The sequence below is a fragment of the Rhinatrema bivittatum genome, chromosome 9 (assembly GCF_901001135.1).
Source record: "Rhinatrema bivittatum chromosome 9, aRhiBiv1.1, whole genome shotgun sequence".
Classification (NCBI taxonomy): Eukaryota; Metazoa; Chordata; class Amphibia; order Gymnophiona; family Rhinatrematidae; genus Rhinatrema; species Rhinatrema bivittatum.
This window is the reverse complement of record NC_042623.1, coordinates 97,132,927-97,421,284: the sequence shown is the minus strand read 5'-3', so window position 1 is coordinate 97,421,284 and position 288,358 is coordinate 97,132,927. Positions and strand designations below refer to the sequence as shown.

The 288,358-nt window shown below is 44.6% G+C and overlaps 1 protein-coding gene across 2 annotated transcripts; it reads left to right on the top strand.

Moving 5' to 3' along the window:
- Window positions 1-86,052: 86,052 nt before the first annotated feature.
- Window positions 86,053-273,700, top strand: LOC115099285. Of its 2 annotated transcripts, XM_029616839.1 has the most exons (13): window positions 86,053-86,211; window positions 100,460-100,549; window positions 140,763-140,870; window positions 149,672-149,756; window positions 156,101-156,162; window positions 158,188-158,376; window positions 160,746-160,828; window positions 200,122-200,234; window positions 216,909-217,064; window positions 228,094-228,232; window positions 241,072-241,111; window positions 249,428-249,474; window positions 273,239-273,700. In XM_029616839.1, the coding sequence occupies exons 1-13, from the start codon at window positions 86,104-86,106 to the stop codon at window positions 273,303-273,305; spliced, it is 1,287 nt and encodes a 428-aa protein (XP_029472699.1). In that variant the 5' UTR covers window positions 86,053-86,103; the 3' UTR covers window positions 273,306-273,700. The 2 variants fall into 2 exon arrangements, with proteins under 2 accessions (XP_029472699.1, XP_029472700.1); XM_029616840.1 differs by lacking the exon at window positions 216,909-217,064.
- Window positions 273,701-288,358: the final 14,658 nt, after the last annotated feature.

Genomic DNA, 288,358 nt, shown 5'->3' with positions numbered 1-288,358 from the left:
GCCTGACTTTCATAGGCGATCTTCCTGCACAGACTGCGTCTGAAAATTGGCTGGTTGTGTGAATAAAATGCATGTACTTTGAGAGCCACTAAGGGTCGGATTTTCAAAGCTGTACGTGCGTAGAGTGGTTTATGCGCGCTGGGCCTATTTTCAAAAGGCCCGGCAACGCGCGTAAAGCCACGGGACACATCTAAGCCCCAGGGCTTTACTAAAGGGGAGTGGAGGGGGCGGGCTTAGAGGCCTCCGACACAGTGGCCATTTGCTGCTGTGCCGGGGATCGCGCGCCGGTAGTTGGTCGGCGCACGCAACTTACTTCAGCCACTGGGCTGAAGTATGTTTTAAAACAGAAGGAAAAAAAGAAAAAGGTAGGGGGGAAAGGGCAGGGAAAGTAGGGGAAGGGAAGGGAAGGTGGGGTGGGGTGGGGTAGGGAATGGGGGAAGGCAGCGCGGGCTCGGCACGCACAAGGTGCCCAACTGGGCACCCCCTTGCGTGCGCTGACCCCCAATTTTATACATGCATGCACCTGCGCGCACATGTTATAAAATCGGGCGCACATATGTGCATGCCAGGTAGCGCGTGCATATCTACGCCCACGCGTACCTCTGAAAATCTACTCCTAAGGATTTTCTCTCATTCTGTGTCTATAGGCTCAGTAAATCGGGCCCCTATGTCATCTTCCAATGGCAGCGAAAACTTTGCACATTGATGGGCACTTTTTTGAAAATGAAATACACATGTATAACTTTCTTCCTGACCAAGTTATGTCCCCTTCCTGCCCCAGAAGACTCTTTTTAAATGCAGCTTAAAGTACGTGCATACTTTTAGCCAGCTGAAAATCCATGTTGGCTAATTCTTTTTGTGTAACTTACCTCAACTAAGCCTTTGAAAATGTAGCCTAGTGTGTCTGGATTTAGCATCTCTTATGAAATTACTTGCTCACCATCCATACTAAACTTTTTATGATGTGACTGTCTCCAAGAACCTTCAACACAGGCATTTAATGATAAACTCCATTTGTTCAAAAGAAGCCTGTGATTTCCTTCCAAATGGTTTTTATTTGTGGTATTTTTGTTCGGTTGTAACATAGCCTGTATTCATGTTAACAGCAGTTGCATTTTCAAACCACACGCACCAGAATGTAAATATTTCTGGAATAGATAATTCACTACAGTGAATTATTCTGTCAGATGGAATAATTTTGATCACACAAACTTATTGCACTTTCTGAAGAAAAGCAGTCCTTGGCTACTGCTCTGTTTTGAATGCAGATAGCTACAAACATAAGAAATATATTTTATAAATAAATAATCAATAAAGATCAATTTTTGATGCCTACACAGGCTGAACCAGGAGAAAGAACTGTCCCAGAAAAAAATATAGTTTAAATAAAGTCAAATTTTTATCTTTTAAGAATATAAGAAATTGTCATACTGGGTCAGACCAAGAATCCACCAAGCCCAGCATTCTGTTTCCAATAGTGGCCAATCCAGACTACAGGTACCTGGCAAGTACCCAAACACTAAGCAGATCCCATGCTACTGATGCCAGTAATAGCATTTCTAGACCTCTATCATATCCCCCCTCAGCCATCTCTTCTCCAAGTTGAACAGCCCTAACCTCTTTAGTCTTTCCTCATAGGAGAGTTGTTCCATCCCCTTTATCATTTTGATCACCCTTCTCTGTACCTTCTCCATCGCAACTATAACTTTTTTGAGATGTGGCAATCAGAATTGTACACAGCATGTACTTTGGCCCACACTGGCTTCCAGCAGTGGCTGAAGGCCTTGAGCCTTGCATCTGCAGCTCTGAAACAGCTTTTTAATTATCCTAAATTTAGGGTGAATATTGGTTTAAACTGATTATCAGTTTTGGAAAAATCCAGGATTTTATGGGTGAAAATCAGTTTAAACTGAAAATGAAGGGCCTTAATTATAAGTGAAAATAAACTGAGTCCATTCAAAAGCTTTTGTTCTCAATTTTAATGAAAAAAGGCCAATGAACAAGTTGTAGGTGAAGGGACCAATCATCGCCCGAGTACAGTGAATAGATTAATAAGAACATAAGAACATAAGAAATTGGCATACTGGGTCAGGCCAAGGGTCCATCAAGCCCAGCATTCTGTTTCCAACAGTGGCCAATCCAGACTACAGGTACCTGGCAAGTACCCAAACACTAAGCAGATCCCATGCTACTGATGCCTGTAATAGCAGTGGCTAGTCTCTAAGACAACTTGATTAATAGCAGTTAAAGACCTTTATTATATCTCCCCTCAACTGTCTCTTCTGCAAGCTGAACAGTCCTAACCTATTTAGCCTTTCTTCATAGGGGAGCCATTCTATCTCCTTTATCATTTTGGTCGCCCTTCTCTGTTTCTTCTCCAGTGCAACTATATCTTTTTTTAGATGCGGCGACCAGAATTGTACACAGTATTCAAGGTGCGGTCTCACCATGGAGCGATATAGAGGCATTATGACATTTTCCGTTTTATTCACCATTCCCTTCCTAATAATTCCTAACATTCTGTTTGCTTTTTGACTGCCACAGCACACTGAGCCGACTATTTCAATGTATTATCCACTATGAATAGTGCCTTACAGGTACACCTGGTCATGACCTACTTCACTAAACAATCGATTTTCTTTTATGATATATTGTAACTGAACCTTTTGTGGCACCTGTTAGAATGTACTATAGTACGCATTTACCTACCTTAATTTATGTGCCTACATGTAAACCGTTGTGATGGTATATAATTTAGTGACGGTATAGAAAATATTTTAAATAAATAATAAAATATATGATCTTTTTCCTGGGTGGTAGCTCCTAATATGGAACCTAACATTGTGTAACTATAGCATGGGTTATTTTTCCCTATATGTATCACCTTGCACTTGTCCACATTACATTTCATCTTCCATTTGGATGCCCAATCTTCGAGTATCGCAAGGTCCTCCTGCATTTTATCACAATCCGCTTGTGATTTAAATACTCTGAATAATTTTGTATCATCTGCAAATTTGATTACCTCACTCGTCATATTTCTTTCCAGATCATTTATAAATATATTGAAAAGCACCGGTCCAAGTACAGATCCCTGAGGCACTCCACTGTTTACACTTTCCCACTGAAAAAATTGATCATTTAATCCTACTCTCTGTTTCCTGTCTTTTAACCAGTTTGTAATCCAGGAAAAGACATCACCTTCTATCCCATGACTTTTTAGTTTTCTTAGAAGCCTCTCATGAGGGACTTTGTCAAACGCCTTCTGAAAATCCAAATACACCACATCTACCTGTTTACCTTTATCCACATGTTTGTTAACCCATTAAAAAATGAAGCAGATTTGTGAAGCAAGACTTCCTTTGGGTAAATCTATGCTGACTGTGTTCCATTAAACCATGTCTTTCTATATGCTCTGTGATTTTGAACATTAGAATAGTTTCCACTATTTTTCCCGACACTGAAGACAGGCTCACTGGTCTATAGTTTCCCGGATCACCCCTGGAACCCTTTTTAAATATTGGGGTTACATTGGCCACCCTCCAGTCTTCAGGTACAATGGATGATTTTAATGATCGGTTACAAATTTTAACTAATAGATCTGAAATTTCAATGACATCAAGGTCTTTGTTGTTTTTGCCCTGATTTTCTCAGATCATTTTTTCCTGATGTTAGATCACATTTGCCAAAACCTCACCACTGATTGAGGTTCTGAGATTGTGATCCTAGATCATGATTTTATGATCCACATTTCAAATTATAAACTAAAGTGCACAGCAACTAGGGATGTGCATTAATTTGAAACTGAACAGAAATGAAACATTTCCTATTTTGTTTTATAATGTTTTCAAAATGAAATGAAAAAAAAAAAAGTATGAGGCCCGACCCAACACAGGGACCCAGCCTGGCTTGAAAGTTGGGTCCCTGTTGCCAGGGCTCTGCCTGGATTCTGGGTCTTGTCATCTTGGCCTGGTCTGGAGGCAGGGTCCTGTGCCTTGACTCAGATCTAAGCCAGATGCCAGGGCCATGGCTTAGAGTCAGGCCCAAAGGCCTGGGATCAGGTCTCCACACATCTTCTTCCATCCGATGTTGTCTTAAAATGATGTCCTCCACTTGGAAGGACATGCCAGAGGGACTTCACATAGGGATATAGGGGTCACATGGATCCTGGGGATAACTGTTTTCTCTCTTTCTCCCTGTCCCAGTGCTCTGGAGTGTTGGGTTCTTACTGTTGGGGGTGGGGAGTGGCTAGGAAACTCCTCGAAGGCCCAAGGTGTAGGGATAAATCTTTTTTCCTGAAATGCCTTTATAGCTTCGGGTGATCATTGAGAGGGATTGGCCCCTTTGCGAGTCATGGCCGTGAGTGGGGTGGTCAGAGTGGAATAATGATGAATAAAAGAGCGATAGTAATTGATGAAGCCAAGGAATCTCTGGAGGGCCTTGAGGGGCGTGGGATAAACACTGTGGATCCATCAAGTCTAGTGGGCGTAAATATAGAGGAGGCGGTAAAACACTGCACGGAGCGGCAGTAGCCACAGAGGCATTCACGGAGCGGGATGCCAGTGGCCAGTAGTTGGTGTTCCACCTTCAGGCAGCAAAACACTGCACGGAGCGGCAGTAGCCACAGAGGCATTCACGGAGCGGGATGCCAGTGGCCAGTGGTTTGTGTTCCACCTTCACGGAGCGGAAGGATGGAGGGCTGCCATCTCCCAAAAAAAACAAACAAACAAAAAAACAAAACAAAAACAAAACAAACAAACAAACAAACAAAACAGAGGTGGGTAAGAGTATGGGGCAGGGGTGTGGCCGCTTGTTGCAGCGTTTGCTACCCCTGATTGAGCTGGATGTTCACTGGGATGCGGATACGGCGCTGCTCTCTGCATTGGTGGAGGGGTGGAAGGGAATTGGGGCCGGAGGGTGCTGGAAGCCAATAATGACGGGTGGGAGGGAGAAAAAGGGGGGGGGGGGGGGGAAGATTAAAAAAAAAATTAAAAAAAAATGGATAAACTGCGTAGCTTGCTGGGCAGACTGGATGGGCCATTTGGTCTTCTTCTGCCGTCATTTCTATGTTTCTATGTTTCTATGTTAGGTTGAGGCCAATCATGAATGTCCTTCAGTTTCTGGGAGTCCATTCTAAACCCCTGGCTAGATACCACATAGCCCAGAAAAGGGACGGTCTCTTGTTCGAAAGAGCACTTCTCAAGCTTGGAGAATAGTTGATTCTCATGCAGCCACTGAAGGACTCGAGAGACATCTCAGCGATGACTTTGAAGGTCTTGTGAGAAGACTAGAATATCATCAAGATATACGACTATGCACTGGTATAGCATATCTCTGAAAACCTGGTTCATCAAGTTTTGAAATACCGCGGGTGTGTTGCACAACCCAAACAGCATCACAAGGTATTCGAAGTGACCGTTGCATGTGTTAAAGCCGGTCTTCCACTCATTGCCCATGTGGATCCGGACCAGAATAAAGGCCCCCGCGGAGATCTAATTTTGAAAAGATCTTGGCTTCTTGAAGCCTATCGAAGAGCTCAGAGATGAGAGGCAGTGAGTAGCGATCCTTGAGGGTAATTCCGTTTAGGCTTCTGTAGTCAATGCAGGGGTGCAGGGAGCCATCTTTTTTCCCTACGAAGAAAAACCCAGCTCCGCAGGGGACTTAGAGGCCGGATGAACCCCTTGGCCAGATTTTCATGAATGTATTCCGACATGGCTTGGGTCTCCATCTGTGAGAGAGGGTAGATTCTGTCTCGTGAGGGCTCTAAATTAGGTAGCAAGTTTATCGCGCAGTCGTATGAGCGATGAGGAGGTAAGGTATCCGCGGCCTTCTTAGAGAACACATCTGAGAAGGATGCATATTGCAGTGGGAGGCCGGGAACAGAAGGTGCAGTTGCCATACAAGACAATGGTGAGACAGGTTCCAGGCAGTTCTTGTAACAATCAGGGCCCCAATGAGAGAGCTGTAGGGTGGCCCAGTCGAACTGTGGAGTGTGTTGCTGAAGCCAGGATAGCCCCAATACTATGGAATGGATGGCCTTGTCTAAGATATGGAACGAGGTGGTCTCCACATGCAAGGTTCTGGTGCGCAGCTGGATGGGAGCTGTAGTGTGGGTAACCTTACCAGGGAGAGGTTCCCCATGAATATTGTTTATTGTAAACCGAGGTGATGTTATTAACGTGCCGCGGTATATAAAAAATCACGAAATAAATAAATAAATTGAGGAAAGCAGTAGGGGTACTGGAGAATGGATAGTAGGACTCCGCAGATGTTCTGTGAGCTGCTTCAGAATGAAGTTCCCACCGGCCCCGGAGTCCACCAATGCTAAGGTGTGGAACTCCTGATTGTCCATTTTTATGGATACGGGAACGGCCAGTGGAGGAGATGGTGAAGTCCTCCATCAGATCCTAGGCCCAGAAGTTTCCCGGACAGACTGGACACGAGGCAATCGCATGACCGGGCTGGCCGCAATACAGGCAGAGGCCAGACTGCTGTCGACAACGACGTTCCTTTGGAGAAAGTCTACTTCTAACCATTTATTTATTTATTATTTATTTATTTATTTATTTATTTTTAACTTTTATATACTGAAGTTTCTGTATGGGATACAGATCACCCCGGTTTACAAGAAACTACAACTTCGCTCAAAGGCAGTACAAAAAACAAGTGAATACAAGAAGTGTTACAGCTGGAACATAAAACAATTGAATACAAGAGCTATTACAAGGAACTTAAACTGAACAATCTATGATATGAAACGGTCTGGGGGGCTGGGGAAGGGAATTAGATGGGAGAGTTTATACAATCCAAAAAAATAGGGTGTCGTATACGAGTATAAAGGTTACGTACATTGGATTATAGTATGCGCAACTACACTGGGTGAGTGTACATGGGGAGCTGAATAGGACTGTTATTAAACCAAGGCCAAAGTTAAGTGAGAGTACATTGTGGACAGGACCAGACTGATGTTAAACCAAGGCCAAGGTTAAGTGTCAGGGAAAGCTTGGATGAAAAGCCAAGTTTTTAGGTTTTTTTTGAAAGCCGAGGGGCATGGTTCAAGTCTTAGGTCCGGGGGGGGGGGGGGGGGGGGGGGGGGGGAGCGTGTTCCATTGATGGGGACCTGCTGTAGATAGGGCCCGCTTCCTTAGTGCAGTTTTAGCCAGAGGGGCATATAGTGTGCCTTTGTATGCACTTCTGATGGGTCTGGAAGAAGTGTGCGGTTTCAGTTGAGTGCTTAATATGAGAGGAGAGAGGTTGTGCGTCGCTTTGTGTATAATTGTGAGAACTTTAAAGAGGATCCTGTATTTGATGGGCAGCCAATGTAGGGTACGGAGAATGGGGGTGATGTGTTCTCTTTTATTGGAGTTGGTGAGAATTCTGGCGGCGGCGTTCTGTACCATCTGTAGAGGTTTGATGGTGTTGGCGGGGAGTCCGAGCAGGAGGGAGTTACAATAATCGATCTTAGATAGAATGATGGATTGTAGCACCAGTCGGAAGTCATTGAAGTGAAGGAGTGGTTTTAGCTTTCTGAGGACTTGCAGTTTGTAAAAGCACTCCTTTGTAGTGTTGTTTATAAATTTTTTTAGATTTAGCTGGTTGTCCAGCCAGGTTCCTAGGTCCCTAACAAACGGTGATAAGTTAAGGTTTTGGGTTGTAGGTGGAGAAGAGCTTGGTGGGTTGAGCAGGCCGTGATTGTCATCTTGAGAGATGATGAGCATCTCCGTTTTGATAGAATTGAGAACTAGGTTAAGGCTGGAGAGTAGGTGCTTAATTGACTGAAGGCAATCATTCCAGTGGGTCATGGTTTTGTGGAGGGATTCTGTGATCGGGATGAGAATTTGAACATCGTCTGCATAGAGGTAATGAGTTAGCTTTAGATTTGTGAGTAATTGGCAAAGCGGGAGCAGGTAGTTGTTGAAGAGAGTGGGTAAGAGGGAGGATCCTTGGGGGACTCCCTGGTCAGAGAGGACGGGTTGGGATTCTTTATTGTTTATCCTAACTTTAAAGAACCTGTTGCATAAGAAGGACTTGAACCAGCTAGGTGCAGATGCTTTGATGCCTATGTTTGCTAGTCGTTCTAAAAGAATTGCGTGTTTAACCATGTCGAAAGCTGCGGACAGGTCTAAAAGAACAAGAAGGTAGGATTGTTTTTTCTCTAGGTTTAAGAGGATGGTGTCCGTGAGTGATAAAAGGAGGGATTCAGTGTTTAGAGATTTTCGGAATCCATACTGAGTTGGGGCGAGTATGTTATTATCTTTAAGGTATTCCGAGAGTTGCTTGTTAACTATTTTCTCCATCAGTTTGGCAATCAGAGGTAAGTTGACTATGGGGCAGAAATTAGCTGGATCCGTTGGTGATAGATTTGGTTTTTTTAGTAGAGGTTTGAGAATTGCAAGTTTTAATTGGTTTGGTACAATGCCTTGCGTTAAAGAGATGTTTATGATTTCTGCGATTGGTTTAGAAATGGTATTCGGGATGGAGATGAGAAGGTTCGTTGGCAATGGGTCCGAAGGGTGGGAGGAAGGTTTGAGTTTCCTGAGAATATTTTCTATCTCAAGAGAAGAAGTGGGCTCGAAGGATTCCAGACTTGTGGTTTATTGTGGCAGGCTCACCGGAGAGTGAATAGGTGAGAGGTTGAGAGTTGTAAGAGGGTCGGTCAGGTTAGAGATTTTTTTCTTGAAATAATTGGCCAGTTCACTGGCTTTGCTGAGTGCTTGGTTGTCTGGGATGATGGGAGGGGATGGTTTGGTGAGTGTTGATACATAGGAAAATAGTGCCTTCGAATCAAAGATGAAGTTGTGGATTTTTTTTGAATAGAAATCTTTTTTTGTTCTGAGGATGGCGTTCCTGTAGGTGTTGAGGAGGGATTTGTAGATGGCTTGCGTCGTGGTGGAAGGGTTTTTTCTCCAGCTTTGTTCTTTACATCTTAGTTCTTGTTTAATGGACTTCAGTTCAGGGGTGAACCATGGTTTCCTGTTGTCCAGAGAGGGTCCGGAGAGGGTTGTAACACTTTAGAGGTGGTAGGGCAGATTTGGTCAGTGATTTTCTTGGTGATATTGATCCATGAGGTGATAGCTGCGATTGCGTCTGAGAGGTCAAGATGAGCTAATTCCTTGGAGAGCTGCTCTTTGAATAGGTCTGGGGAGCAGGGTTTCCTGAATTGGATGGTGGTTTTTGGGAAGGTTTGAGGTGGGTGCTCTTTGATCTCTAGAACCGTAGATATGATCCGGTGATCCGACCAGGGGACTGGGGAGCAAGTGGGCTTGGAGTGGATGGAGATGTTGTCATTAGTGAAGATAAGGTCCAGGGTGTGTCCTGTTTTATGCGTGGGGCTGTTAACAATTTGTGTGAATCCCATGTAACTGAGCGAGGTGAGGAAAGTTTCACAGTTGTGTGATAGTGGGGAGGCATCTACATGTAGGTTAAAATCTCCCAGGATTATGGCTGGTTTGTCGGCATTGATATGTTTAGCTATGAGCTCGATCATAGGTGAAGGGTCTGATTCTAGGGTTCCTGGGGGGGGCGTAAATAAGGCAGATTTGAAGATGCTGAGATTTGAAGAAGGAGAATTCCAGCTTTGTTGTAGTATTAGTCTGTTGTAGGGTTATGCCTAATCCTTTTTTTACGGCTAAGAGGAGCCCTCCTCCTCTTTTTTTGGGTCTGGGGACTGAGACGAGGTCATAAAATTGCGTGGGCAGCTGATTCATTAGTACTGTATCAGAGGGTTTAAACCATGTTTCCATGATCGCACAGATGTCTGGGTTAACTTCAACCAGATAGTCATTAAGGATGTGGGTTTTTTTGGAGAGCGACTGTGCATTAAATAGAATTAGTGTGAAGAGTGAGAGACCAAGAAATTGAGTAATTGCATGGGTTCCTCCTCCGCTGGGTTCTGTGGTGGATTGGGTCTAGGAGAGGATGAACATCGAGCTCGGGATGGTCCTGGTGCAGACTTCTGGGATGCTCTGGACTCCAGAGAGCGTTCTTGTAGTCGACGGTCAATACGCACAGTAAGGTCAATCAGAGAGTCAAAGGAGGAGGGCAATTCCAAAGCCACCAGCTCATCCTTAATCCGAGGACTCAACCCTTCGAGAAATATGGAATGTAGGCAATCGGCGTCCCAATGTAATTCTGAAGCAAGAGTTCAGAATTCAATGATGTAGTCTGATAAAGGGCGAGAGCCTTGCTGAAGATGAAGAAGAGATGATCCGGACATGGCTCGTCAACCAGGGTCTTCAAAGATGGACCGAAACAGGGCCAGGAACCCTGGAAGGTCCCGAAGGACTGGGTCTGCTTGCTCCCAGAGAGGTGATACCCAGGCCAAGGCCTTACCATCCAAAAGGGCCAGGATGTATGTGGTCTTGGTGATCTCATCTGGGAAGAAAGCAGGTTGTAGGCAGAAGTGTATATTGCATTGGTTCAGGAACCCCCGGCACAAGAGAGGGTTCTCTGAGAAGTGCAGAAGTGCCGGCAAGGGCACGGTCAGCCGAGGAGCTGGCATAGAGGTGGAGGTATTGAGCTTGATAGATGTAGTAGTGGCAGTCACAGTAGCATCTAGATGAGAGCTCAGGTTGTCTATGGCAGCATCCAAAAACTCCAAGAATTTTTGCTGTTTGCTGATCCTTTGCGCCAGGCCAGGAATGGTCTGGAGGGCCGAGACCTCTGCCGGGTCCATGGACTTGGCAATCTGTTATGATTTGTGGGTATGTGGGCCCTTGGCCTGAGATGCGAGTTGTTTCCACCTGTGGGGAGGGGCCCCACAGGTCCGCACCATTGGGAGGTGAGGTCAGACATAACAAGGAGCTCTGGGTGAAGCTTATGAAGAGGTCCCAAGAAGCTAGGAGAATACCCCAGTAGAGAGGCAGGCAAGAGGCAGTTCCTGGGCAGGGACACCGAAGGGAGAGATGCCAGATAGGCCGTGCAGGAGGTACTCTGGAGAGGCAACCCCGAGGGGAGGAGCTGCGCAACGTAGAGGATGATGATGCATGCCGTAGGACAACCCACAGAACAGGGAAGCTTGAGCCAAGCCTCTACTGGTGACATATGCACAGCCCCGAAGTCGGAGGAGTGCTGGCAGTCTCGATACAGTATGTAGACGCGACCCCGAGGAACGGGGAGGTGTTGACAGTCACAGAGAAACAGGAGAGCATTACCATGAGGAGCAGAGGAGCTATGGCAGTCACTTGAGCAACACATAGGCACGGCCCTGAGGAGCGGGGAGACGCAGGCAGTCTTGCACAGGATGCAGGCACAACCCCGAGGAGCAGGGAAGCCCTGTTGTAGAACTCACGAATAGTAGAGGTGTTCCAGGGATGGTCCCGAGGAGCAAGAGGACTTGCAGGGCAGGACCCAGGAGGCACGGAGCCAGCCCGAGGAGGGGGTAGGCTAGGAGAGAGAGTCCCCGATGCGCACACTGACCCCCGAGGAGCGGATACCAGACAGGGTCCACGTCCAAGCCCGATAGCTTAGTCACAGGAACACGAAGGCAGTAGTCGAGAGACGTACGGAACTTGTTGCCAAGTCAGCTAGCTGAGGGCGAAGGTGGAGCTTAAATGCACAGGTCCAATGACATCATCAAACAGAGACACCTCCGAGGTTCCCGCCGAAGAAACTTCAAAGGAGGGCCCGGTGGCGCGCGCACACCTAGGAAGGCCCGAAGTCAACATGGGTGGTGGCAGTGTTCAGGCTGTCACAAGGAGTCCCGAGGAATGTGGCAGTGGAAGTTGGCCTGAGCCGCAAGCAGACCCGGGAAGGGCAGGAGAGCGGTGCAAGAAGTAAGTACACGTGGTCGCAGCCGCCTGCAACCAATGGGCATAACACCCATACTAAAATCTAACTCCGATTTTAGCACAGGTTTTATTAAATGGGTCCCCTAGTGACATATCTGTGTAGTAAAATACAGCAAGTGGAATAGGGAGACAGTGTTAAAATTCAAGACATCCCTGCAGGAATGTCCTATTAAATTTTGGGAGTTTGAAAAAGAAAGGATCATTTTCTCGCATGCACAGCATGTATAATGCAGACATTGTGCAGAATATTGTAACATAGCAACCCTAGCAGTGTGCCCTGATTTTATAATGGGGCTGAAGAGAAAACATTAACTTCAATTATATTGTCATTTATCTAGCAGAAGTAAAGTGTCACGTGACGTTCCTCTGCTTGCACTGACTGTAAGAGAGCTGATAGCTTGCCAGCCAACAAGCTCTAATATCAGTGCAGCAGTTAACACATCTGTCCGACAGTTATTGTGGTTTAAAAAGAAAAGGGAAACAAAAGCCATCAAGGGGTGTTTACAGGGGCAAAGGCAGACAGTGCCACCTTAAATCCATAGGCACAAGCTCATCAACCAGTTTAGTGGTTTCTGTTCTGCTGCTTTAAAACTCTTTCATGTTTTATTTATTTGATATGGTTCATAGCTGTAAGCTGAGTCGAGCATGGAAAACCACTGAAGACTTTCTAATGACTGCTGCCTAAAACGGATTGCTGCCTCCTGGTGCCACAAGGACATCGGGCTGATCAGGGCACATGAAATACCTCTCCCCTACCACATTTTGCTTCTTCATCCTTAACATAACTAAAATCTGCACCTGCTTTCCTTTCTCCGGAACCAAAGCTCCAATTCACATCCTTATCACTGTTCCTGACTCCCCTCCAGCCTCCCTGACTTCCACTTTTCCCCTCTGCAGTTAAGAACTACTGTTTTTCCCCCTGAAATCTGTCTCTTTGTCTCCCTTTTTGGCCACCCATTTCCTTCCACATAAAGTTTCAGCTTCTTCATCAAGGTATCAGACTGGTTTGCTCCTGTACACACTGTAGTCCCCTTTCCCACACCCTCCATGCACCTCAGTTCTCTGTCCTCTCTTTTCCCATTACTTCTCCTGCTCACTTTCACTCCAGGCCTTTGCCTTTGCTGTTTCTTACCTCTGAAACTGTTCCCCTCAGTGTCAGGGCCAACCTTTTCTGCCCACTCCTTTCCCTGCATCTTCCTCTTTCTCCCACCCCACTTCTTGTCCAGCAGCAGCCCATCTCTACCATCCATCCCTTGCCTAGCAGCTCCCCCTCACTCCTTACTCCCTATCCAACAGCAGCAGCAGCAGCCCCCTCTCCCCCACCAACTGCCCAGCAGCCCCTCCCTCCCAACCACCTGCTCAGCAACAGAAGCCCCTCTCCCTCCCAAACTCCTGCCCAGCTGCAGTAGCCCCTTCTCTTCTACCAACTTCCAGCCAAGCAGAAGCAGCCCCCTCTCTCTTTGCCCCACAACTATCTGCCTACACCACTTGGCATTCCCATACATCACTTGTCCACTGGCAGTCTCCTTCCCTCTCCCCCCTTCTTTCTATCTCCTCCCTCTAATACTATTATTTTTTATTTATTTACAGTATTTCTATATCATCTGTACCAAGGCTCTAGGCAGTGAACAAAACATATACATAATAAGATGACATACACTCAGGCTGCAATGCTGAGGCTGGGACTCTGTTGAAGCTGAGTCCCATTGCCGATGTCCAGACCTTGGCCTAGGCTCAAAGCCAAGGCCTGGGCCTGGACCTACCCTAAGCCTGACAATAGGGCCTGGGCCTAGTCCTAGGCTTGACACTGGAGCCTGGTCTGAGGCCATGTCCCAATTGCTGTAGTATAAGCCTGAGTCCGATGCCGGGACCTAGCTGAGGTAGGATCCCTACTGAGAGGCCATGGCATGAGGCCAGGTCCAGGATACAGAGGCCCAATGTTGTGAACAAGCCAAGGCAGGGTCATAGTCGCCAAGGCTTGATCTAGGCCTAGGTCTGACACCAGGGCTCAACAAAGGCCGGATCCCAACCCCATGGCCTAGGACTGTATTAGACCTATGTTCAATGCCAGGGCCCAATGCCAAGTGTATAACTCTAAGCTTGACACTAGGGCCTGGGCCTAGGCCTAGGCTCGACACCAGGGCCTGGTTTGAAGCTGGGTCCCACTTGCTGCAGCATAGGCCAAGGTTCAGAGCTAGGGTCCAGCCAAGGATTGGTCATGACACTGAGGCCCAGGAATGGGCCTAGGCCTAGATTCAATGCTGGAGCCTAGCCATAGCTGGGTTACAGTCACCAAGGCCTAGTCTAGGACCAGGGCTGACACCAGGGCACTGCCAAGGCCAAGTTCCGACCTGGAACTGGGCCTAGACATAGGCCTGATACTTGGGCCCTGCCCCAGGCCAGGATCCAGTTGCTGATATCAAGGTCTAGGCTCGAGGCAAATACTAGGGTTCAGCTGAGGCAGGATCTCTATTGTAAGGCCATGACATGAGGTGAGGTCCAGGAAACAGAGGCCCAGGTTTAAGTAAGAGGTCTAGGCTCAGGTCTGAAACTGGGGCCCAGGCCAGGGCCTAGGATGGATGCCATGGCCCAGTTGAAGCAGGACTGGATGCTGAGGACCAGGTCTGGACCTAGACCTAGGGGCAACACTGGTACCTGGTCTGATACCTGGTCCCAGTCACAGAGGCCCATGCCTAGACCTAAAGCCTAAGCTCCAGTCTGATGCCTGGACCCAGCCAAGGCTGGGTACTAATGCCTAGTCTTAGACTTGAGACCAGAACCTGGCCAGAAGCTGGCTTCTGGTTGCCGAGGCCCATGCCTCAACTCTAGGCCTAAGTTCCGGTCTGGCTCTGGAGCCCACCCAACACCTAGGCCTGACACCTGGGTTTGGTCTGGAGGCCAAGTCCCAATACCTTGACCTCGGACTAGGCTGGAGCTCGAGCCCAGGCATGACACTGGTGCCTGGCCCAGAGACCAGGTCCTGATGCCTAGGCCTCTGTTTAGGCACAGGCCCAATGCTGGGGCCTGGCCAAGAGACCATGTCCTGATTCCTGGGCCAAATGCTGGGTCCCAATGCCTGGGCCTTGGCCCTGGCTCAGACTCAGAGGCCGGGACCCAATGCCAGGGCCTCAGCCCAGGGTCAGTCCAAGGTCCTGAGCCTGGAGCACTGGTAGGAAGTTCCTCTTCTTTTCTTCTTTCTTTGCAAATGATGGTGGCTGCTGGGGATGTGCCAAAGTATATTAACTCCAGCACATCCTCCTCAGTGGTGAGGGCCATTATGCTGTATGGCAATGTCGAACAATGCCGTACAGCAAAATGGTGCCCTCTGCTGAAGAAGATATGCCAGAGTTAATTTACTCCGGCACGTCCCTAGTGGATGCCATCATTTGCAAAGAAAGAAGAAAACAAGAGGACCAGCCAGTGCTACAGCCTCGATGCCTGGGCCTGGTCCTGAGCAGAGGCCACAGTGTCAGGTCCTGGCCTGGGCTGCTGTATGCATTGGCTTGGTTGTTGCAATTCTGGGACCTGGGAGCAAATGTAGGCAGCTCTGCCACTGCTGCTAATCTCCACAGTCCTTTGTTCTGTAAGACAACAGGGAGGAGGTAAAAGCAGCAGCTGATGGTGGAGGGAGGGAAGGAAAAAGGGAGAGAAGGAGAAAGTGTGTGTGTGTGTGTGTGTATATGGTGTGTGTGTGGTTGTTGGTGGAGCGCATTCTGACTGGGAAGGACATATCCCGCACAATATTCAGCACACTGGACAGGCACAGGTTTCAAGCACACAAATCATGTTTTGTTCTATGCACAGACAATGTAATTTCCAAATTATAATTCAGGGTTTGGAAACTTAACTCCTGGATCGGAGATGGAGTGCCCTCTGACCAGGAGTAAATTTTCAGTATAAAACAATTTTGTTAAGTCTTCTGGACTTTTATGCATCTCTCTAATACTGGAAATGAACAGCTAATGCCTTTATTAGAACTGGATTTGAGTGCAAGTAAGCTCACCTTTATGCACATTGCTGTGTGCACATTTTTTGTGTTCAAAACTCCTTGTTACTTCGGGAATAAAGTTTGTGCACAAAAAAATGTGTGTGCAGCCACTTGCTAACATAGTCGCTTAGCATAGCACCTTTTTGCAGTGGCCCCTTAGATTGTGTTAACCCATTTTTTTTTATTTGTATTTAAATGTGATGAATCCTCACTTCTTTTTAAACATCAATGCAGAAAACAATAAAAAGTAAAAGCCTGGATAGAATTAAAACAGATAAGCTAGGGAGGTCAACATTCAAAGCTGGCTGTTTAAGTAATTTGGTCGAATATAACTTATCCGGCTAAGGGGGTCACTTTCCAGGCGGATCACATGCAATAAGGGACGTTTCACATGTGAAAAGTCCCTTATCGCGTGCGATATCAAGATGGGGGAGGAGTCGGGGCGGCGTCAGCCCTGGAAGAGGAGAAGTCGGGGCGGCACCAGGGCTGACACCGCGAAGACTGTGCCAACAGCGAATGGTAAGCACTTTTGTCGCTGTCAGTTTCGCGCCGAATAACTACACCTTTTATGTAGGTGTAGCTTTTCGGTACGATCGCTGCCGGCTAGCGCAGGACCGCCCCCATTACCGCGGGACTCAAAGTAAATCCAGCCCTAAGTTACAAGATATATTCAGCGGCATGGCTAAGCCACTGAATATTCGCGTATACATTTGCGCTTAGCTATATAGGTTTTAACTGGCTAAGTTTAAACCTGCTCGATGGCATGTCTAACACAGCTGCATAACTTATGTAGCCAAGACTGATTATCGGTAGTTAGCCGTATAACTTCTACGGCTAACAAACTCCACCCCGATTCTCCACTACATGTCCACAACTTATATGGCTTTTTAACCGCATAACTGACTTAAGTAATCTAAGTGATTTATGCGTTGGCTGCTGAACATAAGCTCATATTCAGCAGCCACTATTTAGCTGCAAAAGTTGTACTTATTTGGCTAAATTGCGCTGAATGCGCTTTGAATATAGACATCAGGGTGGGTAATTTTCATTGGCAGAAAAGCACACAAGCTACACCAATTTTTAAAACAGACCTGCACACAGAAATCCACCTGAAAACCATCCCACCAAAACTATCCCACACATTTGAGCACACAAATTGTCCTTGTAAGGTTACACACAAAAGGGCCGATGCAATACTGTGCGCAGCAGCTAGTGCATGGCTTAGCACACGATTGGACGCGTGTTGTGGATGCGCGTCCATAACCCCCGATGCAATACGGGGATTAGAGCGTCCAAAACACGTGTTCAAATTGCTGCATAGCTAATAGGGCTCATCACGTGTGAATGCAAAACATTTCCTGAGCGGCCAATGAGCCCTTGCACCGTGGCAAATTCTACATCAGCCCGGGGCTGGTGTAAAGGTATGCCATGCTCAAGGGCTCACTGAAAAAATGAAAAATCCTGCTTTCTGGAAATTCCTTCTAATAGTATAGGTGCAATACTAAGTAGGAGGAACCAAATAAAGCAGATTTAGTTTAAAAAAAAAGTGGGCCCTTGAGCATGGCATACCTTTACACCAGCCCTGGGCTGACGTAGAATTTGCCACGGTGCAAGGGCTCATTGGCCGCTCAGGAAATGTTTTGCATCGCAGGGATTAGTTAATAGCCTCATAAACATGAATTCACACGTGATGAGCCCTATTAGCTATGCAGCAATTTGTGCACCTCCTTGCGTGCGCTGACCCTGGATTTTATAACATGCGCACGGCAGCGCACGCATGTTATAAAATCGGGTGTACATTTGTGCGTGTCGGGTAGCGTGCGCAAATGTACCCTGCGCGCATAACTTTAAAAATTGCCCCTTTGTGCGTAAGTATTGTGCCAGTAAATTAGCAGCTGCGGGATAAAATGGACACTCATAAATTGAACGACTGTTTTGGTAACCTGCACACACAGGACACTTAATTTATTCACTGCTTCACTTACTGCCAATTGAGCCATTCACTATCACATGTCATTGAAAGGACCGATCCCTTTTCAGAAGGCTGTCCTGAAAGAGGATTGGTTCTTTCACTGACACTTGTCAGTAAAAAGGACCAATCAGGAACAGCCCTGCTGGGTGTGGGGAAGGAACTCTGGCCAGGCTGCTGTGGATGCACAGACACTTCTCCTGGCCGCCCGATGCAGAGAATTAGGGATGAACAAATTATCCACTGCATGGCCCTTTTAGTGCTGCAGCTCATTTGTGTATTGCATCGAGCACCCAGGAGAGACGGATGTGCGCGCATTTAAAAAAAAAAAAAAAAGGGCGTTCACTTTGGATGCACATTTTTTACGTACATTTATTTATTTATTTATTTTTCTATACCGATATTCGATTCGAAATATCACACCGGTTTACATACAACAGGATGTCTAAAGGGAAGCCTTTTGGTGACATGATACAGTATAACAGATTAACCGAGTACATATAAAGAAACTTGCTTTACATAATAACTTTACTAACAGTAAATATGTTCTGAGTTTAACTTACTATGTTCAATGGCAGAGGTGTGGGGGGGGGACGGGGGACTGGCAGTGCCGAGAAAGGGTAACAAAAAGTGTGGGTGTGGGAGGGAGGGGGGACAGGGAGCTGGGGATTAACTTTCTGGAGGGAATGCTTTCCTAAAGAGCCAAGTTTTGAGATTCTTTCTGAAGGAAGGCGTCGAGGGCTCAGTTCTGAGAGGAGCCGGGAGGTTGTTCCAGATGTGGGGGCCTGCTATTGATGCAGCTCGTTCTCTTGTGGAGACTCGATGAACTTCCTTAATGGAGGGAGTTGTAAGTAAACTTGTGTTGCTTGAGCGAAGGTTCCTTGTAGGGTTACAGGGGTGCAGTGGTCCTTGTAACCATCTGGCCTTATCATTGTGGATTGCTTTGTGGATGGTCCAAGAAAACAAACCGGTAACCGATCCAATGTAGCGGACAGCAGAAGAATGAAAGGATGGATCGGTTAAAATGGACTTTATTGAAACTTGCCCGACTCTGGCCGAGTTTCGCTCTGCCGAGCTGCCTCAGGGGCTGTGGCACATAAATATAAACAATTAAAAATACACACAAACATAAATATTTGTATCAACATATAAATATGATATAAAACATATTTTAAAAAAATTAAATAATACAAATACACAAACGCATAAAAAAAGGGGACAATGCATGTTTTGTGTGCATAAAATGACAATGTTGCATAAAAAAATTACGTGTTTGAAAGTACAGATACCAATATCTGAAAAATCAATTGAAAAACTGCGGAGAAGGGTGAAAACACATCTTACAAAAGACATGGTCTATGACAATCGTACAATGCAGAATGCACTTCATCAAACAGCATATGGCTAATACATGCAAAATTTGAAGTAAAAGGAAAAAAAAGAACAAAAAAATGGAAAAAAGAAAACAAAAAAATGTGAAATGGAATATATTGATGAGGAGATCAATATATATAATTATTAATAAAATTGTTACATTAAAAATTCATATAATGTGTAGTGTATAAGGACAGTAAAGCTTAGTCTTGTACCTTATTGAACCAGAAACTTGGCTCTATATACTTTCGCTGCTTTTCAAGGATGAAGGAACATGAGTAAACACACCGAATCCTGACTTGTCATTTGTGATTCATAAGTCACTTGTGTGAGCAGTAATTTTTAACACAGTATGTTAAACCTTGATCTGGTAGTTTACAGGAGCTGTTTACACGAACGCCCGTGAAACCATTCCAAACGTCATATGGTGATGGAAGCGAATCAAATATAAAGTTAAAAGCTGGATGAAAAATCGCTATATTGTTCTAAGAGGAATGACATGCAGTGACTATGTACCTTGTGGATGTACCAGATCAAGGTTTAACATACTGTGTTAAAAATTACTGCTTGTATTTATACGTAGTAAGTTTTACCATTCATTTATTTCACGATGCGATGTGATTTTATGTTTTTTTATTATTTTATTATTGTTAACTCTCCATCGATTTGTGAACAGTTAGATGAGTAGGTTCCATAGGAAGATATATAATAGCCTGATAATAATGATATAAGATGCTAGCATTGCGCTCTATATGTAAAAGAATTTTAGAATGAAGGCATTCAGAGTTTGAGTCTAATTAATGTATGAGTTCATCTTTCATTTAGACCAACTCCCGATAGTGATGTTGAATGAGTCGAGTTCATTAAGTTAACTAAGAATTTTTGTTTCGTAAGAATCGCATCAACACTACTCACACAAGTGACTTATGAATCACAAATGACAAGTCAGGATTCGGTGTGTTTACTCATGTTCCTTCATCCTTGAAAAGCAGCGAAAGTATATAGAGCCAAGTTTCTGGTTCAATAAGGTACAAGACTAAGCTTTACTGTCCTTATACACTACACATTATATGAATTTTTAATGTAACAATTTTATTAATAATTATATATATTGATCTCCTCATCAATATATTCCATTTCACATTTTTTTGTTTTCTTTTTTCCATTTTTTTGTTCTTTTTTTTCCTTTTACTTCAAATTTTGCATGTATTAGCCATATGCTGTTTGATGAAGTGCATTCTGCATTGTACGATTGTCATAGACCATGTCTTTTGTAAGATGTGTTTTCACCCTTCTCCGCAGTTTTTCAATTGATTTTTCAGATATTGGTATCTGTACTTTCAAACACGTAATTTTTTTATGCAACATTGTCATTTTATGCACACAAAACATGCATTGTCCCCTTTTTTTATGCGTTTGTGTATTTGTATTATTTAATTTTTTTAAAATATGTTTTATATCATATTTATATGTTGATACAAATATTTATGTTTGTGTGTATTTTTAATTGTTTATATTTATGTGCCACAGCCCCTGAGGCAGCTCGGCAGAGCGAAACTCGGCCAGAGTCGGGCAAGTTTCAATAAAGTCCATTTTAACCGATCCATCCTTTCATTCTTTTGCTTTGTGGATGAGCATGAGGATCTTATATTGAGATCTGAATGGGATGGGTAGCTAGCGGAGTTGTTTGAGTAGGGGCGTGATGTACATGATATTGCATCGGCCCCATAGTATTGAACATTAGAAAGTCTGCATATAAGTCCAGACTTCACCCCATCTCATGGTATTCCCATATTGATCTATCTTCAAGAGCCTCAGAAAGGTCTGGTTTTCAGGTTATCCACAATGAATATGCATGAGATTGATTTGCATGCATTGCCTTAATACTGAAAACTAGGCCTGTTTATGGTTCTTGAGAACCACCCCTGCCTACATTTATTGTGCATCAGGGCTTCCCAAACCTGTCCTGATGATCCCACAGTTGGGTTTTCAGGATGTCAATAATGAATATGCATGAAATAAATTTGCATATGCAGTCTCCAATATATGCAAATGTATCTCATGCATATTCATTATGAAAATCCTGATTGGCTGTGAAGTTGCCAGAATAGCATTGGGAAGCCCTGCACAGCACAGTAATAGATCTGCTGTCAGAGGAATATTAAAAAATAATTATCATTCGAACTGGTTTCTTTTCCATTTCTATCAGCCCACCCACAGAAATCTTTCTAATTGTAATTGACATTGAAACGGCAGGCCATCTGATGCATTACTGCCTACTAGGATAACCCACTATTTTTGCTTCTGAAATATTATTAGATGTTGTTCACCATGCAAATTATAACTATTTTATGCACACCTCCAAGTCTTGCATGAATATTTAATAAACACATCTGGCAGAATATGCATATTCATCTAGCTTTATGAAAGAAGCATTATGTGGATTTTCTAAACAGTACAATATAACATCAGTTATATAGTAAGCAATGAAAACTGAAAAAATCCATAAGCTGCAGCAGCACACATACAGGGTGCACATACAATATATATTGCATGAAGTTATACAATCCATATTTATGGGAGCCACTGTGCTAGCTGTAGAAAATATTAGTTTTAGGTGAGAAACTGAAATTGCACAAAGAGTGCCTTCCTCTTTTAATCTTTTTTTTTTTTTTTTTTAATGGGAATTTCATGAAATGTATACACTATCCTAAGGTATCTCGGGTCAAGTATAGAGTGTCAGTGACTTGTGATTACTAACTGGCACCTGGAGGAAATAGTAAGTAGTTGAGCTTACGGATCTCAGTGGTCAGGCAAGATGAAACAGGACTCCCTAAGTGTGAGATTTCACTGCACACCGTAAGAGGGGTCTGTGCCAAGAACTGAAAAGAACATTAGCATTTAAAGAAATGCTTTGTACAGGTAGTTTTGAGCTTTGCATCAGCAGTGGTATGACTAATGTCACCACAACAAGCAGAAATTGAGAACACAGGCAGCTGCTTTATAAACCTAATCACCTGGAAGCATTACATCTCACTACATTACAGCGCAAGGCTTTCCAGCACTTCCCGGGCAATCTCATCTGCAGTCTGACTCATTAAGTACAAGGGATATCCATTTGCAATATAATGCATGCATTTCCTCCAACACTGTATCACAGGCAGGAAAGAATTAGAGACAGTAATGGGAAGAAGAGAGAGAGAAGCATCTTAGAATTGTGTTCCAGAGCAAGGGCATAGGCAGATAATTTATGACTGTTCAACACATCTTTCAAATACTGTCCCTTCCCCACTCTGTGAGTATTTGGGTATTGAGCAGAAACAATCTGCAAGAAAGCTTATTCAGGCTAAATTAGAAAAAGAAATAGGTTGGGAGAGAGAAGAAGAAAGAGAGAAACAAATTTGTGGGGACGGTAGAGAGAAGAGAGACAAGCTGAAAGAATTCCTGTTAGGTGGGGAGGGAAAGGAGAAAGTCTTGGTAGAGATGTGACAGGCAGAGTGGAGAAGAGAAAAAAAAAAGAGGAGAAAGGCTAGGGTGGGACGAGACAGACTGCAGAAGAGAATGACAGTATATAAGATTTTCAAAGGGGTTTCACGTGCAAAAATGCCTTGTACGCACATTCGTTTACCGTGCATGAGAATAGTCATTTTTCAGTGTGACCTGACATTGCCTGTCACTAAGTTTTTGCCCTATTTTTCCAGTAGAGAAATGTTGACTCATCCCCACCTTTTTGAGGGAAGGCTGACGGGAACTATAAAAATCCCCAAGCATGTGGTTCCGGTCTTTACCATCCCCCAGGTGGACAGAGCAGGAGGAGAGAGGGTTTCCCTGTGGAGCAGATTTGGAGTTTGAGGACTCGTCCTATTTTGGACCTATATTGGAGCCCGCTCCTACAGAAGGGATTCCTCCTGGAATCTGGATGGACTGGATGAGATCATTGTTTGCCTTTGCTGAAGGAGTAAAGCAAGAGGTGAAGGGTACTGAGATTTGTTTGGTATTGTTCAGTAGGAGAGGTTGGAGCTGATCTTGACTTTGAAAGACTAGTCTTTGGACTGAGGAGAATTTTTTTCCACCTTTTCCCAGCCTGTTAAATGCTAAAATTGCAACGTGGGCATCCTACCCTGAGCAGGGAAGGGTTACTTGATATGGATTATAGTGCTACAAGGAGGAGAGGCATGGATACAGGGACTATGGTCTATCTGACACTTATTTTCCTTATGTTAATTTTGATATTCACCATCCCAGCGTGGATTTTAATTTACAAACTAAAGTAAAATTTTGTTTGAACACTAAAGACTTGTTCTTTTTTCTTGGACTTAAGATCATTGAGAAGGAGAATGTTGGGATGTTTTTTTTTATTTTTTTTTAAATTATTCTGTGTCTTTTGGCTTCTTCCAGCATCACCCTTTGCATTAATGCAGAAAAGCAGTGAGATTTGACTGACTGTTAATGACACAGATGATGCCTATGCCAAGGGCCCAGAAAGTCAAGCTTCCACGCCGCTGGATGAACCCTAGCAATGTAACGCCTCGAGTGCAGCCAAATCAGCCAACCGGGGTCCTACTAAATTCAGAAAATGGAAAGTGTACGCAAACTCACGTGATATCGCAGAAAAGTGAACACATACAAAGTGGGCATGTTGAAGCATGGTTTAGATATTCGTGCATGCTTCAGTATTTTATAACAAACGTAGGCGTGCATGTCATCAAAATGCATGGATCTTTTATGCCTGATATTTAACGCACCAAATTGAAAACGTTATTGTTTTTTTGGGCCTGTTGTGGTGAGTGGAGAGGGCTACTTGCTAAGAGTATAGGCAGAATGTGTGAGGTGCTAAATGGGAAATCATTGTCCTTGCCCATAAGATTTTTGGAGAATCATGTTATTTTATTTTAGGGCCTGTCCTTGTGTTTGATCCAAGGTTTGATTCCATTGTTTGAGCAGCTTTTCAGTGAATATCACTGGATTTCCGAGAGTGTGTGTATGTGTGTGCGCACAGATTGGGCTGTGTGTGTGGAGAGGGGAGGGGGGGCAGACATGTTAGGATCTGTGTGCAGGGCTTCCCTTCCATGAGCAGGAGCCCTCAGTGGGCCATGCTACCTGTTGCTCAGTTCTCCAAAACCTGTGGCTTGGGAGTCTTACTGGCTGCCATGTTTCTTGAACTGCCACAAGGTATCAGCCTTCCCTTCAGTGTGTTCAGTGCTTTAGCTTGGCATTTTCTGCACTCTGGGTTGCAGTTCTTGTTTCTTGTATCCTATTCATAGTCCTGGCCTAGATTCTGCCTTGTCCTTGCTCTGTGCGTTTTGTCCCTAATATTGTGGCCTTTCTATATTTTGTTTGGTCTCTTTTCCTGTTTGTTGTTTTCTTTGTTTGTTTTTCTGTTTGAGGCCCTAGTATTGTGACCTTCTGGTTTTTGCTCTGTTTTGTCTGTTTGCCTGTCTGTCCTGTTTTGTGATCCACTCCTTGTTCTGTGTTTGTCTTGATTTATGAATATCCTATTGTCTCGCCATTCCTGTAATCTAGTCCTGCTCTTTTGTGTGTCCTTTGCTCAAGTACACCTCATGCTAAGTCTTCTGGCTACCAGATTCTGATGGCTCAACTCGAGAGGGAGGTGGTCGATATAAGCAGAAGATCCAGGTGCCCATCCAGTCCTGTTCCTGTTCAATCCAGCTGTTCCTAGGTCTACTTCCACTGCTGCTCTGAGGGATTAGCAAACACCGACTCCACTACAATCACAAGACTGGGCTGTGTGTGTGTCTGTGTTGGGAGCAGAGTAGACTGGGCTGTGTGTATGGGGTGGCAGATTGGGCTATGTGTGGTGTGAGGGAGGGAGCAGACTGGACTGTTTATATGTGAGACACACTGGACTGGGTGTGTGTGTAGGAGGGCAGACTGCACTTTGTGTGTGTGTGGGGTCAGAATGGGCTTTGTGTGGGTGAGGGCAGATTGGGCTGTGTGTATGTGGGGGGATAGACTGTGCTATATGAATGTGTGTGGGGGGGGGGCTGAGAATGTGTGTGTGCATGTGTGTGTTTGGGGTACAGCATGTATATGTGTGTGTAGGGAGGGTTTAGTGACAGATAAAATAAGAGGTATAATCTTGTGGATACTCAGGGAGCAACATTTGATGAGGGAAAGAGGAGTGGACCTGGAAGAGGATTGATCGAGGCTTATTATTTTTTAAATTTTCTGTTTTATTATGTGTTTTTATTTATTATTTATTTTATGTATTATTATTATTATTATTATTGTTGCAACTATTATTTTATTTTTGTTGTAATTACTATGTAATTATGATTTACTTTTATACACTTTTCTTTGTTTTTATCTTGTAAACAATTGTGATTGATTGAGGACAGTATATAAATACAACAAATAAATAAATAATAAATAACTAGGTACCACTTATGCAGGACCAGGTTACAGTTTTTGGATAGGTGTGAGCATGTCTTGTGCAGGTTCAAGCTAATCAAAGAAACCATATTATACCTATGCCAGCAGTTAATAGAGGACCTGTGTCCTTCCACTAGGAGAAGATTTGTCTTGCCAATACACCTCAAGTTTACTACAGCTCTGGCCTTTTTTGCCACTAGCACCTTCCAGATACCTCTAGGGGTCACGGCTGGAATAAGCCAGTCAGCCACATCCATATGTATGGATCAGTTTCTGGCAGCATTTTGAAGGAAAAAACATCAATATATATCTTTCCCACACAGTAGATAGCAACACCACCAAATTATGACTGATTTCTATCAAATTGCATATTTCCCTTTTGCTTTGGGAGCTATCGATTGCACATGTAGAGACCCCCGGGGTGTCCACTAGATGGCCCTAGTTCTCAGCCTTTGGAAAGACAGCTGCAAAGGGGAATACAGCACCTCCCCCAGAGAATTTCTGGAATGGAGAGCCTCTGAGGCACAAGCGGGGTTAGTGTGTGGCAGAGTAAGTTTGATCTCGGAAGGAGAAATTATTTCACAGGCTGATGCAATATCAGGCGTTCAGGTCAGTGTGCCGCTTAATACACAGTTGGACGCACGTTTGGATGCGCTACTTACACTCAATTAATACAGGGATTAGTGCGTTCAAAACACATGTCTAATTGAACGCTCATCACATGCAAATTCCATGTAGATGAGGCTATTAGCTATCACCAAGCAATGACGAAAATTAACACGCAGCCAAGGCGCCCATTTTGACGCAGCAAATTTAACACCTGCCCTGGAGTAGATCTTAAAGCATGCTGTGCTCAAGGGCTCACAAAAAAAAAAAATCCTCTTTCTGTGATGCCTCCTATTAGTATCATTGCGATACTAAATAGGAGGAACCACAGAAAGCAGAATCATGCCATGCTCAAGGGTTCAATAAAAAAAAAAAATCTTGCTTTCTGTGGTTCCTCCTATTACTATCTCCAAGTTCTGGCCCAAATGAAGGAGTGAATAAATTAATATTAATTGTGGTCACTTAATATTAATTTATTCACTCCTTACTGCCAATTGGTCCATTCACTGTTACATGTCAGGGAAAAGCCCAATCCCCTTTCAAAAGTCTGTCCTTAAAGGGGATTGATCTTTTCACTAACAAGTGTTAGTGAAAAGGACCAGTCGTGAACAGCCCTGCTAGGAGGTGTGGGGAGGGAGCTCTGGCCAGGCTTTTGTGGACACATAGCCACTCTCCTGGGCACTTGATGCAGAGAGCTAGGGATGCATAAATTATCCATTGCACGTCCCTTTCAGTGCGGTGGCTCATTTGTCCATTGCATCAAGTGCCCAGGAGAGGTAGTTGTGCATTTAATAAAAAAATGTACGCCCAGTTGGGACACACATTTTTTACACAATGATATTGCATCGGCCTCTCAGTGTGTTCTCCTAGTTTAGGCCCGCAGCCTGGATCAGGATAAGGAGAGGCACTGCCTGGTCAGCTACTGATACAGAGCTGGCTGGGGAAAGTTCGAGAGACAGATTTTTGCAGTTTTTCTGAGTTTCACAGTTTTTGACCTGCACCATTCCTGGGAGGCTGTATCCCTGCTCAGAGTGGTTAGGAGGGGCTGTGTACCTTTTCGTCCAGACCAAGGGGAGGTTACAGTGCCCAATCAAAGAGAAGGTTTTCTCATTTTGAGTTTTTCCTATTATAGAGGGAAGGAAGTCATTTTTCTGTCACCCTTACTTACCCAGGCCTGGAAGCTGGGAAGCGCCTTTCCTCCTGGAGGGCTGCATCTGTTATCTTTCAAAGAGGAGTTCTAGAGGAAAAAAGGAGAAGGACATCTGGAGACCCCCACCGGAGTTTCCATCCCTAGGAAGCAGGACACTGACAGAATGAAGATTGGGAGTACACGTGGGCCTCAGGAACGGTGGGGATTAGATAGGGACTTCCACACTTGGGATATCCTGGCCACTCTGGGACACTTATTCATACTAATCAGTGAAGGAAAAGCAAGTTCCACGCCCCTGCCCTGAGGGAAACAAGCACAGAGGGAGAGACGCTAAAAATCAGTACTCCTGTACAGCTGAAGGACCTGGATGTAATTGGACACTTTATTATTTGTTCCTATGAAGCCTTTTGAAATCAATCACAGTAAAATGTATTTTGAACTCTCATCCAGTGAGTACAGCCTGTTTTGTCAAAGTACCTGCCCTAAAGATGTATGGTAACTCACACCCAAGGAAGTTCACCTATGCCCTGGGCATATAAGGTTATCCTTCTGCCAACAGAAAGGACCCATCCCTTGGGGCAAGAAGAGGGGGAAAGAGACTGTGGAGTTAGCCCCAAGATATAAATTCTTTTATGGCCTTTTGGGATCCAGCTCATCCATGAAAAAAGGGTTACACAGACATCTGGATATAAGACCTCCTGCAGGCAATGAAGCCACATTCCTTGACTGTTAAGGGGATCATCATGGATGAGGTGCCCAGGTTTCCAGAGTCCTGTCGTTTCTGAAGGGTGTGCTGAAAATCTGACTGGCTAGGTGTGCCCTGAGGACTGGCTTGAGAAGCACAGCGCTAGTTCTTCCTCCAGGTAGCCCCCATTCTGACAAAGCCAGTATTTTTGAAATTCAAAACTTGGATCTTCATGTGACTAATCTCTGTCTTGGCTACAATATCAAATCATACTGTCTGATGATCACTTGTACTCAAGTGAGCACCTACCTGGACACCTACCTGCCCCATTAGTAAGCACTAGGTCAAGTATTACATCCTCCTTCATGGGTTCCATTGCCATAAGTTTGAGCAGAGCTCCTTGAAGGGCATCCACTACCTTTTTCTTTCTAGCAGATTCTGGAGAAGGGATGCTCCAATCCACATCTGGCAGATTAAAATCTCCAATGAGCAACACTCCCTTCTTTCTCACCTTTTGGATTTCTTCGGCAAGATCTCTGTCCAGTTCTTCTGTTTGAGTTGGAGCCTGTAGATCACACCAGTGTAAATTGAAGCACCATCTTCTTTTTTTTTTTTTTTAGGACAGCCCAAAATGCTTCTTTCCTTCCGCCTCCCCCCACCTTCACCCACCTTCCCCTCCCTAACCCCCCCTTACCTTTATCGGAGAAGTTGCGCCTGCATCCCGGCAGGCGTAGCTTACGCGCGCCAGCCAATGGCCGTCCAGCAATTCCGGGCAGAGTGGCAAATGGCCGCTGTGCCTGGAGGCTCTGGCCACGCCCCTGCCACGCCCCTGGACTGCCCACGCCCCGCCCCTTTTTGCAAGCCCTGGGGCATACGTGCATCCCAGGGCTTGCACGTGTCGCCAAGCCTATGCAAGATAGGCTCGGTGTGCACAGGGGCAGGTTTTTGGGGGTTACGCGCGTAACCCTTTGAAAATCTGCCCCACTATCCCTAAAAGTATAACTTGTTAACTTAATCCTGACATCTAAATTTTCCTTACTCATCCCACTTCCCAAAATGCTCCAGACTTTATTATTCTGTCTCTCTCACATTAAAACAGAACACCAGTGTGGCCAGCTCAAAAGATAGATATTTTGAAGTGCTTCTCTGTGGATTTATGGATCTATTTTATTTCAATCTATATGCACTCTTGGAAGTAAAAAAATAACTTTTAAAAGTTGTTACTCTCTGTATTTTAAGGTAGAACACTCTGGAGCTGTTTCTTTACCAGCATACAGGCTCTCTGCTGGTTCTTTCAGAGACAGCTCTACTAATGTTTACCCTACAGTTGAACCGGAAACTGAGTGCCACCAAGGTAGAAATCTGGGTTTCTGCCCCAAGTACTGTTATAAAATGGCAGTAAACAACTTTTCAATGAAAAGAAGGCATAGTGCTATAGAATAGCTGTCTTCCAAGCTGACTATGCTGAAATGGAATGGATATAAAATAAAAATATATTACACTATAAAAATGAGCCATGGTATCATACAAACAGGTCTCTTGCATCTGTCATGTCATGATTGCTTAGTGCACTAGAGTGTATGAAATTTATGCTTGTTTTATTCTACATCAACCTAGATGAGGAAAGTTCACATACTGCCAACAACTGCCAATCAGTAAACATTTTAGAGTCCAAATTAGTTTCTCCTAGTTTTAATGAAGTACAAAAGTGAAAGAATGAAGATTTGTTGCTATCAGCTGTGTTCCCTTTGCAGTAACTGAGACCAGCAGAAATATACTTTGAGAACAAACGTGATAAATATAACCTGGAAGATACACCAATTTAAAGTTCTTTATCGTGGCGTCTTGAATACTGTGTACAATTCTGGTTGCCGCATCTCAAAAATGATATAGTTGCGGTGGAGAAGGTACAGAGAAGGGCAACCAAAATGACAAGGGGAATGGAACAGCTCCCCTATGAGGAAAGGCTGAAGAGGTTAGGGCTGTTCAGTTTGGAAAAGAGATGGCTGACGGGGGATATGATAGAGGTCTTTAAGATCATGAGATATCTTGAACAAATAGATGTGACTCTGTTATTTATACTTTCGAATAATAGAAGGACTAGGGGGCATTCCATGAAGTTAGCAAGTAGCACATTTAAGACTAATTGGAGAAAATTCTTTTTCACTCAATGCACAATAAAGCTCTGGAATTTGTTGCCAGAGGATGTGGTTAGTGCAGTTAGTGTAGCTGGGTTCAAAAAAGGTTTGGATAAGTTCTTGGAGGAGAAGTCCATTAACGGTTTACTTAGGGAATAACCACTGCTATTAATTGCATCAGTAGCATGGGATCTTCTTAGTGTTTGGGTAATTGCCAGGTTCTTGTGGCCTGGTTTGGCCTCTGTTGGAAACAGAATGCTGGGCTTGATGGACCCTTGGTCTGACCCAGCATGGCAATTTCTTATGTTCTTATGTTCTTATATAATTACCTGAGGTTTAATTTTACAAAATAGTGTATTTCCACAGATGAATGCTTTCATACATGTCCAAGTCATGGACTTATAGAGAAAGTCACTATTTTTCAATTAATAATCATCAGTTTTGATTGAAGACATATTAAAACATTGATCGCTCAACTGTGATTTGGAAATCCTGCTAAATTTTACAAATCCAACTCAATACTTTCAGGCACTACACATAAGAAGCATATTTACTGGGTAGATTTCTCAAAATCTGCTTATCACTCATTGAGTTTATTCTAAATTGGAGGCAAAATAATTTCTTCAATGCAACTCTTATTTAAACACAACACTGTTATTTATTTATTTATTTATGTAACATTTTTTTATACCGATATTCTTGTAACAGGTTACAAATCACTTCGGTTTACATTGAAACGAAAACCAAAGCATAAGGTGTATGCATTACATTAAACAAGGAAGGACATACTTGGAAATAAAACTGAAATTAACCAGGGAGAAATTCGAGAGCAATTAACCGGCGAGCTGGAAAAGATAAAGGTTTTAAAACAGGGTGCTTAAAACGAACTTAAATTATCTCTCCACTCCCTAGCCCCTATGCTTTTCATTTTAAGCACCCTGTTTTAAAACCTTTATCTTTTCCAGCTCGCCGGTTAATTGCTCTCGAATTTCTCCCTGGTTAATTTCAGTTTTATTTCCTAACCGCCATGTCTGCCATGGGATTCAAGCAAATAATCAACAATCCCACCCATAGAGCGGGTCACACCCTGGATCTCATTTCGTGAACTCAGGCATCTCACACTCAGCACAACCCGTCTGCAAACCAGTCCCCTGGTCAGACCATGCTTTAATCTCTACAACCATGTCACTAGTACAATCGAGCAAAAAACACGTCCCTCAACCACAATTCACTTATAGGAAATCTTGCTCCTCCGATGTACTCCAAAAATACCTAGTCTCAGAACTCCCTCTCTAAGACGTCTCCATTCCTAACTCAGCCATCCACTCCTGGTCCAATATAACAGAAACAACAGCAAACAAACTATGCCCACTGGCTTCAAATAAACTTAAACTCAACACGTCCAAAAGACAACCATGGTTTAATGAAGAACTCCAAAAATTCAAACTTTCCCTGCGACAGAAAGAAAGCAAATGGCGCAAAGCACCATCACCAACTACCCTCTCCTCATACAAAACCGCCCTCCACCTTTACAAGAGCTCTACGTTAGAAACAAAAAGGGATTTCTATGCTCAGAAGATCCACCACCTTATCTTCGACTCAAAAGCCTTATTTGCTTATGTATCTAATTTAACACAAATCAATACACCTGACATTCCACTCAACCAAGCACAAGAAAAAGCCGAGGAGCTGGCCCTCTTCTTCAACAATAAAATCTCTAACCTTCTTTCACAGCTGAAGCCTAATACCTCTTCCCCCTCCAGCACATATCTTCACCCCAATAAAGACACTTCTCTCCAATCATTCGAACCCATCACAACTTCAGAAGTCCAATCAGTACTGAAGAAAATGAAACCCTCGTCACATCCATTTGACCATATCCCGACCAAACTGCTTCTTCTAATCCCAGACACCATCTCCAAAGCTCTGGCAGACATCTTCAATTGCTCTCTATCCCAAGGGATCTTTCCTGAAGACCTTAAAATAGCTTCCATCAAACCGCTCCTAAAAAAAACCAAACTTAGACCCTAAAGATCCTACCAACTTTTGTCCAATCTCTAATCTCCCTTTCTTAGCCAAAGTAATGGAAAAATTAGTTAACACCAAATTATCAGACTACCTCGAAGACCACAAAATCCTGTTCCCTACTCAATATGGCTTCCGAAAATCATTAAGTACTGAATCACTACTCATATCACTGACAGACCACCTCATCATGGGTCTCGATAAAGGTCATGCCTACCTTCTGATCCTCTTGGACCTCTCTGCAGCATTTGACACAGTTAGCCACACCATCCTCCTAAATCAGTTAGCTAACATCAGCATAACAGGCACAGCACTGGCCTGGTTCAAAACTTTCCTGAGCAACAGAGGCTACAAAGTTAAAATACACAACAAAGAATCACAGCGTTATCCTTCCCCTCTAGGAGTTCCCCAGGGCTCCTCCCTCTCACCCACGCTTTTTAACATTTACCTCCTCCCTCTCTGCCAATTGTTAACCAAACTGAACCTAAAACACTTTCTATACGCCGACGATGTCCAGATTGTCATCCCCCTTAAAGAATCCCTTACAAAAACACTAGAATTCTGGGAAAAGTGCCTTCTAGAAATCAACAGCCTCCTCTCCAGTCTAAACTTAATCCTAAACTCTGCAAAAAGCGAATTCCTACTCATATCTCCGGAAAACAGTAACTTCACAAATCCACCAGCCAACCTACAAACACCTAAAGTCAGAGACCTAGGAGCTATCCTTGATAATCGGCTAAACCTAAAACCATTTATTAACCAAACCACCAAGGACTGCTTTCATAAACTGCATGTCTTAAAAAGAATAAAACCACTCTTCCACTTGCACGACTACAGAACTATCCTCCAAGCAATAATCTTCTCTAAGCTAGATTATTGCAACTCTATTCTATTAGGTCTCCCCCCATCTCACACTAAACCTCTTCAGATGGTTCAAAATACAGCGGCGAGAATATTGACAAACACAAGAAGAAGAGACCACATATCTCCAATTCTCAAAGACCTACATTGGCTGCCAATTCACTATAGAATCATATATAAGTCCATCACCTTGATGTACAAAAATATCCATCAACACTCTCCGCTTAACCTACAAATCCCCTTCAGAAAACATACCTCCTCCAGACCCATCAGAGAATCCTATAGAGAATCTCTTCAGGTGCCACCCTCCAAAACTTCTCAGCATATAACCTTCAGAGACAGGGCCTTCTCCACTGCAGGACCTCCTCTATGGAACTCCATTCCACCGGATCTGCGACAGGAACCCTGCCTTCCAACATTCAGGAAAAGACTCAAAACATGGTTATTTAAGAAAGCCTTCCCAGACCCCAACTGAACCTTTAACTCACCACTAACTGACTCTCCGATCTTACCTTAACATGATAAACATCATCATTGAGATATTTAATTACTTAGTAAATGCTTTAAATTTGTTAACTTGTTCCTTCGGTTAACTTCCAATCGACTTTTCACCGCTCCCAGTTGTGTATTTCCCAGTTTTACTGTAACTGCAATGTTTATTGTAACCTGAAAGGTTTTCTGTTATGCACCTGTTATTGTTATTGTTTATTCTTCATACACCCCTTTGTTAATTGTAAACCGGCATGATGTGAAACCTTTTCGCGAATGCCGGTATAGAAAAACACTAAAAATAAATAAATAAATAAATAAATAAATAATAATATTTGTTGCCCTAAATGTATGTTAGGCATTATTATACTGCAATAGTTAACTAGTTAAATCAAAGTATAATTAATATTACCCTTTGCTTAAGAAACAGTGAAAAAGAACTGTGATGTGTGACAAATGAGACTAGAGGCTTCGAGACTATGTGACATGAGACTATGAAAAATATGACTGTAAGATGTGATGATGAGACATAAGATAAATAGGTATCAGATATCACCAATAAGGATAATGTATTCACCATGCATTCAAACACACATTAATTCCTTGCTTCATTATTTACGTCTTAGTCAGTTTTAGTTGGTTTTTCTCTATCATCAATTTAGAGAAACAATTGATTCTATTTCTCCTAAACTGTTTTTATGTAAGCAGAGACACTATACTTTTGTTTCTGCTATAACATCTGTTATTTGAAACAGCTGAAGCTATTTTTCTCTCAGTTCCTTTTGCTTGAATTTAAAAAGTATTTTGGACTTTATTCCAGAACAGAATTGGTGTTAACTCTCAAACCACAGACTTAAAGTCAGCAAAATATTATAACCTCACCAGTTCACTCTCATACTGGCTAGCTCTATTATGGCCAATATTATTCTCCTTTATTATTCATATATGCTCTTACATAACAGGTACTTTTACAGAGAATCCAGGCCACTTTTAAAGACAAGCCTATTATAAGGCTTATATTTCATTAAGGCACTTGAGGTTTTTATTTAATAATTATCTTCAGTGTTAAAAACCACTTTTAATTTATGACCTTCCATTCGGTTCTCTATCATTTAGCTAATTAATAAAACTGATTTAAAAAATACTGCAGATCAGCAGTTCTAATTTTTAACTGACTAGCTTTTATTACCTTTTCAGGTTTCTTTTACCACCAAACACTTGCTCAATCACATACTCACTTATAAATATGTGCTCTCCCTCACTGTTTTTAAGTGTTTGTGACTTTAAACTAGGCCTCAGCGAAGTATAGGAATGAAACACTCTTCTCTGCTCAAATTCCAGCACAGATTCCCAAAGTTCTGAAACTTTCACTAACTTTTTTCTGTCAGGGAGATCCTTACTTTAGGGATGTCATCATGGAAATAGTTCCTGTCCTGCCTAAACTCCATCCATACATTCACACCCATGGACCTAATTCTAAACCCTTTAGCACTTATTATTTAAGATGTAAAGAAAGTTTTAATCACCTTTGAATTTTTCTCTATATTAATTAATCAAATATTTCTGTACTTGGACCTACTGATGTATAATTCCATTGGCCGCTTAACAAGTCATCTCTTGGTAAACATTCATTGTCAAGGTGTTTCCATAGTAACAGCTCCAGAATGTTGAACTTTTTTCAACTCTGCTGAGCTGATGGACCCTTCTTTTCTAAGGTTTAGCACAGGAAATCCTGAAATAGATTCAGAAAAGTCACTGGAATGGAGTCAAAAATTACCAAAAATGTCAATTTAAAAATTCAAAACCATTCCAAATGTATTCTAAATCATAAAACATCACCCAGAAATATTCAATATCACTCCAAAATTCCCCAAACTACTATAAAAATCCACCAAAAATACTCTAAAAATACCAAAAACCATATTTCAGAAACGACCCCATTTTATCCCGAAATAAAAATTGGCTATAGGTTTTCAGTCTTTCCACCGTTTTACGGGCTGTGAGTCCTTGGGCTGTGGTGTAGATGGTACTACCCAGCAAGTGGCATGAGCTGGGTTCACGCCAACTGTAGGCAGATATGCAGTGGCTGGGACAGGGCAGGGGCTCCACCTACAGCAGCCTCTTTCCCTGCAAGTTAAGCATTTGGGTTTTGAGGCTTGCAGGTCTTAGGGGAGGGTCGATAGTCAATAGGAGGTCCAAAGATTAGAGCAGGTGGCAGTCAGAAGCATTGGTATCTGGACAGAGGTCAAGGCAGGTGGCAGCAAGGCGGCATCAGAATCCAAGCAGGGCTCAAAGCAGGGGCAAACAAGGCAGGGTCAGAATCTGAGCAGGGGTCAAGGCAGGCGGCAGTCAAGGCTTGTGGCACTTAAGGCAGGGTCAGAGTTGTAGGCAGAGGTCAAGGCATGAGAGATCAGACAGAGGGGGACGAAAGAAGCAGGACACAAGGAAGAGACATGCAGACAGAGGCAGGGCGAGAAGAAAGACTAGACAGGAGCAGGGCAGGGACTGGAACGAGGCAGAAGCAAGATGAGGATTAAAACAGGGCAGGAGTGAGGCGAAGACTGGAGCAAGGTAGGAGCAAGGTGAGGGCTGGAAGAAGGCAGGAGCAAGGCGAGAATCTGGGAGCAATGAGTACTGTAGACGCAGGAAGCCTCTGAACTGCTGGGGTTTAAATACCCAGCTGGAGGTGACATCGTCCCTTGGGGCTGGGGCCAGGGTCCCACCACAGAGCCGTTATAGGGAGGAGAGGTGTGCATGCCGAAAGGAAGGCATGTGTGGTGATGGTGGCATCCCAGGGATGTGCGAGGCTGGCCGCGGGATGCCGCCGCAGTTGGCCAAACATTACACACTGGTGTTTCTACCCATTAAACTCATTTTTCCTGGGGTATTTGGCATATTTAAAACTCCAAAAATACCCCGTAGAAAATGGGTTGATTTTTTGTCTTTGAAATTCAATTTTAACACTGGTCCCCAACCTTCATCCACATGTCCCTCCCATACTTTATTTATTTAAATTTTATATTTTTAGCCAGTTTAAAACTTAATGGTGGTAGGAACACGGGTGCCTGCTTCCATCATTGATGATGTCAGTGGGACCCAGCCTGCATAGGATAATCTCACCAGTGGCTTTCCCAAGGCCTCCGACAGCTTGCATGCCTCAAATCTGCAGTAGCAGCTTCCCCAAGGCTGCCGCTGCCAACTCCAGCCACCCCCGATTCCTCCTACGATGGCGCAAACTTTAAAATTTTGTCCTCTTGGCCCTGCTTCCAGCGCGAGGCCGGCTATGGCACACATCTCATCCACTTGCGCCAGCCCAACCTCCAATGCTGCCTCCCGATGCCGCAGGGTGCTTCCTGCATACTCCCGCAGCTACCAGCCACATTGCAGCACACAGCCGCCACTGTCAACCGCTCAAGCTGCCTGCCTGCCTGCATCAGGCCCCATGCTGGCCCAGCACCAGCTTCCATTGGAGCATCGTGGGAGGCGTTCTGCCACTTCCCCATGGTGTCTCCAGATCCAGGCCTGCTCCCTTTCATCTCTGGGTTTCCAACTTTAGGCCCATGCTTCTCGGCCCACCATAGGCCCTCTCTAGCACTATGACCGGCCTTATCACAGCAGGCCATTTCTAGAGTCTCTACAGGCCTCTTCCAGGACGAACCAGGAATTTATTATTTATTTTATAACCCCTATTCGCAAGTGATTTTACCTGAGAGATTTGTATCAAATGCCATGTTGATCATGTTGATTAACTACTTCAGTAAAGTTTTATGTTGGAACACCACCACAGTTTCCAGCTTCTTTACTGGCACTCAGAAAAACACCCAAGGCCTTGGAAGTTTATTCTTCCCCTCAACAGAGGACCTGCAGTGAGGTTGTGTGAAAGGAAATCCAAGGCTCATCCCCAGTACTGAGCGTATACCTTGCAGAGCTGGCTTTTGGGGTGAGCAACCTTCGTGCCCACACAGGGTGCTATTTTCAAGGGGGCACCACTGCTTCCTCCCTCTCACACCCTTCCTTATGATGTCTGCAAACAGGAGACTCAGAAACACGATGCAGGAGAAAGGAGGCGTCTGTCTATGGTAGTAGGTGAAGGGTCTGCATGAATGAAGAAGGCGACATGTGAAAGAGGGGGATGCTACTGGGCAGGAAAGAGGAGAGAGAGAGAGCGAGGATGCTGGGCACTGTGGGCAGAAGGAAAGAGGGCTGGACAGAGGTGATGCTGGTGCTGGGCAGAGGGTAAGGGAAGTGTGTGTGGAGGGTAGAGATGGGTAGACTGTGCCAGAGCCACTGCCAAAGGAAGGAGTGCATTTGCCAGAGCTTCCATCAAGGAGGGGAGGTGCCAATTTCAGCTTTCACACAGGGCGCCGGTTAGCTTAGAGCCAGTTCTGTGAGGACCAGTTGTGGTGGTGTGTGATGTATGTGATTGTAGAGGATGCCATGTCTAAATAGTGCTCCCCTGTGGCAGAGACCATCTTGACCGAGGTTGGAGGGATGTGAAATGTTTCTGTGTTGTAAGGTCTCTAGATGAAACCTCACAGGGTATATTGTTTGATGCCCTTCCCTACTGGGTCTCTTGTGCAGAAATGGGATCCTAAACCCACCCAGCAAAGTCTCCCGAGGGTAGGGAGGGGAAGAGGGATAAAGTTAGGATAACCATCCTGAGGGTGGATGTTATCTGGAGAACCTCTGTAATAATTCCTGAGATACAAAGATTTAACAATTTTATTTTTACCAAAAAAAAAAAAGGATTAGGAATTGCAATAATTAATAACAACTTTTCAAGTTCTCCTAATAGGAATCAGTGAAACAATATTGCAAGAAAAATTCCTTTTTCTTCTTTTACATTAATCAACAATTAAACAAATATTTAGAATGTAAATGCTTTTAAACTTTTCTTTTCCATATAGCAGTATTAAACCAATATCATTAATTTTATTCTCTTTCTTGTAGAACCTCAACTCAAGAGTTAGGTAAGTATCACTTTTAATTTACTCTAGCTGTGTCCCAAATGTGTATCCAAAATTCAAATTTATATTTTTTTTTTCAAAATTTCTTTATTATGGCATGATAATACAGATAACAACAGTCTAAAGTAACCATATAGCCCGTACATACCACCAGATTTTCAATTTTCAAGCCCCCACCCAAATTAACTGAAACGCCAACCCAAATCGAACAGAACAGAACATCCCCCCCCTCCCCCCAACTCCTCACCGCCCCCCCCTGGCAGAGAACCTCATATACAGCTATAACGGGACACCACAACTTAGTAAAAAGTCAGAATACATATCATGTGTACCAAGAACTTCACCCCATATCAGGAACATGAACAGGAATATGAACAGGAATAGGAGCATTCCAGGTCCCAGTACGGCAATCATTGTCAGAATCAAATTTATATTTTAAGAAATTGAGTCTGTGGGTTATATTTTCTCTTCCAGGCTCTGCTGAAACAAAAAAGTGTCCCTCTTATTATAAGTATCTTTGTCTTGCTTGACTGTATGTGTTTGTCTTTTTTTCTCTGTGTTGTCTGACTTTTCTGTCACTTTCCAACTGAGCTCAGTGATTTTTATTAGTCTGGCCAGACCTAGGTTGTGTCACTCAGATGTGTGTCACACACTTATCTGTGGTCCCGAGGACTTGGGTCCGAGCTCTGTCTGTCACTGTGGTCTATCTCAGGGGGGGGGGGGGGCAACTTGGTGGAACTGAGTACAAAGGATAATCAAAAATTCCCTGTCTTTACTTTCAGGGGAACAGCATTCACATTTCACGCTTTCACTCTTAATGCTTCACTCTAACTAGAACAGGTTTTTCCAGGTACTTGTGGCTTGGATTGGCCACTGTTGGATCCAGTATGGCATGTCTTGTGTTCTATTAGATTGCATTCCTGTTCAGTTATTATCATTAACTACCCTGTCCCTTTTGTCTTCACCTTGCAGGGCACAGGAGTCACTCTGGAAACTGAAATCAAACTTTTTAAAATGTTCTTCTGTTTCCAAATCACCCCAGGAACAAGGTAACTGCAGTGCTACTGGCTTTGAGCTTCACCACAAATCCTCTGGAGAAAGACAGAGCTTATTATCAGCACTTCTGCTTTCTCCAGAGTTTTCCTGCTGTCTTCCAAAATCCCCACTTTCAGGCACTTTATCTTCAGGGAGAAGATCCCTACTCCTCTGATGTCACCCAAGTAGTGCTGCTTTTATAAACCTTCTTAGCTTCTATAGCGCTGCCACTCTCAGCCATCTAGATTACTGGGCAGAGGTGTCAGCTGCTTCTATTTTATTTACATACTTTTTTTTAAAGTTGCTGCACTGTCCCCAAATCAGGTTTCCAGGGGCTGATCACATCACTTTTAGTGCCTGGTCACCAGGCAAATCACCTCCAAAACTTGTGCTTTTCAGCTTGTAACAGTAAACATACACAGTGCTTGCAGGAAAACCTGGCATGGATTCCTGCCTAGACTGGAGTCCCAGCACAGGGATTGTCCCCTAGCCACAAAAGCCTTTCAAAACATATTTGCAAATGTGATGGGGGCTAGTACAGGGCACCCCAACACACAAAATTGCACAGTCATTCAATTTAAAGTGTTTTCTTTGGTGGCTACATGGACTTAACTTCTGGGTCTTATCTCTCTCTCTCTCTCTCTCTCCAGGACTCCTCCCCCATACAGCCAAGCAGCAGCAGGACTATCCCATGGTCCCTTGCTGCTATCTCATCTCTTCCCTGTGCCCCAGTGCATTACTGGGAATTCTAAGGTGCTGAGAGTCCTGTTTCATTCAGTGAAGGATTGCTGACTCCCTCTGCAACTTCCTCTACCCCTTCTCCTTTTATTTTAATTTATTTTTGCTTCTTTTTCTCTTTTTACTTTTATTCCTTTTTTTAAAGTTTGCCTGCCTGCTTCCCCAGCCTGGCCAGGGGCATGGGTGCTCCCACAAGCAGTTAAAACTTTTAAAACTTTCTCAACCTGTCCACACATGCTCAAGGGGGTGTCACTGCCCCCTCCTTCCCATACCTTTCCATCTGATGTCTGCAAGAAAGAGATTCAGGAATGATGTACAGGAAGAAGGAGTTTTCTGACTGAGGTGGTAGGTGAAGGATCAGCCTGCAGGGAAGAAGAGGAGAGGCAAGCAAAAGAGGGGGATGCTTGTGGGTAGGAAAGGAATGTGCAAGAGAAGAGGATGCTATGGAAAGAGCAGGGCAGAGAGGATATTAGTACTGGACAAAGGATGAGGGAAGTTTGGGGGGGGGGGGCTGGAGAAATGGCTATGCTGTGCTGAGCCACTGCCATTGCCAAAAGAGGAACTGCTGTGCCAAAGCTGCTGCCAAGAAGGGGGTGCCAATTTCGGGTTTTGCACAGTGTGACAGTTTAGAGCCAGTCCAGTGCCTCATCACCTTAAATAGAGCCTGGGTCAGGGCTACATTTCCAAAGTGAAAGATCCCTACTTAGGATAAAGGGAATCTGTTTTTAGGCAAGCAGCTGATTTCTTACTGGACCACTTCACACTTAGGAATCATACTAGAGTTGCCACCTTACACCAAGTTAACTAATTAACAGGCCAATACAGTACTGTTAACCCTCCATTGGACGCACGTTTTCGATGCGCTAGCGTTACCCCTTTTTCAGTAAGGGGCTAAAAGCGCGCGTCCAACCCCCCCCCCCCCCCCCCCCCCCGAACCTAATAGCGCCCGCAACATGCAAATGCATGTTGATGGCCCTATTAGGTATTCCCGCACGATTCACAAAGCAAAATGTGCAGCCAAGCCGCACATTTTACTTTCATTTCTTCGGGCACCGGGAAAGTGCACAGAAAAGCAGTAAAAACTGCTTTTCTGTGCACCCTCCGACTTAATATCATGGCGATATTAAGTCGAAGGTCCCGAAAGTTACCAAAAGTAAAAAAAAAAAAAATTTGAAGTCGGCCCATGACTCGCAGGTCGAAAACCGGACGCTCAATTTTGCCGGCATCCGGTTTCCGAACCTGTGGCTGTCAGCGGGCTTGAGAACCGACGCCGGCAAAATTGAGCGTCGGCTGTCAAACCCGCTGACAGCCGCCGCTCCGGTCCAAAAGGAGGCGCTAGGGACACGCTAGTGAGAAGAAATCTGGGAGGGGGTAAGAATGGGAGCCTGTGGATGTGTGTGTATGAGGGGGTGGGAATGAAATCTGAAAAAATATAGCGAAGTAGCCTAGTGGTTAGAGTAGCAGGCTGTGAATTAGAGAAGCTATAGTTTGAATCCTGCTTCTCCCCCATATGCTCCTTGTGACCTTGGGCAAGTCATTTCATCCTCCATTGCCTTAGGTACAACTGAGATTATAAATCCTTTTAGGCAAAGAAATACCTACAGTACCTGACTTGGAGCTCAGATTTATAAAAAAGGAAAGTAATTAAATTTAAAAGCTAAATCCAAAGCTACCTGAAGGTAGAACAGCTTGATATTAAAACTTGGGATCTCTAACCTTATAGCATCAGGAACACAAACTGCTTTAGTAAACAAGAGACACTTTACAACCCATGAGAGATAGAGTCAAGAGGAAAATATTTTTATTTTAGAGTTAACAGTCTTAGCCTTGCCCTTAGCATTGAGGAGTAACTGCATCTGAATTAGTCAGTGCTGGCTGAAAGCTATGTTTCTCTTTCTGTTATTGCTTATACAGTTTGGTTCCTGACTCTATAAATAAACCTTTTTTCACACTGTGGAACCAATTCTTCCAAGTTTAAAACTGCTTATTTAAAGATCCATCTGACCTTACAGGGTGCAAGAGACATTGGTCAGATCTCACAATCCAGCAGTAATGTATCAGCAGTTAATGGTATCATTCAATACATTTGTATGAAACACAAAATACTCTCTCACATGGCTTTTTTAATTGCATATAAGACCATTTACAGATGTTGCAAAATGCGGCATGAGTATTAACTGACAAAAGAAAATATGATCACATTCTATCCATCCTCTCTTCTTTATACTGAACACGCTATTGAATAGGGAGTCAATCTAAAATCTTAACTGTAATGCACAAAATTCTGATAAATCCAGATACTGTCTGGTTAGGAGCATCTCTCCACATGTATCAGACCTCTGATAAAGGGCTGCTTAAAGTTCCTCCTATTCACCGTGACCATTTAGGGGCGGTAAGGGACAGAGCCATATCAACTGCCGACCTGAGACTATGGAACTCTATGCCAGAGCTACTAAGTGTGACAACGGACTTCAAAATATTCAGAAAATTACCAAAGACCTGGCTATCAAATGATACACCTTTCATCAGGCCCAGAGTACTCTTGCTGTACTGTTTGTGTATTTTATTTTGTTAATACTGATCTATGAATGTTTTAATTGGAGGGGCAGTATATAAATTAATAACAAGCAGGTCCTTGTAGTAGTTAGCTATTTATATCTCTATAGGCGGCCCAAGTAGTAACTCGAGGTGAGGTTTAGGTAGTATTGTAGGGGTTAGGGCCCACTTTTACATGCAGAGTGAGACGTACGAACAGAACAGTACACTCTTGTGAAGATTTGATGTCCTTCGGAGTGAGGAAACTCACACAACGATGAGATTTATACAGTGTTCTCTCAACCTAGCTTGATAGACTCTCTACCTGGGTAACATCAAGCTAGGTTGAGAGAACACTGTACAAATCTCATCGTTGTGTGAGTTTCCTCACTCCGAAGGACATCAAATCTTAATGCATGCAAAAATGCCATAATGCGATTTGATAAATGACCCGCAAGTTAGATCTAGGCCCTGCCCCTCCAAGGCTACAACATCCAGAAATCTTCTGTGCAATGGGTGGGCACAAGGTTAACATGGGTGGGCTGTAGGGATGTAGGACTGAGACCTACTAGTTGTATTCTTAATTGATAATGTCATATACTACATCCTACAATATCTTTCCAAGTAGATTGCAACAGCCATTATGCATCATGCATGAAACTTAAAACATTTTACCTCAATTATTTCAAGCACTTACCAGCATTAAAAATTCCTTATTAATCTGTATTAATTTATTTTATATTTATTGCAGTTTATAAATGCACAAGTATTTCATGTAAAAAGCAAAGAAAAGAAACAGATCCAATCATGTAATAAACAAAATTAATGTATTCTTTGATTTTTTCATGAATTCTCTTTGCAGAAAGCCAGAAATCATCATAACTACAATAAAATAGCATTAATAATCAGAACAGGTGTAAAGCAGAGCTAGAATAATTCACGTTACAACCAACATGAAAAACAAATTCAAATTCTGGTGTCACCTCAGCAAAAAAATCCCTCCACTGTTATTTTGTGAACAAACTCCTGCAAAGAAAGAGACGTCTAAAACCTTGCCATACCATACAGCAATAACACTGACTCTCAGGATTCAAATAACAGCAATCTTATGAAAAAGCAGCAATGTAAATACTGCACCAGGCCCTAGAACATTAATACATCACCTGCTGGAGTAACAGAAGAGGCTGAACTGCTACAGAGAAACTACACACTAGCAGAAATACTGCACTTCAGTCACACATAGGAAAAACAGAAACCGACTACAAATTAGAAACAGAAACATGCAGACAACACTGAAATAGAAAGCCTGAGAAACTAGACTCTGAGCAGTGGAATACTGAAGAGCGAGCAAAATACAAAAATATAAAAATGCACACCCCCAAAAATGGCATATTGAAATTGCTATAAATATATATATTTTTGTACCTTTGTTGTTTGATCTTATTTTTTTATAATCAGTGTTCTTTTTCCTACTTATCCTTTGTCGATCATTTCCTAATTCCTTTTCAGGGTGTCTCTTCTCCCACACACACACACACACACACACACACACTCCCATTCTCATCCCCACCATACACACACAGGCCACCATTCTTACCCCCTCCACATCCCCTCCCAGGCTTCCATTCTCAGCCTCCCTCCCCCCATACACACCCAAGCTCCCATTCTCACCCCCTACACACACACATGCAGGGCCTTTCCATTAGGCACAGCCAAAGTCCTACTTCTGCCACCTCGGAGATGGGATCCCGTGGCGGTATTGCAGCTCTGGCCCTCCTCTTCACCATCGCGGGGATGGGATACCGAGATAGCATTTATGCAACAGTCCTGGTTGGGTGGGCCAAGGCCCACCCATGGCTATGCCACTGCTTCTGTGACTCTTATTTTTATTTTCTTCCTTAATAATTGCACTGCCTGGATTGGTCCAGTGGCTCAATGGTGATGCTGTGCACTGCTCTGCAGAAGGTCCTAGGCTAGATCCCCAAATTGGGTCTTTCACTCCCTGGGCTGGCTGCGGCTGGGGATGCTGCAGAGGTAGCAATTGCAGCACCTGGAGGAAAGAAGTCATATTGCAAAATGCAATATGTTATACGTTATATGTTAAGAAACGCTGTTCCATGTAACGCCTTTTGTGCGAAAGTTTTGTTATATGTAAACCGACCTGATTCGATACTTGTATTGAGAATGTCGGTATATAAAAATCAGAAATAAATAAATAAATAAATCTAGTAGCCAAATTCCTGATTTCTGATTGCAGAATTCTGGAAGAAGACCTGGTGAATGACACCCACCCCCCCACACTTTTTTCTGGCTCAGGGCTATCACTACCATGAACAGATTAGGCATATTGGAGGTTGGGAGAGGGATGAGAGATTAAAAAAAATAGAAAAATCCCTGGGTAGTTGTAAATGAAAGCTTATCATGCCAGGATTCCAGCTTTGATTCTGACTGAGGTGGAGGCTCAAAGGAGTAAGAGAAAACTGACATCTCTAAAATAAATAAATAAATAAATGTATAATTGAACTACGGTATCTCTTCCTATACAGTGCCATCTGTAGCTCTGAATGGCCACCCTCCTTATATCTCGGGACTGTTTCAGGTTGGGAGAGCTTGTTTCAGCACAGGCAGCCAGTTGGAAACTGTTCCCATAGCTAGTATTTATTTTTTCCCATTTTGAGCCCTGGGATGCATAATCCTATTATGATTATTATTTTATTGTAAGAACAGTATTTACAGAAGCAGTCTGTGTTGGCAAACTTTTCTTTCCTCTAGCAGGAACTGTTCTCCATATAGCATATGGCTGTACACAAGCTAAATAAAAATGACAAAGAAAAAATATATCACAGAAAATTTAAAATGCAAGTTGTCCCAGAACCATTTCAGCAAACACGAACTGCTGCTTTAAGTCATTCATTATCACAACCCCATCTCTTTCATTTTTATTGCCTGAGGGAAATAATTTCTATTTTGTATAACCCAATTTAGTTTTAGGAACTATTTACAGCTGTTAATGTTCCTTTTTAGAACGTGTGCAATGATTTGTTGCTGAGATTAAATAATGCTTTACTTTGAACGTAATCGTGCGGTTCAAGATAATAAGTTTATTCAGCCTGTGTTGGACTAAAAAGGTTTAAGAACATCTGGAAAATGCAGCCTTACTGCAGGTATTTAGGATGCATTAGAATATCACTGTGGTGACTATTCCTTTTAATTCCTGTTCCTAGAAAAGGCTGAACTGAGCATTCAGTATTAAGACAAAGGCAAGAAAAAAAACAAACTGAAGAAACAAGTGTAAGAGAGAATAAAGAACATTGGAGTGGACACAAAAAGTCCTGGGCCATAAAGCAAAGAAATAATAATAATAGACGAGGGAAACCAGGCACAGCTTCCCACAAGTTCTCAATAGTGAAAGAAGATCCCAGAATGATTGGGAAGAAGACAAAGGTCGCTGCAAGCTGGAAATCTCCAGTAGTCTTGGGATTTCCTTGGTATTGGGCTCTAGATCTCCTGTTTGTCAAGGCCATGTGGTTGCTATTGTGTTGTGTTGCCCTACAACATAAGGGCACTGGGTTCAAGGCCAGTTGGCACCATTTCAAATTAGACATCTAACTGGGCAGGAGCACCTGGGATTCACACCTGATCATTTGGGCTTTTTGTGATCCCATGAAAGGGGTCAGATGGGTCTGTGGAGGGTGGGGATATTGGAGAAAGCTGGGGGAGGGAGCTTTATCCCCCTCATCAGAATGTGCTAAGGTGTTTTTGCATGTGATAGCACCATATTGTATGGTGTGATGCAAATCTGAAAAAGAGGAGGAGTTATGGCTGTAGCTCCCAGAATGTTAACTGGGGGGGGGGAGGGAGAGAGCCATAATGCCATTACCATTAGATACGTATTTATATCTCTATGGGAGGCCCACCTAATAACTTGAGGTGAGGTTTAGGTATTAGTGTAGGGGGTTAGGGGCCACTTTGACATTCAATGTGAGACGTACGAACAGAACAGTGCTCTCTTTTGAACATTTGATGACCCTCGGAGTGAGGAAACTCACCCAAAGATGAGATTTGTGCAGTGTTGTCTCAACCTAGCTTGATGTTACCCAGGTAGAAAGTCCATCAAGCTAGGTTGAGAGAACACTGCACAAATCTCATCTTTGGGTGAGTTTCCTCACTCCGAGGGTCATCATATGTTCAAAAGAGAGCACTGTTCTGTTCGTACGTCTCACATTGAATGTCAAAGTGGCCCCTAACCCCCTACACTAATACTTAAACCTCACCTCGAGTTACTAGGTGGGCTTCCCATAGAGATATAAATATTATCTAGGGTTAGGGCATTTTGGCTAGTCTCTCTCTCTCCCCCTCCCCCCCCCCAGTAGTATGTAGAAAATACCACATTCTGGCACTTATCTCAAAGTGCAAATCATCACATGCAATATTTACTCCATTTTGATAAATCCAGGCCTTAGTTTGTAAATTTGAGAGACATTTTTTTTTAAATGAAACAAAATTTTGTTCATTTTTCTTTTGTTTAATTTAAAAAAAGGAAATGAAATGGGAATTTCATTGCAATTTTCCAGTTTTAAAATACATATTCCTAAACTTTTTGTCAAAATACTTAAAAAAAAAAAAAAGTATGTTTGGAAGTAGCTAAGGAAGGAAAAACTTTCATAAACTATAAATATGAATATCTCTTGAGGCATGAGAAAAAAATCAGGGCCAACCAAAATCTTTTGCTAATACTGCTGCTTGGGTTAATGATGCTACAGCATAAGAAAATAAATGAATCATTTATTCACAAATGATAACTTCAAATAGCTCCTGAAGTGTCTCAGATTATCTGCAGAGTAACAAGCTTGAAAACATTTCAAGGGAAAAATGCATGTTCAATAAAAATACATGAACAGCAAAAAGAAAAAAAGCATGGGAAACTTTTTTTTTTTTTTTAATGAAGCCCATATGAATTGTTTCAAGAGCAGAACAGACTGTATTCACATGTAGATGAAGTTTCCTCTTAATGTTAGGAAGCAGTTTTGCGAAGCAGTTTTGCATATTTCCATTTGCATGGTGGTTCAGTTGTGGCCCATAAGACAGTTGTGTTCTCGTTGCTATGCGATGAGCCCATCAGGCACAAATAGTTCTTGGTGCACATTCCGAGTCTAATGTTGCTGAAGGTACATCAGAAAGCTGAACCTTAATGTCTTGTTCCTTGCACTCTTACGACATATTTATGATTTTTCCCTGCTAAGCCTACACCATCATAAGGAGATGCATTATGTATAATGGCTGTAATTTAGAAAATGATTACATTTCAGATCAGGAGTGTCAAGAACGAACATAGCAGAAAACGCAGTGTGCTTCCAGTCTAACAAGACCTGAAAAAAAAAAATGCAAAGAACCAGGTAAGAAAGAAAAGAGCTATAGACAAGGTACAGATTAAAGTGTAATGAAGAACCAGTAAATGTACTAAAAGTGTATTAGCCCGACAAAATATTAACCTGATTATGAATAGACTCAGTTTCATTTCATTTAATAACCAGCAAAATGTATGGATTTCCTAGCATATAGCAGATGGACGCAGGACCAATGGGTATAGTGTGCTCCTGATCGCAGTTGGAGACAGAGTCAGATTTCAATCTGACGTCAGCCCTAGTACATATACCCCTGCAGGAAGTGCAGCTCTTCAGTATTTTCCGTCTCTATAGCAGTTAGGGACTACCTGCACACTCTCAGAGTTAAGAGTAAATTTAACAGAGGAAACCCGAAACAAAAAGAAATCTTACCTCTACAGACGAGCCCCACCCTGCTGCGGTGACACTCTCGGGTCCCTCCCCCAGTTGAGAATTCCCGAGGTGATTTCCGCGATCCCTCGGAGGTGAGCCTCGGTCCGGCAGCCGACCTTCAGCGGGGACTTAGCCCCCCGACATCGGGTGAGGCTGAGAGGCAGCCGGTGCAACCTTGAGCGCGGCGGTGAAGGTATTTTCCCTCTCCCCCCCCCCCCAGCCGGAGACCGCCTGGTACGAAACCGGGAAGCGCCAGAACAAGGTAAGGTAGAAATCTATTTAAAAGTCTCCGGTCTCTGAAGCTGGAGGAGACACACAGGTCGCCAGCTGGGACCAGTGCCACCGGGTTGATCGGCCTTAGCAGGGCTAGACCCCGGTCAGATCCGAGGGCCCTCCCACGTGGAGACCCTCCGAGGTGGTCGCCATATTGTCCGCGTGGTCGCCGTCCATTTTGGCCCTGTTCACTGCCCTGTCCGCCGTCTCGATCCGTGCACACAGAGGCGAGCCTTGTGCACAAATACCTTGTGTGCACAACGTTGCGCGCATAAGTGCTGGGCGCACAAGCGAAGCGCATAGCCACGCACTCACTGTGCTGGGCGTATAACTTCGACCCGTGCGCGCTGCACGTCGCTCGGCACACGCGCACTAAACCTACATGCGCATCTTCGACGCACACCGGAGCGCACAACTGTATTGTACGCGCACAAACCATGGCTCCACCTGAAAATAAGCTCAAAGATCAGGGCCTTTGCCCAGCATGCCACATTAGAGCTGCACAGCATGAGGAGGCCACGGCCCTGTGTATACAGGGGTACATTTTAAAAAACAGTGCGCGCGTGTACTTTTGTTCGCACACCAGGCATGAACAAAACTAAGCTGGATTTTATAAGATACGCGCATAGCCGCGCGTATCTTATAAAATCCGGGGTCAGCGTGCGCAAGGTGGTGCACATTTGTGCAACTTGCACGTGCCGAGCCCTGCGCGTGCTGCCCGTTCCCTCTGAGGCTGCTTCGAAATCGGAACGGCCTCGGAGGGAACTTTCCTTCCACCCCCCCGCACCTTCCCCTACCTAACCCACCCCCCCCAGCCCTTTCTAAACCCCCCCCACCTTTATCGCACAAGTTACGCTTGCTCAAAGGCCCGCTGCTGCGCCATCACCCGATCCGGGGGCTGGTCCAGAGGCCTTGTCACGCCCCCCGGAACGCCCCCGGGCCGCCCCCCCGACACGTCCCCCGACACGCCCCCCTAGCAAAGCCCCGGGGCTTTTGCGCGTCCCGGGGCTTGCGCGCGCCGCCGAGCCTATGCAAAATAGACTTGGCGCGCGCAGGGTTTTTTTTTTTTTTAAGGGTTACGCGCTTAACTTAAGCGCGTAACCCTTTTAAAATCCAGCCCACAGTGCAAAGAGGCCCTAGGGGACCCAATTCATGGCCATCCCGAGCCGGTACTGGACCCCAGCCTCTCGAGCGGTACACCGGACCTAGCATCACACAGCGGGACCCCCCTCAAACGGGGCTCCCCAGGGACACGGCGCCCCCTAGTCTAGACCCAGCCTCTATCTCCTGGGTGGAATTCTTCAAAGGTCTGCATACCTTCATCCACATGCAACCGGGGCCTCCTAAAATGTGGTCACAGGCACCACCAGAGGACCTCAACATGCCAGGACCCTCTATACCCAGGGAAGTGATCCCACCGCCCAGAAGCCCCACCTTCGGGGACACAGACATCTCAGATGAGGAGTCAGAACCCCTGGAGGAAGGGGAACTCCCTCTGGGGACAGAACCCCATCGAACCATGAGACGCTTCTTCACCAAGGATGAACTTCCAGACCTGGTCACGCCCAGCTTAAAAGAGCTTGCCATCCCGGGCACAAGCGCCTCGGGGGAACCTAAGCTGAGCTCACTTTTGGAGGAACTTCGTCAGACCTCCCGCCATTTCCCACTATTACAAGCCGTCCAGCAACTAATTGACCTGGAATGGGAGGCCCCAGAAACCACGTTCAAAGGGGGCCGGGCTCTGGCAGCCATGTACCCTCTGGACCCCGCCGCCAAAGATCTCCTGGCATGTCCGAAAGTGGATGCCATGGTCTGCTCGGTCTTGAAGCGCACTACTATCCCGATGGAGGGAGGAGCAGCACTCAAGGATGCTCAAGACAGACGTCTGGAATCTATCCTCAAACAGTCCTTTGACATCTCCGCTATGTCTTTACAGATCGCGGCCTGCTGTGCCGTGGTGACACGTGCCTGATTAGTGCAGACCAGGGACAACGCTCCTGGGGAAGCCCTGGAATCAGCCATATCATTCCTCGTGGACGCCGCTTCGGATCTGGTACGCATGGCAGCTAAAGGAGTCTCTTCCGCCGTGGCAGCCAGAAGACAAATCTGGCTCTGAAACTCCGACGCATCCTCCAAAACGAGACTTACAAGGATGCCTTTCAAGGGAACACTCCTATTCGGAAGCGAACTAGAGAAACTAGCCAACAAGTGGCAAGTCCCCACTGCCGCGGCTACCGGAGGACAGGAATAAGCGAAACCAGCAATCCTTCCCCTGGATCCCCAGGGGCAGAACATAAGAACAAGCCATACTGGATCAGACCAAGGGTCCATCAAGCCCAGCATCCTGTCTCCAACAGTGGCCAATCCAGGCCATAAGAACCTGGCAAGTACCCAAAAACTAAGTCTATTCTATGTTACCGTTGCTAGTAATAGCAGTGGCTATTCTCCAAGTGAACTTAATAGCAGGTAATGGACTTCTCCTCCAAGAACTTATCCAATCCTTTTTTAAACACAGCTACACTAACTGCACTAACCACATCCTCTGGAAATAAATTCCAGAGTTTAATTCTGCTTTGAGTGAAAAAGAACTTTCTCCGATTAGTTTTAAATGTGCCACACGCTAACTTCATGGAGTGCCCCTCTAGTCTTTCTGTTATCTGAAAGAGTAAATAACTGATTCACATCTACCCGTTCTAGACCTCTCATGATTTTAAACACCTCTATCATATCCCCCCTCAGCCGTCTCTTCTCCAAGCTGAAAAGTCCTAACCTCTTTAGTATTTCCTCATAGGAGAGCTGTTCCATTCCCCTTATCATTTTGGTAGCCCTTCTCTGTACCTTCTCCATCGCAATTATATCTTTTTTGAGATGCGGCGACTAGAATTGCACACAGTATTCAAGGTGCGGTCTCACCATGGAGCGATAGAGAAGCATTATGACATTTTCCGTTTTATTCACCATTCCCTTTCTAATAATTCCCAACATTCTGTTTGCTTTTTTGACTGCCGCAGCCCACTGAACCGATGATTTCAATGTGTTATCCACTATGACGCCTAGATCTCTTTCTTGGGTTGTAGCACCTAATATGGAACTAGGGATGTGAATCGTTTTAGGACGATTAAAATTATCGTCCGATAATTTTAATATCGTCTTAAACCGTTATGGAACACAATACAATAGAGATTCTAACGATTTATCGTTATAAATCGTTAGAATCGTGAGCCGGCACACTAAAACCCCCTAAAACCCACCCCCGACCCTTTAAATTAAATCCCCCACCCTCCCGAACCCCCCCCCAAATGAGTTAAATAACCTGCGGGTCCAGCGGCGGTCCGGAACGGCAGCGGTCCGGAACGGGCTCCTGCTCCTGAATCTTGTTGTCTTCAGCCGGCGCCATTTTCCAAAATGGCGCCGAAAAATGGCGGCGGCCATAGACGAACACGATTGGACGGCAGGAGGTCCTTCCGGACCCCCGCTGGACTTTTGGCAAGTCTCGTGGGGGTCAGGAGGCCCCCCACAAGCTGGCCAAAAGTTCCTGGAGGTCCAGCGGGGGTCAGGGAGCGATTTCCCGCCGCGAATCGTTTTCGTACGGAAAATGGCGCCGGCAGGAGATCGACTGCAGGAGGTTGTTCAGCGAGGCGCCGGAACCCTCGCTGAACGACCTCCTGCAGTCGATCTCCTGCCGGCGCCATTTTCCGTACGAAAACGATTCGCGGCGGGAAATCGCTCCCTGACCCCCGCTGGACCTCCAGGAACTTTTGGCCAGCTTGTGGGGGGCCTCCTGACCCCCACGAGACTTGCCAAAAGTCCAGCGGGGGTCCGGAAGGACCTCCTGCCGTCCAATCAGTGTTCGTCTATGGCCGCCGCCATTTTTCGGCGCCATTTTGGAAAATGGCGCCGGCTGAAGACAACAAGATTCAGGAGCAGGAGCCCGTTCCGGACCGCTGCCGTTCCGGACCGCCGCTGGACCCGCAGGTTATTTAACTCATTTGGGGGGGGGGTTTGGGAGGGTGGGGGATTTAATTTAAAGGGTCGGGGTGGGTTTTAGGGGGTTTTAATGTGCCGGTTTTGCGATTTTTAGATTTTTAGATTTTTCACGATTTTTCACGATTTTTCACGATATTTTACCCCCCCAAACGGCAACAATACGATTCCCTCCCCCTCCCAGCCGAAATCGATCGTTAAGACGATCGAGGACACGATTCACATCCCTATATGGAACCTAACATTGTGTAACTATAGCATGGATTATTTTTCCCTATATGCATCACCTTGCACTTATCCACATTAAATTTCATCTGCCATTTTGATGCCCAATTTTCCAGTCTCACAAGGTCTTCCTGCAATTTATCACAATCTGCTTGTGATTTAACTACTCTGAACAATTTTGTATCATCTACAAATTTAATTATCTCACTCGTCGTATTTCTTTCCAGATCATTTATAAATATATTGAAAAGTAAGGGTCCCAATACAGATCCCTGATGCACTCCACTGCCCACCCCCTTCCACTGAGAAAATTGTCCATTTAATCCTACTCTGTTTCCTGTCTTTTAGCCAGTTTGTAATCCACGAAAGGACATCACCACCTATCCCATGACTTTTTACTTTTCCTAGAAGCCTCTCATGAGGAACTTTGTCAAACGCCTTCTGAAAATCGAAGTACACTACATCTATCAGTTCACCTTTATCCACATGTTTATTTACGCCTTCAAAAAAGTGAAGTAGATTTGTGAGGCAAGACTTGCCTTGGGTAAAGCCATGCTGACTTTGTTCCATTAAACCATGTCTTTCTATTTGTTCTGTGATTTTGATGTTTAGAACACTTTCTACTATTTTTCCTGGCACTGAAGTCAGGCTAACCCGTGTGTAGTTTCCCGGAGCCCTTTTTAAATATTGGGGTTACATTAGCTATCCTCCAGAGGATCACTGTGCTTTAACCCATATAGAAGCTCATATCAAGTGGCCCGCCCCACAGGCAGGAGCCAGTCCTTTCGGAACAAGCACAATAAAAGGGGAGCCAGCTTGGGCCCAGGCCCCAGCCGCACCCCACAATGAAGATCAGCTGACCCATCCAAAGGAAGAAGCCATAGGGGGCAGACTGGCCCTATTCTACCAAAGATGGATCGAGATAGCTTCAGACAAGTGGGTCCTCTCCATCATTCGAGAGGGATATTACCTGGATTTCAACCACCTCCCTCCGGACAAGTTTGTGGAATCTCCCTGCCTCGATCCTTCCAAGAGAATGGCAGTGGAAGCTACACTAACCAGGTTACTAGCCTTAGAGACTATAACACCAGTGCCTCCACAACAAATAAATACTGGCCATTATTCCATCTATTTTATCGTTCCCAAGAAGGAAGGAACATTCAGACCTATCCTGGACCTCAAGGCGGTCAACTGTTACCTGAAGATTCCCCGCTTCCGCATGGAAACCCTATGCTCGGTAATAAGGGCGATACAACCGGGAGAGTTCCTTACCTCCCTGGATATGTCGGAAGCCTACCTACACATTCCGATCCATCAAGAGCTTCACAGTGTTTTCTACGCTTCTCGATCCTGGACCATCATTACCAGTTCCGGGCACTACCTTTCGGGTTAGCCACTGCACCCCGGACGTTCACCCAGATCATAGTGGTGATGGCAGCAACACTGAGGAAGGAAGGAATCCGCGTGTACCCTTATCTAGACGATTGGCTGATCAGAGCGAAATCCCCAGAGGAAAGCCACCAGGCAACCAAAAGAGTCAAAACTCTACTGGAGAGCCTCGGGTAGGTGGTCAACTCAAACAAGAGCTATCTGCAGCCCTCCCAATCTCTAGAATTCCTGGAAGTCCGGTTCGACACCAAACAAGACAAGGTCATCCTGACACCAACAAGGAGATCAAAACTGATGACCCAGTTACGAACCCTGTTGAGCGAACCTCGCCCCACAGCATAGGATTACCTACAAGTTCTCGGCCTCATGGCATCCACACTGGAGGTAGTCCCATGATCATGGGCTCACATGAGACCCCTACAATGCTCATTACTATCACGATGGAATCCTCTGTCCCAGAACTACACCGTACGGCTTCAGCTTCCGGACAGAGTTCGGGCCCAACTGCGATGGTGGCTACAAGAAGCCCATCTGAGCCAGGGAACGAGACTATCCTCCCCAACCTCGATCATACTCACCATCGATGCCAGCCTACGAGGATGGGGAGCACATTGCCAGGAGCTAACCGCCCAAGGGCAATGGAACAAAGAAGAGTCGGGTTGGAATATCAATCGCCTAGAAGCCCGGGAAGTCAGACTAGCCTGCCTAGGGTTCGGTCACAGACTCTGAGGCAAAGCGGTCAGAGTAATGTCAGACAATGCCACAACAGTGGCCTACATCAACCGTCAGGGAGGAACCAGAAGCCAACAGGTGTCTCTGGAAATAGACCCCCTAATGTCATGGGCGGAAGTGAATCTTCAAGAGATCTCGGCCGTTCACATTGCCGGGAAAGACAATTTTGCAGCGGCCTACCTCAGCAGAGAGAGTCTAGATCCAGGAGATTGGAAACTGTCAACCACAGCATTCCAATTGATAGTAAACTATTGGGGAAAACCAACCATGGACCTCCTGGCAAGCCGGTCCAATGCCCAAGTACCCAGTTTCTTCAGCTGCAGGCGGAAACCCCAGTCCCAGGGAATCGATCCCTGGTACAGACCTGGCCACAGGAGACTCTGTTATACGCCTTCCCGCCATGGCCCCTATTGGGCGCAATCATCCACAAGATAGAACACCACAGGGGGGCCAGTACTTCTAGTGGCCCTGGACTGGCCAAGAAGACCATGGTACACAGACATGCAAAGACTGTTGGCAGGGAACCTTCTGCTACTACCTCCACACAGAGACCTGCTCCAACAGGGACCGATCCTCCACGAGGATCCAGCTTGATTCTCTCTTACGGTGTGACACTTTCCTGGTCCGTACACCGCTGCTTGCATCTGTTCCTGGGATCCAATCCCTGAATGAGCTTCCCTGGTCCCTTGGAAACTCAAAATAGCAATTTAGCTGTTTTTATCTTACAAGTCCCCAGGTGGGATTTGAACCCTTATCAGCTGGCTAGAAGGCAGATGCCTTCCCCACTGAGCCAGCAACTCACTTTCCAACCATAGGCTTCAGAAGTCCCTCTCAAAGTCCATAGTTCAAATGTCCGGCCCCACTGGACTTCCATTCACACATTCGCCAGGTTTACCGCCTGGATGTTCAGGCTCAGGAGGACACAGCATTTGCAAGGGCAGTACTAAGTGGGTCACGGGCAGCCTCCCACCCGGTTCGGGAGTAGCTTTTATACATCTCATTGGTCCTGAGTCCATCTGCTACACGCTAGGAAATGGAGAAATTACTTACCTGATAATTTTGTTTTCCTTAGTGTAGACAGATGGACTCAGCATTCCACCCATGGCTGCCTTTACTCATGGAATTCTCGGGGGACATCCCCGGGAGCGAGTGATTCTCGAGTAAGCCATGCTTTCCTTCATCTGGGACACCCACCCTACCGGGTGTCGACGTTTCTCGGTTGAGGGCACTGGCGGTCTCCAGCTATAGCCAATTCAACCAGTTCAAATTAATCAAGTTAACCAAGTTATAAAGTTAATCAAGTTATTCAAGTTATGAAGTTAATCAAGTTATTCAAATTAGTCAGTCACACATATATCCATAATGCTTTTCGAGGAGAATACTGAAGAACTGCACTTCCTGCAGGGGTATATGTACTAGGGCTGACGTCAGATTGAAATCTGATCCATCTCCAACTGCTATCAGGAGTACACTATACCCATTGGTCCTGAGTCCATCTGTCTACACTATGGAAAACAAAATTATTAGGTAAGTAATTTCTCCATTATGTATTTTTTTTTTCATTTAACTTTTATTAATGCCAAGCCAGGTGAATAATATACATAATCCTGTATATCAGTAACATTTAAAACAGCTGAACATTTATACATAAGATTGGCCAAACATTTTATAATATCCTATCCCTTCCCCACCCAACCACCCCTTTTCTAATATTTACAATTATATAAACTTACATTTCTACTTGCAAATAATAGGGTTGAATACTAGACATGAGTTTCTTAGCACATCTGTAATGCATACATCATTCAACATTATCCTTAACCCAATCTTCATATGGTTGCCAAATTCTGATAAAGTTGCCCATTGTATCTGATTGAATTGCTGACAGTTTATTTAAAAAATAAACAGTGGATAACTTCCACAAAGTCTCAGTTAGTCCTGGGCAAAAACTCTTGTTTTAAGGCTGCAGATATTACCAAGCGTGTAGCTAATATTACTTGAGTTGCTAATTGCTGTTGATATTTGTCCAGGAACAGTATAGGAAAAGTTAGCAGGCTGCTTTTAATGTCCTTATCAACTCGTTCACCCAACATCTCAGAGAGAAATCGATATACAGAGTCCCATAGTCCAAAGACATCTGGGCACATCCACCATATATGAAGCATTGAGCCTTCATAGCCACAATTTCTCTAACATTGATTAGATATTGTGGGGTATATCTTATGAAGTTTAATTGGTGTGAGGTACCAACGATATAATAACATAGCCATTTTCCATAAGAGTTGCTGATATGGAGCTACGATTAATGGAAGCATAGCATATGTCCCAATCCTCGTCTTCCAGAGTCTCACCTAAATCTGTTTCCCAGGCTTTAATGCATGGAGTAGGAGCTTTCATATTTCCCAAAAGATAAGAGTATCTTAGATATCAGCTTTTGATATTTCTTTATTGAAAGACATAAACCTTCAAACAGAGATCTTTCCTTCTGTAGCTGTGATTGTATATGATAAGAATGCATATAATGAGTGTGTTGTTGAGGCTAGCTGGAATGGTGGCGGCCATCTTGGCATCGGGTTTGGCAATTTTTTCCTTGTCTTTTCGTGGTGGGCGGGTAGACATGTTGCCCCAACCCGACTCTTTTTTCAAGTTATCTGTCGAAGGTAGTCAGCTGTCAGTCGATTCCGCTCTCGCCTCTGTACGCCAAGAAGTGCCGCTTTGGAACAAATTTACAGGGGAGAGGCACCCGGAGATTGAGGTAGAGGCGTGCTCACCGCATCACGTGAACTCCGGAAATTGTGATTTTATTTGTTTTTGAGAGGCATCCGAGAGCCAAATTGGGGTTATTTCTGATTTGTCAATATTCATTTTAAAGCCTGACACCCTGCCATATAAATTTAATTCCTCAATTAATAATGACAGATAATGTAATGGCTCGCTTATGGTAAAGAGGATATCATCCGCAAACATGATATCTTAAAAGCAGATTTACCCACAGTTATCCCTTTAATTATTTGCGTATTTCTCACCTTGGTAGCAAATGGTTCTAAAGCTAATGCAAATAATAAGGGTGATAGAGAACACCCTTGTCGTGTACCTCTCCCTACTTTGAAGGTTTTAGAATAACCGCCATTAACTTTAATGGTTGCGTTTGGGTTAACATAAAGTTTATTTTGTTTCATTTCATGATTTATGGAAAAAATACATTTTGTGAAAATCCATATTTGCATACATGCATAAAATCAATTTTGTGTGTATAAATGTGACTTTATTTTATTTAAAATTTTTTTAGAGCAAACATATCCTATGTTCATCACAGATAACAGAGTAAGTATTCGTAATTCATAAAAACAAACGTAAGGCAATACATAGATATAAAGACCAAAAGGTTGTTGCAGCCAGCAACTATACACTGCGTCAATACACCTTACATGACATCGGGCCCTGTTTTGAACTCACGCTGCTGTGAATAAGTGCATGTTCAGCTGTCTCCAGAGCTACTTAGAATATTCAATTAACCGGAGCTGCTCCAGAAGAGAGTTCCAAAAGATGGGACCAGCAATGCACATAAAACAACAAAATGAATGCATAGCCCTTCTGTTTACTCTTGGCTTTGCAAACTGTTCTTCCTGTCTTTAGTACATAACAGGCAGTTTTTTAGCTTGCTTGCTTATTTATTTATTTATTTATTTATTTATTTATTAACTTTGTAGTCCACTGTTCTGCAATTCTCAACGGATTAAATCAATACCCACAAAATCAAAAAACAGTAAATACAAAGCATCAATGAGCAAAATACAAGGAGAAGACAGGACAATAACACAAAGCAGTCAACAGCTAACTAGAGTCGGCAAAACCATATTACATCGGGCTGTTAACTGACTATAAATTATCCAACATCTTCAACATAAGCATTCACTAAGAGGTGAATTTTAAAGAACTGACATGCGCATCATTTGGGGGACGCGCAAATATGTCGGGCTTGTGCACACTGACCATATTTTTTGAAGCACCCAGATATGCGTGTAAATGAAAAGTGCGCACATCTTGAAAGTTTTCAAAAAGGGATGGGGTGTGGGCATGGTCTGGGCAGGGCATTTCAGGGTGCGAACCTGAGATGAGCGCGTATACACTTACGCAACCCGGCACACGCCGAGGTTCCCAGCCACATAACTTTATCTCTGCTATGGATGCCATGTTAGTTAAAATGTAAAGAAAACTAGGTAGTTCTGCAGCGTTTTAAGGGTCAGGATTAACTGGAGGGAGTGAAGGCTATCAAATTAAAAGGATTGGAGAACCTCTCTCTTAACTGGACGAACTGGTAAAACTGGGAATGACATCGATGCAAGTTCCTTTTAAATTCCCCCAATTTATGCGGTAGAAGCAGGATTTGTGTGCACATGCGCGCACCCAATTAAAATTAGGCGCATATGTGTGCGCGGCCAGGTTATTTTATATCATGCATGCATATGTTATAAAATGGCTGTGCCTTTGGGTGCTGGCTGACATATGAGCACAGATGTGCACACACACGTCAGTTTGAAACTTACAGTCTTTGGGGCCGATGCAATACAGTGCGCTCAGCCGAGCGCACTATATAACCCGCAGTCGAACGCGGGATAAATAGGTGCTAATCCACCCCCTAATGCAATAGGGGGATTAGCATCTATTTAACGCACGTCGGACGCGGAGTGAATGAGATAGCGCTCATCACATGCAAATACATGTGAATGAGCCTATTACTCATTCACTCTGCATGCAAAAAGATAAATGTGTGTCTCAGCAAGTCTTGATACTTCCCACGCCATCTCAAGCAAGGTCCAATTTCCACTCTTCTACGCAAGCCCCCACCCCCCTCCGCAAGGTTTGATTCCTCCATTGTTCAAGCACCAACGCCAACAGAGAGGTCTCGCTATAAATTCCCACAGGACCTCCCGCAGGACCTCCCGCAGGACCTCCCGCAGGACCTCCCACAGGACCTCCCGCATACTGACCCCAGACTTCAAGACTGACCTGGAGCCCCTCAGTCTCCTCAATGCGAGACTCAATGAGTTATATATATCCTCTCCCTTATTTTTTTTCTGAGATATTAGTTGGAAAAGTTGAAACTATGCTGAAGGCTGTAATAAAATATTTAGTTCTATACTAAAAGTTTAAACATAGCACTGAGAGGCGTGTGTCATGTTTGGCACTTGCTTAATGCTTAACTATGTAACTGTAACAGCACAGTTATATAGCAATTATGTCCAAATCTGTCTCCTAACACCAATTAATACTGTAAAAGAAATCAGATCCTAAAGCCTGTCAGAAAATCAAGAAAAAAAACAATAGATTCTAAAGTGGGCAGGACTGAAGGAGAATTCTGATTTGCTGAGAACACGTGTAGGCTGTACAAATCTTTGCACAGCTCTGAACCAGTTTTGACTCACCATCATCCTTTTCATTTCCATATATTTAGGAATTTAAGAAATCTGTAGAACAAGGAATGTCAGTCCCCGATCCCCACATTTTCATCACCAAAGTTTCAGTGACATTTGGGAAGGCCAACAGAAAAACATATAAGGGGCCCATGGATCCTTACCAGAGACTGTACTCTTCCCAATGAAAGACATGAGGAAGTTGACAAAGTGAAGTGAGTGGGTTGAACAATTTGCTAACGCTTCCCCAATAAGAGGTGGCCTCAGTGGTTGGATATAGTGGCCAAAGAGAAGATTCTGGGGATTTGGTAGAGGAGTCTAGAGCAGAGGTAGGCAATTCTGGTCTTGGAGTGCCACAAACAGGCCAGGTTTACAGGATATCCACAATGAATATGCACGAGGTATACTTGCATACAATGGAAGTTTTTATGCAAATATACTTCATGCATATTTATTGTGGAAAGCCACCTCTGTCAATATGACCTTTGGAAGTTGAGAGGAAAGGCTGAGAAGCAAAATTAAAAGAAAAGCTATAGCTATATAGATTGGAGGGTACATGAAAATCAAAAAACCAGACTTTTTTTCAACACAACTTTTATTTATTCTCTTCTGTTACAAAAGAAGAGTGGCTATTAGCAGAAGAATGAAACTTATCAAGTAACAGGCAAAGCACTGAAATTTTAGGCTACAAATATCAGTTCATGTATACTCTCTAAAACAGTTTTTTCATTGTTAACTAGTATATAGTTTCCTTGCAAATAACTTCAGGCAGGAGAGTTCCTTTTAGATATTTGCTTATTTCTTCCTGTCTTTTATCTCAGGTTGAATGCTCTCATTATTAACTTCCTTTCCTTCTTTTGTGCAGGTTTATACACTTACCCAGGTAAGCAACAACCAAATTAACATCACTGTAAGCTCTTTCACTTTCTCCCTTTTACTTCCTGTTTCTGTTTATTTTATAGGTTATACAATACCCATGAACACCGCCAGATAAATGCTGAATGTGGTCTTCAAAATACCTTGACAGAGAGCTTCTCTTGGATATGTTAGTGTCATTTTTTCAATTGGACTTTTATAATCCAGTCTCTGTTAGAGTTCTATATAAATTATTTAAATCAATAATATTCTGATCAGAATTTCTAGACTTATGAAGGTGAGTGTGTGTGTACCGCAGCTGTGAGCTCACAATTACATTTGGATGAGGTGCAGTCAAAGGTGATCTTCGGAGCTGCTGCTGCTGCTGTTCGCTCCCATAATCAGATCCATATGCAGTGAAGTCGGTCCCTTGGTTCAGGCTTTCTCAGCGCCTCTTGAACCTGTCGTTCTATTCTCCAGAAGATACCTAACTTTAAACAAATCAAGAAAATAAAACCTGCCTAAACCTTCCACAGATTGATGTAGGGTTCTCCCTCATTTGACAGAGTACCTGGGATTGCTGGACTGTAACTAGGTAAAACAAAACAAAAAAAACCCTGAAATCACAGGTATCCCTATGTAATGAGTGCAGTATCTGAGGGTGAAACTACTTGCCCATGCCGACAGCTAGCAAACACACCCTGTGGTGGGACAGACTGGCGTTTTAACTATATCAGCCACCTCCCGCATAGGTTGAGCCCTGGGATTCTGGTGGTTGGCAGGATTTAGGTGGGTCCCATGGGCAGTCAGGCAAAGGACAGTCCAGGAATGGTCTGTGGTCAGGGATGGCAGCAGACAAGGAGATACCGAAGACAGGTTAGAGGTCGGGGCAGGCAGCAGAGAAAGCGTGGTCAAGTGCATGGCTAAGGTCAGGTTCAGGCAGCAAGCAAGAGAGGTAAAGGGCCGAGGCTGAGGTCAATACTGGGAAATCAAGATGAAGATGGACAAGGCCAAGGAGAGGCAGGATAGAAGGCATGGCAAGAACAAGGTAAGGCTGGAGTGCAGGAGTGAGGCAGGAAGTCAGGAGCAAGGCAGGAACATGGCAACAACACGCACTGCAGGCAACTAGGCATGGCAGGAGGCCTGATGCTGAGGAGAAGGGGATCTCTGCCGGTCAGCCCTATATAGAGAGACTGGTGATGTCATCAAGGAGCACCATCATAAGGATTTCCCAATGTGGGGCTTAGAAAAGGCGCGCACCTATGGATGAGGAGGTGTGATGGTGGCATTGGGTATCGAGGCAGGAACAAGAGATCGTTGGCAGTGTCGGGGATGGCTGGGACCAGCCAAACATAGCACCCTATTCCTATAGATCACAGAAATTTGTAATGTACACAGGAATAATTCTCTCTGACCGTATGAGGGGAAACACAAACACTCACAGTGTATCTTGTGGTTTCCTTATCCCTATTTGCAGTAATTTTAACAAAGTAAATTATTCTCTACAAGTCCTCTTCCAGTAAGAACTCCAGCCAGCTTTTCTTTCACTCTGTTCCAGTTTCAGTATCTTACCTATAGCAGACACACGGTCTCTGCCCCCAAAGTGCTGGCTTCCACCTGTCTGTTTTTTCCTCTCAGGTGGTGTCTGTTTCAACAGTCACTCAAAGTGATATGCGCAGGCCTCCTCATACATTTACTCCCACAACTCAGAGTCCTTACAGATAATAGGCTTAATTTATACTCTTTTGGCTTTTCTTTCTCAGGAATTATCTTCCACCTTAAGGGGCCGATGCAATACAGTGCGCTCAGCCGAGTGCACTGGGTGTAACCCGCAGTCAGACGCAGGTTGAATAGGCGCTAATCAATCCCCTTATGCAATGAGGGGATTAGCGCCTATTCAACGCACGTCCAATGCAGAGTGAATGTAATAGCGCTCATCACATGCCAATGCATGTGAATAAGGCTATTAGGCATTCACTTTGATGCAAAAAAAAAAAATGTGCATCTCCAACACACAGTTAGTGATCAGCTATTGACGCCTGCCTGGAGCAGGCGTCAATAGCTGAGAAGCATTTAAAACAAGTAGAGAAAAGCAGAAAAAATGCATTTCTGTACTTGTTTTAAATACTTAAAGAAACTGTACCTAAAAGACAGCTGAGTTAGGGAAATCGACGTCCTTAAAATCAGCGTCGGTTTTCCGAATTGGCAGACGGCCGAGTTAGGAAAATAGACGTCATAAAAATCGGCACAGGGTTTCCTAACTGGCAGACGGCCGAGTTAAGAAAACCGATCGGGGTCGCATTAGCAAGGAGGTGCTAGGGGCGTGCAAGCAACTCTAGCGCCTCCTTCCTAACGCGACCCCCTAATTTAAATATTGCATGGCGCCCCCCTTGGGGCCGCCTGGGGCGCATTAAGAAAGCGGGTGCTGACTGTTCAGCACCCGCTTCTCACGTTTATTGCATTGGCCCCTGAGAGGATTCAGATCCTCCAACTTCTCTGATCCCAAGCAATAAATGTCTGTTTTACCTTGCCTCAGACAATTTAGTCAACAGCCTCTTTGCTGAACACAGTTCTCTTGCTAAACTTCAGCTGTGATTTCCTGCTGTGCAGGAGCTTCAAAACTTATCATCTGTCTCTCTTTATCTCTCCCAACACAGCAGTTCATACAAACCCAGCCAAGCTGCCTGCCTCATGCTCTCTTTCTTGGTGTTTTTTTTTTTTGCTTTCATGATATCCCACATTCTGCAATTTAGAGGTCCCCTTAAAAAGACAGCAGCAGCTACTTGTACCAGTGTATGAACAGAAAATAAGAGTTTTGTTTTTTTATTAATGTATTTATATTTTAACCCCTGGTTATATTACAGACAGAAACATCAAACCCCCACTTTCCCTATGATTTATGTAAGATAATCTGACATTAACTGTAAATATAAAGTATGAAATTGGAAGTGGGAAGGGGGGCAGAGTTTGGGGAGAAGCTGGGAGCAGAGTAGGGATGGTACTTGGTTGGCCCCTTCCCAAAACAAGAAGATGATGTCCTGCCCCTGACGTAAACACATACTTAATTTCTCTGTTAAGCTGAGATCCATATTCTTAAATGAGCCCATAGCAAAAATATTTCAAAGACCATTACAAGCACCAAATCACTGCAGACTGCTGATACCTAACCATTAATCATCTCCCCTTAATCTACATTGGGGAATATAATCAGGTGCAGTTCCATGAGGCAGGGTGAGGTGGCCGCTGTAGGGGGCAAAAAATGCCCCTCTCAGAACGCCACTGTGTTGTCTGCCTCACCCTGCCTGCCTCTTCCTCGGCTGCTGACCCAGGCCGGCGGCAGCAGAAAAGAGGAGGGTTGCTCCTGTAAGCCGCTGCTGCTGGAGGCCAGGCCGGTGGCGTGTGGAGAAGGGATGCCAATGGAGGCGAGGCCATTGGCAGCTGAAGGGAGGAGGGGGGAGCAGAGCGAGGCGGGACAAAGGGGACGCCATCTCATCCCTCACCTCAGGCGGCAGATTGCCTTGAACGGCCCCTGAATATAATTATCAGTGGCCTAAACCAGTTTCTACAGGAGTGCATGACTGCACAGATTGTAAAGTCTTGTGATCTTTTTTTTCTTTACTCCTTACTCTTCAAAGACTCAAATACACAGAGGCATTAGGTATCTTAGGAAGGGGAACAATCCTGTAAGAGCAGGGTGATTGCTTGTTTTTTGAGTTTACTCATCCAGTGTGACTGATTCTGAGTTCGTGGGGAGAGTTTCCCCCACATCATTATTCAATTTAGGGTAAAATAATTACTGTTGTGTTTTACTGATACAATTCCTTTTTTATTTACTGTTACTTTAAACCAGCTTAAGAATATAAAAAGTTGCCATACTGGGTCAGACCAAGGGTCCATCAAACTCAGCATCTTGTTTCCAACAGTGGCCAACCAGGTTACAAGTACCTGGCAAGAATCCAAATATTAAGTAGATCCCATGCTAGTAATGCCAGTAATATCAGTGGCTATTCCCTAAGTCAGCTTGATTAATAGCAGTTAATGGACTTCTCCAAGAACTTATCCAAACCTTTTTAAATGCTGCTACACTAACTGCACTAACCACATCCCCTGGCAACAAATTCCAAAGCTTAATTGTGCATTGAGTGAAAAATAATTTTCTCTGATTTGTTTAAATGTGCCCCATGCTAACTTCATGGAATGCCCCCTAGTCCTTCTATTATTCGAAAGTGTAAATAACTGATTCCCATTTACCCATTCTAGGCCTCTCATGATTTTAAAGATCTCTATCATATCCCTCCTCAGCCGTCTCTTCTCCAAGCTGAACAGCCCTAACCTCTTTAGCCTTTCCTCATAGGGGAGCCATTCCATCCTCTTTATCATTTTGGTTGCCCTTCTCTGTACCTTGTCCAGTGCAACTATATCTTTTTTGAGATGTGGCGACCAGAATTGCATACAGTACTCAAGGTGTGGTCTTACCATGAGGCAATACAGGGGCATTATGCCATTTTCCATTTTATTTACCATTCCCTTCTTAATAATTCCAGCCACCTTCCCCTCGGATTCAGTTCTCCAGTGCTGGTGGCCAGTAAGGCATGAGAAGCGGGATTGGGCCCTTGCACGAACAGGGATCAAAAGGCCTGGAGCAGGGCGAGGAACAGGAACAAAACAGGAATCCAGAAACCCAGGATGGAGAACAAGCAGGAGTATAAATGTAGAATCTGAAGATGATGTAATCTTCCAAATGTGGGAAGGGAGCCAGTGTATGAGGACTATAAGGTAGGACCAAGATCTGGCAATTGACAGACAAACCTGTCTCAGTGTAACTACAGGTCTGTACATGAAACAAGATGGCCACCAGTGGGAAGCAAGGGGTGCTGGGACCCAGCCTCCAGGTCACGTTGCGGTAAGGCCCTGATGCCATGACCTGGCCTCCAAGTCAGGCCAAAGCATCGACTTTGAGTAGGCCGAAGTCATGGCGACCTATTGTGCTTCGGCCTTGAGTAGGACGAGGTGACGGCGAGCTACTGTGTCCTCGGCCTATGCAATACCGAGGCTTTGGCCTGGGCCTAGGCCGAACCCGGCAGATCCTCACTGGATCGGCTAAGTGGGGTCCAGGGGGATCCTGGCCCTGACATTTTTGCAGGCGGGAGGCCTCATTTTTGTTTTTTGGCCGTATTTTGGGTTTTTTAAAAAATTGATTCGTTTTTTTCTCACAAATGAAAACAAATCAAACAATCCACAAACCAAAATTCGTGGGAAAAAACCTCCCGAAAATGAACAGAATAACGAAAATGAATTTTTTTCCTGTACACATCCCTACTAAGAGGTTGGGGGTAGGAAGCTGGGAGTGGATGGTGGTAACTGAGGTTTCATAAGAGAAGTTTTCCTCAGTTATCTAGCAGGAGATGGCCAACTAGCAGTCTGCCTATGCACATCACAGATGAGAAACTACATTACAATTGTATGCTGTTCTTTTGTAAGTTTAAGCTGACCCCTGAAGAAAGAAAAAACAATACAAAACTGAGTTTATGCAGAGCCAGGACTTGGCCTAATTATTATTTACCTTGGTGTGGTGTGCTACAGCACAGAGACTTGTGAGATTGGATGTAGGAAAGCAATACAAGCCTTTATAGCCCTGCACTGAGAAGATTTGCTTCAGTTTTCTTTTGTTTTGAATTTAAAATTCACAGTTTTCAAAGAACTGTGTGTGATACAGAACAGAGGGTGTGAAAATGGATACAGGGAAGCCTTACAAGATATTCAGAGCCCTGTATCTGAACTGCTGACATTTGTTTTCCTTTGGCTGGATTTGAACCCACATCCGAGGGAAGACTGTACATTTGGAGTGAACCCAAGACTGTACTATATTTATTTATTTATTTATTTAGCAGTTTTCTATACCGACCTTCATAGTAGATAACCATATCGGATCGGTTTACATTTTAACAAAGGGTAAAACTGAGGTAACAATTCTGGTAAATAATAGATAACAAAGGAAAAGGAATAAGTCAAAAGTTACAATCAACAAGGTATGGAAAATTTGGAGGCTTAAAGACAAGCTGGAAGGAAGATAGAGGCAGGTAGAATAAATATAACATGATACGAATAATTACGAATAATTCATATCATATAAAATATATATAATATAAATTCATATCATATTTATATATATATATATATATATATATATATATATATATATATATATATATATATATATATTCATATATAAATTCATATCATATAAAATATATCAACAGCCTGGGAGGAACTTCAAGTTTCAATTTACTTACTTGGAATGACAAAATGGAGCCTTTACTTATGACAGCCCCCCAGTCTAGCCCTTCTCCCTGATTCAATTTCCCAACCCTTCCTGGCCTATTACCAACCCCTAATTGATCTCATTTACTGACTGCAACTGCTTAGACCAGCATATATTGCCTCATCAATGTAATAAAAATTAATTACAGTCCCCTTCAGCCTGCTTGATTAAACGGTACCATCACACTCATTTACTACAGTCCCCTTCAGGGTCTCACGTCATAGGTGACACGTCTGACAGTGGCTCCATGCCCTTTTTTATAGAGCTTGGAACGTCAGGTAGGTGTGGCTTTCTCATGTATTAGCAAAGGGGAGGAGCTTGAGGAGCCATGGACTATGGGGCAGATCAACGCACCCCCAAAACTGCTGCAGATGGCAGAGCAACAGAAGCAAATTCCCTCTCACCTCCCTTAAGAACAGGCAGGCTGTCACAGATACAGATACAGAAAGATCATCTGCTTTCTAATTACTTAGTATCATATAATACAAGTATCTTTATGCTACCAAGTTTTCTTCAACTTTTCTTATTTCATTTCCACATCTCTAGCTTCCATCATTCCTCCATTTTGCATGGTTACCTAAGATGGTGACTACATTTCCTAATTAGCTGTTTAGCATTAGTTAGTCATTAGCTATGCTTCCCTACAAGAACAACAAAAGCTGTCTTCTTTCTTGCTCTCTCTGAGCTACTCTTACACCATTTTCCAGGATTATTATGTAAAATGGTAACTATGGCAACCATTTATTTTTTTTATTTATTTATTTATTTATTTATTTATTTATTTAAAATTTCTTGTATTCCCCCATCATAACCACAATCTAAGCCACATAAATAATTAGTACACACATATACACATATCCACAGAAGAGCTGCCATAAACAAAAAACTTGCTTGCGCTCTACTCTCCAAAAGACTGCTGAAATAATAAAGATTTCAGCTACTTCCTAAATTGTTTAAAATCATCAATTTGTTTAAGTTCCACCTGTAACGTGTTCCATAAAACAGACCCAATTATAGAGAAACCCCGTTTGCATGTCTCTTGGAGTCATGCCTTCTTACATGAGGAGACAGCTAACAGCCAAGCATTAGAGGATTGAAGTTAGCTACTAGGGCAATAATCCTGCAATAACTTCTGCAAATACTTGGGACTTAAAAACCATTGTTAAAAATGTATCCTTTGGGCCACTGGCAGCCAACGTAATTGTTGCAGAATCAGAATTACATGATCCCAGGATACACAAGGCAGTACCAGAACACACAATCTAAACCTTTTTGAACATTGTCAGGATCTAAGATAAAGATACATCAAAATAAAAGTCTCCCAGTGAAATGCAATAATTCACTGTAAAGAATCAAAAAGATTTTTTAAATCTCATGTCTGCTGAAGAATGAAAGTCCACTAAATCAATATATTTCAAAAGAAGAGAAAAACCTCAGAATGTAGACTAAAGAACCAGACATCTACATCATAGGTTGAAAAGCCTTTCTTAAATATGCTTTTTGGAGCATTTTCTTGAAATTAAAAAGTTCATGTTCAAAATGTAATTTAAATGAGAGATTTTTCAAAAATTGAAACTGTGCTCGAAAGATTTATCTTATTATTGAAGATTTCGTTAAAGGCATTATTTTGTTGGGCTGAAAATTATAGCACTGTTTGTAAGAGGAACACCATCTCACTATTCAGTTGAATGACGATTCATCCAAGGAAGTCTGAAATGTCCCACATTTTCCTGCACAAGCTGTATCCAGAAAACAGTCGAAAAAGCTGTCTTAAATGAAAAAAACAACCAAAGTAGATCAGTAAAAGGGGATTCTTTATTAAAACAATGTTTGATAACTGGTAAAACCCGACTCAAGAGCGCAACCAATAGGAAAGCTGAAGGAAAATCATTAGTAGAGCATTCAATTGAAGCCGGATATGTTTTTGAAGAATATAGATTCTGTGTCATTAAGAAACCTAGATTAAACTGGAGAGGTGGCGATCTAAGTAAAATTCTATTAAGACTGGAACAGAAATTTATTTTTGAATTCAACACTTTAATACCAAATGGATTTAATCATGATATTGACTATACAATATATTTATGAATATATGATTATCTTAATGTTTTATAGAACTTTTAATTTTTAATATTTTATTCAGTCGTACTGTATTTTTATTTAGTATACGTATTTGTCATATTTTTATTGTTATTATTTCCATCTCTGGTTCTAGACTATTTCCACCTTTTTTGTAGTTGCTGTATTTAACTCATGGTGCCAACATTTTTCATATTTTTAATTTTTGCTTTTTAATTCCTTTTTATCACATTTCATATTATTTAAATTTAAAATTTTTATTTTTCTGTACCTGGGTAACATCAAGTTAGGCTGAGAGAACATTGCATAAATCTCATCTTTGGGTGAGTTTCCTCACTCCGAGGGTCATCAAATCTGCACAAGAGAGCACTGTTCTGTTCGTATGTCTCACATTGAATGTCAAAGTGGCCCCTAACCCCCTACACCAATACCTAAAGCTCACCTCAAGTTACTAGGTGGGCCCCCCATAGAGATATAAATACCTATCTAGGGTGCAGGCATTATGGCTAGTCTCTCTCTCTCTCTCTCTCTCTCTCACTCACTCACACACACACACACACACCCCTTTTTCTATCACATGTGGTATTTAGTGCATTTTGATAAATCCAGGCCATTGTATCAATAAAAAAATCCCCTTTTACCGATCACTTCGTTTGGTTGCTACTTCGCTACGTTAAATGAAAGAAAGACATTTGTATTTCAACTTTATGTGCCTCCTTGGCTTCTAAACTGTTATATACAGGCTTAAAATCCCTGTATGTTAAATGCCAGGGGGGTAAATATTCAGTCGCAAAGCAACTAGTTAAGTTAGCCGGATACCCATATCTGGCTAACTTTACTGGGATATTCAGTGGTACAGTTAGCCACATAGATGGCTAACTCTTAATTCATTTTCCGGCTAGCATTTAGCCAGGTAAGCGTTTTAAAAATGCAACTAAGCCATTTAGACGGATAACTTTCCTGTTATCCGACTAAATGGCTTTTGAATATGTACCCCTAGATTTTAAAGGAATCACATCAGAAAATACCTAGACTCTGATTGGTCAAGTGCTACCCAACACATTCAAATGTTCTGTATTCAAAGATTTCCGTCAAAGATTTGAATTTGTCCTCCTTTTGCTAGTTCAATGAAATTTGAAAATAATGTGAAAAAAAACTTGTTCAACCAGCAAAAGATGAATGAATTTTGTTTGATTTGCTTTCTCCACATACATTTAATGTGACAAAAAAAAAAAAAATAGTGCCGAAAGTCTAAACCAAATGTGTGGGATCATAAGCTTAGCCCCTGAAGGAGTATCTCAGGGGTTAACTCTAACTTTCCTCTTTCTCCGGCATTCACTGGAGACAGCAGAATTGTGCAAGCTTCCTCCTGCCCTAACTGAGACAGGAAATCTGTCTCATAAACAACCAGCTTCAGACAGCCTGCCCCAGGAATAGATCTCAAACTGTATCAAACCGAAACTGCTCGGTGCCTACTTCCTCTCACACATAGTCAGCTAGTTTAACACATCTTAAAACTGTCTCAATGTCCAGCTTATGAACTTTCCCCCTCCTGGCCTGCTAGCTTACGCGTAGTCAGCATAAAGGCCAGGAAGGACATTTATGGTATGTCGCTTTAACTTCCAATGAATGATGTATGTATTTGCAAAGACCCAATGATGTTATGACAAATCTGCATGCCATGCATTGTGATGGAATTATGGACAATAAAAAGGAGCCCCAGGGAAGGAGGAGGAGAGGTGACCTTCCCGGGGACACGCTTCACCACGAATCCTGCCTGATGTGTCTTCATTACAACACAAATGTATGCAATTGTTGATGAATGTATATTCTAAAAAGATCACAAAAAAGATAAACATGAACAGTTGCATTTGCAAATTAAGAGAAAAAATTTAGAAGGATTGCCTAAAAATGAGTTTATAATACATTATGTCACTCCATGGCACAAATTTAAACTCTATGGAGGTAATTTTAAAAGGAGTTACACATGTAAATGTAACATACTATCATAGCAATTGTAGGCCTGGATTTATCAAAATGCGGTAAGTACCGCATGTGATTGCAAAAGGGGTGTGGTTTATGAAAAAATTCAGTTTATTGCAATTTGTGCTAATTTTTAAAGATGGCGCCGGCCATCCTGTGCTCCCTCCATGTGACAGGGGCCGGCCAATGGCATGGATACCTTGTCACATGGTAAGGGCAAAGGGCCATCGGCACCATTTTGATTAGTGGCAGCCGAGGGCCCGGGAGCGGGAGATCGCTCCCGGGACCCCCACTGGACCACCAGGTACCTGTAAAAGGTTTTTTGGGGGGTCGGGAGGGTGGGGGAAGCTAAGGGATTAGTTTTAAAGGGTTGGGGTGGGTTTAGGGGTTATTTTTGTGTGCTGTTTTTCCTGCCCTCCCCCAAAATGATAAGAGAACCCCCATGAACAATTTTGTGGGGTTTTCCTATTGTTTTGGAGGAGCCCCCGATTTCTGACGATTTTGAAAATATCGTACGAAATATCGTACGATATTTTCAATCGTTCGAAGCCTGATTCACATCCCTAAAACAGATTGGGGCGGATTTTCAAAGGGTTATGCGCATATATTACACGCGTAACCCCGAAAACCCGCTCCTGTGCATGCCAAGCCTATTTTGCATAGGCTTGGCGATGTGCGCAAACCCCGGACGCGAATATGTCCCGGGGCTTGAAAAAAGGGGTGGGGCATGGATGGTCCGGGGCAGGGCGGGGTCATGGCCAGAGGCCTCCGAAGACCTGCTAGGCCGGGGGATCACGCGCTGGCACTTGGCCGGCACGTGCAACCTACACCTGCCCAGAGGCAGGCGCAACTTATATAATAAAGGTAGGGGGGATTTAGGTAGGGCTGGGGGGCGGGTTAGATAAGGGAAGGGAGGGGAAGGTGTGGGGTGGGCGAAAGGAAAGTTCCCTATGAGGCTGGTCCGATTTTGGAGCGGCCTCGGAGGGAGCGGTGAAAGCCATCGGGGCTCCCCTAAGGCTCAGCACGCGCAAGGTGCACAAGTGTTCACCCCGTTGCACGCGCCGACCCTGGATTTTATAACATATGTGTGCCTGCGTGTGCATGTTATAAAATTGGGCGTAGATTTGTGCGCGCCGGGTTGTGCGCACAAATCTACGCCCGTGCGTATGTTAGAAAATCTGGCCCACTATGTTCATTTGTATGTGATTTGTTGTTGTTGTTTTTTTAGAATATATTGTACATTCATCAAACATTACATCTGCATGCTTTAGATTTTTGATGCAATTTTTTTGAAAAGAGTTTTGTAACAAATTAAACTTGTGTGGAGAAAGAAGACATCAGAATTAATTTATCTCTTGTTATTTTTTTTTCCTGTCAATTTCACATTTCTGTGAATTGGAAAAAGGACAACTAGAGTGACTTTTTGGCATGAATGTTTGTGTACAGTCCAATGATGTATAAATCTGTGAGGTAGCACTCAACCAATCAGAATCTATGAAATTATTTTCTGATTGGCCAGTTGTCTCATGTGATTCCTTTAAAATCTAGAGGTTGTTATTCAGTGACATTTGTCCAGCTAAGTTTGAATTTAGCTGGACAAATCGTGTGATTTGAAAATCCCACCATACTGACCAGGTGGAGATAGCTGGGTAATGTTTTATCTGGCTAGCTTGGGGGTAGGCCTGGAGCATTCCAGGTCAGAGCTAGTTATCCAGCGAATCCCTAGATTCATCAAAATGCTGTAAATATAGCTGAAATAGTTCCCACAATAAAAGAAAATGGGCATGGTTAGGCAAACTGTAGAGGTACAACATCATTATCTTTTAACACACACACCCATTATTGCATGAGATGAGAGAGAGAGACTCTTTATAGAAGCAATGTGACATACTATATATACCACTATAAGAGGGTACACTTTCAACTCGGAGCAGGTTTGGGGGGTGCTTTTACATACAGAGATGAATTAACTGCAAACTGGATATGACTGATGAATCTCTATCATTTGAATCAATGAAAGGTTTCAATAAGAGGAGATGATTTGTTCAATGCAGTAGAGACTGTTTTATAGTAATCAGCTCCTCCACTCTTTCTCTCTCTCATTTCCTGTTAGCTGGATACATTTAGGACTGCCAAGTGACCAAGTAAACTTGCAGAAACAGTATCCTTATTCTTTTTCTAGTTCTGTTACTTACTTCATACATAACCACACTGTTCCTTGAGACAGGCATTCCAGACAACAGGTTTTTATATCACATTTACCAACAGATCCTCCCAGTTAGATGAAACAAAAGTACACTAAACTATGAAAATTCAAAGCACAATTTTACATTTCAATTACATAGAACAGTCACATATAGGCCCCCTCTGAGGTTTAGTAGTAGTCCATGGATATAATCATAGTTCCATTTTACATGAGTCATTATCCATGCATGTTCATATCTATATCTATCTATTTATATGTAACCCCTTTTTTGGAAGCAGTAACATCTTTCAGGGTACACAACTAATTTCTATCTTCAGGGCTTTTCTGGTTAGAATTCCTCCCAGTCCTGAGCTCTCTATCCTAGAGGGGGATTCTTTTTATGGGTGGGGAGACTCTGGCCTATGATCCAGACAGTAGTGTGATAAACTCTGTGTGTGTTGATAGCTGTGGCAACCCCTGGAGGGAGTTGCTGTGAACAAAACAAGCAGGACCAGGATAAAGTCAACTTAAAGTCCATCTTTACATAAGTGTGCAGTTACAATTGGTTTTATTACAAGTAGTGTGTCTCATCTTGGGTAGTGTCCTTTCCTTCAATAAACTGGTCAGCTTTCCAGGGTGGTGGAAGATGTGCACTAAAAGCTCTCCCAGCAGCTTACCCAGGATTCCTATGTCAGGGGTCCCCATCTAGCATAGCAAAAACAACCAACTCAAACTCCAGTTCAAATCTGAACACTCAGCCTGGGGTCCTGGGTCCATATAGGAGGAGATCTGGATGGGGTCTCCATGATCTTCCTTAATTCATTTAGTTGTTCTGAAAGATGACTCATCGGGTTGAAAAGTCTAGGGTCTCAGGAACCTGCTGATCCAGCCTGGTTCCCAGTGAGGAGGGATGGCTTAAAAAGCCTCCTCACAACAAAAAGAGATATTACTTTTTATAGTCAAAATCATACTAGATTGCTGTTCTGCTGTCACAGGTGCTTGCCAAATTTATGGGGGGAATGGGCTTGCTGGTCTTCAGCCCCTGCCTTCTGAATCCAGCCAGCAAGGATGACTTTCTTCAGAGAAGTAAAGTTAAACACAAAAATAGGATTCTTCTAGCCTTCAATCATCTCACACAACCAAGCCTGTCACAGGTGCTTGACTCATTCAGGGAGTGAATAGGCCCACTGTTCCTTAATCCTGGAGTAGGAGTCCCACAGGGGTTCCAGCACAAAGTTGTCCTTACTGTAACAAGAGTTCCTCTGGCAAGACGTACACAGAGGAGACTCCCGTGAAAAGCTAACCCATATCCAGCTAACTTAACCGGAAAATTCAGCCGCTGAATATACCCAGTTAGGTGGTATCTGCACACATCTAGAGTTAAGTTAACCGGCTAACTCCGAATATTGGAGATAGCTGGTTAACTGGCTAACTCAGCTCCTCCCCGGAATGCCTACTTCCCGCCCCAGGAATGCCCCTGAGTTATCCGGCTAAATTCTAGCTGGAAAATTAATTATCCGGCTAGAATTTAGCCTGGTAAACATTTTAAAAATGATGGATAACTTTCCCATTATTGGTCTAAATGGCTTTTGAATATGTACCCCATATATATATATATATATATGTGCCCCCTCATGAATAATTCATGTAATTGAAAAGTAAAAGTGTGCTGGTGAATTTTCATAGTACCGCAGGCTTTTATATGCAAGCTAGCATAAGACTTCATGTGACAATCTCAAACATCCTGCATCCTATCACTCCCCTACACTAGTTCCAAGCCATAGGCTCTCCAGATTTCTTGCAGGACTACCCCAACTTGGAGTACAAGCTCTCAGCTTACCACAGTTTCTCTCCAATCAGCTTATGTTCCAGTGGCTTCTGTCTGCCTCTTTGGTAGCCCTTTCTGTTTTGCAGACTCTCTGCCTCTTGTGGACTCTGCTTCCCTGGTAGTCTTGCCTTCCTCATTAAAATAGGTTGTATATTTTGTGGTGCCTAGATATGAGCACATGCCAATGAGCAAAAGATGCCCTACAGGTTAAGGACAGAATATAGAAAAGAAGAGACATAACAGATTTTTCAAGGCCTTGTCTCCTCCTTGAAGCACTGGACCGATGTCATTGCAATGAAGACAAACTGAAGGGTGGGAGTTAATCGGAGATCTTCCATGTGGCATATGATTTCTTATAAAATGTGAGCTCATTAAAAAAATTGTGAGTAATCTTTGTTCAAAGTTTATTAGTGTTCATTTCCAAATCAATATATCTACTTCACTTATCCCTTTTTGACATTACACTTCCCCATTGTTTCCAGTAGATGAGGCTCATGCAACTATTTCAGAACATATTTAAATGAGAGACACTGGTAACTGAAGTGTAGGCAAGTCTTTTTAGTTTCTTGTCCTAAATTTGTGCTTATATCACACTATGAGAATATTCTGTATGCTTCTTCCACCCTCTTCTAGCTATTGCTGTCATGAGATAAACTTGGCATGCTAAACAGAGGATAATGACAAATGTTGTAATGAGCCTTCCAACTGCCCAGATTTTTAAATTGCACCATAATATACAAAGAGAGAGAGAAAGAGAGAGAGAGTACGCTGAAATACACCTATGTGAAGACATAGAATTAAGCAGAAGGGTCCATCAGGCTGATCTGCTGAAGAGAAAGAAGTAAATACAGAGCTCAGATTTATTAAGACTCTTGCTTTGAATGAGTGATGGTATGGTATGTTAAAAGGGACATGAGCATAAACAAAAGGATCTAGAGGCAGAAGTATGCCTGAAATGATTTGGCGATAAGAGTGCCTAAAGAGAAACTGTAGGGCTGGCATCTGCTTCATTAAGGAGAAGAGTTCCTAATGTGCTTTTTAGCATAACATTAATCTGTAAAGCCAACTAAACCAAATATAACTATATGGCAAGATAATTCAATACATTTATTCAAGATAGCTTTTAGCTAACCTATCTTAGGTTAGCATTGATTTGTACATTCTGATGTAGGCTGGCTATTATTTCAGGTTATTGCTTTTGGTGTTATATGACTAAGATGAGGGAAAGGCAGTTATTAATTGAATGATTGTTATGATGGAATAGTCTTATTCTTCCATTCATTTTAATGATTATATGCCATGTTGCATTATATGCAAAGTTTTAATATTTATGGATTTTTATTATATTTATATTTTGTATTCTACATGTTGGACTTAATGGCTCGTGGGTGCTTCCCCCCCCCCCCTCCCGCAAGCTGCCACACTCATCTCTGGCCCCGATCCTGCCCCGATGACGCCAGATACCAGGGGAGAACACTGAAGACAGACATGCCTATCTGATGCATTCCGCTGCCTCTGTCCCTCCTGCAACACTGGTGCGGCTCCCTCTCTGCTGGCACGGCAGGCTGCTGTGCTTGACCTGTACCTGATGCCACTAGCTGTCTGGGCTCTCCCTAAGCACGTGTGCGTGCCCGTTCCTCCCTCTCTTAAAGGGCCAGTGGCGGGAACAGGAGAGCAGCGCCCACAGATGACATCACCATCGGGGTACCATAAAAGGTCTCAGCTGCAGTAGCCCTGGCCTTGGCATTGGGTCGACTCCATTGGAGAAGCACTGTGTCACTGCATTCTTGGTTCCTGCTCCTCGCTTCATGGATCCTGATTGTGCTGTGTGTCATTTCTGAGTTCCTGTGTCCTGTTCCTGGTTCCTTGGCAGTCTGGTTTGTCCTCTAAGTTCTTGTCTTTGCAGTTAGTCTTCCCTTCATCTGTCTTACGTCTGTGCTCCCTCATCCTCCTTCCGCCTCTTCATTCCTTGTCTCATCAGATTGGACTTCTAGCTTTGACCTTGGACTGGACTTCTGGCTTAACCTCAGACTGGACCTAGATGCTCCTTGACCTCTGCTTGCTGCTGACCACAGCCTGCTGTTTCTGATTGTACTCAGCTTGCCCCGACCACTGCCTGAGCCTGACTCCATTTGCCTGCTGCCTGTCCTCACTGCTGCTTGAGCTGATTCTGCCTTTTTCACTGTGCTGGTCTGCAACCTCTTCTACATGATGGATCTTCACCTCCACAGAGGCCCGTGCCTAAGTCCAGCTGTCCCTGGTACCCAAGGGCTCAAGGAACGAGGGTTGGTGTTGGTGAAGTTCCCGTTGGGATTCTGCTCCAGCCAACTCCACCTGTCGACGGTGGGGACCTGCAGGACTCCTCCCTGCGGGTTGCACCAACTCCACCTCGGTCTAAGGGTCCACTTCTGCAACACTACATTGATGAGATGAATTGATATTTTTAAAGCTGTTCCTTGGAATGTTTTGGCAATGAAACAGGTAAAAATGTAATTAAATAACAAAAAACAAATAAATAAATAGACCAATACACAACAGTTTTGAGGAGGAAAAAACAAAATATATCTGAATTTTCTCCTATTTGCAATATTGCTTCTTTCCTCTGTGAAAACATCTCATCTCTGCTCATGTCTCCCTCTTTCATTTTGTCAATGATGCATCATGCTTATAGCAACGGCATAGTTCAAAGTATACACAGTACACATATACTGTACAAATTGGGACACAGTGCACAATTATAGTGATGGCACATACTGTCCAAAATATATTATTTAACATGGTAATTATACATGTTAGTAAGGAATAAGATATTATTATGTATATTTGACTCATTGATGAATCACACAGCATGCATAATAAATCTACAAATGCTTGAAGCTTAAGGAAAATTCCTAGTCAGTGCTACTCTCTTGGGTCTTATTCTTCTGTAAAATAATTTTTGCCCATACTTTCTTCAGTGAAACTTACTGAATCATCTGCCTAGTTAACAAAAATAAGCTTAAGGCAATATTTAGCTGCAGTAAAACAGATGATTTACCTGTGAAATCCAGTGCTATGCCTCATTCCAGGCCCTATTTGTAACTATCCTAGGGATATGAAGTTGACCTTTATGAGAATTTATTTTAGAAATTATATTTAATATGCCAAACAAGCATTAGAAAGAAGCTAACTGCAGGTTCTCTGCTGCTCTCAGTACACCCTGCCCTGTCCTGCTATGTTAAAATGGGTTTCTATGAATTTCCTGCAGTAGCTATAGCACGGTATCTTATTTAGGTTTCAAACTGTCATGAGCATCTGCAATTGCTCAAAGCTAGTTATGATTGTCCTCCATGGATAAATATGAAATCAAGGTTTGTGAGTACAGAGATGGCCATAAGGCCAATTCTGGAACCACATATTTTATTATAGTGACAGCATAAATTTTCATTGCTTTATATTAGGAATGTCATGAAAATCCTGTCTGGTAAAACATGTTCTTTCCTTCATACCAATGGGTTAGTTTCATACAGGCACCTATGTATCTCAAACTGTTGGACACCATGGTAGAATTAGAACCCCATGATGAACATCGGAATGCCAGCTGTTCTCATGATCCCCGGTCAATATTCCACTTGATAAGATTACTCTTAAGAATATCCCTATATAGTTTCCTCTGGCCACCTCTACAGTGAGTCCCCATCATAAACTGGGAATAGAAAATTCGCTTGGGAAGCCTGGAATTGGACACTCTAGCAATGTGTCCATCCTAATGGAGTTTATGTTGAGTAATAACAGTTTTAATGCTTGAGGCTCTGGCCTGTTCTAAAATGCTGATGTTTGTGTAAGAGAGGCTTTGATTCCTTACCACTAAACGTACCCTAGTGATAGGTGTTTTCTAGTTCTGAGCACTGCCAAGCAGAGGAGCTTGGTACTACTCTTCACTGAGCACCAAAGTCAAGATTTAACTCCCTAACTACCAGCTGGCTGTAAACGGTATTCTTTTAATTAAGTCTTGTCTCCATCTTGAATTCTGTACTTCTTTGTGTATGACCTTGAAGTTTCTAGCTACTAGATTAGGAGAAGGGAGGGCTGATAGGTTACGAAGGGAGAGCTCTAGGCTATGGAGGGGGGCTATCTAACTGGCCAGAACCCTGTAATTTCTTCTGTATGCTTTAAGCAATACTATGTGTCCATTATCTTTTCTGACAAAAATATTCAATACTTTCCAGCAAGCTACATGCTGACCTTTTTCTATACTTTTCTCTCTATATCCTAGTTCTACATTTTACTACATATTTCACTTTAATAAATAACTTCTGATCATACTGGGGGGGGGGGGCTGCAACACAGTAAGTTTTTTCAGTGAACTCAGGCATGAAGCTGCATGCTATAACTATGAATCATATCTTATATCTTAACCCTTTATGTCACACCAAAATGCTTCTGCAAAAAATATCCCTTACTAACTGACACAGGCTTGTTATAGAACAGGCTAGATATAGAACATAGGCTGGGGGCTGGATACGGAGCATGGTATTGACTGGGACCATGCTCCGTATCCAGCATGGTCCCAGCATTCAAGGGACTGTCTGGACAGAGCATGACAAAGACAGGACTAGACAAGGACTGAACAAGGACAAGAATGGACGAGGGCAAGACAAGGCCCTGACAGGACAAGGATAAGACAGGACAGAAAACACAAAAGGCCCAGAGGCTACTAGGCAAGGCAGAACATAGTGAGAAAGGCTCACTGAGGACCCCCTGGTGGTGGGAAGACTGCACAGCAGGCTGAACCTTGGCACGGGGAGACTGCACAGCAGGTGAAACTATGACCGTGCCCCTGTATTCCGAGATGTTCTCAAAGAGAGGGTTACATTTGCTTGTTTTTCAAGTCAGGTAATGCAGTGCTGTTGGAATTTCTCAAGTGCCTTTAGGTGTCTACTCTATGTTGTCCAGATCTCAAAATGATATAGTAAGTGGAATGACCATATCATTATAAAACTATGATTATGGTAGTTGTTCTAATGCCATGGACATTAAAGACAGTCTTAGTGAACAAAAGACTGCACTGGCTTTAGCAATGCAAAGTTGGATCTTCTCATTAGTGTATAATTTGTTGACAAATTATTGCCAAGATAAGGAAAATAGTTCACATTCTTCAAGTAAAATTTCCTAGACCCTAATTCATGTTGAGAATGATGGCAAACAGGAAATTGACTGAAATAGCACTTTTGTTTTCCTGGCATTTGAGTGTGAGCGCCATTTTGCGATATGCTTTGACAGACATCAATAATTGGTGAATGATAATTTCTATACAGGCGCTATCTACTACTTCATCTATGTATTGCAACTCCAAAATGGATGCAATCCTGATCTTGGATTTGGCTCTGAAGTGGCAGTTTGCCATCCATTCTATAAGTGACTTGTTAAATGTTAGGGAGTCTGACTAATATAAGGTGAAGCACTGTTGTAAGAAAGATGATAAAGTGGGTCGGGGCGATCACACATTGTTGTTTTATTCAAGTTCTCATGCCAATTGAGCAGGTAATAGAGACATTGAGAATAACTGCCTGTATGCCATTGTTACATGGGAAGAGGGGAAGGGAGTGCAATCATTTTCAAGAATACACTAACTCTCCATACAATTAGGTAAATCTGACTGCCTATCTATTAGGTTTCAGGGCAATGAAGGCCCAAAACTCATGCTAAGCTATCGTCCTTTGGAAAATCACCCTGATTACTTTCTCAAATTATCTGAATTCAAATGTGGCATTGCTACCACCTCCCCCAAACTATTGGTTCCAGGAGACTTCAATTAACATTTGTTATATGTATTTAGTAAGCAGATTTTTATACTGGAGCATTTCACTCTATATGCCTAAGTTTGTTAAAAAATTATGAATATTATTTTTCTAAACTGTTGTGATCTTGATATGGAACGAAGGTATATAAAGTATCTAAATAAATAAATAATTACCACGCAGAAGTCCCCTTTAAAAACTAAGGGGCAGATTTTCAAAGGCTACGCGCATAACATACACGTGTAACCCGAGAAAATCTGCCCCTGCGTGCGCAAGCCCCGGGACGTGTGTATGTCCTGGGGCTTCGAAAAAGGGGCAGGAAGGGGGCGGGTCAGGGAGCGGGTCCAGGGGGATTGGCGGCAGTCCGGGGGCGGTCCCGAGGCCTCCTTCATTGTGGCCGTGCCGGAGGTTTGTGTGCCGGCAGCTGGCCGGCGTGTGCAAGATACGCCTGCAGGCGTAAGAAATAAAATAAGGTAGGGGGGGATTTAGGTAGGGCTGGGGGTGGGTTAAGGAGGGGAAGGTGGGGAGGACTGAAAAAAAAGTTCCCTCCAAGGCCGCTCTGATTTTGGAGCGGCCTCGGAGGGAATGGGGAAAGCCATTGGGGCTCCCCTAGGGCTCGGCGTACTCTTGGCGCACCGACCCCGGATTTTATAACATGTGTGCGGCTGCGCGTGCATGTTATAAAATCGGGTGTAGATTTGTGCATGCACAAATCTATGCCCGCGCATAAGTTTTAAAATCTGGTCCTATGCTTCTAGCAACCTTCAACCTTCTAGCCCAACATGGATGATCTAGGTCTCATCCAAATAATCAAGATTCCAACCCGTATACATGGGCACACTCATACTAATTTTCCATTCTTATAATATCAAACAAGATCTAGTTTCATTATAAATGAATCCTATCTTTTGGTCAGACCACAGCCTGATCCAAATCACCTTACATAACCCTAGTTGAACACCTATCACCCAAGCACCTCGACCTCCATCCAGAAACTTATCTGCAATCACCAGTGACACCTTAAGAGAATACCTAAAAATACCAACTATCATCAATACTTCAGACCCTACAAGGCCCAAGTGTTGGGACCCGGCATCTGGGCTGGGCCCAGACATTGGAACCTGACATCTGGACTAGGCACTGGATCTTGACATCCGGACCAGACATTGGATTCAGGCCTCCGGACCAAGCTCCATTTCCAGTTATAGAAAATGACGGCAGAAAAAGACCTAAGTGATCCATCCAATCTGCCCAGCAATCTTTATTATTATTATTATTATTATTATTAGCATTTACATTTTATTCTTAGGGTAATTATTTTTTGTGTAGGTTACCCCAGTCAATGTGGGTTTTCTTTTTCTTTGTCTCCGTTATTTAGCCACTAGGAATTCTTTGTGTTTATCCCATGCTCTTTTGAATGCCATTACTCTTTTTTTCCTCACTGCTTCCTCTGAGAAGGCTTTCCATGCATCCACTACCCTTTCTGAGAAGAAATAATTCCTGACTTAACCCCTTGTTCTACAGTTTTCTTTCCATTGAGCAAGATTTGATTCCTGTGCATTATTAATATATATTAGGGATGTGAATCGGGTTTCGGACGATTGAAAATATGTCAGAAATCGGGGGCTCCCCCAAAACAATAGGAAAACCCCACGATATTGTTCGTGGGGGTCCTCTTATCGTTTTGGGGGAGGGCAGGAAAAACAGCACACAAAAATAACCCCTAAACCCACCCGACCCTTTAAAACTAATCCCTAAGCCTCCCCCACCCTCCCGACCCCCCAAAAACTTTTTACAGGTACCTGGTGGACCAGTGGGGATCCCGGGAGCGATCTCCCGCTCCCGGGCCGTTGGCTGCCACTAATCAAAATGACGCCGATGGCCCTTTGCCATTTTTAAAGATGGCACTGGCCATCCAGTGCTCCCTCCATGTGACAGGGGCCAGCCAATGGCACGGATACCCTGTCACATGGTAAGGGCAAAGGCCATCGGCGCCATTTTGATTAGTGGCAGCCGACGGCCCGAGAGTGGGAGATCACTCCCGGGACCCCCACTGGACCACCAGGTACCTGTAAAATGTTTTTTTTTGGGGGGGGGGTAGCTAAGGGATTAGTTTTAAAGGGTCGGGGTGGGTTTTTTGTTTATCGGTTCGTGCGCAGCCGATAAACAAAACTGCGATCGGGCCGGACGAAAAAAACCCCACGATGTGAATTGGAACCAGAATCCGAACCAATTCCAGTTCCAATTCACATCTCTAATATATATCAGGTATTTAATAATCTGTATCATATCAACCCTATCCCTCCTTTCCTCCTGTGTATACATATTTAGGTCCTTCAATCTCATCTCATAACTCTTTTGTTGCAGACCCCAAACCACTTTGGTTGCCTTTCTCTGAACCGCTTCCATCCTGTCTCTATCCTTTTTGAGATATGGTCTCCAGTACTTTAGATGAGGCCTCATCAAGGACCTGTACATGGCATCATCATGTTCTTTTTCCTTCTGGTTATTTCTCTTTGTCTGCAACCCAGCATCGCTCTGGCCTTAGTTGCTGCCATGTCACACTTTCACTACCTTTAGACTGTCAGACACTATCACCTCGAGATCTCTTTTCCGGTCCGTGAAACATCAGACTTTTGCCTCCCATCATGTACAGCTCCTTTGGATTTCTGTACCCCAAATGCATGACTTTGCACTTCTTGTTACTGAATCCCAACTGCCAAACCTTCGATCACTCCTCAAGTTTTCTTAGATCGCTTTTCATTCTGTCTACTTCAGATGTGCCTATTCTATTGCACATCTTAGTGTCCATCTGCAAAAAAGACAAATTTTTCCTTCTAACCCTTCTATAATATCTCTCACAAACAGGCCACTACAGAACGGTGCACTCAGGCCAAGCACACTCTTAGCCCCGTCTGGACGCGTGTTTTCGACCTGCTATTATTACCCCTTATACAGTAAGGAGTAATAGCACGAGGAAAACGCATGTCCAACCCCCCAAAAACTAATAGCGCCCGCAACATACAAATGCATGTTGATGAGCCTATTAGTTATTCCCGCACCATACAGAAAGTAAAATGTGCAGCCAAGCCACACATTTTACTTTCAGAAATTAATGCCTGCCCAAAGGCAGGAGTTAATTCGGGCCGGCACCAGGAAAGTGTACAGATAAAGCAGAAAAAACTGCTTTTCTGTACACCCTCTGACTTAATATCTTAGCGATATTAAGTCGGAGGCCCCCTCCCCCCAAAAAAAAAAATCAGCCTGTGGCTCACGGGTTGGAAGATGGACGCTCAATTTTGCCGGCGTCCATTTTCCGAACCCATGGCTATCAGCGGGTTCGACAACCGATGCCGGTAAAATTAAGCGTCAGCTGTACAGCCCGCTGACAGCTGCCGCTTCAGTCAATAAGGAGGCGCTAGGTACGCGCTAGTGTCCCTAGCGCCTCCTTATTACCACGGGCCCTCATTTGAATAGAAAATCACACGCCCAGGAGAGTGGCCTGGGCGTGCGTTAGGAGAGCAGGCACTCGCCTCGGAGCGACGGCTCTTCCACACATTTTACTGTATTGGCCCGACTGATACTGAACAGAACCGGTCCTTGTTTCCTAGAAGAGCTATAAAGTTGTGTCTCTTTAACAATACTGATTAGAACACTGAGGGGTGGAATGATAATCTGGATTTTTAAACCTGGAAATGCGAATGTGCCAGACTTGCTCAGTGGAAATGAAAAAAACATTCATATCCCACTTGTGGAGCAACAGCACTCTCTGCATAAGATGCCAACCTTTCTTTTAGTAGCTAAAACTTTTGAGGTCAGGATTGGGTGGGTACTAGAAGGACATAGGGCTAGTTAAAGGATCCTGTGGAAAGGAAAACTAGAAATCTAACCCAGGATGTAGCTCAGGATATAGGTTTTCATTGGCTGTTTCATAACTTTCATTAAGTGCCATTTCCAGCTTAAACAATGCATCCGATGAGCAACTCCCACACACAAAAATGTTAGGCATCCCTAGGAGGATCTGTTGTTTAGTTCTATAGCAACCAGTTAATATTTATTGAGCTCTGTTTACAGATCCAACAGATTATGACAACAGTTCAGTAAAAGCTCTTTCTTTCTTCAAATCTAGAATAAAACCTCTTCAGAGACCAGCCAGTCTCTGCAACACCCCCCAAAACAAAATGTTTTTTTTTTCCCTTTTTTAATGTAAGTAAAGTGATAAATGTCATACTACATTTTAGGAGTTGGAAGGATAAAAATCTTTCCAGGCTGGAGCAGGAGCAGCAACTGAGAGTCGGGAAAGCATTGTTGGAGGCAAGGGAGGAGGAGGAGTCTGCTAGGCCTCTTTGAGCACATGTTGTGGGTAGTTGCCTCAGCAACAAAATCACTTTGTTCTCCCTGGAGGAGCTGGGAGGGTGAAGGCAGCCAGGATTCCTCTTTTTTCTGCTTCTCTAAACCCTCCTCCTCTCTCTCTCTCTCTCTCTCTGTGTCTCCTGACCACCAGGGTAATTCTCTGTCCTGTGGGTGCTGCGATCATGAGCTATTCTCCCCATGCCGCCTCCTTACCTGTCTCATCCCTGGCACAGGCCCAGAATCTGTTCCTCACTGCCATCCTCTGCGAACGTGCCAAAAGTTGGAAAAAGGTAACCCAGAATGAACCAAGCCTTAGAAAAGAAAAAGCATTCTCCAGCAAGAAGTTCTAAGTGAGTTCAGAGAGAGTTTCAGGCTGCATGCAGTGAGAAATAACCCCAGCTGAATGTAAAGAGAGATATTGACTTGAGTGTGCTTAGAATCTGAATGAAAGAAGCGCACCAAGGGAAGGAAAGAGATTACCTTGTACTTTCACTGGTTGGAGGGGGCATGAAAGACATGAAGATAGGATGGGCATAGAAGTTGTACAGACTGAAAGGGGCAATATACATTTATAAAACTGTATATAGAGACAAATAAATAGATTACCGACTCATGAGGGCTATGATAACACCTTCTGTTCAAGGTAAGAAGTTGTAATAGGATGACTTTTCAATCGTGATGATTATTGCGTCTGAACCTGATCATCTATTCACCTCCTTGATGTAACCCAGCCTTATTATGTAGCTAACTGTACACTGCCTGTGTGTAAATTTGCCTGTAATATGTTTTCTTAACACTGTGATTTGCCTTCAAATGGCAGAATATACATTTTAAATTATATTAAGTTTCAAAAGGGTGAGGCCCGATTTGAGTATTTTTTTGCAAGATTGCATTGATCCAGAAAAGTTAGAGTGAAAAAAAAACCCCTTGCTGGCTTACATTATTTTTATTCCAATTTTTATAGATTACTAAATTGTGATGAGATTAAAAACTCAAAGCAGAGAGGACCCTGGAAAATATCTAGATCAGGCCCTACCTTTTAGGATCACAATCTAGAAATTCAGCCTTCTCTAGGTTATAATAAACTAATGTAACTCAGAGGCATTTACTCCTGTATTGCATTGAACCCATTTTAAGAGTAAAAAGACTTACTGAAAATCAGAAGGATCTAAGCTGTGAAGACTGACATTTTCTGAAAAATAGAAATAAATGAATTTTAGTGATACACAGGTAATTACTTGAACTGTCATAAGCCAAGATTTTCCCAAGAATTAATAACTTTTTTCCCTCAAGCAGTGGTCTCTGCTTCCTCACCCCTCTTTCCCCAGAAAGCATGCCCTGGAGTCCTAGGATAGATACCCTTACTGGCCTGGAAAGGCATCTCTTTTGTGCACTCAGTACTGCTCTTAGCTCCTACTGTAGTGGAAGCCTTCTGCCCTCCTTCCTTGGCCTGTGCAAGCCACCTCCATATGCCAAAGCCCAACTGGGCCCTGATAGAGGATCAGAAATCAGACAATAAGAACCTAAGAAGTGCCACTTTAGATTAGGCAAATGGGCCTTTAAATCCGGCATGCTGTCTCCAGCAGTGGCCAATCCAAGTCACTCAAAAGTGCCTGGAATATCCCTTCCCTGTTGCTCATTTTCAGGTGTAGGAGGTGGCAATCCCCATGCCTGCTTAGCAAATAAGCGTTACTGGACCTGTCCTCCAGAAACGTGTGTAGCACTCCTTCTGGATGCCCCTCTCTGCTTTGGCAGGAGAAGGAGGGTCTGACTCAATACCAGGGCTTAGTCTCAACTCAGTCCTGCAAACCCTGGCCTGCAGTCTCTAAAGGGGAAGGATTTATCCTCGGGACTCAAGGCATTACAGATGGAAACATTTCCAAGGAGACACTTCAGAGAATTTTGGTGTCCCAAAATAAAAGTCCTTATTGGGAAAACTTCTTCAGAGTAAACAAATGGCAATAAAACAGTCTTATCAAAGTAAAAATTTCACCAGCTGCTACAGACTTTGTGAAAAGAGGGGGTCTGACCCTTTTCTGCACACACACCCTTGGGACACCCTTACTTTCTTTCTGAACTTTCGATTCCCTTTGGACTGGTGCTAGGCTCTGATTCCCCACAGACCACCGTTATACCTTTTATTAGAGGTGTGCGTCCAAAAATGTTTTGTTTGTTTTTATTCGTGCCGTGTGTTCTTCATTTCATTTTAAATTAAACCCGGATTTTAAAAGGGCTACGCGCATACATTTTGGAGTTTATGTGCGTGGCTGGGCCTTGCGCGCGCCACGTGCATTTTACAACGGGCCCGGCCACGCATGTAAACCCCGGTACAAACAGAAGTGCTAGCCAAGGGAAAAGGGGCGGCCCAGGGTCGTGGTGTGGGTGGAGAGGAGGCAGGCCGGGACAGCGCCATTAGCCACTGTCCTGGGGAAGCACGCGCCGGTAGCTGGCAGGTGCACAAAAATGACTTCTGCCCCAGAGGAGCAGTAAGTATTAAAATAAAAAAATGAGGGCTAGTTAGAGTAGGTTTAGGGGGCGAGGAGGGGAGGGTAAGAGGGAGGAAGGATAGAGTTAGGTGTAGAAAAGTTCCCTCCCAATTGCTCCTTAATTGGAGCAGACTGGGAGGGAACTGGTGGAGGCTCGATTGCATCGCTGCGCGTTGCTTTGTAAAATCCCCCCCCCCCCCCCATGTGTGCGAGTCGCAGGCCGGCCGCACATGCATGAGCGGATTTTAAAATCTGGCGTGCATGTGCGTGCGGTCATCGGATTTTATAACATGCACGAGCCAGCGCGTGCATGATATAAAATCAGCTCATCCATGTGCGTGCACCAGGAACCGTGCACACATGGACACACGCGCGCGCCTTTTAAAATCAACCCCTTAAGCCCGGATTTTAAAAGGGCTACGCGCATATATTTTTGGGTTTACGTGTGTGGCCGAGCCTTGCGTGCACCACACGCGTTTTACAATGGGATCAGCCATGCATGGGAACCCTGGTACACGCAGAAGTGCCGGCCGAGGGAAAAGAGGCGGCCCGGGGGGGTGTGGAGTGGTCTGGGAGGGAACTGGGGGAAGCCGGACTGTGTCGCCCCGCATTGCTTTGTAAAATTCTACCCCCCCCCACCGCGTGCGCGAGTCGCGTGCCACCCTCACATGCGCGCATGGATTTTAAAATCGACCCCTAAATTTTATAGTGCACATTATTTTGATTTTATGCACACTAAATCAAAATGAAACAAACAAACAAACAAAAAAAAAAACCCCAAATGCTTATCTCCATCTTTAATCCAAATACTTGAATCTCTTTTCTCCTTTCTGGACCAGAGCAGCAGATGAGCAGCTTTCGTATTTCCACACAATTTGACTCCTCTGGATAGGCAACTGTCAGACACTTCTCATCACTCTGGCAAACATCTTTGTGTAACTTGGGTGCTCTGTCCTCCAGCTCGTTGGCAGCCAGAGTGGGTTCTTATACTTGTTAAAAAAGAAAACTTGTGTCAAGGGAATCTCAGTTGTGCCTTCTTTTGAGTATCAAGCGTGATACATTTCAATAAAGCAGCAAGCTCTTGAAAGAAGTTCAAGCATCCTCCTTCATTGTTGCAACAATTATTCAGAACCAATCAGAAGGGGTTTATACAATTGTTTCAGTCCCTTGGCATCTGATCTTCCCAAGCAGCAATTCTTACAGTCTTTTATTTACCACATTACTACAACTGAATTGAATTGAATTTTTTAAAACTTTAATTTAGTTTTTTGTATATATGAACTATCTTACGTTAAAGATTTTTGAGATATTTTATTGACTAAGATTCTATGCATTTTTTTTTTAGTGTTTTTTTTTTTATGTCATGTTCATAATTACCATGTATTTACTCTGATTTGAGTATTAGGTCCATCACTGGATGCATGAATGTGTCTTTTTCACTGTTTTAATGTTTTAAAAAAATCGTCTTCTTTTTATGTCTGTATTTTTTTTTTACTATATTGTTTAATTATTAATTTAAAATATTTTTGTGTGATTTAATATTTTGGGTATTTCTTTTTTATTGTATTCTTGAGCTTTGGAGTTACTCCTGTGCCTGTTGTTTTTTTTAATTATTTACCTTACTAGTCAGGATAAATTTGATAATTTTCACTCCTGGTTGTTTAAGAATGGTCTTCCCAAAGGAGCAATAAATCTCAAAGCATCAGCAGAGCTCAACCTGTGAGCTGTTGTCGGTGGCAGAATTATCAGCATCTTGATATAAAATGAGTGGTTGAATCTTGCAAAAATGTATCCAGCCAGGCCACAATCTTTAACCAGCTGCTTTCACGTTCTCTGCCAGTAGCTCACACACACCACCTAGTGACTCAACTCAGAAGCATGTTCAGATCACTCATGCTATACCAAATAAAAACTGAGAGCAGGGTGACCAGATTTTACCAGTTTCGGTAACGAGTGGTTACATTTGTTCATTGCTGGAACTCAGATCAAGGTCTTCTTTCCTTATGCAAGACAGATCTAGTTATGCTGCCCTCCACTGGTGGATCCCTCAGGAACAGCTCCTTATAATGTTATACTAGATGCACCACCACAGGGACTTCTGCATCCATTGTAGGAACCTAGAGAAACCCTGAACTATACTGTGGGAATCTGGAGACCAACACCCTAGACTATACCATTGTGGCCATACCTAGAGGACTGTGCCATAGCAATTGGTTCAGTCCTCTCACTACTTTGACAACTTCAATATGTCCTCCATTGGGAGGAGCATAAATCTTAGCAACAGGTCCATAGGTCCCTTCAAAGTAATCTAAAACTTTTTAAAACTCAGCTATGCTGTTAATTTTGACAACGTCTTGTGGAAACAAAGTCTACATCTTAATTGTGAAATAGTTTCTGAGAAAATATTTTCTTAAATATGTTTTAAATCTGCTACCATTTAGTTTTATGAAGTATCTCTCCATTCTAGTACTATTTGAAAGGGTAAATAGCCATCCCTTATTTACCTGTTCAACACCTTTTATGATTTTATAAATCTCTATCATATCTCTTCTCAGTTGTCTAGAGCAGCGATTCTCAACTGGTGTGTCGCGACACTCCAATGTGTCGCCAAGCACTGGCTGGTGTGTCGAGGCTCCCGCTTTCCCACAGCCCCAGTTATACTTCCCTTTACCTTTTTCCTGCCCCTGTGGGCCAATTGGAAGCCTCCTCCTTTCTTCCTGCCAGTGGGAGTAGGAAGGGAGGAAGGCTCTGATTGACCAGTGGGGCAGGAAGAAGGGGGGGCATCTCATAGCCCAGGGGTGGGGTGGTTTGAGAGGGGGCTGGGAGGAGTGGCAGTGTCCAGACCCCTGGCGTCGAAGGAACCCGATCCTGTTGAAGCAAGGCCGCTACGGGCTGGAAGTGCTGAAATTAAACACAGCGGCAAGTCACAAAGAAAAGAGGCCAGCCGCGCCAGGATTTCCTGCTTTCAAAGCAGCAGGGAACCACAATATAGTAGGGATTCCCCAAAGCGGCAGTGAGTCACAAGCATGAAGAGGCCGGTTGCTCCGGGGATTTCCCCCCCCCCCCCCCACCCCCCCATGATGCAAAAGTGAGCACAGCAGAGCCGCGATTAAAGTAAAAGTGGTACTCAGCTGTGCTGGTTACAATTTATTAATATAGTTTTACAATTATTTCTGTGTGGAGATCTATAGCAGCTTGGCTTGTTCTTGTTAGGATGTGCTGCCCCCACAATTTTTGGTTCAGTTTGTTTTTTTGTTTGTGGGGATGGGAGGGGTTTTTGCAAAGATTCCATTTATTTAATTTTTTTCAGTTTGATTCGTTTGTCAAAATAAAAACAAGGAAACCCCCTAAAATAAAAAAAGAACCACAAAAAATAAAAACAAAAAAATGGCCTCTGGTGGGATCAAGCATCAGCATCGAAGCTCAACCTGAGGCCTGTTCCAATTCCAAGGGCCCAGTCCAAAGCCTGGTCACGTTCCTGAGGCCTGTCTCAAAGGACAGGTCCCCAGGCCAGGGCCTAGGCCTGGTACTGGTGCCCAGCCCAAGGCTTGCTCCTGACACCAAGCTCGAGGGCCTGTGCCTGGTATATATACCTAGGCTCGACCCAAGGCCTGGTCCTGTTGCCAGTGGCTGACCTGAGGCCTAGTTCCTGCTCTGGGACCTGGCTTGAGGCCTGGTCCCATTATCAAGGCCTAGATTCAGAGCCAGGGTCCGGCCCAAGGCCTAACCATGACATAGAAATATAACATATAATCTGTTGTAAAAACATCATTCGTTAAACTTCAAATGGTGAAAAAGCTACACCTACTTCTAGAACCTAATGATTTTTGGACAATTCTCCAATCCCTGGTGCTCAGCGGTCTTGATTACTTCCATGATGGTTTGCCCTATTATTCAATTCACCCTCTCTCCAATTAGTACAAAATACTGCTGCTCATGGTTTGTCCACTTCAAAGATGCAAGACCATACAATACCCATATTGGCAGATCTAATTGGCTTCTCATTAAATGGAGGATATTATACAAGCTAGCCATTATCATCTTTAACTTGCTAAACTTAGACCATCACAGTTGGGTAAGCTCTGACTGAAAATCTACAGACAACCTGGGTCCTTAAGATCAGCACAAACAAATCTTTTAGAAGTCCCAACTGTAAAATTGGCACATTTAAACTTCACTAGGTACCAGACATTCATCATTCATCTTCCTGATGAGTTAAGAACTATGTCCTCTGCAAAATCTTTTAAAAGGGCTCTTAAAACCCATTTGTTTGAGAGAGCCTACATAACAAGCTGTTGATTTCCTTGGAGTCTTATTTTATCCTGTATGTGTTATGGGTAGTAACTCCTGCTCTGTACAGGTTACCCCCATGCCTTCTCTTAAGGGTAGTAACTGCTGCTCTGTGCAGGTTACGCCCATGCCTTACGTTAAGGGTAGTAACTGCTGCTCCGTGCAGGTTACGCCCATGACTTACAATGTAGTAACTGCTGGTTTGTGCAGGTTACCCCCATGCCTTCCGTTAAGGGTAGTAATTGCTGCTCCATGAAGGTTACGCCCATGCCTTACGTTAAGGGTAGTAACTGCTGCTCCGTGCAGGTTACTCCCATGCCTTACATTAAGGGTAGTAACTGCTGCTCTGTGCAGGTTACGCCCATTTATTTATTTATTTATTTGTTTGTTTGTTTGTTTGTTTATTTAAAGTCTCTTCTATACCGATAGCCGTTCGCACATCGTATCGGTTTACATAAAACAAGTAACTTTTGGGCAGGGCCCTTACAAGTAACAATCGAAAACAAGTAACAAGTGAAGAATAAAGGGGAAAGGTGTGATAACAATTAGAAATGATTTAAGGAAGGGGCTAAAATAAAGGGGTATCATATGCATTTACCGTAACAGGAACTATAGGTAATACTGAAAGGCATAACAATAAATAAATAAATATAAATACGAAAACTATAATATATTAACAACAATGTACAGGAGCCAGCATTCTGAAAGCGTTCTTAGTCAAATTCGAAGGAGGAGGTAACAGGACAGCTATTCGAATTGTTACTCAATTGCTGTTAGGGATTTTTATATGGGGGGGAGGGGAAAGGGGGTAAGCTTGCCGGAACAACCAAGTTTTAAGTTTTTTTTTGAATTTAGGAGTGGAGGTCTCAATGCGTATATCAGGAGGCAAGGAGTTCCATATAGTGGGGCCAGCAAGGGAAAATGCTCTGCTCATGGTGGAGGAGAGTTTGATAGATTTGATAGATTGAGTACGGAGGGTTCCTTGTAGGGCTGGGCGGGTAGGTCTATTGGAAGTGCCGGGGAGGAGAGGGGGGTTGATCCAGTTGAGGTTTGCATTTAACAGACTTTTAAGGATGAGGGAGAGTGCTTTGTAAAATATTCGTGAGGGTATTGGGAGCCAATGGAGTTCGATCAGCGTGGGAGTAATGTGATCTCTTTTTTTAGAGTTTGACAGTATACGAGCCGCGGCGTTTTGTAATAGTTGTAGCGGTTTGGTGTGCATTGAGGGGATGCCAAGGAGGAGGGCGTTACAGTAGTCTATTTTAGACAGGACAATAGATTGAAGAACTGTACGAAAATCAGAAAAGTGTAGCAGTGGTCTGAGTTTTTTTATCGTTTGTAGCTTAAAATAGCAGTCCTTTATGATGGAGTTAATAAATGGTTTAAAAGTGAGATGGTTATCAATGAGGACTCCTAGGTTGCGAGTGTGTGCGGAGAAAGAAGTAGATGCATATGAGAGTGGAATAGCTGGAAGAGGCTGCTTATTAGAGATGATTAAGAGTTCAGTTTTGTTGGGATTTAGAGCCAAGTGCATGTCTGTGAGGAGTTGGTTAATGGAGGAAAGGCAGGATTCCCAGTTTTGTAGGGCAGTTTGGAGGGAGTCAGAAAAGGGGAAGATAATTTGCACATCGTCTGCATAAATGAAATGCTTGATGTGAAGGCTGGTGAGAAGGGTGGTAAGGGGAAGCATGTATATATTAAAGAGGGTAGAGGAGAGGGAGGAGCCCTGGGGAACACCCTGAGGGAGACTGATAGGTTCAGATTCATTGTTATCAACTAGGACAGTGACAAAGCGATTTTGGAGATAAGATTGTATCCAGGCGAGTGCATTACCAGAGATCCCAATACTTCTGAGGATGTTGAGGAGGATAGAGTGATTGACAGTGTCAAACGCAGCGGAGATGTCTAGCATAGCAATCAGATAAGAGGTTCCCGAGTCGGTTCCTCTGCCTCTGCCTTACGTTAAGGGTAGTAACTGCTGCTCTGTGCAGGTTACGCCCATGACTTACAATGTAGTAACTGCTGGTCTGTACAGGTTACCCCCATGCTCCCCTTGTTTCATTTCCAACATCTAATAGTTAGGGATCCAGTCATTTACTGTTTTTGTCCTTACTACCTCTTCCAGGAGGGCATTTCAAACATCCACTACCTTTCCATGAAGAAATATTTCCTGATGTTGGTTCTGAATTGTCGTCCCTCCCCCCCCCCCCACCCCCGGAGTTTCATTTTATGATCCCTATTTCAACAATTTCATTTCCAACAGAAAAGGTTTGAAGTTTGCGCATCATTAATACCTTTCTAGTATCTGAAGTTCTGTATCATATCAGCCCTGCACCTTCTCTTCTCCAGGGTATACATCATATTTAGATCTTTCAGCCTCTCCTTATAAGTCTTCAGATACAGACTCCACACCATTTTAGTTGCCTTTCTCTGTACTGCTTCTATCCTGTTGCCATCTCTTTTGAAATATGGTCTCCAGAACTGAACACAGTACTCCAGATGGGGTCTCACCAAGAAAAACATTGGGAGACCTAGTCCTAGACCTCAGGGCTGCACCTGGGTGTAATGCCCCTTACCTCTCCGGCGGCATTCCCCTGCAGGCTCCCCCAACATAGCTCTCAGGTCTGTACTGCATCCAGTGGCTCTAACTAGGAAGTAGACTGCAGCTCTTGAGCGGTTATAGGCCCTGTATTCAGTAAAAGATAGTGAACAGCACTGAAACACGCAGGTTATACATTTTTTAAATAAAATTAATTAATTAAGTTGGAAATCACCTTGCTTCTTCATGTGTGTTTTAGAAGAAAGGACTGTGATAATTATTAGTGCTGTGTACAGAGGATGGAGAAGGCCTTGTATTGCAAAACACTGGAATTAGAACTATTGTTCTTTCCCACCTGGGAATCCTGGACTCAGAGTAAATGTTATCTGTGGAGCGACCAAGGGAGAGAGAGAGAGTAAACAGGGCTGTGTGCATAAAGGGTCCATCATCTCTTTTATTCCTATGTGCCCCTGGGTGCCAGCAAAAGGATCTGGCCTGCCCAGGGTTACAAAATTATCATAAATTTTGAGCTTTCTGGCAGTTCATCAAAAGTTTCACATGTAGCCCATATTTATGGTCCACTTTTTTGCATTAGAGAACAGCACATTGGAATAGATTGCTATGATGAATCAGAAGAGATCAAATGACTGAACAGTAAATGTTCACTTGTCTTCCAGGATCTCTCTGTCTAGTTGCCTAGCAAATGGCCAGTCAATATCCTTTCCTCTAAAAAAGATTAACAGGCCTATTCCTGAGTGTGCAATAAGACAGATTCTACCACAGTATGTGTGGGTGTACTGCAATTGGCTTCACTTTATGTTTCATTCATATTTGGATGTAATATCTGTCTCACCATGCTATTGTTTAATGCAAGTGTCAGCTTCACTTTTGGCAAAGTGATAAAAAAAAAACCCTGCACCAGCTCTCAAGGGGCATTCCCCTCTGGATCTATCTGCATCCTCAGCAGGGAGAGTGCTGATGAAATTCTGCACCTTTCAATCACCCAGGATGCCAGCTGCACAGCACACTGCTCGTTTTGTATTGCCAATGCTACATTTTCAAAACATGCAGGCATTGCAAGATTAGCAGAACTGGCCCACATATTTTGAAAAAGAATGTGGTGCTGGCATTGCAGAGGGAATGGTATGATGGAAGGGAGGTCTTTGGTAGTACATGTGCTGGGGGTTGCCATCACTGTTTTAATATATGTTTAACTATCAGATTTGGATCTGATAAAACTCCACTGAAGGATAAGAAGAAAGTAATGAGGTAGGGCCAGAGAATATTTTAAAATTAGAGAATCTATCTTCAAATGAATAGTCATGTATCCAAATGAGGGGCTTTCTTTATGTTATGTACAAGCCGTTAAGCCCGTTAAAACGGGCTACATTACATTTTTTTTTCAGTCCATTTTCTAACACAGCACCCTTCTACACTTTTTCTCCCTCTCTCCCCCTTCCCCTCGTTCACTCCTCCCCTTTCCTCCACTCAGTCTTACTCACCCTCTGTCTCCCACTGCCTCCTTCCCCTCACTCTCACCTCCCTCCCCTTCCCTCAGTCACTCCCACCTCTCTCCCCCTTCCCTCAGTCACTCCCCACCCTCTCTCAATCCCATCCCCTCCCCCTCAGCCCTCCTCCACTCCCTTTTTCTCTGCTCCACAACTTCTTACCCTTCCACTTACTCACATCCCTGTCTCTCACCTCTCCCTCATTCTCCCTCTCCCCCTTCCACTTACTCACATCCCTGTCTCTCACCTCTCCCTCATTCTCCCTCTCCCCTCACTCTTCCCCACCCCCTACCTCCCTCCCACGCACTCACCCACTCCTCCCTCCCTCTCAATCAGTCCCTCCCTCCCTCCCTTTCACTCAGTCCCTCCCTCCCACTCAGTCCTCCCCCTCACTCAATCCCTCCCTCCCTCTCACTCAGTCCCTCCCTCCCCCTCACTCAGTCCCTCCCACTTCCTCCCTCCCTCCCCTCTCACTCAGTCCGTCCCTCCCTCTCTCTCTCTCCTCCCTCCCTCTCTCTCTCTCCTCCCTCCCTTGCTACTGGCCGCCGCTGCCGCCTGCTGCCACCGCTGCCGCCGCCCGCTGCCGCCGCTGCCACCCGACGGTGCCGCCGCCGCTGCCACCCGCCGCCGCCGCTGCCACTCGATGCCGCCATGTTTTTTTTTTCTGACGCTGGCTGAGACCGACGTGCTCGCCCGCACATGCGCAGTAGAGCTGGTCTCTACTGCGCATTTGCGGCACGTCAGTCAACCTTCATTTATTAGGTTGATATTTTTTGCCTAAATTTATGATGCTTTTATTTGAACACAAGGCTCTAGACAGCATTCAATAAACAAAATTAAAGTATATAGAAAATATCATCAATATAATAAAAATAATCAAAAATAAATTTTAAATATCAAAAATTTTTATTTATTTTTATTTATTTGTATTTTTCTATACCGGCATTCACGGAGTTCGTATCATGTCGGTTTACATAAAACAAGGGGTGAGAAATACATTATAACGTAAATAACTAATAACATAAGAGTATACATTAAAAGGTAAAACAAGTGCATGGAAGAAAAAAAGTTACAATAAAACGGGGTCATTCTAACTGGGATTAGAGTTAGAGGAAAGATAAACAGTTTAACGAGAAGTAAAACATTGTAATGATTGGTAGATAGAGACTGTTTCAGTTTAATAGGAAATGATCAGTAATGCTGCATTTGATGGTAGAGAATCTTTAAGGGTCCGGAAATGCTTTCAAGAACAGCCATGTTTTCAGTCTTTTCCTGAAGGTTTGAAGACATGGTTCCTGTCTTAGTTCTAGGGGGATGGAGTTCCACAGTGGGGGACCTGCTGTGGAGAAGGCCCGATCTCTCAATGTTATATGTTGGGTGGTATTGTTGTGTGTTACCTGTAGATATTCTCTATATGCTTCCCTGATGGGTCTGTTGGAGGAGTGTTTTTTAAGAGCTATTTGTAAATGGGTAAAATAAAATTTTAAATGGGTAAAATAATTTTAAATGGGTAAAATAAAAAGCAAACCCCCCCCCCAAAAAAAAAAACCTCTCAGGACTTAATTTGAAAAGGCGTACAAAAGTCAGGTTTTACATAGCCTTTTAAAAGCAGGTAATCTCAATCAAGTCTTAGTTTTTTGGAGACTGAATCCCAGAAGGCAGACCTTGCATAAAAAGCTCTCTTTCTCAAGTCTACCTTTTTAGCCTTTGATAAAGGGAGAAGACACAAAAATGCATCCTGAGAGGAATGCAGGCCTTATGTTGGTGAATAAAAGTTTAATATAGTCCTCATACACTGGGGACCTGACTCAGAAAGAGGATTACGGAAGTAATGTATTTTATGTTTGAAGATAATCAGTTATGAGCAGTAAAGATGTGCATTCGTTTTTGCCAAACTGAAAAATTTCAATGAAATTGTCCAATTCGGCATGTTTCAGGGAGCCTGAAAAACGATTGGGATTTTCCCGTTTTTTCACGAAAAATCGGGTTAGCGCGCACTAACAAAAAGTAACAAAATCTAACGTTTTTTGTTAGTGCGCGCTAACCCAAAAAATGATTTTTCGTGAAAAAAACCCCCCGAACCACAAAAAACCAACATTTCCTGTAGTGGCCGAAAAATGAAGAACGACATGAACACAAAAAACGATTCACATCTCTAATGAGCAGGGACCTTCATTTTCAGTTTTTATTTTAGTTTTTTCTGGGAATTTATCAGTGCTTATTATGTAAAGCCCATTTTTGGGTGGCCACAAACCACCAGTGGGGCCATAAAATCATTTATAGTCTCTACAGGGCTGGAATCACTTTGGCTAGCCCCTTTACCCCCTCTTTCTCCCAGGGTCGGGTGGGGACTAGAGAAATTCTCTTCCTCGGCCCAGAGTGACATGGGTGACCTTATGCTTTAAATTTCCTGGCAGAGGTTTTCTTGTCCTCGCTGTGTGTGTTGTACGTGCCAGAGAAATACCCTGGAGCCATTGACTGAGTGTCCACAAGTAAGGACTTTACTGATGGTTATTGTAAGTATTTAACCAAACAGATTCGACACTTTCATGAGTAATCAGGTGAAATATGACATAAAAACTCAGTCCTCAGCAATACAGAATTTCTCTTTAATTGCCAAATTTACTCCCTCTCTCTGTTCATGGGTCTTGATTACTAGGGACAGGAAACATCCACCCTCCAGGTGGGCAGGGTACCCTGGGTTGGGCTGGATGACCCCATTCCAAACTGATAAAAAGGTTACAATACTGTCTCTGCACAGAAAGTCAACATCCTTTCTCTACCCAAGGGTGAAAACTCCAGAAGGGGAGTCCTCAGTGGCCTCAAAATGGCTCTTACTCACAATTAGTTGCTTGTTCTTTGTCTTTCTTCACTTCTTCAAATCCCTGATGGGATGGGTCCTTTCAGGAAAAAGCAGCACCAGATGTTCCTTACCAGGGTTGGAAGAGGAGCAGCCAAAAACCTCTTCCCTGTTCTTCTCAACGAAATCCTTCTTCCCAATAACCAGAGGCATAACGCCAGAAAGTTCTGATTTCAGATCAGCGCCGTTCCTCTGTCCTTGCCGAGGGAACAGAAGGGCAGATCTTCCCTAGCTTGGGATTCCCAGAGGAAACCCTTGATGTTAAGGGCGAAACGAAGAATTCTTTGTAGGGAATAGAATGAATTAGATTCTAAAGGGAATAGAAGGAATATGATTCTAAAAATAAGATTCTAAAATTGTGAAGATTTCTACAAGCTATGAGAATTTCCAAAGAAGCTTCCTTTTATGGATAATATATGAAAACCTTATGATATGAATGGTATATTTGAAAATGTTTTGCATTACCACATTGCATGTTTTCATTACATTTTAGGATATTGTTATACAAATTGTATTAGTTTTTAGGGATGAGCTGTGAACTAAGTTGGTAAGAATGTTGCTGGATGATTTTATTATGATTTTATAGTTTGTATGATTCAGCGACAATATATATGTTATATGTGATTGCATATTAGCGTAGGTATGCGATCACATAATATACATTTTGGAAATTCTTTGTAAAAATTATTGAAGTGTTTGTTAAACTGATTAAAAAAGTATTATTTGTTCTCTCTTTTTTGTAATATATCTATTTATTTTACATCCTTCCTTTTGCGAGGTATATGTTTTCTTTGAGACTTCTAGACTTTCATACAATTGGATTTATAAACATTTATCTTCCTGTTTCTTTTTCAGGTTGTGGAACATTATACCAAGCTACTGGGATTACTGAGTAGCAAGAATCTCCCTGAGAATATTCAGCATGAGCCTTACTTCAGGCAACTGGTAAGTTAAAGTACTCTCCACTGGCAATCAATGAAGCTTTGCAGAAATAAACAAAGCAGGGATACAATTGGAACTTAATTTATTTTAGCCTCATGGTATTAAACCAGCAGTAGTTTCTACTTGTGGTAGTATTTATATTTACTGCCAGCATGGCAGCCTTTAGTATTGTAAGGGAGCTGAACTGCAGGAGCCATTGCTTTCAAACAGTTTGGTTTGAAAATAAAAAATTATTGTTTCAGCTGAATTAATGTCAGACTGAAAAATCGTAGCTGGGCCATCAGTCTTGCTTTTCGTCCTGCCATTATTTCTCAGAACTTGGATCATTAATTGAGTGCCTCCGAACTGATGCTTTATCAACCAAACTGAGCCAAGCCATTCCCATATAATCCTCTCACCACCTCTTCCCCCCCTCCCCCCACGTCATTTAAATATTTAGAAAGTTTAAAATTGTGGCTAATCTGATGGCCCCTTGTTTTCACACTTACCAGTAGCCCTTGGGATGGCAGGCGCCTCCTGCTTATTTGCTGCAGAGAAATGATTGGCTGCCAGTTAATGTGGTGTGTTGAGCAAAGGCTTACCATTAGTTCCTACAGAAAGTCATTGGTTCATTGAAAATTAGTAGTAGTGATGTGCAGAAGCTGAAGAAAGTGACTGTGGTAGCGTAGTCAGAGAGTGGGGCCCAGGAAGCTGAGTGGCAGCGACAGTGTGGGCCACAAAATGAAGGTGGTTTGGGGGGGAGGATAGTTCAGTGGAGGAGCTGCCACAAAAAGCCAGGAGACCAGAAGACAAAAGAACCTTGCAGTGCCAGCAAAGATTGTAAGAAAGTGAGAAAGAGAGAGAGAGAGAGGGCCTGCCTCATGGAGCCTGATGGTAGGGTTCTAGAAACCTAGACCCTCTTCTCTACTTCAGGCCATGGAGAAGCCAAATAGCAACCAGAGTGGGAGAGAGGAAGATAGGTTAAGTAACATTTCCTGTCATTCCTAAACTGCAGAGAAAGAGCCCCAGATATAAGGGAAGGTTCTCCCTGGATCATAACAAGAACTAGGTTTCTGGTAGAGGAAGGCATTCTATGTCGTGCATTAGAAGTACCAAGATGTTAAGAGGAGGCTCGACAAGCAGAGTAAAGGGGTAGTGCCAACATGCTGGGATGCGACAGAGTAGGTGGCCTAGTGGTTTGAATAATTTATTATTATTATTATTATTATTCTTAATAATAATATTTTTTTATATACCGACATTCGATCCGGTTTACATTTAGGTACTGTAGGTATTTCCCTATCCCCAGAGGGCTTACAATCTAAGTTTTGTACCTGAGGCAATGGAGGGTAAAGTGACTTTCCCAAGATCACAAGGAACGACAAGGAATTGGGAGATCTTTATCTCCCATTGCCACAGGTCTTTTTAGGGGAGAACCTTGCAACTGCCCATATTGGTGCAACATGTGCAAGTGCTTTTAACTTGCAGACTTTACATAATTTTCAAAGAAAAAATACACAACTACTTTTTCTTTTTAAAATATATCCCAGAAAACCTGTGTGCACCCACCTGCTAATTTGTGTGGGTAGCACCTTCAAGAAAGAGTACATGCATACATGCGAAAATTGAAAAGTAAGTGTGCGAGTGCAGAACCCTACCCACCCCCACCCCCGGGAATGCTTCTTCACAATGTGGGCATACAGGGCGCATATAGGGCAAGCAATTTTCTAAAAGCGCTATTTCAACGCTAAAAGCGCAATTTTAGCCACAGAAATGGTTTTGAAAATTACTCTTCATGACCCTGATTATACGTTCTCTGGGGTAGGGATGCTTTGTCACTGTATGCAATTTGCCTTAAAACGTCTTGGTTTAAGATGCTATATAAACATTGAAATACAAATATCCAAAGGGAGAAAAGGCTCGTGCTAGACGGGGGTGGGGGTGAGGGGGGGGTGTATCCTAACCAGGTGTTCAGCCGGTATATTGGCCAATGGCACCATACAGCCAGCCTCCTGCTGCTGCCTGCTGATCCACAGCTACTTGGGGCCCAGATAAGAATCTGAGCTCCACGTGCATCATGTAGTTTTGTTTTCAAATTTACAAGAACAACGTGAACCTACCTGCAGCACAAAGGCAGTAAAGAGGCAGTAAGAAACCCTGCTCGTGTAGGTTTGCCAACTTTTCAGCTGTGAAACCTCCAGACACCCCTCACAAGAACGCTAGGTTCACGGCAGCCCCAACAACACACGTGCTTGCTGTTGCTGTTGATTGTATACTGTTTAAAACTTACCACGGAATTGCGATACAATTTTGGAAAAATAAATAAATAACTACCTGTTGCACCCTTTGTGCTACTTTCCCCCTCTCTATCCCCACTCTCGGTCCAGCATCAGAATCCCCTCCCCTGCCCAACTCTCTCTCTCCTCCCCCTGCCCCATCACGCATTTACAGAACAAAAGCAAACTTTAAAAAAAAAAGAAAAAAAAAAAGTTCTATCGTGTATCCCTGGATCACCAGGAGAACTGAGCCAAAAACAAATCTCTGACACAAACTTAAATTTTTTTCTAAACAATCAAGAAGTAGAGCACACCTCTAGACTATGTATACCTTGTCCTGATATTACATTCATCTGGCAACTTGCTATAAGACGTTACAAGAAAAACTCCCAAGGGCCCAATATGCAATAAAGAAATCCCTGGCCAGTTTTAACTACCCAGCAAAACTGCCTTGAAAATAATTTGACAGCATTGTATCAACCATTTTAAAAAATGGATTCAAGATCTTATTCAGATGATATTTAACACCTCATAGATTAAACAAAATATACCCACAAGTGTCAGTTAACTGTTGGAGACAAATACAGAATAAAGAGACCATAAAGTATCAATAGAAATATGCAGACAAAAATTGAAATGGAAATTGCAACTAGCCAGATGCTGTATATAGTGCAAAATTACCATCCCTCATAAAACAAACAATAAAATCACGAAATATAAAACATCAATCATATTCATTCTAGTAAAACAATACTAATAAAAAAGTGCATTTTTTCAAAACAGCTGATGAATAGAACATTCAATAATTAAAAACTCATAAAATATTATCAAATTTCCCAAAACATCAATAAAATATTTCAGAACAGGAGACATCAAATAACATGCAATAATTAAAACTAAAATGGATTAAAAATCTCCAGTTCTTCATAGCTGGGATCTTATGAGTTCCAGTTGCCCTAAGATTGTCATAGGTTGGTGGGGAGTGGGGAGGGGCGCACACAGCTTTATCTTCTTTACACACTTCCATATCTTCATATATTCATTCAATCACACATACGGACATAGACTGACTCTCCCATACAAACACAGGTTCCCACATCTCACAGGTTCTCTTACATGGGCTGACTTTCTCACACACAAACAGGCTTCCACTCCCACAGGCTCTCAATCTCTCTCTCTCTCTCTCTCTCACACACACACACACACACACACACACACACACACACACAGAAGCTCCCACTTTCGCAGTCTTGCTCTCACACACATACAGGCTTTCAAACCTTATGTTATTGCAGCTTAAATGGATGAAAATACTGCAAATCAATGATTATTTAATCCCTTGCCTTCTCTGCTGTGTTATTGCTTTCTTTAAGTTTTCAATATTTCAAGCTGAAAAAAATATATTCATGTGATACAGGCCCAAATCAAGTTTTTGCCCTAGAAATTTGCTCTTTATACTTAACCTCTACTTTTGGGCTTATTGAAGATTTGCATTGTTGCAGAGGTTTATTAAGGGGATTTGTATATCTCTTTAAGGGAAAGTATGAAGGAGAAGCATTAGAGCCCTGGTATAATATAAAGCCCTGGTATAATATAAAGTGGTACTTAGTGTAAGGGTTGCTGGACTGCGGGAACACAATCAGGATAGTGCCATGAGAAGGCAGGACAAGACTAGGGCTGGTCTTCCAACTAGCCAACCTCATGCCCCACGGGTTTAGCCCTTGGGATCTGGGGATCAGTAGAGCTTGGTTAAGGCACTGGTACATCTTCGTGAGTGCTGGTAAGTTCTGGAGCTGGATCTTGAACATAGGCAAGGACTGGATCTGAGGCTTAAGTGCAGGCAAGGACTGGAACTGAGACTTGAATCAAGGACAGAGACAGGACATGGGCTGAGGCAGGACAAGACAAGGACAGGATACTCAAACAAGGAACACTGAACACAAAGGCTGGAAGGCACACTAAGCTAAGGAGACCCGATAAGATCGTAGGACAGAGCTAGAGAAGGCCTAGGTAGGCCACAAGGCAAGGCAAGGATTGAGAAGGTCAAAGTAGATTTGATGTGAAGACGTCAAAGCAGAGAACAGATAGGGTTATGTAGGGCTGAGGCTTGGGTGTGGTGCAGGCAAGGAGGAGGAGCTTGGCAAGGCTGAAAACAAGGTTTGCTGTGACTCCTGGTGGCTAGGAGGTTGCATCACTGGCTGAATGGTGTGAGCTGTGAGGAACTGACGTGGATAGCATGGAACAGAGCTCCGAGGTGTTAAGCGCAAACTCATGCTTAAGGCACTTATTGCAGACACAAAGGTACCACACCAAATTTAGTAGAAACAAACTTAATTGCATATCAATAAGCAATGCAGGCACCTTTGGGAGGAACAGAGGGACAGGACCTCTCCGGCCAGATGCTCAAGAGAAGCTCTACCCTTTGTTTCTCCCCATACATTAGTAAAGTCTTCTTTTTATAGATAACATAGACAGTCTTTTGACTCTTATGGGAGTATCATGTATGAAGTTTCTTATGTCAAAACAAGACGAATTAAACCTAAGAAACCCTGATCCCCCTACCAAATTGAGGCCCACTTGCCTGATGTTCACATCAATCTTCTGTTAGTCCTTTGTCCTGTCAGGTTTTCACCCTCAGGGAAGTTTCCAAGACTCTGGTTACGCTGGTACCACTTTAGCTGGAACATTAGTCTGTGAAATGCGAACCTTTTCCTTCTGTTTTTTTGTGACCCCATAATCTTCCATCATAAGTTTTTGACATCCTCCTGCTGCTGTTCAGATGTCTCCTATAATTTCTCCAAATCAGGGTCAATAAGGCAGTTAAGGTTCCCATGGCCAGAACTGCAAGCAGACCAAGGCAGCAAAGGATTCTGGGTGAGCCATAGTCTCCATGTTGGTTCCAAACTCAGGCAAACATATCAAAGGAGACATCTGCTGGCAGGGAGGCATCATAGGGTACAATGAGGCTGCATACCAGGTGAAATCATAGCAGTAGCCCTCCTTTAAGACCCCTCTTCTTGGGTCCCATTTTCCATGGGGTTAATATCTGGGTAGGCAGGGCTTGGCTGGAGCGACAAGCTTGGCTGAGAAGCTGTTTGTCAGGCCAGGTGCCCCGTGCTGGGTGGACTGGCTGTGGGCAGATGCCCTCTGCTGGGCAAAGTGGCTTTGGGCAAATGCCCTCTCCTAGGCGGACTGGCTATGAGCAGGCACCCTCTTCTGGGCAATCTGGCAGGCACCCATTCTAGAACAGACTTCATCTGGATAGGTACTTTCTGCAGGGCTGACTTCATCTGGGCAGAAGCCCTATGGAGAGTTGACTGCATCTGGGCTGGTGTCCTCTCCTGAGCTGACTACATCTGGGCTAGTGCCCTGTGTTGGATGGTCAGGTTCTCTGCGGAATTGGAGAACTGAAGGACCAGGGTCTCTCCCAGACTGGACTGGTTCATGATATCTGGGTACAATATCTTGATTGTCTCCCTGTAAGTTCTTTGTCAACCTGTTCCAATGTATTCCGCCCCTGAGGTGACAGTTCAGTTCCATGTAAACCAGTGCGATATGTATTGTATACAGGAACATTGGTATATAAAAATTAAAAATAAATAAATAAATAAATAAATAAATACGTGCATAGCTGGCATCACGGCACCTCCTTCTGGGAGCAGTGGATGGTGCCTCTTTCCGGCTGCTGGGAGCAGTGGACAGTAGTGCCTCCCTCTGGGTACTGGATCTCAATCTCAAAGTCTCTGCCTGACTGAGGGGCAGGTTCCATCTGCAACAGGGCAGTGGCTGCAGGCGTTCTCTGAGTCGGGTGGCTGGATCAGAGCCTCTCAGGCTCAGGCTAGCTGGAACAGCCGGAATGGACTCTTCCTGGCAGGGAGGAAGATGGCTGAGCTTCACTTGAGATGGAGGCGCCGCTGAAGCTGACGACAATTGAACTGACGTAACTGTCCCTTCAGGCTGAAAAGAAAGTATAGCATAGGTAGACTGCTTTAAAGGTGTTATTACATCTTTTAAGGGCTGAACAGAAAAACTGGACTGCTCTGGGGGTGAAAAAGCAGGCATGGTGGAAATAAAAGTTTGGACTGGATTCTGTGCGGTGGGCTTTGGGTTGGTCTCTGGGCCTGGTTCACGCAGAGAGAATGTAAGCAAAACAGGCTTGGAAAGGTACAACCAGTTTTCTTAGACCTCAAAGCTGCCCTCATTAAAGGTGGGCTGATTTAAGCTGATGGCAGGGGAATCTCCTGGGCTCACTCAATTAACTGCTTCTGAACTAGGATTTCTGCTGACAAGAGACAGAGCACAAAGACTTAGCATCTTCCTTGGCTTTGGTCCTCAGAGTTGGATTCAGGAACAAGTTTTACTTTTTCAGGTGAAGAATTAGACTGAAAGGAACACGTTGTTTTTATATTAGCTCTGCAGTTACAATTGATTGGGTTACCTGTGTGTTTCAGGGAATCTGTGACTTTCAGTGCTCCGGTGCTGGGAACTTCTTCAGCAGACATCACAGAGGCAGGGTCCATCAGCATTTGTGGCAAAGTCTCTGTGGGATGGAACAGTGGTTCTAAGGAAAACTTATGTGAAACATTGATTAACTCTTGCCTGCTGTGGCTGGACATGGCAGGAATTTCCTGCAGTAAATGTCTCTTTTAATATAGTTGGCAGACTGTGGTTTTCAGAGTTGTGGGAGCTGGACTGGCTTTTACCAAAGCAGACTTTAAATCAGTATTGCAATTTCTGATTGCAGCTTTTAAGGTCCATTGATTTAACTCTGCTTGGTACTCTGCGAAATTCAAGTTAGCCTGGTGAGTAATGGCTGTCAGGGGGCCAGTACACGTCATGTATTTTCCTGGTCCTAAGGTAAGATTTTATCTGTCTCCTTAGCAGAGCTAGTCTCTGATTGACTTTGACCGGAGTTTCCTTGTGTCAAGGTTTGCTGGGGATTCTAGACAATCGGAGCTAAATTTAGAAGCAGGCTGAGTCTTTATACATAAGGAACTAAAGTTTTCTTGGCAATTTGTCTGCAGCCCTGGTGTTGTTCAAGGAGGCTGTATTGAATGTTGCAACAGATTTCCTCTCCCCTGGTGCTGGTTTTAATTTTCTTTGGCAAAATTTGCCTCTGTGGTCTCCAAGGGAGCTGACTTGCTTACAAAGCAAATTGAGCAATCTCACTCTGGAGGCATGTACTCAGTAAAGCACGGACATCCCCACCAGGTTGGATTAAGGGAACCACACCCCCTGCCATCTGGGAATATAGGAGAGGTTTTTTGCTGGGCATTTGCTGCACTTCCAATACACTGGGGTCTGAGGAACAATTGTATCATCAGACCGTGGGATCCTTAGCTTGGGGTCTGGCTGCGGTGCCGCACAGCTGCTGCAGGTGTTTACGGATGGAGCATCGGTAGAATAGCATTCTGCACTGTCCCACAATTCTAAAATAGAGAAAATGGCAAGCAATGCTGGCCAGAAAGTTTAAACAACTCCATATCTGGCAGGCAGTACAGACAAATGAGGTATAGAAACAGGAACATCAAAATCAAGGTCTGACTCACCAGACAGGCTAGGGATCTCATGGTCACAGCTCTGGACAATGGTTGGTCTTCGCATTCCATTAGGGTTGATGGATCTGAACTGAGGGAACCCCATCCAGGGATTGCCACAAGATGGCAGGACAAGACTAGGGCTAGTCTTCTGCCTAGCCAATCCCCTCCCCCGTGGGTTGAGCCCTTGGATTCTGGGGTCCAGTAGGGCTTGACTGCAGCACCGGTACATCTTGGTGAGTGCTGGTATGATCTGGAACTGGATCTTGAATGCAGTAAAGGACTGAAACTAGGTCTTGAGTGTGGGCAAGGACTAGAACCGAGGCTTGAATCAAAGACAGATTACAGGACATGGGCTGAGGCAGGACAAAGACAGGGAAAGCAAGGACAGGACACACGAACAAGGAACACTGAACATAAAAGCCCGAAGGCACACTGAGCTAAGGAAGCCTGATAAGACCGTAAGGCAGGAAAGAACTAGATAGGCCACAGAGCTAGAGAAGGTCTAGGTAGACCAGTGGCATAGCCAAAATTGATTTTTTTGGGTGGGCACAAGGTTAACATGGGTGGGCTGTAGTTATGCAGGTCTGAGATCTTGTAGTTATATTCTTATTGATAAATAATACCATATACTGCACCCTACAATGGCTTTCTATTATTATTTGTAAGGGTTTTGGGTGGATCCCTGGACCTGTGGCAGATGACCACGCCCATGGGGGGAAGTTCCGGGAGGGGCCACAAGTCAGGCTCAGTGTAGGAGACACACACACACTAGTTCTTTTATTATACAGGATTGGTGAACCACCAGAGGTGGCAGTAGTGAGCTGGAAAGTAGCCCGGTTGGGCTTGTAGTCCCTCAGGCTCTGGAACAGCGATCCCACAATGGCTGTGCTGTAATAGAGAGAACTGATATCGTGAGTAGTAGCAGGATATGCAGAGTTCAGGTATAGAGCCTCGTTGGTAATGTACTCATGCAGTGGTCTCTCAGTGAGGAGCACAGGAGCTGGAGTAAAGGCAGGCCGTCGAGGAGCGAGTACCTGGTTCCAGGGAATAGTTCTGAGAGATAGAGATGGTAACTCACAGATGTCCTAGGCAGCGGTGTCTTCCTGGCAGAAGTGGAGTCCAAGTAGCGAGTCCAGGAACATGGGCCCTCAAGGAGTGAGTACCGGTTCCAGACTGCGACCTGAAAGATAAGAAAGAGAGCGAGGCCCCCGAGGAGCGGGTACCCCAAATAGAGTAGGTCCAAAGGAGGCAGAGTTGCAAGGTACGGAGAGTGAATCCCATCCGATAGGAAACCTTTGCTAACTCGAATAGCTAGCAATCGCGTAGGCCTTTAGTATCCTGGATGCATGATGTCATCACAGGGGACGCCCATGAGGTTCGCGCCACTGAAAGTACATGAAGCGGCGCATGCGCCCTAAGGCAGCTAAACAGCATGGAGGGAGGCAGCGTCCAAGCCGGTCCGGGGACACCAGAAAGGACAGCAGGCAGACGCCACGGCAGCCAAACGTCCGTCAACCGCAGGAGTCGCCGCCAGAGAGGTAAGGAGGGCGGAGTGGAGACATCGGGCAGCGACAGTCGTAACACTTTCTAAGTAGTTTGCAACAGCCATTATGCATCATGTATGAAACTTTAAAATATTTTCCCTCAATTATTTCAAGTACTTACCAGCATTAAAAATTCTTATTAATCTGTATTTATTTATTTTATATTTATTGCAGTTTATAAATGCACAAATATATCATGTAAAAAGCAAAGAAAACAATTAGATTCTATCATGTAATAAAACGAAAATGAATGTATTCTTTCATGAATCCTCTTTGCAGAAAGCCAGAAATCTTCATAACTACAATAACATATCATTAATCTTCAGAACAAGTGCAGAGCAGAGTTAGGACAATTCACATTACAACTAACATGAAAAAAAAAAACATATTCAAATTCTGGTGTCACCTCAGCAAAAAATATCCCTCCACTGTATTTTGTAAAGTAACACAAACTCCTGCAAAGAAAGAGACATCTAGAACCTTCCCATATGATACAGACACAGCACTGACCATCAGGATTCAAATAACAGCAACCTTATCAAAAAAGCAGCAATGTAAATACTACACCAGGCCCTTGAACATTAATACACCACCTACTGAAATAACAGAACAAGCTGGACTACTACAGAGAAACTACATGTGAACAGAATTTAGTCACACACATTCAGGCAAAACAGAGACTGCCTTTACCTGTTATAGAAATAAGAGACTACAAATTAGAAACAGAAACATGCAGACAAAACCAAAATAGAAAGCCTGAGAAACTAGACTCTAAATAGTGGAATACTGAAGAAAGAGCAAAATACAAAAATATAAGAAATGCACATTCCCAAAGATGGCATATTCAAATTGCTAAAATCTCAAATTTAAATGTTTTTAAAATCTTTGTTGTCTGATCTTTGTATTTTTCTAATCAGTTGGTTCTGGTCTCTCTCTCTCTCTCTCACACACACACACACACACACACACTCTCTCTCTCTCTCTCACCTCCAGCTTTCATTCTTATGCACACACAGACCCACACCCAGGCTCCCATGCTCACCCATATGCACGCAAGGCATTTTCATTAGGCACAAGGACTAGGGGGCATTCCATGAAGTTAGCAAGTAGCACATTTAAGATTAATCGGAGAAAATTCTTTTTCACTCAATGCACAATTAAGCTCTGGAATTTGTTGCCAGAGGATGTGGTTAGTGCAGTTAGAGTTGCTGGGTTCAAAAAAGGCTTGGATAAGTTCTTGGAGGAGAAGTCCATTAACAGCTATTAATCAAGTTTACTTAGGGAATAGCCACTGCTATTAATTGCATCAGTAGCATGGGATCTTCTTGGTGTTTGGGTAATTGCCAGGTTCTTGTGGCCTGGTTTGGCCTCTGTTGGAAACAAGATGCTGGGCTTGATGGACCCTTGGTCTGACCCAGCATGGCAATTTCTTATGTTCTTATGTTCCCAAAGTCCTACTTCTGCTGCCCCAGGGATGGGATCCTGTACGGCCTTGCAACTACAGCCTTCCTCTTCACCGTTGCGGGGATGGGATACAGCAATATTATCTCTCCAACAGGCCTGTTCTGATTGGGTGGGCCCCTGCCCCACCCATGGCTACGCCACTGAGCTAGGCCCCAAGGCAAGGCAACAAGGGAGAAGGTTGGATGGCCATAAGGCAAGGAGCTGAAGAAGATAGCACAAAATGGAACTCCAAGGAGACTTCTGTTGGTGGGGAAGCATCATAGGGTACGATAAAGCTGAATAGCAGGTGAAATTGTAACATTTGAGAGGGAATTTTTCAATATAGGGGTTTTTCTTTGATCTAGAGTAGGGAGCACATGTAGTATTTTTTTGGGAGGCAGCTTGTCTACTGTGTCCAGAAAGGCTGTATCACAGTGGAAGCCTTTGAACCATCACAGGGCTCCTTCGTTGTGTCTAGTGGCAGCCCAAGTAGTTTATGGACCACAATAGACTTGTTGAAATTTCCAAGGAATTTGTTGAGAATAATTCTGTAGGTAGATGTGAGTGCTGGATATCATCTGTTCTGAGAAAGAAGTAGATAGAGTTTTGTCGCAATGTTAGAGAAGCATAACTCTTAAATTTATGTGAAGATATAGAGGACAAGTGTTTTGTTGTTGTTGTCGCTGCTAACTTTCTGTTGTGTAAGCCTGTGATTCCATAAGCATTAGATATTTTCAAGAATTTATTTCATGGACTGCTGGAACCCTGAATGTTTATATATTGTGTATATATAATATTCTTTTGAGTTTTTCTGGGTTTTCCCCTGCTCTAGGGGCTCAGTTTTAGTTTTGGTTTAACATCCAAAGGAAGGGTCCCTTTACTGGAAAGGAACCTGGGCTCATCAATATCCTTGAGGAGAGATGGCTTCCAGTAGTCCAAAGGGAGATGAAGAAAGTATGGGAAAGAGGAGACATTGTTGATTCTTCTCTAGGGTTCCCTTATATCTACTGAAGAACAACCAGTACCATATAGGCACTATGAAATGGGAGACGTTCTACTAGAGAGGTAGGGGGTCAAGAGAGTGTTTTACTGGATACAGCTATTTTGGACTATAAACTTACATTTCCAACTACATGGGAGGGAAGCTAAGTCTTGTCTTAAACCATGAAGGAAGGGAAGAAGATTAAATTCAGTTTTGGAGAATTGGCTAAAGTGATTGCATAATTTGACAGCAGATGAGAGGTCACAAATGTATTAAGATCTAAAGGTGTAACATCATGAACATGTAAAGAATGTTTTAATCATTACATCATACTTAATAAAGATTATGTTGGAAACCATCCTAGCTTCTTTTTATAATTATTTATTTATTGATTTAAATTATATTTACAAAATAAACATGATAGTTTTCAAGAAAAAGAGGCAAATATTCCTTGCAAACTAAATAGAACACAACCACACAAATCTTCCAGTCCTCATCTAGGAGCTGCTAATAAAAGAAAAAAAAATTAACAAACAGATATAAATCATTCCTCCTGATCTTACCTACTAATTCTATTCAAACTGTTTGTTGCACTGGAGGTGGACCCTTGGCATGGTGCAGGATTGGTACGGCCCTCTGGTCGGACCCAGAGAGCACCTGCCACCAGGAGGCAGAGCACACAAGGAGACAGAGGCTAGCTGGAGCTTCACCAATAGCAATCTCGAGTTTCCGCAGGTTGGGCCTTTGGTTACCCAGACCGCCTGGGCTTTGGTGGGCCTCTGAGGGACTCCCGGAGAGGTAGCGGAAAGGTGTGCCCAGCACGAGCAAAGGTGCACGGCTGATGAGGACAGGATGTACTAGACCTGAGCAAGCATAACTGGAGACCTCTAGAAGGAAACAGGAAAAGGAAGTCCTCCGGGTGAGATAGGCAGCGTCTATAGGTCTAGTTTGAGGTAGGCCCCGGGCAGCGCCCGAGCAGGCTGGTCTGGTGGTCACAGGAGGAGCGAATAGAGTATCCGAGTAGAGCACAAGAGTCAAAGCCAGGGTATCTGTCCGAGGGTGGTCAGTCAAAGCGAGGATCAGTTAAAGGGCTGCGGGATCCGCGCGCCTAGGGGCATGGTCCCGGCACAGAAGGACACCGAGGCCCTGCATAAGGCCTGCAGGGCGGCCTGGGATGTTGAAGGCTTGGAGGAGGTGGAGGACGCTGACGCGGAATGCCAGGGATGGCAGTGGCTGGCTGCAGGAGTGGGGGACACCGGGCTGGGGCCTGTCGGAGCGCGGACCAGGTGAGCAGGACCATCCGTGGTGGGGCCGCGGACGGGATGCGCAACACTGTTGTATCCATAAGAAAAGTTTCCAGGTGCAGCGGGTCTACAAATATAAACGTATTACCCTGATATGTAATCACACATTTACATGTGAATTTTAAATATGATGCCCGTAGAGATTGGACCCGAGGTTTTTAGTTGGATAAATTAAAAACCTTCCTCTTCTGCTGCGTCTCTCTAAAGACATCTGAAAACACCTGGATTCTTTGCCCACAAAATAAGGAGTCCTTATATTTAAAATATTGTCAAGAGTAAAGGTCCTTACCGGTAATCAAGGCAAAGGATACTATAAGAGTAGATCTAGTAGAAATAGTATCATAAGAGGTATGTAAGAAAAGAGAGCTGGAAATAGGTACCAACAGGTCTGTGGCACCCTCCTTCTTGTTCATTATTCTCTTCTTATCAGGAATGTAACAACGAGACAATAAGAATTTTTTTCTTAGGCAAAAAATGGTAGTATTTCAGAGGAATATTTCTTGAACAAATCTTCCCCAGAAATTAAATGAGAATAAGGAAAATGTAATAGGCTAAGGTTGTTAAATCTGAGCCTATTCTTAATAGATTCACATTTATAATGGATATTCAAATTATTCTTAATTCCTGCTGTTACTGATGCCTGTATATTAGATATAGCCATAGCCTGGGAGGAAAAGTTAGTTTCTAAAGATACCAGTCTAAAATCAACTTCAGCTAATTTTTTTGATGCATCAGAAGAATATTGACACAATTGAGAAACTGAACTAGACACATTTAAGTCTATATGCATTACAATCTTCCATATGTCCTTCAATGTAATATCTCCTGAGTTCAACAGTATATTTAAATTAACCCTATCCAATTTTGAAAGAAGAGTGACAGGTGTGGATACTGGCCATTGGATACTAGAAATTACAATTGTAGATAAGAAAAGAATCAGGGGTTGGAGCTTTCTCCGAGGCAGATAATAGGGAAAAGTTAGTAGAAACCTCTTGCAAACTAGCCCCTTACTGAAAAGTGGTTTCCAGAGGGTTAGGGGGAGGTAACCTGATATCAGGACTCAAGGAGAGCTACTCCAGTTCAATACTCACATTCTGGTGCAATATGTTTAGATCCATCGGGCCACAATTAGGAGTGAATGCTTGAGAAGGAGTAAGTATTCTCCCCCATCCTCAATTGTCTAAAAAAAACCTCCTAACATGAGAAGCGTGCCCCTTAAGCATGCAAATTTGGTGCGCCACAGGTCGCTGCCTTTTGTAGGCTCCCAGCAGCACAATAGACTTCGTGTTGGGGCTTTCCAGATGGTTCCAGCAGCTTTCTCTCCACCCATGGGTCCTAGAATCATCAGACAAGATGTAGCTGGCTCTGGAAGCCATCCTAGCTTCTACCGTAGTTATTGCTGCAGTGTACATCTCAGAGAGATGATTATCATGTTTACATAAACTGCTAACTGTGATATAGAGCAAGGCAATGCACAGGGCATAGAAGATCTTTCTTGCCCTGCTCAGGAAATTATAGACACTCAGATAATTTAACAACATGGGAAGATTTACTGTTAATTTAAGAGATTGTAGTGAGGTGTGGGCCCTTGGGATCTTATCCGGGACTATCATCCCGGGGGTTACACATAGTGCAAAGCAAATAGAATTCCAACACATTCTATTGATTATATTTCATACTCTATTACAACCAGATGAAGTGTAGTGATTTTTAGAAGCTTACTGGCAAGGTTAGCCTGTGGAGTGAGCGTGGCACTGTCATAGGGATTTATATATTATTTAGAGTTTACAGATTGCACTGTTCTACTGTTTAAATAATTTTAAATTATGAATAAATCTGCTTATTTATTTTTAATTGCTACAGAGTCCAGTGATTCCTGTGGTCATCATCTGGTTTCAAATACAAATGCAAGTTTAACAATTTTTGGCAGACACTCCAGGCTGTTTGTTACAGTACATTTGTCTAATGATGGCAAAGCAAGGATAATGCTCATCTGTTGCAAGGGCCTCACATTAAGATCACCTTACTAATATGTTACACAGAAAAGTGAAGCATGTGATTTAAATATGTTTAAAAAATGTTAACTTGGTCCTGGGAGAGCAGAGCTCCAACCTAATGCATTCATTGACATTTTTCTTTCTTGAGGAATAATGTTTAAAGTATCTTTAAGGCAAGAGAGGCTAAGCCCGCCATGTGTGTCAGCAAGTGATGGTGAAACCCATTTGTTCCAACAGATTTGTTTGAAAGTGTAAATAAACATGTAGATAAAGGTGAGGCAGTTGGTATAGTATATTTGGATTTTCAGAAGGTATTTGAAATAGTCCCTTATGAGAGATGACTCAGGAAATTAAAAAGTCATGGGGTAGGAGGCAATGTCCTGTTCTGGATCAGTTATTAGTTAAATGACAGGAAACAGAGAGTAGGATATAAATGGGTCCTGTACTATTTAACATTTTCATAAGGGATCTGGAAAAGGGAACAATGAGTGAGGTGATAAGAATTACAGATGACCCAAAATTATTCAAAATTGCTAAAACAGCAAATTGTAAGGAACTCCAGAAGGACTTTGCAAGATTAGGTAACTGGGCATCTGAACGGCAGATAAAATTTAAGGTGGAACGTTAAAGTGATGCACATAAAAAAAAAAAAAAAATCCACATTGATAGATTCCACATTAGGAGTCACCATCCTGGAAAAGGACCTTGGAGTCCTTGTGGACAATACATTTGAAATCTTCAGCTCAGTGTGGAAAGGTGGTCAAAAAAGCAAACAGAATGTTAAGAAATAGGGGCGGATTGCAGAAAAATATTGGCCTGGGGGATTTTTTTCAAAACTGAAACACAGGGTATCTGACTTCCTCATGTCAAAACAGGCCATAAACATCTAATAATTTTAAAATATTCTAATATTTTCCAAATACCACTAAAATATTTCAAAACAATAGACACATGAAATAACACCTCAAAATGTAAAATAGGATTAAACAATTTCCAGCTCTCCATACCATAAAATAAAGAAAAGCTAGGATCTTTTGATTTCCACTCACCCAGAGATTGTTGTGGATTTGGAGGAAGGGGGGGGGGGGGCAAACAATCTTTCTCCTCTGTCTCTCCCCTTCACACACATAAGCATTCTCTCTCTCATACACACATGCAGGCTCTCTCTCATATAAACATGCAGGCGCTCTCTCTCTCTCTTACACATATGTAGACTCTCTCTGTCTCTCATACACACATTCAGGCTCACACACACAGACTCTCTCTCTGATAACACATATGTAGGTGCTCTGTCTCTCATACATGCATGCAAGTGCTCTCTATCTTATACAGGCATGCAGGCTCTCTCTGTCTCTTATGCACACATGCAGGTTCTCCCCTTTCTCTCATGCACATACAGGCACTCTGCCTCATGCACGCACACATGCAGGCTCTCTCATACACACAAACAGGCTCTTTCATATGCACATTCATGCAGATGCTCTCTCTCATACACACATACCTGAGGCATCCTCCTTTCTGCTGGGCCTTGACCACGTGGGTGCTGTTCCTTATTTACTGCCGGAGGGCAGGTGGGAGGAGGTCAATGCTTCTGGTGGCCATGCAACCACCAGATGCATCATTCTTTCAGCCAGGTAGGCCTTTCTCTTTGGGCCACAGCGGGCAGATGGTAGAACTTTGCTGTGGCCCCACTGAGCCTTTCATTGAGCCACGGTGGTTTGACCTCTGTTGTGGCCCCACGGAGCCCTTCATCGAGCCGCAGCGGGTTGTGCTCTGTAATGGCCCTGCCAAGACCTTCTTCTGCAGCAGCCCCTCAGCAGGCCACATGACCAGTGCGACCAGCCCACCGAGGGATGCCCGATCCCCGATAGGCTAATCTGCCTCTGTTAAGAATCATCTAAAAGGACTAGAACAGAGGTGAAGAACTCCAAACCTCAGGAGATACAAACAGATCTGGTTTTCAGGATTCCACAGTGAATATATATGAGACAATTTGCATGATTGCTTTGATTTATATACTCATCTATCTCATGCCAAATCATTATAGATATGCTGAACACCAGACCTGTTTCAGATCTTCAGAGAGATAGCTGTGTTAGTCTGGTGTAGCAAAAATGTAGTGTCTGTAGTAGTATAATGTAGTGGTGTATAATGTAGTATAATCTATAATGGTGTATAATGTAGTGGTGTAGCAAAAATGTAGTGTCTGGTGTAGCAAAAATGGTGTGGCACCTTTATAGACTGTTTGTGGCTCTAGTCTTGAGGTCTGAAATGGGCCACCCCTTGAACAGAGAGTAAAACATAGAGGGATAGATATTCAAACTATAGGCATTTAAGTTAGCCGGATAGACTTATCTGGCTAACTTAAACGAGATATTCAGCTGCACAGCTATGCAGCCGAATAGCCCCAGATAAGTCTTATCTGGCTAAGTAGCAATTTATCTGTCTAAATTTAGACCTGCTATTGAGCAGGTCTATCTTAGACAGATAAACTATCCTGCTAAATCTCAATATTGCTACTTAGCCGGATAACTTATCTGGCTAAGTAGCATAGCCCCATTACTCTCACTGTCCTCTCACAAGTTATAAGTGACTTGGGCTGGCCATTATTGGAGATAAGAACATAAGAAATTGCCATGCTGGGTCAGACCAAGGGTCCATCAAGCCCAGCATCCTGTTTCCAACAGAGGCCAAAACCAGGCCACAAGAACCTGGCAATTACCCAAACACTAAGAAGATCCCATGCTACTGATGCAATTAATAGCAGTGGCTATTCCCTAAGTAAAATGGATTAATAGCCATTAATGGACTTCTCCTCCAAGAACTTATCCAAACCTTTTTTGAACCCAGCTACACTAACTGTACTAACCACATCCTCTGGCAACAAATTCCAGAGCTTTATTGTGCGTTGAGTGAAAAAGAATTTAGCCAGATAAGTCTGATTTAACCAGCTAAGTGCCATCTGAATATCAGCCTCAGAATATTATATTGCTTCTATATGGATCCATGGATAATTCGGCCCTCCTGTCGTATCACTGTTAAGCCCTGGGTAATTCCTTTTCTCAGCTAAGAATAATGCAGATCAGTAAGGGGGAAGAAATCATTCAAATGCAGCTCCTCCCTTTGAGGGGTCTGGAATGGCCATCCCCCTGAGAGGCTTTTTTAAGCAGCTCCCTAGAGGGAGTCTGTGGTAGGTCCCTTATGGTTTGTCTAGAGCAGTGGTTCCCAACCCTGTCCTGGTGACCCCCTCAGTCAGTCAGGTTTTTGAACTAAAACTTGAGTCTAGTAATTATTGTCCAGAAGGATTCCTCCCATCAGGGATCCAAGTAATCAGATCCCTGATGGGAGTAAGAACTGTGAGTAAGAACTTTTTTGACAACCTTCAAGGACGCCCATCTGGAGTCTTCGTCCCCGGGGAGAGAGAATGGAATGGCAACTCTCTGTGCCAAGACCGTTTTACCTGTTTTTATCCAGAGTTGAAGGGGATCCCAATAACCTGAAAATGGGGTAATATTTCTACCCAAGGCCTTCATTTTTCCACATTCTGGAGGGTGGAGATACTCTGGGGCCCTGTGAGGAAATCTTTTGTGCCCGGAATGAGAGAAGGATCTGTAATAAAGCTAATATTACCTGTGGAGCTAATCACTACACCATTTATTATCTGAAAGTAAACTTTGATTTTGGACACCACCTCGGTGTCTGGAGTGTTTTTGCAAAATGGCCCCACAGTGTGAGCTTTCTATACAGTACTCCTCCCCAAAGGGTACCCAGACTCACAAGAGACACCCTTAGCACTCTGGGTCTTGAAAGGTAACTTTTCCCCCATCCAATAAAGGACCCACACCTTGGGGAAAAAAGACAGTGTCTATAGCTAGCCAGAGTCCCTACCCCAAAGAGACTATGAATTATTTTATGGCCCCACCCATGCAGAACACGCACATCGGGGTGGGGTTACAATGGTACGACTGCACCTTAAGTACTGAGTGTAGTTCTTATTGCCCCCATCAACAAAACTAGAAAAAGTGCAGAGAAGGGCAACAAAAATTTGAGGTGTGGTCTCACCATGGAGCAAAACAGAAGCATGATAACATTTTCCATTTTATTCATCCTTCTCTTCCTAATAATTCCTAACATTGTTTGCTTTTTTGACCACTGCAGCACACTGAGCCAACGATTTCAATGTATTATACACTATGACTCCTAGATCTTTTTTCTGGGTGGTAGCTTCTAATATTGAACCTAACATCGTTTAACTACAACATGGGTTATTTTTCCCTATATGCATCACATTGCACTTGTCCATATTCAATTTCAACTGCCATTTGGATGCCCAATCTTCCAATCTCGCAAGGTCCTTCTGCAATTTATCATAACCCGCATGTGATTTAACTACTCTGAATAATTTTGTGTCATCTGCAAATTTGATCTCCTCACTCGTCTCATCACTTTCCAGATCATTTATAAATATATTGAAAAGCACCGGTCCAAGTAGAGATCCCTGAGGCACTCCACTGAGAAAATTAACCATTTAATCATTCTCTCTGTTTCCTGTCTTTTAACCAGTTTGCAATATATGAAAGGACATCTCCTTCTATCCCATGACTTTTTAGTTTTATTAGAACCTCTCATAAGGGGCTTTGTTAAATGCCTTCTGAAAATCCAAATTCATTATATCTACCAGGTCACCTTTATCCACATGTTTATTAACCCCCTTCAAAAAAATGTAGCAGATTTGTGAGGGAAGACTTCCCTTGGGTAAATCCATACTGGTTGTGTTCCATTAAACCATGTCATTCTATATGTTCTGTGATTTTGATCTTTAGAATAGTTTCCACTATTTTTCCTGGCACTGAAGTCAGGCTCACCAGTCTAGTTTTCCGGATCACCCCTGGAGCCCTTTTAAAATATTGAAGTTACGTTGGCCACCCTTCAGTCCTCAGGTCAATGGATGATTTCAATGATAGGTTTCAAATTTTTACTAATAGATCTGAAAAGACATTTTTTAGTTCTTTTAAAACCATGGGGTGCATACCATCTGGTCCAGGTGATTTACTACTCTTTAGTTTGTCAATTTGGCCTACAACATCTTCCAGGTTCACTGTGATTTGATTCAGTTCACCTAAATCATCACCCTTGAAAACCATCTCCAGAACCAGTATCTTCCCAACATCCTCATCCAAACACAGAAGCAAAGAATTTATTTAGTCTTTCTGCAATGGCCTTATCTTCCCTAAGAGCCCCTTTAACCCTTTGATCATCTAATGGTTCACGGTCCAACCGATTCCCTCACAGGTTACTTGCTTCAGATATATTTTAAAAAGTTGTTATTATGAGTTTCTGCCTCTTTGGCCAACTTCATTTCAAATTCCCTCTCTGCCTGTCTTATTACTGTTTTATACTTAGCTTGACAACACTTATGCTTTTTCCTATTTTCTTCAGATGGATCCTTCTTCCAGTTTTTGAAGGACTTTTTTTTAGCTAAAATATCCTCTTTCACCTCCCCTTTTAACCATGCTGGTAATCGTTTGGCCTTCCTTCCAGCTTTCTTAATACATGGAATGCATCTGGACTGCACTTCTAAGATGGTATTTTTAAACAATGTCCATGCCTTTTGTACACGTTTAATCTTTGCAGCTGCACCTTTCACTTTTTTTTTCTATTTTCCTTATTTTATCAGTTACCCTTTTGAAAATTTAGTGTTAAAGCTGTAGATTTACATGATGTCCCTCTTCTAGTCATTAGTTTAAATTTGATCGTTATGATCACTATTGCCAAGTGGTCCCACCACTGTTATACCTCTGTCACCAAATCCCGTGCTCCACTTAGGGAACTATTTTAGATCTAATTCTATCTTGTCTGTTCCTGAACAATTTTCTCCATGAAGCATTTGTTTATTCCATCCATGAACTTTATATAATTAGCATGTTCTGATGTTATGTTTACCCAGTCAATATTGGGGTAATTGAAATCTAAAAAGAGAGAAGAAGCAAGAACCTTGCACGTCTGCAAGTAATAAAGTACACTGGTGCCGGATAGATTATATCACCACCAAGGATTCCAAACAAACTTTTTATTCCAATTCAAGGTAGAACCAGGTGAATAGACGTTGAAACGGCAACTCCATAAATTGAATAGCACACAATTTATAGCGATCCCCCGACACGGACCGTGTTTCGCTGGGCTGCATCGGGGGGGACCAGCACACACATTTCAATCTAAAACATAAACAGATTATATAGTCATAATATGGTGGTGAAAAATGGCCAAACAAATTCTGAAAATAGTGCACATACCTTCTCAAAATGTTCAATGGAGCGCGGACGCCCTCAATACTAACAGCCATTTAAAGGTGAGAAAAGGGCGCGAAAGCAGACAGTCTCGCGAGAGCTGTCAAAATTGAACATGACAGTCTCGCTGTTAGTATTGAGGGCGTCTGCGCTCCATTGAACATTTTGAGAAGGTATGTGCACTATTTTCAGAATTTGTTTGGCCATTTTTCACCACCATATTATGACTATATAATCTGTTTATGTTTTAGATTGAAATGTGTGTGCTGGTCCCCCCCGATGCAGCCCAGCGAAACACGGTCCGTGTCGGGGGATCGCTATAAATTGTGTGCTATTCAATTTATGGAGTTGCCGTTTCAACGTCTATTCACCTGGTTCTACCTTGAATTGGAATAAAAAGTTTGTTTGGAATCCTTGGTGGTGATATAATCTATCCTGCACCAGTGTACGTTATTAATTGGTAATTGAAATCTCCCATTATTACTGCACTGCCAAATTTGTTAGCTTCTCTTTCTCTTAGCATTTCATCATCCATCTTATCATTTTTGCCAGGTGCATGGTAATATACTCCTATCACTAAACTCTTGCCCAACACACACCTGATTTTTACCCATAAAGATTCTACTGTACATTTAGTCTCTTGTACAATCTTTATCCTGTTGGACTCTATGCCCTCCTGGACATAAAGCACCTTCCCCCCCCCCCCCCTCCCCAAGTTGATCCTATCATTGCAATATAATTTGTACCCTGATATAGCACTGTCCCTGTTATGGGAGTCTCTGTTTAGTGGATCATTGGGCCGACCTGCTGGAGACTGGGAAAGTGGTCAATGTCTCTAATGAATAGCAGGCCGGGAGGCAGATGTTCAGGCAGGACGTAGATGCTCTTCACCCTGGAAGCTAGTACTCCCCCGGGAGGAGCTCGTAGGAGCCCAACTGCTGGGACTTAGGTGGCTTCACCCTTGGAAGCCGAAGCCCCCCCCCGGGAGGACCCCGTAGGGGCCCGGCCGCTGGGACTTAGGCGGGAACCAGACTAGGTCAGTAGCAATACTGTAACTGGGCTTGGGTTCTGGAACCAGGCAGGAACTGTAGCAGGATTTGGGTACTGGAACCAGGCTGGAACCAAGCAGGTACTATAGCAAGCAAGCAGGAACCAACCAGGTACTGTAGCAGGCAGGCAGGAACCAGGCAGGTACTGTAGCAGGAACAGAGCGACGAAGCAAAGCAAGTCACTCCGGGGCACAGCGCAACAGGAAACCGGGAGGCTAACCCATTGCAAGGCAAAGACTGAATGGGCCGCGGCAGGCTTATCAAGGCCACGGCGTCTGACGTCAGGAGTTGGGCGGAGTCAACCACTGGTGGGGAATCGGCCTAGAAAAGCGCCCAAGTGGCGCGCACGCACGCTTAGGAGCCAGGCGTCCATGGGAGGCCTCGCAGCGGCGCAGCCCCAGCGGGGACGCCACCAAACAGGCTGCAAACCAGGCCTCTGGGAGCGGGAGCAGGTCCAGGAGCCCAGAGGTAAGGGCCTGGCCGCGGTGCTCGCGGCCAGAACCGCAACAGTCCCATTGGTTATCTTCCTTCCACCAAGTCTCTGAGATGCCAATTATATCTAGGGTTAGCCAAGGCTGGGGTTTAGTGCGCTTTAAATGATTGGTAAGAGGAGGGACAAGAGTGTCTAAGAGGCTGAAGAGAATACAGTATTATAAGAAGAAACTGCTTCATCAACAGATTTCAGACAATTTTGTGGAGGAAAGGAGAGATGAAACAAAGTGGAAAAGTTACAAAGGGTGAACAGTTTGGAGATTCCTAAAGGTGTAGGTAGTGACAAGGATGAGTCTTTGAGGAGGAGAGTGGTTTAGGGTGAAAGTTATCAGATCATAGTCTGAGATTGGAAGAACTGAGGTGGAGAAGTCTGAGAGAGAGCATTTGGAAGTAAAGACTAAGTCAAGGCAGTGGCCATGCTGGTGAGTAGGGATGGTGGAGCAGAGTTGGAGATCAAATGAAGAGTATTAAGAGAGGAGTTTTTGAGGCTTAAGAGTTAGAGGGGTCATCAACATGGAGGTTAAAGTCACCAAGGATAAGGGAAGGGGAAGATGGATCAGTGAAGAAGGAAAGCCAGGAATCAAAGTCAATGAGATAGGAGGAGGGGCTTTATCAGGGGGTCGATAGATGACAGCTACCCGGAGAGGTAGTGGAGTGACTAGGCAGATAGAATGGGCTTCAGAGGAAGAAAGAGTGGGATTGAGGTGGGAGAAAGGGTTGAAATCTACAGGAGGCAGAGAGTAGCAGTCCAACACCACCACCATGTCCTAATGGGTGAGATGTGTGGGAGAAAAGAGAACCACCATGACAGAGAGCAGCAGCTAAAGCAGTGTCCTCAGGGGTTAAGTAGGTCTCTGTTAAGGTAAGGAGATGAAGAGATCGAGAGGTGAAAAGATCATTAATAAAGTCAAGCTTCTTGGAGATAAAAGTTCACATTCCACAAGGAGCATGAGAAAGGAAGAGAAGGAGAGAGAAGGTGAATAGTGATAAGACTGCAGGGGTTATGACTTGATATTGGATAATGAGGTAAAAGTTGCTTTTGAAGGGCAAGGATTGGGATTGATATCCTTGGCTGAAAGTAGCAGGAGGAGCACAAGAATACGGAAAAGATAGGTAGAGGTTTGCCGATAATGACAAGAATGAGATGGTGTCAGGGATAGTGGAAATGGCATGATGAAGTGAAGAAAACTTTGAAGTTCAAGAGCAGTGGACGGTGCAGATGACAGAATGGCAGATGAGACAGAGAATGTAGCGATAGGAGAGGGTGGACTTGATAGTAGTTGTGGTTTGCAGCAGGGAATAAGATTAAGGAGGATTATAATCAGGATGAAAAAAATATATTGGAGACATGGGGAAGAAGAAGAAGCCTGCAATCACTTCAGAACCTGAAGGTGGTGCTCTAAGTGGAAAATATCAGTTATACTTGGTGAATCTAATTTAGTTTAATTGTATGATTGATTACTATATGAGTCAACTATTAAATAAAGGTAAACCGAGGGGAGGGTAGAAGGGGCTAAAGTCCCATAGACAGCAGGAGTAGAAGATAAAACAAGGACTGGATTGCCACTTCTTTTATTTGCTCATTCCTCTTAAAGGGCAGAATACACAGCTGCACTCCCCCTCCCACAGTTCCGCTGCCATTCAGCCAGACTACTTCTTTCTTCAACCCCACAGCTCAACACTACCAATTCTTCTACTCCTGCACCTTTCTTTGGCCATAAGGTCCTAACACTGCACGGTCTCCTATGCCTCCAGCCTCATAGGCCGACACCTGCTGTAGCTCCTACAGTGGCAATGGCATCGCCTTCATCCTTTTTGATGCGGGCCCAAGGCACCACTTCTTTTCCTGTGCCTGCATCAGCAGAATGATTGAAATGCCATCAGGTGCTGCCCCCAAGACTATGACATTTTAGGCGGCACTAATCTGCCTAGTGCTTCCATTGGCCCTGAATTCCTCAGTCGTATGCAATAATATCTTGTGCAAAAAAACGCCTTGGGATATTTTCACAGTCTATACGTAGTGGGGTAGATTTTAAAAATTTGCGCGATCGCGTACTTTTGTTCGCGCACCAGGTGCGAACAAAAGTACGCTGGATTTTATAAGATACACGCGTAGCCGCACGTATCTTATAAAATCTGGGGTCGGCGCGCGCAAGGGGGGTGCACATTTGTGCAACCTGTGCGCGCCGAGCCCAGCGCGCGCTGCCTGTTCCCTCCGAGGCCGCTCCAATTTCGGAGCGGCCTCAGAGGGAACTTTCCTTCGCCCTCCCCCCACCTTCCCCTCCCTTTCCCTACCTAACCCATCCCCCCTATCTAAACCCTCCCTTACCTTTGTTGGCAGATTTACAGCTGCTAAAAGCAGACGTAAATCTGCGCGCGCCAGCAGGCTGCTGGTGCGCCATCACCCGACCCGGGGCCTGGTTCGGAGGCCTCAACCACGCCCCCCGGCCGGCGCCACGCCTCCCGGGCCCACCCCGAAACACCGCGTCACGCCCCCGAAATGCCGCGTCATTTCGGGAACGCCCCCTCCCCGCCCCTTTTATGAAGCCCTGGGACTTACACGCGTGCCGGGGCTCTGCGCGCGCCGGCGGCCTATGCAAAATAGGCGCGCCGGCGCACAGGGCCCTGCGCGCATAAATCCAGCCGGATTCACGCGTGCAGGGCATTTAAAATCCGCCCCTTAGCGTGTAGGGGCAAAAGTCTCTCAAAGTACCCTGCACCCCAGATAAAAGATTATCATTTTTAGAGTTGTTTGGCTTCATTTATTCTTTGAGGCACGCCACGCACCCCAGACACTGCACAAGCACATTATTCTTGGTAGCTTGATGTCTTCAATAAAATGTTTAACTTCTGGCACTTGGACTTTTGGGACCAGTTGTAAGGAGTAAATTATCTTAGTTTAACTTTCAGATTCTCTTTTTTTTAATTAATCTGGACTCAGTCCTTGAGAGGCTGATTATTGATCACATTGTTCGATAATGTCATGAACAGGAAGAGCCAAGGTTCAGCTAAACAATCCATTTTTATTGAACAGTAACTGTTTTTTAACTAGTAAATTAGAGGCATGACTTGAAAGTCCATTTTATGGATGCATCTTTACAATACAACCTGAGGGTCTTATTTGTACAAAGTAACTTTTAGGAGTAGAACTGCTGTGACCAAGAGTTCAATGTGATTAAATTAGATGAAAATGATTAAACAAGGCAATGTCCAATCAAGCAGAGCTGTAACTAGGCATTTTAGCACCTAAGGAAGACGAGCGCATTTGCATTCTCCAATCCCATTCTGATTCCCAGTCCTTTTTCTCTCTCTCTCCTATCTTATCCACCCCCACCCCCCCAACCTGGATAGCAAGAAAAGAGCTGCACTCTTCTGCTGCCGGCCTAAACTTGCAATTCAGTCATTTTGGCAGCTCCCCCAAAAAAGGCTTTTGTGCCCTTGTCCTCCCCACTTCAGGGGTGGCAACTCTGACACAGAACTCCCCTCCTTTAGTAACGCCGGTGGCTCCAGCACAGCCTCCCCCTTTCTTCCTCTCCTGCTCAGCATCCGCTCCTCCCCCCCACCCTTTGCCCAGCAGCATTATCCCTCTGACCCCCCCCCCCCTCTCTCTTCCTCTGCATCCCTGATGGGTAAGGGGGAGGGGGTGCCAGCATGGCGGCGGCCCCCTCATGTATCGCGCCCTGTGCGGCCACACAGCTCGTACACTTCAGAAGCCAACTCTGGTTGGAGAATGAGACAGTGGCACTTCTGGGCGCTGGAGAAAGCAAGAAATCGTAATTGGAATCTTAGGCCATAGCTTGTACTTTATTCTCAGAGAATCGTGTAGCACAGTTCTTGCCATGATCCTAACCCTAAACATACCCACTCTTTCTAATTTAGTTGAATTGAAAATTGTTTATATTTCCTGTTTTTTTGTAACGTAATCTGAGGATTTATTACATGTCAATGTTTTTGAGTCTAGAGCAGGGGGGGGGGGGCAGCTCTGGTCCTCGAGCGCCACAGACAGGCAAGGTTTTCAGGATTTCCACAATTAGTGTGCACGAGAATAGATTTGAATACAATAGAGGCAGTAATCCAAGAAGGCTGGCGTGGACAATGTATGAGAGGAAGAGAGGACCAGGGTATTGAGGAGCTGCCTTGGGAACTGTGTGAACCCCCCCCCCCCCCCCACTTCATTCTAGTGCACCCCATGAAGGGGGTTTGCAGGTGAATCTTACTACCTTTGTACCCCCTGCCTCACCCCCCCCCCCCCCCACACACAATTAAAAACTATGCATTTATAACAACAGCTTTTATATTGATAAAGACATTCAAAGTGCAGTCTTTGAGGTAAAAATATCATGTACAACGGGTACATAATATCTACATGCACTGTTGTCGTGCCGACCAGAAAACCCTGCATTAGGCCTATTGTAATACATGTTGAATGTGGGCTCGACTTACCGAAAGCCTTGGGTAAATTGAATTACAATTACAATATGGTAAACCTCCCATACCAAAACAGCACTAACCGCCAGCACGCAAACAGTGATAACTCTATCTATCAAAAGGCAACACTGAAACCTCCCATTAGGAAAACAGAACAAGCTATGTTGCTGTAGATCCCTACACAGAAACTCTACGCTAGCAGGATACCTCGTCTTAATCCCACATGCAGAACACAGACTCTCACCAAATAAAGAGACCATAAAGTATAAATAAAAATGTGCAGACAAAATCTGAACTGGAAACCGTAACAAGCCAGATCTTGTATGCAATGCAAAAATGGAAAACCAGAAATATCACTACCATTGCTCATAAAACATCAAACAATGAAATCAAGAAATATAAATTATTAATAATAGTAGAACTATACTATTAAAAAAATAAATATTTCAAAACAGCTGATGAATAGAACATCCAATCCTTAAAAACATAAACATAACCAATAGACTATTTCAAAACAGCAGGCATACCAGATAACATTCAATTAAAATCAATAATAATTTTAAAAATCCCCTTTTTCTATACACTCTCTGACACGCTCTGTCACACACATGCTCCCTGGCACACACTCGCATGACCCCTGACACATGCACACTTGCATGCTCTCTGATGCATCATGCTTCCTGACACACATAAACATGCTTGCTCCTTGACAGAAACACATGCTCACATGTTCTGACACACTAGCATGCTGGATCATGCATGCTTGCTGTCACACATGCTCCCTTTAGCACACCTGCTGGCACACATGCTCTGACACACACACACACACACACATGTTCCCTTGCACACGCTGAACACATATGCTTCCTCATACGCATGCTCTCTTGCACATTTTCATGCTCACTGACTCGATCACCTTTCTTAAGGCTGAAAATCTGTTCAATGAAGATTATAGTAAAAAATAAAACACACAGCAGCACATCAAATTACTAATAGTCCTGAAGAAACCCTCCCAAATCCAAAAACATACTGTTGTGATCCCGGGTCAGTCCCGGGATCGCCGCCTACCTGGTCGCGGCTCCGGCACCGCCCCGTGTTCCCCAGGTCTCCGGGGGTCCCCGCTGCCGCAGCCCCAACGTCAGGCAGCTTTCCCCGGGCCTGCAGGGCCCTCTGCGGCCTCGTGGCTGCCTCGCTGGAGCAGCCGGCGTCCCTCGGCGTCTGGCCCCGCCCCCTAGACGCACGCGCGCGCGTCTGAGGCCAAGATTTAAAGGAGCCAGCGCGGGAAACCTCGGGGACGCCCGTTGATGACATCAGACGCAGCAGGGTACTTAAGCCCTGTAGCTGGATCAGAACAACGCCTTGCAACGAGGTTCCCAGGTTCTCCTGACTCTAGTTGCTGCTTCCTGAGTTCCCTGCTCTTCCTGATCCTTGATCCTGGTTCGGCTGACGGTGTTTCCTGGCTCTTGACCTTTGGACTGGCTTACGACGTTTCCCTGGCTTCTGACCCCGGTTCGGCTTACGGTGATCCTCTGGCTTCTGACCTCGGACCGGCTTACGTTGACGCTTCGGCTCCTGACCTCGGACTGGCTTACGGTGATCCCTTGGTTCCGGACTCTGGACTGGCGAGCGACGACCCTTCGGCAATTGACCTTGGACTTCTTCAGACTTGGCCCTCGCGGGCCCGCCTAAGTCCCAGCGGCCGGGTCCCTACAGGCTCCTCCTGGGGGGACTTCGGCTTCCAGGGTGAATCTCCTAAGTCCCAGCGGCTGAACTCCTACGAGCTCCTCTCGGGGGAGGATCGGCTTCCAGGGCGAAGATCCCCTTACTACTGGACCAGCTCCGCGTTCTCCACCTTCCTCGCCAAAGCCCTTGGTCGCATAGGGCTTCCAGAGTTCCTCCTTCGACCAGTTCCGAGCCTGTCTTTGCCGCCTCCCGGTCGGGGCCACTGCTGCCACCATCTACAGCAACTTCTCCTTTGGTTCCGATCGGCCCAAGGGTCCACGAATCCAACAGATTGCAAGGCCATGGACCCGGCGGATCTTGCCGGCCTCAAGGCTATTCCGGGCATAGCCCAGAAGCTTCAGCAGCAACAGTCCTGCCTTGATACCCTCATGTCCACTGTTCAACGCCTGGCAGATCGAGTTGAAGGGGCCTCCACGGCTCGCCCCGCCACATCCTCATCGCAAGCCCATGCGAGTTCCTCAGTTCCAGTACAGATGCCATCCCCGCCTCGGTATTTGGGGGATCTGAAGACATGTCGGGGGTTCCTCAACCAGTGCTATATCCGCTTTGATCTTCTGCCTGCACAGTTCTTGACCGACTGGGTCAAGACGACCTACATTATTTCCCTTCTCAACGGGCGACCTCTAGCTTGGGCCTCTTCCCTCTGGGAACGACAAGACTCCCGCCTGAATAATCTCGTACAGTTCGTCAAGGCCTTCCGGAGAATTTTTGATGAGCCCTCCCGTGCTTCTACGGCTGCCTCAGAGCTTCTCCAGCTGAGGCAAGGCAGTCGTCCCCTGGAAGAATACGCGATGGAATTCCAGACCCTTGCCACTGAATTGGCATGGGGGGAAGACAGCCTCCATGGGATATTCCTGGAAGGACTTTCCCCACGACTCCAGGACGAACTCGCTGCCCGAGATCTTCCAGACGATCTCCAAGAACTCGTGGAACTGGCCGGACGGGTGGACCGACGCATCCAGCGCCGCTTCCGGGAGCGAAGGGCCAGCCAAGGGCACGGCGCTCGCCGAATCACACCACCTCGGGTCCGAGCTCCACCACCGGCGGCAGCTGCCCTCCCGCCTGATGAGCCCATGGAATTGGGTCGCGGGCCGCTATCCGCCGAGGAACGAAGGCGTCGGTGCGCGCAGGGCCTATGCCTCTACTGCGGTGGTAAGGGGCACTTCCTGGCTCGGTGTACAGAGCGGCCGGGAAACGGCCGAACCTAGGATCAAGTGGGGAGCTGATTCTAGGCAGTACCTCTCCGGACTCCCCATGTACTGTCCCAGCGAGACTATGCCTTCCCGGTGGAGGGTTCGATACCCTGGCTCTGGTTGACTCCGGGTCTGGGGGGAATTTCATCCTCCGAGATCTGGTACAACAACTGCAACTTACAGTAGTGCCGCAAGAGCCACCCTTGAGGGTATCATCCATACAAGGGATTCCTCTCCCAGGGACCATTACCACTCGTACACAACTACTCCAGCTTCAGGTTGGTCTTCTTCACAAGGAGGAGATCTCCTTCCTCATCCTGGAAAGGTCCATTCATCCACTTGTTTTAGGTCTACCCTGGCTAAAGAAGCATTCGCCAGTAATCGACTAGTCTTCACTCCAGATCGCCTCGTGGGGGCCAGGCTGCGCCCGCCATTGCCTCCCTGCTCACCCGCTTCCGACTCTCCCACTTCTGGCTACCCCCCTCACGGTGCCAGCGCAGTACCAAGCCTTTCAGGATGTCTTCTCTAAAGAGAAGGCCGAATTGCTCCCTGAGCAACGTCCTTTTGATTGTGCAATCGACTTGCTTCCTGATACCACGCCCCCTCGTGGGAGAGTATACCCTCTATCCTTACCAGAGACCAAGGCTATGTCCGCCTACATTAAAGAGAACCTAGACCGAGGCTTTATACGACCTTCTAACTCTCCGGCTGGGGCCGGATTCTTCTTTGTGGCCAAAAAGGATGGGTCTCTTCGGCCCTGTATTGATTACCGGGGCCTGAACCAGATTACCCGACGAGACCGCTACCCTTTGCCTCTGATTCCGGAACTCCTGGATCGCCTACAAGGAGCTCGCGTTTTCACCAAGCTGGACCTTAGAGGGGCGTACAACCTCGTGCGAATCCGACCTGGCGATGAGTGGAAGACCGCCTTTAACACCAGGGACGGTCATTATGAGTACCTCGTCATGCCGTTCGGTCTCTGCAATGCTCCAGCGGTATTCCAGAACCTAATGAATGAGGTCCTCCGCGATCTTCTATACACCTCAGTCATCGTCTACCTGGACGACGTATTAATCTATTCCCGGAACCTTGAGGAACATCGGCAACACGTACGCCAAGTTTTGCTTAGACTAAGAGAGAACCAATTATACGCTAAACTGGAGAAATGCCAGTTCGAGGAGGAGTCGTTGCCCTTCCTGGGTTACATCGTCTCCTCCACCGGCTTCCGTATGGACCCCGATAAGGTCGCTGCCATCCGGAAGTGGCCACAGCCTGTGGGAGTAAAGGCGCTCCAGCGGTTCCTAGGGTTCGCTAACTTTTATCGCCACTTCATCCCACGTTACTCCTCCTTGGTGGCGCCCTTAACTGCTCTCACGCGCAAGGGTGCAGATGCACGAAGTTGGCCACCACCTGCCGTACAGGCCTTCCAGGATCTTAAAGAAGCCTTCCTCCAGGACACCTGCCTCCGACACCCGGATCCCCTACTTCCGTTCATCGTGGAGGTGGATGCCTCCAACGTAGCCGTGGGGGCCGTCCTGTCCCAGGTCTCCAAGGACGGGAAAACCCGGCCATGCTCCTACTTCTCCCGGAAGTTTTCGCCTGCCGAGAGGAACTACGGCATCGGGGATAAGGAGCTACTGGCCGTCAAGCTGGCCTTTGAAGCATGGCGCCAGTGGCTGGAGGGGGCCCAACATCCAATCGTGGTTTATACGGACCACAAGAACCTTGAATACTTGTCCCATGCACAGAGGCTCAATCCTCGGCAAGCACGCTGGTCCCTCTACTTCAGCAGGTTTGATTTCGTTCTTCGATATCGGCCAGTAGCCAAGAATATTAGGGCAGACGCCCTTTCACGTGTCTCTGAGGTTGAGGACGGCCCCGACCCTCCTCAATACATTTTAGATCCGGCCAAGATCCAACTGACAGCCACCGAAGTAGCACCAGCAGGGAGGGTGGTAGTTCCAGTGCGTGCTCGAAGACGGGTCCTAGCCTGGGCACACGATTCATTGACGGCAGGACACCCCGGGGTCGCCCGGACTCTCCAATTACTAACGGAGTTCTATTGGTGGCCACGGGTGAAGGAGGATGTTCGCCTCTACGTACAGTCCTGTCCCACATGTGCGCAGCAAAACCTCTGCCAGGTCGCCCCTGGGGGCTCCTTCAGCCACTTCCTGTACCCACGGAGCCATGGACCCACATCTCCACGGACTTCATTGTCGAGTTGCCCCCGTCTCAAGGGAAAACGGTGGTATGGGTCACGATTGACCGCTTTTCGAAAATGGCTCATTTTGTGCCCCTTGCCAAGTTACCCACTGCCCCAGAGTTGGCTGAACCTTTCGTCCACCACGTCTTCCGCCTGCACGGCTTGCCTCAGCATATCACCTCGGACCGTGGCCCCCAGTTCACGGCAAAATACTGGCGGGCGCTCTGCAGAAAGTTTGGGATCCAACTAGACCTGACCACGGCGTTCCACCCCCAAGGCAATGGGCAGGTGGAACGCACGAATCGGACCCTGAAAGCGTTTCTCCGCGCCTTCGTCAGGGAGCAGCAGGACAACTGGGTGGCTCTTCTTCCGTGGGCCGAGTTCTGTTACAATAGTCATCGACACTCCGCCACGCTACAGTCCCCCTTCCAGCTGGTTTATGGAAAGGTTCCCAAACCTCCACTACCGTTGCCTGTGTCCACCTCTTCACCAGCAGCTCAACTGACGGCCAACCAGATTCACCAGCTTTGGCACACCACTCAGGAGAAACTCCACCGCACCACCGCCCGGTTTAAGGCTTACGTGGACAAGTCTCGCCGACCAGCTCCAGTATTTTTGCCCGGATCGAGGGTTTGGCTCAGTACTAAAAATATCCAGCTCCGGATCCCTTCCATGAGGCTGGCCCCTCACTACATCGGACCCTTCCGGGTAGCCGAGCGTGTTGGCGCGGTCTCCTACCGCTTACGTCTACCATCTACCCTTCGGATACACAACGTCTTCCATGTTTCTCTCCTCAAACCGGTGGTCCTCTCTCGCTTTCACCCTCTGCCTCCGGAGCCTTCCAAGGTTGCTTCGGATCCTGGGACCACGTACACGGTGAAAGAGGTCTTGGACGTCCGCTTCCGTCGGCATCGCTGGGAGTACCTTCTCTCTTGGGAGGGTTATGGCCCTGAGGAAAATTCATGGGAGCCCTCATCCCACATCCTGGATAAGGACCTCCTTCGCCAGTTCCATGCCCAGTACCCGGATAAGCCCCGGCCCCCCGGAAGGGGGTGTAGGAGGAGGGGTACTGTTGCGATCCCGGGTCGGTCCCGGGATCGCCGCCTACCTGGTCGCGGCTCCGGCACCGCCCCGTGTTCCCCAGGCCTCCGGGGGTCCCCGCTGCCGCAGCCCCAACATCGGGCAGCTTTCTCCGGGCCTGCAGGGCCCTCTGCGGCCTCGTGGCTGCCTCGCCGGAGCAGCCGGCGTCCCTCGGCATCTGGCCCCGCCCCCTAGACGCGCGCACGTCTGAGGCCAAGATTTAAAGGAGCCAGCGCGGGAAACCTCGGGGATGCCCCTTGATGACATCAGACGCAGCAGGGTACTTAAGCCCTGCAGCTGGACCAGAACAACGCCTTGCAACGAGGTTCCCAGGTTCTCCTGACTCTAGTTGCTGCTTCCTGAGTTCCCTGCTCTTCCTGATCCTTGATCCTGGTTCGGCTGACGGTGTTTCCTGGCTCTTGACCTTTGGACTGGCTTACGACATTTCCCTGGCTTCTGACCCCGGTTCGGCTTACGGTGATCCTCTGGCTTCTGACCTCGGACCGGCTTACGTTGACGCTTCGGCTCCTGACCTCGGACTGGCTTACGGTGATCCCTTGGTTCCGGCCTCTGGACTGGCGAGCGACGACCCTTCGGCAATTGACCTTGGACTTCTTCCGACTTGGCCCTTGCGGGCCCGCCTAAGTCCCAGCGGCCGGGTCCCTACAGGCTCCTCCTGGGGGGACTTCGGCTTCCAGGGTGAATCTCCTAAGTCCCAGCGGCTGAACTCCTACGAGCTCCTCTCGGGGGAGGATCGGCTTCCAGGGCGAAGATCCCCTTACTACTGGACCAGCTCCGCTGTCTCCACCTTCCTCGCCAAAGCCCTTGGTCGCATAGGGCTTCCAGAGTTCCTCCTTCGACCAGTTCCGAGCCTGTCTTTGCCGCCTCCCGGTCGGGGCCACTGCTGCCACCATCTACAGCAACTTCTCCTTTGGTTCCGATCGGCCCAAGGGTCCACGAATCCAACACATACATAACATTAGATAACATGCTATTCCCAGCAGTCCCCAGGAGAGGACTCCAGAGGTTACAGCGGGTGATCCAGGCTTCGAACGCCACAGCCCCAGCTTCCAGAAGTGCTGCACCCCTTGCAGCAGAAGAGGACCTGAAGGTTCACCTGCTTATCCTACCCAATAGCCCCCGAAAGAGGACTCCAGAGGTCAAGGTGAATGAATCCAGACTTCAGGCTCCACAACCTCAGATTCCAGAGGCCCTGCACCCCTTACAGTAGAAGAGGATTGGAAGAGCGCGCCTATCAGTGTATGCATCTCGCAACGCCTTACTGTAAATTTACTACAGATTTTATTCGAAAGTAATTTAATTCAAAACAAAAAATGACTTTCTCATTTCTTTCCACAGGTACCAGAAGCTACCAGCAACTGAAAGATGGCCAGGAAACATCATATTGCCAAACCTGTTGCTTCTGCTACCAGTTCTGCTGCTGTCCAGACAGAAATCCTGCTACTCAGTGAGGAACAAGTTTAGTGTGAAAGATGTCTGCAGATCGACTCCCTCAGGAAAGAGTTTGCAGACTCAAAGAGGAGATGGCGAGACTGAGAAGTATCCAGAAAAATGAGGTCTGCATTGATAGGAGTAGCCTAGTGGTTAGAGCAGTGGGCTACGAATCAGGAAACCAGGCTTTGAGTCCTGCTGGCGCACCTTGGGCGAGTCACTTCACTTTCCATTGCCTCAGATACAAGCTTAGATTGTAAGCCCTCTTGGGATAGGGAAATACCTACAGTACCTGAATGTAATCCACTTTGAAGTGCTGAAAAAGTGTGAAAAGTGGAATATAAATCTAAATAAAAAAAAAATAAAGGTAGGCAGTGATTGTCAGCATTTGATGTCCGTTTAAGTGAATATTGCATTAGAAAAGGCTGGAGTCAGTGTGGTTTATATAAGAGCACTACTGGGTGAGTGGGGTGGCAAAAGGCCGGTCCTCTGACTCTCAGTAACTGCAAGTTCAATCCTGGTTTGGAGGAATAAGGAGGGAGGTGGAATAGAGATACTAGTCAAGTTTTACTACTCAAGTAGTCATCTGTTACCACAATATTTTCAGGGCTCAGTGTGGTCTTTTAATCAGTTGTTATGACGGCTGAGTGGTCTAAGGCACTGAAGTTAAGTGTTACTTTTTTCCTGTGCTGGGTGTTCTGGTCGCCTAATGGAGTTGTGGGTTTGAGTCCCACTTCTGACATGCTCATTCTTCAGTTTATAGTGCTGTGGTGGCTCAAAGTAATCGGTGCCTCATTACCACACGGGAAGACCATGATTTTGATTCCAAATAATAATAAATTACATAATGATTTTCCTTAAGCCTTATGCTCACCTTTGATGCAACTCCAACATTACTCTCTGCATCAGTGGCAGGGGAAGGCAGGAAATGTGAATCAAACAGTTATCAACAAGGGCCCTGAACTTGGTGGTTGGTGAAACAGCTAAGTATGGGAAAAAAAAGTGTGGGAGCTTGCTGGGCAGACTGGATGGGCCAATTGGTCTTTTTCTGCCGTCATTTCTATGTTTCTATAAAATGCTTATCAAGGCTTTTAAGATTGAGAACTCAAACAGAGTGGAAGGCAAAACTAGCTCACGAGATGAAAGCTGGATCCAGATTATTATGGCTACTAAACCCTAAACCACAGCTCCGATTTTCCTTGAACTGAAGAACCGGTATGGAGCCCTGGAAGAGGAGGAGCAGGAGATGTCAGCCCATGATGGAGCAGAACCAGGATATGCAAACCCCAAAGCTGCGGGCACAGCAACCACTGCACCTAGAAGGCGGAGGGTAGTGGTTGTTGGTGACTCATTTCTGAGGGGCACATAGACATCCATCTGCTGACCAGACATGTTGTACTGGGAAGTGAGCTGTCTGCCGGGTGCCAAAATCCAATACATTAGAGGGATTGCCTAGAATCCTCAAGCCTAGTGACCACTGTCTGATGCTGTTCATCCATGCTGGCACAAGTGATACTGCGGGGTACCACACAGTCATATGGTCTTTTTCTGCTGTCATGTTTCTATGTATCTCTGCTGCAATGTCTCCCAGCTTTGGGGCCATGGGTCCGGTCCTCGCTGCTCCTGATAGAATATTCAGAGAATAAAAATATATTCAGAGATATATATATAAATATATAAATATATAAATATAAATATATAAATATATAAATAAAAATATATTCAGAGATAGAATATTCAGAGAATAAAAAAATATTCAGAGATAGAATATTCAGAGAATAAAAAATTAACAAATGTAAATTTGTTAATTTTTTATTCTCAGTTTTTTTTTTTAACACAGTTCCTATCAATTTCTCTCTCCCCTAGCACTTCACTACCTTTCTCCTTCCCGCAACTTCTGCGCTTACTGTCACCTGACCCCCATCCTTTCCTTTTTCCTTCACTGCTCCACCTCCCCCCTCCCTGTTATTTGTAATTTCCTCTTCCTCCTTTACAATGTTGATTGTGAACCGGCATGATATGTCCTATGAATGTCGGTATATTTTAAAAGCATTTAAATAAATAAATAAATAAATAATAAATTCACCACACCCTGAGGCCCTCACTCTTATGGAGGGAGTTGCATTTCAAATGCTCCAAGGTCTCTTAGGATTAAGGCTGGATACCCAAAGTCCTCCCAGGATCTGAAACCCACCAACAAAGCATGGTCCCAAGGAGTCATGGAGTCAGTCTTTGCCAGACCAGAATTAGAAATGGGGCCCAGCCTTGGATCTGGAGCAGGACCAGAAACAATTGTAATAAAAGTCCCTGGAGCAACTAAAGTAGAATCTACAGTTGAGATAACTAGAACTAAACTCCCAAACTGGAATCACTGAGATGACCATAACCAGATTTTCTAGTATGGGATCTGGAGTCAGAAAGATGACTGGAACTGGACTGACTGGTGTGAAATCTGAAATTGGAGAGATGACTGCTACTGGACTCTCTGATGTAGGACTTGGAGCCTAGATAATTATTCATCTATATATTTTGATATGACAATTTTTTCCCTCTATTCTTTCGACTGATTGAATCTTTGTTTTGGAATCAAAAGTACAACTTTAAAGCATCTAACTGATTAAATACATGAGTAAGAAACCATGAATGACAGTTGCATGCTCTGCTCTGACTGATAATATAAGCAGAGGATGGTCAAGTATTCTGCACATCAGTTGCTATAGCTGGAGAAAGTCAAGCTGTGTCCTTCCTGATCCTTATCTCTCTAATCAGATGTAGTGTGTACCCATGAATCAGGCAAGCTTCTGCATATTTCAATTAAATGAAACAGAAAAACAGCCAGCAGTCACCCCAAGCAACAAATCACCAATTTATGTTTTGTTTAAGCACAGCAAACAACAATCTTCCAATTCATACGTTATGTTCTTCCTGGTCTTGTCTAGTCCATCTGCAAAGAACGTTCCTTTGTGAATTCAAATTTTGGTGCTTGCTATGTTCAATTAAAATGTTATATTATTGGTTTAGTACTTTGAGGGCCTGACTTCATTTTCTTTCTGGTTCATGTTTCATAATCATCATCAGTATCATCGACTTTACCAACTAAAACATTTCAAAGTTGGAATTTTTCTCTCCACAGGGATATAAGCTCTTCGATAACTAAAGGTAGCAAACACATACTTGGACTAATAAACTAAGAACACATGGCATGGAAGTCTTGAAGTTTATTTTTTTATACAATTCTAGTTTGTGAGAATGCAATAATAATCAAATGTCGTCTTGATGATGTGAGGTCTTCTTTTGTCGTTAAATGAATCTTTGGTTGCTACTAAGGGTGCAGTTTTTAAAAATGTACATGGGGCCTGCAAACTCATTTTCAAAGAGAAACTGGCTATGGAGTGCTTTTACTGTGGGGAGAGCAATTTTCAGCCCTTAATTTTTACCTGGGTAACTGCTTAATTATCTGGGTAAAATCGTTTGAAAATTGCCCTTGCCCTTGATTATGCGGTAAAAATGATTTATTTCCAATATAATAATCAAGTGTTAAGAAAGTGAGAATGTTTTAGGTGCACTTTGTAATCCTTTTAGAAGACCATTTAGTGAGCAGGCGATCCTAATCTATTATTTTCCAATGCTGCTATGCTGTTCTTAAAGCAACAGGAGATACAGCTGTATCGATTCAGTGGGGTAAACTTAGGACTGGCTTAGCCTATCCTTTATGGCCTGGTGCTATCTGATCACTTTAAGTATGCTGCAAGTTTTCAGTCAGGTTTCTAATGAGAACCCAAGTTACATTTCTGTAGTGGGGGGGGGGGGGCATCGTATTCAGTCCCAACAAATTCCATGAAGACCATGAGCCTTCATTCACAAGCTACCTGGGAATTATTCTCCTTTTTTTTAAAACCCACCCCCCTCCAACATACCTAGTTTGATCTATGCAGTAATAATCCTTTGGCTGGGAAGACAATGCACCAGGGCTCCTTCCAGAATCCTGTAATCATGAGCCTTGGATTCAGCCATTAGGTGTTACCCTTGAATGATGACCATGACTCTCTTCCCTACCTCTTGGGGATATTAATACTCTCTCTGCAGCATCCTCAGCCCCAGGTGATCCAGAGAGTGGGAGACATGACTCAGGGATCAAATTGAGGACCTTTCACATGACAGCACTGTCATTGAGCAAACATGTCAATCCCAAAACTTCTATTTTATCCCTGTGCTAGTATCATGTTACCTTACACAGAATGTTTAATAGATATCTACAATGGTTTCCTTAAAATCAAGGTAGGAAATTCTTTCAAAACATAGGCTCAGACTGTAATCTCTCTTTTGTCTTACTTTGGATTGGCTCTCAGTCAGAACTTATACAAATACATCAGTTTGGGTTTGTATTTAAAGACACTCTTTGTTTGATGTGCACTGGTTGTAAATCAGGGGTATTCAATATCATACCTTGAGAGCTTCAGCAAAGTCTGACTTTCAGGTTAACCAAAATATGTAAATTAACCCTGTTCTTAAACCCAAATGCATGCAAATATGTAATAAAAATCAATTGTGAGTCTTCTGAAAAATAGTTTGTGGTCCAGGAGGACAGGAAGTGAATACCCCTGGGATATATACTTAGAGGCGGATTTTAAAAGGGTTATGCGCGCCGAGCCTATTTTGCATAGGCCCGGTGACGCGCGCATGTCCCGGGGCTTTGTGAAAGGGGCGGGGTGGGGGCGGGACTGAGGCCTCCGGCACAGTGGCCGTGCCAGGGGATCGCGAGCTGGCAGCCGGCCGGTGTGCGCAAGTTATGCCTGCCAGAGGCAGGCGTAATTTACAAAATGAAGGTGTGGGGGGGATTTTGGTAGGGCTGGGGGGCTCCCCTAGGGCTCGGCATGCGCAAGGTGCACTAGTGTGCACCCCCTTGCATGCCGACCCTGAATTTTATAACATGTGCGCGACTGCGTGCACATGTTATAAAATCGGGCCTACATTTCTGCGCGCCAGGTAGCGAGCACAAATGTACCCCGTGCGCGTATGTTTAAAAATCTGGCCCTTATTGTTCTGTTGAATGTTTGTAAATTGTCTTTAGGGATCAGGCAAAGCTCCCAGATACCTATGGTAGGCCCTGAAATAGCTTGCTTGCATAGTCATGTGGATGAACTGCCAAAAATTGATAATGGACTTAAGAATCTTTTGTCCCGAACCAAAACTATGAATAATCATCTCATTTGCTTTGCTTCAGATGTATGAAATCTACTATCATTTAGGTATTGCTTTTCAAAATCTAAATCAGCATGGGAAGGCTGTGCAGCAGTTCACCAATGCAGCAGAAACAGCATCTATCCATAAGGTAAAAACTACAGGTGCATGTATTTTGTGAACTTTATTTTGGGCTTTATCATTGCATAATTGCGTGAAAAGAAAAGTTTGGTTAGGAAGTTTTTAAAACAACCTGCTTGTATAGAAACGCTAGATGGTTGAAAGTCAGCAGCGATAGACTGGTTTTGACACATATAGCATTTAAAGAATTATAACCCTGCTTTTTTCTTAGGAAAAACAGGACTAAGTTCATAAATGCAGTGCAGTAAAACCACAATTGGTTCAGTCTACCCCTGTTCACATAAAAATCCTGTAATCCTGTGTAGTGAAATCTTCATTATGTCTGTGGGACTACTCCATTCTTCACATCACACCTGCTTAATTTGCTGTGTATAATCTTTTATTTTTTACATGCGAAGCTACTCTACAGAAAGAATGCATGAATCTATAAAAATGGCAAGCTGCGGTTCATGAATTTCTCCACGGACCATTTTATTTAAACTTAAAAATGGTACAGCTATTTAAGGATAAGTTTCATTTGGATGCTTTTCCTTTCCTTGCCTTCCTGCAATTGTGCAAAATAGCATGTAGCCCAGATGTTAAGGGTACCTTATCCCAGAACCCTACATTATTAGAGACAGCAATTTTTCTAAATAAGAGAATAAAAGGTAGAGTAGGCAGGATGTATAAAGCATTACAAAGGATCGATACTGATTAAAATTTGCACAGATTATTATTAGCTTGCGATAGAGAACTAACAGGTCGATCCAGTAAAGTTCAGTTGAAGATTTCTCGTCTGTAACGAGCTTGCTGCGCACAATTCGGACGCGTAAGGCAAACCAGCGATACAGTCTCCAGTTTTGCGCATCCGTAGTGCTTCTTAAAACAGACGCGTAACCCTTCCCGCACCCGGCATGTAAATGAACGAATTAGCTGTATAATGAAGGAATTAGCTATTCCCCTCCGATACCGTAACGCGCGCTCAGGTTCTCTCATTAGTAACGCACTGTTTTGCCGCGGCCGTAACGTGTTAGTTTACCGCCTCCCCCTAGTAGGAGTTAGGACTGAGTCTAGTAACAAATCCATCGACACCGCTTAAGATACTCAAAAACAATAAAACACAATTTAAAAAAAAAGCGATACAGAGATGATCGAGAAAATGTAATGATGTGGGACACATAAAACCTGTCAGAAGAAAAAATAAAAATTTTTAAATACCTGTCGGAGGGCCGCGTGGGTCCAGGCGGCCGGCGGCGGTGGGAGCCGGGTGGTCGCGTGTTAAATCTAGGCCGCGGGCGGGTGGGCGCCTGTTCCGGGCGGCGGCGGCGGGGGGACACGCGTTAGTTCGAGACGGCCGGCGGACGGCGGGTGGTCGCGTATTAAATCTAGGCCGGGTCCGCACAGGCGCGCATTCACTGCCGGTGGGGGCTGCCTCTCCCGGCAGCCCCCACCGGCAGTGAATGAATTCATTTATCCAGGCGGAGGAGCCGGCTGCTTTCGCCACCGGCTCCTCCGCCTGGATGAATGAATGAATGCGCGCCTGTGCGACCCCTGCGATTCGGCACTCAAGGCAGTCACATGCCGTGACGTCACGCCTTGAGCGCCGAATTGCAGGGGTCGCACAGGCGCGCATTCATTCATTCATCCAGGCGGAGGAGCCGGTGGCGAAAGCAGCCGGCTCCTCCGCCTGGATGAATGAATTCATTCACTGCCGGTGGGGGCTGCCTCTCCGGCAGCCCCCACCGGCAGTGAATGAATGAATGTGCGCCTGTGCGACCCCTGCGATTCGGCGCTCAAGGCAGTCACATGCCGTGACGTCACGCCTTGAGCGCCGAATCGCAGGGGTCGCACAGGCGCGCATTCATTCACTGCCGGTGGGGGCTGCCGGACCCCACCGGCAGTGAATGAATGCGCGCCTGTGCGGACCCGGCCTAGATTTAACACGCGACCACCCGCCGCCCGCCGGCCGTCTCGAACTAACGTGTGTCCCCCCGCCGCCGCTGCCGCCGCCGCCCGGAACAGGCGCCCACCCACCCGCGGCCTAGATTTAACACGCGACCACCCGGCTCCCGCCGCCGCCGGCCGCCTGGACCCACGCGGCCGTCTGAAACTAACGCGCGTCCACCCCCCGCCGCCCGGAACAGGCGCCCACCCGCCCGCGGCCTAGATTTAACACGCGACCACCGGCCCCCCGGATCCCGCCGGCCGCCTGGACCCACGCGGCCCTCCGACAGGTATTTAAAAATTTTGATTTTTACACTTCTTGGTACCTGTCATTTCAAATGTCATTTGAAATGACAGGTACCAGCGCACCCTGGTTACTGTATAGGCGCTGTATTAAGCGCCTATACAGTAAAATGGGTTACGCGGCCATAACCCTCCCCTACCGCTTTAAAGCCGCGGCATGCATTTGCATGCGATTAGAGGAGAGTATCGGGGAGTTAGTGAAGAGAACTGTGCGTGCGGGGAGGAAGGGTGTGCCTGACACTACCGCACTGTTTCTACCGCGGCCTTACTGGATCGACCTGTTTGTGTTCGAATGGAGATGGAAGAGTGGGATCAGATTTGGTTGAGTTTATGGAGATGCTCTCAGTCCTTAGATATCATAGAGCAACTATACAGAATTATGTTGCAAACATATTTGGTCTCCGCTCGATTTAAGTAAGATTAGAAGGGATGTGTCTGATTTATGTTGGAGAGCTTGTGGCCAGACAGGTTCCTTAGCACACACTTCATACTTTTGGCCTGTGCTCGCTGGTTTTTTGGAAAGAGGTGGGGGAAGCAGTCCAGGCAATGCGCTTGGTTGAAGTGTCAGATGACCCCAGAGTATTCATTCTGTTCTGGCCAGCTATTTTAAGCAATATCCAGGAAAGTGATTTGGTCTTTATTTATTTTATTTATTTAGACTTTTTATATACCGTCAATCCATGGATAGATCACAATGGTTTACAAAGTGACATTCCTATTTATAGATTCAGCAAACAAACAACAAAGAATGGTTGCAGAGTTGGTATTAGTGGATAGGTAATATTAGGTATTAATATCCTTCTAGAAACAATTTCTAGTACATATGGAATTAAACTAGTACATAAGGCAATGAATATTGATCTTTACAAACAAAATGGTAGTTTTCACATCTTAGTCAGTGAGTTGTTTGGAGAATTTTGCATGCTCTCATTTGATTTATTCTTCATGATACAATTATTATTTTGGTCCTTCTAGTTTTGTGGTTCTGTCTAATTTGATCTTTTTAAGTTAAATTAAATGTGTTTCTGAAAAGCCATGTTTTAAATTCACTTTTGAATTTCTTTTTGTCTGGTAAAATATGCAGCGCCTCAGGCAGAGAATTCCAGAGCTTTGAAACCGCTATGGAGAATACTCGATCTCTTATTTGCATCAAATGTGTGCTCCGTATTATGGGAATAGTCAATAGACCTTTATTTTGAGATCTTAATGTTCTCTGAGGATTGTAAGGTTGTAGTTTCACTCCTAACAAGCTGGTGTTATTGGAATGGATGATTTTGAATATTATCATTAGGACTTTATAGTAGATTCTGGATTGTACTGGTAACCAATGCAGTGCCATCAATGAGGGTGTAATGTGATCATATTTCCTAGATCCCAATATTATTTATTTAATTTATTTATTTATTGGTTTTTATATACCGGCATTCATCCAGGGATATCGCGTCGGTTTACAGTAAAAAAACAAAACAAAACGTCAGAGCGTTGTACATAGAACATGGTAGTAATAATTATGAACTAATATAAAATAACTATGAAAATAGAAACGTAGTACATATAACAAGTTTATAATAATTTTGAACCAGTATATAATAATTAACAGGGAAAGACTAGGTAGTTTAAACGGTAGAATATAGATTAAAGGGAAAGGGGGAGAGGGGAGGAGAAGGGAGGGAGGGTAGTGAGGGAGGAAGAGGGGGAGGAGAAGGGAGGGAGGGTAGTGAGGGAGGAAGAGGGGGAGGAGGAAGCGAGGATAGGACAAGGAGAGGGACTTAGAAGAGTTGCATCATGGAAAAGGCAGAGCAACGTGGATAATGTTTAAAGTGCTTGTAAGGTAGGTGGAAGGTGTTGAGATGAAACAGGAGGGATCATGTGTAGGCTTTAGTAAATAGCCAAGTTTTCAGATTTTTTTTAAAGATTTTCGGGGACTGTTCAAGCCTTAGTTCAGTGGGCATAGAGTTCCATAAGGTAGGGCCAGCTAGGGACAAGGCGCGGGCCTTAGAGGAAGAATATTTATAGAGTTGGGGTGAAGGGGCTTGTAAGGTAGCCAGGTATGAATTTCTGATCGGCCTGTTAGAGGTATGAAATTGCAGAGAATTATTGAACCAATTCATTTCTGGTTTGTGAAGGGATTTGTGTATGAGGGTTAAAACCTTATATTGAATACGATAGTGAATGGGTAGCCAATGTAATCGTTTAAGAATGGGTGTAATATGTTCCTTAGAAGTAGTGTTAGTAAGAATGCGAGAGGCTGTGTTCTGTAGAATTTGTAACGGATTGATGGAGTTTTTGGGAAGTCCTAATAGCAGGGCATTACAGTAGTCAATTTTAGAGAATAACATGGCTTGGAGTACGGTGCGGAAGTCTGCGAAATGTAGTAGGGGTTTTAGTTTTTTTTATTGTGTGGATCTTGAAAAAACATTCTTTCAGTATTGTGTTGATATATTTCTTGAATGTCATATGGTCTTCTATTATTACTCCCAAATCACGAAATAGTCGTCTTGCTGCAGCATTCTGAAATAGTTGCAGTGGTTTTAAATGACTTGCTGGAAGACAGAGAAGTAAGGAGTTACACTGGTCAATTGAAATCCAATTCCAATCTGACCCACTCCCTCTGGATCATCTCTTGGGGCACTACCCTTAGTAGGGCTAAAATCACAGTTGTGCACAATCTCTGGAATAGACCAAATGGCATAGGTTCTACATTACTACAAACTTACTTTAAAAAAAAAAACCATACAGAAGGACTGTTTTTCATCTGGCTAGAAGTGTGTCTATAAATTGTTGACACATTCCTGGTGCAGGTTACCCTCCAGTGCATACAGGAGTCAGTCCTGTATTCTGGGTTATTCAATGTAGGCTAGATTTTCATTCTTACGCGCGCGGGGTACACCCGATTTTATAACATGCATGCGCTGCCGCGCACATGTTATAAAATCCAGGGTCGGCGCACGCAAGGGGGTGCACACTTGTGCACCTTGCGCGCACCAAGCCCGAGGGGAGCCCCAATGGCTTTCCCCGTTCCCTCCAAGGCCGCTCCGATTTCGGGAACTTTTTTTTCGGTCCCCCCAACCTTCCCCTCCCTTCCCCTATCTAACCCACTCCAACTGCCGGAGCGCCATCCCCTGACACCGGCTGCTGTGCCAGAGGACTCGGCCCTGCCCCTGGACCATCGCCATGCCCACGGCCCCACCCCCGGACCACCCCTTTTTCGAAGCCCCGGGACTTACGCGCGTCCTGGGGTTTGCGCGCGCCGCCGAGCCTATGCAAAATAGGCTCGGCATGCACAGGGGTAGGTTTTCGGGGGTTACATGCGTATATTACGCTCGTAACCCTTTGAAAATCTAACCCTGTGTTTTCTAATGGTTTGCAATGATAAACTAGGGAGTGGTACAGCAGAAAAGATCCTAACTAAATATGCTAGTACATCAGAGGGCCAAGAAAAGTGTTATTTATTATAAATATAAACTATATTCATATAGTAATAAATGTGGTAAATTTTTGGCTAACCTGGTAAGGGCTAGTGGAGGCCCGAGGTTTATAACTTCCCTCAGGAACAAGAAAGGTAAACAAGTTATGGAAAATAAAGAGAGAGCTAATACAATAATGGAATATTACAAAAAACCTGTATAGCTGTGAGGACAATGACTTTGCTAAGGGGAGAGAATTTTTGCAAAAGACCATTTTACCATGGATCTCAGATCAATTAGCTTGGTTGACTCCTCCAGTTGCTGATAAAGAAGTCAGGGTGCAAATTCGACAAATCTAAACCATTAAAAGCCCCAGGCTCGGATGGATTCAGTGGTGAATTCTATAAAATTCTGCTAGATCATATAGTTCAGCCGCTCAATAATATGAAAGGGGATATGTTCTGAAGGAGAAAATTTGGTTCAGATAATTGTCATTCACAAAAAGGGTAAGTAGGAATCCTCACCATTCTCTTATTGACCCATATCTCTTTTAAACTTTTAGCAAAACTTTGGGCAGACAGATTGGCAGTAATTATGCCCAAACTGATTAACTGTGGTCAAGTGGGCTTTGTGTGGGCTTAGAAGTGCCTTGATGAATGTCCGCTTGATACTGTCTGCAATGACTCGATGCAGACAACAAGGGGAGCTCTTTCTAGTGGTCAGTTTTGATGCCAAAAGGGTTTTCAAAAGAGTCGATTGGGCCTATTTGTTTGAAGTCATGGGAAATATGAGTTTGATAGGTCAGTTTCAAAAGGTAGTATGTCTGCTTTATTCTAACCCAAGGGCATTTCTTGTGGCTAACAGCACTTGCTCTGATATCTTTAATATTGGGAGAGGAACGAGTCTTGAAATTAATAGCCATTGGGAGGCGGGTGATACTGCGCTTATGGGGGAAAACACGGGCCCCCACGATTGAAGAGTGGCTAGCAGAACTATGTAAATGGATGGAGATGTAACTGCTATCAGCTAGGGGAAGCTTTCAGTAATGCAGAAGCTTTGGGAACTGGTAGCACGATGCCATGAAGAATCTCCTTATTGTGAATGCAATATATGTTATTATATGATGCCTTTTATATTATTATTATTGTTTTATTTGTTTTAATTCATCTGTACTATTTTGTACATATTAGTTATTATATATGTAGCGCTATTTTTTTTTAGTTGTCTGTTTCCAGTCACCCGACTGTAGTTGTAAATTGTCAATTTCTTATACTCTTCAGGGAGGTTAGGGAGAGGGTGGGAAGAAAATTGAAAATGCTAAGGGGAGGCTTTCTTATGGAGTATTATGATCAGGGCAGTCATGGTGTATAGTTAGTAAATTGAGGTTATTGTTATTACTGCTAAAGTTTTTAGGTTTACTAGTTATAATGGAGAGTCCTTATTTCACACTGGATCTGTTAATTCTACTTTTTGGTTGCTCCACTGTATGTTTATCTTTTGATGCTCTGGATGTTATCCATGTTTAATAAAATATTATAAACAAAAAAAAAGGGTACAGCTGCATCAGAATCTGCTGCAGTTTGGCGTGAACAACCACCAGTCCAACAAAACCCACAGCAGACTCCCACAACAGTATAATTTTTAATTTAATTTAAAAAAGCTGACATTTTATATGCAGAGCATGGAGAAATCCATGGATTTCCATAAAAGATAATCAGGTGGAAATCTCTCTGCTTGGTTTTGTTCTGCTCTGGATCTCTATTTTTCCCTGTGCTGATATTCTTAGGAAAGTTCCAGCTCTTTTTTCAGATGGGGGGGGGGGGGGGGCGGGGTGTCAGACCATGTAAGAACATGTTCTCCAAGTATGTAATGAATTCATAAAGTAACTAAAAAGTGTGATAAATGTGACTTTCTCCTTTAAGCTGAGACAATATGATTGGAGAATCATAGAACAGTTAAACATAACTACTCAAAAATCCCATTACCATAACCTGATTTTTCTACCACTTGGGCTGCTCTAACATTTTAAAACTACGAATAATTCACTGGAACAGACTTTAAGATGCACTATTTTTAGCTTTGGATTTTATCAATGGGATCTGTGTACAACCTAGCTTGATGGACTCTCTACCTGGTAACATCAATCTAGGTTGAGAGAACATTGCACAAATCTCATCTTTGGGTGAGTGTCCTCACTCCGAGGGTCATCAAATCTTCACTAGAGAGCACTGTTCTGTTCGTACGTCTCACTTTGAATGTCAAAGTGGCCCCTAACCCCCTACACTAATACTTAAACCTCACCTTGAGTTACTAGGTGGGCCTCCCATAGGGATATAAATACCTATCTAGTGTGAGTACATCATGGCCTCTCTCTCTCCCTCACAACACTGCTGAAAATGGCAAGCCCACCCCTAACTCCTCCTCTTTTTCAGATTTGCATCACACCATATGATATGGTGCTATCAATGCAAAAATGCCTTATGGCAAGGACAAGAGTGATGAGAGCATTCAGGATGCTGCTTTTTTTTTTTTTTTCATTGTGATCACCTACCAGGTGACTGTGAATTCACAACCGGTAATAAGTGATTTTGCAACTCTGAAATAATTTGAGGTGTAATCAAAGACATAAAAAAATATAAACAATATAAATTATTTTACAATTTATGATCAGACTTTGACTATTTGGCCATTTAAACCATTGCATAGCCAGTACAGCATAGACTAAGATAATTAATACATTTTTCTGTTATGTTTGTACTTTGCTAATGAAAAGCATGTAATGATACATGCGTATAGACTTTGGAGCACCTGAGGACATTTCATTTTAATCTTTTCTCCTGTCTCTAGGGGAGTTGACTGATTTATAAAAGTATGCTGCTAGTTATTTTTGGCTTCTTAGTCGAGTTCTAAAGATTTTTAAATTCTATGCAATTACAGGAAACATTTATACTGGAATTGTGACATAAATCATCCTCATAGGAGCAGTCACAGTCATTGTGCAGATTCCTGCAGAGGTGAATAAGAATGGTAAACTGAAATAAATGAAAGACTGGCATGGCTAATGCTAATGGCTCAATAAGATTCTTAAAATCATAATGGTGGCATTTGATATACAAATGCTAGTTCTATAATACCAAAATATTTCGGTTCATAATATTAAGTCCTTTTCTTTTTTTAGAAAGGATGTGCAGCCGGATGCCGTTCCAGAACCTGCTTCCATACACCAGTGTTAGCAAGAAGAGCTTATGCTAATGTAAAATGTGGTAAGATGCATTCTTTCTCTAGCTGGATTCATCCTGTAAGATGGAATTGGACCTGCACTGGCACTGAGCTGATTTCAGATGGGGCATGATAACTTTTCAGATAGTCTCTTTCTAAATGGGGCCACAATGAGTTTACCCTGTGTAGCAATCTAAAACCACTCAAGTGAAAGGGAAGCTGACATTTATTGCATTTGAGACCTGTGAGCTGGGCGAATGGAATCCCAGGAAAAGAGCCATATACGTGAAAGGAAAGCCTTGAATAAGATGATTACCCAGCCAAGAGAATGTGCCCCTTTGCATGGCTAAAAGATACGTTTTAGACTGAAGGATATTGTGAACTAGCTTACCCTGAAAAGGGTTCTCTGCTAATGCTGACTTGCATCAGCTTTGAGCCAGCTGTCATTTCCAACTGGAAACAGAGTCCACGGATTTTGTCGCCCATGAAATATAGAATTTTAAATGCTTGCTGCTTCAAACTATTTTCCTTGCCCTAAATAGTAAAGAGAATAAAACTGATATTCAAAATGGTTTGGCTGGCTAACTTTTGAAGTTAGCTGGAATAAATGCCAAGGTTTGAATTTTCTATCCCACTGAGAGGTTCAATTTTAACCGGTTAACATTTTGCCAGAAAAGAAAGAGGCATGGCTTAAATTATGCTAGCTAGAATTAAAAATCACTGCTAGCTGGATAAAGTTATCTGACAAACTCTGGTTGGAAAAATTTGCAGGCTTAAAATAGCTGGTTAAAAAAAACAAACCTCCTAGAGGCTGAGCAGCAGCTGATCCACCATCCTGTCCTCCAATATAATTACAAAATATAAAAATTTGGCACAGACAAACAGACTCACCTCTTCAAATAAGTACAAAACATAAAGCAACCAAGCAGCCCTGGTTATACCCCTCAATATAATTTTAAATTATCAACTGGTGAGCAGTGCTGATTGCCCTCCCAACCCTTCCACCATCCTTTACCTTTAAAAAAAATGTGATCTCTCTATCCTCAAATATATAGAAACTATCCCAAATATAGAGCAAGGGCAGGAGAGGCTGTGATCTGCTCTTGCTCTTGCTCTGCTGAATAGTTCTGACAGCTAACTGCACTTAGTATTAATTTATTCGCTGTACTCGGGCAAAGTTTGGCCCCTTCACCTACAACTTGTTCATTGACCTTTTCTCATTAAAATCGAGAACAAATGCTTTTGAATGGACTTACTTCATTTTCACTTGAAACTGATTTTCACCCATAAAATCCTGGATTTTTCCATAGTTGACAGTTGGTTTAATCCAATATTCACCCTAATTTTAGGCTGATTAAAATGCTGCTCCAGAGCTCAAAATGCAGAGTTTCAAGGCCTTCAGCCATTGCTGTAAGCCAAACCGTATGCTGTGTTTGAAGTCCCCCTCCCCCGCCAATGAAAGTGCTCACCCTCCTGTGCCGCCCACACCATGTTTCAAGCCCCAGTGCCTCACCCCCTAAGCAGCCACAGTGCCTGCTCCCTGGTGCCACAAATTCATTTGAAGCAGGCCCTGTCCACAGAAGCACTTCCCGGCAGACACCCTGGCCCTGCACAAAAGCAGAAGTGCAGTGCCCCAGAGCACAGGAGCGTCAGTAAGCACGCTGCTGAAGGAGAGAAGAGAAGCCTGAAGCCACCACAGGTAAGGATAAATGCTGCTGCAGTGCTGAGGGAAGGGGAGAGAGGGAAATTCTCAGCAAGGGGGGGAGGGGGAGAGAGGGACATACGGGGTAGAGATGGGGATTCTACCGAGTGAGCGAGTGGGAGAATCTGCGTGTCCTGGCTTCTGTTCAGCAAAATAAATTCCAATACTCACCCAGAAAAATGAAGTCATTTTTTTCCAGCTGATTTTAGCCTGTTTTTATTCTTGTCATAATAAAGCCTGACAAATTCCCGGGAAAAGTAAAAAAAAAAAAACAACCCAATAAAAACCGAAAATGAAGGTCTCTGCTTATTTTATTAATTTTAAAAATAACAAAGTCAAGTAAAAATACCTTGTTACAGAAACCTAGGTGCATTCCAGACATTACAAAAGTACAAAAAGAAATACAAATAATAACGAAGGCCTAGAATACCATCACTTTAAACCTGCAAATCGTAAACATAGGAGATAATCAAAAAGTAAAACAAAGATTACAAAGAAACTGGAATTTAGGTATGGCATGAGCTAAAATTCCTAAAATGGATTAAATGATGATATTTCTGTTTAGCACTATATCTAGCTCAGGCAATTTATGACAATCTAAGAAAAGATCTCAAAAGCTCTGGGACAAAGAAAGCATATTTAGAGCCATTATACTGTATTTAATCACACATTTACATGGGTAACACAACATGAAGGAAGTGCCTAATGAGCAAACCTCCTGTCTCATTCCTAGAAAAAGCTTTTTACGTTGCAAAGTAACTCTAGCCAGATCAGAATATATCCATATTCTATGCTCCAAAAATAATGCGTTCATCTTACAAAAGTATAAACGCATAATCATACTTAAATCTTGTTCAAAAACAAAGAAATTAAGGAGTAGATTTTAAAAGGTGAGCGCGGGCGTACATGTGCACACGCTACCCGGCACGCGCACATGTACGCCCAATTTTATAACATGCGCGCACATGTTATAAAATCGGGGGTCGGCGGCCGCAAGAGGTTGCACAATTGTACACCTTGCGTGCGCCGAGCCACGCTGCCTTCCCTTGTTCCCTCCCAGGCTGCTCCAAAATCAGAGCGGCCTGGGAGGGAACTTCCCTTCCTCCTTGCCTGACCTTCCCACCCCTTCCCCTAACATTTTCCCCCAGCCCTACTCTAACTCCCTGCTTCCGGGCAGGCGCAAGTTGCGCGAGCTGGCAGCCTGCTGGCACGCGATCCTCTGACACAGCAGCAAATGGCCGCTATGTTGGAGGCCTCTGGCCCCACCCCTGCTCCGCCCCCAGACTGCCCATTTTTGTAAGCCCCGGGACTTATACATATCCCGGGGCTTTACGTGCGTCGCTGCATAACCCCCCCTTCACCCGTAAATCCTCTGGATTTACGCGCAATGGGGCAGATTTTATAACCTGCACATGCGGGGTACATTTGTGCACGCTACCTGGCACGAACAAATGTACACCCAATTTTAGAAAATACGGCGTCGGTGCTCGCAAGTGGGTGCACATTTGTGCACCTTGCAAGCGCCGAGCCCTAGGGGAGCCCGATGGCTTTCCCCGTTCCCTCCGAGGCCGCTCCGAAATCAGAGCGGCCTCGGAGGGAACTTTCCTTCCTCTTCCCCCCACCTTCCCCTCCCTTCCCCTATCTAACCCACCTCTCAGCCCTGCCTAAATCCCCCCCTACCTTTATTTCATTAGTTACGCCTGCCAGAGGCAGGTGTAACTTGCTTGCGCCAGCCAGCTGCCGGCGCACCATCCCCCAGCACAGCCTCTGTGCTGGAGACCTCGGTCCTGCCCCCAGACCGCCCGCGGACCGGCACCCCGCCCACATCTCCATCCCTTCCCACCCCTTTTTCAAAGCCCTGGGACATACGCGCACCCTGGGCTTGTGCGCGTCGCCGAGCCTATGCAAAATAGGCTCGGCTGCGCAGGATCAGGTTTTCGGGGTTATGCGCGTAACCCTTTGAAAATCTGCCCCATAGAGCTTTTAAAATCCGGCCCTAAGTGTGCCCCTAGTACATTCTTCTGATCCAGATTTCTCCAAAAAAGCTGTTAAATTCATATCAACTGATGATTGAGCTTCACCTCTTACATCCCCTTCAGCTTTTCCAAGTTTTGCTGCAGGGAGAAAAAAAAATATTGTGTTCACTGGTAGAAGTGTATCTGCTGATAGATCTAACACCTCCATCAAATAATTCTTAAACGTTTCATGAGGCAGAGTACCAGGAACTCTGGAGAAATTCAACAGCCATAAATTCAATCATCTATTATGATTCTTGACAAATTCCATCTTCCAATGAATCACTTCCTTATCCTGTATAGCAGATTAACTTCTTTAATGTCCTTGAGTTTTTGCTCCAGTTGTCCAATCTTCCCCCTCTGCTTCTAGTGAGAAATTTTCTGACCAAGAACCAGCATTTGTACTTAAGAAGCCAATAAATTAATCTCACTGAAACATTTAACCAAGGAGTTATCTAGTTTAACCAGTGCTAGCCACAGGGAATCCAAGGCCACCATAAGAAGTTTATCAGGTAGACAGTGGAACTCGCCAAGAGAAGATGAATCCAAAATAAAGCTCCCTCTTGGATCTAATCCTCTCTAATGCGTTGAGAGAGCTCTGCCATCTTCCTGCTCAAAACCGGCTTAATCCAACACTCTAGAATGGATGAAACATCGGAAGAATCTCTTGTGTGCATTTCTACTTCATCTGAAAGATGCCAAGGATGGGGGTCCCATTACATTCACACAACTGACATTATTGATAAGCTCCAGCACAGTGGCACAATCCAGGGCACCTCTCTGTGACAGCAGGAGATGCAGATCCAAAGAGCTCAATGAGATCTTCCTCAGGGGAATCCGGATCTCCTCCTCTGGAGTTGCCAGAGGGAACCAAAGAGCCTTGAAGAAGTCTGTGGATAGTGAAGGAGTCGATCCTCTGCCGAAAAGGTGTTTTGAAGGCATACTACCAAGAAAACTAATACAAGAAACAGATTCAGCAGCAGAGATCTCCGATGGCATTATCTCTCACTCTGACTTCTGAATAGACTGAATCTACAAGTCAATATTCCAATCAAATCTTTATCAAGCAGTCTAGCCTTGCCACTCAATCAAAACTGAAACTTGCAACATGCATTCTCCCATTAGTCAGCAATGGCTAATAAAATGCTTACCATATATCTAACCCTGCACTTTTCAGTGACAAGTATAGGATAGAAATGATAAAGACACATTTTCTCAATCAAAATCTATTACAATCTGCCTTGTTAAACATTGGGAATATTGTAAATTTAAATAGTGAATTTTGGGTATAATTTTAATGCATAGGTTTTGTAACTCAAGCTGTCTATAAATACAGTTTTTTTAAGGTAGTAGTTATGTAATAGGGGTGTGCATTCGTTTTCAACTTAAATGGAAAATGCAACTTTTTTTTTTTTTTTGACTTAAAAAAAAGATGAGGCGTAAACGATCAGATTTCCAACTTATTCAACATAGCTATGTTGAATACGTTGGAAATCGCGATTGTTGATCTAAATACAAATTTAAACCCCTCACCCTCCTTAATCCCCCCCCCCCCAAGACTTACCAAAGCTGGCCAAAAGTTCCGTGAGGGTCCGGGAGCGACGCGTGGGGAATCACGTGACGCCGCGTCACTCTGACGTGGCGCCGACGTCACGTGATTCCCCTCGGGTTCGCTCCCGGAACCCTCGTTGGGCTCAAAAGAAACTTTTGGCCAGCTTGGGGGGGCCTCCTGACCCCCCCAAGCTGGCCAAAAGTGCCTTTTGGGCCCAACGAGGGTTCCGGGAGCGAACCCGAGGGGAATCACGTGACGCTGCGTCACTCTGACGTGGCGCCGTCACGTGATTCCCCTCGGGTTCGCTCCCGGAACCCTCGTTGGGCTCAAAAGGCACTTTTGGCCAGCTTGGCGAGGCCTCCTGACGTCACGTGACGCCGTGTCACTCTGACGTGACGCCGACGTCACGTGCTCCTTGCAAAGGAGCTCAGGAATGGCGTCCTGACCCCGCTGGACCACCAGGGAGTTTTGGTAAGTCTTTGGGGGGGGGGGGGATTAAGGCGGGTGAGGGGTTTAAATTTTTATTTGCACATATGGACATAGACTCAACTTATGGAATTCTCCATAAGTCCATATTGACCGCAAATGGGACCCCCATTCGACTTATGGACTTATGAACTTAAACTTTTGGTCTGCACATCCCTATTATGTAATGCATATTTTTTTTTTATAATTGAGGGGGAGAGAGCTGGGAATTTTGTCCAGCTCAATTGCACAATTTGAACTGACTTCTAATGGGCTAATGGGTAATTAGCCTTCACTTGTAATGGCCTGCGCTTACTTTCCCCATTTTTAACTTTCCCTTCTGGTTTAGCATAGCCGTGCCAACAGTCCTTATTCAGGCGCACAGATTTCAACTCCCTCTAGAACTTAGTACAAGTGCATCCTGAGTCTGGCACCTGGTGTCACAGTTGAGTGATGACTGGAACTCCCTTCCCCAACTGTAATGCATTTTTGTATGAAGTAAAGATTAAAATCCTGATATACTCAGGCTTGTCTTCCATTCCTTGTCCATAAAAATGCTTAGTAAAACAGACCCTTATTTAGAAAGTATTTTACTGTAAGAGCACTTTTTAATGCTAAAACCAAATCATATTTTTTCTTCTTCACTGTTTCTAGGCAGCATGAAGAAAGCAATGGAGGATGCTGAAATGGCCATTATTTTGGACAGTTTTAACCCTGTAGGTTTGCACATTTAAGAGAGCAGAACAACTAGGAAGGAAGATGTCATAATATTATGCAAATTAAATAACTATTGTATAGGGCAGAAACAGTACGAAAAGCCCACAAAACAGTTTGCTTGCCCGGTATTTGCAGTGATATGAGGAAAGGGGCAGAGCTCTCGAAAGGAAGTCACAAATTTATTGTTAGTTTAATAAATATGCATCATCCACAATGTATTTGACCTTTGTTTCTAAGTGGTCATTTATCAAAGTGCTATACAGCATTTTCGCATACAAAAACCGCCTTTAACGCATGCGAAAATGCCTTAATGCAAGTGAAAACACGTTCAAAAGCACCATAACACATGGTGTGATGCAAATGAGAAAAAGGGGAGTGTATTGGGGTGGGAGTTTTGGCCAAGTGGGCTGGGCTCACAGTTTTGTGAAGCCATGTAATAGGGCTTTATTGCATGTTGTGATGTTTTTAAGGAGAGAGAGAGAGAGAACCTAGCCATAATGCCCTCATACTAGATAGGTATTTATATCTCTATGGGAGGCCCACCTAGTAATTCGAGGCGAGGTTTAGGTATTAGTGTAGGGGTTAGGGGCCACTTTGACATTCAAAGTGAAATGTATGAACAGAACAGTGCTCTCTTGTGAAGATTTGATGACCTTCACATCAAGCTAGGTTGAGAGAACCATTGCACAAATCTCATCTTTGGGTGAATTTCCTCATTCCGAAGGTCATCAAATCTTCACAAGAGAGCACTCTCTCTCTCTCTCTCTTTCTTTTGTGGTAGGAGGGTCTTGATAGCTAGGCTGGCTCTCCAGGAGCTTAAAACTACTACACATTGTCCCCCCAGTGGTTGTATGTAGGAAAATACCATAAAAGACACCCCTCTTCCAATCACATGTAATATTTAGTGGATTTTGATAAATCCAGGCCTAATTGAACTAACATGGCAACTATGCCACTTTATTCCTTGCACAGATTGGAAATGGCACATCTTTTGCCCAGGGATATCATTTCTTACATATTCAAGAAGGGAAAACATTCAACAGAAAAGACAGTGCAAGGCAAAAATCCCAGCAAAAAGTTTGCCTGAAGGTGCTAAATTTAAGAATGCAAGAAAACTTAAATCTGGCCCTTAGTTGGGTTGATATGGAACTAAACCACTACACATTTTCACAGTTGATTGTGATAAGACCCATGCTGATAGTATTTATTTCCTCCTAATTTTCTTTTTAGGGACAGGAGATGCTAGTGAGTTCAGAGTTCTCCTGTATCTCCCACAGCAGCAATTCACTTCCCAAGTAGCATCAGCAAGGGGCATTTTCGCTCAGTAGAGAGAAACGTGCTTTGTGCCACCTTACTGCTGCTGTCTGCTTCTATTGCTTTCATAGCTTTTAAACTCTGGCTTTTGGTCTCCCTTTCAAAACAGCTCCAATACTAAGGGTGAGAAGGCTGTACATTTTTAGTTTGTTTTTGTTTCATGGAGGGACATGGGGAGTTTCCAGCCAACTTTTTTTTTTCATTGGGATGGGCTTTTTTCATTTTTTTTTTTCAGGGTTTTTTTGTTTTTGGAAATAGCACACTGTTTCTGAATAGTGCATTGCTCAAAAAATGGTGTGCTCTATTTGTGGATAGTGTGAACTATTCCATGATATTGCGTGCTATTTCCTGAACAGAACCCCTCCCCACCCCCAGGGATTTGTTTTATATGAGAGGAACAGAACTGAAAATGGGCTTTTTTTTGGTTCAGATTCCTTATTTGTTTCAAACATACGTTCACTGTCATCTGAGAATACATAAAGCAGAGACAACAGCAGTTATTGTCTCACGAGCAGGAAATTTCTTTTCAATGCATGTTTTTAAGACATTAGATCGATGCGCAGACTTATGAAATGTTGCTTCTTTGCAAACATTTCTCTAGCTCTCCCCCTGGCACATTTTTTACCCATTGGAAATACCAGTGATAAACTTTTTTATGCGTGTGCCCTTTAGCCTTAGGAAGAAGCAATGCTGAATGTTCTGTTTTCTAGGATGTTTACTGTGTCAGAGCTTTGGTTTGGAGTACCATGCAGAACAAGACGAAAGCGGTTGTGGATTTAAGCCATGGCCTTCGTTTGAACTCATCTCACGCTGGTGCTTTGGTTTTAAGAGGAGCCCTCCTGAAATCTCTGATGGGAAGAAACCGTTCACCTGATGTGAGGATTCGAGATCATGAAAAGGTCATATTTCCTGTTTACAAAATGTTTTATAAATTAGGGCTTCTGATTTTCAGTTAAAACTGAAAACTGATGGGGAAATTGGGCTTTTTTGGTTGTAACAAAAAAAACAAAAAACCCAAAAACAAAATAGGCCTACCTTGCAGGCTGCTGCAAGTCAAGAAACACACAAGCAGCATCCAGATGAGGTCATGAGAGCAGGCCGACAGGGAAGCCCAAGCCCTGCTGGCAGAAGGAGGAGCAGACTGCCAGGAAGCCTAAGCCCAGATAGTCAAAGAAACATGGGGAGGGGAGGGAGTGCGCTGATAGGGAGATGGCCAAAGGAGAAACAGGCTGGAGGTATGAGCAGGGAAGGAAAGGAAAATGCAATAGTGAAGTGGAATGAGGAGGGGAGGGAAAAGGAAAGTGCAGTGCCATGGGTGAGGGAGGAAAAGGTAAAGGGAATTGGGATAGGGCAGTGTGATGGGAAAGTGCAATAGGGAGGGATCCATTTAGCCACACGCCCCAATCACACACACACACACTCCCCAAGCCCCAGTAAAACATCCCCAGCCACTCACCCTCAGTGCCTGTCACTCCCTCCAGCCACACACACACACACACACACATCCGACTACCCCTTCAGTCACACATACACCCATATACACCCTGTCACTACATTCCCTTCCACACCTCTCCCCCGCCCCAGACACACAAACATCCACTGCTACCCCCACTCTACATGCAACCCAGTATGTAAAAATGTGAAGATAAATTGATGTTTTCCTTATTAAATTGAATCCACCTAAAAATACATCAACAATTTTAAATTGTGCTATGAAACTCTGATTAACACCTATTTTTAGTACCTGCCAAATACACCTAATTGCCTGAAAAATAAACCCCTAAATTTGCAAATTGTAAACCCCTACAATTAGAACCCCCTATTTATCATTTGCATTTGAAATACTGGAAGAACAGCTAATAAAGAGCAGGGTTTCTCTGGGGACTTTGAATAACAAGTATATGGTCTTGGGGTGGGATCCAGGGTAGTTAAATGGTGAATTAATAGGCAGCAAAGGGTGGTGGTAAATGGTGCTCATACAAAGTGAGAAGGATGGCCTGGGAAGCCCCATAGGAATCAGTTCTGTGGCCGATTCTGCTAAGTATTTTTGTAATTAACAAAGCAGAGGAGCTTATAATGCAAGCACGTATTTTGCAGATGAAGCTAAGATCTGAAAGAAGTATGGAGGTTTGTCTACTACTCTAATATGGGAAACTTCCCAATCGGCTTGTGTTGTAAGGGCTTGAACTGGTGACAGTGGTGCAACTAGGGCAGGGCGCATAGGACAGGTGCCTTGGATGTATCCTTGAAGAGGATGCAGAAAGCGGGGCAGAGCTCCAGTTATCCAACTGATAATTCAGAATTAAATCTAGTAAGGTAATTATTTTTGTACATTATTCATAGGTGCTAGCACTATGTAGCCCCAAAAGCTCTTGTGGCACACCCTATGAAGAATCCATTCTCCATTATCTTTGAGGTTTTTCTGTTTATTAATTTTGCATTGCTGTTTCTATTACTTATGACTTTACTTAGGCTTTATTGATGTTTTTATTTCATTGATGATCATGTCCTATGTTTTTATTTTTATGTCTTCTGTTTTCCAGTTTTAATATCTTATTGGGTATGTTTAAATTTACATTTTTAAATATCTGGTTTCTTTTTATGTAAACTGCTTGGGCCATGGATGTTTTTTATGGTTGGGATGTTTTTCTTATTTTTGTAATCCACTTTGAGCAGTTCCCCTGAAAATGTGGGATATTAATTGTTAACTGAAAGGTTTTGGGATTATAATATTTGGATTCTGAATCACTATTAAATAAACATATTGAACATCATGAATTATTTCTAAGATAGCTAAGCTCCTCCAATATTTGCAATCAAATCCTTGAATAGGTAAATCTTTTCCAGTGAATTATTTGCACAACTGTCTACAAATACATTTAGAAGACACAATTCTGGCAAAGGCTTAATACAACTTCCCATAATTTCATTTAAGTTTTTTCACCTTTGTAATCCTATCCATAGCAAGCTTTATTATGTGCCTCTAGCATGGTGGAAGGTGAAACTCTTATTAAAAAAAAAAAAAAAAAACACAATTACAATTGCATGGAGCACTACAATTCTCTATCTTAGAAACAATCAATAATGTTATGTAGCAATGTTGTAAAAACTTGCACAATTTTGTAAATCATACACATGTAGCCTGCCAGATTATGCTCCATTCTTTCGTAGTAAACTTTTGTTAATTTTATCCCCATTCGTTCTGGATAATTATCATCCTATTGCAAATTTTTTTTTTTTAATCTGCAATTCCATTTCCCGATACCAGGTTCTTAAAGTACACCATGATGCCTACAGTTTCTTGGATGTGGAAGATTTCAATAGTCCTAAAACAGAACAGTTTTATAACAGGTAGGTGTTGGTATTGTCAGGAGAGTAGAAGAGTTACTGCTAACAAGAAGAAATAAAATTTTTATTTGTTGCAATTGCTTCTTATAACAGAAGCCCTCCTTGGAATGATAAGCAAAGGGTTTCAGGCTATTTAATCACTTTACAATGTTTTATTCTTTATTGGATCTCTTCACTACTTGTATGCAAGAGCAGAAAGTTACATCGTGGTGTTAGTTTGTTAACTGTCGGCATAAACTTAAAGTTAACTAAGCATGAACCTTATACTAGTTTTCAAAGGGAAAGTACATGCAGACTTTCTCCTTGAAAGTTACCCTCTACAATCATACTAATAATATGTACAGGTAGTTTTTCATAACAAATTACACAGACAGTTTTAAAACTTCAAAACTCCGCACATTAAGTTCAAACATCTCTCCATGCCCGACCCCAGGAATGCCTCTGCTCACTGCGGGTAAACACCCATTGCAGCAGGTAAAACTCTATTTCTCCCACATAAATGACTTTGAAAATTAGCCACCACAAATGCTTTCTGACCCAGCAAATATTTTACCAGCAGCAAGGGGCCAAGTGGTCCGCAGAGGTTTGCTCATTGTGAGTTGAAAAAAGACTAAAGGGCATCTGAGTCAAACTCTTTTTATGATTTCTTTACAACTATTTTTAGGTGGTAATTTAGAGCCAAATGAGGAAAGCACTTCATCTGTATTGAATTAAACTGCAGTATGGAAACATTCCCATTTCCAGACATAGCATCACCATGACTTCCTAGTTTAAAGCTCTTTCTAGAGAGCTTATTTACATCAAAATGTTAACTATTCCCTTTTCCTCCAAGAAAACCCTTGCATGGAGATTAGGGGTGGCTCAAGGCAATCTGCTGCCTGAGATGAGGGATGAGATGGCGCCTCCCCCTCCCTTTCCTACACACACCCAGACATGCATGCACACATATATTTACACATTCACTCCTCTCCCCGTTCCATACACACATGATACACACACATACATGCACATCCCCACCCTCTCATATACGCACTCACACGCACTCACCATCCACACACATACATGCACATACCCTTACCTACCCACCCTCTCATATACACACACATCCACCCATCCACCCACACATGCACACCCATACATTCACACACATTCACCCTCTCATGCACACATACATACTCATACAGAGACCCATCCACTCCCACCCTCCCTTTCATACACACACCCCTTTCGTACATACACAAACCTACGCATACACACACTCACCGCCACACACTCTCTCATACACACACTCACCCCCACACACACTCTCTCATACAGACACTCCCACCCTCCCTCTCATACACACTCACAAGCATCCCTGCTACCCAAGATAGCCGCCACACTCACATACACACAAATTGTACCTTTTCTTGTACTTCAGCCACCGCCGGCTTGGGATCCGGCAGCGACCCGCAGCACTTTTTTTTTTTTTGGTTTGTTTCTTCACCGCCTCCAGCCTGCGTTGCAGCCTCCTTTCTCTTTCTTTGGCTGCTGCCGGCTTGGGCTCCAGTGGCAGCCCGAGGTCTTTTTTTTGGCCACCCGCGGATTCTTTCTCCTTTGTCCGCCACTGCCAGTCTGGGCTCCGGTGGTGATGGCACGTGGCCTCTTTCTTGTTCGTTGGCCACCACCGGCCCCAGCAGTGGCCTCCCCCCCCCCCGGCTGCGCCCGCAACTCTTCTTTTAATTTCTTGGCAGCTGGACCTGAGCACTGGAGGTGGCCCGCTGCCGCTGGTCTGGGATCCGGAAGTGGGCCTGCGGTCTCCTTTCCTTTTCTTTGGCCGCCACCAGCTTGAGCTCCGGGGGCGGCCCGCGGTGTCTCTCTTTTTTTGGCCGCTGATGGCCCACGGTCTCTCTTTCCCATATTAGAGCAGTAGACAAACTCCATACTTCTGTTGATTCAGGAGGAGTGCATCTCCGCCATGTTAACTGTAATGCTCAACATTTACACACCTGAAAGAGTCTTAAGATCGGCCAACAAAAGTCTTTTCCAGGTTCTTACACCCTGCCCAGGCTCACCTGGGAGACGTTAGTGTATAATCTCAGTGCAAGACAAACAATGTGGAATCTGATGTCTGAACAATTACTACATCAGATACTAAAACGTTCACAAAAGGTCTAAAAACATGGCTATATCAATAGGCTTTTGGCACAGGAAACAAATAACTAATAGGTATGAGAATTAAGGTCTGGGAAAAAGGCTGAACTCATGTTACAAAGTGCAAAAAAAAAAAAAAGAGGAGGAATGGCTGTTTGCTTGAAGCATGAACAAGAGCAGTGTTATGTGAGTGAGATTTTTCTCTCTACATAATATATGAACGTAACTTACAGCTGGGCGGGTGTACACGTACGTGCATGTGCCAGCTCTACCGCATAAGTGGGGGGATTTTATTAGATATGCGCGCCAACGCAGTTGCCAGTTGTCCCAGTCCATTCCCAGTTCGTCCCAGTTAAGGATAGGACTTCCTAACCACCCTAGCTAGATAGCCTCTCTTTTACCTGACCCTTCAAACTCCGCTGACTAGCCCTGACTTTTTTATTTTATAACTTACATGCCATCCGTAGCAGAAGTAAACTTACGCGGTAGGGACCCTGGCACACGCTTATGCGCGAAAATACATACACGCACATTTCAAGTGACCTTCCCGGGCACGCCCATGCCCTGCCCCTCTTTTAACGTGATTTGTGTGCATACCAGGAGATATGTGCATTCTTGGGTGCTTCTTATAATCCACGCAGTGTGCACCGGTCCGAGACATGCGTGTAACTGGCAGCTTTGGCACATGTAGGGCTTTTAAAATTCACCTTATTTGTTTTATGGTGTTACCAATTATGCATGTTTTAATTTGTAAACTGCCTCGATCAATGGAGCGAGCGATCAATAAATATTGTTTAAATACATAATAATTAGGCTTCTTGCATAACTGAAATCACTTAGCATCGTTGTGTGGCTTACAATGCACCCAGTTGTTTGAAATGCTTTATGTATAAGCTGGTATAACATTAGGTGGAGTGGCTGACCCAAGGAATTAGCACAGGGTTTCCAATCTTTTCACCGTTAGCTGACTTGTTCAAGTCAACAGTGGACAAAATCTATCACCACCTGAAAACGATCTGGTAGTAGTCTCAGTTCAGTTGTTAGGAATTTGTGATGAGAACATAAGAATGTAAGAACATGCCATACTGGGTCAGACCAAGGGTCCATGAAGCCCAGCATCCTGTTTCCAACAGTGGCCAATCCAGGCCATAAGAACCTGGCAAGTACCCAAAAACTAAATCTATTCCATGTATATACTTCTTCTCTATCATCATAATTTGGCCCTAATTGGCACCACTGTTGGCAGTCTCAGCAGACAGGCCGAAGAACTGCACAAGTATGAAGACTGAATGACAATGTCGCTTGTTGAGGTTGTCCCCTAAAGTCACGTTGGCAGAATAGCATGGTGAAGCTTGCCTTACTTTTGTCCATGCAGTACCTATTCTGTGGCTAAATGGAGGATTTTGATTTCCAGCACTGTTAAGTCTAGCATCTTTCAGGAAAACTAGGTTCACTAGACAATTAAAATTAAAAAGGATATTACATGACCAAACAGGAATCATTTACCTCCAAGGTAGTTACTTGCCATTGTGAATGATCAGTCATTGGTGATGTGACAAGCCTTTTCCCTATAAACAGGCCGATACAGTAAAATTGGCAGGAGAGCCGGCGCTCCGAGGCGAGCGCCCGCTCTCCCAATGCGCACCCAGGCCACTCTTCTGGGCGCGCGATCCAGTATTTAAATGAGGGCCTGCGGTAAAAAGAGGCGCTATGGATACTAGCTCGTCTCTGGCGCCTCCTTTTTGACAGGAGCAGCGGCTGTCAGCAGGTTTGACAGCCGACGCTCAAATTTGCTGGCGTCGGTTCTCAAACCCGCTGACAGCCACGGGTTCGGAAAACGGACGCCGGCATAATTGAGCATCCGTCTTCCGACCCGCGGGCCGATTTAAAATTTTTTTTTTTAATTTAAAATGTTTTTTAAATTTTGGGGCCTCCGACTTAATATCACTATAATATTAAGTCGGAGGGTGTACAGAAAAGCAGTTTTTTCTGGCACATTTTGCTTCGCTGCACATTTTGCTTTCTAGATCGCGCGGGAATAACTAATGTTACGAGCGCGCGCGGGCGCGGTCGTCTCGGGCGGGTGGTGAGCCCTTGGGCCACGGCAGGACCCCAGGAGGAGCCCAAGGCCACACCGTGGGAGGTGAGCTGAGCAGGCATGGTGAGCCAGGCAGGCAGGAACAGAAGCAGGGAGTCCGACCCTCAGCCGGACCTGCATGCCCATGGTAGCCAACACGGGGAAGTTGACTAATGAACGGTCCTCCGACTGTTCCCGGCCCTTTCGGACCTGCCGCAGGGAACGGCAATGGGCAGCAGGCCGGACAGAGGCGAGGGCAGACAGAGTCCTTAAACAGACGACATCAGACAGGGCAGAAGCATGGTGAGCCAGGCAGGCAGGAACAGAAGCAGGGAGTCCGACCCTCAGCCGGACCTGCATGCCCATGGTAGCCAACACGGGGAAGTTGACTAATGAACGGTCCTCCGACTGTTCCCGGCCCTTTCGGACCTGCCGCAGGGAACGGCAATGGGCAGCAGGCCGGACAGAGGCGAGGGCAGAGTCCTTAAACAGACGACATCAGACAGGGCAGAAGCAGGCTGAAGCAGACGGAGACATCAGGACAAGGGCTGAAGCGAGACACTAGAAGGATCCAGGCGAGTAGGAACTCCGATGCTGGGATACTCACATCCGAAGCCCCCTCGGCTGGCAGAGGAAGACATCAGGGTACGGGCTGAAGCAGACACTGTAGACAAGGCTGGACGGGAACATTGCACTGTCCATCAGGGCGCCCTACTCAGCCCACCCGTGGGACTGAGTCACGGACCACCCTGTCCCAGACGCGCCCTACACAGCCCTGGGAGGCTGGTCGCGGACCACGCTGAGAAGGAGGGCGCGGGGAAGACCCAGGCGAACAGGACTCCGATGCTGGGAAACTCACATCCGAAGCCCTTACGGCTGGCAGGCACAGGAACAAACATCTAGGCAGGGTCAAAGACAGGCATCAAGGCAGAGACACTGGACATCAGGAACATCAAGCAGAGACAGGACAAGGCGCCATCAAACATGGAGGACCTGGATCAGCTAGGTTACAGGCAACTGTAATGCTCAGATCCAAGGCGAAGACACAGTGAACAGAAAGTCCTTAAATACTGGAGGTAGAAGGCAACTCCCTGGGAGGAGCTTGCCAGGACCGCCCACCGCTGGTCCTATAACTAGGGTAGAGAGCTGCGGGCCAGCCCCTAGGGAAGGGCGTCGCCCAACAGAAAGTCCAAACACTGAGGCTGCAAGCCACCGGCATGCCTCAGGAGCAGCTAGGCCTCTCAGGCCCTGGAGCAAGTCCTGGATGATGCGCAGGCGAGGCCCTGGCTTCAGAGCGGCCTCTGGAGGAAGGTAAGAGACCTCCTGCAGCGCAGCAGCAGGGGGGATCGCAACACTAATAGGGCCATCAACATGTATTTGCATGTTGCGGGCACTATTAGTTTCGGGGGGGGGTTGGCCGTGCATTTTCGACATGCTATTACTCCTTATAAGGGGTAAAGCTAGCGCATCGAAAATGCTCAGCCAAACCCGGGCTAACAGTGTGCTCCACTGTTTCGGCCCGAAAAAGAGAAATCTTACATATTTTATTAGTTGATGTTTTTCACTTTATTAATTGTCGTGGCTCTCTGCACCCTCCTTTGTCTGTCTCTCCTTGATTGATGGAGACCAAGAGTATTCAATGATAGATTCTCACTTAATTTTACAAGGTCTGTTTAGCAGGATCACTTGCAAACTCTGAATATTGGGGTTAGCCTGATAACTTATCTGGTCAATTTAACTGTGCCCCCGAATGCCTCTACGTTATTTGGCTAAAGTTTAGTAGGATAATGAGCTATCTGGATAGCATTTAACTGGATAAGTGCCCCAAATATTCAAAAGTCAGCATTTAGCTGGATAACTCACAAGTTATCCAGCTAAATGACTTTGAATGTGGACCCCTCTTTGTCCAAGGCAAATGCCTTTGATAAATCAGGCCTGGAGACATTTTCTATCTGTGTTGTAGTCCCTAATAAAAAAAAGAAAAAGAAATTGTGATTTATTGCCAATAAGCTGCATTCTGATTTCCATCTCTATGATGCCTGAGTGCTACAGGTATTTTCTATATAATATGGAACCATAGCAACCCTGTAAGCAGTTATAGTATAGATGGATTAGGAATGGAATAATCTCAACATTGACCAATCCGGTTACATTGATTCTCATCACTATGTTTGAGCAAGGCTAACAGTGCATACCTTAGCACATTGTGCACTTGGAGATGATGACTTGAAGAGAGGGTGAATGTGCCCTTTACAATAGTCAGATCTCCTGAGTGTGGTACTGGAAAGGAAAATAACCATGATTATAGAATAAGAAAATATTGAACCATGAAGCTAGCATCACCTTTTCTTATTAATGTCTTTGATTATCATATTTCTCATTTCCACTGGATCTAGTTAGATGCACAGGTACAATAGGCTGTTAATGTAATTATTTACTGCATTTACAGTCAAATCTTGATGAAACACATTTGGTGTATCTGAGATTCTTGTGAAATAAAGATGAAAATCTTGTATTATGCAAGTCTTCTGATTTACAGGGAGTGGGCACAACATATATCCAGCTACGCCCTTACAGTGGTCTCTAAGTATGACCTCAGTACTCTACAACATATGACAAATAAAGACAATGTACAAAATGATCATAAAATTCTCAAAAACACCATGCTAATTCGCTTGATAATAACGTACGGGCTGATACAGTACAGTTCGCTCTGACGGAGCGCACTGTTAACCCGCCATTGGACTCGCGTTTCGACGCACTAGCGTTACCCCTTATTCAGTAAGGGGCCGAAAACGTGCTTCCAATCCCCCGAACCTAATAGCGCCCGCAACATGCAAATACATGTTGATGGCCCTATTAGGTATTCCCGCGCGATTCAGAAAACAAAATGTGCAGCCAAGATGCACATTTTGCTTTCAGAAATTAGCGCCTACCCAAAGGTAGGCGTTAATTTCTTTGGGCAGCGGGAAAGTGCACAGAAAAGCAGTAAAAACTGCTTTTCTGTGTACCCTCCAACTTAATATTGATTTGATTTATTATTTTTTTATACCAACATTCAATCTCAATCAAGATATCACACCAGTTTATATTCAGGTACTGTAAGTATTTCTCTATCTCCAGAGGGCTTACAATCTAAGTTTTTGTACCTGAGGCAATGGAGGGTAAAGTGACTTGTCCAAGGTCACAAGGACTGACAGCAGGACTTGAATACTGGTCTCCTGGTTCATAGTCCACTTAATATCAGGGCGATATTAAGTCGGAGGTCCTGATCAGTGCCCATCAGCTTCTCTCCTACCATTTCATACAGCTTCTTCAGATTTCTACACCCCCAAATATGGCACGTCAGTGAGCCTCTCCTGCACATCTTCTTGGAGGCGCAAAACCATAAGAATCCGCACTCACCTATTGCCATGACAGAAGCAGTGGCGTACCTAAAGTATTTTGCACCCAGACTGTATACTTCTTATGACACCCTCCTCTCAGATTCACTTCTCCCCCAGTGATTTCTGGTTCCCATCTCCCTTACACAGGCTCCCTCTCTCACACACAAATGTACACACTCACTCCCACACACATACATACAGGTACACACAGACTCCCCCAGACAGACACATACACTCAGAGACATGTTTTCACACACACACACACACACACACACACACACGCACACACACACACATGCTCTCACAAACACACTCTCTCACTTCCTATCCCGTTCCGCATCAGAAGTATAGCAGCAGCTTCCTCCTTCAGCCCCCCACGACAGATGAGGGCTCTTCGTTTTTCTTGAGGCCGCAGGTGCTGGTGCGGCTCTGCTTCCTGCATCTGCAGTGGGGGGGGGGGGGGCTGTTGCTGCTCCACGTACACTCAAACGCTGATGCTGCCTCTTTCTGCGATGACCTGGGACAAGTGTTGAGCTTTCTCCTGCTTAGGGCCGCGAATGCATGGCCTTTCCTTCTTCCTGCTTTGCTGCTTGCTCAGATCCACCACTTCCTCTTCCAGGCCATGTGGATGGGAAGAAGAAAAGGTCCCAGTTAACGGCCCCAGACCTAGGGCAATCGAAGTGGCTGCATATAGTGCTTCCACTGGCCCTGCTTCCACTGCTCAAGGCCTCCATCTTCTTCTGCCGCCATTGCTCTTTATCGAAATGTGTGGCTTACATTCCCAAATTACTTTCAGATCCTCAATGCTCCGCATTTACTTCTCCCAATTACTCCCAATAGGTAATGTATGGCTCCCATGCCTGAATTACTACCACATCTTCAGGGCTGCTTCTGTCAGGGGTAGCACTGGAGTGCTGGGGGGCAGGTAAGTTCTACCTTGCTCCCGGCAGGGTTTTTATTTTTGGAATCATTTTGGTACTTCACCAAACATTTGCAAGGAAACTTTAAAATAAAATGACCCCCAATCTGTTGTACCGTAGACCTCATTAATAGAAACTGTTTACGTCTTTTCTGCATAGAACGAGAAACATCAGGAAAAACATTTACTTTAAATTGCATTAAAGTTTCTAATCTATGTCTGAAAAACAATTTCAACAACCAGTCTCGATCTGGTTCAAGGACTAGTGAAACTATAAGTGTAGCAGGTATTGCAATATCTGAGTCTGTTGTTTCAATTATTGCTGTTAAATCCAGTGGTGGTACTTCTACAGGCTGTAATATCTCCATTCCGTCTCTTTGCTGTCCAGGTTGTCTTCTGTGTGTTCAGTCTCATATCAGATATTGCGTGTTAGGGCTTCTGTGGTTTTTATTTTTTTTTCTTCTATATGACGGTAAATAGAAAACTTTTGACGTTGGTGGGATAGCATTTTCTGGAACCTTCAATATTTCTATTAGATATCTCTTGAACATATCCCTTGGAGGAACAAGAGGAACTTTAGGAAAATTTATAATCCTCAAGTTCTTATTTCTGATGTTATTTTCCAGCATTTCTACTTTCAGTGCCAAATTAGCATTGTCCTTAGCCAATGTATGCTGGGACTGCTGTATGGAACTTGTTTGCACTCTGATAGTAGAGATTTGTTGATTCAAATCCACTGTTGTATTTCCCAAAGATAATAATTTATGTTCCATTTCATTACTCCTTTTAACTATAGGTGCCAACTGTTTTGTTATATAAGCTCGAAACTCAGCAATTGCTTCCCAAATTGATAAAGATATCTCACCCGGTCTTTGAACTGGAGGCAGGTCTGGAATTGCCAATTCAGTCCACGGAAACTCCTGGTTAGCTCCAAGACTTCTCTCTCCTTCCCCGTCTCGCAAACTCCTCCTTTCTGAGCCTCATAAGATGGCTGTCGGGCTAACAGATTCCTCCACCACCTCGCTGTTTCCTGCTGAATCTGCCAACAAAACCGTTTGGGTCCTCGGCGTCTCCCCAGCCATTGAGGTGGCTCTCTCATCTGCCGGATTACCAGGAGGCGTTCCTCGTGCCAGGCTTAATGGTGACAATGAGTCAGGGAGAGAGGGGAGCTCAAATTCCCCTCCCCCTCCCTCCAGCGGCTGACTTCCCTGGTAAGGGAGTACTGCGGGTGACATGGGCGTCCATAGGACCCGAACAAGACTGCCCCAGGGAGGTCGCGGGGTAAGACACAATCCTGGGCTTTCTTTTCCGTCCCATAAAGTAAGTTTTTCAGGGTAATCGTTACCGGATCGCCGAATCAGACCTGGAAATCTCAGAGCAGCAAGAAAGGACGTCCGTTCTAACCATGTATCAGTCAGCCATCTTGGAACTCCCCGCGGAGACATCCGGGCCAGTCTAACCAGACATACTCGATACTCATCTAAGTTAGCCACATAACTCAAGCTCTCCTCAGAATACCCCCAGAATGCCTCTTTTTTTTATTTGGCTAAATTATAGCCGGATAATATTTATCCGGCTATAATTTAGCTGGATAAGTGGCTGAATATGCCAGATTTTCCATTTAGATGGATAACTTTTGAGATATCTGTCTAAATGGCTTTTGAATATGGAGCTACATGTATATAAGTTGCATACAGACTTTAGCCCTATTCACATGGTTATAAGATAACCTTCCCTATGACATTTTGAATGCAAAAATGACACAAATAATATGAAAATATTGTTGGTATTTTCATGTCATTTGGCAAGGAAAGCATATCCTTTGAGAAAAAAAACCCCTCAAGAAAACTCAATACATAAAAATATATTTCTATGTATAAATAAAACCCATTAAAAATTGACCTAAAACAGTAAAAGTAATGTACATACCTGTTTACTCCAGGTGAATCAACGGTTCTCTCTTCTGGCCAGTAAATGTCAGCTGCAATAGTGGCAGTGTGCCCAGAATCAGAGTCCCCTCTCGTTCTCATTGGTGGGAATTGGATTGTATGCGAGAGAGCAAGCCAATTAGCCTGCAGCACAGTATTGCTGCTAGCCTCACAGGGGAGAGGAAACAGCTGTTTTCAGCACAATGGCAGCAGACAATTTAATTGATTTCCACAGCAGGAAGCCAGCTGGTATATATATATTCTGCAAAGGACTGCTTATTCTGTGATGGCATGCTAGTTTTGTGACCTCTCTCAAATCCGTGGAATCAGAAGAGACTGGGCGCTATAGGCTTTAGCATCCTATGACGTAAAACATTTCTTTAAAAATGTATATTCCGCCTTTTAGGATTGGTAGCCACTTCAAAGCGGAATACATTCAGGTACTGTAGATATTTCCCTGTCCCCAGAGAAATTAGGATTTGACGAACTTATTCACTAAGCTGTGGTATTTTTCCTCTGAAAGAAAAATACCACGGGAGTCTCCTGCTTCTTTGTAATTCCTGCAATATTTCCCCCCCCCCCCCCCAGTATAAAATGCCATGGCATTAAATGCCCCAAAAACTCATGGTGACGGCAGCCCCAGAACTGTGGGGCCACCATTGCTTAAAAGGGCCAATGGCCACTAGTAAGCCCCCCCCCCAAAAGGTTGCCAAAAACCCTGGGGTCCCTAAAGAACTCCTGTTCCCCCCCCCACCCCTGGAGAGAGCCATAAATTAAAACATTTTTAAGGCTGGTCCCCGCCCTGCCCCCTTTCCCCCACTTCTCTCCTGCAATACAGAAATCCTGTCCTCAGAGTCCAGGAACCCCACCCTGGTCCCCATCCCAGATTTCCACTCACTCACAAGCCCTGAAGGTCCAGTAGAGGACCTAGAGGTCACCCTAAGCTCTGGGCCCAGCAGTGGCTTTTTTTTCAAAATAGTGCTGCCTAGGGATGTGAATCGTTTTTTGACGATTTAAAATATCGTCCGATATATTTTAAATCGTCAAAAATCGTTAGGGCCACGATACAATACCAATTCCCCCTATTTATCGTCAAAAAATCGTAAATCGGGGGAAGGGGGAGGGCAGGAAAACCGGCACACTAAAACCCCCTAAAACCCACCCCGACCCTTTAAATTAAATCCCCCACCCTTCCGAACCCCCCCCCCCCAAATGCCTTAAATTACCTGGGGGTCCAGCGGCGGTCTGGAACGGCAGCGGTCCAGAACGGCCTCCTGCAATTGAATCGTGTTGTCTTCAGCCGGCGCCATTTTTCAAAATGGCAGCGCAAAATGGCGGCGGCCATAGACCAACACGATTCGACTGCAGGAGGTCGTTCCGGACCCCCGCTGGACTTTTGGCAAGTCTTGTGGGGGTCAGGAGGCCCCCCCAAGCTGGCCAAAAGTCCCTGGGGGTCCAGCAGGGGTCCGGAAAACGATCTCCTGCCGCGAATCGTTTTCTGTACGGAAAATGGCGCCGGCCATATGCGTATGGGCGGCGCCATTTTCCGTATGGAAAATGGCGCCGGCAGGAGATCGACTGCAGGAAGTCGTTCAGCCGGGGTTCCGGACCCCCGCTGAACGACCTCCTGCAGTCGATCTCCTGCCGGCGCCATTTTCCGTACGGAAAATGGCGCCGGCCATACGCATATGGTCGGCGCCATTTTCCGTACGGAAAACGATTCGCGGCAGGAGATCGTTTTCCGGACCCCCGCTGGACCCCCAGGGACTTTTGGCCAGCTTGGGGGGGGCCTCCTGACCCCCACAAGACTTGCCAAAAGTCCAGCGGGGGTCCGGAACGACCTCCTGCAGTCGAATCGTGTTGGTCTATGGCCGCCGCCATTTTGCGCCGCCATTTTGAAAAATGGCGCCGGCTGAAGACAACACGATTCAATTGCAGGAGGCCGTTCCGGACCGCTGCTGTTCCGGACCGCCGCTGGACCCCCAGGTAATTTAAGGCATTGGGGGGGGGGGTTCGGGAGGGTGGGGGATTTAATTTAAAGGGTCGGGGGTGGGTTTTAGGGGGTTTTAGTGTGCCGGCTCACGATTTTCACGATTTTCACGATACTTTAAACACCCAAACGGCAACAATACGATTCCCTCCCCCTCCCAGCCGAAATCGATCGTTAAGACGATCGAGGACACGATTCACATCTCTAGTGCTGCCTGGCCTTTGCCCCTATCACGTGAAGCTGCAACTTGTGCAGAATATTTCTGATGGTGATCAATGCAAAAATATCCCAATTTCATTTTTGCTCTAGAAAAATTCATTTTTATGAGTACTTGTTTTCCTTATTGTGTTTTCCTTATTGTCACTGCCAACAGTACCTAACCATGTTTTCCTTGTTATGACTTTTTCTGCACTTAAAGCACAGGTCATATCTTATGTAGCCAAACATTATCTGAACAGTAGAGCCTTCTCTCCAAAAACAGTGCAACCAGTTTTTTCCTAGCATGAAGGAGGCACTTTTCAAACTGTGTGTCTTAGGGCAAAATCCACAGGTACTTTTTTTACCAGTGAACTTTGCCCCAATTTTAAATATGAAAGTGCGTGTGTTCTTTCGCTTTAACGCTTACTGTGGGTACAAAGCACCCTTGGACATTTGCACCTGGTTTTTGTGTAAGTACTTTTTTGATGATAAAAAAAACACATGTAGAGGTGAAATGCAATCTGCACCCAGCAATCTTCTCGTGTTCCCTAAAAAGAATCATCTGCTTGAGGGACTGCAAGCTTACATTAGTAGATAAAGTAATGATATCCCAAGAACACCTCGCAATAGAAGACTCCAGGCTTACCAGATGACTCCAAGATTATCGATGCAGGTTTCACCAAAGAGTGTCTACCCCCCTTGCAGCACAGCCAATGAAAGTAGAACGGTCTCTGAGAGAGCAGGGGCTGGAACAAAGTGAGAGAGTTATGGGCTTTTAATGAAGTGACGTTGCAGGATAAAAATCACTATCTTACTGGCTTCAGTCTCTCTAAAATCAATCTAGCTATTTAAATCTGCAATTCAGAAATGTTCCCCAAGTTAGTGAACCTTCCTCCAGCAGATATGTAGAACAACTATCTGCTTGAGCTGCTGAAGATCCAGAGGGAATCCATATCCCCAGTCAAGAGATTTTTATTTGCTTATGGGGAAACAAAGTGACTGAAGTGAGGTATTCCAATAGTGTGTAGTTTGTATATGGGGATCTATAGCAACTTGGCTTGATCTGTTTTCCTAATAGGGGGTGTAATATTTGCAGTGTTAACTTTCATAAGCAGAGTTATTGCTGTTTGAGTGCTGGCAGTTAGTTTTGTTTTGATTATAGAAAGTTTATTAACATAAGAACATAAGAAATTGACATTCTGGGTCAGACCAAGGGTCCATCAAGCCCAGTATCCTGTTTCCAACAGAGCCAATCCAGGCCACAAGAACCTGGCAATTACCCAAACACTAAGAAGATCCCATGCTACTGATGTAATTAATAGCAGTGGCTATTCCCTAAGTAAACTTGATTAATAGCTGTTAATGGACTTCTCCTCCAATAACTTATCCAAACCTTTTATGAACCCAGCTACACTAACTGCACTAACTAGGGATGTGAATCGTTTTTCAACGATTAAAATTATCGTCCGATAATGTTTATATCGTCTTAAATCGTTATAGAACACGATACAATAGAAATTCTAACGATTTATCGTTAAAAATCGTTAAATCGTGTTAGTGCGCACTAACTCGAGTTAGTGCGCACTAACTCCCCGTTAGTGCGCACTAACTCGATTTAGTGCGCACTAACTGAAAATGATACAAATAAACACTTTCCAGGTCACTGAAGGTCAGTTAGGAATGAATATGTGTTCCTATTGGCTGGCTGCCCTCTTATCTATTGATGTTACCAAGGTTACCACTGAGGTGATGGTTGGGGGGATGGGAAATGGAACTGGAAACTAACGAACACCAACAGAAAATGAAACAAAGTGTTCACACTTCCCAGGTCAGTAAAGGTCACTTAGGAATGAATATGTATGTATGTATTCCTATTGGCTGGCTGTGCTCTTATCTATTGATGTTACCAATATGGTTGGGGGGATGTGAAATGGAAACAGTTGGAAGCTTGACAAAAAAAGTAATGTAATGATCAGCACTCACGTGACTAGAACTTGTTTGTTTATTATTTTTGTTAGCAGGCACCTGAAATGCTAGTGCATGTTGAATTTGCCAATCACTGTGCATTTTAGAAAGGTGGTCCTGGCTGGAACTGTACACAGTTCAAATATATGTAATTGATTGTTGGTAAGTGTATTTTTTAAGTAGCCACACTGGCACCAGTATGTTTACTTTTCCTCCTACTTAACTCACTAGCTCAGCTTTGTAAGAAGGGCTTCTCTGCTTGTGTGTTGTTTTTGTTTGGTGTGAGGAGAGCAGAAACATCAGATCTTTATTCAATCTACTACAGTCATCTCTTACAGTGCCCTATCCCTATTAATACCAGGAGTGTTGTGATCTTCCTGCACACAGTGCCCTAACCCTGATACCAGTCTGAGACAGCTCCCTCCCTGCATTACTAGTGAGAGGCTGGCTTCACAGACAGGGGGGAGCTGCCTGACCCTCACTCCTGACTTCCCCCATGTCCCAGCTAGTGAATGGTGTGTGGGTGAGGGGGGGGGGGAGGATGGTGAAGTCTGAGACAGCTCCCTCCCTGCATTACTAGTGAGAGGCTGGCCACAGACAGGGGGGAGCTGCCTGACCCTCACTCCTGACTTCCCCCATGTCCCAGCTAGTGAATGGTGTGTGGGTGAGGAGGGGGGGGGGGAGGATGGTGAAGTCTGAGACAGCTCCCTCCCTGCATTACTAGTGAGAGGCTGGCTTCACAGACAGGGGGGAGCTGCCTGACCCTCACTCCTGACTTCCCCCATGTCCCAGCTAGTGAATGGTGTGTGGGTGAGGGGGGGGGAGGATGGTGAAGTCTGAGACAGCTCCCTCCCTGCATTACTAGTGAGAGGCTGGCTTCACAGACAGGGGGGAGCTGCCTGACCCTCACTCCTGACTTCCCCCATGTCCCAGCTAGTGAATGGTGTGTGGGTGAGGGGGGGGGGGGAGGATGGTGAAGTCTGAGACAGCTCCCTCCCTGCATTACTAGTGAGAGGCTGGCTTCACAGACAGGGGGGAGCTGCCTGTCCCTCACTCCTGACTTCCCCCATGTCCCAGCTAGTGAATGGTGTGTGGGTGAGGGGGGGGGGGGGAGGATGGTGAAGTCTGAGACAGCTCCCTCCCTGCATTACTAGTGAGAGGCTGGCTTCACAGACAGGGGGGAGCTGCCTGACCCTCACTCCTGACTTCCCCCATGTCCCAGCTAGTGAATGGTGTGTGGGTGAGGGGGGGGGGTGGATGGTGAAGTCTGAGACAGCTCCCTCCCTGCATTACTAGTGAGAGGCTGGCTTCACAGACAGGGGGGAGCTGCCTGACCCTCACTCCTGACTTCCCCCATGTCCCAGCTAGTGAATGGTGTGTGGGTGAGGGGGGGGGGGAGGATGGTGAAGTCTGAGACAGCTCCCTCCCTGCATTACTAGTGAGAGGCTGGCTTCACAGACAGGGGGGAGCTGCCTGACCCTCACTCCTGACTTCCCCCATGTCCCAGCTAGTGAATGGTGTGTGGGTGGGGGGGGGGGGGGGGTGGATGGTGAAGTCTGAGACAGCTCCCTCCCTGCATTACTAGTGAGAGGCTGGCTTCACAGACAGGGGGGAGCTGCCTGACCCTCACTCCTGACTTCCCCCATGTCCCAGCTAGTGAATGGTGTGTGGGTGAGGGGGGGGGGGGAGGATGGTGAAGTCTGAGACAGCTCCCTCCCTGCATTACTAGTGAGAGGCTGGCTTCACAGACAGGGGGGAGCTGCCTGTCCCTCACTCCTGACTTCCCCCATGTCCCAGCTAGTGAATGGTGTGTGGGTGAGGGGGGGGGGGAGGATGGTGAAGTCTGAGACAGCTCCCTCCCTGCATTACTAGTGAGAGGCTGGCTTCACAGACAGGGGGGAGCTGCCTGACCCTCACTCCTGACTTCCCCCATGTCCCAGCTAGTGAATGGTGTGTGGGTGAGGGGGGGGGGTGGATGGTGAAGTCTGAGACAGCTCCCTCCCTGCATTACTAGTGAGAGGCTGGCTTCACAGACAGGGGGGAGCTGCCTGACCCTCACTCCTGACTTCCCCCATGTCCCAGCTAGTGAATGGTGTGTGGGTGAGGGGGGGGGGGGGGAGGATGGTGAAGTCTGAGACAGCTCCCTCCCTGCATTACTAGTGAGAGGCTGGCTTCACAGACAGGGGGGAGCTGCCTGACCCTCACTCCTGACTTCCCCCATGTCCCAGCTAGTGAATGGTGTGTGGGTAAGGGGGGGGGGGAGGATGGTGAAGTCTGAGACAGCTCCCTCCCTGCATTACTAGTGAGAGGCTGGCTTCACAGACAGGGGGGAGCTGCCTGACCCTCACTCCTCCGGGGTATTGTGATCTTCCTGCACACAGTGCCCTATCCCTGATACCAGGGGTGTTGTGATCTTCCTGCATGCAGTGCCCTATCCCTATTAATACCAGGAGTGTTGTGATCTTCCTGCATGCAGTGCCCTATCCCTATTAATACCAGGAGTGTTGTGATCTTCCTGCATGCAGTGCCCTATCCCTGATATCGGGATGTGTGCAAGAAGATCACAACACCCCCGGTATCAGGAATAGGGCACTGTGTGCAGGAAGATCACAACACCCCCAGTATCAGGAATAGGGCACTGTGTGCAGGAAGATCACAACACCCCTGGTATTAGGGATAGGGCACTGTGTGCAGGAAGATCACAACACTCCTGGTATTAATAGGGATAGGGCACTGTGTGCAGGAAGATCACAATACCCCTGGTATCAGGGTTAGGGCACAAGATCTAGTCACATTGACTGATCACATTACTTGTTTTGTCAAGCTACCAACTGTTTCCATTTCCCATCCCCCATATACTGTCAGTAGGAAACTTGGTAACATGAATAAATAAGAGGGCAGCCAATAGGAATACATATTCATTCCTAAACTGACCTTAACTGACCTGAAAAGTGTCAAATTGTATCATTTTCAGTTAGTGCGCACTAACTCCCAGTAGTGCGCACTAACTCCCGTTAGTGCGCACTAATCGGAAAAAACGATTTTTAACGATTTTTTAACTAAAAAATCGTGCCTAAGACGATTTTCTTGCCCTGCCACACGATTTCTATCGTTAAGACGATATGGAAAACGATTCACATCCCTAGCACTAACCACATCATCTGGCAACAAATTCAAGAGCTTTATTGTGCGTTGAATGAAAAAGAATTTTCTCCGATTAGTCTTAAATGTGCTACTTGCTAACTTCATGGAATGCCCCCTAGTCCTTCTATTATTCGAAAGGGTAAATAACCGATTCACATCTACTCGTTCAAGACCTCTCATGATTTTAAAGACATCTATCAAATCCCCCCTCAGCTGTCTCTTCTCCAAGCTGAACAGCCCTCACTTCTTCAGCCTTTCCTCAGAGGGGAGCTGTTCCATCCCCTTTATCATTTTGGTCGCCCTTCTCTGTACATTCTCCATCGCAACTATATATATTTTTTTTATTTTTATTTTTTATTTATTAGTTTTTCAAAACTATTACAAAGTAAGAATCAACTTTGCAAAATGAAATATTAAAGTTTTGAACATACATTCTAATTACACAACTTACAGATAAGAAGTAAACATATTTGTTCAAAAACTAGACATCATAGAGGCAATTCCAAGAGGACAAAATTTGTAAGTGAGGAAAAAATATATTTTTTTGAAAAACATTATAGTAGAATAATTTGGATATTCATGAAAGTTTCAACAATATACTAATTACTTACACCTCCATCTTTAATAGATATCTGCATCCTAGCATTCAGAAAATCTTGCAATTGAGATACCTCAAAGAAAATAAAAACATTTCCCTGTTGTTTTATTACACATTTACCTGGGTATTTTACAACCATAGTTGCCCCCAATGCCATGACACTAGGCTTTAAAGAAAGAAAAGCTTTGCGTTTAATCTGAGTACTTCTGGCAAGGTCAGGGTATACCCTGACCTTACCACCTAAGAATTCAATACTCATGCTTTTAAAATATGCCTGCATAACCAGATTCATTTCCTGTTTGGTCTGAAATGTTACTAATAAAGTAATCTGATCCCAAATCTCATCCTGTGTTTCTTCCAAATATTGGGTTAAATTCTGGAAATCTATAGGTTGCTTAGATTCAGTATTTTTTACTTCATTTTGTGTTGGATTCGTGGACCCTTGGACCGATCGGAACCAGAGGGTGAGCCGCTGAGCGAGGTGACAGCGGATATCCCGATCGGAAGGCGGCAAAGACGGAGTTGCGGGTGGCTGGAGGAAGATCCTGGGAAGCCCTATGCGACCAAGGGCCGAGGCAAGGAAGGATGAGGCGGTGGAGCTGGTACAATGGTGAGAAGGTCTTCGCCCTGGAAGCCGACCCTCCCCCGAGAGGAGCTCGTAGGAGTTCGGCCGCTGGGACTTAGGAGATTCACCCTGGAAGCCGGCGTCCCCCCAGGAGGAGCCCGTAGGGACCCGGCCGCTGGGACTTAGGAGAGCCCGCGGGGGCCGAAGCAGACGGAGTCCAAGGTCGTTGCTCACCAGTCCAGAGTCGTGTACCAGAGAATCGTCGCTTGCCAGTCCGGGATCAGAAGCCAAAGGATCGCTGTAAGCCAAACCGGGGTCCGAGACCAGGGAGTCGTCGTAAGCCAGTCCGAGGTCAAGAGCCAGAGGGATCACCGTAAGCCGCACCGGGGTCAGAAGCCAAGAATCGTCGTAAGCCAGTCCAGAGTCAGAAGCCGAGAATCACCGTAAGCCAGTCCAGGATCAGGAATCACAGGAAATCAGGAGAGTACAGGAACGCAGCAACTGGAGACAGGGTAAACCTGGGAACCTCGTTGCAAGGCACTGGAGAGGAGCAACTGCAGGGCTTAAGTAGCCGGAGGACGCCGACAGCGAAGAGGACGCTGGAGCACGGTGCCAGAGGGCCCTGCAGGCCCGCGCGGAGTCGAGCTGCGAGGGGGAAGCTGCGCCCGAGGTCCCGAAGAGGGAGAGGTACCCGCGGACCCGCGGCGGGGTGAGTGCCGATCCCGGGGCCGCCCCGGGATCGCAACATTACCCCCTCCCCTACGCCCCCTCCCGGGGGGTCTCGGCTTGTCCGGATGCGCCATATGAAAGTGGCGAAGAAGGTCTTTATCCAGGATGTGAGAAGAGGGTTCCCACGAGTTCTCCTCAGGTCCGTACCCCTCCCAAGAAAGGAGGTATTCCCAGCGATGATGGCGGAACCAAACATCCAACACCTCCTTAACCGTGTACGTGGCTCCAGGATCAGAAGCGACCTTAGTGGCCTCCGGAGGCAAAGGCCGAAAGCGGGAGAGGACCACTGGTTTAAGGAGAGAGACATGGAAGACGTCATGTATGCGGAGGGTAGATGGCAGACGCAGGCGGTAGGAAACCGCGCCAACCCGTTCGGCTACCTGGAAGGGTCCAATGTAGCGAGGCGCTAGCCTCATGGAAGGAATCCGGAGCTGGATGTTCCTGGTACTGAGCCACACTTTAGAACCGGGTAGGAACACTGGAGCGGGTCGCCGGGACTTATCCGCATAAGCCTTGAACCGGGCAGCGGTGCGGTGGAGCTTCTCTTGTGTGGAGTGCCAAAGTCGATGAATCTGGGTAGCCGTCAGTTGCGCTGCTGGTGAGGAGGTAGATACTGGCAACGGTAGTGGAGGTTTGGGAACCTTCCCATAAACCAGCTGGAAGGGAGACTGTAGCGTGGAGGAGTGTCGATGGCGATTGTAAGAGAACTCGGCCCAGGGGAGGAGAGCCACCCAGTTATCCTGCTGCTCCCCTACAAAGGCTCGGAGGAATGCTTTCAGGGTTCAATTAGTGCGTTCCACTTGGCCATTGCTCTGGGGATGAAACGCCGTGGTTAAATCTAGCTGAATGCCAAATTTCCTGCAGAGTGCCCGCCAGTATTATGCCGTAAATTGGGGTCCTCGGTCCGAGGCAATGTGTAGAGGTAAACCATGCAGTCGGAAGATATGCTGGATGAATAGTTCAGCTAACTCAGGAGCCGTGGGTAACTTGGCAAGTGGCACAAAATGAGCCATCTTCGAGAAGCGGTCAATGGTGACCCACACTACCGTCTTGCCCTGGGACGGGGGCAGCTCTACCACGAAATCCGTGGAGATGTGCGTCCATGGCTCCGTGGGTACAGGAAGTGGCTGGAGGAGACCCCAGGGATGACCTGGTAGCGGCTTCTGCTGGGCGCACGTGGGGCAAGACTGGACATACAGGCGAACGTCCTCTTTTACCCGTGGCCACCAGTAGAACTCGGTTAGTAGTTCGAGAGTCCAGGCGATCCTGGGATGGCCAGCCGTCAGCGAGTCGTGCGCCCAAGCTAGGACCCTTTTTCTCGAGCGGAGAGGAACTACCGTCCTTCCCGTGGGTACCAGTTCGGTGGCAGACAATTGAACCTTCGCTGGGTCCAGAATGTACTGAGGGGTTTCTGAGGTGTCTTCAATTTCTGTAGTGCGTGAGAGGGCGTCAGCCCTAATATTCTTGGCCGCCGGTCGGTACCGAAGGGAGAAGTTAAACTGACTGAAAAAGAGGGACCAGCGTGCCTGCCGGGGATTGAGCCTTTGTGCTTGAGATAAGTACGCCAAATTCTTGTGGTCGGTATACACTACGATTGGATGTTGGGCCCCCTCCAACCACTGGCGCCATTCTTCAAAGGCCAGCTTGATGGCCAGTAGTTCCTTGTCCCCGATGCCGTAGTTCCTTTCAGCAGGCGAAAATTTACGGGAGAAGTAGGAACATGGCCGCGCTTTCCCGTCTTTGGAGATCTGGGATAGGACGGCCCCCACTGCCACACTGGAGGCATCCACCTCTACTATGAACGGGCGTTCGGGATCCGGGTGCCGGAGACAGGTGTCTTGAAGGAAGGCTTCCTTAAGGGCCTGGAAGGCCTGCACGGCGGTTGGGGTCCAGTTTCGGGCATCGGCGCCCTTGCGTGTGAGGGCTGTTAGAGGGGCCACCAAGGTGGAGTACTGTGGAATGAAGTGACGGTAAAAGTTGGCGAAGCCTAAGAAACGCTGGAGTGCTTTTATTCCCATCGGCTGTGGCCAATTCCGGATAACAGCAACTTTATCGGGGTCCATGCGGAAGCCAGTCGAGGAGATGATGTACCCCAGGAAGGGCAAGGATTCTTCTTCGAACTGGCATTTCTCCAGCTTGGCATACAGTCGGTTCTCTCTCAACTTCTGCAAAACTTGGCGCACATGTTGGCGATGTTCCTCAAGGTCCCAGGAGAAAATTAACACGTCGTCCAGGTAGACAATGACTGAGGTGTACAGGAGGTCGCGCAGCACCTCATTCATTAAATTTTGGAATACGGCTGGGGCGTTGCAGAGACCGAATGGCATGACGAGGTACTCGTAATGACCGTCCCTGGTGTTAAAGGCGGTCTTCCACTCGTCTCCCGGCCGAATACGTACGAGGTTGTACGCCCCTCTAAGGTCCAGCTTGGTGAAGATGCGGGCCCCCTGCAGCCGATCTAGGAGTTCCAGAATCAAGGGCAATGGATAGCGATCTCGTCGGGTAATCTGGTTCAGGCCCCGGTAATCGATACAGGGCCAAAGAGATCCATCCTTTTTGGCCACAAAGAAGAAACCGGCTCCTGCGGGGGACTTGGATGGTCTTATAAACCCTCGGTCTAGGTTCTCCTTAATGTAGGCAGACATGGCCTTGGTCTCGGGCAGGGACAGAGGATAAACTCTACCGCGAGGAGGCGTGGTGTCCGGCAGTAAGTCGATCGCACAGTCGAAAGGGCGATGCTCAGGTAGCAACTCAGCCTTCTCTTTAGAGAAGACGTCCCGAAAGGACTGGTACGGTGGTGGCACTGTCAGCGGGGCTGCCAGAAGTGGAAGTGTCTGAAGCGGACGAGCAGGGAGACAGCTGTGGGAGCAGGCTGGTCCCCAAGACGTGATCTGAAGCGAGTGCCAGTCTATCACTGGCGAATGTTTCCTTAGCCAGGGCAGTCCGAGGATGAGCGGGTGAATGGATCTCTCGAGGATGAGGAAAGAGATCTCTTCCTTATGAAGAAGCCCGACCTGAAGCTGGAGAGGACTCGTCCGAGTAGTGATGGAACCTGGAAGAGGAACCCCTTGGATGGATGATACCCGCAGCGGTGGTTCCTGAGGCAGGACCTCAAGCTGCAGTTGTTGCACTAGATCACGGAGGATAAAGTTCCCCCCGGACCCGGAGTCGAGCAGTGCCAGGGTGTCAAACCCTCCTCCAGGAAGACAGAGTTTCGCCGGAACGGTGCATGGGGAGTTCGGAGAAGTACTGCCTAGAATCAACCCCCCACTAGATTCTAGGTTCTGGCGTTTCCCGGGCGCTCCGTGCAGCGAGCCAGAAAATGCCCTTTACCACCGCAATAGAGACATAGCCCCTGCGAGCGTCGACGTCTTTGTTCTTCGGCCGAGAGAGGACCTCGGCCCAATTGCATGGGTTCTTCAGGCGGAAGGGCAGCTGCCGCAGGAGGTGAAGCTCGAACCCGAGGTGGCGTGGTTCGACGAGCGGCTGGCCCCTGGACGGGCCTTCGTTCCCGGAAGCGACGCTGGATGCGTCGGTCCACTCGTCCAGCCAGTTCTACGAGCTCTTGGAGGTCATCCGGAAGATCCCGAGCCGCAAGTTCGTCCTGGAGCCGTGGGGAAAGACCCTCCAGGAATATCCCATGCAGGCTGTCCTCCCCCCATGCCAATTCGGTGGCAAGGGTCTGGAATTCCATCGCGTATTCCTCTAGGGGGCGATTACCTTGTCTCAGCTGGAGGAGTTCCGAGGCAGCTGTAGAGGCACGATACGGTTCGTCGAAAATCCTCCGGAAGGCCTTGACGAACTGCACGAGGTTATTCAGTCGGGAGTCTTGGCGCTCCCAAAGGGAGGAAGCCCAAGCCAGAGGTCTCCCGTCCAGGAGAGAAATTATGTAGGTCGTCTTGACCCGGTCCGTAGAGAACTGTGCAGGCAGAAGGTCGAAACGGATGTAGCATTGGTTGAGGAATCCCCGACACGCCTTCGGATCACCAGAGTATCGTGGCGGGGGTGGCATCTGTACCGGGACAGGGGAACCCACGTTGGCCTGAGACGAGGATGCGGAGGGACGAGCGGCGGAGGCCCCTTCCACACGATCCGCCAGGCGTTGCACGGTCGACATCAAAGTATCGAGGCAGGACTGTTGTTGCTGCAGTTTCTGGGCTATGCCGGGAATAGCCTTGAGGCCGGCAAGGTCCGCCGGGTCCATGGCCTTGCAATCTGTTGGATTCGTGGACCCTTGGACCGATCGGAACCAGAGGGTGAGCCGCTGAGCGAGGTGACAGCGGATGTCCCGATCGGAAGGTGGCAAAGACGGAGTTGCGGGTGGCTGGAGGAAGATCCTGGGAAGCCCTATGTGACCAAGGGCCGAGGCAAGGAAGGATGAGGCGGTGGAGCTGGTACAATGGTGAGAAGGTCTTTGCCCTGGAAGCCGACCCTCCCCCGAGAGGAGCTCGGAGGAGTTCGGCCGCTGGGACTTAGGAGATTCACCCTGGAAGCCGGCGTCCCCCTAGGAGGAGCCCGTAGGGACCCGGCCGCTGGGACTTAGGAGAGCCCGCGGGGGCCGAAGCAGACGGAGTCCAAGGTCGTTGCTCACCAGTCCAGAGTCGTGTACCAGAGAATCGTCGCTTGCCAGTCTGGGATTAGAAGCCAAAGGATCACTGTCAGCCAAACCGGGGTCCGAGACCAGGGAGTGGTCGTAAGCCAGTCCGAGGTCAAGAGCCAGAGGGATCACCGTAAGCCGCACCGGGGTCAGAAGCCAAGAATCGTCGTAAGCCAGTCCAGAGTCAGAAGCCGAGAATCACCGTAAGCCAGTCCAGGATCAGGAATCACAGGAAATCAGGAGAGTACAGGAACGCAGCAACTGGAGACAGGGTAAACCTGGGAACCTTGTTGCAAGGCACTGGAGAGGAGCAACTGCAGGGCTTAAGTAGCCCTGCAGCGTCTGACGTCACCGGAGGCAGTCTTCAGAATTTCCCGCGCTGGCCCCTTTAAATTGGATGCAGAGACGCGCGCGCGGGCCTAGGGGGTGGAGCTAGCCGCGGGAGGACGCCGACGGCGAAGAGGACGCTGGAGCACGGTGCCAGAGGGCCCTGCAGGCCCGCGCGGAGTCGAGCTGCGAGGGGGAAGCTGCGCCTGAGGTCCCGAAGAGGGCGAGGTACCCGCGGACCCGCGGCGGGGTGAGTGCCGATCCCGGGGCCGCCCCGGGATCGCAACATTTTGCTTATAAGGTAATTGAATTATTTTCTTTATAACAGGAATTTTTTCAGAGGAAATTTTTAAATTTTTTTCCAAATATTTTTTTAAAGTTGTCAATAAATTTTCCTCTCTTAATTTAGGAAAATTTAATAACCTAATATTCAAATGTTTTACTGTATTTTCTAAGTACTCTATTTTCCTCAAAGTGGCAGATCTTTCACGAGTAATAGTAGTGGTTAGATCTTTTAAACCTCTAACCTCCCCTTCCAAAGAAATAATCTGTATGCACTGATCAGAAAGGATCCGTTGATGATCTTGAGTAACAGAGTCCAGTTTATTAGACACATGCTGTAATAACTTTGATTGTTCTTGAATGTTATATGCCAATCTTTTCATTAGATCTGCCAAAGAATCTAATGTTACAGCTGATTTTTCTCCAATCCCCACTAGGATGTTGTTTCCTTCATCCAGATTTAATTTAAAATCTTGAGTCGAAGACCTAGCTTTCTCCAAACTACCCTCAATGTTCCCAACTTGCTGGGGTAATGGAGCAAGAATTTCTCCTCCTACTCCAGCAACATTCGAAGGAGTTTGTGGGGAAGCTATAATCAGCTGGCGAGGTAGGGGTGGGCTTAGTGATATTTCCCATGGTGAAACTTGTGTTCCTCCCATATTCCCACCTATGGAATTTGCCAAGCCCTGAGTTGATGTTGAAACAGCATACTCTGGAATAAATCTTTGTTGTAGTGAAGGTGATTGTTTTGCTGGGTATACTCTCACCTTGGCTTTACGTTTATGAGGCATATTGTACTAAAAAGATTAAATGTACAAAGAATATATCCAGAGATACCCTTCCACATTACCAAACCTAAGATTCACCTCTTGGTGGGACAGCTATCACAAGAAATAACAATTTAAATGGAAATATTAAAATCTATTAGCCTTCACAAACTAACCCAAACTAATCTGGGCTAAGCTGGGCAAAGCCACGCGCGCCCCTTAGGCGGCGGTGGCGCGCCGCTCAGTGCCGGTCTTAGAGGTGCTCTCCAGCCCCTCCCACTGACGTCAGGGTCCAGATGGTAATTCAGTGAGAACAAACTCACCCAATGAGGAAACAGTGCTTCAAGCAGGCTCTGAAGTTCTTTATTTTTCAAGTAATTAGCTGTCCTGTAGTGAAGCTGTTCAGTGCCGGTCTTAGAGGTGCTCTCCAGCCCATCCCACTGACGTCAGGGTCCAGATAGTAATTCAGTGAGAACAAACTCACCCAATGAGGAAACACAGTGCTTCAAGCAGGCTCTGAAGTTCATTTTTTTTTTCAGGTAATTAGCTGTCCTCCACAACTATATATTTTTTGAGATGCGGCAACCAGAATTGTACACAGTATTGTAATTCTGTTTTCTTGTGGCTCTCTGAGGGTCATGCCCATGCCCAAGATGCATAACAGTAGGCCTAATACCATATGAGTTCCAAGTGCTTCTTGCTTTTTTGCAGGGTTTTTTGGTTGGCACCATAGCAGTGCATGTAAATATAATATACATATTGTAAGTGATATTTTTACCTCAGAAGACTGTGCTTTGAACATTCTTTTTTTAAATTTCTTCATTCCTTCAGGGACATAGGATTCTCCTTTCCTGTCCTCCTGTTGGGCCAGAAGACTCTTTTCCCTCTTGCATGAGCCTGGCATTCTCTTTTTTCTGTCATGGAAATGCACTGGATCCTCTCTAGGGATGTGAATCATTTTTCTGACGATTGAAAATATCGGAAGATATTTTCAAACTCGTCAGAATTCGGGGGGCCCCCGAACCCGATAGGAAAACCCCATTAAATTTTTCATGGGGTTCTCTTATCATTTTTTTTTGGGGGGGGGGGGGAAGAAAGGGCACTTAAAAATAAAGCCCAAACCCACCCTGACCCTTTAATTTAATTCTTTCACATCCCCCACCCAAAACTTTTTAAAGTACCTGGTGGTCCAGCGGGGGTCACCATCCAGTGCTCCTACCATGTGACAGGGGCCGGGCAATGGCACGGATACCCTGTCACATGCTAAGGGAAAAGAGCCATCGGCGCCATTTTGATTAGTGGCAGCCGACAGCCTGAGAGTGGGAGATCGCTCCCGGGACCCCCGCTGGACCTCAGGTACTTTAAAAATTTTTGGGGGGGGGGGGGAGTCGGGAGGGTGGGAGATGTGAAAGAATTAAATTTAAAGGGTCAGGGTGGGTTTTTTTTTCGGCATGACACAGCCAATTAAAACGGGTAAGAATCACGGGAATGATGATTTCCCACGGTTTTTACCCGAACTCGATACCAGAAGTGAGTCCGGTACTGATTCACATCCTATTCTTCTCTCCTCTCTATGGGAGCATTGGATTTGCTTTTCTCTTCTGCGGGGCAGGGGATTCCCCCTTCCCTACCTTCCTCTGATTAATAGGGTGTTGGGATATGTGATGATCCTCTCTTCACACACTCACTCTCTCACTGCTATATCTCTAACCACACACAAAACCTGCCACCCTCCCTAGCTATGTTCACACATCTTTCCACTCCCCAATCATTATTTATTTTATCAAATTCAATCAACCGAAAAATGCACAAAGACGTTTTACTCACAATGCAAAAACACCAATGAATACCTGTTTCAGTAGCCTCCAGGGGCGATCCGGGGTGATCCGGGTATCTATAGACCAGTGAGCCTGACTTCAGTGCCAGGAAAAAGTGGAAACTATTCTCAAGATCAAAATCGTGGAGCATATAGAAATACATGGTTTAATGGAACACAGTCAACATGGATTTACCCAAGGGAAGCTTGCCTCACAAATCTGCTTCATTTTTTTGAAGGGGTTAATAAACATGTGGATAAAGGTGAACTGGTAGATGTAGTGTATTTGGATTTTCAGAAGGCATTTGACAAAGTCCCTCATGAGAGGATTCTAAGAAAACTAAAAAGTCATGGGATAGGAGACGATGTCCTTTCGTGGATTACAAACTGGTTAAAAGACAGAAAACAGAGAGTAGGATTAAATGGTCAATTTTCTCAGTGGAAAAAGGTAAACAGTGGAGTGCCTCAGGGATCTGTACTTGGACCGGTGCTTTTCAATATATATATAAATGATCTGGAAAGGAATACGACGAGTGAGGTTATCAAATTTGCGGATGATACAAAATTATTCAGAGTAGTTAAATCACATGCGGATTATGATACATTACAGGAGGACCTTGCAAGACTAGAACATTGGGTATCATAGTGGATAATACTTTAAAATCATCGGCTCAGTGTGCTGCAGCAGTCAAAAAAGCAAACAGAATATTAGGAATTATTAGGAAGGGAATGGTTAATAAAACAGAAAACGTCATAATGCCTCTATATCGCTCCTTGGTGAGACCGCACCTTGAATACTGTGTACAATTTTGGTTGCCACATCTCAAAAAAGATATAGTTGCAATGGAGAAGGTACAGAGAAGGGCAACCAAAATGATAAAGGGGATGGAACAGCTCCCCTATGAGGAAAGGCTAAAGAGGTTAGGTCTGTTCAGCTTGGAGAAGAGAGGGAGGGATATGATAGAGGTCTTTAAGGTCATGAGAGGTCTTGAACGAGTAGATGTGAATTTGCGGATGATACAAAATTATTCAGAGTAGTTAAATCACACGCGGATTATGATACATTACAGGAGGACCTTGCAAGACTAGAACATTGGGTATCATAGTGGATAATACTTTAAAATCATCGGCTCAGTGTGCTGCAGCAGTCAAAAAAGCAAACAGAATATTAGGAATTATTAGGAAGGGAATGGTTAATAAAACAGAAAACGTCATAATGCCTCTATATCGCTCCTTGGTGAGACCGCACCTTGAATACTGTGTACAATTTTGGTTGCCACATCTCAAAAAAGATATAGTTGCAATGGAGAAGGTACAGAGAAGGGCAACCAAAATGATAAAGGGGATGGAACAGCTCCCCTATGAGGAAAGGCTAAAGAGGTTAGGTCTGTTCAGCTTGGAGAAGAGAGGGAGGGATATGATAGAGGTCTTTAAGGTCATGAGAGGTCTTGAACGAGTAGATGTGAATCGGTTATTTACACTTTCGAATAATAGAAGGACTAGGGGGCATTCCATGAAGTTAGCAAGTAGCACATTTAAGACTAATTGGAGAAAATTATTTTTCACTCACGCACAATAAAGCTCCGGAATTTGTTGCCAGAGGATGTGGTTAGTGCAGTTAGTGTAGCTGGGTTCAAAAAAGGTTTGGATAAGTTCTTGGAGGAGAAGTCCATTAACAGCTATTAATCAAGTTTACTTAGGGAATAGCCACTGCTATTAATTGCATCAGTAGCATGGGATCTTCTTAGTGTTTGAGTAATTGCCAGGTTCTTGTGGCCTGCTTTGGCCTCTGTTGGAAACAGGATGCTGGGCTTGAAGGACCCTTGGTCTGACCCAGCATGGCAATTTATGTTCTTATGTTCTCATCAAAAACAACTAATTGCCTGCAAAATAATTTTAAAAAAATACACTCTATAAACACCTAGGGCCGGATTTTAAATGCCCTGCATGCGTAAATCTGGCCGGATTTACGCGCGCAGGGCCCTCGCGTGCCCGCGTGCCTATTTTGCATAGGCTGCCGGCACGCGCAGAGCCCCGGGACATGCGTAAGTCCAGGGGCTTTGTAAAAGGGTTGTGTCGGGGGCGTGTTCTAAATGATGCGGCGTTTTGGTGGCGTGACACGGCGTGGCGCCGGCCCGGGGGCATGGTCGAGGCCTCCGGACCAGCCCCCGGGTCGGGCGCGCGCAGATTTACGTCTGCTTTTAGCAGGCGTAAATCGTGCAACAAAGGTAAGGGGGGGGTTTAGATAGGGCCGGGGGTGGGTTAGGTAGGGGAAGGGAGGAGAAGGTGGGGGGGAGTGAAGGAAAGTTCCCTCCGAGGCCGCTCCGAAATCGGAGAGGCCTCGGAGGGAACAGGCAGCGCGCGCTGGGCTCGGCGCGCGCAGGTTGCACAAATGTGCACCCCCTTGTGCGTGCCGACCCCGGATTTTATAAGATACGCGCGGCTACGCGCGTATCTTATAAAATCCAGCGTACTTTTGTTCGTGCCTGGTGCGCGAACAAAAGTACGCGCTCGCGCAAAATTATAAAATCTACCCTCATGGATTTTACTTGGGGATGCTTTCCTCTGTTGAACATCCCCAGAGGCTGTTGGTTTGACATAATGACTAAACTATCTTAATCACCTGCTGATACAAATCCTAACATTTGTACTAAACCTAGTACCAAAGCTGTAACCTGTTATGATAACATGTGTTTTGTGGATCCTTGGGTGCTGTGGAGATGACCGTACCCACGGGGAGGAGCCCCGTAAGGAGCCACAGCATTGGGCTAGACTCGTACACACAAAACACAGGATAGTTCTTTATTAGACAGCTTGAAGTTATCCACCAGAGGTGGCAGTAGTGAGGCAGTCTGTAGTTGTAGTCTCAGTGACCTTGGCAGAGGGAGCCCTTCTCTCCTAGATGACGTCAGGAGGTTCCACAGCAGGTCTCCCAGCGAGGAGATACTGTGGATGAGATAGACTGAGAGTTAGATTACTCACTAGGTGTTAGATGTTGGTATGCGATTGCACCAGGTATGTTGTAGAAGGTATAGGCACTGAGGCAGGGACAGCAGGCCCTCAAGGAGTGAGTACCTGTTCCCTATAAGGCACCTGAAATAAAGCAGAGGGCCCCTGAGGAGTGGGTACCCAGGTTAGCAGTTACCCCAAAGGGCAGAGAGAGAACTTCCTGCGGCAGCACGGAATCAGCAGAGTAGCGTAGACAGGAACAGATTCAAGTCCATGCTAACTCAATGAGCTAGCAAATCTATGAAGGTAATATACCCGGATGGTGTGACGTCAGCATGAGGGAATGCCCTAGAGGTTCGTGCCAAGGGTGGTACAAAGACGTAGGTTGCGCGTGCACCCTAGTAGGTACCTGGGAGGAGCAATGGTGGAAGGCTGCACCATAGCCGTTCTGGGGACAGCAAAGAGGTCGGCTTGTAGATGCTGTGGTAGCCATCTTTCCCAGGTAAGCGGGAGGAGCCGTGAATAAGGTGAGGCAAATGGGGTGAAGCCATCGAGGACTGACGGACGCAACATAACCTTAGAGTCCCTCCACCCCACACAAGCCTCATATCACCCTGAAATCTTTCTCCACTATCTAGATGGATAGGAAGGTTCAGTGCTGCAATATATATTTGTGCTGCCTCCTTCTCCCGTTCCTCTATTCCTGGGTGCAGGATGCTGTCTCCTCCCCAGCCCATTGTCCTTTCATTCAGGTCTTCTGAGTGGATGTAATAGAAAACTCTGCTTTCCTCCTGCCCAACTTCACAGATGTTGGAAATTCTTCCTTTTCTGTCCATCGTACCCTAGCCATGAAAGTACGAAGAAGGGCAGGGTCCGAAGGCACCAACAAGCCATATTGGGCTGTTTCACTTCTTAAACAATTGAGAAACAGTTTTTCAAAATTGTTACCTATAACATCAGAAGTACGTTCATACCCTGCCTTCAGAATGGAATGGACTCCAAAGCAATAAAGAATGAAAGAAATGTCAGTGATGAAAAGTCTTATTATTTACTGCTGTTAAGTTGAGGGTTCTCCCAGTTTACCATATCACAGGCATGGACTGCCAGTCCTCCTTTACTTAGAGACATCAGTTGAGCAAGTCAATGCATACTAAGGAGTAAAGCCAGGACTGGACCCTGAAAAAAAATGGAGCTAGCTGGTAATCTTATCTTGTATTGGTGTGAAGAAACAAACAATCTGAGCATGCACCTAGGAACTGATAATATACATATGATTCCCTCAAGTCAGAAAGAGGTCGTGTCATGCGGTTGTCTATGAACTGAAGAAAGGATAATTGACTGTGGCACCACCATTCTACTGAGCAGAATACCATAATGGCGTAATGTAAACGTGGTTTATTTCCTAATCTTTAGAATATGTCTCAAAAGACTCTCCAGTACAGCCATGTCTGGATTTTCAAGTACACTACATATTAGGATTCTCGTTAGAAGCTGTACATTTCTTTGTATTGTAACCGACTCTTTAGTACTCAAGTGTTTTTAACTGAGTATTGATGCCTAGCAACAGGGCTACAAAGAGAATTCAGAATAAATACCTAATTAATCAAGAATGGATTTTTCTGCATCTGTAATTGAAAAGGATTGCAACTGCATCACGTGTCTGACCTTGATTGAGGGGGGGGGGGGGACTCCTGGAATCTTTTTTAACAGTCTCCTGGAGTGAAATATATATTTTAAGATAATTCCATTACCCAGTTCCATTAAAGCCTTGCTAGTTTCCTTGATGGGATTTCTCTATCTTTTTGATCATTATTATCATGTTAACTCATCTGATGGTATATCCTGTCTCTGACTTGCTATGATTAAAGTGGGATTCAGTTGTGCAGAAGGATGAGAAAGAAAAGTGCATGTGTTGGCATTAATCATGCCAGTGAAGGAAAATTATACTTAAAGAGAGGATTTGTAGGATAGGAACAATGAAAAATAATACTCAGACATAGAAATGATCCCTTAATTATCAGTGTGCTTGCAAACTAAAGGCCTGATTTACTTAGCTTTCTGTTTTCCCATAGCCAAAAACTGGAAGAAATCTCAGTGAATCAGGCCCTAAGAATTGCTCCCCCATTCAACACTTCTTGCTTGACGTGTTTGTAGACATGCATGAGAAAATACACTTTTTGAACTCTCACTTTTGAATATGAATTCTCCTTCAACCACTTAGTGTGTGTGCTAGGCTGCAGTCTGGAAATATTCCCTGCTGGCTAAATGGGACTAACAGGACTGATATGGCTTATTATTGCATCCCTGTTACTGAGAGTTTTGTAGGTTATTGAATCAACAAAAAAAGATGATATTGTATGTGAACTTTCAATGCTAAATAGATGTCATCTAATATGCGAATAAGGGACCTAAGAGGTCTCAATACTCATACACTGCATCTTGTTCATTCATTTATTTATTGACTAATCTTGTTTTTATATTATATCCTGCATATTAATAACAGGTATTGCATCCTACAAAGACTGCGTTTTTCTGCAGGATCGATACAGCTGCTAGAACACTGTAAACTCTATTCATGTGGATATCAGTTTGTGTTAGCGATGGACACAAAAGTCATCCTAAAGTAATGAGCCTTTCCAAATAGACTTGGCTCTAAGCTGCATGCCTGAGCACAATCAAACACAGTTCCAGTAATTGACACCACTGTAGCTTGGATGAAAAAGACTGGAAGAACATAAAGTAAAAGCCTGTCACTGTGTAGTAGTCAGAACTTACTCGTTACCTGCTTTCTAGGAAGGTGGGTAGAAGATTAAAACTCGGTGGTCCCATTCCTGCAGGGCTGAGTGGGAAATGAAATTGACAGGTCGCTGTAGAGGAAATGTCTACAAACGCATCTGTCTTATACAAACGATGCCAGGAATGAATCTCACTAGTAAGCTGGGGTATGTTGGGTCTGTGTGGTGGTAGCTGGTTTAAGTATAGCAATAGAACAATCCAAAAAGAGAGACCATCAGTGATGGACACTTCACAACTATACTTGGTAACGTTTTCTAGTACTTGATTAACCTTTACAGGAAAAACATTCTTTGTAATATCTAACCTAAACTCCCTCCTCTCCCTGCACTTTAAAACCAATTCTTCCTCTCCTATTTCCAGTACAGATGGTGAATTGATTACTGTTCTCTTTATGAACCTCCTTACATATTTGAATACTGCAATTAAATCACCTTTCAGTCTTCTCTTCTCCTGGCTACATAGACCCAACTATTTCAATCTTTCCCTGTAGGTAATTTTAACCCTGACTCTATTTCTTATATATTTTATTTATTTAATTAGTTTCTATACCACTTATCACAAATCTAAATGGCTTACATTTTTCTTACATACATGATTTCATATAAACAATAATAACAATATATGCATGCAATAAGAGCACGATTAAAAATGACAATGTAAAAAATTACTCCTCTAAATGGTACTAAATAAAAGCAAATCATGTTGGATCACAAATATTGGGGCAGAAACTACTCTTGTTCATCTTTTTAAAAAAACTTTTCATATTATATATTTCCTACCCATCTCTACATCCACTAAATAGTTATCTACTCTATAAATGCCTCCTCAAACAGCTAGGTCTTTACAGCTTTCTTAAATACTCTATGATCTCCCAGAAGATGGATCTCATCAGGCATAGAATTCCAAATTAATGGTCCTGCCACTGAAAAGGCCCTTCTTGTACTTCCCCTACATGAACTTGTTCGATAAAGGGGACTATCAGTAATCCTTTATTCACTGAATGTAGCTCCCTTTCAGTTGTATACATACAAAGTCTTGTCCCTAGCCAAACATTCTCCAGATCACAGGCAACTTTGTGAATTATTGTTAAGATTTACTAACGAATTCTGAAATCAACTGTTAACCAATGAAGGTTATAAAGAACAGGCATAATATAAGAGGAGGAAAATGGTCTCTATACGGCTCTCCAGTGAAAAGTTACACATGCATTGGTTATTTCTAGATGCTTCCACAAATGAGACATACACATTGAGTTGTGGTGCCCAAAGAATCCTTATTTACTTGAAGTAACTGACAGTGAATATTTATGTTAGGATTCTGAGATATCAGATGGTGTGTGAACCCTGGGCTGAAGTGAGAGGTGTTACCACCCACAGGGAGGAGCCCTGTGACCCTCACTGTCAGGAGGCTAGGTCTCAGCTAAGGAAGGCACAGAATGAATAGAGTCTTTTTTAAAGAGATACAGGCACTACCCATGGAGCCTTTTGACAAGTAGCTTGAATACTTTGCTAGTGGATGATTGAGCCAGATGTTGAACTAACCATCCATAATTTCCTGTTGCAGCATAGAAATCTTTCTAACATGCCTCTGCTAAACACACTGCACAGTTTTTCTTTCATGGTGTGTTGGAAAATAGTTATTGTCACAATCTAGATGGCTATGATATTTAGGTATACCTAGGTCCCCAGCACAGAAAGACTCAGCCACACACTCTGATTATGAAGAGTCACCTTCATTATGTACCCTCCAGTGCCCCATGATATTTGCTAAAAATTTTATTCACAGAGTCTTTCACTGAACGTTATGCTTCACATCACAGCTATAGCTGAAACTTCTTAGAAGACTGCCAAATCCAGACTTGTTTTGCCTTTCAGTTTGATGTTGCTTTAGGCAGAATATCTTCTTCTCCCCTCTCTCCAATTTTCATTTTAAGAAGAATCAAACACCTCCTCTAAAATTCAACTTAGTCTCCTTCTACTCTGTTCTGGGGAATGATTCCAACTGCTTAAAGGGAAGGCTCTAACATCTTCTCGCTTTCCTCTAGGAAACTTTCTACTGAATCTTTCTGTATACTGGGGATACCCAGAACAGAGTTTTCCTCTTCTAGGACAGGCTTCAAACTTCTCTCTGACTCATATAGAGGTCTCTACATCCCATTTCTGGCAGATACCAAAATAGCTAACACATATAAGGGATGGTCAGAACAGGGTCTTATACTTTTAGTAAGACTAAAAGGTCCTTAGTGTATTAGTGATTTCCTCTAGATATTCTCAAATCTTTATGGACTTACTGTGCTCCAAAACTGGACATATAGTTTCAACCAAGGCCTTACCAGTACTGAATAAAGTGAAAGAATTATCTCATTTGTCTTATTAATTCATCCCAGTATGGTGTTTGGTTTTATATTTATTTAGCTGTTAGCACATTATTTGTGGTCTACTTCAGCCTGATCTTTTTCTGCAGCCCTACTATATAGCTTGATAAGGACTACTCCAGGTTCAGACCATGCAGACTGGCGTTCTGCCCAGGGGCTCTGACCTGGGAGGCTAATCTCACTGACGTCTACACTGGGGGTTACCTGAGGGGCTTATCCAAGATAAATGCACTCAATTACCGGGATTATACCTGGGAGCTTGAACCCAGGAGCTTATTCCCTACACAAATAGCCACACACAAACTTTAATTCAGTTTATCATGGTTTCAGGTACTTAGGAAAGTTATTTGAGCAATAGGAGGCTAGAACAAATAAATTCATATTATACAGAAGTAATGGTAGATAACAACTGCTACATATACTATATATAAAAGCTTGTATGTTTCCAAAGGATCAGCCTGTACTTTCACATCCAGAAGCATGCTCTCCCTCTCTCTCTCGCTGTTATTATTCCTTATACAGTGATGTTCCCTCCCTCTGTGACGCAGCTGTGTGGCCTTCACTCTCTTTCAGGCTTCAGCATAAGTTAATTGCTTGCTTTCTCATCATAGATCTACTGGAATAATTAATTAAACAGACTCTTGGCCTGTTTGTAAGCATTTTGCAGTGCAAAACCGTAAATATGAGTTCACTCAGAGGTTGGCCTGTGGCCTTCAATTTAGTCTGTGTTTGGGTGAAAACTCTGAATCCATACAGCTTAACCTCTAAATACATCCTCAGCAAAAGTAACAAAAAATGACTCCAACAAGATCATAAGAGATTCCATGCTAGTTCAGACCAAGATCCATCAAACCTAGCATCTTGTCTCTCATAAGTGCCCAGTAGATTCAAAAAGTAGAACTATTTCTTGTTACTAACTCCCAGGGATAGCAGATACCAGTGGCTTTCTCTAGTCTACCTAGCAAATAATATCTAATGGACTTTTCCTCCAGGAACTTAAAGCCCACTATGCTAGTCATCTTGACCAGGTCTTCTGGCAACATTGTATGTTGAGTGAAAAAGTTCTTTCTAAGATTTGTTTTAAATCTGCTGGTTCTTAGTTTCATGGATAGTGCCCTTGTTTTATTTGAAAGGATAAATAATTGTCCTTTATTTACCCATTCTACCCCACTCATGATTTTATAAACTTCTATTATGTCCCCACTCAGCTGTCTCTTTTCCAGCTGAAGAGCCCTAAATTGTGTTGCTTGTCATCACTGGGGAAAGTTTGATCACCTTACTTGTCCTTCCCTTTTCCATATCATTTATGAATATGTTAAACAGTGCAGATCCCAATACAAATCCTTGTGATACTCTTTTAATGACTTTTCTTCATTTAGAAAACTGACCATTTATTCCTACCCTTTGTTTACAGTCTAACTAGTTACCAATCTACAATAGGATATTGCCTTCTATCCCATGACTTTTTAATTCCCTGAGGAAGTTTTCATGTTTGGCTTTGTCACGTGCCTTCTGAAAATCCAAATATACTGGCTCACTTTTATCTACATGTTTATTTATACCTTCAAATAAATCTAATAAATTTGTAAGGCAAAACTTCCCTTTTCCAAATCCATGTAATTTTGCTTTTAAGAATAACTTCTATCATTTTCTCTGGTACCACCATCAGGCTCATTGGTCTATAGTTTCCCAGATCACTCTTGGAGCCCTTTCTAAAAATCAATGTTACATGGCTACTCTCCAATCTTCAGGTATTGTGGCTGTTTTAAATAATAATTACAGATTACTAGTAACAGGCTTGCAATTTCAAGTTTGAGTTTTCGGGACTGTAGGGTGGATACCATCCAGTTCTGGTGATTTGCTACTCTGTCAGTTTGGTCTGTTACATCCTCCATTATCAAACAGATTTGTTGTAATTGCTCAGAATCATCACCACCAAAGAATATTTCTGGCATATGTTCCCAACATCCTCCTTTGTAAAGACAGATGCAAAGAATTTAGTTTTTCTGCTATTCCCTTTACCCTCTCAATCATCCAGGATCCCAATTAACTCCCGACAGGCTTTTTGCTTCATTTTCTTCATTTGGGTCTGCTTTCCATTTTTTGACATATGCCCTTTTGTCTTTAACTGCATTTTTCACCTCGCCATTAAACTATGCCTGCAGTGTTTTGGTCTTTGACATTTTCTAATGCATAGAATACATTTTATCTGAGCTTCCAAGATGGTATTTTTTAAACAATGCCCACACCTTATGCAAACTTTTAAACTTTGCAACCACTCCTTCTAGTATTTTTGAATTTCCACATTCTTTCATAGTCTTTCTTTTAAAGTTATATGCTACTGCAGTAGTTTTATTTAATGTCTTCCCTCCAATGATTTTGTGAAATTTGACTGCATTACCATAAAGCTGCCCCACCACAGTAATCCCTTGCACCAAGTCATGCATTCCACTGAGGAATAGATCTAAAGTAGCTGCCCCTTTCTTCAGTTCTTGAACCAGTTGCTCCATGAAACTTAACCTTTCTAGCATGTCCTAATGAGACACTGATCCAATCAATACTGGGGCAATTGATATCTCCCATTATTATTGTGTTGCCAAATTAATTTGCCTTTCTAATTTTTGCTAACATTTCACAGATTGTTAGTTCATCTTGGCCAGGTGGTCAATAATATGCACCCACTGCCATACTCTTACCCCCCCCCCCCCCCCCACCACGTGGAATTTCTATTCATTTAATATTTATACATTACTTTTTTTCCCTCCTTCTTGATGTTCATTATGTTTATTTCCAGCCAATGTTCCAGTTACCACAAGTTCATTATGAATTCTAATCCTGTCCTCCAGGGTGCATAGAATGTTTTACAAACTGGTGGTATCTGTGAATTTTCTAAGTGTATTCTCTATTTCATTATCAAGGTTATTACAGCAAATATCGAACAGTAAATTTGCACTTCACAAGTCACTCCACCCTAGCTAGCTTGCATATGATACAAAATGTCCCAAATGTATTATATATGATCATGCCCTAGGCCATTTTTTGAAAATTGATTCCATAATAATATTGTTGAAATTGGTGTAAGAGACACTGGGGTGGATTTTAAAAGGGTTACACACGTAATATATGCGCGTAACCCTTTAAAACTTGCTCCTGTGCGTGCCAAGCCTATTTTGCATAGGCCTGGCAATGCGCATATGTCCCAGGGCTTGAAAAAAGGGGTGGGGAGTGGGTTGGGGTGAGGCGGGGTGGGGCAGGGGCGGGACCGAGGCCTCCGGCACAGGGGCAGGTGCAACTTTGTCAACAAAGGTCAGGGGGGTTTTTAGATAGGGCTGGGGGTGGGTTAGGTAGGGGAAGGGAGGGGAAGGTGGGGGGGCAGAAGGAAAGTTCCCTCCGAGGCCGCTCCGATTTCGGAGTGGCCTCGGAGGGAATGGGGAAAGCCATCGGGGCTCCCCTAGGCCTCGGTGCGCGCAAGGTGCACAAGTGTGCACCCCCTTGTGTGCGCTGACCCTGGATTTTATAACATGTGTGCGGCTGCGCACGCATGTTATAAAATCGGGCGTAGGTTTGTGCGCGCCGGGTTGCGTGCACAAATCTATGCCCGCGCGTACCTACTGGGTATATTTTTATTTAATGTTTATTGTGACACCTTGTTGCATGAAATTGCTTCTTTTCTACATTGGCTGGACAATGTAGAAAAGTATGTAGTGACAGATAACAAAAGATTCACTTCTTATTCTTTCATGATGTGTCTTTTAGGTTTTTATGGTCTCTAAATATTCCACACACAGTAGTGAATTTGAACTGGCTGACTGAATCTGAATCCATTTTCAAGCCTCTGGACCTACCTAAAAGAGTATGCTTTAAACCAGGTATTCATCCCACTTAGAAACTAATCTATCTTCCTTATTTTTTAATTCCTTTTGCTATTATAGTTTTTTTTTTTTTTTAAGTTATCAACATACTAAGGGGCCGAGTCAGTAAAAGGAATGCTAAAAGCATTTAAAGGTGAATTTTAAAAGCCTGGCGCATGCCAAAGTCAGGAGATTCTTGCACAAGTCAGGCTCACGCGCGTCCACCGAATTTTAAAAGCTGCCCAGATGTGCGAGTATCTCCTCTGCATGTACATCTCACTTGATTTCTAAAAGGGGCGTAGTCTAGGTGGGGCGTGAGCATTTCAGGGCATGGCCGAGAGATGTGTACGTAAATACCTGCATGCCCAGGTCTATTGCTGTGCAACTTCTGTTATGGAGGAGGTGTAACTTAAAAAAGAAAAGAAATTAGCCATTTCTGCCAGGTTTAAAGGGTCTGAGGTAACTGGGGGGAGTGAGGCTATCAAACCAGGGGGGTTTAGAGGCTCTAGCTCTTAACTTGGCAAGCTGGTGGATGAACTGGTGAAACTGGCAATGGCACAGACATGCATCCATTATATAATACCCTGACCTTCCTTTGGTAAAACCATGCTGCCTTGGATCTTGCAATCCATTGGATTCCAAAAACTGCACTATCCTCTGTTTTAGCAGTGATTCCATTAATTTGCTCACAACAGAGTTCAGACTAACCAGCTTGTAGTTTCCAGCTTCCTCCTTACTTCCATTTTGTGAATAAGAATGACATCCACTAGTCTCCAGTCCTCTGGAACTACTCCTAATTCTAAAGAAGCATTGAAAAGGTTACCTAGTGGAGCTACCAGAGCTTTTCTAAGTTCCCTTAATACCTTCAGGTGTATCCCATCTAGCCATATTTATATTTTATTTATTTATTTATTTATTTGTTTGTTTGTTTAGTGTTTTTCTATACCGGCATTCGCGATAGGTATCACATCATGCTGGTTTACATTTAACAAGGGGGGTGTAAAATGAAGATACAATAAAACTTTAACAGGTGCGAAGAGAAACGTTGCAGTTACAATAAAACAGGGATGTACACAACTGGGAGCAGAAAAAAAGGCGATAGGAATTTAGCAGAAAGAGCAATTATTTACAATGTTATGGTATTTACAATGTTATTGTTTACAATGTTATGGTAATGTCTGAGAGTAAATTGAGGGTGCATTAAGGTTCAGTTGGGGTCCGGAATGGCTTTTTTAAATAACCACGTTTTGAGTCTTTTCCTGAATGTTAGAAGGCAGGGTTCCTGCCGCAGATCCGGAGGGATGGAGTTCCATAGAGGTGGTCCTGCTGTAGAGAAGGCCCGGTCTCTAAAGGTTTTATGTTGAGAGGTTTTGGAGTGTGGTACATGTAATGATTCTCTATAAGTCTCTCTGATGGGTCTGGCGGAGGTATGTTTTTTGAATGGGATTTGTAGGTTTAGCGGAGCATGGTGATGAATAGCTTTGTAGATGGTAGTAATGGACTTATATATGATTCTGTAGTGAATTGGCAACCAATGTAGGTCTTCTCCTTGTGTTTGTCAATATTCTGGCTGTCGTGTTTTGAACCATCTGAAGAGGTTTGGTGTGAGATGAGGGGAGACCTAATAAGATAGTTACGGTAATCTATCTTAGAGAAGATTATTGCTTGCAGAACTGTTCTGTAGTCATGAAAGTGGAAGAGTGGCTTTATTCTTTTTAGGAAATGTAGTTTATGAAAGCAGTCCTTAGTTGTTTGGTTAATAAATTTTTTTAGGTTTAGCCAATTATCAATGATAGCTCCTAAGTCTCTTACTTGTGAAATTTGCAGGTTGACTGGTGGATTCGTAGTGATGTTACTGTTATCCGGGGATATGAGAAGGAGTTTGCTTTTTGAAGAATTTAATATTAAGTTTAGACTGGTGAGGAGGCAGTTGATTTCTAGAAGGCAATTTTCCCAAAATTCTAGAGTTTTTGTGATGGATTCTTTAAGGGGGATCACGATCTGGACATCGTCGACGTATAAGAAGTGTTTTAGGTTCAGTTTGGTTAACAACATATTGCTTTATCTACTATGTTTAGTTATTTTCTCAGGAACACACTTTGTTGAAAACACTGGTAAACAAATGTATAGAAGTTGTCTGCTTTAGCGATAAAATGTTCCATTAATTATCGATGTTGATGTGTCGAATTCAAATGTGACACCTAAACCAGCTGTTTGGCTACAGTTTCCAGGCTATTTGTTTTTACATTTTATTTCTATGTTTCTATTGAGTAGACAGTACATAGATGATAGAGTTTTAATCATAAATTGTAAACTTAGGACTTTTTGTGTATTTATGGTTGCATAATATTTCACCTGTCCTATTAATGTAACACTTTAAAAATTAAATCAGCAAAAGGATTATAGAAATAAAATTTACTCTGAAACAAAAGGGCAAAAACTATTATACATATATGTGTACATAATTTAGTCCTTATTCAGTGGCTACTTGGCTTTTCTTGGCTTGTTTATTGTGTTCATTAAATGGAACATCTCTTTTCACTACGCCACTGTTTCAGAAAGCGTTTGACAAAGTTCCTCATGAGAGGCTTCTAGGAAAAGCAAAAAGTCATGGGATAGGTGGCGATGTCCTTTTGTGGATTACAAACTGGCTAAAAGACAGGAAACAGAGAGTAGGATTAAATGGACAATTTTTCTCAGTGGAAAGGAGTGGGCAGTGGAGTGCCTCTGGGATCTATATTGGGACTCTTACTTTTCAATATATTTATAAATGATCTGGAAAGAAATACGACGAGTGAGGTAATCAAATCTTAATAAGAAGGAGGCTCCTAAGGCCTGTGCCTCCTGGCATAAGTCAGGAAGCCTCTCTTTTTTTGCATTGACCTACCCTAATCAGGATAAATCCTTACTGTTTGACCAAAGAAATTCACATTCATATTTCAGAAATAAGATTTCATGTTTGTACTTAAATCATTTTCATTTAAAAAGGAAACTAAAAGTGTTATCCTCTCCACAATCTCGAGTAATAAGGATTCCAATAAAGAAGTCAAATCCACAGTTTTAGAGAGTCCCTTAGAAGCAACTTGTTGAACAGGACTGAACTTAAATGGGAGAAAGAATACCTTGTTAAATGATGGAATCTTCTCTGGAATGAAATGCAAAATTTCCATTAAATATTTTCTCAAAGTCAATTGAGGAAGTTCACCAAATGTTTTTGGAAAATTGGTAAAACTGAGATTTAAAGTTCTAAGGAGATTCTCCACGGACTCTAATCTGTGTAAGAAAACCCCATTCTTGAATTATAGTAGCATTGACACATTCCACTTTTTTAACAGCCGTCTCAAATTGTTAAATTCATCCAGCCTGTTCCTTAAGAATTCTTTGATGATCTTGAGCAAGAGAATTCACTCTAGTAGAGAGGGAATTAACATTAGCATAGCACTTAGAAAAAGAGACAGAGACTGGCAATGAGATCCCACAATGTGTTTAAAGATACTTCTGCCAGCTTAGATGGAAGAGGGAAGCTCCTCGCTGCATAAAACTCACTTGCAGCAGGGAAGCCAGAAGACTGCTTCTCCATGTTTCCCAGTGTCAACTCTGATGTTGAAAATAGTGGAGAAGTCCTCCCTTCAAGAGACCTGGTTCATGGAATTTGGCCCCTTGACTTGCTTCAACCACTGATGGAGATAGAGTGTTGATTGCTCCTTCCATCATGGTGCTGCTTACGAAGACAACACTACATGCCTCGAAACCTTCAGCGATGTCCTGCTCTCATTCAGCTGGCAGCAGACGAATATTGAAGGGACTCAAAGATGTGTCACCCAGGGTCAAAAAGGGTTCTCTTCCACCTGAAATAACAATGGAGCTCAGGTCTGGCTCATTTGCAGAAATGGGAGGTACACACTCAAGAATGGTACTGATATGCTGGTGGACCCTTGGACCAAGGGGCACTTGATGCTACCCGTGGGGAGCTCCACAGGTCCCCACTGTCATAGGCAAGGCTGGTGGGAAGCAGAGGCCCAGCTGGAGCTTCACCACTACCAGCCCACGTTCCCCTTAGGTTGAGCCCTCACATGCCAGGGCCAGCTGGACGTAGGTGGGTCCTCTGCAGTGATGAAAGTCCTGCTGTAGAAATGTAGCTGGTGCTCAGGCTGAGGTTAGGAAAAGGCACCAAAGCTCATGGTCAAGGTCCAGACAAGTTGAGGTAGGCAGCATAGCTCATGGTCAAGGTCCAGGCAAAGGACAAGGCAGGCAACATAGCTCGTGGTCTAGATCCAGGGAAAGGTCGAGGCAGGTGACATAGTGTTAGGTTTTGGCTTCTAAAGAAGGAGGAGTTAGCAATCTGTTATGATGCGGCTCCTACGGAAGAAGGAGTTTTACTCCTGCGGAGGGGAGGAGTTAGCAATCTGTTACCGTTTGCTCCTGTAAAAGGAGGAGTTAGTAATCTGTTATGAACTGGCTCCTGTGGAAGGAGGAGTTAGCCATCTGATATGCTCAGTTTCTGTAGAGGGAGTAGTAAACAATTTGTTAAGGTATAGACTGCGGAGGTAGCAATCTGATATGAATCTGTAGCTGAAGACTCCTGAAGGGAAAGGAGTAGCAATCTGTTATCAGCAGAGTGCTTGGAGAGGACACTCAGCTGTAGAGGAATGTAGATAGGTGGATCCTTGGGCCGATGGCAGATGACTGCGTCCCCAGGAGGATATCCTGAGAGGGACCACCGGCTAGGCTTGGATATGAAGACAGACACAGATAGTTCTTTTATTAGACAGGTTAGTAGAACCACCAGAGGTGGCAGTAGTGAGCTGATATGCCCAGCAGGGCTGAAGTCCCTCAGGTACTGGAACAATGATCCCAGGGTTGCTGAGCTGTAGAGAAACTATAGATAGTGAGTACACAGGGTTTGCGGCATACATAGCCAGAACTGGATGACAAAACTCACATAAGGTCTTAATGAAGCTCAGAAGCTGGAAAGGGTTAGGCTCTCGAGGAGCGAGTACCTGGTTACAGGAAAAGCTCTGAGAGAGCTCTGGTAACTCACAATGTCTGTATCTGCAATAGCTTCCAGGCAGTAGAGAATCTTCAGAGTGTTCAGGAACATGGGCCCTCAAGGAGCGAGTACCGGTTCCTATTGGCAATCTGAAATAAAGAAAAGAGAGCGAGGCCCCCGAGGAGTGAGTACCCCTGGTAAGTCCGAGGAGGCAGAGTAGCTCGGGAGAATCTCCTTGCAGAATAGCTTGGACAGCCGAAGCGAGTCCTTGCTAACTCGATATGTTAGCGAATACTGAGACCTTTTATATTGGACGCGGATGATGTCATCCCGGGGGAAGCCCCAAAGTTCGCGCCCTTGCTGGTACATCAATCAGAGCACACGTGCGCGTGCGCCCTACGTCATCAGGCAACATGGCGGATCCACAGCGTCGTGCCAGTCCGGGGACACTGGAGGGAGAGGGCAAGAAGACGCCACGGCTGCTAACCATCCATCAGACCCGGAGGGAGTCGCCACAGAGGTAAAGAGGGCGGAGTAAGGGTGTCGAGCAGCGTCGGATGCAACACATAGCTCTTGGTCAAGGTTCAGGCAAAGGTTGAGGCGGACAGTGTAGTTCATGGTCAAAGTCCAGGCAAAGGTTGAGGGGTCAAAGTCCAATCTGAAGTCAAAGCCAAGATCAGTCCAAGGAAATGAAGGAAAAAGGTGAGAAACACAGAAGGAACTCAGGAACAGGCAAACCACATCTCTGAAGAGAGAAGACCTATTGCCAAAGCAAAGACTGGAGGCAGGATCCAGCCTTAAATAGGTCTAGGCTGATGATGTCATCAACAAGGCCTGTAGGGCTTTTCCTGCCGCAGCCCCTTTAAATCCAGCAGTGGCGTGCGTGCAGAGGTCAGTTGCAGAGCAGAATGATGGCGGGTTCCCAGCTGTGTGAAAGATGGCAATGGTGTCGGCAGCACTCCATGCCGCGTGGAGCAACAGCGGTGCTCAGCACTGCGAAGAAGAGAAGTCATGTTGGTAGTGGCGGCGGCGGCTCCCTCAGCCACAAGGGTGCCCGGGCCTGCTTCTGGTGTGGTTTCGGGTGAGAGAGTCCGGCCATGGGGCTCCGTGGCCAACAATCAAAACAGGTACGCTGCCTCTTGGAGGAGGAGGGCTTGGAAGGAAAGACCCAAACTCATCCTTTCCTCTTGGAAGGCATAACTGAAGGAACGAAAAGGAAAACATGGAGCAGCGGTGAGTGTGTCCACTCATGCAGCCATCTTACCTCCTTCCCCCACCCATCTTAGCTTCACTTAACCTTGGAAATTTACTACCGAGGAACTTGAAGGCTGATTTAGTTTTGTTCGCGGCCTTGACAAATTTCTTCAGCTTGATGTGTAAGGGTGGTTACAAAATCTTCCTTGATTCAACAAGTGCTGAATGCTGAACACTTTTCCTTCACGACTTCTTTGAATAATAGCATGCAATTCATATCATGTATGACATAATATGAGTTTCAGATTGCAGCATTCATTGCTGTGCCCAAAAAAGCAAGTATTGTCCAAACCCAGTCATAGATTTATTCATAGATTAGTCTAAGATGTATATTAGTCATTCTGGTCTAATTTGAGATCCTTTCCTTTCTTGACTCACTTATCCTCCATAATTCCCAATTCAAAGGTCATATATACTGACCCAGTAGCATAACCTGAAAACTAAAGCCAATCAACAATTTTATGCATCATTTTCGTTCTCAGTGATCCAGATTTAGCAAAGTTTGACTCTTTCATTTTGGAAGTATTTTGGCTGTACACCAGTGAAAACAACTAAAGTTCATCTTACTTCCAATCTTATTTGGTTCATAGTGAACACCAAACAAATATTTAAGTAACTTTACGTTTTCCTTATCAGCCTCTACATTTTCCTCCCCTTTACCTCTAGAATCTCAAAATGTCGCTTTTGCACTACTTCTTTTCACTAACATATATTTAAAAAGTCTTAACCACCTATTTTACAATATTTGCTATTTTTATTCCTTTTGAATCTGTATTCCTGACTACTTTCTCAGTTTCTCAAAGCTTTTCCAGACTTTGTTGCCTATTTTCCTCTTTCTTCATTCTTGTTTATGAACACTAACCTTTTTTCTTTACCTTTTCAGCTACTTCTTTAGAAAATCATAGTGGCCTCTTTTTCATCTTGCTTTTATTTACTTTCCTAACAAAAAAGTTAGTTGCCCTTATAGCTCCTTTTGATTTTGCCCATAGTTACTTCCCCAATATTTTTCCATTCAGCTAGCGACTCCTTGTGATACTCCCCCATTTTAACAAAGTTAGTTTTCCTGAAGTCTAGGATCCTTGCCATTGAATGAACCTTCACTCCTTCTCCAGTCCCCTCACACTCACCTCCAATCCCCTCACACATAATCTTGTCCCTCCCCTTCCCTCACTCTCCTTCTGATTCCCTCACAGACTATCCCTCCCCAGTTTCCTACAATCTTGTCACTCACTCTCTGGCTTCTCCTCCTCCATCTGATCCCCTCACTCAATCTATTGCCCCTCAGGCAGATGTTTAAAAAAAATAGTTTAAAAAAATGCAACCCAAAAGGGGAAGAAGGAAGGGTGGATAAAACCTCTTTCACCCAAAAGCAAAAGGACAAAAAATGGACTTCTCTCAAAAAGAGAAAAAAGGATGCCTTTCCTCTTGTCCATACCCTAGTTCCAACCCTAGAAGCCCAAAGGTCCTTTCTACAAGAAAACTACCCAAATCAGGAGCAGGCATAGCAACATCCTGCCTCTTGAATGAACTAACTCAAAATCCACACCTTAAAATGGTGGCGATGCGTTTCATACTCTGATGACTCCACCATTTCCATCTTCCACATGAGGGAGTTAATAAACCACAATAATGTTACTCCTATTCCCCTTATGACAATGGGACATTCCTCTTAGTAGAAACCCATAGGGTTCTCTATACATGTTAAAATCAGCAGACTGTAGAAACATGTATGGTGAAAACAGCATGGGGATGAGAGACAAGTGTGAGTCTGGCCACAGGGACTATTTGGGACCTAGTCTGCTTTTTTTTTGATCAATTTGAAATACATGAGATAAAGCTTTATCTATACAAAGACTACACAATTCAGTCTTTAGTATATAACTTTTTTTTTTTTACAGTATAGTCACAAGCCATGAATCTCACTGGATTTTATCAACATACTCATCACAAGTTCATTAGGCAGATCAAACATCTGCATGATTCCATGTAATTAAATCCCACAAAATGAGAACCCAGCATTGGCAAGATGTAAAGAGGATAAGCAATGATGTCAGTCTAGTGAGTCATAATCCACAAACAAGCACCTATCTGTAGACTAATAAAAAAAAAAAAAAAGAAGCAGATGTATATTTGCTTTCTATCACAGCAGTCATCTCATGTGAATTTGATACTTATGTTAGAAATAATTTATTTTCCTGGATTTTGTTTTGTTCCATCCTTCTCTATTAAAGTCAATAATAAAAATACAAAGATCACCCACAGTCTATGGCCTAAGACATGCATCTGTTGTGGAGGAGGTGGAAAGATTCCTCTGTGCCATCTCTCCACTCATGTTAGTATAAATGATGCTAATATATATTTATAGACTACCTTTCTTGCTCAAACGAACAATCCAAAGCAGTTTATAACAAATAAATAATACAATTAATAATCAAAATACATCAAAATATATCAAATATATCAATCATGTTAGAGGAAAACAATTTTGCAACAAGAAATTACAGTTATTCATATGTTAAAACATTACTGACCCCCTTGCTCTGCATACTAATGAAATTATCGAGGCCTCAGGGCAATAATATTCCAAAATAGGGGTCCAGTCCTCTGTGGATATAAATTGGACTCACACCAGGATATCTCATCAGTAGTCTGCATGCAATATCTTCTGCTCTTTGGTATTCTCCTTCATTTCTCCTGATGTTAGGAATGTGCATTCATTCATACTTGGAGGGCTTGAGCTGTACATAATTTTAAATAAATACGGAACAGAAACAAAATGAAGATTAAATAAAATGATCCCTCAGGAGAAGGGAGAAAAACTCAAAACTGAAAAAAAAACAATCCCCAAAACAAAATTTACCTATGTTTCTACTTTGCATGCCATCATTTAAACACTACTATTACATATGAAATCACTGATGCTTGTCACAATATAAAAAAAAGCATTCATTGCTGGTTTTAATTTTTTTCACTCTTTTTTTGTTATACGTTTATGGACACCAGTTAGGCTCTGTCTACAATCGTGATTGCTTGCAAGATCCTAGGAAGGCTCATACATTTTGCACAGATACTGTTTCTGAACAGATACTTAATCCAAAAATATACATTTCCTAGTGTGTAGCAGATGGATTCAGGACCAATGGGTATAGTGTGCTCCTGATAGCAGTTGGAGACGGAGTCAGATTTCTATCTGACGTCAGCACCAGTACATATACCCGTGCAGGAAGCTCTGCTCTTCAGTATTTTCCATCTCCATAGCAGTTTGGGACTCTATACATGCTTGCTCAGCGTTAGAGTATTCAAACCAAAGAAGAAAGAAAATTCCAAACAAAGAAGAAATCTTACCTCTCCAGACGAACCCCGCTATCCTGAGGTGATACCAGAGGGTCCCTCCCCCAGTTGAGATTTCCTGAGGTGATTTCCGAGATCCCTCAGAGGTAGGCCTCGGTCCGGTAGCTGGTTCCCGGCGTGTACTTAGCCCCCAGCAATGGGAGCGGCTGAGAGGCAGCGGGTGCAATACTGAGCGCGGCGGTGAAGGTACTCCCCTCTCCCCCTGCAGCCGGAGACCACCTGGAACGAAACTGGGAAACGTCGAGACAAGGTAAGGTAGAAAACTTTTTCTAAGTCTCCGGTCTCCGAGGCTCGGATAGCCGCACAGATCACCTGCCGGCGTCTGTACCATTGGATTGATCAGCCCAGGCCGGGCTAGACCCCGATCGGATACGAGGGTCCTCCCACGTGGAGACCCTCTGAGGTGGTCGCCATCTTGCTCGCGTGGCCGCCAACGTCATTTCGCCGCTCTGTCCGCCTAACTGATCCGTGCGCACAGGGATGAGCCGGGCACACAAATTACTTGTGCGCACAGCAGCGCGCTCATAGGTGCCGTACGCACACCTAAGCGCACAACTGTGCCGGGCGCACAAGTTAAGGCCATGTGCACAGTGGTGCGCGCATCTCAGTGAGCACATCTTGGGCACACCTGGAGTGTATAGCTAAGCCTGTCGGTGCGTACATTAAATGCACAGACCGGGGTTTCAACGACCTATGCGCACAAAACCATGGCACCACCGGCCAAGAAAACCAAGGCACAAGCCCTCTGCCCAGCCTGCCACATAAGAGCGGCGCAGCATAAGGAGGCCATGGCCCAGTGTCTACAGTGCGAGGAGGCCCTGGGAGAACCTGCACAAGGCCTTCCCCAGCCAGTACAGGAATCTGGATCCACCGATAGTACCCCGGACCTCTCTATCCCCCCCACGACCCTCCCCCAAACAGGGTCCCTGGGGAGTGCAGTCGCCTTTAATCTAGACCCAGAATCCTTCTCCTGGGTAGAATTTTTCAAGGGTCTACACACCTTTGTCCACATGCAACCGCCACTGATGGCACAGACACAACCACTACTAGAGCACCCTTGCCTCCCAGGGTCCTCCAGGCCTTCCAGTGACGTGCTCCCCCCAGCTAAAAGCCTCCCTATAGGGGACACGGACACCTCAGATGAGGATCAAAACCCCACAGAGGAAGGGGAAATACCTCCAGGAACGGTACCTTACCAAACCATGAGGTGCTTCTTCTCCAAAGACGAGATACCAGATCTCGTGGCTCTCAGCTTGAAGGAGCTCGCCATTCCAGGCACAAGTACCACAGAGGAACCAAAGAAGAATCCTCTCCTAGAAGGGCTCCGTCAGGCCTCCCGCCATTTCCCCTTGCTGCAAGCCATACAACAGCTGATTAACTTGGAATAGGAGGCCCCGGAGGCCAGTTTCAAAGGGGGGCGGGCCCTGGAAGCCCTATAATCTACTGGAACCCTCAGCCAAAGATCAACTAGTGTTCCCCAAAGTGGATGCCATGGTCTGCATGGTCACAAAGCGCACTACCATCCCAGTGGAGGGAGGAGCGGCACTCAAGGATGCCCAGGACAGACGTCTGGAATCCATCCTTAAACAGTCATTCGACGTATCAGCTATGTCACTACAGATTGCTGCCTGCTGTGCCGTGGTAACACGCGCCTGCTTATCCATGACCAGGAACGCTGCCATACCTGGCGAAGCACTAGAACCAGTGGTATCCTTCCTCACGGATGCGACCTCTGATCTGGTACGCACCTCAGCCAGGGGCGTCTCATCCGTAGTGGCAGCCAGAAGGCAACTCTGGCTCCGAAGTTGGTCAGCCAACGCGACTTCCAAGATGAAACTCACGAGAATCCTCTTTAAAGGAGCCCTCCTGTTCGGAAGCGAACTGGAGAAGTTAGCCGACAAATGGGGCGAATCCTCGGCTACCTTGGCTACCGGAGGACAAGAACAAAAGAAGCCAACGCCCCTCTCCCCAACTACCTAGGGGGCAGAGGATCACAGAGCTTCAGACCCTACAAGAGTACATACCAAGCTCCTCGCCACGCAGGCAGGGGCCAGTCCTTTCGGAACAAACACAACAAGAGGGGAGCTGGCTCTGGCACAGGCCCCAGCCCCACAATGAGAATCAGCCGACCCTTCCACAGGAAGAAGCCATTGGGGGCAGGCTTGCCCTATTCTACTAAAGATGGGTCAAGATAACAGCGGACAAGTGGGTCCTAACCATCATTCGAAAGGGATACTATCTGGGCTTCCACAACATCCCTCCGGCAAGTTCGTGAAATCTCCTTGCCACGCACCCTCCAAGAGGATGGCAGTGGAAACCACACTGGCCAAATTGCTCACCCTAAAGGCCATAACACCGGTGTCCACGCAACAACAAAATACTGGGCACTATTCCATCTATTTTATCGTCCTCAAGAAAGAGGGAACGTTCCAGCCCATCCTGGACCTCAAGTTGGTCAACCACTACCTGAGGGTACCACATTTCTGCATGGAAACCCTGCACTCGGTCATAAGGGCAATACAGCCAGGAGAATTCCTTACATCCCTGGACCTGTCAGAAGCCTACCTGCACATTCCAGTCCATCATGAGCATCAGCGATTCCTATGCTTTACAATCCTGGACCACCACTACCAGTTCCAGGCGCTACCCTTCTGGCTAGCCACAGCCCCCCACACGTTCACCAAAATCATGGTGGTGGTGGCGGCAACACTGAGGAAAGAAGGAATCCTCATACATCCATATCTTGATGATTGGCTGATCAGGACAAAATCTCCAGACGAAAGTCATCAGGCAACCACCAGAGTTAAAACTCTACTGGAGAGCCTCGGGTGGGTCTTCAACACAAACAAGAGCTGTCTGCAACCCTTCCAATCGCTAGAATACCTGAGAGTCTGGTTCTACACCAAACAAGACAAGGTTGCTCTTCCCCCTACAAGGAGAATAAAACTGATGAACCAATTGCAAAACCTGCTAGGTGGTCTCCGCTCCAAAGTATGGGACTACCTCCAAGTCCTCGGCCTCATGACATCAACCCTGGAAGTGGTCCCGTGGGCAAGAGCCCACATGCAACCACTACAGCGCTTCCTACTGTCACGATGGAACCCGATGTTCCAGGACTACTCCGGTCGCCTCCAGCTCCCGGAGGAAATACGGAACCAGCTCCAATGGTGGCTACAAGAAAACCATATAAGTAAGGGAGTAAGGCTAACTCCACCAACCTGGGTCTTGATCACCACAGAAGCGAGCCTACGAGGGTGGGGAGCCCACTGCCAGGAACAAGGAAGAGTCGGGGTGGAACATCAACTGACTGGAAGCCCGGGCGGTCAGACTAGCCTGCCTACGGTTCCATCACAGACTCCAGGGAAAATCTGTCAGAGCCATGTTGGACAACACCTACATCAACCGCCAGGGGGGAACCAGAAGCCAACAGGTGTCCCTGGAAATAGATTCCCTAATGGCGTGGGCAGAAGCAAACCTACAAGGGATCTCAGCCGCCCACATCGCGGGAAAAGACAATGTCACTGCGGACTACCTCAGCAGAGAAAGTCTAGACCCAGGGGAATGGAAGCTGTTGACCACAGCCTTCCAGTTGATAGTAAACTGCTGGGGAACCCCAGCCATGGATCTTCTGGCAACCCAGTCCAACGCCCAAGTTCCCAACTTCTTCAGTTGCAGACGAGAACCACAATCCCAAAGGAACGATGCCCTTATCCAGATCTAGCCACAGGAAGACCTGCTATACGCCTTCCCCCCATGGCCACTACAGGGCAGGATCATTCGAAAGATAGAGCACCACAGGGGACTAGTACATCTAGTGGCCCCGGACTGGCCAAGAAGGCCGTGGTACGCAGACATGCGAAGACTCATGATGGGGAGCCCTCTCCCTCTATCTCCTCACAGGGATCTGCTCCAGCAAGGCCCGATCCTCCATGAAGACCCAACTTAATTCTCTCTTACGATCTGGCCATTGAGAGGACACGCCTGAAGAAGAGCAGATACTCGGGGGTGGTGATTGACACCTTGCTCCGAGCACGCAAGTTCTCCACAGCGCTAACCTACATACAAATATGGAGAATATTTGAAGCCTGGTGTGAAGACCACGACATCCTTCCGCAGACAGCCAAAATTCCCATGATCCTGGAATTCCTGCAGGATGGCTTACAGAAGGGGTTGTCCCTCAACTCCATCAAGGTTCAGGTGGCCGCGTTGGCATGCTACGGAACCTAGCCTAACATCTCATCTGGACGTCTCCTGCTTCCTGAGAGGAGTCAAGCAGATCCGTCCACCCTTAAAGTGATCGGTACCCCTATGGAACTTCAATCTAGTACTAGACTTCCTAGTGGGAGCCTCCTTCAGACCTATCCGCAGTCTGTCTCTACGACTACTAACCTTGAAGACTGCATTTCTAGTGACAATATGTTCGGCTTGTCGCACCTCTGAACTTCAAGCATTATCCTGTCTGAAACCCTTTCTCAGATTCACACCGGGATCCATACAGCTATGCACTTTCCCCTCCTTCCTTCCAAAGGTGGTTTCTCACTTCCATCTAAACCAAACCATCTTGCTGCCATCTCCAGATGAGCACAAGGGCTCAGAAGAATTTCACTGTCTTCGCCACCTTAATGTCGGCAGACTCCTAGTCTGATACCTGGAAAGGTCAGAATCCGTACGAAAGACGGACCACCTATTCATCCTTCACAGTGGGAAGAAACAAGGAGAAGCGACCTCGCGGGCAACCATAGCCCGCTGGATCAAAGAAGTAATCAAGGCTGCCTACGTAGAGGCAGGCAAGCCTCCACCGCTACAAGTCAAGGCCCATTCCACTAGAGCCCAGGCAGTGTCCTGTGTGGAAACCAAGATGCTGTCACCCACCGAGATCTGTCGGGCAGCGACATGGACTTCCATTCACACCTTCGCCAGGTTCTACCGCCTGGATGTTCAAGCTTGGGAGGACACATCATTCGCAAGGGCAGAACTAAGTGGGCCACGGGCAGCCTCCCACCTGGTTCGGGAGTAGCTTTTGTACATCCCATTGGTCCTGAATCCATCTGCTACACGCTAGGAAATGGAGAAATTACTTACCTGATAATTTCTTTTTCCTTAGTGTAGACAGATGGATTCAGTATCCCACCCACGGCTGCTGCTATACACGAAAACCTTGGGGGTCAGTTCCCGAGAGCAAGACAAACATGGGTAAGCTACGCTGTCCTTCAGCTAGGACACCCATAGTTACTGGGTGTCGGCGTTTCTCGGTTGAGGGCACTGGCGGTCTCCAGCTATAGTCCACGTCAACCAGTTCAAGTTGATCACGTTTCTCAAGTTATTCAAGTTAAACAAAGTTAACCAAGTTAATCAATTTATCCAGACATACATATATCCACAATTGCTTTGCGAGGAGAATACTGAAGAGCAGAGCTTCCTGCACGGGTATATATACTGGTGCTGACATCAGATTGAAATCTGACTCTGTCTCCAACTGCTATCAGGAGCACACTATACCCATTGGTCCTGAATCCATCTGTCTACACTAAGGAAAACAAAATTATCAGGTAAGTAATTTCTCCATTTGATTTCCTTTATTAAATCTTTTTATTTTTTTTTAAGAAATATGTTAAAATATCCATGGATCTATCTTTTATAAATGACAAAGGTGTCAAAAATTACTACACACTAACTGAGGATCAGTCATTTTTGCAGATAACCTTTGACACATTTCTCTGACTTTGCAAGAATAAAGGTATTCACACATTAAAAGATCCACTAATTCTTTCAGAGGATTACGGATTCTTCTTTCTAGAGCTAGTAAATATAATCCAGTGGAGTCTGTATATGCTTCAGAAATGATTGGGCGCAGTCAATCACATGGAGGTTTATTGATCCAGTCACAACACTTTATCTTTGTTTTCCCACACCTCTGATTTTACACCTTAGAGAATGGTTTAGATCAGATTCAGACACAGCAGTCTGTCTCAAATTGTTTCCCCTGAGGCAGGCCATGCCTACTTGAAATACAATCTATGTAGGCATGCCTGGGATTTTTTTCTGCTTGTTTGTGTACATATTTACAGATAAGTATTTTTGGGGGCTTTCTTTAAAATGTTTTGTGTTTAATAAAATGTTGATTTTAATGGTTTATGATTAAGATAAGCGAGTGGGTATTATGCAAGACTGTGACAACCACAGTAGAAACAGGCTCATGCTTCCTATGAAGCCTCTCTAAACTTCTAAAATGATTTATTATGCTTAGGTCAGATCAATTTGTTGAACATGTGTGTGTTTTGTGTGTTTAAATAATTTCGCTAAGTGTTTCTCGTACACAAGAGAGCAAAGTAATGTGGTTGCTATGGCAGTCCTCTTGAAAACATAGAAAAACATAGAAATAAGGTTCAAGAAACAAGCTGTGGGTGATACCTTTTTACTGGTCTAACTCAATACATCCATGAGGAGCTTTTGAGAGCTATTCTCCTATCATCAGCTCAGTCAAGGATCATCAATAGTACACAAATGAGGGTACAAACACTATTTAGTAAAAACAAAAGTTGATCTTGATAATAATTACACCCAGATATGAGGTAGTATCATGTATAGTGCAAATCTAGTTAATGAACGGCAACAATTGCTGGCAAAACATGGGACAATGAGTCGTATAGCTGTTTTAGAGCATTTAGTATAATCATATATCAGTGTAAGTCTAGTGGACGAAACCAAAGACTGTCCTTTTTAAATATATTTTTCAGTGCATCTAAAATGCAATTTCAAGTACAAGTGATTAAATTAGAAAAACTTATAGATACTTAGCTTGGCTTAGCTTTACAAATGTTTGGCTTGGATGTCCTGAATCAGATGTCATGGAGGGGAAGAATGAGCTGGCTGTCACTTCTTGCCAACTCTGTTAACCCAACACTGCCAGTGTTTGGGCATGTATCATCTACGTCAGGGGCTTCTTAAATCATACCAAGCATAAAAAGCGGACACAGTCTAGTCTCGTAAAAGAGAGCCCCCTGTGCACGTTTCTTGGTTTCCTGTTGGTATGTGAATTCTCAGTCTTGAGGGTTTATTTCCCTTTAAGAAATATGCCTATTTTATTTCTCGATCAGCAATGCCCAGAAATTGTGGGGAGGCAGCACCTCATCGAAGGCGGAAAATGGAGCCCTTTCACTGCGGCACGCTGACCACTTACCCTGATGGCGCTGGGACAGAACGAAGATTACTTTATGGAAAGGTTCTGAAAGAATATGCTGCAAAAATAAAAGGCAATGTATATGAATCTTTACTAGCTTAGGCATGGCACCATCTGCGCCATAATGTCAAGGGGATTTCACTTCAAAGCAGCAGCTCAACACAACCTGAAAGATGTAAAGTGTGTTAAATTTATCTATAGTGAATGCACCTTACAGCTGTTAATGACAGAAAGCGCAGCTCTTGGTACAGTAGAGCTCATTGGAACTGCCTGATGATTCTCTCTGATAGCCATGTTACTATTCTGGGTTGCGTTTTCACTAATTCAGTCAGAGAGTTGCTTAGGGAACATTAGTTTATTGGCATGCCTGAGAGAGCGTGAGAGAGTCTGCAGGAACAGGAGAATCTTGTGCTTTTGTGGCACTCTTCCCCAAAAGCAATAAAATGTAATAAATGAAGTGTTTTCGAACAAATGTCCACCTAGCTGTAATTACACAGAGAACCAGGTGCACATTTATTGGACATAGGATAACAAATAGAAAAAGGCTTGAGATAACTCAAACGTGAAACTTGGGAGCAGTAGCACCAAACATTAAGGTTTCAACCCTGGCTACTGTCCATTTGCACATCTTCCATATAGATTCATAATTCAATTATCTTAAACAAAATACAAAAAAACTCTTTCTGAAATGGGAGTACATCTTAAATTCGCTCATCTAATGCTTGGTTCAGCAAAGGCTGGGCATTCTGGCTGCAACTCTTAAGGAATTTCCTTTGGAAATTTAAATATCAAAGGGAAAAAAAAGGTAGGTAGAGTGGCAAGGGCTATGAGAAAAGCATATAGAAAAGAAAAAAGAAGGAGCTGTAATGCTGATCTTGGGATTGAAACTAAAACTTACAAAAATATTCTGAAGCATTCTACAGACAGTTGTGCTTGCACAATTATTTTTTTCCTGTGAAATTTTTCCCTAGCAGAAAATTAAATTCCCCTGCAAAGATAAACTAGTTCAAATCTGTACAAGCAAATCAACTTACAGGTATTTTGCATTTTTTTGCCCTACCTTTTCATGAAAATTCAGCTTTTTATGGATGAAATGTGTTTGAAAATTCCCAGGTTACCATTACCATTTTGGATTGCAATCCTCTACAAAACTCAGCTCATCTCTAATTTTTTTTTATATATCAAGTTTTCAAATACATACAAGTATCTTTTATATCATTAGGAAACACGTATAAGCCTGATATCACAATTTTACAAAAATCAGACTTAAAGAAACAAAAGTACATGACAGGCTTAATACTTTAATCACATATTATAGTGAACTGGGGGCCTAAAAAAAAGAGGAGATTTAAGAAATACATTTAAGTAAAGGTATAGTCCTGATAAAGGTGCAGATTATCTAATTCATTGGAGTCTGTGAGATACAATTATTAGGAAATACAAGAATCCAGAAATGCTCTCAATTGCTCTGGAGCAAAGAAAATATATAAATCCCCATCTTTCTTTACTAAACATTTACAGGGGTATCTTAACAAAAAGAGTGCCCCTGCAGAAATTGTTTCACTTCTCAATGAAAGAAACCCTTTGTGTCTCTCTTGAGTTATTTTGGATATATCTGGGAACATTCTAACTGTTGCTCCATGAAATTGAGTATTTAGATGCTGAAAATAGCGAGACATCAGCTTGCTGATGTCTTGCTCAGTTATTAGAGAGACCAACAGAGTAGGACGGTCTATAATTTCAATCCCTGAGGATTCAGGGAATGAAGTTAAATTTTGCATTTAAGGTAAGACTATGGGTTCCATTATATTACGCCTTTCCTCTGTGGCCCTAAAAATAAAATAAACTTTATTTATATTAGGTAACTCAATGTCCGGAATTTGAAGAACTTCCTTCAAATATCTTTTGAAGGTTATTTCTGGTAATTCTCCCATTATCCTTGGAAAGTTGATCAGTCTCAGGTTTAACCATCTGTTCCAACTTTCTAGTAGCTCTAGTCGTCGTGATAATGCCGTTCTATCTTTAACCGTGGCAATATTGAAATTTTTAATCTGCTGTATGTCCGACTCATCCTTGGTTACAGACACCTTCACCAATGCAAGAGCTTTTTCTTGATCTTGAAATTTGTTATTAACTGAGAAAGTTAAATTGTCAATTTTGGTGTTACAAGCTTTTACAGCTATTGAGAGGCCAGCCTTTAGCTCCCACAAACTCTCCAATGTTACTATCGTCGGTTTAATCGGAGGTAAGAGCTGCTCACCTTGCGTCGTGGTTTCTGCTTCCAGTGAACTTGTAGCTGGTTATATTCTTTGGGGTTCAGGGTTCTCCCCTGTAGATCTTGACCGCGTTCCTCGCTGCTCCAACTCCGATGACTCACCCTCCTGCAGCATCTGCCCAGTCACCTCATTGGTCTGTGACAGCTGCAGTGTGCTCGTGAGCAGCTCAACTCTCTCCGACGGCGGTCTCATATCGGGAGGGCTGAGCGAAACCTCTGCCCCAAGCGTTGACGTCTCTCCTTCAGATATTTCTGCAGCAGGAGATTCCTGCCCGAGTTCTGCACCTCCAGCCGACATAAAGCTGGTAATCAAGGCTTGCTCTGTAAGTTGGGTCGAGATTGAGGGAAAAACCCTCACTTTTCCCTTGTGTTTCGGTGGCATAGTGGGAAAATTCTTGATGATGGTCAGCACAGCTCCTTACATGCCTCTGCTCAGGACACCATCTTGCCCCCAGTCAGCAGCTCATCTCTAATTTGGCTTTTTTTTTTAGTTTATTACATGGCCACTCTTATTGTCTCCACTGGTAAAGGTGAAATTGGCCAATCTGATTCCCCTGAGGTAGCATTCTGCAAAATGTGTGTGTGTATGTGTATATATAAATATACACATTAATATTATAGAACGAGAACACCATATAGAATTTTCCTGTATTATTAGCATAAGCAAAAGTGTTATAAAAGACTAATATATTTTATTACATGATTGAAAAAGCCAATTCATAGCTTTGCAAGTGAACTCCCAACAGGCATTCAAAGATAGTTTAATCATTATTTGCAAAAACAACAGTTGATCACAAATCATTTAAAAGTTTTTCAATAAACATTTTTGACAGTAATAATGGTGAGTCAAACAGTATTAAATCTTGTGCATTAAACTTATCAATAATATAAAAAAGTGTGGACCTTAGATGGTACCTAAAACATTCATATTACATGCCTTATGTATTAACATAGATGGTTAGAAAGATGTGTAACCCCTCCTTAAGGTACAAGTCAAGTACGGAGGGGGACATAAAATAATTTTAAGTTCTTTAGAGCAGGGACCCTGGCTAACTTTTACGTCTCTTCCCATCCCAAGGTGTAGGTCCTTCAGACTAGGGGTGGAAGGGAGTCCTCTCCGTCCCAGTTTGGGGTGACTAATAAGCTGTGATGGAGCTCCCTCATGCCAATGAGTGGGAGTTATTTTTTTATAATATATTTTAATATTTGTAACATATTTACAGGACTCTTTTTAGTTTTAACTAGTTATTTTTGATTGGGCATGAGATTTATGATTGACAGGTTGGGTGGTATTAAGGATTTTCGCTTTGTCCTTTCTCCGGATTCCTTTTAGCACTTGAGAGAGAGAGAGAGAGAGAGAGAGAGAGAGATGGTAACACAGGATGCTCAGGTATGAATACAAGGGGTATTTTACCATACTTATTTTTGGTGAGCTGAAGGAGATTAATTTTTCTCATTTATATTTTTAAATTTTGAAGAATTGAGCTGCATGAATAGACCTTTATTGCAGAAATATATTTTATGTTAGAGCTCAGGTGAATCTGTTATTTTCATTTGTAAGTCACGTGACTGCATTCAGATAAGATACTGAAGGTTTTACCTACTGTCTGAGGTTTATGGCTGTCGAGGAGAAAAGTGTATTTCCTGTCCTTGAACCAGGCTTTGGTGCTGGTGTGTTGTGCACTGAAGCATGGGATAGCTCAAAAAAAGCCAACTCTAATCTAAAGATAGCCTACTATATGGCCCCACCCCCGATGATCTGGATTAGTCCTCAGGGTACTCAAAAGAAGTGCTGGGACACCTCCCAAGTGTTCCCAGCATTTAGACACATAGAGGCCAAAGAAAGGTGTGGGATCCTGCGCGAGAGCCATGAGTTCCTGCTGCTATGAAGTACTGTGAAATTTGGAAGTCTTGTCTCTAATAGTGTGTGAGCTGTTGTTGAAAAATAAATCTACCGTTCAAAGACGTGGACCGATACCTGGACTGTGAAAGTAAGCCTCATGCCATTTGTGATTTACCTTCATTGTGAATTATCCCTTTGTTTACCTGCAGTGCATAAGTCAGGAAGAGTTCTGTTGTTTACATTCCTCATAAAACCTTCCACTGCAACATAAATCCTGTATGCGTGTGCTGCAGAGGCCTTCAGCCTTACCATGGCCTTGCATCTTTCTTGCCAACTATGTTAATGCATATGGCATATAACATGAACATTTTCAGGTATCATCTGAGGACCACACGTTTTTGTATTATTGATCAATTTAAGGCACCAGATTTGCTACTGTTTGGCTGGCCAATATTTTTGATACAAACAGTTTTTCAAAATGTTTTAATGATTTTTGATCAATGGATATTTTGCCAGTAATGATTAAACTCTCTTTGAATGTCTGTTGGCAATTCTCTTGTAAAGCTATGGCTTTTCTCATCCATATATTCATCTTTTATAACACTTGTGCTTATGCTGATAATATAGGAGAATTTTTGGTAGTGTTCTCTTTCTTTAATTTTAGGGTTATAATTTGTGAGAACATTTGTGCTGCTGTCTTAGTGCTATATATAATAATCATCTATGCTGCCTCCAAGACTCTAAGGCTAGTTGATTGAGACCAGTCATATTAAAGATGTTTTATTGCCAGATTGAGGTCTATGTGCTAAAGCTTTGTGTAATTGGTAAGGCTGCTTTGCATGCACTTGGAATAACAGACTAAGAACCAAGATCCTAGCATGCATACTAAACCGTCCCCCAGAAATTATTAGCACATAAGTACTTGCTTATGAAGGAAAGTTGGATACGAATTAGGCTTTAGTAGGCACAAGGAAATAGCATGGTATGCTCTCCTTTTGTGCTATTTAGCATGTGCTCACTAAGCCCTAAAACAGGAATAGGCTTAGTGAGCACATGCTAAATAGTGTTTTATATCCACAATGAATATGCATGAGATGCATTTGCATATAGTGGAGGCAGTGCATGTAAATGCATCTCATGCAGAGAGTTTGGATATCCTGAAAACCTGGCCTGCTTGTGGGCACTCAAGGATTGGAACTGCCTACCCTTGGCCTAAACTTTAACCTTACCTTAGACCAGGTGGTCATTTTTTAGAGATGTGCATCGGGTGCTCGATCGTTTCCACTTTTGGATTCGTGTGGCCACGAGAAAATCTCGTATTCCCGCAGATCAGCATGTTTTTTTTCATGAAAAATCGTTTTTCGGCTTAGTGCGCGCTAACAAAAACTAACGGTAACTAACGGTAACTAACGTTTTTTTGTTAGTGCTAACGGGAGTTAGCGCGCACTAAGCCGAAAAATGATTTTTTTATGAAAATTCGGGGAAAATGCAATCGTTTTATTGTTTTCCCGATCTATGACGATTTAGGAAATATCGTACGAATTTCCTAATCGTCAAAAAACGATTGCACATCCCTATCATTTTTAAATTCACACTATTTCAAGGGCTTAGCTACCAGCAAGTGTTGTGTCTGAAAGATGAAGGTCGCAAACAAGAGAAGACACCCTAAATATTTCCCCAGAGGGCCTGCAACTATTCTATAACTTCTCTTTGGAAAAGGAAAAACACCAACACACACATTAGACATTCTTACTACAGTCCACATTTACTGACACAATGAAAATGGTTTTTCAAGCAAAAGATTAACAAATGACAAGTAGTTTGCAAAACTCATCGTACATCTCACAGTGCATAAGTTAGCACATAGGCCCCATCATGTGCCATGAAATTAACTTTCTACTGAGCTTTTACATCTCTGTGTGGCATGCCTTCTTGTGTATGGTGGACTCTGTTTCTTCAGTTTAATTGTCTCATTCATTCTTTTAGGTAAATAAAGCCTAGTGTGCACATACAGCAGTCATGCAAATATTTTTAAATGGTCCTGAAATGTTTTATCAATGTTTATGCAGGTTTGCTGTGCAGTTGTAAAAAATGAAAAAAAAAATCATACTTAACCTGTATTGCATTTGTAATAAATTGCTTGTAAAATATTGGCTAGATTTCAGTCTTCGAAAAATTTAGTGCATGGGATACATTAGGTGCTTTTAATAATTTATTAAATAATTCATTAATAGGATTGATGTTAGCTCAGTGATTACAAATTTTCATAGAATTTTCAAGTTATCCATCCTTAATAGAATTAAAGACAGTGAATCAGATAGGGCAAAATATCCATTGATACTCCACAGGAGAGGGGTTATGACAGAAGTCCCAGAAGTCCCAGAAACTTCGTCTATCACAGTGAGAGCAGTGACTGCATCTGCAGTCAGGGCCACTGTTTCCATTAGACAAATTAGGCAGTTGCTTAGAGCACCATAATTTTGGAGCGGCAAAATCCCACCAGTGTGAGGTCCAGGGTTGCGGGTGGAAGAACAGGCCTATGGCCAATGGTGGAGCCATCTTGTTAGTGGCCCCAGGTCTCTTCTGTTCCTTTAACCACTGGTGGGATGTGCCCGAGGAATAGGCTTAGGAGCAGGACCTGCTTGAAGAGTCCATCCAAGAGTGGCCAAAAAAACAGAAAGACACTCAAGAATGGGGCTTATGGAAAAGCCCAGCCTGCCAGCAAGCAAAGAATGCAGGAGGAGGCTTAGGGGAGAGAAGGAAATGAATACTGGGTAAGTGGGAAGGGAGGAGAGAGAGAGAGTGCATATGGGAGAGAGAGAGGGATATTGTGTGGGTGGGAAGTAGAAAGAAAGAGAGACAAGGTGCTGGGTGAGTGAGTGGGTAGTGGGGTGGCGAGAGTGTACTGGGTGGCAAACGTGCACTGGCAAGAGAGAGTACTGAGTGGTTGGGGTGGAAAGAGAATGTGCGTGCACGTTTCTGAGAAGGTGGGGAGAGTGAATAGAGAGAGAGAGAAGGTACTATGCAGTTGGGAAGATAGAGAGAGAGGGTGCTGCTACTCTCAGAGAGAGAGGGTGCTGGCACTGCAGAAAAAGGAAAAAGAGATTGAGGTGATGCAGGTATGCTGAGAAAGGAGTGGAGGCGAGAGAGGAGAATGCTGAGAGGGAGCAAAAGAGGAGAGAAGAAGAGGTGCTGTTCAGGCAACGAGAAGGGGATGCTGGGCAGGGGTGAGAGTAGAGATCAAGACAGGTGCTATGCCAGTGCTAATGCCATCAAAGAAGGGAGTGCTGTGCTGGAGTCACTGCCACTGGCAGGAGGGAGAACTGTGCTGGAGCTGCCACCAGAAGGTAAGTTGGGATGGGAGGAATGAGGGGGTTATATGACCAAATTTTCGCCTTGAGCACCTAATACTCTTGAACTGACCCATCTGCAGCAGTGATATTATCTTGTATTAGAACAGCTGGGAGAGCCTTGAACAATGGCAGTGTCAGTTACTGTCCTGGTTCCAGCTCTGGCTTTTATCAGAGCCATTCTTGAGGCTCTCCATGACCTGCTCTTAGTGGCTGCAGGAGCAGTTTTCAACAGTCTTTCGTCCTATGTGAATTTCATCAAGGGTAGTATTTGATTCATTTTTAAGAGATGAGGTTACATTTCTCTCTTTCCTCTCACTGCGCATAATGGGGCAGATCTTAAAAGGCTTACGGACGTAATATACACGCATAACCCTTTTGAAACACTCCTGCGCGTGCAGAGCCTATGTTGCATAGGCCAGCGACACGCGCAAGCCCCGGGACGCTCATATGTCCCAGGGCTTGAAAAAGGGGGGGGGGGGGGGCGTGGGCAGAGTGGGGCAGGGCGGGGGCGGGGCCGGAGCCTCCAGGCACAGTAGCCATTTGCCGCTGTGCCCGGAATCGTGGGCCGGACGCCGGCCAGCACACATAACCTAAGCCTGCCAAGAGGCAGGCGCAACTTAGAAGTTAAAGGTAAGGGGGGAGGTTTAGATAGGCCTGGGGGGTGGGTTAGGTAGGGGAAGGGAGGGGAAGGTGGCTGCGCACGCATGTTATAAAATCGGACGTAGATTTGTGCGCGCCAGGTTGCGCGCACAAATCTACGCCCGCACATAATTCTTAAAATCCGGCCCAATTTGCTAGCAATTTTTATTGGAATGATTACAAATGTTTGATTTGTCTGTTGGGATTCACTACTTGTCTGATACCCTCAAACAGTAGCCTTACATGGAATAATTTTGAAATAGTCCACATAAATTTGCAGGCTGTTACATAAGTTACACCCATTTTCATAGCAGACTTACAAGCATAAGTCCGCTTTGAAAACTATCCCACCAAATCTATCCCAGCACAATGACACAGAAACACAGAAGTGACGGCAGAAAAGGACCTAAAGGCCCATGCAGTCTGCCCAGCAAGCTCCCATACTTATCAGTTACTCAGACCAGCAAGGTCAGGGCTCTTGTTGGTTACTGTTTGAGCCCAACAAACATTATACTTGTTATTTGATGTGGATAGTTTTGCCATGACAATTTATGTGCATACTTTTTAAAATCCAAATGCATGCATGCAAATGAAAGACCCTCCACCCCCTGAACAGCAGTAAATGAGCAGGCATACAAGTCTTATGCACACACTTTTACCAGCATATCAGGTGGGCGATTTTATGGAAGGATATCTCCACACAGCTTTATCTGTGGGAATGGCCTTTCATATCACCTTTCCTGGGAGCAATTTTCAGGCTTTCTGATTTGGGACAAAGTCCGTGAGTACATTTGACCCACAGACTTTACATTGGTTTCCAAAGAGAAAGTACACGTGAAACCTGACCGTGCACATTTGCTCCTGCTCTTGGTGCAGGCAGATTTTCTTTGGAAAATAATGCATACTAGAGACTTGAAAATACATTCTACATGCATTATTTTCTTCCCCAACGTAAGCACCCCCTAGGTCTGCCTCCTCTAAATGCAGCTAAAATCACGCATTGAGGGAGGGTAAGTTCCTGAATAAGTGGCTTTGAAAATTATCCTAAAAAAGAGGGGCCATCTGACAGATATGGTAATTGGGGTTTTTTTTTGCAAAACAATAAAGAACTGGGTCTAAGCCATAGAATATAGATTTGTTTTGTGGGTTTCTGTGCGTCTCTGTGTTGTCTTGTCAAGTTGTCATTGGGTTTTGGGGTTTTTTTGTATTTACTACCACTGCATTGTGCCCATGCTTGCTTGCAGTTTACAGACACTGAACAGAAAAGTATTTGAGCCTTTTCTGTAGAATCAAGGCAGATTCATATCAAATAGTGCCCAGTACATTAAGGCGGTCCTAGTGATTTTTGCTTCTCATGATTTCCCCTGGTGGTGCTGTCTTAAGCTAGCTACATGAATGTGAATGGTATCAAGCCTCAGGTTTGGCTGGGGTATGGCAGACAGCTTGTTCATTCCTGACACATGCCAGCGAAGTTAAGTTTCCTGCAGTAAACATGGTGGATACTTTAGACCAGTCTCCATGTCAAGGTGGTGAAGACAAGGCAGTATCTGAGACTCAAGAAAGCATGGGACAAGCACAGGGGATCTCTGAGGGAGTGGTAGAGGTTTGTAGAGCTGAGCAGTTGTGAGGATGGGCAGATTAGATAGGCCATATGGTCTTTTCCTGCTGTCATGTTAACGCTTCAATATTAATGCCTGCTGTACTATCCAGTGCTAATACCCAGAGAACTGATTAGCAACTTTTTTTTAGCAATTGAATTTATTTGCATGTGCATTACATTACTGCATTGAAATAATATAGTGCATGAAATTAATGTAACTTGGACAGTGGCATTAGAAAATGCCCACATTAATGTACATTGATAGGCGTCATAATTCGGTGTTAACCCTAATATCCTTTAGTATCCATTACCTTAATGAGTTGCTTCATTATATAATACATTATTTTAAAGGGAAGATCTCCCAAACTATAAAGCATAAGAAGTGATATCTGTAATCACCTTTTTAGTTATCTTCAGGATTTTTCCAATGTTTCACTTGACAAAATAATATATCATTTCAGGTGTAGTGGATGAATATAAAGGGGAAAGTTTTAGAGTTTCCAAGAGCCTTAAACACCCATAATTAATTTGCATGTGATAATGTCACAGTTGCAGTCTTTTTTTTTCATTCAGTCCAGGATTGAATAAGCTCTTTTCTGTCCTCCCTCCTCTTTTCCTTTCCCATTGCTCCCATCCCCCATGCCTGATTTTGCTTCTAATGGATACCAGCCATCAGGCAAGTGGAATTTCTGATCCATTTGAGTCATCTTATATAGGCCTGCTGAAGATGGAGTATTAAAACTAAAAAGTGTCCATTACCCCTGACATGTTTTATGAAGCCTGTAGGTTCCAGAAGCCTTGCGTATTTAAGCCCCATTTCTTTGCACTATTGATTACTACATGTGGTTGGACTTTAATTCACATTAAGTGTGGCGTTGCAATAAATATCGATGTGTGGAGGAAGATTTATTTCAGCCTCCTGCCTCACAGTCCAACTCACTGCCAAACACCTGATGCTGTACTTTCTCGGAACTGATGCTCTGAATTAGAAATTAAGAAGGCATTTGATTTTATGGTATAGCTCCTGTTTTGGTTGAAGCATGAAAATAGTGACTTAATGAATTAATAAGGAAATCCCCTGAAAGCACTCATGAAAATTATTGTAAAAAAAATAAATAAATAAAAATATATATACTGCATATATATTCATTTTCTTTGCACCCAATGATACAAAATATAAATCCTTAAATTTTAATCATGAAAATAATAGATTTGTGGTTTATATCATGTGTGATCAGAAAACACCTAATTAGTTTGCTTTGCCCAGACAGGACCTACTGTATTTGGACAGTGGCATTTACAGAATGAAGAAAATAAGCAAGTTTGCTTCCAAAATGAGAAATTTCAGCTGCATGATACACTAATCTCAGCAAATGATTATCTGCTCCCTAGACAATGGAATTTCAGACAGAATTCTCAGAATGACAAGGAAGGCCTCTGCACGGCCTGATAAAAGCACAGCCTGCAAACTCGTGCACGGGAGCTCAGTAACGAGAACAGCAGCCGCCTCTAAAACGTCTTTATCAGGAAGGTAAACAAATACTTTATTTATGAACTTGAAAAAATAGGTGAATATCTTAGTGGACTGGGAAATGCAAACTCATAGAACTATCTCCTGGGTTGCTTAACTTCCAAGACACGTTTAGCTTACACCCTGTGAGAAGTCAATAACTGACTTATATGAAAACTTCTGCTGAGAAGTCTCTGGTAATTAATTTAATAATTGTTTTAATAGAGCTTTCTCATTTATGAGGTAGTTTTAAAAGGTGTTACATGTGTAAATGTAAATAATAACTTAGCAAGTTTAAAAGATGCACTTACATGGGTAAAGTACATTTGCAAGGGTAAAACCAAATTTTAAGCATGTAAATGCTTTTTAAAATCAGGTACTTTATGTACTCTAAATGGGATATTTTTATAGCTAAAATGTTCTTATACTTCTTATTTATTAATTCCTATGTGGAATTATTTTCTTACCATATTTTCTATCTAATTCAAGTAATAATATCCATTATTTATGACTATAACCACTTTGGGTCAAATTTAAGGATGCCAGAGTGAGAAACTGGGATGGTGCGCCAGGAGGAAGTTGGGCCACATGAATGCAGTTTCCTGCATTGATAACAGAGACTCTCAGGAAATGACCACTGTGACAAGAGGAAGAGATAGTGCAAGAGTGCAGTTTTCTGTGCTGAGATACTGCTGCTATTGTTAGGAAAAAAACAAGACTGAAAACTTACAGGTGAATTTTCAAAGGAGTTACACATGTAAATGTAACATGTGTAACCCTGTGTTCTGGATAGTAACTGTTTCCAAGGCCACACAAAAGAATTTGTAACTAGGGCTATCTTCATGCCTCTCATTCCTCTCTCTTATATCCTCAAGGAGTGGATTCTTTTTTGTGTTGGCCTCCCTGGAGGAAAGGCCTATACTGGAAACAGTTACTAAACATGTCCAGTTCAGAGAAAAGAAGGGGACAGAAAAAACTCTCCCATTCTCAAAAGGTGGAAGAATCCAATACTTGCAAAAAATCAATTTCGGATCCCATTTCACAGCAGGGTGCTGCAACCTCCTCTTATGCTAGTTGAAAAGTTATACAGTCCCTCCGGGGATACAGCCTGCCAGGAATGGAACAGGACCAAACTGCGGAAACCAGAGAAACTGTAAAAACTAGAGATGTGATTTGGCCAAACCTTTTGGTTTGGCCTTCCTTATCGGCCTGCTGTGGGACATTTCGTTTGGCTGTCTCGATCTGAACCCCCCAACCCTTCAGATGTAATTAATTACAATCCCCCACCCTCCCTACCCCCCAAAAACTTGCCTAAAGTCCCTGGTGGTCCAGCGGGGGTCCCAGGAGTGATCATTTGCTCTCGGGCCTTTGGCTGCCAGTAAACAAAATGGCACTGGTGGTTCTTTGCCCTTACCATGTGACAAGGGCTATCGTTGCCATTGGCCGACCTCTGTCACATGGTAGGAGCAATGGATGGCCAGCGCCATCTTAAAAGTGGTGTGGGTCATCCATTGCTCCTACCATGTGACAGGGGCCGGCCAATGGCACCGATAACCCCTGTAACATGGTAAGGGCAAAGGGCCATTGGCGCCATTTTGATTAGTGGCAACCGATGGCCTGAGAGGCGGAGATCACCCCCGGGACCCCCACTGAACCACCAGGGACTATAGGCAAGTTTTGGGGGGGTCGGGAGGGTGGGGGATTGTGGGTTTTCCTATCATTTCAGGGACCCCCCAAACCGCGACAAAATAGGAAATATCATCTATATTTCCTATTTCGTCGCAAACAAATGCACTTCCCTAATAAAAACTTCTCCAGCTAGCCATCTCTCTTACAGAACTATTAAAGGAACTGACAAGGCAATGCCTCTCTTTATCTATGTCAGAGTGGGGGCCTAACTCAGAAAGCGCACACGATCCAGATCTTTCACTTCTGATATCAAACTACATCTGCCTTAACTCACCTAGCGCCCCCTCCCCCCCTGGTGCCTAAGGGACACCCTATTCCAGACAACCTCGAGGGGAGGTGCTGTATTGAATGGTATGCCCCTTTGCAAATGTCTACCCAAGGACTGGGGACTAGGGCCATCTAGTGGAGACTCCATTGTCTCTATACATGCTATTGTAGCAATTTTCAAAAACCATTTATCTGTGTTAAGTGCACTCAACATGGGTAAAACCTATTGACAATTCAATGGCATATAATGTAGTTATTTTCAAAATGCACGAGTAAAGTGCATTTACATATGTAAAACCCAGTTTTAAGCATGTAAATGCTTTAAAATCAGGCCCTTTGTTTGTTGGAGGTTGATGAGCTGCGGATGAAAGAGGTTGGACCACTTTCCATACCATTTTCTCTCTCCATTCTATCCTTCTTTTTCATACCTTTCTCTCATCTGTACGCCCCTTCCTTCTCCTTCCCTCTGCATCTTACCAGCTGCCAGACTCAACTTTCCAGGCTACCACAAGAGGTTCCTCTCTTTTTTTTTCTCTTTCTCTGTCTCCAGGATTGACAAGATGGTTTTTCCCAGTCTCAGAAAACTGTTCATCTCTTCTCAGTGGCTAGCAGGATGGGTTCTGTCAACCACAGTAGCCAGCAACCAATGCCTCAGTGCCTGCCTCAAGGGCCTCTTTTGGCTCCTGTCATACCTCCCCTACCATAAAGTCAGATTTCAATTCACTGAAGTCTGCATTTATCCATGTTCTTTTGCGTGTACTTGGATCTTAGAAGGAGGAGAGCATTCTAATTTTGAATGGACCAGTCCATCTAGCTGAACACTATAATACAACTTTATTTTCCCAGGAAGGTACAAAATTGATTACTATTTTTACTTTTCTCAAACTTTCACTCAGACTTTAAGGGAGTAATTTTCAAAGACTTGCATGGGGCTCATTCATGTAACATTATGGGGTAGATTTTAAAAGAAGCGCGTGCGGCCTACATGTTATAAAATCCGGGGTCGTCGCGCGCAAGGGGGTGCACAATTGTGCATCTTGTGCGCACCGAGCTGCGTTGCCTTCCTCCGTTCCCTTCCCCCTAACCTAACCTTCCCAACCCTTCCCCTAACCTTTCTCCCCAGCCCTACTCTAACCCCCCCCCCCCCCCCGACTCTTGTCTTACCTTTTGCGCCTGCCTCTGGGCAGGTGCACTTTGCGCACGCCAGCAGCCTGCCGGCACGCGATCCTCCAACAGAGCGGCAATGACCACTCTGTTGGAGGCCTCTGGCCCTGCCCCGCCCCTTTTGTAAAGCCCTGGGACTTACACGCGTCCCGGGGCTTTACGCGTGTTTCGCCGGGCCTTTTTAAAATAGGCCCGGCAGCCAAGACCGGTTATGCGTGTAAATCATCTGGATTTACGTGCGTAACATTTTTAAAATCTGGCCCTATATATAGTACACGTGCAAGCAGTCCCTGTGTATGGCAAGGACATTTTCAGGAAGGTGGGAGTATATGTGCACTGCCACTGCCACATGGAAAAGCATGTGTGTACAAAGAGGGTGGTTTGAGGGCATTCTGGTGGTGGGGTTTAAAAGACTGTATACATTTATGTATTTTATAAATGGAATACGCGGGTATATCATCATCTATGCACATGTGTTTTTATACACTGCTAATTAAGTCACAGAAATTAAATCTGACTTCACTTTTGACTGCAGTTTTTGGGTTGAGGGTGTGAATGAACTGGTGCTTGGACATAAGAGCACAAATTAGTATTTTCATAAGCACACACATCAGTCAATGCGCATCTGTGTATACGGTAGCCAGTTTTATAAAATATCTGCCTCCGTGCATAAACTGAGGGCTATTATGTGCACATGGTACAATTAACCAGTGCTTGGGGAGGGTCATTTTATAACAACCTATGGGCCTCATTTTCCAATATCGCAGTGGTAACGCATGAGGGGGCGTGTCCCATGCAAATAAGGCATTTTTCGTGCAGTGGGAAAACATCGCGTCACGCGATGTTTTCGCGATTTGAGAATCCATTTCCGCAAATGGCGAAAACATCGTGCACCGCGATAAAACAACCAATGAATCTTCACAGTACACGAAACTGTCCCAAACAGCCTATTTCCACTCTTAGATGCTGCAAGCAACATGTTATATGTCTCACACAGAGAGAGAGCGAGAGAGAGTGAGCCTTGCTATAGTGCCTATGCCCTAGACAGGTATTTGTATCCCTATCGGAGGGCCACCTAGTAACTCGAGGTGGGGATTAGGTATGAGCGTAGGGGGTTGGGGGCCACTTTCACATTCAACATGAGACATACGGAAAGAACAGTGGTCTCTAGTGAAGATTTGCTGGCCGTTGGAGTGAGGACACTCACTCCAAGAAGAGATTTGGGCAACGTTCTCTCAACCTAGCTTGATGGACACTCTACCTGGGCAACAACAAGCTAGGTTGAGAGAACGTTGCCCAAATCTCTTCTTGGAGTGAGTGTCCTCACTCCGACGGCCAGCAAATCTTCACTAGAGACCACTGCTCTTTCCGTATGTCTCATGTTGAATGTGAAAGTGGCCCCCAACCCCCTACGCTCATACCTAATCCCCACCTCGAGTTACTAGGTGGCCCTCCGATAGGGATACAAATACCTGTGTAGGGCATAGGCACTATAGCAAGGTGCTCTCTCTCTCTCTCTCTCTCTCTCTCTCTCTCTCTCTCTCTCTCTCTCTCTCTCTCTCTCTCTCTCTCTCTCTCTCTCTCTCTCTCTCCCCCTCTCCCTCCCTCCAGATGTACGTGGAATCCAGCATGGCATACATGCACACAGTTTTGCCTCCTTGGGAGCAGGCGTAAATGTGTTTATGCATATTCTGAAAATTGAAAGTATGCATAAAACCTGTATCCCAGCCCCAAGTTTTTCCCCAGGAATACCTACCTCTCTCTAGTATACGCGGAAAATTACTTCTGTGCATATTTTTACATGCAAAGCTTCTGGGGCAATTTTCTAAAAGCCCATTTACATGCATAAAACCACATTTTGTATACATAAATGCTTTTGAAAATCAGGTCCAAAATATATGTGCGTACTTTTATAAAATAGGGGTAGAAACAATGAGGATCCATTCATTAAAAAAAAAAATGTGTCTTGAAAAAAACAGTAAACTTTCATATGCGATATTTATAAATTGTGTGGTTCCCACTGCACAATTTATCAAATACAAGTGCAACTTTAGGGACAGCAGCCTCTACATGTATGAGCCTAGTTATGCACACTATTCAGAATTACCCTCTAAATCTCATGTTATTTCCTAAAGTAAATAACCATGGAAATACCCAGTTTTTCCATATATTCATTGAAGGGAAACTCCTCTTCATTATTACTAAGCCAATGCTATAGTTTAAAACCAATTGCATTTGCAGACAATAAATAGTGTTTGCTTAGGGCCAGATTTTAGTAGCTATGCATGAGCGTAGATTTGTGCACGCAACCCGGCGCACACAAATCTACGCCCAATTTTATAACATGCGTGCGCCGAGCCCTAGGGGAGCCCACCCCACACCTTCCCCTCCCTTCCCCTATCTAACCCACCCCCCAGCCCTACCTAAATCCCCCCTACCTTTGTTTTCTTATTTACGCCTGCCTCTGGGCAGGCGTAGGTTGCACGCGCTGCCAAGTGCTGTCGCGCGATCCCCCGGCACGGCCGCTGTGCAGGAGGCCTCAGTTCCGCCCCTGCCCTGCCCATGCTCCGCCCTGCTCTGCCCACTCCCCGCCCCTTTTTTTCAAGCCCCGGGACATACGCACGTTCCGGGGCTTGCGCGCGTCACCGGGCCTATGCAAAATAGGCTCGGCGCATGCAGGAGCAGGCTTAAAAGGGTTACGCGCATATATTATGTGCGTAACCCTTTTAAAATCCGCCCCTTAGATGGTAACTTTTAAACAGCCAAACGGGCATACATGTACGCGCATATGCTCGCTCGCATGAATGGACGCGGGTATTTTATAACATATACGTGTATAAGCAGGCATGATATAAAATCAGCTGTACACACATACCTGTGTGCATAATTTTGTATGCATTTTGCTTGTTTATTTTTATTTATTTTAATATTTTTCTATACCGTCGTTCAGTGGGTACTGTGACAACGGTTTACAGTAAGGCACATAAAAATGATGCTCAGGTATATCAAGTTACACAGGTGCCATTAAGGTTCGGTAACATAGGGCCTCATTTTCCAAGCCGCTCGCACGCGAAAAGTCCCTTATTGTGTGCGATACCAGGATGGGGGCGGAGTCGGCCCCGGAAGAGGAGGAGTCGGGGCGTCACCGGGGCCGACTCTGCACTGAAGCCATGGACAGCGAAAAGGTAGTTGCCTATTCGCTCCCTATTTCGCTCCCAATACCTACATCTCCTATGGTGGCGCTATTGGGTGCAAAACTGGCAGCGATCACACCGCGACGGTGCGATCGCTGCCGGCTAGTGCATGGCCCGCCCCCCCCCCCCCCCCCCCGTTTCGGCCCCCTGCCCCTCATCTTCTAAAGTATCGCAGGCCTGCGATACTTTAGAAGATGAGGCCCATAGTTTGTAAACAAATATTAATTGGTAAGTGTAATAAATCCTGTCCATTTCTCATTGTAACAGTTTTGGATACGAGATTAGCTTTATCATTGTACTTTTATCCTTTATTGATGAACTAAAAAAAGCTTAAACTAAAATAAATAAAATTACACACATATTGGTTTTGGTTATGTGTGTGGTTGTTCTATTGTTTGTACCTTGCATTCCCCTGGGTACTATTCTCCTTTCTCTTTTTGATAAGCTTGTTTAAAGAGCCAGGGTTTTTAGTTTTTTTCTAAAGGTTTTGCTATTACTTTGTAGTCTTAACTCCAAGGGCATGGTGTTCCATAGTATGGGTCCTGCCAAGGATAGTGTTTGCAAAAATGCCAGCTCTACTGTATAAGTGCAGGTATTTTATTAGATACATGTGCCAATGTAATTACCAGTTTCCCCAGTCCATTCCCAATTTGCCCAGGTAAAGGCTAGGACTGCCTATCTCCCCTAATTAACCTTCCTCCCTTTTACCCTATTAGACCTGACCCTTCAAACCCCACTGACTAGCTCTGATTTTTTTAAATTTAAAACGTACACGCCATCCATACCAAAATTAATGTTACGCGGTAGGGGACCCTGGCGCATGCTTGTGCATGTAAATACTTACACGCACATTTCAGGTTACAGACCTGGAACACACATGCCCTGCCCCTTTTTGTAAAAACAATTTTGTGAGCATACCAGGAGATAGCACACTCGTGCGCTTTTTAAAATCCACACGGCATGTGCCGGCCAGACGTCTGCGCGTATCTCCCGGCTTTGGCGCTTGTAGGTCTTTTAAAATTCACCTGCTTGTATGTGCTGAAATTTCCATCTTGTTATCTATATGCAAAAAATCCAGGGCCTGCCAAAAAGAGCTAAAAGGATTGTATGTCTTGAGTCATCATTCTCCATTGTATACATTCTTAGCTATATATGAAACAGATTATATATTTCAGGCTGGCATTCAAAGCAACTTTTTTTACTGCATTTGTGGAAATCACAATAAGGCTGTTGCCTAGCAACACAATAGATTTCTCATGGTCTGGTAGCAAGTGTAGAATTTTTATTGTTGGCAACATTTCACTAATCCAAGCTTTTCAAAAGGACTTATTTCTACTTTTCCTGTTTTTGGGGATGAGGTAATACATGCCTGTAAATGTGTCTTTCTCATGGATATTTCACTTCCATATTTGAATATTTCTTAGTAAATCATTTGGCCTGATTTCAGTCAGTTTGTATATTATTGCTTATACAAATACGGCATCCTTTAATACACTTATCTTTCTGTACCATAAATATCAGACATCTGTCATAAATGTAGGGATCTTGTCAGCTCCCTACTTGTCAGGAAATACCATTAGTGTAGGGAAAGACATAATAGTAACCTTGTGGGTTTAAAGCTCCCCCATGTGGAAGCTAGTAATGGATGGGCCCCTCCAGCTTATAGTGCCTGACCACCATTTTACCGTGTGGATTCCCTTTTTGGTTTTGCAAAGGCAGCATGTCTGAGCTGTCCCCTGATTTTATTTTAATTGAGTTGGTGCCTCCATGCAGCATTTTATTTGGATGGGAGCTTCTTTCCACCCTCCCAATTCACCCTATAGTCATCTATTAATTTATTTAAGTTTGGAGTACCCAGTAACTTGGGACTCAGTTAAGCTAATTTAATTTCTGCTCTACAATCTAATGGGAGAGGCTCCCTTCACACTAGAGGAAACTGTGATCATCAAGATACAAGGAGTGGATGACTTTCAGCCATCCTGAGAGGAAGAAAGAGAAAGGGGAGAGAGGAGAGGAATTTGGACCTCATCCAGGGCCCAAGAATATGTACTGGAGATTTGGAGAAGAGAAGAAAAAGTTATCACCCTGATACTGATAAGGAGATGAGAAGAAGGACTTGTGCTATTCAGGTACTGTGAGGAGATAAAGGAGTAGTAGGAGACAATGTGGAGGAGGTAGGAGATAAATGACTGTGTAATATGCATTCCCTCTTTGACACTTCACCGCATTGGGAGAGAAGATATTGACTTGTCCTATGCCCATGAGAGGGAAGAAATCATTAACTTAAAGAACTAAATCAATTGGCTTTACCATCTTGTACTTAAACAAGACTTTAAAGAAGTCACAAATGTATTTGGAAACACTTGTGCCATCTAGAAGTGAATCAATCAGCTGTAAAGAGCTTTATTTCATCAATTACAACTTTTATCAGTAAAGAGTATTATTGGAAACCATCCAAAGATTTTAGCGTGTTCGTTTGGTGACTTTAATGCTCAACTATGCAGCTTTCATCACTGCAGTGCTCAAGAACTTTAAATTGGGAATTAAATTAATGCAATACAAAAGGCCTTCAAAGAAATCTTTCCCCCCATGCAGGAAACCCTGAAGAAATAATATACAAGTTGTAAATGTTTTCACATGACATTCATATTTGAGATAATGGCTTCTCTACTACTATCTGAGTTCATCCAAAACAGGGGTTACATAAAGATAACTCATTCTCTGTCATGCCCTTATTCTAGCAAAACAAAATATATTTTTAAAGGAAATGACAACTAGTTTATTTTCTTGAGCACTTCAGATTGTTAAATAAATGTTGAAAAATCTGTTGAAAATTGACAAGTTAAAAAAGTCTTTTGCTTCTTGGGCAGTGGCTTAAAGTGGCCTTTAGATCTTTCCTAAAAATGTATACATTCTAAAATTACTCAGCAAATCAGAAAGCTCCCTTATTCCTGCCCATTTTAGGAAATACTGTATGCTAGAGCTTATAAATAGGCAGGAAGAAGATATGGCCAAAAATAATGTTGGTGTAGGTGGCTGGTGGTTGGTGTATAAATATCTTGCATTAGTGTTTATGAAAAATAAGACCAGTGATGTGACAAATATCATCTGTCTATTCTCATGTAGGAAAGATAGGTTTGAGATACCTGAGGTTCCAAAGTCTGGAGAGAAGTTTCGGAAATTGTTGCACTTGGAGGCGAACCCTTGTCCTGGAGCAGTGGAGAATGGCTTCCTGGTAGGGACCAGGAAACACCTGCCCCCAGGGGTGGAGCACAGGAGGAGACAGAGGCTAGGATGAGCTTCACCACTGGAAGCCCGCAGTCCCCTCGAGTGGAGCCCGTAGGGACCCGGGCCGCTTGGACTTAGGTGGGCCTCGCAGGTTCTCCCGGAGAGGTGGTAGAGAGGCGTGCCCACAAGCAGCAAGGGAGCACAGTCGGACTCTAGGCTGTAGGTCTGGAGGAACAAGGAAGGCCAGTACAGTGTAGGCGATGACAAGGCAAGGGACAAAGCCAGAATCAGGAGACGTGGTCAATGGCAGCCGAAGTTAGAATCTGAGGATCAGTCCGAGGAGTAGTCAACGAAGCAGGGATCAGGTTCCAGAGGTCAGATGAGGTCACAAGGCACGCAGAGGTCAGGATCCAGGCAGCAAACAGAGTAGTCAAGGAGCAGGCCGAGGTCAGTATCAGAGAGACAATCTGAGGGTACTACCTGGGGAGACAGGACAGACAGATGCTGGAACAGAAGGATGGTGGAACAGTAGGACGCTGGACAAGGCTGGAATGAGACTGGAAGAAGATTGTGAATGCGGAGGCAAACTAGTACACTTACAGTGCCAACCCGATTGCCAAGGCAAGGAAGTGCAGGCAGGGACTTCCTTATATTGTACATTCAATCAGGGTGCGCCGCGGAGCTAGGACCCGCCCCTGGCCCTACAAGAGTCCGGCGGTCCGCGCACACGTAGGGGCGTGGCCAATGCCACTGGGGACGCCTCACTCCGTCATGAGGCCTGGTGCGCAGTGGAAGGCCCGGCGACCGCCGTCACGGAACGCCGATGCCTGGAGGAGCTCACGGCTGCCACTGGGGAGGCCAACCCGTGTCCTGCAAAGGAGCTAGCGAGGTGAGCAGCTGGGTGCGGATGGGGCGTGCAACAGAAATATCCATTCACAAAAATACAAACAACTTCAAGACTTGATGGATTACAAACAACTAAGCTTACCCAGACTGCTTAGAGAGATAATATTAAAGCCAAGTATACTTTTTAGAGATTTGTTTTAGTGCATGGTTGTGGCAGTTGGTTAGTTGATAATATTGTTCCTTATACATTTTTCAATGAATTATTACAAACCGAGGTTCCTTTATTATTATATATTTCTTGATTAACATTAGAATTTGGGTCAAAAACACTAATTCATCTGTTATGCATTAGTGGTAATAAAATATATAGATACAGTGTCTACAGTGGAGACATAATGAATAATCTGCAGGTACCTATCAGCAACTAAGTTGGTTTACATAGAGATGCCTATAGATTGCTCACAGAAATATGCAATTATAACCCCTGGGCTGATCCAGATTCCAGATAGGGTTCCAGAAGCCATACACAAACACAGTTTTAAATATCCTCTCTTCCCATGATGTTAATGCTATTACAGTTTCCAAGATTCCCTGCAGGAATTATTCTTCTAGTTCCTGTGTAGAGCTTTAAGTCAAATCCCACTTTATAATTCATTGTATACAGCACTGATGATCACTTAGTAATAAAAAGCAACAATAATCACGCTGGAGACTGTTATGGTTTCCAACATAACTTTTACTGTTGAATTATGGAGCTGATGGAAAAGTTCTTTACAGCTTTTGTTATTCTATAACATTATGTACAAGTTCCAGCGTTTTCTTTTGATAAACTTCTGACCCTGATCTCTCAGCAACTTCTTTTGACATGTATTGAATGCCAGTAGTCTAGTCTAGTCATTCTCCTGTCCAATCAGATGGTAAGGGCCACTCCTCCCCAATTGATGGAAATATCTCTTTGGTCAATTTGGTGTGTTCCATGGAAAAATGTCAATTTTCCTATCTTTTTTGTAGTTCTTCTATCCTCTCATTCTTCCTAATGGTGATACCTGAAGGGTACTGTCTTATTCCTCTTCGTTCATTATCTCTTTGAGAAATGAGTGAACCTCAGAGTGGGTCCACGAAGTCTCCTTCTCTCCTATCAAACTCCTGCTTTCTATGGATGATTTCTATATCATTCCTCCTGGAGGATACTGGTGATCTAATGATCCTCTCTGACAGAAAGGCACCATTCCATTTAATGTAAAACAAAAAGAGAAATATGAGTCCCTGGATCCTGGGGATCTCAGAAAAATCAAAAGGGGCACCTCAGACTCAATTAAGGAAATCAAAGAACTGAGATGGGAAGGGTGGAAATCTTCCCCCACAGGCAAAGAAAAAGGTTTCCAAAAACGTGGTACTCAAATGACTAATGGTACTTTGTCTCCATTCCTGACCCCAGGTCTCAATTACAGAGATCCCAGATTCCTTTCTCAGCAAAAAAAAAAAAAAGGGGGTGGGGGGGAATAGCAATCGACATGCAGCCCCTAGAAGCGTCAACTCAGACTTCCACGTCTTAAAATGGTGGCGGGGTTTTTATGTGCTGGGAGCCCATCATCTTAGGCTCTCACATGGGAGATCTATCCCTATATATATATATATATATATATATATATATATATATATATATATATACTAATTTTGTCCCTACCCTGATTTAGGAGAAACCAAATACTCTTGGTAGAGAACCTTTGGGTTTCTCTACACAATGTTTATAAGTACACTAGGGGCCATGCTTTTGCTCACTTCACTTGCCAACCCGCCAGTACAATCTGCTGTGGTCTGTGGGGAAGTAGGAGGGTTGGAGGTGTGTGTTTGTGTGTGCACTCTTTCCCCCTTGCAATCTCCACTTAGTCTCCCCTCCTCCTCTCCCTCTCACTTACCCCTTCTGCTTTTTCCTTCCCCGCTCAGTCACTCTACTCCTCTCCCATTTTCCTTATTTAACCCCTCCCCTCTGCCTCCTTCCCTCTCCCATTTACCTCTCCCATTCCTCACGCATATCTCCCCTCCCATATACTCATCCACACCCTTCCCTCTTTCCCTCAGCGCTCCCCTCCTTTCCATCTCCTTCCTTCTCACTCAACTCCTCCCACCTCAGGCCTCCTCCTGCTGCCAATGGTGGGGACCAGGAAACCGCACCAGTCATTTCACTGCCACCACTGCTGCTGCTGCCACCACCGCGGTGGTGATCTCATTGCCCCTTATCTCCCACTGCCTGAGTTCTCCTGCAGCAGTGGCAATGAGCTGGTCCATCCCCCAGCTATAGGTGAATGTATTTTAACTATGCATGCACACAAGCAGGCACATCATAGTGCTCACTTGGGGCCCCTTGAGGTTTTAGCATATGTATTTATGATATATATATATATTTTAATTATTTACTGATGACAAAAGATAACATTCAAGCAAACCTGTTTCTTTTTTTTTTTTCCACAGAATGAGTCATCTAAAGCATGAGCATCAAAAACAAAGTGGAGTAAGAAAAGACATATTGAAAGCTAGAAACATCTGTGCAAGTACATTGTCGAACTGTAATGCCTGCTCCATACATACAGGGTAATTTTCAAAGGAAAATGTAAATGGAACATAGCAATTTTCAAAAGCCCATTTACTTGCATTTAGTGCACTTAACACACGTAAATGGGCTTTTGAAAATTGCTATGATAACATGCTATATTTACATTTACCTTTGAAAATTACCCTGATAGTTTTACTGCAATATATGGACTGTTTACACCCCCATTGGGTTCTTTTCAAATTAAGTATTCAAAAAACATTCTTTTATTTGCAGGTGGTTATTTCTGTGACTTGAGTCTGCTGAATTGCTGTTTGCCACATCCAGTTATATCTCTTCTGCTTATACTAAAGAGTCTGCAAGGTCCAGATTTAGCTGTAACTAACCATAACAGTTTGACAAATTGTTGGTAAAATACAGGAGAAAGAAATACTTTGCACAAATAATTATTACTAGTTAACTCTGAAAATATACTCTGTGTCAAAATTTATTGTGCAAAAACTTTTATTTTATTGGCAAGTCAAGCTCTTTTAAATAAAAAATAAAAAAAGGGGTTGCTGCCTTTTAAATAGCATTTTATGTTGGCATTGCTGCCCATTTTCAGTGAAGCAGATTAGAATAGTCTATACTCTGGCCGAACAATGTAACTTATCTATTCATGCCGAAGTAATAAAATTATTTATAACTTGATCATAATGAAGGGGCAAAATTAAACTTGGAAAGCATGCATAGACCACCATATGAAGTTCAAGCAAATTCATGGTTATAAAACCAAATAAATAGTTACCGGTAACTCACATCTGCTGATGAACTGAGGTGCAGACATTATTTAAGACTGCTGAGAAAAGGCAAAATTGCCCATGGCAGAAGCCTTCTGGAACCCCAGGCTCTAGCTGGTCTTTTCTTCCTAGTCATGTTGTCAAATTAATCCAAAGCCTGCCCATGCTCTACACAGTTGTCTTAGATTTTCCTTAATAAACCTTTATTTCATTTTGATTGCAGGCACTGTGATTATATTATTGTAGAGGCACCTCTGAAATTGTGGTAGTAAAGGGGAAAAAGGGATTTCCCTCTGAAGAAGTAAGCGAGGGAGGGGGGTGGGTGCAGGCGGTACCCCTCCAAGATATGGACTCTTCTCTGATACAACACTCTGGGCCTGCCCCTGTTCATTTAGAGGGTACTTTTATAACAGATTGCTATAGTAGTAAAGACTGCATGTACAATAGTACCATATATTTTCAAAGTGAACTTATGCACATAAGTTTGCTGTGAAAATCCTCAGGTAATGGGCCAAGTTCATGCACAAACTACCTCCTGCAAAGTTGTGCCTTTTTCTAAGCAGGGCCCAACTTGTGCAGGGTAACTTTCACGCAGGGAGGATAATTTTCAAACAACTCTACACAGCTCCCTATACGCATGTATGTGACTGCATGCAGATCTACTATAGTGTTTTATAACCTGCACATTTCAGGTTCGTGCAGATTATAAAATATGTGTATATCTACTCCCCAACATATGTCTGTATGAATAATTACATGCAAATACCTGCAATGCATTGAAAGCAAGTATTTCAATGGATTGAAAGTGCCTATGTTTCCTACCTGTTTGTATAAACATACGCGTGTATATGTTACACACGAAAAAAATACAACTTGCTCACATAAAACCCTGATTTATGCGCATAAGTCGGTTATTTTAAAACATATGTGTGTAATTGAAAACACCAATTTGCTGATTTCTCCTCCTGTTCACCCAATCCTCCTCCCAGTCATCAAGACCCTCCTAGTTTTCCAGCCTGAACTCCTTCCTGTTCACCCCAACCTCCCATCCAACCAGTACTTGACAACAGACCAGTCAGATATCAATTGGCGAGAAAATTAGCAGGTGTATAGTTGTGCAAATAAGTTACCACACATACTTGCATAAGTCTCTTATAAAATAGCAACTTACGTGCGGACCTCTTAGCCTTGCTTTGGAAATCCCTTAGACTTATCCGGCTACTTCAACATCTCTCCATTATGCCCATTCCTCTCCCACCATTTAGCTGGATAAATACTTAGCCAGATAATTATTTATCCAGCTAAGTGGCAGTCGCTGACCACAGCCGAATATTTAAAACACGTCACTTAAGGCCTGATTTATTAAGCATTTTCCCCATAGACACAGAATGGGAGAAAAGCCTTAGTAAATCAGTTCCTTAGCTGGATAATTTGGAACTTATCTGGTAAAGTGACACTGAATATGGACCTCACAATGTACAAGCAATTTTTTCTTACATCTTTTCCTTGACATGTTTTGTGTGGAGAAGGCTAGTGTTTCCAGTACTAAGCAAATGTCTCAACACTTGCTTCCCACTTAAGAATGCTATGTAACCAACAGTGCCTTATCACGTGGTGTCCGTGGAAACTGTTATTTTTCCGAGGGCAAGCAAGATAGTAGTCCTCACACATGGGTGACATCATCAGATAGAGCCCCGATGCGTAAAACCTATGTCCACTACAGAGTCCCTCTCCAGTCTCTCTTTTTCCGCGGAGCTGTAAGCTTCTCGGTGTGAGTGAACTCACTTTCGCAGGTTTTTCCTCTTAGTTCTGTCACCAAGTCCTTTTCAGTGCCCTTCCATAGTGTCTCCTCATCAGGGTTTTCACTGATTCGGGTAAGTTTACTTTCACGATCAATTCCCCGTGGCGGCAATGCATTGATGCCCGTGGGCCATTGCTGCCCCATCGCCATCATGTTCAGTTTATGTCCCTTTTGTTTCATCCAATATGGCCACATCTGGTTTTTGGTGATGCTCCCAGTGTCCAAAGACCATGTCCATCATGGATCCACATGAGATATGTGTCCTCCTGCTGGGGCATCACATGACATCCAGGGTTGCCATTTATGTGCTCAGATAACCCCAAAGGTATGTCAGCTTTGACTCTACAAGATGGAGCAGCTCTTCGAGTCGAAGAAGTCCAAGGCATCAGCATTAGCGGCATCAGCATTAAAAGACCAAGGAACTGCATGGATGGACACCAAACTATCGACATCGGTGGGATCGTCTGTTCCATTGATGCTGTCTGTGGACAGGGGTGCTGGAGACTGACCATCATCAATCTCTCGTCTGTCATCAGCTTCCACACTGGAGAAGGACCGGGCCGAGCATTGAAAGAAGCCAAAGAAGCATTGGCACTGGTCCCTGTTGATGCACAGTGCCGGGCACGGGGATGCACCAGCTTTTGCTGTGATGCCTCCCAAGTGACCCTGTGGCAAAAAGTGCCAATACTCCATTGGTGCTGGGGGTCCGCGACAGTCTCTACTGGTCCCGATGCCAGTCACTGATCCACCTTGAGGGTACAAAGAGAATCTGGCCACCCCCTTCTTCCTCCCAGTCGATGTGGGCATTGGCAATGTTCGAGTTGGAGCTGGAGCATCGAGTCCAGCTAGCGGTGAACTGGGCTCTGTAAGGCTTTAGTCCTGTGGCACCGACAGTACCGGACCCAGTGCTGCCTGTCCTTGTACAGCTTCTGGAGAAGGTCAATGTGCTCATCGGTGCATTACCGACCCAGCTGACGTCAATTCCCAGGACAGTGCCTAACATGGCACTGAGGCCTCCCTCTAGCTATATGGTGGTTGTTGCTGGTTCCTCTGAGGAGGAAGCTCCACCAAGGTTGGCAGAGATGCCAAAGCCTGCCACCCCCATCCAGTTTTACCAGTGCCTGCACCTCTGGAGGAAGGCCATGCACCTAGAGACCCATCCCCTGAGGAACCTTATGACCCCTGGGAGGATGATGTTTTGGAGTCGTCCTCTGAGGGCTCTAAGGATCTCCCTTCAGAACCTTCTCCTTCAGAGGAGCAAAGGAAGTCTCCGTCTGAGGACTTAACCTTCACAGGTTTAGTGATGGTGATGATGGAAGCCATCCCTTTTCAGTTATTAACAGAGGAGAATGCCAGACACAAAATGCTTGAGATCCTCCAGTTCATGGAGCCTCCTAAGGAGATTGTGGCAGTCTTGGTACACAAGATCCTTAAGGAGTTGCTGATGATGATATAAGAACACCCCCTCACAGTGCCTCCCATTAATAAGAAGGCAGAAGGGAGTCTACCTCATCTAGAAGGCTGCCGGATTCACTAAGCATGTTTTCCCATATCTGGATGATTGGCTGATCAAGAGCACGTCTTAGGCAGGGGCCACCAGGTACATGCACTTGACCATCCAAGTTTGGAGTCACTAGGATTTGTTCTCAACTCCCAAAGTTCTATATCAGCCCGTCACTTCAATTGGACTTCATAGGAGCCCTGCTAGATACTGCTCAGGCCAAGGCCTTCCTGCCTCGCCAGAGGGCCGTCACCTTGATGACCATTGTGGAAGAGATCCAAAAGGGCCAGCAAGTGTCAGCATGACACATGTTGAGGCTTTTGGGCCATATGGCCACAACCGTCCATGTCACTCCCTTGGCACGTTTACACATGTGCAGAGCCCATGGACCTTGAGGTCACAGTGGTTCCCGACCACTCATATCCTCCAGGATTGCATCCGAGTCACTCTGTCTTTCTGGGACTCATTGTCCTGTTGGCGGGTACTTTCAAATCTGGAAAGGGGGATCTCTTTTTGAAGTCTCCCTACCCAAATTGTCCTAACCACCCTGGTGTGGGGAGCTCATGTAGATGGGCTCAGCTTCCAGGGTCTCTGGTCCGGTCAGGAATGCTCTTTTCAAATCAACTTCTGGAGCTTCGGGTGATCAGGTAAACGTTATGGACTTTCAGAGATTGGCTGTCCAACAAAATTATCCTGATCCAAACAGACAACCAGGTAGCCATGTGGTATGTCAACAAGCAGGGAGGCACAGGATCATACCTCCTGTATCAGGAAGTGGTCCAGATCTGTTTGTGGGCCTTGTCCCATGGGATGGTGCTCAGGGCCATGTACCTGGCCGGAATGGAGAACATGGTAGCAGACAAGATGAGTAGAGCCTTCAGACCCCACGAGTGATCCCTGGACCAGGGCGTAGTGAATCGGATATTCCACCGTAGATCTGTTTGCACCCCCCTGCAACAGGAAGGTGCCTTGGTTCTGCCTCCTGTACAGGTCAGATGGCAAAACAGCCTCAGATTCCCTTGCCTTTCATTGAGACAAGGGTCTTCTGTATGTGTATCCTCCGATTCCCTTAGTGGCAAAGACTCTCTTGAAGCTTATTGAAGACAGGGGGACAATGATCTTCATAGCCTCTTATTGGCTGAGACAGGTCTAGTTTCAACTCCTATAGGAGTTGTCTATCCAGAGACCGATCAGTCTGGGGACTTCCTCAGATCTCATCATGCAAGACCAAGGCAGGCTGCGGCATCCCAACCTCCAAGCCCTGCTGCTTACAGCTTGGATGTTGAGAAATTAATCCTATAGCTGCTTGATCTTTCAGAGTATGTGTCTCGAGTCCTGGTGGCTTCTAGAAACCCTTTCACTAGAAAGTCCTATGGACTGAAGTGGAGGACGTTTTCCATGTGGTATGAGCAGAAGGTTCTAGATCCATTCTCCTGCCCCCACACAAAAACTGCTTGACCACCTTCTATACCTAACAGAAGCTGGCTTTTTAAAGACCAACTTCATTAGAGTTCATCTCAGTGCAATTGGTGCATACCACCAAGATGTAGATGGTACGCCCATTTCTGTACAGCCTATTGTTCTACGTTTCATGTGGGGCCTGCTTCAACTGAAGCTTCTCCTAAGGCCTCCCGCTGTGTCTTGGGGCCTCAACATGGTGTTAGCTCAGCTGATGAAAGCTCCTTTTGAGCTGCTGCACACCTGTGACCTGAAGTACCCTGACCTGGAAGGTCATATTTTTTGTGGGGGTCACCACAGCACGCAGGGTCAGCGAACTCTAAGCCTTAATAAGTTATCCAACTTACACTAAGTTTTATCATAGCAGGGTGGTTTTGCATGCACACCCTAAGTTCCTGCCTAAGGTGGTGTTGGACTTCCATCTTAACCAGTCCATCATCCTATTAATATTTTCCAGGCCCCATTCACACCAAAGCAAATGAGTACTGCACAGTTTGGACTGCAAGCGAGCCTTAGCCTTCTATCTAGAGTAAACAGAAGCCCATAGACAGTCCACCCAACTTTTTCTTTCTTTTGATAGGAATAGGTTGGGAGTTGCCATTGCCAAACAGACACTATCCAATTGGCTAGCAGATTGCATCTCCTCCAGTTTTGCCCAGACAGATCTGCATCTTGGTGGTCATATCAAGACTCATTCTGTCAGGCCACGGAAGTGTCAGTGGCCCATTGTGAGCAGTTCCCCTAAAGGAGATCTGCAAAGCTGTGACATGGAGTTCTCTCCACACATTTACATCTCATTACTGTCTGGATAGGAATAGCCGCCATGATAGTGGGTTTGGTCAGTCTGTCCTTCAGAACCTGTTTGAGGTATGGAACCCAACTCTTCCCACCGAGGGCCCATTGTTTGGATTCAGGCTGTCTTCCCCCCATCTGTTACCCACAGTACTGTTGTTGTTATGCCTGTTTGCACCTGGTTGGGTGTCTATTTGTCCCCTTTTGTGTTGGAGAGCAGCCTGTAGCTAGGGATTCACCCATGTGTTGGGACTATCATCCTGCTTGTCCTCAGAGAAAACAGAGTTGTTTACCTATAGCAGGTGTTCTCTGAGGACAGCAGGATGTTAGTCCTCATGCAGCCTGCCCACCACCCTGCGGAGTTGGGTTTCTCCTATTTTTTATTTTAATTATAATTCTATGTTACGAGACTGGAGAGATGCTATTTATAGGGCATGTTGGGTATGCTCAGTGTGCCTAGTCAAAGTTCTAGAAACTTTGACATAAGTTTTCCGCACTGGGGCTCCAATTGATGATGTCACCCATGTGTGAAGACTAACATCCTGCTGTCCTTGGAGAACACCTGTTGCAGGTAAGCAACTCTGCTTTAGTAACCAACAGTTGCCATATCACGTGGTGTGCATGGAAACTGTTATTCTTGTAACCATATAAATACACAGTAGTATAGTTCCCTCTCACACAGGTTTTTGTTCAACCATATTGGTAGATATAGTTTTCCATTTATGTCTGAGGTATATGTAAAATAAAATCCCACTTTTCCTGGCTTTATGTATTTTAGTTTGTTGCTTAAAGAGACTGTAACACTTATGCACAGCAAATTCGTATGCTTCCAATGCTAAAGCTCATAAGTTTTTGGATAATTTTTGGAGAACATTTGTTTCATGTTGTATATTTACCTTTATTTAATTCTATTAAAGTCCTCACATTTTAATGCTTCTTATAGATTTAAGAATCAGACAACAAGCAGGCAATGTGTTCTTCTACCAGTTGGACACAGAAATGCAAACAACATTCATCACCAAAGCAAACTCCACCCTAACCCTACACCATCCTCCTCCCCTTTTCTCTACCACCCCCACCACCATCTCTTTTCCATGCACTTTTTGCCATGGATACCAGGTCATGGATGAACACAACCTGCCCATAAGACGTATTGTTAATAGAATTAGAATTTGTATTTGAAGTTGTGTTGACCTAGGAAATGTATGAACATGAACTACCTCGAAAATGTATGAATATAAACTAGATTATATTTAAGCTGTTGTGTTGACCTAGAATATGAACCAGAATATGTATTTACTATTATATTGACCTAGAATATGAATGTTGACACAATACGTGAATGTTGACCAAGAATATGAATGCTGAGTTTGTAAACCATTGTGATCTTCTTTTGGAATGACGGTATATAAAACGACTAAAAATAAAATAAAGTAAATAAATAAATCCTTTTCATACAGAATGTCCAAAAAGTGCAAAACCTTTGCAGAGCAGTTTGCAGTTAATCTTGTGTAAGAGAAATAAAATGGAGTAAAAACGTATGTCAGAAGCAGTGCAGGGTTTTCGTTGGATATTTATATTTAAGCCTGGAGACATCTGTTGTGTACCTGTTTTTGCCTAGCACAATTTTTTTCTGTGGCATTCCCTTTCCCCTTCTCCCTAGACACTGTAGGAAAATGTATCCCAGTACAAAAATATACAAAAAAATGTATTTGTAGCCGATTAGTATATTTTTACCCATATTTTATCTGATCCCTAAATCATAAGAGATTTGTCTTTTAAAATGTTTTTTTTTCCATTTACATAATTTTAACAATTTCTTTAAAATATCAATCAAAAGCAAACAAAAGTCACAGGAATTCTGAGTTTTCATGAAAAAGTTGAACAATTTGGTTTTATTATAATAAGTAAACATTTCTGAGAAATGTTTCTTGTTTTTAACATAGGTTTCTGAGGCTGGCTATCTCATGGATGCAATAAATATATATCATAAGTAAGTACTAAAAGATTTTAAATTAGAAAAGATGGTTTTCTGAAAATTACTCAAACATTTTAAGTGAACTTCATTGAGGATATACAAGAATGAACTAAAAGATCTAATCTGTTAAACGCATGTCCTTGAGCTTCACTCAACTTCCAAAAGAAAAGCATTGGGTCAGTTTCATCAAGATCTTCTCCCATAGGTACAAAATTAGGGAAACACAGAGTGAATCAGGTCCACTGTGGCTATAAATAGCTTATCAAGCATATTTATTTCTTCCCCCTTGAAGGACTTTTTATCCTTGTAACAGAGTACATGAAGGCAGATAAAGACAGGTTAGTCCACCTAGGTTGCTCATTTGTTTTCCTCTCTGATCCTCTATCACTTCAGATAGATAAGCATACAAATTCCCATATATAAGCCAATACCACCCCCATCTCTTTTATCCAGTCTCTCAGTCCTGTTCCTGCTTCTGCCCTCTATATCTGTCCCAAGCATATTTAAATTCTGAAACAATGCTGACCTTCACTACCTCTATTGGTATCTCATTCTAGGCACTGTCACCTTATTCTTTGGTTCCTATGAGTCCCATGCTTAATCCAACACTTGGGCCTCTTTCTGTGACTTATGACAAAGCTTTGTAATCATCCAAATAGCTATCATAACTAGTGAGGCTTTTGTCCGATCATCCCATGAACGCTAATATATTCATGCTTCATGAAGGTTACCCCTGTTGGAAGCCCAATAATGAATTTGTTGGCCAAGCAAGACAAATATTGTATGTCTATCACATGAAATAAATAAATGATGATGATGATTAACTGTTCAGTAACTGGATTTATCAATGATCTTGTAGTCATCAGTAACTTGTAGTCATCTTGTAGTCATCAGCCGCTGAGCGGGCCAACTAGTTAGCTAGATAAGTTTATCTGGCTAACTAGCACAGTATATTCAGTGGCATATACCTGGCTATCTTAAAGTTAGCCAGATATGTTCATTCAGCTAACTTTAGGACAAATCAGCGGCATGACCAGATTTAGCCGGTTAAATTATCTGGCTAACTCTGAATATTGTAATTAGCTGGATATTTTATTTGGTTAACTCTGCTCCTCCCCTGAAATGCCTCCCATCTGCCCCCTGGAACGCCCTCGACTTATCCAGCTAAATTCTAGCCAGATAACTAGTAGTCCCTATGTGCCTAAAAAGTGGAATATAAATCAAACAAATAAATAAATAAACAAACATGCCGGGTTTTTGCCATTTAGACGGATAACTGAAAAGTTATCCGTCTAAATGGCTTTTGAATATTGATCTCTTTGTGTCTATTAGTTTTTCATAGAAATGATTCAATTCATGCAATAATAAGCAGGATGGCATAATCCTACTGGGCTTTCAAAGTTCCCTTTCATTCAGTCTTACAAAGTAGTTGCATTGCACATGGGTTCAACTGTTTAAAAGGGAACCATTCCCTGCAGCTCTATTAAAAATGTACAAATGTTGATTGAATTATACCTTTATTACTGAAGAACTTCTTTTACCAGCTGGTAACTGGCATGTCTAGGACTGCCTATTGCTCTTGCACAGCATGGTGACAACTTCATAATGAAATCAGAAATTCATGGAGGCATAAACACAGCTGCTTATGCCCATAAAATAAGTGGTTTACAAGAAAAGTATAATCACTAGTATCGAGTGTTTTGTCAATTACTTTAACAACGGAGAATAGAAAATGATGTGTATTTGACAGGAGGCCATTTTTAAGACATTGCATTTGCATAAGACTCCTCTCTTTACAGCATAAAAGCAATGAAATATCTTAAATGAGATTTATCCATTATTCATGAATTTTTAAATATGACTCATTAGGAAATTTCATTTGGATTCAGATTTGGCTGGGTAGACTTTTCTATTTCTTTTTTTTTTCATTAAAAAAAACCAAAAAAACCCAATATAGAGATTAACTTTACTGTCAATGAAATATTTTTGTCTTTGTGATTACATTTTCTAAGGCTTTCTTTCTTCACGTTTGTCTGAGTTATATGTTAATGGATCCAGAGGTAGTTATCATTTCAAAAGTGGTTTCACTTGAAATCCTAGTGTGTTCTCTTTCAGGGAACATTCATGAAATGGCTTATAGGGGGCAATTTTTATAACCCGCATAACTGCAAAGCCCATATGGTCCTAAGGTACAAAGTACACAATGTGTGTAGATTTGAAAATTCAGTTCTGTGTGTCATTTGTTCCCCTAACTTATTCACACCCATGGGAACCTCTCCTTTTTTGTCCAGCTAAATATACACTTATTCTGAAAGTGCATGCACACACACTTTTAGTCACTGCAAGAGGGATTACTTTCACCCAAGGAAATCCTAGTCAGATAATTATTTAGTTACCTGGGTAAATCTCTTTGCAACTGTCTTTATCATGATTATATCTACTTTTTCTGATCCATTAACTTAGCAGACCTAGACAGTTTTATGTTCTACTGTATAATGAATTCAGAAATAAATTCAGAAATGACCCATTTCTTGTGAGAGAATAGATCCAGAGTTAGCGGCATTGAATATTTTGGTAGCAAATATAATTGATGCCTTCTGGAAGTTTGCTTTTCTTTCTTTTAGGCAATGGATCAAAAAGAAAAGAGTTACAAATACAAGTTTGTAGGTACTTTTCAAAAGTGTTGGAATGCCCGGTGGTCTGACATTAACGTCAAGGCTGCAGGCTGGGCCCTCCTCCACTTCCCCCCTTGCAAGGATCGAGGTGGTGGGGGGGGGGGTTGGGGGTGAGCTTTGCAGGCTAGGACGACCCCCTCTGTGCGAAGGCTTGCATTGTGTAATTGGTACCTGGGCGCGGCAGGGGCAACAGGTGCCGATTGATGATGTCACAGGCTGATTTAAAGGGGGGCTGCCTCCCTCATCTCGCCCTCTTTCTCCTTGCTCCCGCGTTGCAGTCAGACGGCAGCCGGGTAACACGCGTTGGCATGGAAAAGCCTTATGATCAGGAAGAGGAGGTCACTGGAGCCTGCCGCTTCACTCTCCAATGGCTGGATGCACATTTATGAAACATGGCATGTCAACCCCCCCCAACACCGTCCCAGGTAATCATGGCATGTTAGGGAGCACACGTCGGCATCGGTGGCCTTTCCTCTTCATTTAACTGCTGGCAATCCAGAGGGGCGAGCAGCATGCATGGCTTTTAGAGTGGGGCACCCGTGAAGAGCGATTCTCTGTCCCAGCTGTTAAGATCGAGCATGTGGAGGGGTGCCCAGGCCTGCAAGGGGAGGCACCGCTGGGAACAAAGAAAAGCTGCCGAAGGACGAGTCGGTTACTACCAATGAGCAAGATCACACACCAAAGCCTGGGGGAGGGGGGGGGGGGGCGGTGTCGTACAATCCGTCCCTGAATGGCCCTGAGCTAGATCTTGCACAGAAGTCAGCTGCTCCCTCCCTCCATCTCACCCCCGAACTGAGTGCAGGCAGCAATGGGATTTCTGAAGGGTGTGGAGGAGGGGTGAGGGGCTTGCAGCCGGCATTTCAGCTGGGATGCAGCACGTCCTGGCTCTGGTCCCATGTGGGCTTCCCCATGCAAATCCCTTATTGGAACCCTTTTCAAAGCTGGGCATCCATGGGTTCCTTCACACCACTGCCCCAGCTGTCCAGCTTCTCGTGGGCCCAGGTGGTCGGTTTTCCTCATGGCTCCGCAAGCTCAGGAACCACAGGCCAGATGCCACAATGGTTCCCCATCTCTTACCCAGGTTACAGGGGTTGCAAAAATTATTGCATGGCAGTATGGAGTCCGCAATTTTCCCCAGTAAGGGGGTCAAGACAAGCCATGGTGGAGACGGCCTCAATAGGAGGGCCACAAGGGTGCATGATGACCCCGGCAATTGAAACATCGCCAAGCACACAGATCGCAGCAACACCAGTTGTGACACCACTCCTGACAGCCTCAGCGGCAGGTTCTGATGCAGCACAGCATGGCAAGGGCGACACGACACGAGGTTCTGATACAATACCCTCAGGTGCAGCATCAAGTGATAACGCAACTGAACAGGGCAGACCAAACACGGGTGAGTCATCGGGTGATGCTGGGGAGATACAGAGTGTGAGGAAGGGGCGGAGGTAAAAAAAAGCGGGCAAGCAAAAAGACAAATGCAAACATAAGCCAGGTCAGATTCTAGCACTGGAAGTTCCTCTGATTCCTCAGACTCTGAGTCGTCCTCTGATGATGCTCCAAGAAACAGGAGGGGAGTGGGGTCAAAGCATCCAGGAGCCCACCAGTGCTGACGACCCTATGGCGGCTATGGGAGAGCGTACCCAAGACCCTGCAAAGAAAAATTAAGAAGTGTACATATACAGATATCTTCAGGATTATGGAAGGATGGAGAAAAGGAAGCAATAAGAGAACCAACAAGAAGTGTGGAGTAGATTTTCAAAGGGTTGCGCATGTAAGATACGCGCGCAACCCCCGAAAACCTACCCCTGCTACCCCTGTGCGAGCCGAGCCTAAGCCCCGGGACGCACATAAGTCCCGGGGCTTGAAAAAATGGGCATTCCGGGGCGGGGCCATGGGCAGGGCGCTGGCCCGGGGGCGGGACCAAGGCCTTCGGAACAGCCACCGGGCAGGGGGATGGAGAGCCAGCACGCGCAAGTTACGCCTGCCCAGAGGCAGGCGTAACTTCTTCAATAAAGGTCAGGGGGGGTTTATTTAGGGCTGGGGGGTGGGTTAGATAGGGGAAGGGAGGGGAAAGTGTGGGGGGGGGGGTAGAAGGAGCGGCCTTGGAGGGAACGGAGGCAGGCTGCTCGGCTCAGCGCGTGCAGGTTGCACAATTGTGCATCCTCCTGCATGCGCCGACCCTGGATTTTATAACATGCGCATAGCAGTGCGCACGTTATAAAATCGGGCATAGATTTGTTCGCGCTGGGTTGCGCGAACAAATCAACGCCCGCATGCATGTTATAAAATCTGGCCCATGATGAAGCATCTGAAGCATATAAAAGGATACTGAGAAATATCATCAATTGGACATGGGCTTTTCTACGGATGATAAGTGTCGTGGGACAAGACAATCCCTCTCAGTACAGCTCGATGTTGAGCTATGTGGATACTATACTGGAGGCATACAGGGAGGGCCTGGTTGAATTATGATGAGCAATTCAGGGACAAAATAGAGGAGAATCATTTCATGTCATGGGGCACCCAGGATGTCGGACTGTGGCTGGGACAGATGAAAAATAAAGCAGTGGACGTAGGAGTCATCACATGATCATCTCAGAGGTCCAGTGAACAAACAGCTAAAGCAGTACAAGCAGAACGGACATAGTTCAGCAGAAGCTAGATTCTGAGCTTGTAAAAAGTTGAATGGTGGGTTCTTTTGAGTCACCAGCTTTCGAGAGGATAATGATCTCCCCTTTGGCGAGAAGGAACTGGGAAAATCCAGAACTTGTCATACCCACACGGAGCCTCGGTTAATGATCATCTGCTGAATGAGGCATGCACGGTGCAGTATGCTTCATTTGACAGTGCCATAGTGGTTCTACGCTGGTGTGGAAGAGGGGCTCTCCTGGCAAAGACCGATATCGAGTTCACTTTTTGTCTTCTCCCTGTTCATCCTGACAGCTTCCTGTTGTTGGGGTTCTGTTTCAAAGGAGAGTATTATTTCGATAAATGCATGCCAATGGGATGCTCCATGTCGTTTGCATACTTTGAGCTCTTTAGCTCCTTTCTTCATTGGGCCACTGTGCAGAAAGCAAAGCTAAAGAACATTGTACATTATCTTGATGACTTCCGGATCATAGGTCCTTGCGACTTCCCTGCTTGTGCGCATTTATTAAATACATTTCATGGACTCACGGATGAGTTCAGAGTGTCTCTTGCGCACAAGAAGATGTAGGGTACAACCACAACAATCAAATTTCTTAGAATTGAGCTGGACTCGATGGAAATGGTATCACGGTTGCCTCGCAAGAAACTTCAAAAGCTTCAGCCTGCTCTAGGACTTGCGATGTCAGCCCATAAATTAACTCTGGAAAGGGTACAATCCCTCATCGGCAGCCTAAACTTTGCTTGCAGAGTGATCCCGATGGGCAGGGCCTTCTTACAGTGGCTGATGGCAATGATGACTGGAATTAATCGGCTGAATCACCACATTAGTCACACAAGTGGTGAAGGTCGACTTGGCTATCTGGGCTTCATTTTTGTGCAAGTTAAATGAAATATCTTTATGGCCAGACCTGCCTATGTCCAACCACAATCTGGACATACATTTGGACACATCTTGGGGGGGGGGGGGTTGACTTCTATTGGCAAGGTTCCTGGTCCACGGTGCCATGGCCCCTAGCTTGGGTCGAAGTGGACCTGACATGGAACTTCACCTTCCTGGAGCTTTTTCACACTCTGGTCCTCTGGGGTGAGAAGCTGCGGAATAAGCATATAATACTTTGGTGCGACAATATGGCTGTGGTTCAAGTCATAAATGAACAATGCGCTAGATGCCACAAGGTAGCCGACCTATTTAGGGAGGTGGTTATTGCTTGTTTATATTCGAGCACTGTTATACGGGCATATCACATGCCCGGAATTTGGAATGGCATTGCCGACTCACTGTCACGAGTTAAATGGGATTTGTTTCAAAAACAGGTTCCCGGAGCAGATGAGGAAGGAGTGCCAGTGCCGGACCATTTATGGAAGATTGGAATGACACCATCAAAGATCTTTTGCGGAGATCGGTAGTTCCAGCAACGTGGAGCACATATAGTTGGGTCTATGAAGTCGTGTCCGAATTTCTAAGCAGTCGTGGTTGGGATGAGGGGCCTGTTCCAGTGGGTTTATTAGTAGAATATATATTCTGGGCTAAGGGCAGAGGGAACTCGAGGGGCTCCGTATCGAATTATTTAGTGGGATTTGCCTTTTTTTCAAAGGCTTGAGGATGGGGAGACCCAACTAAGAGTTTTATAGTGAAGAAGATGTTGGCAGTGTGGGCAAGGAAAACAGGGCCAGTACGCAATCCGATGCACAATAACTGACGAGTTGTTAATATGATTGTGGCAGGTTTTATCACTCATGTGCATTTCAGTTTTCAAAGTCAAATTATTTCGAGCGGCCTTCTTGCTAGCGTTCTTTGGCACCCTAAGGGTCAGCGAGCTGGTGGCCACATCCAAAAAGGACACAGGTTATCAAGGAATATTGTTTCAGAATGTCAGGGTGTCAGAGCAATCCATCCACATAGTGTTGCAAAGGTCAAAGATGGATCAGGCGAGTGGCATCCAAACTCTACTTGAGGCGAGTGGCATCACAGGTTACTTGTCCTGTGCATAACTTGCTGACCTTTTTGGCAGTATGGGCGGACGGGGGTAAGCATCTGTTAACACACGTAGATCGCCTACCGCTCACTAGATACCAATTTTCAACAGTATTGACTTTGCTCTTAGTGTATCAGGGTGCAATGCCAATGAGTTCGGCATGCATTCTTTTTGGATTGGAGCGGCCACCACTGTGGCCCAGGCAGGGTTGCGTGTTGATACTATCCAGAAAATTGGTAGATGGAGATCACATGTAGTCAACACATACATCTGGGCAGATCGTGCATGACGAAATAACTTGTTTTCTCAATTTCTGTCTGCAAATTTACCCCAGGGACAAAGGACAGTCTGGATTGTTGGACACTCTATTGTCCACTGGGCGGAAAAAAGGGCCGGAGCATGCACATATAGGTTATACCTGGGATTGGGCATGAATGGCATGTGCTTTTTATGGATGGGAGATAGAGGAATGTCTTGGGATCAGCTGATACCTTGCATAAAGATCAAGAGGGATTCACTGTCTAAGCTCAGCATCATAATCATTCATCTGGGTGGCAATGATTTAGGGTCTCAGTGTTGCATACATTTGATTTGTCTCATCAAAAGCGACTTGGGTGAGATTGCCGCCTGGTTTCCGAGTTCTTGCCTAGTGTGGTCTGATATCATACACTGAGCAAAATGGAGTGACAGTGAATTGTGGAGGTGGGGGCATAAAAAGATCAACAGACAGGTAGACATATAGGTGCGAAAACTGGGTGGGCAGCACATTTTGCACAAGTGGGCCGATAAGTTTTTTGAGGGCCTTTATAGGGATGACAGAGTTCATCTTTCCGATATAGGCTGCAATCTATTTAACAATGTGATGCAGGAGGCCCTAGAGGATATCTTCAGGTGAGGAGGCCGCATTGGAGGGTGGGGGCATGAGGCAAGTAGTACTACCTCATGCTGGTGGCGGATACAGGAGCTGGTGGGTTGACTTTGCCAGTTGGGATAGCCCACCTTGCTTGGAAGGGTACGGCTGGGGACCAGGCTTGATGGCTGTCTTTCTAGGTAACACGGCAGACAGCGTGGGAGTCAGGTACGGTTGGTGTCAGGTGTGACCCTTGGCTCGTATACCAAATTATTATTCTTTCTGTCAATTATAATAATAAACCTGCGGCCTTTACACCCAGTTCTTTTCCTGTCTCTGCTTCACTTTGTTTTGAGGGACCCGGGCTGCCAGGGGGGGTGGGAGGTCACGGCAATTATAGCTGATGTCGATGTTATTATAGAATGGAGGAAACATTTCCAAAGCATATCTTCTTCACTAGGCACATCTTCTCTGTGTTCATATTGTTGAATGGATGTGTATGCTTATTTTTATTTTTTTTTTTGGGGGGGGGGAGCTGTTATCGGAGAAGGTAGGAGAGTTCTCTAGTAATAACATAATCTTTTCCACAAGCTGGAAAAATAGCATAGCCCAGAACCCCTCTGAAATTGTGTTAATATATACTGTTGATATGAGGAGTCTCTTATGGTTGGGAATAAACAGAACTGATCAATGTTTTTCAGTTTGGTGGGGTGAGAGAGCATTTAGGCCATAGCGATATGCTGTTTGAGTCCAGATTTTGAAGAGGATTCAGAGCTCTTTGAGAAACTGCTAGTTGACATAAAGAGGCTTTCACTGTGCTGTTGTTAAAGCTAATAAATCATATAAATTTTCCGGAAAGGTTTATGGGCTCAGTAAGTGGAATCCATTTATGGGACAGAAATGACCCATCTGTAAAATTATGCAGATTTGGGAAGAAGAAACAAATCCTAGAATTCTGCAAGTTTGGTGCTGCTGTAATCTGCTCCTCGAGTTAACTACCTGGATAGGACTCTGCTAGAAAGCACTGTATCAGGTGCTATATAAATGGTTTTTATATCTCAAGTGGAATACAATTCGTTGGCAATTTTTCACTTGCTTTGCAGTCGATAGTGGAGATATCTGTGATGCCTGTCAGTGCAGTCTATTCTGGATAACAGAGTTTTCAAGAGAAGAGTTCCCATTGATAGGGAGAGGGCAGTTTATCTTCCTTTGTGAGAGTGAGTTGCCATTTCTACCTGTTTGGAGAGACTTCCAGCAGGGTCTAACTTGCGGCAAGTAGTCCAGGAAGATTTCTATCCCAGTAATCGGGCATAGAAGACTTTGCCAGGATTCTGCAGTACCAGTTAGGTATTTCTGCTTGTTGAACTGGGCTAAAAGGATTTGGGGAGTAAGAAACCCATTTGGAGCAAGTGAAGGTCCCAGGTTCTTGTAATTGCTATTCAAGGGGCATGAGAATTTGTGTTTTTGGGCCATAGACTTGTTGAAACTTCAGACTGAATGTTGTTCTATTTTTGTGCTTCCAAAACTTTTTGTATCTTTGTCTTCAATAAAAGTATATTTTGTTTTGGAACTGCACACTATTGTGTGAAACTTCTTTTATTTAGAGTGCGCAGTGATCCCTTCGGGTCTTACATCTTTAGCTGTCCCCCACAGCAGAATTCTGATCGAGAGTTGCAGCCAGTTTTTTTCCTACGCTGCAGAATCTGAAGGTGGCCCCCTTGCCTGTTTTCAAGGAGTGTTCTCAGAAAAGGAGTTACATTAAAGTACAGGTTTTGAAATAAAGTTCAGAGTGGTTCCCTTAGCCTATCTTTCCTCCAAAAGAAACCCCTAAATGTGAAACGGCTAATTACAGAGAAACTAATTCAAAAAACTTTCCAAAGAAACTTGTGGTTGGAGCATATTAAATAAAAATTATTCAATCCAAGATATAAATCTTTCTGAAATGTTTCAGTTGGGGTTGAAAAAGATACTCTGGAGGACAACTACATTCAATCAACGCTTCAAAAGCAAAAGCAAATACTCAGTCTGCCAGCAGAGTGGCTATTAAAAGATGCAAACTTAAAGACTTGATTGGTGCTGTCAGACCTAAAGACTCTGCCCCTCCCAAAAGTGGGTTTGCTTCATAATCACTTATTGGCAATTATTCAACCTTCTGAAAAAAACAGAAAAGCAAGGAGTCAGCACTGTGTTTCTTGGTGTCTAAATGCCAAAGAGAGTCTGAGAGACATGGACCTCCAAAAACTGGATCCTCCTTGCAACGTTTGAACAAATGTATCTGAAGCAAAGGGACAGAAATCCCACAAAAACTGTTTCAGCACTTGCACATGCTAAACTGACTCAGGACCCTAAAGCTGCAGTGGGTAATAAAAAAAACAACATATATCCCTAAAATATGCAGAATAATGAAGGCCTTATTTAGTTGAGTGAAGGACTTTGAAAAAAAAAAAGGAGATGAAGATGACATGCATGCAAGCACTAGAGGAAGCACCAAAAGATTCGCCATTTCAGCTCTTCTGTATCACCCTACTAGAGGAGTATGGGAAAGGACTACTCACATGAAGAAGAGAATTACAAAATGCATTAAGCTAATTGACCAGAGATGTCCAAAGGAAGAGGTACTGGCCACATTAGAAAATATTCCCCAGAGTGTTCCAGATGCAAAAAAACTCTTGCTAAATGCTATGAAGCAAAATGTAAGAACCACGTGTGGGCGCACATGTGCATGCGGCAATTTTATAACATGCACACGTGTTATAAAATCTTCTATACGTGAGTATATGTGCGCACAATTTTATATTGACACGCGCATATGCGTACAAATACCACCTTGCTCGCGTAAGTGGGGGGAATTTTAGTAGCTACGCACACCAACAAATAGCCCTTTTTCCCAGAATGCTCCCAGTTTGCTCCAGTAAACGAGAGGACTTCCTACCCCCCCTAGCTAACTCGCTTCCCATTTACCTTATTAGCCCTGACCCTTAAAACCCCTGCTAACTACCCTATATTTTTTGTTACTTGACTTACACACCGACCCTAGCAGAATTAAAGTTATGCGGTAGGGGACCCTGGCATGCGCTTGTGCGCACAAATACTTACGCATAGACTTCATGATTCAGTCACAGCCTGCCCATGTCCTGCCAATGCCCAGCCCAGACCATGCCCTGCCCCTTTTTTGTGATTAACAATTTGGGGCAGACTTTCAAAGGGTTACGCGCGTAACCTCGAAAACTTGTCCCTGCGCGTGCTGAGCCTATTTTGCATAGGCTCGACGATGCCTGTAAGCTCCGGGACGCACAACGACCATGCTGGGTGTTCGCGCGCCAGCCAAGTGCCGGCGTTCACAAGTTATGCCTGCCCAGAGGCAGGCATAAATCACAAAATAAAGGTGGGGGGATTTAGGTAGGGCTGGGGGGCGGGTTAGATAGGGGAAGGGAGGGGAAGGGGGGGGGGGGGTGGAAGGAAGGTTCCCTCCGAGGCCGCTCTGATTTCGAAGTGGCCTCGGAGGGAACGGGGAAAGCCATCAGGGCTCCCCTAGGGCTCGGCGCATGCAAGGTGCACAAGTATGCACCCCCTTGCGTGCGCCGACCCCGGATTTTATAACATGTGCGTGGCTGCACATGTTATAAAATCTGGCCCTTTATGCGCATACTAGGAGATACGTGCGTGGTCACGCAGTTTTTAAAATGTGTGCGGCATGCGCCGGGCCAATTGATGCGCATATCTTCCGGCTTTGGCGTGCATGGGCTTTTAAATTCGATCAATATTTGTCTTACACATCTGGAGCAATAATAAGGTCTCACTAAGAATGTGACTTTAGTTTGTGAGAAAGCAGTTCAGTGCACAACCACTAGAAGAGCTTCAGAATTGTCCGACTTATCTTTTTTTGGGGGGAAGGGTGCCAATTTTTAAACTAAATGTGGGACTTCAAGCTGAATTTCAAAGGCAAAATTTGGACCAGCTAGCAACAGGGCGTTGATGCAGGTGCAAACGTATACATGTTAAGTAAGTATGGAGAGTTAAAAAAAATCATTCCCTGCACTTGCTTTTCCTTGCTTGACCCAATCCTATTCTTTTTTATGTCACATGTGCCCTGTAACATTATGGAACATTTACCCACAAATGGGATGGGAGGAATTTTCAGTGGCTCTTTTTACACAGTTAAACTGCTATTTACCCAGATACACATTTTTGAAAATTGCCTTATTAAAGAACAGTCTCCTGAAGTCTGAGAGCATATTAAAGAAGAGAAGATTATGAATGAGAGAGGACAGAGGAGGTGATAAAGAATGAAGTCAAGGAGGAATCTGAGCAAATGCCAAAACCAAACTCTGGAAGCATGAAGAGAAGAAAAAAACTGGTGCTTGTAAGAGAGGAGTAAGAAGATGCAGTAAAAAATGTGAAAAAAAAATCTACTGCAATCAAGTAATTGCAAAGAGTGAATGAAAAAATAGTTTTGGGACAATAATTCCACCATCATGGACCTGCCAGTTTTTTACTCTAATGAAGTGGGCTGATTGTGTGGAATGCCACACGTTGCCTGCCAGAAATGATGCAAAATCATAATCCTTGTGTTTCTCCTACTGAGCAGCTATTGGACTTTGGAACTGAAAAAAATGCCTTCATTTATAATCATATCAGCTAGAAGACATGGTCATAGTTGCTAATGAGAAACAAGAGAAATACTTAAAGTTTACAAATTTTACACTGCCTTGTATATCTGTATGTTTCCAGTTGTCTATGGGCTCTCTTTCTTGGATTAGTTTTCCTTTTTGAATATGTGGCCTTATTGGCCACTAGATGGCATACTGGTAATAGAAAAGATTGGGACCTAGGTGTAACAAAGGGAATTTTCCAGCAAGGGAAGCTCAAATCATGTACAGAGGTGTTGCAAACTGTTGCGGACTGGACAGTGGACCCTTGGACCAACCTGGTGGAGGAAGATGGTTGGAAGAGAGAGCTCCGCGGAGATGGGACAGGCCGGGAGGCAGTACTAAGATGAACGCAGGAACAGAATCTTCACCCTGGAGATTCGAGATCCCCCCCGGGAGGGGCCCCATAAGGACCCGGACCGCTGGGACTTAGAAGGCAGTAGGAAATCCTGAAGAGAAGATGGAATCTTCACCCTGGAGATCAGAGATCCCCCCGGGAGGAGCCCTTGAGGATCCGGACCACTGGGACTTAGATGGCAGAAGCGAGTCCTGAAGAGAAGATGGAATCTTCACCCTGGAGATCTGAGATCTCCCCGGGAGGAGCCCTTGAGGATCCAAACCGCAGGGACTTAGGCGGCAGCAGTGAGACCAAAGCGAGGACGGAGCAGAAGTCAAGGCAGGCAACAGACACGGAGTATTAGAAGTGAACCAGGATCAGGAACCAAGGAGACAAACCAAGAAGAATCCGGAAGATGAACAGGATCAAGAACAGCAGAACCAGGATCAGAAACACAGCAGGACCAGGATCAGAAACACAGCAACTGGTGCCTCCAAGGAGAGAACCTCGTTGCTAGGCAACCTCCTTAGCCAGATGCCAGGCTTAAATACCTTGCCACATCTGACATCATCAAGGAGGCGGGCCGGAACTTCCTACAGTTGAATCTTTAAAACAGTCTCCCTCACGCGAGAGAGGAAGGTAAGGACCCGGTCGTGAGTCTAGCTACTGGGACCGCAACAGTACCCCCCCTCTTACGCCCCCTCTTCAAGGGACCCGGTTTACCAGGATGGTCTTGATGGAACTGTTGCAGGAGAGATTTGTTCAGGATGTTGCGAGCAGGTTCCCAGGTGTTCTCCTCCTCACCGCAGCCCTCCCAAGCCAACAGGTACTCCCAGCGGCGGTGGAGGAATCAGACATCAAGGACCTCCCGAACCTGGTATGTGGGATCAGCAGCAGCAGGGGTATCCGCAGGGTCTGGAGGTCTTCGATGAAACCTAGAAAGAACAACTGGTTTGAGAAGAGAGACATGAAATACATTGTGAATACGTAAGGAAGTGGGCAACCGTAAGCGATAGGAAACCATTCCAACTCTCTCAGCATTTCGGAATGGACAGCAGAACTTAGGAGCCAATTTCTTCGAAGGCAATCTAAGGTTAATGTTCTTTGTGCTTTCTTCCAGGAGACAAACCAAACTTTGTCTCCTGGAAGAAACACTGGTGCAGGTTGACGATGCCGATCGGCATGCCCCTTGGCAGAACTTGCTGATGCAGTTAATCTGGTTTGGATGGAATTCCAGAGATTATGCAATTGCTGAGCAGAAACCTGGGCTGCCGGTGACGGAACGGTCAGAGGCAGGGGTAGCGGTGGTTTAAGTTGCTTACCATACACAACTTGAAAGGGTGACTTCCCCGTGGCTGAATGAATCTGAGTATTGTAAGAGAATTCGGCCCATGGTAGTAATTCTACCCAGTTGTCTTGTCTCTCATTGGCAAAGACGCGAAGAAATGTTTTTAAGGAACGGTTCATGCGCTCAGTCTGGCCAATACTCTAGGGATGAAAGGCAGTAGAGAAACTGAGTTGAACCCCAAACTTCTTGCACAGGGCTTTCCAATAACGGGCCGTAAACTGGGGCCCCCGGTCAGAAACAATGTCCTGTGGAAGTCCATGAATCTGAAAGATGTGCTGAGTGAAAAGCAGAGCTAACTCTGGTGCAATTGGCAATTTGGCCAACAGAACAAAATGGGCCATCTTGGAAAAGCGATCCACAATTACCCAAACAACTGACTTCACGTTTGACGAAGGTAGATCCACCACGAAGTCCGTGGCAATATGAGTCCATGGTTTCGTGGGAACAGGCAGTGGTTGCAGCAACCCCCCAAGGTTGGCAATATATGAGGCTTTTGTCTAGCGCAAGTGGGGCAGGAACTTACAAAGCTTCGAACGTCGGTTCTCACGTTTGGCCACCAATAATAACGGTTTAGCAAGTCTAACATTCTTTCTCGACCAGCATGACCACCAGAAAGGGAGTCATGGGCCCACCTTAATACCTCCTTTTGGACACGCTTTGGGACTACCGTCCTTCCTAGTGGGTTAACTGTCACTGCCACTATGTTGATTCTTGCTGGATCCTAGATGTACTGGGGAAGCTCTCCCTCTTCTTCTAGTTCCATAGTTCGTGACAAGGCGTCCGTACGAGTATTCTTGGCTGCTGGACGATACTGAAGTGTAAAGTCAAAGCGATTGAAGAAGAGGGACCACCAGGCTTGTCTAGGGTTTAACCGCTGGGCTTGTCACAAGAATTCTAAATTCTTATGATCGGTGTATACCGTAATCGGGTGCGCTGCACCCTCCAGCCATTGCCTCCATTCTTCAAATGCTAACTTGATTGCTAGGAGTTCCTTGTCTCCTATACTGTAGTTACACTCGACTGCTGAAAACGTTTTGGAAAAGTATGAACATGGAAGTAGTTTACCCGAGCAAGAGTGTTGACTTAAGATTGCCCCTACTGCAATGCTGGAGGCATCCACCTCTACAACGAAAGGACGACACGGATCTGGATGGTATAAACAAGGATCCAACAAGAATGCTTGTTTCAGATCCTCAAAAGCTTGACAGGCTGCTTTGGGCCAAACTTTAGCATCCACCCCCTTTTTGGTTAGCTCGGTAAGAGGTGAGACTCTGAGGGAATAATTAGGAATAAACTGTCTGTAGAAGTTTGCAAATCCAAGAAAACGTTGTAACGCTTTCACCCCACAGGGCGAGGCCAGTCCTTTATAGCGGACACCTTCTCCGGGTCCATGTGGAACCCGGTAGATGAAACGATATATCCCAGGAAGGGGAGTGACTCACATTCAAACATACACTTTTCTAGCTTCGCATACAATTGATTGAGAACTTGCAGTACTTGTTTAACGTGTTGACGATGGGACTTCAGATCTGGTGAATAAATCAAAACATCATCAAGATATACTATTACATAGGAGTGTAGCATTTCACGCAACACCTCATTCATGAGGTTTTGGAAGACTGCCGGAGTGTTACATAGGCCAAAGGGCATCACTAAATATTCGTAATGCCCGTCTCTCATGTTGAAGGCAGTCTTTCATTCATCCCCGGGGCGGATTCGTACTAGGTTGTAGGCCCCTCGTAGATCAAGTTTGGTAAAATCTGTCCAGAAGTTCTGGGATTAATGGCAGTGGGGACCAATCTCACTTGGTTATGGCGTTAAGAACCCTGTAATCAATGCAAGGTCTGAGTGAGCCATCTTTCTTTCCCATGAAGAAAAACCCCGCCCCAAATGGAGATCGAGAGGCTCTGATAAAACCTTTAGCGAGATTCTCAGAGATGTACTCAGACATAGCGCATGTCTCTGGCAAGGATAGAGGGTATACCCTCCCACGTGGTGGAATGGTTCCCGGTAAAAGGTCTATTGCGCAATCAAAGGGGCAGTGCTGAGGCAAAATATCCGCTTTCTTCTTGGAGAAGACTTCTGCAAATTCAGAGTAAGGTGCAGGTGGCAATACGGAAGTAGTCAACAAGGACACAGACGGTGGACCTGGAACCTGGAGACAGTGATCAAAACAAAAGGGACTCCAACGGACAATTTGTAACGAGTCCCAATGGATCATGGGCAAATAGCGTTGTAGCCATGGTAATCCCAATACTACCGGGTGAACCGCTTTCTCCAGGATCAAAAAGGAAATTTCCTCAGAATGTAGTAGGGATGTGAATCGTTTTAGGACGATTAAAATTATCGTCCGATAATTTTAATATCGTCTTAAACCGTTATGGAACACAATACAATACAGATTCTAACGATTTATCGTTATAAATCGTTAGAATCGTGAGCCGGCACACTAAAACCCCCTAAAACCCACCCCCGACCCTTTAAATTAAATCCCCCACCCTCCCGAACCCCCCCCAAATAACTTAAATAACCTGCGGGTCCAGCGGCGGTCCGGAACGGCAGCGGTCCGGAACAGGCTCCTGCTCTGAATCTTGTCGTCTTCAGCCGGCGCCATTTTCCAAAATGGCGCCGAAAAATGGCGGCGGCCATAGACGAAAAAGATTGGACGGCAGGAGGTCCTTCCGGACCCCCGCTGGACTTTTGGCAAGTCTCGTGGGGGTCAGGAGGCCCCCCACAAGCTGGCCAAAAGTTCCTGGAGGTCCAGCGGGGGTCAGGGAGCGATTTCCCGCCGCGAATCGTTTTCGTACGGAAAATGGCGCCGGCCATACGCGTATGGCCGGCGCCATTTTCCGTATGGAAAATGGCGCCGGCAGGAGATCGACTGCAGGAGGTCGTTCAGCGAGGGTTCCGGCGCCTCGCTGAACGACCTCCTGCAGTCGATCTCCTGCCGGCGCCATTTTCCGTACGAAAACGATTCGCGGCGGGAAATCGCTCCCTGACCCCCGCTGGACCTCCAGGAACTTTTGGCCAGCTTGTGGGGGGCCTCCTGACCCCCACGAGACTTGCCAAAAGTCCAGCGGGGGTCCGGAAGGACCTCCTGCCGTCCAATCTTTTTCGTCTATGGCCGCCGCCATTTTTCGGCGCCATTTTGGAAAATGGCGCCGGCTGAAGACGACAAGATTCAGAGCAGGAGCCCGTTCCGGACCGCTGCCGTTCCGGACCGCCGCTGGACCCGCAGGTTATTTAAGTTATTTGGGGGGGGTTCGGGAGGGTGGGGGATTTAATTTAAAGGGTCGGGGGTGGGTTTTAGGGGGTTTTAATGTGCCGGTTTTTCGATTTTTCGATTTTTCGATTTTTCGATTTTTAACGATTTTTCACGATTTTTCACGATATTTTACCCCCCCAAACGGCAACAATACGATTCCCTCCCCCTCCCAGCCGAAATCGATCGTTAAGACGATCGAGGACACGATTCACATCCCTAGAATGTAGCACTCCGATCCAGAGAGTAAGTGGAGCCGTGGAATTAGAAATACTACCAAGCAACACTGTCCCTTGGATAGACGTAATCCTAAGAGGAGGAGTCCGAGAATGAGTAAGTAATTGAAGTTGCTGTACCAAATCGGAAAAAATAAAATTTCCACCCACTCCGGAGTTAATAAAGGTGAGTGTGTTGAAAGACCCTCCAGGATATTCTAGTGCAGTGGTCCCCAAACCTGTCCTCCAGGACATCCCAAAAACCCGACAGGACATCCCAAAAACCCGACAGGATATCCCAAAAACCCGACAGCAAGTCGGGTTTTTGGGATATCCACAATGAATATGCATGAGAGAAAATTTGCATGTTTTGGAGGCAGTGCATGCAAATTTTCTCTCATGCATATTCATTGAGGATATCCCAAAAACCCGACTGGCTGGTGGCCCTCCAGGACAGGTTTGGGGACCACTGTTCTAGTGTCACTGGTACAGTACATTGAGGAGCAGCATTAGCTCAGCCTAGGAGTAGCTCCTCAGTTTTGCCTAGGCCTTGGCGTTTCCCGGATGCTCTTTGCATTGGGCTAGGAAGTGACCCTTGCTGCCACAGTATAAACATAGGTCCAAGGCCCGATGCCTTCACCTCTCCTCCACAATTAAAGGCGTGCAACCCAACTGCATAAGTTCCTCTGTAGAAGAGTCGGAGTATGTCGCCCCAGGACTTGACGAGGTTGTCAAGGGTCTAGTGAAGGCAGGTGCCAAGAATATGGGTTGACGTGGTGGACATCCCTCCCTTACTCTTTGCTGAAGTCGATGGTCGATCTGGCCAGCAAGGTCAATTACTCCATTGAGGTCATCTGGAATGTCCCTAGCCGCCAACTCGTCCTTAATGCGCAGTGACAGACCCTCCAGAAAAACTGGACTGTCTTCATGCCACCCTACCTCCATAGCGAGGGTGCGAAATTCAATTGCATAGTCTGACAGGGAGCGAGCTCCCTGTCTCAGCTATAATAGCTCTGACGTAGCAGTGAGCAAGCATGCGGGTTCATCAAATGCTTGCTTGAAATTAAGGATGAACTGCTGCAGATTACTTAACAAGGGATCCTGGCACTCCCACATTGGTGATGCCCAGCTTAACATCTTCCCTTCCAAAAGTGACAAGATATAGGTAGAGATGTGAATCGTGTCCTCGATCGTCTTAACGATCGATTTCGGCTGGGAGGGGGAGGGAATCGTATTGTTGCCGTTTGGGTGTGTAAACTATCGTGAAAATCATTAAAATCGTGAGCCGGCACACTAAACCCCCCTAAAACCCACCCCCGACCCTTTAAATTAAATCCCCCACCCTCCCGAACCCCCCCCCAATGCTTTAAATTACCTGGGGATCCGGCGGTGGTCCAGAACGGCGGCGGTCCGGAACGGCCCCCTCAATAGAATCGTGTTGTCTTCAGCCGGCGCCATTTTTCAAAATGGCTGCCGCAAAATGGCGGCGGCCATAGACAAAAACAATTCGACGGAGGAGGTCGTTCCGGACCCCCGCTGGACTTTTGGCAAGTCTTGTGGGGGTCAGGAGGCCCCCCCCAAGCTGGCCAAAAGTTTCCTGGGAGTCCAGCGGGGTTCCGGGAGCGATTTCTTGCCGCGAATCGTTTTCGTACGGAAAATGGCGCCGGCAGGAGATCGACTGCAGGAGGTCGTTCAGCGGCGGTCTGAAACCCCCGCTGAATGACCTCCTGCAGTCGATCTCCTGCCGGCGCCATTTTCCGTACGAAAACGATTCGCGGCAAGAAATCGCTCCCGGAACCCCGCTGGACTCCCAGGAAACTTTTGGCCAGCTTGGGGGGGCCTCCTGACCCCCACAAGACTTGCCAAAAGTCCAGCGGGGGTCCGGAACGACCTCCGTCGAATCGTTTTTGTCTATGGCCGCCACCATTTTGCGGCGGCCATTTTGAAAAATGGCGCCGGCTGAAGACAACATGATTCTATTGAGGGGGCCGTTCCGGACCGCCGCCGTTCTGGACCACCGCCGGATCCCCAGGTAATTTAAAGCATTGGGGGGGGGGTGGTTCGGGAGGGTGGGGGATTTAATTTAAAGGGTCGGGGGTGGGTTTTTAGGGGGTTTTAGTGTGCCGGTTTTCCTGCCCTCCCCCTTCCCCCGATTTACGATTTTTTAACGATAAATCGGGGGAATTGGTATTGTATCATGGCCCTAACGATTTTTTGACGATTTAAAATATATCGGACGATATTTTAAATCGTCAAAAAACGATTCACATTCCTAGATATAGGCTATTTTCACAGAGTCCGAGGGGAACTGACCAGGGAGTAGAGAGAACCTGATGTAGCACTGGTTCAAAAATCCCTGGCAGCTTTTGGCCTCTCCTGCGTAGCGTGAGGGCGCGGGCAATTGAGTGGGAGCAGTAATGTTCACAATAGGAGCCTGAGGCGGTAATGGTGGTAGCTTTAGCGGAGTGGCATCCAGGCGATTCGCCAGCCTCTCGACAGTGGCAGCCAGAACGTCGAGACAATGTTGCTGCTGTTTCAAGCGTTGGGCCATTCCCGGAATGGCTTGCAGACCAGAGATATCCACTGGGTCCATGGCCTAGCAAACTGTTGCAAACTGTTGCGGACTGGACAGTGGACCCTTGGGCCGACCTGGCGGAGGAAGATGGTTGGAAGAGAGAGCTCCGCGGGGATGGGACAGGCCGGGAGGTGGTACTAAGATGAACGCAGGAACAGAATCTTCACCCTGGAGATACGAAATCCCCCCGGCAGGAGCCCTTGAGGATCTGGACCGCTGGGACTTAGGCGGCAGAAGCGAATCCTGAAGAGAAGATGGAATCTTCACCCTGGAGATCCGAGATCCCCCTGGGAGGAGCCCTTCAGGATCCAGACCGCAGGGACTTAGGCGGCAGCAGCGAGACCAAAGCGAGGACGGAGCAGAAGTCGAGACAGGTGACAGACATGGAGTATTAGAGGTGAACCGGGATCAGGAACCAAGGAGACAAACCGAGAAGAATCCAGAAGATGAGCAGGATCAGGAACAGCAGAACCAGGATTAGAAACACAGCAGGACCAGGATCAGAAACACAGCAATTGGTGCCTCCAAGGAGAGAACCTCGTTGTTAGGCAACCTCCTTAGCCAGAAGCCAGGCTTAAATACCTTGCCGGCGTCTGACATCATCAAGGAGGCGGGCCAGAACTTCCTGCTGTTGAATCTTTAAAATAGTCTCCCTCGCGCAAGAGAGGAAGGTAAGGACCCGGTCGCGAGTCTAGCAACCAGGACCGCAACACAGAGGTATTCTGAAAGAGCTGATATTCTTAAACATGAGGGACTTGCAGAAAGAGGAAGTTCAACACGAGGACAAGGAGTGTGTGAAAGTTATTACTTTGAGTGACAAGTTGGTTCATTCCCAAAAGGAGGATTGACCTCCCACTAGACAAGATCAAGCATTTGAGGAGACTGGAACTAGAAGAGTTATCCTAACCAAATGTCTTCAGGATTGTTTGGACTTTTGAGGAGTGGAGTGCTTTCACAAGCTCTCAGGGAGCCTGGGAGAAGGGAAGCTGGAGAAGTAAACAATTTAAGAAGTTGTAGTTTGCAGAGAGTAAAAAAGGAACTATGGTGGAGGCCTGAAGGATCAGAAAGGCCTGCTGTACCAGTATGGAGCTTCAGTACAGGGCTGGGGAAGCTTCATCTTTCTAAGGACAGGGAATGAATTGTCTTGGAGCCAATCCTGAACTGTTGTGAGTAACTAGAAATTTTTGAAGAGAAATGTTGAGTTTTTCCTGGGACTGCAGAGGATCTGGAAGGGTGACTCAAAAGAAATCTGAGTATGAGGAAGGTTTTTTTTTCTTCTGGGAGAGTGTGGACTGTGATTTTGAGCTTTGAACTATTTTCTGCATTTTCTGCTGTACTAAACTTTACTGTGAAATTTTGTTTAACTATCTTTTCCTTTGGAGTACAACTTTGGTATGCATATTGGTTTTGTTCTTGTGGAAGTGTCCTTGGCCCAGTTTGGACCTTACAGATCATCCTGCCTCCCAACCCATGCAAACCCAGAATGAATTCCTCCACCCTTGTTGAATGGGACCAGTGGTTCTGTTATGCTCAGGTTGTGAACCCTTGGGCCGACGGGAGGATGGTGTACCTTAGGAAGTGGATCCGTAGGTTCTCCCGTCGGCTGGCGAGGCAGGGCAGGAGATGTGACTGGCTGACCCTTGGCACTGGAGTCAAGACAACTGAGGAGGCAGACGAAGAGTCGTGACGTAGAGGAGCGGAACTGTGTCTTCGCCACTGGAAGTCCACGGTCCCCCCAGGAGGAGCCCGTAGGGACCTGGACTGCTGGGACTTAGGTGGACCTTTCAGAGGTCAAGGCGTCAAGAGTTTGGTGCAAGGGCCAACTGGAACTTCACCCCTGGAAGCCCGTGGTCCCCCCAGGAGGAGCCCATAGGGACCCGGGCCGCTGGGACTTAGGTGGGCCCTTGGAGATGGTGGTCCAGAAGAAGCCCAAGGTCAAGTGCCAGAGAGTCGTCGCTTACCAGTCCGAGGTCACACACCAAGGGAACGCTGCTTGCCAGTCTGAAGTCACACACCAGGAATCACTGCTAGCAGTCCGAAGTCACACACCAGGAATCACTGCTAGCCAGTCCGAAGTCAGGAACCAGGAACACCAAGACAAGACAGGAACCAGGAACAAGGATCCGAAGTACAAGAACTCACCGAAGCAAGCAGACCTGACTACAAAGAACGTTGCCAAGTCGAGGAATGAGCAGAGGAAGCCTCCTTTTATACTTCCTCTGCTCTGGCTCATAGGGAACAGCTGTGGGTAGTTAAAGGGATCAGGTCCCTTTAAATCTGATGAGGAGGCATGGCCTCGCACCTAAAGATGGCAGCGGCCATCTTGGATTTCCTCCGCGGAGGAAACGCTGCCGGACGGCGCGAGGGAGGAGCAGGAGCGGCTCCTCACCCGGCGACCATCTCTGGGACCCGTGCCTGAGCAACGGGCACCGGATCAGGGACTTCCCCCGGAGCTCCCGCGGTGGGTCGCCATCGTGGGCAAGGTAGGGGGCAGCGGTCGTGACCTTCCACGGCCGCGGAACACAACAGGTTCTCCAGGACTGGATAGGTAGCCCCTGGAGAAGGTAGGGCTACAAATATTTTATATTCTTGGTCCCAGTGGTAAAAATTATGACTCATTAATTTAATAAAATATTTTAAAGATGGTATCTAATTGGATTGTTCTACATTAAGATTGGCTTGATTTCCAGCCAGTAAAAATAGATTTGACACTTTTTGATGGACCAGCAAAAAAAATGTTCCAGTACATGAGAATTTGAGCCCATGCTGGTCCTCTATCGAGATGTAACCACAAAGTTGAAAGAGGAAAGCATTATATATCTAGATAATATTATAAAGTAGGAATACAAATTGTAGTGGTTTTCAAGAGGTTTCAAGAGGCAAATGGACTAGCATCAATATCAGGTTTGAGAAATGTACTCTTGAAGCAAAATACATTTTAGCATTATGTGTTTTAAGGTAGCGGTGCATCACATTTCAATCATTTTTTATATCATGTTTAGTTTTAATGAAATATTGCACTGGAGTATATTCTGTGCTTGCTAAATTTCTGTAACTTTCATAGATCATGTGTTTAGTTAGATATGATGGATAAATACATTTTAAAAAATCATATAATTGTCATCAAAGAGTATGTTGCTGGGCAATATACAAAGTAAATTGCAATAAAATAACACAGCTGAAAATTTCTAAATAGGGGAATTTAGTTATTAATGTGCCTCTTTTATTCTTATGTTGCAGACCTTGGAGGAGAAATAAGTTGCCAGCTGCTGAAGTAATAAAAAAAGAACTCATCAAAAATATATAAATTTTGACATTTTCCATAGGAGAATTTATAACATTACTTTCATTGGGACAACCTCCAGCAACATCACAAATTTCAAATCAAATATCACTTTGTGACAAAACAGTAGTTTGACTATAAATGAAATTGTTTAACATTTAAACTCCTTTTACATGACAGTAGGTAGTAGTGTTCCACAGCCATCAGCAACTGGCACTGAATGGGTTAATCTCAGAAGAGCCAGTTGATGATGTCACTACTGTTGCTTGAATAGAGCAATGTTTCCCAACCCAATCCTGAGTGCACACCTAGCAGGTCAAGTTTTCAGGATATACATGTTATTATTTGTAAGGGTTTTGGGTGGATCCCTGGACTGGTGGCAGATGACCACGCCCACGGGGGGAAGTCCCGTGAGGGGCCACAGGTCAGGCGCAGCGTAGGAGACACACACACACACTAGTTCTTTTATTAAACAGGATTGGTGAACCACCAGAGGTGGCAGTAGTGAGCTGGAAGTAACCTGGTTGGGCTTATAGTCCCTCAGGCTCTGGAACAACAATCCCAGTGGCTGTGCTGTAATAGATAGAACTGAGATTGTGAGTAGTAGCAGGATATGCAGAGTTCAGGAATAGAGCCTCGCTGGTAATGTACTCACGCAGTGGTCTCTCAGTATGGAGCACAGGAGCTGGAGTAAAGGCAGGCCCTCGAGGAGCGAGTACCTGGTTCTAGTGAATAGCTCTGAGAGGCAGAGATGGTAACTTACAGATGTTATAGGCCACAGTGTCTTCCTGGCAGAAGTGGAGTCCAAGTAGCGAGTCCAGGAACATGGGCTCTCGAGGAGCAAGTACCGGTTCCAGGCTGCAACCTGAAAGATAAGAGAGAGAGGCCCCCGAGGAGCGGGTACCCCAAATAGAGTAGGTCTGAAGGAGGCAGAGTTGCAAGGAATGGAGAGCGTATCCCATCTAGTAGGAAACCTTTGCTAACTCGAATAGCTAGCAATCGCGTAGGCCTTTTATATCCTGGATGCATGACGTCATCACAGGGGGACGCCCCTGAGGTTCGTGCCACTGAAGGTACTTGAAGCGGCGCATGCACCCTAAGGCAGCTAAACAGCATGGCGGGAGGCAGCACCCAAGCCGGTCCGGGGACACCAGAAAGGACAGCAGGCAGACGCCACGGCAGCCAAACGTCCGTCAACCGCAGGAGGAGTCGCCAAAGAGGTAAGGAGGGCGGAGTGGAGACGTCGGGCAGAGACAGTTGTAACAATACACAATCAGGGTCAATATTTAAAACTGGCTGGTTAAGTAACTTAAGGCCCAATTTTTAAAACATAGTGCACACCGAAATGAGCATACACGTGCTGGGTTGTGTGCGAGCCGTGGGAATTTTCAAACACCCACGGCCATGCGTGTATCTGCCCGTACACACAGAAGAATGGGTTTGGCAAAAAGGGGCGGGCTGGGGGTGGGACTTGAGCGATCCAGGACAGCACTGTCCTGCTGAAGAGCGCACCGGCAGCCGACTGGCGCGCTCAACCTGATACTGCTCCAGAGAGCAAGTAAGTTTTAAAACAAAAAAAAAAGTTAGTAAGCGGAGTTTTAGGGGTCGGGCGGATAGGGGAAAAGGGAGGCAGGTTAGCTGGGGGATTTAGGAAGTTCCCTCCCAGTCCGCTCCTTTATTGGAGCGGACTGGGAGAGAACTGGGAAAAGGGCCTATCGCATTGCGTATCTTGTAAAATTTCTCCCCCTTATTCGTGTGAGTTGGCACTCACCGATATAAAATAGGGCACACATGTGCACACAGGGTAGTGGATTTTGGCTTGCCCATGTGTGCACACTGGGAACTGTGCACACATGGATGCCTACATGTGGGTTTTTAATTGACCTTTTAGCTGGTTAGAACTTATCTGGCTATGTTACAATGTATATTCAGTGGCATGGCTATGCTGCTGAATATATACATATAACTGAGTTTTTAGCCAGATAAGTCTTATACTAGGTAGGTATTTATACCTCTATATGAGGCCCACCTAGCTACTCAAGGTGAGGTTTAGGTATTAATGTAGGGGTTAGGGGCCACTTTGACATTCAGAGTGTGACATATGAACAGAACAGTGCTCTCTTGTGAAGATTTGATGACCTTCGGAGTGAGGAAACTCACCCAAAGATGAGATATGTGCAATGTTCTCTCAACCTAACTTGATGGACTCTCTACCTGGGTAACACTTTGCGATAAACAGCCTATTACCATAAAACACACCCCTTTTCCTATTGCAAGTGATATTTAGTGCATTTTGATAAATCCAGGCCTAAGGTTAGACCTGTTTTATGGCATGTTTAGCTTAGCCGTACAACTTATGTGGCTAAGTCCAACTATCAGCAGTTAGCCGCATAAGTTGTACAGCTAACTCGCTCCGCCCCGATATGCCCACAACTTATGCGGCTAACTTTTTAGCCATATAAGAGACTTATATGGCTAAGCAGTAGCCACTTGACGTGTGTGTATATTCAGCAGCCCTACTTAAGTGCATAAGTCCCACATATCTGGCTAAATAGCTAAATAGCACTGAACGTGCTTTGAATATTGATTTCAATGAGTATGCATGATAGATTTACATACAATGGAAGCAGTAAATGCAAATCTCTCTCATGCATATTCATTGTGAATATCCTAAAAACTTGTCTAGCTAGGTGTGCCCCAAAAACTGGGTGAGAAGCACTTGAATAGAATGTCAGCTAAAAACTGTTGGTTGAAAGTGACAGTTGGTTGGTCTGCCAAGCACGAGAGAGAGATACAGCTGGGGTCAAACTGCCCAAGTTACTAGAATTGTTATTGTTAACTAGGATAGGGCAGTGCTTAGTTCTGCAGTTAAATTCAGTAGGAAGTAAATGATAATATGTAATCTCTCTTCCTTTTTCCATGCTTGCTGCAATGCAGAATTGTGATATCTTTTCCATTCACTATTCCTCCTTTTTAATATTAAACTCATTAGTTTATTACCACTGTGCTTGAGACTGATTAAATTTCAGGTAAGTGAGAAACTGGGAGATCCTGGTGTTTTGCCATGTGTGGTCTGTGAGCTCTGGGAACCGTGGGACCCCAGATTTTGCAGAGTCACAGTATCCCCAGAAAAAGCCTCAGGAAATAGTTTTGGTTGGTTGCCAGGAGAGGGCATGTGCGCAGGTGTAGCTGAGATCTGTACCATGCCTACTGGGGGCCCCCAGATGGCCATAGGTTCAAACCCTGGTGAATTATATAAGATTCTTGTTCTTATCCACAATGCCTTAAGTTAAGATTCATAAATATTCAAATAATTATAAAGAACTTTCTAACATTGTAGACAAATTAACTTGTAATCCAAACCAGTCTGAGTTAAACCTAACTGAAAATCAATGTAATGAAATTGCTTGCTTTTTTAAAGACAAAATAGAGAAGTTACTAACTTTGACAGTTCTAAACAACAGATGATTACACTTAACACCAAAGATACACAAAAATGGTCCAATTTCGATGAAATCTCTATGTTAGAAATTGAACATCTGTTGAAATCTCTTAATCCTGCAAGTCACCTGCTAGATACCATTCGAACTACAGATTTAAAACTGATTCCAGAAACCAGTGCTCCAGTTATCACCAATATTATAAATATGTCCTTAAATGAAGGAGTTCTTCCAAACAACCTTAAGGGTGCAGTAGTTCATCCTATTCTCAAGAAAAAAAATCTTGATCCCACAATTTTTAATAACTACCATCTAGTTTCAAATCTTTCATTCTTAGCAAAACTGATAGAGAAGATAGTTCTTAAACAATTAACATTTCACCTTGATTCTAATGATATTTTATACCCATCCCAATTTGGTTTTAGGCGGCATTTTAGTACGGAGACATTGCTTTTATCACTTTCAGATACGGTATTAAGAGGGATGGACCATGGGAAATCATACCTCCTGATTTTATTAGATTTATCTGTGGCTTTTTATACCGTTAATCATCACTTTTTTTAAAGAGGTTATCTGAAATTGGAATAACAGACAGCGTTAAAATGGTTCTAATCATTTTTACAAACCGTTTCTTTCAAGTGCAAGTGAATAACACGTGTTCTAACAAATTTGATCTGAAGACAGGTGTCCCGCACGGCTCCTCACTGTCGGCATCCTTGTTTAACATTTACATGTTGCCGTTATGTCATCTGCTCTCAGGTCTTGGTCTGACATATTTTTTATATGTAGATGACATACAGATCTTACTGCCAATAGAGGACTCAGTTGAGAATGCCTATAAACTCATGTTAATGTATCTGAAAGCTATAAAACAAATACTTACTCAGTTGAGACTGGTTTTAAACATTGAAAAAACTGAGATCATTCTTCTCGAAAGAAAAATTTCACCTAGAAGTACAAATCAAATAGCACTATAGGATCATACTACTTTAGAACTATCAGAGAATATTAGGGACGTGGGTGTCATCATCGACCCAGAATTTAATTTCAAAAAGCACATTGCTATTAAAGTACAAGATGGATATGCAAAACTATTACTTCTAAGACGATTGAAACCCTTATTGGACATTAATGATTTTCGTACAGTACTGCAGGCTCTCGTATTTGGTAGCCTAGACTACTGTAACTCACTTTTATTAGGTTTGCCTGCTTCCTCTATCCAGCCACTTCAGGTTCTGCAGAATATGGTGGCCATAATCTTGACTGGTACAAAAAAAAGTGATCATATCACTCCAGTCCTCATTAACTTACACTGGCTTCCAATAGAATCCCGGATTAAATTTAAATCAATCTGTCTATTACATAAACTAATATATGCTGATCAGGTAAATTGGCTGAATGCTGCCATTAAATTACACGTACCACAGAGAAATCTCCGTTCTGTCAATAAAGGTCTAATAACCTTACCATCTGTACAATCAGCCTACCTGAATCAGGTGAGAGAGAGAGAGAGAGCTTTGTCATTGGTGGGTCCTAAAATTTGGAATATGCTCCATGCAGCGATTAGACTGGAATCCAATTTTAAACAGTTTAAGAGAGATCTTAAGACTTGGCTGTTTAGTGAAGCTTATTCTAGCCAATCTTAAAGGTGTTTTAAGTTTTTACCCTGATGAGAGTTAGCTTGTATGGATTTGCTTGTTTATATGTATATTTGCTTGTTTATATGTATATTTTAACTGTATTTTATGCTCTTAATTGTTATTATTAGATGTAAGATGCTTTATGATGTTATTAGAGAATTTAAAGTTTGCTTTTCTTTTATGATTGTAGGGTTTATTTTACCAAAGATTTGTTTTAAGTTACCTGTGTTATAAATTAGGTTCTATAGGTTCATTTATTTGTATATTAGATTAGATATATTGTTTTTATCTATTGTTGTGAACTGTTACGATGGTCTTCTAGTGACGGTATATAAAAACAAATAAATAAATAAATAAAGATGGTCCACTTTGTATTTATTCTCTTCTAAAAATCCATTCTCAGTGAGAAGCTTGAGATCTGAAGAGCAATGAAATCATCTGATTAGATTAGTGGATATACATGATAGATTTCTTGCAGTAGAACATAAGAACATAAGAAAATGCCATACTGGGTCAGACCAAGGGTCCATCAAGCCCAGCATCCTGTTTCCAACAGTGGCCAATCCAGGCCATAAGAACCTGGCAAGGAATAAATTGCCAGCAATGTTGTGTAAGCAAGTTTGAAGTAAAACGTTTAAGAAACAACTGAAAACTGTTTTGTTTGAGATAGCATTTTTTGGAGTTTGATAATTGAAAGCAACTGTATGCTAGTTATGTTTGATAATGTTTATTTTATTTTAATTATATTTTAACATTTGTTTTGTTTTATTTCTGTATTTTTATGAGCCTGTATTTTACTATTTGTTTTATAAATGTGTATTTGGAAGCTCTTCAGTACATCATATGACATGGCATGCAAATGTTTTAAATAAATAAATGCAAAGACCTTACATGACACTGGTTTTTTAAATTGTGCAGATATACATATAGAAACATAGAAACATAGAAATGACGGCAGAACACCAAACGGCCCATCCAGTCTGCCCAGCAAGCTTTCACACTTTTTTTTTTTCTCTCACATACTTATCTGTTTCACTTGGCTCTTAGTAACCTTTATTTATTCTATTTCCCTTCCACCCCCACCATTAATGTAGAGAGCAGTGTTGGAACTGCCTCTAAGTGAAATAGCTTAATTTAGTTAGGGGTATTAACCACCGCAATAAGCAAGCTACACCCATGCTTATCTGTTTATTCAGACTGTGTAATTCAGTCCTTGTTGATTGTTGCCTGAATATAGATCTACCTTTCTTCATTCTCCCCTGTTGTTGAAGCAGAGAGCCATGCTGGCTATGTATTGAAAGTGAAGTATCAGTCTTGCTCCCCTGCCGTTGAAGCAGAGGACTATGCTGGATATGCATGAATTGTCAAAATTTCCTCCCCTGCCGTTGAAGCAGAGAGCTATGCTGGATATGTGTGAAGTGTTAAACTTCCTCCCCTGCCATTGAAGCAGAGAGCTATGCTGGATATGTGTGAAGTGTTAAACTTTAGGGATGTGAATCGTTTTCCATATCGTCTTAACGATAGAAATCGTGTGGCAGGGCAAGAAAATCGTCTTAGGCACGATTTTTTAGTTAAAAAATCGTTAAAAATCGTTTTTTCCGATTAGTGCGCACTAACTCGGATTAGTGCGCACTAACTCGAGTTAGTGCGCACTAACGGGAGTTAGTGCGCACTAACAGGGAGTTAGTGCGCACTAACTGAAAATGATACAATTTGACACTTTTCAGGTCAGTTAAGGTCAGTTTAGGAATGAATATGTATTCCTATTGGCTGCCCTCTTATTTATTCATGTTACCAAGTTTCCTACTGACAGTATATGGGGGATGGGAAATGGAAGCAGTTGGTAGCTTGACAAAACAAGTAATGTGATCAGTCAATGTGACTAGAACTTGTGCCCTAACCCTGATACCAGGGGTATTGTGATCTTCCTGCACACAGTGCCCTATCCCTATTAATACCAGGAGTGTTGTGATCTTCCTGCACACAGTGCCCTATCCCTAATACCAGGGGTGTTGTGATCTTCCTGCACACAGTGCCCTATTCCTGATACTGGGGGTGTTGTGATCTTCCTGCACACAGTGCCCTATTCCTGATACCGGGGGTGTTGTGATCTTCTTGCACACATCCCGATATCAGGGATAGGGCACTGCATGCAGGAAGATCACAACACTCCTGGTATTAATAGGGATAGGGCACTGCATGCAGGAAGATCACAACACTCCTGGTATTAATAGGGATAGGGCACTGCATGCAGGAAGATCACAACACCCCTGGTATCAGGGATAGGGCACTGTGTGCAGGAAGATCACAATACCCCGGAGGAGTGAGGGTCAGGCAGCTCCCCCCTGTCTGTGAAGCCAGCCTCTCACTAGTAATGCAGGGAGGGAGCTGTCTCAGACTTCACCATCCTCCCCCCCCCCCTTACCCACACACCATTCACTAGCTGGGACATGGGGGAAGTCAGGAGTGAGGGTCAGGCAGCTCCCCCCTGTCTGTGAAGCCAGCCTCTCACTAGTAATGCAGGGAGGGAGCTGTCTCAGACTTCACCATCCACCCCCCCCCCTCACCCACACACCATTCACTAGCTGGGACATGGGGGAAGTCAGGAGTGAGGGTCAGGCAGCTCCCCCCTGTCTGTGAAGCCAGCCTCTCACTAGTAATGCAGGGAGGGAGCTGTCTCAGACTTCACCATCCACCCCCCCCTCACCCACACACCATTCACTAGCTGGGACATGGGGGAAGTCAGGAGTGTGGGGACAGGCAGCTCCCCCCTGTCTGTGAAGCCAGCCTCTCACTAGTAATGCAGGGAGGGAGCTGTCTCAGACTTCACCATCCTCCCCCCCCCCTCACCCACACACCATTCACTAGCTGGGACATGGGGGAAGTCAGGAGTGAGGGTCAGGCAGCTCCCCCCTGTCTGTGAAGCCAGCCTCTCACTAGTAATGCAGGGAGGGAGCTGTCTCAGACTTCACCATCCTCCCCCCCCCCCCTCACCCACACACCATTCACTAGCTGGGACATGGGGGAAGTCAGGAGTGAGGGTCAGGCAGCTCCCCCCTGTCTGCGAAGCCAGCCTCTCACTAGTAATGCAGGGAGGGAGCTGTCTCAGACTTCACCATCCTCCCCCCCCCCCCTCACCCACACACCATTCACTAGCTGGGACATGGGGGAAGTCAGGAGTGAGGGTCAGGCAGCTCCCCCCTGTCTGTGAAGCCAGCCTCTCACTAGTAATGCAGGGAGGGAGCTGTCTCAGACTTCACCATCCACCCCCCCCCCTCCCCCACACACCATTCACTAGCTGGGACATGGGGGAAGTCAGGAGTGAGGGACAGGCAGCTCCCCCCTGTCTGTGAAGCCAGCCTCTCACTAGTAATGCAGGGAGGGAGCTGTCTCAGACTTCACCATCCTCCCCCCCCCTCACCCACACACCATTCACTAGCTGGGACATGGGGGAAGTCAGGAGTGAGGGTCAGGCAGTTCCCCCCTGTCTGTGAAGCCAGCCTCTCACTAGTAATGCAGGGAGGGAGCTGTCTCAGACTTCACCCATCCACCCCCCCCCCTCACCCACACACCATTCACTAGCTGGGACATGGGGGAAGTCAGGAGTGAGGGACAGGCAGCTCCCCCCTGTCTGTGAAGCCAGCCTCTCACTAGTAATGCAGGGAGGGAGCTGTCTCAGACTTCACCATCCTCCCCCCCCCCCTCACCCACACACCATTCACTAGCTGGGACATGGGGGAAGTCAGGAGTGAGGGTCAGGCAGCTCCCCCCTGTCTGTGAAGCCAGCCTCTCACTAGTAATGCAGGGAGGGAGCTGTTTCAGACTTCACCATCCTCCCCCCCCCCCTCACCCACACACCATTCACTAGCTGGGACATGGGGGAAGTCAGGAGTGAGGGTCAGGCAGCTCCCCCCTGTCTGTGAAGCCCGCCTCTCACTAGTAATGCAGGGAGGGAGCTGTCTCAGACTTCACCATCCTCCCCCCCCCCTCACCCACACACCATTCACTAGCTGGGACATGGGGGAAGTCAGGAGTGAGGGTCAGGCAGCTCCCCCCTGTCTGTGAAGCCAGCCTCTCACTAGTAATGCAGGGAGGGAGCTGTCTCAGACTGGTATCAGGGTTAGGGCACTGTGTGCAGGAAGATCACAACACTCCTGGTATTAATAGGGATAGGGCACTGTAAGAGATGACTGTAGTAGATTGAATAAAGATCTGATGTTTCTGCTCTCCTCACACCAAACAAAAACAACACACAAGCAGAGAAGCCCTTCTTACAAAGCTGAGCTAGTGAGTTAAGTAGGAGGAAAAGTAAACATACTGGTGCCAGTGTGGCTACTTAAAAAATACACTTACCAACAATCAATTACATATATTTGAACTGTGTACAGTTCCAGCCAGGATCACCTTTCTAAAATGCACAGTGATTGGCAAATTCAACATGCACTAGCATTTCAGGTGCCTGCTAACAAAAATAATAAACAAACAAGTTCTAGTCACGTGAGTGCTGATCATTACATTACTTTTTTTGTCAAGCTTCCAACTGTTTCCATTTCACATCCCCCCAACCATATTGGTAACATCAATAGATAAGAGCACAGCCAGCCAATAGGAATACATACATACATATTCATTCCTAAGTGACCTTTACTGACCTGGGAAGTGTGAACACTTTGTTTCATTTTCTGTTGGTGTTCGTTAGTTTCCAGTTCCATTTCCCATCCCCCCAACCATCACCTCAGTGGTAACCTTGGTAATATCAATAGATAAGAGGGCAGCCAGCCAATAGGAACACATATTCATTCCTAACTGACCTTCAGTGACCTGGAAAGTGTTTATTTGTATCATTTTCAGTTAGTGCGCACTAAATCGAGTTAGTGCGCACTAACGGGGAGTTAGTGCGCACTAACTCGAGTTAGTGCGCACTAACACGATTTAACGATTTTTAACGATAAATCGTTAGAATTTCTATTGTATCGTGTTCTATAACGATTTAAGACGATATAAACATTATCGGACGATAATTTTAATCGTTGAAAAACGATTCACATCCCTATTAAACTTCCTCCCCTGCCGTTGAAGCAGAGAGCTGTGCTGGATATGTGTGAAGTGTCAAACTTCCTCCCCTGCCGTTGAAGCAGAGAGCTATGCTGGATATGCGTGACCGACCCTTGCGGCACTCTGCTCAACACCGCTCTCTCTTCAGAGTAAGTTCCATTTACCATCACACATTGTCTTCTGTCCGTCAACCAGTTTGCAATCCAGGTCACCACCTTGGCACTCATTCCTAAGCTTCTTATTTTATTCACCAGTCTCCTGTGCGGAACCGTATCAAAAGCTTTGCTGAAGTCCAAGTAGATGACATCGAGCACTCTTCCTTGATCCAATTCCTTGGTTACCTAGTCAAAAAATTCTATCAGATTTGTCTGACAGGATCTTCCCTTGGTGAATCCATGCTGCCTCTGGTCCAGCAATTCTTCCGACTGTAGATAGCACACTATTCCTTCTTTTAATAGTGACTCCTAGAGATGTGAATCGTGTCCTCGATCGTCTCTTAATGATTGATTTCGGCTGGGAGGGGGAGGGAATCGTATTGTTGCCGTTTGGGTGTGTAAAGTATCGTGAAAATCGTTAAAATCGTGAGCCGGCACACTAAAACCTCCTAAAACCCACCCCCGACCCTTTAAATTAAATCCCCCACCCTCTCAAACCCCCCCCCCCCAAATGCCTTAAATTACCTGGGGGTCCAGCGGCACACTAAAACCCCCTAAAACCCACCCCGACCCTTTAAATTAAATCCCCCACCCTCCCGAACCCCCCCCCCAAATGCCTTAAATTACCTCCGTAGCGGCGGTCCGCAGCTAAATCAGGGGAAGGGGGAGAGCAGGAAAACCGGCATGCTGAATCGTGTAGTCTTCAGCCGGCGCCATTTTGCAAAATGGCCGCCGCAAAATGGCGGCGGCCATAGACCAAAACGATTCGACGCAGGAGGTCGTTCCGGACCCCCGCTGGACTTTTGGCAAGTCTTGTGGGGGTCAGGAGGCCCCCCCAAGCTGGCCAAAAGTTCCTGGGGGTCCAGCGGGGGTCAAGGAGCGATTTCCTGCCACGAATCGTTTTCCGTACGGAAAATGGCGCCGGCAGGAGATCGACTGCAGGAGGTCGTTCAGCGAGGGTTCCTGACCCCCGCTGAACGACCTCCTGCAGTCGATTTAGCTACGGACCGCCGCTACGGAGGTAATTTAAGGCATTTGGGGGGGGGGGGTTGGGGGGGGTGGGGGATTTAATTTAAAGGGTCGGGGTGGGTTTTAGGGGGTTTTAGTGTGCCTTGTTTTAGTGTGCCGCTGGACCCCCAGGTAATTTAAGGCATTTGGGGGGGTTCGGGAGGGTGGGGGATTTAATTTAAAGGGTCGGGGTGGGTTTTAGGGTGTTTAGTGTGCCGGTTTTCCTGCCCCCCCCCCTTCCCCCCGATTTACGATTTTTTGACGATAAATCGGGGGAATTGGTATTATATCGTGGCCCTAACGATTTTTGATGATTTAAAATATATCAGACGATATTTTAAATCGTCAAAAAACGATTCACATCCCTAGTGACTCCATTACTTTTCCCACCACCGAGGTGAGGCTAATTGGTCTGTAATTACCAGCCTCTTCTCTGTTTCCACTCTTGTCAAAGTCCATGTTTTTGAACTGCAAAACTCGGGTTCGTGTGTTTCTTTTCCATATCCTTTTTGTGATATTAAACCATACCGTTTGATAATCCTGGTGCTGAGATGGGTGCCCACCTGCACATCAGAGACATTATCTACATTAGTGAGCACTAAATCGAGTATAGCTCCCTCTCTTGTGGGTTCCATTACCATTTGTTTGAACAAAGCTCCTTGCAGAGCATCCACTATTTCTCTACTATTGTTAAATTCTGCAGATGGGATTCTTCAGTCTACATCTGGCAAATTAAAGTCTCCAACAATCACCACTTCTTCCTTCTTTCCCATCTTTTGGATGTCTTCAACCAGATCTCTGTCAAGCTCTTCCTTTTGGTTTGGAGGCCTGTAAACCACTCCAATAAAATGGGTGTCCCATCTTTTTTTAGGTTGGCCCATAGTGCTTCTTCATTGCCCCATCTTCCTTGCAACTCAGATGCTTGAATATTGTTTCTGATGTAAAGAGCCATGCCTCCCCCTTTCCTATCCGCTCTGACCTTCCTTAACAAGTTATAGCCCGGTATTGCCGTATCCCAATCGTGAGATTCCGTGAACCATGTCTCCGTGACAGCAACAATGTCCAAGTCCGCCTCCACCATTAGGGCTTGCAGATCTGGGATTTTATTGCCCAAAATACGAGCATTTGTGCTCATAGCTTTCCAGCTTTCCATGTTCAGGTTACTGCTGTTCCTGGACTCCTTTTGTGACTTTACTTGTGTTTTGTTATCCACTTTTCCCTTTCCCTTTGCATTTGTACAAGGGGAAAGATTAGTGCCTTTGGTGACAGATTCATCAAGCACAATTAGCTTTTTCCTTTGGTTACTGATCTGGAATTCCTGTATGCATTGGGTTTCTTCTCTCTTTTCAGATAATACATCAATCTTTTTCTCTAGAGCTTCTTCAGTATTTAATACAGAGAAGGCTTTTTGTATTTGTTGCACTTGATACAGTGTGTGTCTCTGCATCAGAAGTTCAATTCTACCAGAGCCCTCTGTAATCTTGTTGTTTATTGAGTTCTTTAATGCCCTGTGTGAATGGGGGGTTAGACTAGTGGGTTGCACAGCTGTTAAGAATGGGTGCCTGTGGGTCACAGGTCTTATCCTGCCTGAGCCCACTGTAAATCTCTTTATCCTTGACTTTTGGTTTTTCTGTGGTAATGGGGAATTACTTTCTGAATATTGTAAAGAGGATGAGCCTTTCTTCATTGAAGCTAATTGAGCTTTCACTTCAGCCAGCTCCTTTTTCAAGGAAGCAAGCTGTGAACATATGGGGCAAGCCCTAAGTTTCCAGATGAACTTCCTCAGAATAAAGGCTCCACAATAGTTGCATTGGATAGTCCTCATGTTGGTAATTTGATGGTTAACACCTAAGGAATATCAATTTACTAATTTATCCTGTTGTCAATTATGTATTTAGGTAGACTATATCAGAAAAGCAAACCTAGGGGTGGGAGGGAGTTAAACAGCTAACGCTTGGTCACGGATGTTCTCAGGACTCTGTATCTGCAATGGATTTTAATAAGACCCTCCTCCTGATTGACTTAGTAAGTTTAACTAAGTTAAACCTTTACTTAGCTGGACACAAGAATATTTAGTGCTCCCTGGCTCCATACTGTGCACTGGCCACAATGGTTCTTCTGCTTCTCTAAGTTTACCTCCCCCAAGTTCTGAGACAGCCACACCCGATCCAGATAGAACAGATCACTTCTAGAAGTTTGTTTGTCCTTTTTTGTAAATTTTTTAAAGTCTTTATGCCCCAATATTAATATTTAAACAGATTATTTGTGCCAGCTAACTCCAAATGAGAAATAGATTTTATCAGATTGGAAGCTGGAGTGTTTTTTTTTTGTTTGTTTATATAGTTTAAATGTATTATAGATTTCTCGTTACTATATTATATTGAATGTATATAAGAATTTGAAAACCTTGTCAAGGATACGCAACCTTATACTTACTTCCTTCTCTAGAAATTGACTTCTGCATTTTATGCCATTTATGATCAATAGCGATACTATCAACGTGTTGAAAAGAGATTTTCTTACCCACATGTAGGCATCCTTCCCAGTAGAAAGATGTGAGTTGATCTATGAAAATTTACAGCAATCATGATTATTTCTGCCAACAACCTACATACAGGCCGATACTGTAAAAATCTCCTGTGCGTGCGATAAATAAAATTATTCAGTAATTATTCAGCAGTAATTATTCAGTAATTATTCAGCAGTAAAAGAGGCGCTAGGGACACTAGCGCGTCCCTAGCACCTCTTTTGGACAGGAGCTGCGGCTGTCAGCGGGTTTGACAGCCAACGCTCAATTTTGCTGGCTTCGGTCTCAAACCCGCTGACAGCCACGGGTTCGGAAACCGGATGCCGGCAAAATTGAGCGTCTGGTTTTCAAGCCGCGGGCCGATTTTAAATTTTTATTTTTATTACTTATTTTTAACTTTTGGGACCTCAGACTTAATATAGCCATGATATTAAGTCGGAGGGTGCACAGAAAAGCAGTTTTTACTGTTTTTCTGTGCACTTTCCCGGTGCCGGCAGAAATTAATGCTTACCTTTGGGTAGGCGCTAATTTTCAAAAGCTGCACATTTTACTTAGTGAATCGCGCGGGAATAACTAATAGGGCCATCAACATGCATTTGCATGTTGCGGGCGCTATTAGTTTCGGGGGGGTTGGATGCACGTTTTTGACATGCTATTACCCCTTACTGAATAAGGGGTAAAGCTAGCGCGTCGAAAATGCACATCCAAACACGGGATAACAGTGTGCTCCGCCGGAGCGCACTGTACTGTATCGGCCTGGTAATTTGGAAAAGCTGATGGGAATCTGGGGTTGTAGTATGTAAAAGAGAGGGGAAAAAGACAAAACCAGAGATGTGTTACTAGTAAAGGACAGAAAAATGTTTGGATTAACAAAGATTTGAATTGTATTTATTTATTTTATGACTACAGCCATTGTCACTGACCATTTACTCACTTTTTGTGAGCACATGGTCTTCACCAAAGGTTCTGTTTTCAAATGGAAAGCTCGCATAATCAGTTGAGTTTTGCAGTTGGCCAATTACACAAGGTTGTTCGCAAATAAGTAAATTCTTTGCTTTTAGTTGGACCACATGAAATATGCAAGGCTAATTCCACAATTAAAGCAATCTTTGAGGTACTGCATATATTTATATATTTATATATATATATATATATATATATATATATATATATATATAATATGCACATATGTACATTTTGATTTGTGTATGGTGCCCAAGCCAGGTTGTTTTTCAAGAAGGAACCACTACTG

Coding starts and splice junctions, on each gene's coding strand:
- LOC115099285 (XM_029616839.1), top strand. CDS start 86,104: ATGAGCTATTCTCCCCATGCCGCCTCCTTACCTGTCTCATCCCTGGCA. Junction 100,550..140,762: donor AGCCTTACTTCAGGCAACTG/GTAAGTTAAAGT, acceptor GCTTTGCTTCAG/ATGTATGAAATCTACTATCA. Junction 158,377..160,745: donor GGATTCGAGATCATGAAAAG/GTCATATTTCCT, acceptor TCCCGATACCAG/GTTCTTAAAGTACACCATGA.